This window comes from Adelges cooleyi, unplaced genomic scaffold (genome assembly GCF_023614345.1).
Source record: "Adelges cooleyi isolate 19-005CV unplaced genomic scaffold, UGA_ACOO_1.1 ACOO_flye_CR_arks_rails_tigmint_CR_PRNA_2, whole genome shotgun sequence".
NCBI lineage: Eukaryota > Metazoa > Arthropoda > Insecta > Hemiptera > Adelgidae > Adelges > Adelges cooleyi.
In genome coordinates, this window is record NW_026095860.1 from 2,417,979 (window position 1) to 2,706,336 (window position 288,358).

The window sequence follows — 288,358 nt, forward strand, 5'->3', positions numbered from 1 at the left end:
CTGTGTTTGTATAATATTATATCGTGCCCAACTCTATCCGTTTGCCGGCCGTAAACACTATATAAACACACACGGAAGAGCAAATAAAATACATATCATAGCCAACAGTTTATCGGTTAGATTAAAAAAAAAAACCGTTTATGATGATAACACGAGGTTTCGGTAAATCAGGTTGACAGTGGATAAATCATATACGTTTTGTCCAGAAGACACGGTACGGTTTAAGATAAATGCAATTACACGGATTATGACCAGAGTCCTATATTTTCAGGGGAAAAGGGGCTATTTTATTTGTTTTTAAATAAAAATAAATTGAACTTAACCGGCGAACAGTCTGTTTTAGAATTCTTGTAGTGCAACAATACGAGTTTGAACAAAGTTTGATTACGAACAAAATGCGACCATCGCTTAATACGTTCAGTACTTGTGTAACGCTTAAAAGACACTAATATACATGCATATATATAGGGAGAGATAGAGAGAAAGAGAAAGAGAATCAACAGGCTATTTACAATAAATTATTGCCGAGCTTATTCCGTACCCGTGACGATACGAACCGTTTATTTTGGCCATAAAATTGTTTAACGACTAGTGTAAGGGCGTTTGAACGACTCACTGGGGTTCCCATAATAAATTTACATAATTCCAGTTTAAATTGAGTTCCGATTTGTTGCAGTACAACTACTATATTATGATTGTTATTGATAAAAATCTCATCAATCACACATTCAACTTTAATTTTCTTATGTAATAGATTCAATTGACGACAATAATACATTGTTCTTTCTCCTCAAAATGACTACTTGCAGCGCACACAATATTCGATCATCGACCAAGCAGAATTCGGTGCCTTTTCAAAGTGCAATTATCATTTTTGTAATACAAAACGATCGGCTTAGAATATAAACAAAAAAAGCTAAAATAAAAAATTCATTTATACAATGCAAACGGCAAAAGTTCTATCGAAAAAGTGTTTTGAAACTCAAAATCCGACATCGCTTACCTGACAAGTCTTACCAAGAAAAAAAAAAAAATATATATATATATATATATTCTGATCCTTATACGCGTTTGGAAGTTTCTCGACCAGTGGCTGATGACATGTTGATGTAAAGTTTTTATTTCGATCAAAAACGTTCCTTATAAAATATGTCATCCTTTATCAAACTCCAAACGACCGTTTCAACATGCTCATGTCGACTAGCTTCATCTTCAATTCACCTGTTATATTATTTTCTTTTCATCTCTTATCCGACCATATACTTTACTGTCATTCATATATTTTATTCTGTACAGCACACCGAAACATTTCTTTCTTATACACAACCGTTTTGTATTTATTAAATATTGTTGTTTAACTCAAACGTTTTGTGATCCGGTACAAAAATCTCAACTTTTTTAGAATTGCTAAGACGGTAACTGACATTATATTATTATTATAGGTATACAAAACCCAGTGGTTTACCAGCTTACAGCTTACATACCTCTAAGTACAACAGCAACCGGCGCGTGTCCTGAAAATGATTATTTTTCTACAAAAGTTGCATCACTATCTCGTCGAGCATTGTCAATAGGAGTTGTCAGTTTCATGAACTGCGTTGTAGGTTGAATTTCAAGTGTGGATTTAACACACACACACACCGCACGCTGATTCAATAATGTCAAGATATTTGTATAGTTGTACACGCACTACACAACGCCAATTAACCTAAGTAGAAAACATTATGTCGAAGACACGCAAATAATACTTGGTTCGCACGCGATTTCGAGTTGACATAATCATACAAGTTTAAGGTGCTCTCGACAAGTGCGGTTATTTTTAAATCGAGAAAAACAACCGTGTCTTGTCAATGTCGAGGCCAGTGTATTGTCGGATACACCAACTACTTACAACTTGCAATCGTTTGCAAACTTTACTGAAGTAATAACAAACATTTTAAAATATAAATCAGTCTAAATAGAAATGTATTACAGTTTGTTTTGGTCAGTAATGAGGGATTAAATGTATGGAGCTAATCGACGTGGTAAGCTTAATGAACGATTTCTGTAAAAACCAAGTGAGGCCAGGAATTGATGTGGCAAAGTAATTTTGGCCAGTTTTAACAATTTGTTTAAAAATAAAAGAATCAAACGTTTTATTACTACATAATGATATAATCCTATCTTTAGCGATTTTTTTTTTGACAAATAATAATCGTATAACTCAAAGTATTTTCTTTAAAAGGATTTTAAAAAAAAAAAAAACAGAAGACTGTACTGTTTTAAAATAGCAATAGCAAACGATAATTATCATCATTATGTATTAACGAAGATCTAATTTAATGTATAGGTTATATTTTAATTCGACCAATTACATTTTTATTGCAATAACAACCATTGCAATGAGTTTCACAGAAATTTAGACCAATAAAATATAATATAGCCGATAACGCACTTGAAGCGGACAGTGGAAAATGTGCCTTGACGCTTTGAGCAAATCCTAGTCTACATTTTTTTAACACAACAATACACAGATCTTACATAATTTTTTATCATGCAAATATCCTATACATTTATATCTACCGCTGGCAATAATTATTCCATTGACTCAAAGTATTTGTAACCAATTTACAACGAGGTTCTTTTTAACTTCTGTTATGAACGCACGTTGCTTATTTTTTGTTTTGTTTTTTATTATCGAGACCTTGAGGCAGCTATTAAAATGTATGGCAGCATGACCGACAAACGCTTTGATCAATTGTCGCCACTGATTTTCTCTCTCTCTCTCTCTCGCGCGCGCCATTTGACATAACATCCCAATTCCGGTGTAATTATAATGATAGCCATTATAATAATAATTGTTGTCTGAAAAACAAAGTGTAATTAAACGGTCGTCGATTTGTTTGTTTTTTAAGTCAACGTGTCCCGCCGCGTGCAGGGTGAAGTACGTCTCGAATAGATATTATATAGACAATCGTTTTAAGCCAACTATTATAACATCATTATTTCGTTACAATACACAGTTCGCAGCAATATTAATATGGTCGTGGGATTTTCCAAACAAACGCGATGCAACTCACGGTGCCGTTAACGTTATTGGAACGCATAGTTTATGCTGATAATTATTATCTGTGAACATGTGCATGCATATAAAATAGTTGTACACATATTAATGATAATTTTTGTCAAGTTTAATGTTTTTAATTGAAACTTAAACCAGCTTATTAGAAATCAAACTGGTTTACATGCATAGTTATTGGTCATAACATTATAATTATTATTAGTCATAATTCGCCAGGCGAGGTTTTTTGTTCAAAAAATATGCGCACGTTTTATTACATACAAATGTTAAAGACTTTTTTATGGTTCCGAATGACGATTATTTTTTTATATAAACAGGATGTAGGGCAGATTTAATTAGTATAAAATGTATATTATAATTTTAAATTCCAGTTGACTCTAATCAATTGCATACTACTTTTTTTCTATGAACGCCATTAGCATTTTATGTTAGAAAATATTTTAATTATTTTAATTCCAAGGATATCAATAGGTAGCCCGATCAGACTCTTCGTACAGGCGACGGGAGAAGTGTAATTGTACGTTTTGATTGAAAAAATATACTGTTACTTGATTTTTAGTTATCGGCATAATATCACAGAATAGATGAAAACAAAAGGGTCACTACTTCAATGTAAGCAAAAAAGTGACGGCCATTTTCACACACAACAAAAATAATAACGTATAGATATAACATTACAGTGGTGCAGCCTTTCGAAGATGGCCGCCACGTTTTTATGTGCGATAAGTATCTCGCCCGTGTTAATTTTTATCAGTGTTCCATTTCCTTGTTTGGGCTTACTTCAAATTCGTCCGCCCGGTCCAAAATGTCGCCCCGGCTTTGACCTATCCGTATGTACACCTTAATCCAGCTCTGGGATAGTACTTTTTTAATTTTCTCCGCCCCATTTGGGGGGGTGGGGAGAGGGTGTACTCGTCCCTGGATTCTGCTCGGTCACGGATCGCCGCACGTAGGTATAGGACGCCATTTGGCAATTGCCAGTAAGCGGTGCGTGACTTTCGGTGACTTACAGATAATAATATAATATCTGATAAAAAAAAAAAGAAGGGATTTATCGGGTCGGGCAGCCAAACAAGTCCAACTTAAAAAGCCATTATATGCCGCGGCTCCGGTCAATGGCTCGCACGCACGGTCCACGGGTAATCGTTCATGTTTTATTGGGGTTTTTTTTTTTGTTTTTTAATCCGCCCAAAGCCCTTTTTGCAGCGATTCTTTTTTGCCCTTGTTTCACGTCTGGCCAGTACCCGTCGGTATCTATACCAAGCGGTACGGCTGCTGCACGCCGAGGGGTCGGTCGAGAGGGTGAAAAAAAAATACTTTTATTCCGCCTAAACAGACGAAGTTCAATCATTTTTAACGACCGCTCCTTTCCCCGTAAGCGTGCTCCCCATCCCCTGCAACCGTCGTCTGCCCACCCCGTCAAAAGCGCACAATGCGACATCGCATCTCAATCGAATCGGCCTTTTGTCGTCGGCAGAGCACCGAAGACGACGACGACCTGTATCGATTTATAAGTTTGGTATAAAAAATAAAATATTGTGTAATGGTCCTACACCTACATATATATATTATATACATATAATACAGGCGGATGCCAACAACGGTACAAAAGGAAATATTGTATAAAATACAAAATATACACGAATGCCACGACCGTTGGTTATTATGTTGGTGCTCGCGGTTCAAAGTTATAATTGTTCTGTTTGTATTACATTCACGACTTCCATTGTACATAATATTATGTCGGTTGATCAGCCATTGCCGTGGTTGTGCAAAAATATTGTGTACGCATACTTGACAAGCGTGCACCCTACCCTTAAATTCTGATGTCGAAGTCCACATTATAAAGCCGACCGCTGCACTACCCCCCTACGTTGCCTCTATTGTCTTATGTGTTCCATTGTGGTGTTGTTTTTTTTCTAGAAGACCAATAGGACCGCGTTTGGAATTTTCCAACCGCCTTAGCTAAGTCAATGTGTGAATGACAAGTGTTAGTGTTTTTTATGTGTGGTTAATATTCGCACCTGCAATTCAATAATCATCACTAGGGCTGGACAAATTCCCTTGGGTCCCCATTTTCATAATATCTCTATAAAGATTAACTGTAAAAATTTGACCCATTATTTTTTATTCCCTCTATATTTTGTACGACACGTTTCCTATATAAGAAATATCACACTTATATTGGACCTCGTTTTTAAATGACATAATAACATCAGAAATAAACTGTAAACTCATTATTTGCTTTACAATTAATAGTGACATCAACAGCCATGTATAGGTTGCTATACTTTGACTTTTGAATGTTACTTTTTTAAATACAATTTGTTTACTTTGAACGCAATAGAAACTTTAATTGATTAAATGATTATAAAGCGATTCTGAGAATTAAAATCAAATTTGGTTTTTAGCAGAATAATATTATATATTAAATCTAGCCCTAGTTGGGCGTAGCTCGTGTAATACACATGGTACGTCCGTTTAAGCTGTATATTATGTTCATATTGTAAGTATGATTTTTGAGAAATGCGGTCCGTTAATATTGTTATGTCTACAAAATGGCGAGTTAATTAAATTGGGCGTCAAACAGAACGTTAGGGAAGCTCAACATGATTTATATAGTGTTTGAGCGCACGCATATAATGACATAACGAATCTCTATTGATGTTTTTCTTAGAAACTCCTCAAAAGTTCTTGAAACCCGCGGAAGTGGAATAACGCGCCTCGTTGTCCAAAAATCGGTACACTGTTAAAAGGTATATTATGTATAATATATATACTGTATACACAGGAAGCTTTTTTGTTAAGCTAATTGAAAACCAGACAGTGTTAAAGTTTGAGTTTAGTTTAACAAGGCGATACAATTGCCCGCGCTATCGCCACCCAAGTTAATCCGTTTTTATAATGTTGTATTGAATAATTTAGCTATTGATAATAAAAATATTTAACGCATATAGTATAATGCGTTAAATATTTTTATTTGTGTGTTTATTTTTCTGTTCATGTACAAATTAAATTAATATTATCACCGCATGTATTAGCAACGCTTGTATTCGGGGCGAGTATTCTTAAAATTATTACTTCATATTTTCGTGCGATCAGAAAAAACCTTTTGTACAAATAAAAAACTGCATTATGTAAATATAAACATTATTTTAACATAATAAATATAAAATGCAAATACTATAATATTAAAAAACACATAAGATACAAAACATGTAAGTTATAATCAGTACAAGGAATAAAATATTTTTTTTTTTGGAAAAGATAATAATTAAAACTTGAAATTTTGAACTCTTGATATAAATAACCGGAACGGGTTAGTCGTTAGGTTTGTTAATAAAAAATGTTACAAAGCTATTCCTATGAATAATAATATTGAATTTAATAAAATGGGTATTATTATGCTAAATTCAAATAATATACAAAATTCATAATGTAAAATCTTGTTATCGAGCAGTGAAATATTATTACTCATATACTGAATGTTTTTTATATTTTAGATCTCCAATCACAGTCGCCTAGTACCACAGCTGAATTATTGCGGTTGTATTGAGTAATTTAATGGCTCTACAAGAACCTTAACCGCATCTTATTGCGTGTGCGATATTTAATATATTAAATAATAATCTTTGAAAGAAAAAAAAAAGTGTTACAATTGACACTATAATGCAGGTAGGTACAACGTTTGCCTATAATATAATTATACGTTTGTAGCCGACATTCGAATCTCCAACCGTTTATGCTCAATGACTTTTACTAAAATAATATCTTCTCAGGAAACCTTGGGGTATTTTTAGTTTTCATAATTTTTGTCAATAGCGATAAAACGTTATTTTTTTTTACAGATAGGTTTATTATTTAAAAGTTAACCGGTGATCTGACCTGAATTCCAATCGACGAGAACTGAAGGCGCCGCAACACCGCAGTGATCACATTAAATATAAATCAAAAAAAAAAAATATACATAAAAGTGAACTTGTCGTTATAATAACATCATGTAGATATCATAATATTATATTTATTAGCAACTAAACCGCGGTTGCTCATAATAATTTATAGTTGAGGTGGACGATTGATTTTTCCCACGTCCGAGAGACAGGATGTACCGGTTTTCATAGAAATATTTTTTGTTCCAAAATATTAACCGAAGGTTGAACGGAAAACAGCGATATTTCTTATATAAATAAAGACTGAAACGCGAAATCACTAAAAAAAAAATCACTTTAATGGATTTCAAACTAACATTTTTTTTTTGTTAACTTCACCGTGAACTTTTTTAAAATCGAGTTATAACCGTAATACATACAGTAATTTACCAATAAATAAATTAGAATATTTAAAATGCATCCTAAACTATTATTTGTCAAATATTGCCTATCTTTTGCCCCTTTAAAAAAAAATAAAAAAATAAACTATATACTTGTATACAGTCGTGTAAGACTAAAGGTAAGTAAATGAGTTGTCATCCAAATGATGTCTTAACAAAGTCTGCAATGACTGCAACTTAACAAAGTACCGCCAAGGCATTGGAAAGTGATTCCAATCCCTGTCAAACGCATCGATGCGAATTCTTAGATAGTTTGCTATCCACAGATCAGAGCTTTTCGTTGTAATTTTCCAAAATACTTCATCCAACTTGCTGATCTTGTTTTTAACTTGTTTTTTATCTGGTTTGTTTCACGTCGTACTGTTCAAAGGTCCTATCGAAAAGCCACCACGGTTTTTAATCTTAACTTTCGAAGCTACTGTGACTTGAATTAGCCTTATCCCGACCTATTTGTAACCTACCCTTAGCAACTACACTGACCGTATTGAAGGAGTTTTTGTCAACGCGAGGAAACTAATTACAATATGAAAGAGCCAAAAATGTCTAGTGGTCTCGAAAAGAAGTATGTTCTTAGGTTTTCGAGGGCCGACAAATTGTCCAAAAAGCACCCAGCATCTTAATAGGAAGTCACCCCTCGAGTCGAAACCTTAACGGCGGTGTAGCTCGTCGGCTTAACTACAGTTTAGCCGCAACTTTGGTGGTTCCTTTTTCGGTTTTCTTTTGTTTTCAGGTGCCAGCGATTTTTTCAAAAGAGGTTGTTTGGCATGCGTGACGGGTTTCATATACATTCTGCACTGTGTCACGTTTTACTCGTCGACTCGTTTATCTGTGCAAAAAATGTAATCCGTCGTAAACTTATATCAAACAACGGACAACTTTATACGATTAAGTAATGACGCCACCGACTGTTTGCATATTATGTACACCTACACAATTTTCGTTCATTATTAAATCAGCAATTACAAATTTTATACAAAAAAATTACCGTGTTCGCGGTTAGGTCCATGGCCCAGTCACATATCATAAAAAAGATATTTGACTTTTAAATTATACATTTTTTTTGCACTTTCGTAGTTATTAGTTAGTCAAAATTTGATATATTTGTCAACAACATAACCCCGTTCCTACTTTTTGGGCGTTTTCCGTGGCAAGTCGCAGGATACTTGCTGTGACGGGTGAAGACACCACGTTCTGCCGTGATGGGTTTTTTTTTTATTATTCTAGTCGGTAGTGCCGAGCTTATGTGTACAAGGCGAACTTAACGCGAGGTCTGTTGGAATCTGCGACGACGAGCTGTGACAAACAAAGGGACACGTGCCCGTGTTGACTATAATGCAGTCGGTTCAGTAGTGTGTATACCAGCTACTGCATAGCTGGGACATGCTTGTATGTAGTATAGCATTTACTTGGCATTGCTACAACGGACAAACGTGTAATTGACGACCTTTTTTGGGACGAGCGGAATGCCGTTTTTTCCTCGGCTGTTGTTTTCCGGAAACCCCAACATTCGTCGTTTCCCTGTAATTTGTCAACCGGCGATCTTAGGCTCGTTTCTTCGAGATAAGAATGTCGGAATATGAAAAAAAAAAAAAATTAAAAATTCTCTCAACGCGTTTTGCCTATAGCACCGGGTTCGTCGTGTTTGTGTCTTTTACCGGACGCGAGCGGTACTATTACAACTCTATTTAACACAACAGCTAAACATTGGAAAAATTAAAAAGGAAACTTTTTTTCCTACACTTTACATCACACGGCTAAACCCGTTAACGTCCGATTTACCAATAAAACGAATCCATATCACATTATGTCCATGTATGCACACTGTAATTATTATCATTGTTACCGGCGTCGACCTGACACTGTGTATGTTGTACTTACGTACTTACCTATAGCGAAGCTTCGCTCATAAACAATGATACTGTTAGGTAATAACTAATAGAAATAAAAGAACACGAAGTGTGACGTTATGGACTAAAGAAAGAGCGGGCTCGGTCACAATGTAGATATCACTGCTTTGATAGGCTGACTATTTTTTCGGAGGGGGTCTGGTACTTTGCCCCTTTTTCACGGTTCGGTTTTGTTGGGAATATCAATCCTTTTTACTGGCTTCGGCGTAGTCTTGGTTCTTTACGAGGCACTGGAGAGATTATGCATGTCGATTGGATGAACTACCCTCCCTAAAGCGGCACTAATTTTGAGAAAATTGCAATTTTCAGATTTTTCCCTTTGCTTACAGTATAAGACATAGGTACATAATATATACATATCCAAATCGACTATATGTTATGCAATATACATACTAACGCACGTTTTATTTATATTTTATGTAGATACAAGGGGCCTATAAGCAAGAATAAAATGCTCATTTTATTCGAAAATCTTGATATTAAAGATTTCATATTTTTTTTATCGTTTTTTTTTTGTTTAAATTGTTTTCGTCATTAAAATACTTTTACAAAATTATCATAATCATAAATACAATTATTTAATAGTTTCGAAAAGTTTTAGTATAAAACGTTTGTCGAACAAATCGTGGAAATATTTCCAATCTAAATAATTATATGTTTTATGCATTTTTTTTTTTAGAATTAATTAATTTTTATGTCAAACTGTTAGTTTATAAAAAAGCGATTGCATAAATGTTTACTCCAATCGACAAATTAAATTATGTCGGAACGATAAATTAATATTCACCAGTTCGTTGAAATATCGTTGCGCTGCGATAAATTTATATTTACAATCGCGTTGCAGTTGACGTTTAAACCGTGTTTTTTTCTTCTCTATTTACGTAAGATAGGTTTTTTTTTTACTTACCGTTGCAGTCGACAAACTACAAAGTACACATAGGTATATTATAATACAAGAAAACAAGCTGCAAATCGTCGTTCTCCGTCTGCGCCTATCCGTTTCTATATCAGATTAGACGGCGACCGGTGTATTACAGCAATGAAATTATGTTTTATTTAAAATCGATCCCAATCTTTCTCATAGTCCCCGCAATCTTAAGCGTTTCATCACGTTATAATATTATATGTATATCTTTTGCATTACATCTTCGGGTTCGATTAAATCGATGTTATTATACAGTTTTCTATATTACCAATTAACATTAAAAAAAAAAACTCACACACACACACACATAACGTCGATCTCGCTTGACCGTTTTTAATGCATTCGAGAGTTACACAAGTTGACAAATGAAATAAACAGCCTTAGGCAAGCGGCACTGCCCAATCGGTTTTATTATATAGTATAATAGTAATCAAAAGTTTATAGTCTTGTACGGTGTTCAATAATCACTTCCGAATTGTAATTATAGGTGATATTTGTAGGCACAAATCGCATTTAGTTTTATTAATTAAACATGATATTAAATAAGCGCATAAAAAAGGTCCGCGTAACGGTTGATTATAATATTACTAAAATTACAAGCTTGGCGTCACACACACACACACCGCTATAGATTGCACACATTGCTGTACCTACTAAATCTACTCGCATTCAATGAATGTACTTGTCCTAAACCGATGGGAACTTTGAATGGCAGACGAAGAACCACTTAAGGAGTGTGTTTGTGTAAGATGAGACTGTTAATGTTAACGCCTGCAACGAATAATCGCTGACGAACGATTAACCTTAATCGTATCCAGCCTTATGTTAAAAATACAATTTCAAGCACATTATTGTCATTACATTGCTTTTGAAGATTTAATAAGTCGGAGTGTACCTCAGCCACAAAATCTAAGCCGATTAAGTTGTAGCTTGTAGTATAAGCCAATTATACACGGTGAATTTGAAATTTAAAACCCAATTATATATTATTGAGTACATTAATTTGTTTTTAATTAAATGTTTTGCGCACCAACTTAAGGTGACAATTTCACTAATTTTTGATACGTTTAAAAATAGAATCGGGCAACAACTTTTGAACGGTTCAATTGGGTTTACAGTATTTTATTATCATATGGAGACCGTTCGTGAATTGCGCAATCCGTTTAAGCGCTTATTGAAATTATTTTCTTAAAATTAATAATTACCACTATAATCGAAGAAACCGGACCGGCCGGAAACATTAGTCACGATAATGTTGTGCCGCTTGTACAAACGTTGTACAAACTGTGTAATTAGTAATAATTATGATTTATAATACTCGGGAGAAAATTTTTAAACACAAATATCGCATAGAATATTATCAACAACTTGGCCTTTATACAATAATAGTATAATATGGTCGGAAGTAGGTAATTAATTATACTTTTAAAGTGGAAAGTAATATATAAGTATACCTATATAAGTGAAATTCTTCATAATAGTCGAGTGAACTAAGATCTATGTGAACGTACGTGTAGATAGTATAATATGTGTACAATTTGTTTCTGTCCAAACAAGTAGTTAATGAAAAATGATAATTTATTCGCAAATAAACGCGAGACGTCGTTAAACGGTTGCGGCAACAACAACGTCAAAGCGATCACGTTGACACATTTGGAACAGCTATTATTATAATTAATTGCAAATACATTCATTTTTACCAGTCCCTTTTTTAGTAAATCCGGACTGGTTTTCTTTTTTATCATTTTTACCGTCGACAACCTATAATAATATTATTTAGTATAGGTATATAAAAAAAATCTATAATAATGTATCAATTTGTCAATTTTTTTTTATGTTTAAGAAAGTTTATTTGACGTTATACGTGAACAATTAATAAAATATGTCAGGTGAGTCATTACACTCTCTTCGCAGTATGATATACCGATATGATGTATGTTATAGCATTTGCTTTGTGTTTTTTAATTTATTTTCTTGACAGTCTAATCACTGCTATGATAATAATATACCTGTATACCTTATACAATTTGGAAATAATAAGCTCTTTAAATTAATACAACGTTAACTAGAGCATATATTTTATTTTAAATACATTTTTACTTATATTGATTCAAATAATATGACACATGTTATTCAAATACTTTTTAATAATTTTGTTTTCTTAATAGTTGTTGTTATTGTACTAACATCAAAGGTATTATTAGCCTTCTAATTACAATTGTATTTAATCATACAAATCTAGTAGACTGTTAAAACATAATTTGTTATTAAAATAGTTCACATACATTACATTTTGTTTGTAATAATATTGAAATTTGTTTATATATTACATCAATTTGATTTGGTATTTTAATTTCTATTTTAAGAAGTTCAAAGTGTTTCAAAATATATTTTCATTAATTTTATTAAATAATTAATTGTTTCAATACATTTTTATTTATTTATATTATAAGAAACAAACAAATTAAACCAACCGAACAATACATGCGGCCATTTTCATAATATTTAAATCCACAAAAGCTTTAACACATTCACAATAATTATGTTGTTCCTACAATATTTTTTTCCAGACAAAATATGATTTAAATACATTTTGACCCTTAATAAAATGTACATATTCATGTTAGTAATGAGTTCAAATTATCAAAACTGTGTGGTAATACATGACATTTAATTTTTTTTCTAGATTATATTACAATTTCATTTTATTAGCAATTAGTAAATTAATAAAAACAAATTTGATTTCGGGCAATTAATACTTTCTACACTCGACCGGATATTTTCAAACCAGCATAAGTCGTAAAAAAAATATTGAATAATTTTTCACTCTTTATTCAAATAATCATTAAGTGCATCTGATTTTGATCATCTAATGCAAATTATTTTAAAAAATTAAATCGCCTCAAGTACTGTTTTCCAAAGGAATTCGCTACACAGGATTTTTTTTTATGCAGATTTAGCTTGTTTGTAGGTAAAAAAAAAAATATATATATATATATAATATCTATGCGGTTCTCAGACACTGATTTTTTTATCTACCGATTACAAATTAGATCTACAGTTTAACTATCGAATTAAAAGGTACATGAAATAAACGGTTTTTTTATTGCACCAACTAAACTGCATAAAACTAAATTAAAAACGGGTTCCCACTAGATAAACTTGTAGACTGCAATTATACACTGTTAGTGCTTGTATATCAGTTCAATTTTCATGTTAAATTGTTATTATGTTATTCGTGTAACTGTATTGCGCGGGATAAAACAAATGTTGATCATTTCCCATAGTTTTTACCTAATAAAAAAAAAAAATATTTTTTTTTTGAATATATATAACCATTTATTAAACAAAAAATATACACATATATCTAGTTCACAAATTTGGTTTATCTACTTTCTGTAAGCAAAACACTTGAGTTGAAGGTAGAGAATTAAATATTAACATTTTTTTTTTATTACTGGACATTATTGCGTTTAATAAACATTTCAGTTATATTTTTTATAAATAGGTAGGTAATAATTTTTCTACCATACTAGACCAATCTGAGATTGCGTTGCTATAATTTTTAGCCTTTAGGTTAATGATTTTAAGGGTTTTTTAAATGTCATATCATATATTTGTCTACTATGTAGTAGGCGTATAATGTAAGTCTGATTGTACAACACAGATACCGGAAAAAATCTGTATCTAGGGTTACATTAACGAATGCCGTCAAGATCATCGGGCCGTGTAATACAAAGAATGCTTTAGAGTTTCCAATGTCGACTGTGATCGAGAGGGAGTTTAATAAAGTGTAAAGGCAAAAAAAAAAAGGTCGATATCCGACGTCTAAGACGTATAGTATATACGTTAAGATATAAATATAGAATTTTATATTCGCTTAAAAAAATGCCTTACAGATAATATTATAATGATGTAACGTAACACTCGACGGCAATGGTTTTTAAAAATTACCCAGACCTTTATTGGGTGTGCTCAAGTTTGGCGTACTTATTTACTTAGGTATGGCGTATCGAAGATAATTTCAGCAGCTTTAATCTCACTTTATAGGACCAAGGGAGATTATATTGTTAATAAAAATTTCATTTCGTTGATAAATATAATCAAGATCTTTCGGCCATGGACCATATTTTGATTGGACGTGTATAATGTGTATACAATTAAATATTTACAACCAAAAGATTAATGTAATTAATTACATTTATGATTGTGAATGTTTAAAATAATTTTTTTTTATACTAATTAATTATTATAAAAATATTGAATATATTTTTTGAGAATTTTGTTTTATAAATAAAATATTGTTTCTAGAAAAAACTTAAGTGAATACTTGTGGTTATATTATACAAATTATTGTTTATTAATTGCTCCATATTTAGCTGGGCTTTTACCTATTATGAATAATAATAAATCTACATTAATAATTTATGCGCCAAAGTGAAAGACTTAAGGTTTTTGGTAAGGAAGTCTTTAATGAGTTTTTCAAAAGTCGTTCAAAGTTTTCCCATTCTTTTTTTTTATGCGAAACAAATGATTACGGCCATTTTTTTTTGTATAAAAAAACGTTGATTTTCACTTGATAAAACAGACTAGAATACCTAAGACCGAAATTCTGTATGTTTCTTAAACATTTAAAAATATTATAAACAGTTTAATAATTAAATTCAGCTGAAATCCACGTTCAAATTTGCTCCATATTCGACTACTTATTATGCAAAATATTTTACTATGTATTTATTACTTTTATGCAAATATCTAGTCGTCAAGCCATCTAACTTACCACATTATAAAAATAGCAATTAAAAAATAAAATTATTTCATGAAATGATGTGTAAGAAAATATTATATCTGGTGCAGATTTAGTGGGGGCTTTGGAGCTTACCAATCAGTACTAAGCGCAAACGGAGGGTGGCCTATTCTGTTGAAGATTCCACCAGGGACCAAGGCATTTTAAATTTAAATTCATTTTAAATCCTCTTATATATAGGCTTTAAAATATGGTAAGTATAATAGTTTTTTGTTGTTTGAGATTTTGAAAGTAATTCATATTATATTTTACATGATGTAGTTTTTATATAAATCGCTTCCCAGCTTTTTATACTAAAGAGTTAAGTACAGGCAATTTTCGCAAAATATTAATTTAGACCTTAAACTCTATTGTATAGTACTTATTATTACGGTAATGAGGAGTCTTTATTGGAAGTTATTATTATTATTTATTGCTAGACTATTATAGACATTTCAAACGATTTTTTAAATTATATCATATGTGTCGTACATTGTAAAAGTGAATTACCTATCGGCTATCGCCTTTTTGTAAATTAATGTGTAGGAAAACCAATGTACAAGTATTAATTCGGTGTTTTATATTTTTGTGTTTATATTGAAGTTGCTCATATTTTTTAATAAATGATACGACTAAATGTGACTCTATCTTACAGAAATATGTAGGTATGTTTAAAAAATTTCAAGTTACACCACTTACAAAATTTATCATCATTTGTAAATAATTTACATTTGAAACATTTGACCGCCGGCCGAAGCGCGATTTTATTTATATTTTAAAAATAACGACAAACTTTCTGACAGCATTTTGAAAATGTCAATATTTTTTTCTGTTTTTACTGCCCGGGATACTTGGCCCTTGGCGTTGTTGTTTGCGACCGTTTTTTACAGTATAAATGAATTTAAAATATATTGTCGTACGACGTTTACGGGCGATATCGTTTGTGCGTTGGGAATAGACGTTTTCGGAGTGCCAAGTCGAAGACGTGTAACTCCTCCGTGTGTAGTAATTGCCCGGGAATCGCTCGGGGATTTCGGAAAATGGTTGTTTATTTATTTTTATTTGTTTTTTCGGTTTTATCGACAGAAACGTTTGGCACTCAGAGCGCGGTTAAGACGTGTTGTTCAAAGGCGATGGCGTTTTATTATTATTTTTTTCTTTCTATATTCCGTCATCGTCGTTGCAAGGAGCAGCAGCAGCAGCAGCAGCAGTAGTAGCTGTGCAGTAGTATTATATTTTATAATGGGATCCGGGCACGGCGGATTTGCCGGCAAAGGGCATGGGGGGGGGGGGGCGGTGGAGGGCAGGAACACAAGTGGTACACGGGGCAGTCGCGACTAAAGATTGAATTGTGTGCCGTTTGATCTGTGTGTAACGGGCACAACCCTATATCACCGGGGCACGTCCGCGGTATCCATGGTTACTATACAGCCGACCGTCCGTCCGGTTTTTACACGGTCTAAGGCCGAGGCGAGAAGGGTCGGGGGGGGGGGGTGCAGCAGCAAGGGGTAAGCCCCTCGGGGGTCGGCGGAGAACGGGCACAAGAAATTGATATCGATGACAGCCGTCAAAAACACCCCGAGTACACACCCCCCCACCCCCTTCGCCGGCAAAAACCGTATATATATCCATTTCCCTCTTGGCCCTCTCCTGGGTTTCTCTCGGACCCGAGAACTCTTTTATGACAAACAATAATATAATATATAATATCGGTGTGCGCCTCTACTATCCCCACGCCCGGTGAATCCGATCCCTGTGCCGGCGCTGTTGCCGGTCGTCATCGGTAATATCGCATTGTTTCCACATAATAATAATATTATTATTGTACATCGAAAACACTGTTGTAGACGTTTAAACCCGGGCACAAACACGGCACGGTCATGGCCATGTGTCAGAAAAATGGTGCGACGTTCAAGTCTTTGTTTGTAATAATCGTATTAGCTTCAGTTAAATGATGTGAAATGCAGAAAAGAACCGTTTGAGTAAAAAATGTCCGAATCCAGAAAACGTTTCGAGAAAAAAATCTACCGAGTACGGAACTAAATTTCAGTCTGGACCAACCGCAAGGATATAATTAGGTGCATAACTGAAACTTGTAGCCATTTAGTGTGCATACCATAACTTTGGGGATAACGCATACATAGGAGGAGCGGAAACTGTTGAATGTTTAAGCGTGTATCATAGAGGGGTGGCACGAATTATTTGGCGTGTAGAGTACATAACGGAGTTAACATTTTTGAATGTACTTGCGAAAACTATTCAGCCACGATAGCTGGCATTACCCACATTGTAATAGTATATTATAGTATGTACACACATTACAGCATGCAGTATGATGATTGACCGCCCTATGTAATAAAGGTTCGGATTATATTGAAATTCCTCACATATCAGCACGTCACAATAATATTATGCTCATTTTTTAAATCTGATTTTTTTTTCTGTGTACACAAAATATATCCATCAATTTTGAAAGGAAATAAAAAAAACGTTGAAATAATTGTAAACTTTTGAAAATTAGATTAAATCGCCTAACTTAAATTTTTTTAATTTCTATCATTTTAAAATAGCTCAAAAAAAAAAAAAATACGCTAAGTAAAAAATTTCCAAAACCCATTAAACGTTAAAAAAAATCCCAATTATAAATAATTAAAATCGTTTATCTTGTTTATTACTACGAATAGGTTATTAACTATTACTAATTAATCCTTTCAGTCATGAATTTAATTAATTTCAAATTTTTAAACGTTATCCGTAAAGTAGTACAAAAAAGTTGTCGTTCCGTATAATAATGGGCACTATGATAGTAATATTATAATCTAAGTATAGTTTATATGCTATACTTGGTGTATATTATATCATCATCATCATGTACATAGCTTAACAGACCTTAACGCTGTCATTATGAGACGGTTTCTTGGTGAATTCGCTTTTTGCACTTTCTGTACCACGAATGGTAAATATTTTATACAGTAAGCTTTCACTTGGAATTATTGACGTCTTTAGGTTTCGCACAAGACGTTATCGACAATAAAGTGGTTGATGTTATGTATATTAAATGAATACATAATCATGTTACAGAAAGGACAACTTAAAGGCGAATGGCTCGGTAAATGGTAATAAATTGTTCCCGGAAAATTGTAACCCGAGTTGGTATTGTGTGCATACAATCACAATAATATTATCAAATGGCAGAGACTTTACAGTTTACACTGTATAGTACAAAAACGACCGCGTTTCCTACAAATTATTTTGGATCAAAGCGCGTTGCATTATAAGGGAGAAGTTGCTGGAATAGGAAACCCTGAAACCTATAAAACGGATTTGTTAATTATTTGCTCGCTCGATAATTACTATCCAATGAAATTCCCAGAGATTTCCCGGTATTGTGTAGCACAATATTGTATAGGTACAGGCGGTGGTGGCATGAAGAGGTAAAGTTGGCGATGGGAATGCTCAAGTTTGTTCACTGGTCCCGGCACTTGGCAATTCGTTAAAAACGATTCTCGAAATTCGTCTCATCAGCAGAGTTAGGCAAATTTCGAACAATAACAAATAATATACAATGGACGATATTAATGCGTTGATCCGCGAAAAACTAGTTAAAAGTTTTTACCTAATTATTATGCAATGATAAAAATTGTAGTAATTTAAATCCTCTCTTTCCAATTACTGTTAAAACGTTTTAATTGACATTGCTATAGAAACAATTGGAATTCGAACCTATCAAATATTATAATTTTTTTAAGAAATATAGTAATTGGCATAACACGTTTTTTTTAAAAATATTATTTTATAGCTACTACAATGTACACAATTTCTATATTATTACACTACCTTTACAGTATTATAATAATTAATTTTTTATAAGGTTGTTGCCGATTGGGACTACTCTCGGCGTGCGGAACCATCTAACTTGTAAATCTCAGTTCTGTTCATTTTTTATATTGTCGCAGTAATTAATCTCTTATATTTTCCTGCAGCGTTGTACAACGGACAATGTTTAAAAAAAAAAATTACCAATTCGAAATAAGCCGGCCGCCTTTCCGGCGCACAATGAAAAAGGGTTGGCAATTATTGTTAACACTGCAGTGTATACCTAAGCGGGCAATTAGCAGGGCGCGGCTCCTCTCTTTGTTTACATTTGATTTTCAACGACCGTGGAGAAAAAAATTGAAGACTGGCAATAAAAATAAAAAATAAATATGTATATTCTCCGGGGACGAACCCGGCCGGAGAAGTTTTTCCCTCGCTTTTGTATGTGTATTGTGTATATATATATATATATATATATATATAACTTTTTATCGATTCGCACTCAAAGACCAAATAAACCCAGTTAGGTAAGCTCTTTCTTCGGTTCGAGTGTGTGTGTGTGTGTGTGTATATGTTAATTCAGTTTGGCAAAGCAGAAAAAAAACACCGTTTGAAGTTTTTAACTCATTTATTGCACGCCAACTTCACGGATGACCTTTCTCGCACTTTTCACTCCGCCGGGACACGTTCTGTTTATTATATATTCTTTCCAGTCCCTATAGTAGGTACATATACACATATATAATATACTCACTTTATTCGACCGTTTTCGAGTTAAGTAGGTTTAACGACGGAATTCAATTTGTGCATATACGTGTTGAACGGTTTTCTGAGAGCATTGAAAAACGGTAGAAAGAAAAAAAAAAGTATTGCCCAAACGTCTTAGGTCTTGACAAGGCATTACCATCGAGTAGGTAAGCATAGCTGATACTTGAAGTTTTTTATTTTAGAATTTCAGCAAAATGTCTGAACGATAGTAATACAATATCAATTATTATAACTGGCGTAGGTATATGCTGTAAAATCGGCTAAAAAACAATTACCGGATGCGTACCTATCTGAATTAATTAAAAACTAAACTGTTGAATAAATAATTTTGTTTGCGGAGATCATTACCAGCCGATGGTCGCGCACAATGTTTATTATTCACCCCTTAAATGAGCAAAACTTGTGCAATATAATAAAACAGCAGGCTCAATAATAGCACAGCGCCACACAACTGGTCTTGAACAAGTTTCGGGCAAAATTTACTCTTAAACTAATTATATACTAGTTCAATAATGTGTATTATTAATAATGTGCCACTATTTTATTCCTTAGCAGCTTATTCATTTTCATATAAATTACCATTCTTCTTATGAAATGTCATAGGTATTGTTATCAACCACTATTCTTATCCTATCAAAAAGGGGAAATCCGCTGATAAGAGATACGATTGTGATAAGAAAGTGTAGGTACCTTAGTACTAATTTTTAGTGGCCGTTCAAGAGAAAAATTGTATGTTTAGTTAGGTTGATCCGCAAAACTATAATACATGTTTCAATAACAAAGTAACAACGGGGTAAAAGAAAAACTGAATACATATTTTATTTTTCAAAACACTTTTTTGTAGTATTTATTGTGATTTTTTTATTTGTAACAGGTACCGTTTACAATGCGGGACTGTTTTTCATTTTTTATTTTTCCACAACAGGACCGTATCCCGGATTAAATACTTATACAACTCGGTGTAATCAATCAAGTTTTAACAATAGTCATAAATATTTTGGCCAACGCCGAGCGCTTTTGCCCTGACTTAACGTCGTGTAAAAATCGGTTTCGAAAAAATGATTTACGCCGCTTTTAAATTTATATTAATTCATCCGTTGGCTTTTTTTAAAAATTTTTATTCGCCGCGGGACGTCTGCGTTTAAAAAACAGTTACTGTTTTTATTTTGTGAGTATAAAACCATATTATAGTTTTTTTTTTCTAACCGTTCACAGTCTGCACAGCTTTTTCACTTCTTAACATTGTTTTACATGAATTGGATGTGACATAATAAATAAATGACCTTTACACAAGTCGACCGAAAGAAATTATTTGGCTTTGAAAAAAAAAAAATTGTATAGCTACAAAAAGGTGTGGCGACGATTTTCACAGTAATTATTATAATCAACACGGTTAAAAATAAACTGTATTAATAAATTAACCATACGAACAATCGTGTTGTAATGTAATTATGATAATAACGGCTTGTCGACGAGACTGATTTTTATTTTATTTTTTAAATTCCCTAAAAAAAAAACCATTTGTTTAAACGCTGACACGCGGGTTTAACATTTTGAAGGGGAAAAGTTTGTCGTTTACCATTTTTCATTCGGACGGAAAATTAAAAAAAAACAAACAAGCAAACAAACGGAATAATAATAATAATTGTTTTCATTGCAATTTAACCGGATAAAACCATTGAAATAATATATATATATATATATTTTTTTTTTATCTTAAAATCACTCATCACACATCAAAACCATTATATCGAGAATTATTATTGTTAAAACTAAAAACACAATTGGCGATTTGCCCGTTTGATAAAAAAAAATAAAACATAACACATTGTACGAAATGACATTTTAATGATTAATATTGTGTCATTGAATTAAACCTTTTTAACTGCGGTGTATGCAATGGAGATTGCTAATTTATTGTCGTCGAAACGGTTATTGGATTTTATAATTTATATATTATTTACAAATCACAGCAGAATTGGTTTTTTTATAAAAAAAAAAAAATGTCTTTGGAGATATGCACTTTTCAGAAGAATTTAGTAGCTCAGTAATAGTAGTTAGTACCAGTACCTATAAGTTATACTGTACAAGTGTTGTTTTATATAGGCAATAATTAAGAAAGAACGAGTATTAATAAATTTTGACCATGTCAATTCATTAACAGATTAATTTGTAAAAGCTTCAAAGTATTATTTTTAACTTATACAATTTTTTCAAAGAGTACCTGAACGCTATTTTAGACCAAATTAAGCTAGACAAAATTTCGACTACTTAGGGGTGGTCCAGTTCCAGTTCTGTAAAGAGATTCGAGTCGTTTGGCTACTTTACTGAAGCTAAATTATGTACAATTTCTTGTAATTAAGTAAATTAAATTTGTAAATTTTTCCATGTTAAAAAACAATTTTTTTTACATAAAAAACCCCGTTTCCTACATAACTTATTAAAATAGCGTCTAAAGGTAAATAAATATTCATTTTTTTTAAAAACTCTTTTAGTTAACCAACTTTTAATTTCATTTTCATTTTTTTTAATCTAAAACTTTTGGGACCGACTTTTGATTGAGCAATTAGAAAATTATATAAATTAAAAAAACTATAAAAAAAGTAAATATTTAAAAGCTTATAATATAAGTTTAAAAACAAAAATAAAAAATCGACCTTTATAACCCATAGAGGAGATATTAAACTTCATAACAATTTTTATTTGATTCGGTAGATATCCTGGAATGTGATAATTTGGATCTTTCCATTCCCCCTTAAGCCTTATCGTAAAACACATTTAATTTTTTTTTCGGAAATAAAACTAATTTTTATAGCCGTTATATATATTTTTTGATAATATTGTTTTTTGTTTGTCATATTATATTTTTAATTTTTCAATCTAAATATTCAGTAGATTATTCATAATTCATAAAGTTCATAATATGTATCACCGTTCATTAAAAAAAAAAAAAGAATAAAAAAATATGTAGTCATTTTTTTTTGGAGGATACCTTAAAATCCAATGACACGATAACATACGCCAATATAATTAATAATTTTTACCATCTACAGTATCGATACGAAGCGTTTATTTGAAAGTGATAAAATCACTCTCAGTTGTAACAATTCCTGAAGATTTGTGACTTATCCGACCACAATATGCTTCATCCTCACTGTGATGGCATTGTAAGTCTATAATTTTAGAACATCGGACATTGAACAATACATAAACTTTACAATATTATTTTATACACAAATAAAAGACATCTTTTATTAAATACAATATTATGTACAGTAATAGCGATTTACAGTTTTTTTTTTCTTTATACTGCATATTATCATGATTGCAATTAAATAACAACAAGATACTTGTACAGGTATGGTGGGCGGTATAATTGATACAAAAGATCATTGCATGCCATTGTTAGTGTTTATAAGATGCGAGGTCTCGACTAATGAACCATCGGTTGACGAAAGGGCTAACTGATAAACTGTGTTGTTGCAAATGAAAAGCAAGCCGGCGCCCAAACGAACAACAACTAATTAAAACCGGAACACACACAGACACACGTTTGGTTAATGAGATCTTGGCAAGGGTTCAAAAGGTGTAACGTGAGGTAGCAAACGGTAAACCAAGTGGGTTTGCTACTCTTTCGAGTCTCATTGGTCAGTAATAAAATCTCGCCGCCTTCGACGATGGTCGTTATTGTTGTAACAATGTGGAATTAATATTATAAAACGAAAAATTAATTTTGTTCACACGGCGCAAATAGGTAACGTGTTACGTAGGTATCGCTACGGAACTTCGGGCTCTTGTATGGGTATGACGCCTACGCCGACACCACCTTCGTGGGCACACATGGAAGCCGAAAACGTCCAACAATCGGTTTTTGGATCGTACACTTCGACAGTGGGCAAATTCAAAAATCCGTCGTAACCACCGATAGCCCAAAGCTTACCGGCGTTGGCCACAAGCGCCACTCGGCTTCTGGTAACGTTCATCGAAGCCACAAACTTCCATCTGGAATGATACAAATACCATTATTACATATTGTCAAAAGTATAATAGATAAACAACAGCGATTATCCAATCACAGACTAATATTATTATTTGTCACTAATCTATTAATTTCTGGGTCGTAATAATACATACTTGTCCGTTTGGGGATCATACTCTTCGACGGTTTGCAAAAATGTCGAACCATCGTATCCGCCACAGGCATAAAGTTTACCGTTCAATGTGGCCACACCTAAACGACAGCGTTTGACCAACATGGGCGTCACCGACGACCACTGTCCCGTGTACGTATCATATCTTTCTACCTGAATATTGTATTGTCGTGTGTTAGTTATTACAACGTTAATGGTGCCAATCGAGTTCTAATATTACCGAGTCAAAAATACTAAGACCATCGTGACCGCCCAGTATATAAATATAACCATCGAATGCGACAACACCTCCGGCACTTCTGTGTTTTAGCATTGGTGTAATTATTGTCCATCGGTCTAAATCAGGTTGGTAACATTCAACAATGTTCAGTGAACTGACACCATCAAACCCTCCACACACATATAATCTATCGTTTAAAGCTGCAGCTCCGAGGGCACTGAAACGTGTAAATTTAAGTATTGTAAAATTAAAGCAATGTCTAAACAAATTATAACACAGGATAAAGGTAATAAATTTACCTCCGTCTCCTATGCATAGGCGATACAATATTCCAAGTTTTTGAAATGGGATCAAACACTTCTACCGAAGACAACCTCTCGATACCGTTGTAGCCTCCGAATGCATAGAGTTTGTTGTGCAATACGGCTACGCCGACTCTGCTACGTAGTATACTCATAGCTTCGGCGATTTCCCATCGCTCAGTCAACGGATTGTACACTTCAACAGTACTTAATGAATCGCCTGAAAGTATTGAAATCATAAAATGTAAGCAATTTTATTTAAACACTAAAGCTGACAGTTTAGACCTTTATCATCATAGAAAATAATAAAACATAATAATAACCATTTAGTTAACACAAACAAAAATTTAATTATAATTTGAGTCTCAAAAAAATTAAAATAGATTTCTTAAGAAATAACTTTTATTAGTAGATACCTTTTAATTTTAATTTTTAATAATATTTAAAAATAATTAATGGTTGTTAGTGTAATTTAATTGTAGACTCATATTCAAATAAAGACAGAATTGACAAATACTTGGGCATAAAATAATAAATATTAACTTTAAAATAGTAAGTTTTTTTTAAAATAAATTATTATTATACTATTAGCTTCGATGCGGTACTTGTTTTAATTTATTATCCATAGTTTTAAATTTTATTTTATTTTAAATTGATTTTTATTAAAATGCTTTTGTTGAAATAATTTTTTTATTTTAAACATCATTTTTATATTGATTGAAAAAAAAATTTGATTAAAAATCGATAGATTCGTCTATCAGATCTATCTGTCATAATAATAATAATAATATATAAATATTATTTGAGTTTTTATTTAATTTTTAATAATTATTTGAATTTTTATTTAAATAGTGCTCAGTTTTGATCAGACAAAAATTACAATTATTTATACATAAAAAAAAAAAAAATACAAACCTGATTTTGTGAGTCCACCAACTGCATAAATTTGTCCTAGAATGTAACTGACACAACGAGGTCTCGTGCGGAAGCTTTGTAGAAGCAGTCGACGTTCAGGCATTAAATGATAATCTTTAGCTTCATCTAGCAAGTCCCTACAAAGTAAAATACATTCTTTAAATCTAACGTAAATTAAGTATATTATATCTTAAATAAATTTGCATTAGGATCCAACCTGCATTCATGCGACGATCTAACTAATTCTTCGGTGGCAACACGATCCGCTAAATAATGAGGAGAAAGCAAAGGCAACCTGACGGCGGCTAATAGTTGAGGAAAACTTTCTTGTCTAGAGTCGTCTTGTTTCACCCATCTCATTGTCGCTTCGAATACCTCAAAGATAGAAGTATAATGTATAATTATCGAAAAAGTACAATAGAAATTATTGTATACATACTTGTTCTTCTGACGCTTGCAGTTCGTCTTTGTTCACTATGTCTATTATTTCAGAAATGCTAAGATTCAGAAAGTCATCCGATAATGTTATATCGGGAAAGTACTGTGCCATATAACGATTGGCATCGGTTACTAGGCTGTATAATCCCAAGGAATCTGCTAACGTTCTAACTTTTAAAACGTTATTTGGATGAAGACTGTAAAAAATTAAAACAACAAAGTCTTTAAAACAAAAATATAAGAATGTGCATTTCTAAAATAATATAAAATATTTAATTATTTAGAAATAAACGGGCATAGCGTTTTGTACCTTTTTTTTAAAATAAAGAGTTTGTTAAGTACAATCTTAAAATTAATTAATCATTTTTTAAGAATTATGGAAAAGTTATAAAAAATTAGATACAGGAAAAAAAAACCAATTAAAAGACAGAGTGGTAGTCTACATTGGCATCAGACATTACACGTCTGTGCCACAGGATAGAATTTTTGAAGATTTTCAACAAACTATTTCAATACGAGCTCTATAACAGGAGATCGTAGTCTAGTAAATGGCATGACCCAACAATTACTAAGGTCCAACAGATCAAACGATCCATGTCGTCTTTTAATTTAATGCTATCATCCACCGAGTTGGTCTGTAAAAATAGCTCCATGTTGTCTGCATAACAAAGTAGTTTACAGTTTGATAAAACATGGCCTACGCCATTTATGAGTAGAGAGACCCGGAGAGGAGACAGTTGACCACCCTGAAGAACAATAGATGAAGCCAAATATAACTTAGATTTAGTACCAAATAATTTAACCCATTGATATCTCACATTGTCATGAGACGTCATCAGATGGATTCTGAAAAGCATTATGAATAAAATTACTAAAAACAAAGTTACACGTTGTAGTAGAACACCCTAGACGAAAGCCGTGTTGCTCTTCAACGATGGCATTGTTGACAAAAGGTTATGCATTTTTCAATATAATAATATACAGTTTTATGTAGGTACCGTTCTTTGATGAATGTAGCACAAGCATTTCGGACCCATTTTAATTGTAGAAACGATGCACCGATTAATAGCGATTGTACATTATTGACATTGATAGATATTCGACTGCTATACGCAAAATTGATTAACGCTTCTAATGCTCTACAAAAATATAAAACACACTTCACATAAGCTGATAATTATATTGTTTAATCATTATAGGTATTAAAGTTCAACCTCATCATCACAAATATTAGATATTTCTATTTAAAAAGTTATACACATTTTAAGTTATAGATTTAATGCTTTAACCACGGAATTTTTTTTGCTCAGAATGTTCATTTTGTTATGGCATTTTATTTTGCGTTAAACTATTAAAAAATGATTGATAAAATATCAAAGCAATTTTCTGAAATAATGTTTGAATGCTATCACAAAAAACAAAAGGCTGATTTAAAAAGCGGCAAAATATTGTTTGGAAAAAGTAAATTTTCTAATACTGATGGTGAAAATGTCTACAAATGTGATTTTGTACATAATAATTTAGGTTGTTGTTTTCATTTAAACTGTTGTGTTAATTTATCGATTACGTTAATAATAGAATAGTTTTGGTAAGAACACGTAATTAACACTTACTCTGGGTCGATCCCATGCATGACTATATCTTTTTGGGTGCTCTCGATCATATCGTGCGTAAACATAGCATTAAAATAGGGAACGACGGCAGCCAACACAATACGATGAGCACTAAACGACATATTATCTACCTAAAATTAAATACAAATATTGTTATTTTAAGTAAGCAACCCCAAGTGTAGCAGTATGGAAAGTATATTATATTATTTTACTTTTAACGTGACATCGCACAATTTGCCCATTCGTCGAATACCTTCTATGGCCGAAAAACTTTGAGAAAAAAGATCCGATTGGTGGTATACAAAATATTCGTTTTCGATGGCTGATGATTTTGGAAATGGAATTTTGATTGAAGAATGTAGTTTTGCTGGATTAAACGGTACTCCGGCACATTGGTCGATAGTCGCTGCCATCGCGTAGTGCATTAACTAGTTATCGTACGCTTGTTGTGTTCAAACAAATATATTTATTTTAACTAATTTAATTTAACTATTTGTCATTACAGAAAATTAAAAGGTAATTCAGTTGAAACATATAATATTATTATGAATTACACTATTCTAATTTCTACTGGAAAAATATTGTTTGTCTAAGTATGTAAATTATAGTAATTTGTAACCATTATCGTTATCACTATTTTAGTACGTTAACCTATAAGGTTTGCTTACAAATTATTGATATCCGCTTTGTTATCAATGTTTATCAGCTGGAAACGCCAACTGTATCACGGGCATGATTGAAATATTATACAAGGCTCTTATGAATATTCTTCATCAAATATTCGATGATACAAAAAATTATGTCAGCGTAATGGGAGCCAAAATCAAGTATATAATATGTACACAGTAAAATATCATAATATAGTAGTAGTAAAATTGATATCCCCGTACGCTGCCATTTTGTTTTTCGAAGATAACAATTCGAGACGATGTGCAATAACCTATATTTTTCAACCGTGATCACAGGTTACATCTCAACCTCACAAGGTCACAGTGGTTACAGCATCTATAGTATTGTTCTCAAATTATTATTACAACGGTCGAAACGGAATATAATATTTTAAATAAGTTCTTTTTGTTTATTTTTTTTAATGGTAGTGTATACTAATATGTCTAATAGAATTTCATATAAGTAAAAAGATCTAGGTAGGTAACATCGTCAGTAATATGAAACCATTTAAATATAACTAGCATAATAGTTTAGCTAATTTAGAAATTTGTCAAATTAATAAACGGTGTTCTGACAATAATAATTATCAGATGTAAAAATATAATTTATAATTGTGGTACATTACAAATTGTATAAACATTGTACACATTTTGAAATAATTCAAACTTCAAAGTACAAAACGTTTGTTTTATACCTACCTACTTTCATACTGAAATAGTTTTACCAAAAAAGTACATCAATGATCGTTTTTGTAGAAGATTATTTTTGTTATAAAAGCCGTTAAAATATTAATAAGTTTTCAATTGAATATCAAAAGTAGATAGTGTTGGATCTATAAATCTATAAAATTATGAAAAATATAAATAATATTAATAACACTAACAAATAAATTGAAACGAATTGCGCTAAATAGTTGTCATAAAAAATAATCAGTGTTGTCAAAATATACTTAAAACCGGTTTCATATTTTTTTTTACTTACCTATACAGAACTAGTGAGAGGTGTTGTTCACATTATTTCTCATTAATACCTACAGGTACTGTTATTGAATAATAATATATTTCGACAATAATTTAAGAAATAAATTGCTTTTAAAATGAACTATATTTTGTGTTCTTGTTGATGTATAATATATAAAAATTATTTCTAGTTCTTCGATGCTTTATTTAAGACTTTTAGAGGAATCAGTCCCAAGCTCCGTTCCTTGTCAACACTGAAAATATAACAATATTTTTTTGCAAAAAAAAACTTAATGCCCAACTTTAAAATAGATATTTATAATAAACCACGGTAGGCAGATGAAAATATACCCTTGTGAGTTTTGATGGTTATATTATATAAGTATGTGTGATATATGCATTTAATGAATGAAAATCCTCCACAAACATAGCGCATGCGTGGACTCAAAGGTCCATAAAGGGTGGGATCGGGTAAATTTAATTTTTGCCACTAACTGTAATATACTGAAGATGTTATCCGGCCAATGCTTGACCTACTTTTGAAAAGTTTCAGCGTTGTTTTGGCTACGAGCAAAAGGGAGGGAAACAATATTATACTTGCAGATTTAGAACAATATAAAACATTGCTTACTATTTTTTTGGATTTTAAAGAAGTGCCCAATTCAATTTAATAATAAAAAAGGTTAAAAAAAAATACTATACAACGTTGGAACTGGGAATTCTTGTAATAATATTGTAATGTTTAACTTAACGTTAGTTTTGGCCTCTTAGATAGTTTTTTTATGTTTAATAATTTATGTGCGGGTGGCCAACATAATCACAAACATCCGCCCATTTCTATATTTTGTTTTAAATAAAAAAGGACATATTGATGGTTTCTATCACTAGACGACAATATAGTACACTTGTAAATAATATATTATTATGGTAGCAGTTATACTTATTTTACACTGTTTGTAAAGTGTTGGTTATAGCTTGGTGATTTATTAATTATTTATATATTTACCGCCCCAAAATGATTGACACCGACAGTATCTGGGAGTACAATAATGTATACCTACGGGTAATTTTTTTGATATTATTGGTGATGAAAAAAGTGTTTAATATCTTCTAAAAAATAAAAAAAAATAATAATGAAGTAGCTTTAACTTAAATTATATACTTTTAAACTAATGGCTTAAAGATTATAATATTTTGTTAGACAATCACAGTGTTTCATAGTAACCACTGAAAGTTACCAAAAGATAGTTTTATTGAAAAAAAACTATAATATGCACAATAGGCACAACCAGCCTGTAGAAATGTATATGTTTTAGAGTTCAAATTAAAATGTAAGTAAATGTGTACGTTTTAGAAGTCTTTTTTAGTATTTTTTGTCAAATTTCACTTGTAAATATTAATACGTATAATATTTATTCAGTGGCTGTGAAAAAAAAAAATACTTCAACTATTTGAAGAACCTCTCCAGTTTGAAGTTTCGTCTAAAGCGTTAATAATAAAGTCAAACGTAGTTTTTATTATTTTTTTTTTGCACTTCACTCTCAAAAGGCGGCAATGGCGAGTGGTTTTTGACTTCCTCAAATTTGTATTTGAATTCTTTTCGGTTTGGGTTTATTCAATGGTTAGCTATAATTGGAGATTAGACCCTTTCTCATTTTTTTTGTTTGTTTTTATATGGCCATGACTTTAATGACGAGAGGTGGGTAGATTAAGTATAACGAGCAGCTCAGTAGCATTACTTGAATGGATGTGTCTACTCGGTGTGAAGGCGCGCCGTCTGGTATGGACAGGGTCGGCCAAAACCAAAGCTTTCGGTGCTTTTATCGATCCCTTGGCGTGTGTCGACACTAGGCCATCGTACACGAAATACTCGAGCCGGATAATTTCCAAGAGGGCACAATAATTACCGTATCTGTAAATAAGATTGTTTTTTTTTTTTTTTTACAAGAGCGGTACAGACGAAACACAAATTTGTCGTCCACTGGTTAATGGTTTTTTTTTGTCGATTAAAACATATTTCTCAAAGCCAAAAAATATAAGTATTCAATCGATAGGTCAAGTGGATATATGACACTGTTAACAAATATACGGGCAAACATATATGAGTGTATGTGTTGGGTCAACTAATTTTTTTAGTGTAAGCAACTGTACAATTTAGTTGGCCTAGCTGTTTATTTATTTGTTGTTATTCCAACTTTGAGTTTGTTTGTGTTCTTATTTTAACTTGTACAATGTTTTTCTGTAATAGGATAAACATTACTACATTTTTTTTAAATACAATTTTATTTACTATATTTTAAATAGCACATTTTGTACATTTTTTTTTTTACAATAAGTATTATTTCTGACAAGATAATAAATAACTTGTCAATTTGTTATTCGACATTAAATAAAACACAAATCATGGTTTGTCCTCCCCCCCCCAAAAAACGCATTAATATTTGACACATTTGTTTACAATGCCCTCACTTAACACTAACTTTCAGACTGACTTGTTGTTAAGCATAAATTGTAAACAGAGGTTCGGATAGGCTTAAAAATTACTTTTTTTTTTAACAAACAATTTTTACCGGAACTTTCCTTTTTTTATGTACCATGTGAAAAAAGCTAAACCAATTAGACAAAAATAATATTTTAATGGTATATACAATATTGTTTTGGTTAAAACAATAAATATAAATTTCAGGCCGAAACGCGTTCTAAACTCCTTATTGAAAATAATTTATTTTTAATGTAACATAATTCATTTACGCAATTCGGTATATGGAAAGTCACTACTTTGGATTTTTGTAATTTGTGATTAGTATTAATTATTTTTTGCCCTTTCTAAGAGTTAACGGATTTTTAAATTGCATGTAGTTCAATTGTGGTTTGATGAATTCGTCGCTTTTGATTTATGTAATTTTTCACAAGTAATCGAATGCTAGTATAATAAACTTTTTAGTTATATAAATACATAAACAGTTTCTTTTTTTTTTTTGGGGGGGGGGAGTTTGCCCATCACCCGTGATTTTAACCACATCGAAAGGGATAATAAAGTCGACGGATCTCCAGTCGTGGAATGGCGGTAACAAACAATCTGAGGTTGGCCATATCATTTGTTATTATGGCAAAAAGCCGTTTGGCGCCGGTGCGGTGTGCTGGGTATTTTGCGCTCTGGCTGTTGGCAGCACTGCGTCAACCCCATCGGGGGTGGCCGTCCGAGCGGGTAGTCCGTCAAGTAACGTCGACGAGACGGTCCGTTGTTGTATTTGGCATGGCGTCACCGTACGAGGTGCCCCGTGAGACCAGAGGTCCCGCGCTGGCCGCGGCCGGCGTGAGGCCGCGCGTGGACCCCGAAGCCCTTGGCGAAGTGGACCCTACACATTATCCGGATGCCAAGGAGTCGACGAACAAAATCCGCGGAAAGTCCGACCTGATCGAGCTGATATTCGGCGAGGTCGACCAGGAACTGCTCACGGTCAAGACGTTCTACTTCTTCTTCTACTCCGCTTTCGGCTCGCTGTTCCCTCTGATGGGCGTCTACTTCAAGCAGATGGGCATGAACCCCAGCCAGTGCGGGCTGCTGATCGGCTCCAGGCCGTTTGTCGAGTTCCTGGCGGCGCCATTTTGGGGAGGCCTGGCTGATAGGTGAGCCCTATCGATTTTTTATACCCGTCCCTTACCCTCCCCTTCGGCGGGCCCGCTCGTCGCCGTCGCCGTGCCGCTCGCCGCAAGTCGACACCCTTCCTCCCCTCGAAGTCGGCTTACTTAGAGCCGCCGGCACGTTCGTTGTTGTCTCGAATAAAAAAAAAAATCTCAAGCTTTGGCCCACATTTTCTAATTGTTATCAATGTAAAAAGAAAAAATACCTTCTCGGCTTCGCATCGAAGCGTAAATTGCTTAATTTCCACTTAGAAACCATTTCAATAGTGCACTAGCATAACTTAGGTAAAATTTATTTTGTGAGGGGAAGGGGCCGGAGAAAGGTCACATGATAATTTTCCTTTCGAATAAGCTCAACAAAAACCACAAGTATTAATTAACAATAGCCCTAACACCGACCACTTTTATCAATGATGATAATAAATATGGCATGCAATTAACTGTGAAAACTATTTAGGAAAACTAAATAATTTCGAGGAGGCCACGTACATTTTAGTGGCGTCTACCACCATATTCGCGGTACATAGGTATACGGGAGTTATATGTTTTTAAATCAGGCCACCGTATCCCTTAAAGGAATACATTCTATAAGTAGGCAGCTTAATCGTTCAATGGTTAAAACTCTTAGATTTTTACGCAACAAGTATTCAAACCATTAAAGCAGGGAATTGTTTATGGAGATCGAATTTCCAGCTCCAAGGCCGCTAAATGTAGGTTAACCAGCCATGTTAGAAGGCTTCCCAAATGGAATCATATCCGGCGCCTATTTATTGTTTATTCCTTAGGTCGTTTTTCTGTGTAGAAGTATACTTTTTTTTTTGTTCATAAGTATTACGAATAGTTCCTTATTATAATAAGGAACTATTCTTGTTGGATCGAGCATAAAGTGTCTCGTGGTTGACCCAGTGATCAATAAAATAACTCACATTACTGCGGTGTTAATAAAAATAATACATTCTCAAAAAAAAAAAAATAGCTCTTTACTAAGATTAAATCCAGAACTTTAATTCCCAGACCGTCCAAAGCAGACCACCTCGCAAAACCAAAGTTAATGTAGTTTATGCCGTTAAAGCGATAGCCTATAAAAACTGTCTCTACTACTGCAATATTTAACGGTATACAGACAGAATGCGCAATGGCAACAAAACACATAACGCATTTAAACGACACGGATTTGTGTTTTATTACGCTATTATTAGGAGCCATAATCGTCTCTGGGTTTTGTACCGCTTTCGGACTGGATAGAACTATTCCATTTAGTATAAATTGTGTACTTAAATGTATAAGCGACTTAAAAAAATATATATATATCATGCTCGCGAGTATAAGGGATTTGTATTGATAAAACAAATTCTGGACAGAGTATTCGGATTATATAAAACATTTTTTAAATTAATACTTCTTACTTTTTAAATAATATACGTAATGGTGAACAAAATCGTGCAAAATATGTAAACTGAATTGTTTAATAAAAATAACACAACATTTCAGTTTGATGATCAAAGATGTATCTTAAAAATTGATTTGAAAATTTTTCAATCATAATGTTCGTAACACATCAATATGTTTTACGAAAGTAAATAAACAATATTAGTTAACAATCATATTGCTTATTTTTTTTTTGAAAAATGTTTGTTTTAATTCATTTAAGTACGAAAATGTACTTTGGTCAACAATTGGTATGCTAGTTTTTTTTATCAGAATTACTAAATCGACTTCAACATTTTACAGTATGAAATGTCTGAACTAAAAATTAATATTCAAATTTTTTTCGGAACGGTGCGGCACAGTCACTAGCCTTAGTATACAGTGAAAATTTGAAGTCGATTCTTTCTGACCCGGAAGTATGTTGGCTCGTGTCTCACGGTGATCATATTGTTATTTTCTTGTAGATGGCGCAAAGGGAAACTGTTACTGTTGGCTTCTTTATCGTGTTGGATCATTTTTACACTGCCATTGAACTTTACGGATCCACCGCCCACGAAGTGCTTAGTGAAAATCAATCAAACGACTTACATGCTAGAAACGCCAAACAGGGAGCAGAGACTTTACAAACGAGACGTGTCCAGCGTGGAATTCGGTAACGCCGTCGTCGACATATTTTACAACGATACAGAAGTGGCAGATCTGACGATGCCCGTGATTCACCGGACCAGACGAGGTGCCAGGCCCAGGAACACGGCAGGTCGGTCTCCGGTGGGCGTGCAATTTGCTCAGAACTACAACCAAAAGGAGCATTACAACTTGGTCTATCCAACGCACAGTCACAACGTGTACAAGATCGAGGTCAGTGCGAAAATGCATAGTTGATAGAATCACAAAAACATCACTTCCGTAACGGCACCGGGAATCTCAATTATACCCTTGACATATCTCAATGACGCCTTTTTTCAGAATCTGCTAGATTCAGGCCTCTTCATTTGGAAATTCCAATCAGATTCTCTATATTGTAGGGTCAGAACTTCCTGTACGGTTCTTAAGAGCAACGCGAGGATTCCTGAATAAAATACCTAAACGGGAATCCTTGTGGATCCAGCAGGATTCCTATACGGGTAACGAGAGTGCCATTTGGGAAACTTATTAGATAATCCTATAAAACTCCTGACTTTATTAGGAACGGTTTTATCACGTTCGATAGTAAACCCTGTCAATAAAACACCGCATCGAAGCTAAAATTGGTTTGTAACCAAAGACTTAAAATAAATACATCAAATGCAGCCAATAAAATTAGAAGGATACCCCTGGGTGTATATTTTTTTGCTCTTAAACAGCCTGTTCCGGTACTTTTTTGTTGCTCGTTTGGCCATCAACAATAGCACATGTTTGACCTTCAGTATATAAATTGTTTAATAACAACAGTATTGAAGACCCGGGGTGAAAATTAGGACCATTCTAAAAATACGGTTTTATACTTCTCACTGTACACTACTAAACAAGTTGATTTTTTCCTTAAGAATTTCAAGCGTTTCGTTTGTTTATAGGACATTGAGAAATCGGTCTTCCTGATTCTGCTTCTAGTCATGATTGGCGAGTTCTTTAGTGCTCCCGCCATCACATTAGCCGACTCGGCGGTCATCACACTATTAGGCGCGGACGCTGACAAATATGGCCATCAGAGAATGTTTGGTTCGCTGGGTTGGGGATTGTCTATGTTCTTCGTGGGAATAGCGCTGGATCATTCGACAGCTTTCCCGAATCATCCGTGCGGCGGGCCTCAAGACAGAGAAAAAAATTACACAATTTGCTTTGCCACATTCTCAGTACTTATGGGCGCCGCCTTGATCACGGCCACCCAAATGAATTTCCGTCACGAAGACGCCGAAGAAGAAGAACAGACTGTAATGATGACTGAAAAAACGAATGCACAACCGACTAAAGACGATTACCTACAACAAGAGTTGGCACAACAGCTCAACTTACCGTCGTTGGCACCGAACGCTGCTGGATTACCTCCTAGACCGCAAACATGTCCTGAAATCGAAGAACCTAGCTTAAAGGTAAATGAAATCGAGATTATGTTTTACATGTACCATTTAAAGCAGTTTAGTGTCTAATATATGATTAAATGTATGATTTTAGAGGATGAATCAAATCAAAGTATAAAAAAAAAAATTATAAAGTAAACCATAAAGCATGCGATAATGACGACTTTATTTATTTATCTATTATCTATTATTATAATGAGCTACAAACTTCTTTTTTCTTATATTATTCACCTTATGATTTCACAAGTCTTGAAACTTAAATGCAAAGAACACGTATTCTTGAAGTGTGTTTTGTTACGAAAGAAATTATCTAAGAACATTTTTATCTGTCATTTTATTATCTGTTTTCAGACAAAGATTTTTGCACAGACTACAAAGAAAATTCCTGAATGGATAACTGTTCTGAAGTATTTTGCCAATCTAAAGTGCGGATCGTTTTTGTTTGTATCTTGGTTCATGGGTTTTGGTATTGGATTAATATTTACATTTTTGTTCTGGCATTTGCAAGTGAGTAAAAATAACCGCTTTAACTAAACAATTGGACTCATGTTAAATTGCTTACAATATTATTAATCTGTTTAGGATTATGGTGGATCGCCGACGCTTTTTGGTGTGGCATCAGTTATCAATCACATTTCTGAAATTTTTGCTTATTTCTTTAGCTTTAAGCTAATCCGTCAAATGGGACACGTCAAGGTATAATAATGCTCCCACTACTAGTATAATAACTTACAATATGCTTATGTATGCATTGCGTTTGCAGGTGCTGTGTTTGGGATTGGCTGGCAACATACTCCGGTTTTTGTATATCTCTTGGCTCAAAAACCCTTGGTGGGTGCTACCGTTCGAGTTCATGCAAGGTAATGAACGAATTTGAACAAACTCTTATCGTTTGAGTGGCATCCTCGATTAAATTTTAATCTGCAGCTGTGTGAGACTTTTTTTAAAATTAAATACTCATATTCCCTAGGTATAACGCATGCGGCAGTTTGGGCTGCTTGCTGTTCCTATATTGCACACAACACACCTCAACAGTTACGGAGCTCGGCGCAGGGGGTTCTACAAGGTATCCATCACGGTTTAGGCAGAGGATGTGGTGCTGTTATCGGTGGAATGTTCGTCTCGCAGTTCGGTGAGTACAAAATATGGTCGTCAAAGACAATGCTAACTTAACCGGTCGCACGTTTCCAGGTACCACAACGACTTTCAGAGGTTACGGATTCGTATGCGCGATAGTTTTGGCGGCGTTTATCTTTATCAATTTCTACAGGAAAGACACTGGATTCGTATCGGAATTACCTGTTGCCGAAGATCCACATCAGGTGAGTCATGTTTAAAAAAAGGATGTACTAGAATCTTCAGAATAAGTACTTTTCTGACCTTCGATAATCAATTCTGGAACATAGTTGAACTGCGCGGTATCGGCGTAAGATCTAATTGATTCCATGCAGGTTGTTAAGATGAATAGCGCAAAGGTGTCGCATTACAATGTAATTAAGCATTGTTGACCTACATTTTGATTTATGAAACGATATTACACGGTATTTACACACAAGTTGAAATAATTGATTAGAAAGGACATTTCTTGTTCTGAATTGTTGAATCAGTTTTGTATCACAGTGTGATTGTTAAGTTTTACACTGAATCGCGATCTAAGATCAGGCCCAATGACTTATTATTAAAATTTTATGATTTATTTTTGTCATTTTAACTTATAGTTTATAGTCGACGGATGAGTGTGTCAAATATATCAAATGTAAAGAAGAATAGGGACAAGGTCGAATTATGAGAATAGGTTTTGCTGAACATTCAATTTTTGAATGGTTTTATGCTTATACGGTCTAATATCATTGGGGAAATAATCGATGTCCCAATGTTTTGAGTAACTTTTAAAGCAGTCGTCTAGGAAACTATTTGAATATTTTTTTATTACAATTATTTTCTTACAACAACACACTGCCGTACGTGCATTTGATTGATTCACAATCGCTGTCAATTCAACCAGTCAGTTGTGATAGACAAAGTCACGATTTTAATTTCATTTATTAATGGTATAATATTTACATTAAGTTCTAATCAAGTATATATTTTTTTTATATACAAACCAAATGTCGTTTATCAAACATTTATCTATTATTCAAGCAATATTATTAAAGGCACGTCCATATGTGGTCGGGACGGGAACTGGTTAGTGGGAAGAATCGGATCACTTGAATCCTATTCGTGGCCATTGCAAATATTAATACAATACTGTAATCGATTTTGTTCGTCTTACTAGGTGGCTGAAGAAACAGCACATTTAGCACCTCATGGCGTTCCTAGCAATCCTATACCTAGGGGTCTGTCCAGCAACAAACTACAAGATCTGGCAACAGAGAACCACGGATATGGCGCTACCCATTCGTACGCTGGTGGAAATTTGAACATACCACAAGGTAAATTTAAAACCACAACGTTTTCGAAATATTATGTAGAACCTGAAATTTAATACTTACAAACTATTTTTTGGCGATTTTTCAGGCCCGTCGAATCCGTTCCGACAAAACAACGCTTACCAACAATCCGGTGGTAACTCCGGCAAAGCCTACACGAGCGAGTGTATCCAAAAACAATATACGGTAATATATTGAACTTAAAAAATTATTTATTTTAATCATTTTTTCTGGTTAAGTACGATTTGGTTGAAATCTTCTGTTTTCCAAACACAATCTTTACTTTCATTTACTTGCTCCTTCATATAAGCAATCCTGAAATTAGGTGTACAACTTTCTTGAATTATTTTTCTTTAATATCCGCCAGAAAACCATCATACGGTCATTTCAAATATATGAATACCAAGTACAGATTGCTTTTTACTCCGTAAATGATCTCATACAAAATATTGGCGCCATCGACTACTTTCCTGGCATTAAACCATAATTATTTCTCATATCATCGAAATTAGGTAATTGAATTACTAGTAACTACACATTACTTTATTCTTTATTATAATGTTGGATTAAAAATAAATAATTTCCAATGAAATATTTAAAAAAACGTCCGATTCTTTTCTTTTAAAATTATAAGGGCATCTTAAAAGTTGATATATTTTCGTTTCGATGCTTTTTAAACACTAAAATAGTAAAAAAAAGTTTCAATTTTTTTCATGGGGTATTTTTAAAAATTGATACTACTATTCACTTGACTACTTCACCTATAAATAAATAGGTGTGATTTTTTATCGTGATCCAGTTAATATCTCAATTGGATTAATTAATAATTTGTTTTTTTCCTTGGTGATTTTATATATTGTGATCTCAATTTTTCACAATTTTTTTGGTTTTTACCAAATACATTTTTTTGATGGCAACTTTAAAATTTTAAATGTTCAACGTGTAATGGTTTTCAGAAGCATTCAAAGGCACCCGAGCTTATAAGTCCCGGACCGATGAATAGAAACACGCCTCTGCATTAATGGTAATGCGAATGGACAGTTTTGAACACAAGTGACGACTTTTTTCCAATTTGTTTTTATGTGACTCAGTGTTGATATTGTGTTGAATAAAAATGAAACATTTTTGTCTTATTAACGTTATGGAAACGACAACCGACGCGACGCACTGTTGCGACGGTGTCGATTTTTTTCCAATTATTGTAGTAAATCATATTTATTCAACCGATAATAATAAATTATACTACTTGGTACACAGTTAATGCAAACAATATTAATTGTTATCTAATAATTAATGATATACTTTAATTTATAAAAAAATTTATGTATAGCAATAATAACAATACAAATGCGTTATTCAGCCAGGAGATTGTTTCTACCTATATATTATGACCGTTACAGCTTATGCCGGTTTTCTAATTTCCCCCCCTCTTGAATAGAACACATTTTATTAATGCATGTATAGCATGTATTCACTTGACTCGATTTAGAATATTATAATATTAAATACAAATAATATTTAATTTATTATTGGTGTCTAACGGTCAAAAAGATGTCATCGCGGTAGGTTATTGCTTTTGTGATACGTTTTGATTTTCATTTGAGTTGCGTTTATATAAAAAAAAAAAAAAAAATTTAATGGGACATTGTTTATATTAATATTATTATTATTATTTGCACGAATTTAATTAAATCATATCATATTATGAAACACGCACGTTTTACTTCGAATATTATAAAAGTAATAAAAAACAAAAATTGTTCATACATTATTGGCTTTACCTTCTAAGATAATATGATAAGGACAATTGAACATTTTCCATTAAAATAGTATGACATCGGACACTATTATAATAGTGTTAATAATTGTGTTGAACACGTTATTTGTATTTAAATAAATAATCCGTTAATATGTTTATATTAATGACACAACTCTAAATCAATACCGTTTGATGAATTACTTTTTACCATCAAATAAATGTTGTGTTTGTCATTATTAACGTTTATTATTAATCAATAGTTTTTTTTATAGTTACTCATATGTTACTATCATAAGCCACTGTAATTTATATAATATTATTTGTACAATTTGTGTTGTTGAGTTATTTTGTTTTCGGTTCTTTTTTCGATATAGTTTTGAAATTATTATTTTTTAATAAAAATCGAGATACATTAAAAAACACATTTTACAATTAAAAAATGCATGCCTTAATAATATAATATAATTTATTTATTATGTTTATATAATACTATATACCTACTTATAAATAATGTCTAACTTAGCGTAACGATTATTTTGTAATCATTATTATAAATCGTTGTCATATTTTAAAATTACTATTTGCAAGTATTTCTAAGGATTAAGTTTTTATTTGTAAATAAAAAAAACTGATAACTTATGTATAGTGACCTAACACTACTGTTATCTAAAAACTGTTTTCTTGATAATAACTACTTAACATATTTTTAATTCGGGCAATATTTCTAGAATTTGCTGTTCTTTAATTATTTGTAAAAAAAAAGTTACATAAAATAAACAAAATTATGACATATTATCTTTCGTTTAGTTATTATTTATCTGCTTTATTTAAGTTGCCTCGTTTAACAACACTTTTTATTCCATAAAAAAGAAGCTGACAAGTTCAATATATTTTCATCTTGCTAAACGGACAACTAAAAAAGGTTTTATTTCATCAGTCTCGTTTGTAGGTTAAGTTATTGAAAAGATACTCCAAAATTTTATTTAATTCCTTCTTACTGTTATATAATATGCAAGTCCTATTTCTTAACCATATTGGTAAATGTTGTGAATTTTAGTTTCACACCACTTAATATTATTTTAACGCTTGTCTTCATACAAAATACAATATAAGCGCAGAAGTTCCCTCTGGCTTTTCTCCTCAATTCTGAAAGGAAAGAGAGGCTTCATATTTTTCGGATGCCTATTTGACTTGAGGTCCAAAAATCAGCATTATCCTAAATAAATTCAGCAGCAGTTGACGATAGCAAGAAATTGTGCCAATTTTTGTATTTGTATGATACAACTTTCCAACAAGTTCTTTTGCAATTACATAATAATAAAATTAAAACAAATATTTTTCATGTACATTGAGCCAATATATATATATATATTTAAAAGTCATAAACGGAAATATAATTAATGTAAGTCTTTTTAAAATAATTTAAAAAAAACAATATTTGGTTTGTATAAGAATATTTGTTTTGGAAACGTACCTGATGTGTTCGTTTTTAGTCAAAAGAGTTTTATTGGGGCCATATGATTTGTATATGGCTAAGCCATTATTGGATAATTATCGATAAAACATATTGAAAATAGGAAATAACGATATTATAATATTGTTAAATCAAAGGTTCAAAGTATAGACATACTCCAAATGAGTTCACAAGTGTTAAATAAGTCTTACAAGTATGATGTGCTCGATAACTGAATGGACAACACGGTTAAAAACAAGTAATAAAAGTCAAGTTCTTTTTTTTAATGTAAAACAAAATAATTAATGACTTCCAGCGAATGTATTTTTGTTTCAGTTAGATAGAAGTCAAATAATTTTTCGCATAGTGAAAATCTCTTCTTCGCTACAGCAAGCAAAATCCCTATGGAAATATTGTGCCCAAGACAGCAAAAGTTTTTTTTTTTTATATCAACATTTCGTTAACGTTATTAAATATTATGGACCGTCGATAGAGGAAAAACATTGGGTCGTCGACGTTTTTTGCTGCTCGCTTTTCTTGTCAACAGGAAGTTATAATACACTCTCATTCTTTTTATCTCTGTTTATGAAAAACAAATAAAAAAATATCAAAAAAAAAAACCGCCTATATCTGACCGTCGTTATCCTTTTGATAGGATAGCCACACACAATATGCGGTTTAGAACGTGGATTTGTTTTATATGTTTTACAGTGCTATGTGCACATTGGCGTTATTGTAAAAATGTGGTTTCAATATCTAACAGAATACCGTAATTTCCTTGAAGTGTCGAAGCTGTTAAGGTCGACTTTAACTTCTTTTCAAATTGTATAGTAGTTGTGTATTACATTAATTTAATAAGAAAACTAAAAAACGTGTAAGTATAAAGTTATAGATTGATGACTATATAAAAAAAAAAATTAATAATAATAATAAGGATAAATACTTGATTGAAAATGTATTTTAAAATACAATAGGTACTTACGCATAATATATCTGAAATTAAATATAATTTGTACTATTCTTATAATTTGTATTATTTTCAATAATTATGCATTTAAAACTGCACGTCCTGTCTAATGACATTTACAGAAGTTTTCAGTCATGTCTAGATTTGCTCATTTCAATCTTCAACTTTAATCCAGGTCACCAAAGTGACTATGCGCTCTTACAAAGAAAATGTGTACGGGTTAAAACTTAGTCTAAATCGTGTAAGACCCTACAAAGTACTTGCTTTATTCCCATATTGTTTTCTAATCCTTTAGTTCAACACCACATGTGTTGCAACTTTTGAATCCTGTGTAAAACGTTTTAAGCGTGTTGCTGTGTCTCAATTTAGAAGATTGCATACATTTAATGTAGCATGGCTCTGACTAGTTCTCTTAACTTTTAAAATATTGTTTTTATTTATCTTAATAAATTATTATACGGGACGAGTAATTTATTAAGATTTATTCATATATTTTTGTCTAATTTTTTTTTTGTTATACTCTTGTAAAGTCTTAACCGAATACTTGATGCATATTAATTCGATATTTGATGACATTAATTATATCTAAATTATATTACATTTTTTCTTGAAGACTATTTACTATTAAGTATAACATTTAATGTAAAAACACGAATTATATTTGTTTTTACTCCTTGGAAATTCGAAACTGAATTTTAAATCCAACCTAGTGCTCGTTATGATATAAATAATTTATCAACGCTATTTGATTTCGCACCGTTAACTAAAATTCAGTATATTCATTTGCTATGCTATGCGTCGTGAATAAAATGGTACTTTGTAGGTAGTAAATTTTACATAGTTTGGCCAATATACGCTGTTATATAATAGCAACAGAAACATGAGTGCAATATCGATGAGTTTTTATTTGTATTCGACCACACAAACCTTAACGTTAAACATTTTCAATGGGTATGTATTTAGGTATATTTAAACCTTAACAGTTTTATTTTTTCAGCAACCACAATCCAGAATAGATAGTATTATATTTTTAAGGGATTAACTGAATTTGAAATTACTGCGGAACAGTATAATTGGCCTCAAGTCATAGATCTATACAGGATTTATATATGTACACCCTACACATGTATCGATCTCACTTTCTGACAATTTTGGCGAATGAGCTTTTAAGTTTTTATTTTTCAAAATACAAACTGGCATTGCCTCTTTTAGTCCCAAATAAGTGTTGATAGTAAGAGTTTTGAGTATTCCATTAAAGTTGCACCTTATTGATGTGTAGTATAATATAGTTTGTGGCTGAACACAAATAAATTTCAATGTCAGATTTTTTCACAGTCTGGTTGTCAACGACACAAACCACCAAAGTGCTCGGTATCAATTATTATTATTATGTACCTAACACGGTGTACATTATATTATTAAATAACGTCGAGGAATATAGGTATAATATTATTATCGATAAAGGTTACTTAACCGTATTTGTTCAGCAAGCATTCATGCACGTCATCATAACCAAGTTATGCCACGCGCCCATTATGAATAGCGATTATGGTCTGGATGTGAAATGTAATTCAAAAACACAATGGCCACCAATAAGTATAAAATTATCATAGCCAAAATGTTGGGTTTGTATAATTGAATAGTTGATAATAACACTTTGCATGTGCACATATTGTCCAAAATGCAATTACGATTGTTATTAAACATTTTTTTTTTTTTTTTTTAGGACGGTTACTACAGATGCTATTTTCGACGGGCCAATTCATTATTATGACTGTTGTCCAGCATAGCGCCAAATCCACCGCCTGTCACGCCTAATAAATGGGCAATAATAATAATAAAATCGCCATAGCTCGTATTATTGTAATATAGTTTAAAATGTGTTGTAATAAATTAGCAAACAACGTTTACACGGTACGATTTTGTTCGACATAAACACTATAAGTGCAAAATATTACCGCAAAGTGTTATACTTAGCTTACGTGAAGGGATTTAAATTTAAAACTGTCTTAGAATGGTGTTTGTAGTTTTTTCAGAGTAACCATGTGAATCGGTTAAGTGATATTAGCTACGTTTACATTAAATTTGGTCAATCATGTATAGTGTATAGTGTATAGTGCATAATGTTATATAGACACATTTCCACCTTTACCGCCGCCTTCCACTAATAAAGCTAAAGTGCTTTTTGTTTACCACCGTCGTTTCATTTGTAAATCACTCACCTTATAGTGTATGTTTAACATATGCATAGTGCCAGGTATATACTGTTTTGATAAGCGTTATGTAAATTTTATTCGAGAAGAGTTATTATAAACATATTTCAATTAACATAAGTATCAATGACAGTCGGAAACAATGCGAATAACGCTTCTCTCTCAAACAAGACATGTGCCAGTTGCGTTTACTGTTAAGGCATTGTACATTCGGAATAAACAGTCAACTTTTATTTGTATTTTTGTTGCCAGCGCTGTAAATTCAAGTGTTTACAATAACAGGAATTTATTTTAAGCGACGAAAATTTAGAGAACACTTTTCACAAAAATTAATTAATTTTTTTTATACATTTTAGTGAGCATATTATATAACCAGTTTCAAGTAAAAGTAAAAAAAAACATGTTCTGTCTTTAAAACAACTTTAGCTCATCTTATACAATTATCTGATAATTAACTTTTAACGAAGATACCGATAGCAGTTTAAAACTATGTTATTCATATGTTTAGCCCTTATTTAGTGGATATTAAAACGAAAAATATGTTCGTTCCATCAAGTGGTCTATTCTTCTTAGAATATTTTCAAGCCTAAATAACGTCTTTTTTCTTAATAAAATATTATTTATCAAATCTTTCATTCTAATACAACATTTTTCTACGTTGATAAAATGTTTTTTTCACAAAAACACTTATCAATTTGTTTTCTAAAACCCATCGACCGATTTTATTTAAAACAGATATTTTATGCCGTCGGATAAGGTTGAAGAAAATATATTAACATCAAACTCGAGTGCACTGGTTTTGTTGATTTTTTACGGTTAAGAGTACTTGAGTTTTTTAATCTTGAAAAAATCAATATGTTCAACATAAGTTGTACATACTCTTAAACCAATGTATGTTATTTTGGGTGTTTCTCATCAAAACGTTCAGACATTTTTATTTACTTGTGATAAAGTTTCAGCTAATAAAATAATAATATAATTTTTGCACTGGGTTTTTAGTCAATATTTTGACACGACAAAAAACAAAAACTATTTTACTTTAGATACGAATTTCTATTTCTATTCACCAATAAAATGCAACTAATAATTTATATAATGCTCGTCTACAAAGTTAGAACGTTAGAGCTCTTTGTGTCATATAAATGAAGATGCATTTACAGGCATACACCTATATACTATATAATAAATATATACTATCTATGCTAAAACCGTAACTCTTTGACTAAAGTACTGAGATGTGTTTATTTGAAGAAAAATAAAACTTCCCTCGCAGTTAAAAGTGGAACAAACTTTAAGGAAGTTTCACAAGGACCTCAGCGCGACTCAAACGTTCAGGAAAAAGACAAATAGATCTCTATTTTATTTACGGTTGTTTGTAGGCTCGTTTAGTTAGTTTTGAATAGCAAATCGATGATTTTCTCATCAGTACAATTGTATCCAGCATAACGCATTGTCCTTGGGTTGTCAAAATGTAAAGAACAACACAATAATACAATTATTAAAGACAGCCATAGTGCTGTACTTTGTATTTTCGACCTTTAAGTACATCAGCGTTTTTACAAAGTCAAATACAAATTATACCGCGTTTGTTTTTGACATTTTGACATTCAATAAGGATGTAACGGTAAAATAATAATCATATTAAAAAAAAAAAAATCACACTTTACACTTAAGTACAAAACAATTTGCAAATATGTCTTATGAAAGGACGCCAAGTCATAATATAATATAATTATTATTCTATTACAAAAATTACAGATTATACCTTAAAGTACAATTTTTCAGTAGTTTAGCTGTTGTTTGGACATATTTAATGACATTTTTTATTCATGAGTACATCATGACTATATTATATCGGTGTGCGACCAAGGTGAATTTGTATATAAATCCGTCTTGGGTGCAACTTAAGTATCTCCAACGGATGGATAAAGAACAACAGCAGCTGAGATTCATCTGGAATCTTATCTAGGAGGATATTTGTTTACCCGTACCACCCGTGGCCACGTAGAAAACATATTTTATTCGGTGTAACTGTTGGGCGAAAAATAGTAATGTGCTGGCTTACGAATGTATTGCATATACAGATATACTTATGTGTATATAATAATTTTATAAAACCCATTTTGGCCTTATATTATCGTTCGCGGCCATAAGTACATTTCCCGAGAGTTGATTTATGGTAAAATGAAAATCGCCGGTACCTCTTTACGAGTTCTCCTATATCATTTTTTGCTTGTTTTCGCCCAAGTAAGTGAAAACCCAAGTAAGTACAATAGCACCGTTGCCTTCACACTATCCTAAAAAAAAATAATAGCAAGAAACAATCTATTCATTTTTTTTTTGTTATTGACATTGGAGTCATTTTTATTTGTACGGGTGAACATTTGTTGTATACAATAGTAGGTATACATTATGCAAACTTGTAAGCAACTGGTAACTAAGCAACAACAGCACATAAGAACGTCAACAAAATACTTAGTTGCAAAAAACTTCACATATAAAACCAAAGGTCTATTTGTAGCCTTAAGATTTTGGTAAATCATTACAGTTATAATATTATAATCTACATATTATTATTAGATATCCTTACGTTGATCCGTTAAACCGACCGTAGACTTTTACCCAGCCCGTTAGGTATTTAGAAATGAAGAATAAAAAAAAAAAATCTCAGGCTTACTAATGATAATAAGTTATGCTACACCGGATACAGTTTTAAAAATGCTTGGACATTTTTTCTATGTAAATTATTATTAAAAACGTTGTACGGCGAAGGTCGCTGTTTTCTTAGTTAATAATGAATAAACAGTGGTGACTGTAAAAGTAAAGTTGAAAAATGAATCACTAAAAACAAATCTCATAATCTAATAATTATATAAAAATAATAAAATAAAATCTAATCATTTTCTTAAAATATCTTTAATGGAAAATGGAAATGTTGAGCTCAATTGGAATTGAAATTCCATGGCTGGAGTTTAATAATATGTCATTCATTCGGTCTTGCAGGAATATTATATTTGTTTTATTAGTGTTTTTCATATACCTAATATAGTGTTATAAAAAGAAATGTGGAGTATATTTTATTACTTTTGATGTGTGTATATTAAGATGATCTTCAGTGCCAGCGACACCAACGCGTTTCCCAAACTGTTTGGGACACGCGTGTAACGTGGCTATCGTTTGTTCTGATCTAAATTCATGTGGGTAATAATGATAATATTATTATTATTATTATGCACATACATGTACATTTGAGTTTCAAGTAAGTAATCATATTGTTTAGATTACCCCGGAGAGCCAGACCGCGGAGCATACCTATTTTATTTATGGCCGCATTGTCGCCGAACAACTTTTTCCTCAACCACCGTTAGAATACTTACTGTTGCAAAACTTTATACGGGAGAGAAAAAACACCATACAAGTCTAAAGGTCTAAATAATCGTCTCGGTGATATATCTGTGTTCAGACGAGTCGACCGGTCGGTCAAGAGAAACGTTTTTAAGTTACAGAAACTAGTTGCCGCATCGAATTATGTCTTATGTTTAGTGAACTGTTCATTTCCGTTGCACTTGTTTGGCGCGAGCACCGTTTGAAGTTTCCATAATGAGTTTCAACTGCAGTGTCTTAGCCCAAAATAATTTTATAACCGTTTATAGTTTCTAAAACCAATACATATATTTTTTATCCTATACCTATGGTTATCACTTGTTACCATCCAAATTAGTTTTGTAAATTGTAGTATTTTTGTCAATCATCATTGTTTTCTCTAATTAACTTAACCTTCCTAATAGTCTTATCAGCTGATCGATCCCATAATTGAGGCGCTCAGAAGCCAAACCGATCAACTGCACTTTTTTTTCAAATTGCGAATAATAGCATGGTTGGATTACAAAAGTGTATAATTTTCAGTGGCCAAGATAAATAACTCCATAGTTGAATTTTTCACCGCTAGAATGCGCTAAGAAAATTGGCAATTGTACTTACATACATTGTTTCAAATAACTTTAAATGCATATCCTGAAAAATTTCATTTTATGGAGTTAATCAGTTTGGCTTCTGAGCGCTTCAATTATCGCTTCACCAATCAACAAAATTATTTCTATCTTATAATTTATCAGCTTACATCCCCTTTGTGAGGCATTATTCCTAATTTCATTGTAGTTATTACCATTATACAGTTCTTCTAGGGGACTATCTCTTATTTTCCAGCATTTTCTATTTACTTTTTTAATTGTCTCTAAATGGTTGCGATTATGTTGAAAATTGTCATAACAAAAACTTGTTCTACGTTACAAACATACCATCAACCCTTTAACCTTTTAAAAAAATATATTATGATAATCCAATATGTTTAATATAATTAGTCTGAAATTTCGACATACAAAGATAGCCAAGTACAATACGTTTGTTTTTGACGTTTAGTTGTAATTTATTTTTATCGGTTTTTTAATGTATTTATACAACTCTGGTAGATACATATTTTTAACAACAATAAATTACACAACAAATTCTTTTAACTATACAAAAAGAACATATATTTCAATATTATGTATTATATAACATACTTTATGGGAGACGTTATACATTATAACTTATATTTCCAGAGAAATACATACACATATAAAACTAACGATAAAATAATGTATAACTAATATTGTTAATCTATGTACATACATTATATTCATATATCTCCTAATGACTTAATAGTGCGCTTATGGTCGTGTAAAATGAGAATAATGCGGAGTTTTGGTATAAAACGAATGGTCGGCGTGTCCGTTACTGCACTCATTTATACAACAATAATAATTCATAAAATAATATAAAACAAAAAAGGGTCGGAACAATATAGTAATGACGGTGTGCACTAGAAAGCATCTCGGATAAAGGATAAAAAAAAAATACAAACAAAAGCTTCTGTTCTCCGTCGACTCGGACCTCGTTAACGTCCAGTATCTATTGTATAGTTATTATTTTCTTTGAACCCAACCGAGACACTTGTTTTACACAGCTGCCATACCGCGTTTTACGGCGGTCAAGAATCAAAAACACCACCATCGAAATTATTGTCTCCCACTTGCAACAGCTTGGAAGACTTTAATGTAGGTAATTTCCCCTTTTTTGGAAGGCAAGCTAAATTCGTATTCCCATTCGGTTTACTTTATCGCTACACATGTTGGCAATGAATACTGAACAAATTCTATTTAATTGCCAGCTAAGATAAAATCTACAATAACGACCCACAAATTAGATTACAAGCAAAGTTGGGCTTATTCGGATTTAAAAAAATTATCTATAGGTGGATCGTCGAATTATAATTAAAAGTTTATCCCTTTCCCCTCCAATGCCTCCAATTGAGTTAATTAAAAACAAAACGGTCACTCTTAGCTGTTATAAACCAGAGGTGGTAAATCAAAAATAGATCTGATCCATTAGACACCATTGAGCGTTTGCGCTGTGACTGAATCCTTTGGAAACGGTTTAAGTAGTCGAATTTCGTTTACGTTCAATTTTCAACGAGTACCGCCGTCAGAAATCAGTTTTCGGTGTTGTGTTTGGCTGTATATTACAATGTACAATGTACATAATGTTATTATTTATGAATGCAAACACTCGAGGAGCGAAACGTCGGCCAATATATAATATTATACATCTTACCCGTGTGTGACTCAATCGGACACAAACGAAATCAAAAACCTTTACCGGTGTTGAATACGAGACCGGAATGCTCTAAATTGGTGTCCGAGTGAAATCAAAACACCGGGGCTGCGTTATGCGCTATATAATACGAGTATATAATAATAATAATAATATTAATAATGGTTTTATTTTTTTTAAAAGAGTTGGCCGCGTGTAAACGACCCGATAGAACGTGATGGGTTTATTAAGAGGTGGCCGCCGCCTCCGCTTCAGGTGAACTGTTACTGTGTATGTGTTTGGCTAGGTCTACCCGTTTTGCGATTGTGATTGTACATATATAAACACAGTCCGGTGGGTTTGACGGTTCCAATAGCACTTTTGATTTCACAGCCGATACACAAAAACAAATCACTAAACGCACACGAGATGAAGTCCGTCGCGGTGAGTACATTTTTCATATTATTTTCTATTGTTAATGGTGTTGAATGAAAATTTCTCGTTCGACAATCCGGTGTTTGTTAACATAGTATTATTATAATTTCTGCTCGACGACATAAGATGCTCAATATGATGTAATGCCATACGATAAACCAGTAAAGATGACCGCGATAAACGATTATTTTCAAAGTTTGTTCGTTGGCTGTTTTTTTTTTTATATGTCATTTAAACGAAAAATTATTCAATCTAGCTCACGACAATGCCGTTATGTTAGACGATGGTCGTTTGAGTAAAAAACTAATTTGTTTTTTTAGAATTCCTTCTAAAATTTACTATTTTATATATACATTTTTTTAAATTATCATTTCAGTTAATAGTCTTACAGCTAACCGCCATGAGCTTGGGCCAGAGGTTTGGCAAAATCCACAGGACGCCCGCCGGAGTTCAAGCCAACGACCTCGCAGCCAGGCAACAAGCGGCATACCAACAGCAGCAGGGCCAATTAGCGGTGGCCCCCGCCGCAGATCCTTATTCGCAAGCCGCCGTTGACCAGCAGTACTATTATCCCCAGGCCAAACAGCAGAACAACAACAATTATCTGCAACAGGAACAACAACTGAGATTGCAACTGCAACAGGCACAGCTCCAACAATTGCAACAACTCCAACTGCAGCAGAGACTGCCGCAACAACCGCCGCAACAGTACCAATTCGGACAACAGGCGCAGGCGCCCGATGCCGACCAGCAGTTCTCGCGGGAGTATCTCCAAGGGTTGCACGTCCAACAGTTGCAACAGTTGCAGGCCCAGCAACAGGAACAGCAGCTTTTGTCGGCGCAACAGCAACGCTACCAGCAGAAGCCTTTGTTTCAGCCGGCTCCGGGACCTCAAGTGTACGAGACGCCCGAGAACAACAATCAGCTGAGCGCAGCAGCAGCGTACACGGCCAATCCAACCGAAATCCAACAGACCGTGCCGTCCAAGGCCGCGGCTCTCCAACAGACTCAGAATCCCTTGGGAGTACTTTACTCGTCGGCCGCCGATACGTCCAGGTTTCAGTTTTCCGGTAACGGCATAAGCTATTCGTTCTGACGACCGCGTTAACAATGTCCGTGACGTTTTATTATTATTACTATTATTATTATTATTATTGTTTATTTTTGTTATAAATTAAAAAAAAAAAAAATTGTTTGTGCATTTGTTTGTAATATAATTAATATGATTGAGACGTCTAGTTTCAAAAAAACCGGCTAAAATCAATGTTTGCAAAATGTTCACAAACAACAAATAATTTCTTCAGATGGTATTACAGTGTTGCCACTTAACAAAAACAAAAACAAAAAACACGTTTACATAATGTCTTTTAGATGGTTTTGAAACTATAGACGCCTCGTGTACAAAAAAAAAAAAAAATGTTCACTAAGGGATGCTTTCTTGGACCGTGTAAATCGAATTACGGGCGGCCAGGCCTTCCATTGACATTGACCTCGTCGTCTGATCGGCGGTCACTTTTGTTCTTTTGAAATAACTTCGAATCCTTTCTTTGGTCGAGCTGAAAGCATACGTGTACACCGAAAAAATCAATACATTATACCTATTTTAAAAACGTATTAGTATTGAGGACAATTTGGCGCGTGTGACATCACTTTTAATTAGAAATTGTCGCCCACTCGCATCGACTAAAATAGTTATGTACAGTAGTCCACGCGAAACCACCAAATTTACAGTTAAATGCAAAAAGTTCAATGTTCAAAGACTGTATAGACATTAGACCGTTTGCTCGAATTGAACCAATTTACTTTTACAAGAAAATGTTTAAAAAAATGTATCAATATACTTTAGCCAAACTGACAACAATATCAAAGTGTTGACTTTGCGAAGACAAACACCTAATCATAAATAAAAACCTGTTTTTTTTCTTCATAAATATTTTTCTATATTTTAATTAATTTATATGATTTTATCTATTTGTTTACAATAATAAAATGTTTGGCCGTATTTGATACTTGGGTTTTCTTTTTCGAAAGGGTTGTTTTTAGCTAAAAAAAAACGTATAGTTTAAAAAATAATAATTTGTGAAAGTTGTTGTGTTGATTTCATAATCTGCTTGGTGTGATATCTACTTGGACTACCATTTATTATAACTGCCAACATAAACCGTTTATACACTATTACTATTACCCACCTGTCGGAGTTCCAAGCAATGAACAGCAAAGGTGTGGTAACCGTTGGCAAGAACGCCAACCAAACGAATATCATGAACGTCAAGTCAAAGTGTCTGCTGTTCTCGTACGTTTCGGCCACTTCAAGCTTTGCTAGTCTAAAAAAAAAATACATTTACACATAAACAAAGGTGAAATGATCTTTTAACACTGTTCTCCAGAAAACTAATTGGTCGTAGGATTATCTACTCTATTTTTTTCCTTTATATCTGTGAAATTGCAATATTAGTTTTTTAAGAATTAGTTAAAAATATCATAAGAATTAATGTTACAATTTTGTGTAAAACTCTTATATTGTGTTCTTAAATATATATAAATAATTTACTGCAATACATAAGACATGTTGAAAACATAATATATTGTAAATAAATTGGCTTGGTTATTATTATTAAGACCTACAAATTTTCTGATTAACCTCATAGGGACGAATTATTTTTTCAGAGGAATTCAGATCTAGCTAAGTAGTTACTATTTTTGTAAACGAACGTGGTAGGTACTATTAAAATGGAAATTTCCCTAATTTAAAATCAAAATGTTCACTAAATCGTTTAAAAAAATGTTAAACTTGTACTGGGCAATTGTGTGTGATTTAATTTTAGATTAGACGGGCCGGAACGGTTAGTGGATTTAGCGCCAACGACTTCCACTGGTGCCTATTGTAAGAGGAAGAGTGGTTGTTGAAGGTTTAATTTTCAAAGATGCTTTGCGATGGTCATTGATTCACTGCCATTAGGGAAGCCCCGTAGACTGCACACAGCACAGCACACATACGACACCGACTACAGCCATAAATCGCATTAAACGACCACCTCGTGTCAAAGAGAATTATATTATTATGCACGGAAACCCTTCGGAAGTCTGTCGGTTGCATACAAACCCACAACATACATCGGCCGACGAATATATAAACGTATTACACGGATAAGATGGGCAATGGTTTTAGTTCAATTCGGTTCACACATAGGTAATCTGTTGGCAATAATCAAACTATCAGTTGGTGTAATCATTATCCGTTTGCCACATGGGAGCTCATAAACTCTGTCGGTTTACAAGTGTATTGTATCCTATACCAATGTGTATGTGCCACTAAACATGTTTGCATTGTAGTCCTTTGCTTTTATCCTTAGTGATGGACGAAGCAGTGCAATATCAATATATATATATATATGTAATCCGTTCTTGTACACCTCAATACTGCTAAATAAATTATCTATTATTATTATTATTATCAACATTTATTTCTTCCATTATTCATACATTTATGAATACCTAATAGGTCTAAAATCATAATAAATAGGAATAAGTAGGCAATGTATTTTGCATAATATTCGTTACGATTAATGTATTTTTACTACATTAAATTAAATCTATAATTTAATTATAGTCTTTTTATTTTAAACGAAATTTTAAAAAAGACCTATCTCTTGATGTATCAGAGTTTTATTAGTTTTGGAACAAAAGTTAAAAATTAAAAATAGGTTTGTTTGTCTCAGATAAAAACTTTATTTACTCCGGAACAAATATCGGATAGGAACAAATAGTTCCATTTGTTCCGGAACTATTATCGGATGGGAACAAATAGATTTATTTGTTTCGGAACAGATGTCGGATAAAAACACATAAGTTTATTTGTTCCGGAACAAATAAAAGAGTAAAATATTTTTACTCCGGAACAATAGGTATACCGCGGAACAAATGATTAAGTTCCGGAACAATTTCTGGAACTTTATCCGGACCCTTTCTAGTGAGATGTTTAAAAACACAACAACATTGTATTTATATGGGCAATGTTGTTTGTTTTATTTTAGAATATAAATTGTTATATTTTTCATCTGTATTTGCTAATTTTTTTTATGTACTATCTACTTATGAGTTATGTATATATAAAAAGCAATACGAATAAAACGTTTAAAAGTGTAAGTTTTATAATAGGTAATCTTCAGATCAAATCATTGTACCGTTGTACAAACCATGTAGATATATTGTTTGATAAAATGGTAGAATAACCAAATCCAATCCAACGAGGTGTAACAATGTTAGATTTTCTTAATAAATGCGTAGGTGAAATTGCTATTTCAGTTTCCGTAACTAGGTCGAAAACAGTTGTTTTTTTTAAAAATTTTAAACTCTTACGTTTTGAGCTCACGAAATTACCGATTGCCCATAAGTATAAAGTAATGTATTTCCAGTTGCTAATGTATTGCTGCACATAAGTTATTCAAGTATCGTCCGTCTCCGGACTACCTTATTGCTTATATTTTTGTAAAATATGTATTTTTAAAAATACAAAAAAAAACAACTTCCACGGTATAAACCTGAAGTAAACAAAATCTGAACTTCTGAGTGCAAGTTGTGATTCGGCTTTAGTGATTGAATTTCCGACGTGACCCTAAAACGGTTCTCCGTGGACGTTATTAGTCGGTCGAGTATAGAGGAAACGATTCGGTCACGTTCCAGTTGATATTATTGCCCTGTAATTTTTCTTTGCCGTTTCTTGCCGTGCGAATTTTCACCAGACCAACACATTTCCAGCAAAAAGTATCTAGCTATCCGTAAATTGTAAGTACGCGATAAGTGCACTATACCGTGTGTGTGTGTGTGGGTGGCTACAATAGGATTTCGGATTTCGACACAGCGTATTGTCGCGGTTTAATTAAAAAATTCCTATTGGCCATTCACATTCTCAATATTCGCATAAAAATTAACATCTCTCGCCCAGTTTAATTTACGGCTTTGTGGGGGGAGGCTATTAATTCCGCTCGCCAACCTCTTATAACCTAACTCGAATGCCTCGGTTAATAATGATAATAATAATAAATGACATTTCACGGCATTTTCCCCCTTTTAGAAATCGTTTTATTAACTTCGCATCGTGCGAATTTAATTTTCACGGACTATAAGAAACCACATTTTTTTTCTATTAAGGATAATATATTACATTGAAGATGTGTGTAAATATAATTGTCCAGCCATAATATTGATCGATAAAGCCTAAAAGATAAATAACAAATATTGTTCAAGTTAATGTAAAATATTATATTTTTGCTGTATGAGAAACGTCTCACACATTAAAATCCTAACTAACGAGTTAGGATTTTGTTTTCAATGATCAGATTGGTCTCAAAATATATCCCGGTCAGTATAAAACTTTAAGTGTTCAACAATTTTATATTTTTTCGGTCAGGAATATTTAATGCATCAAAAGTATTTTTGTTTTTTTTTAATATTGTTTAATTATTATTAGTAAAATATTTACAGTAAATGTTGTAAACAATATTTTTAATGCATTCATTTTCAGATCAGAAAGTGATTATATAACTTGTGTGTAGTTGGTTAACATTATAATATTTTTCATGTTTGTGGATCAAATATGGTTAACAGTAAATTTAGTTTTAGCGGCCGAGAAAACAGAAAAGTAAATTAATTTAATGCATTTTACAGTAAATACAGCAATAGAGAGAGGGAGGCGATAATTGGAGAGAATCGGTTTGAAAATAATTTAGGATGTCTAAAACAGAGTACTTAATGTTAAGGTTTAGTAATAAGAAAAACTAAGCAAATGCCTAGTCATGTACTTTTTATATTTGCATTTGTATTAAATTTAGACAAAAGAAACATAGTGCATTTTTCTTTAACTGTACTCCAGGTATATGATAAAAGCCATAAATACTGAAGATATTACTATTCACCGGCCGTGCACGCAACACAGACTCGCTTTTTTATAGGAATACAGTAGAAGTACCTACACTTTTTTGGTCGTGACCATATTGCCCGATATATATATATATATATGTAGGTCGCTAAAAAGGAGCTTTACTAAAAAGCTTGTCTGCTGGTAACGAGAGAGTTGTTATCTTTGCAGTGAATACATTAAGGTATTCATATTATTATTGTTTCTGGCCCACACGTCGCCAAATAGTACAAAAACAATACTGTTGCCCACTTGCCGTATCGCGTGACAAACCTAACCTAACCGGGGTTTCCTGAACTTGTATACAATATATTTTCTTAAGGTGTAACAGACAGCAGACTTTTTTGTGCAACGCTTCCGACTTAAATGCCAGCGAAATTATGTACCTGTATACTCAAGTTACTTTTGTAACTTCTCAAGCCGTGCGCATTTTTTGAGAAAATTAAAAAAAAAAACATTATTAAACGTGTCTCGGCAGATGTGCGTTTCTGTGAATAAGTTTTTTGATAACAATAATTTTAATTTCGATGCGTAGCTGATAAAATACTGCTTTTACAACAATGTGTTTTTTCCTCACTTTTATTTTTATTTTTCTAAACCCGTTGGTCCGGATTTCTTCATGTAGCAAGTCTATAGATCAGAAATCTTACATGAAATATACTTAATCGGGACAAAAATATATACAAACCACCCATTCCCTATTCAAAATCGAGAAAACCCCTAAAAAACTTGTATAGTTTTTAAACTTAAAATTATTCCATGTTCCAAATTTCTATGAATTGTTCATTTCATATTGAATTTTTATCATTTATTTGACTTTTGAAATAACCTGTCATTTCAAGTAATTTGTTTCAACGCAAATGTAGTGGATCTCATTACTTGAATAGTTGTTCAAATAAAAATAAGTTGCAATTATTATTTAATTTTAATAACTCTCAGGTTTGCTATCAACTATCGATATACTTTGTCAACGGTATTGTATTTTTTATAACGGTAACTACTTATATATTTTACTTTCCTGGTCGAAGTTTCGGGACTGGAGGTGTGGAAATTATGCTGAAGGTAGATCTATAAATATATATATAATGGCCCATAACATCTACAAATTCATTAAAAACTTTTAGACAAACTTTTTTCAGATTTGTGACGTATTCAGTTTGTTATGTGTGGATGAATCAACAGGTATCAGAAAAAATATTTAAGACAATACACATACAAATAACCGAATAATCCGTTAAATTCTATAGACAACTATTGTTCAATTCTGTCGATCCGCATTTCCATAATCCAGAAATTCCCTTTCACTAGTTATATTATGTTTACCCAAAAAGGCAGAAGCTAATGTGATTCATTTGTCAATGGTTTTCTCAAACATTACAATATGTATTATCGTTATTGTAAAATTATATAAACCCTTTCCTTTTGTATCGCTGTGATGTATTATGATTAATACTATATTGTCCTACTAATGTCATTGTTTGGTATTTAATCACACCAAACTTGGTTTGTGTACACGACAAGAATGACACAAAAGCTATAATAATATGTGTTGCATGCGAAAAAAAGGTTTTGTTTATACATATTTAGGTGTTGTACATATATGTATATTTTCATACATTAATAATAAATAATTATTTGCGTGTAGTTCGTTTTTATTTACAAGAAGTGTCGTTGACATGTTCGAATATTTACATAAGGTACACTGTACATTTTATACACCTTTAAGTTTTTACATTTATTTAATATTTTTTTTCGAAATCGGTACCATAAAACCCAAATAGGCTATAAATCGTTGTACGCGAGAGATCTGTAAATCAGTTATCTGCCAAGTTGGACATTAAAAAAAAAAATAGTTTCATAATAGTTTAAACAATAATAATAAAAAAAAAATCAGTTTTTCTAATAATTATTTTGTTACCGAAATCTACTTTTTAAAAATAAATTATTCTTTTAGCATTTAATTAAAACAAAACCATAAAACTTAAACTATTCTAAAAGCCAACGCAAATTGTTTTATTGTAATTGTTTGAAACTTTGTTTATTCGGACTTATAACTTTAGTTAACTAGTTGAATTAAATTATATGAATCATAGTGTATCTTATTATTTGTTTAAAACACCAAGCCCTTATTTCTCCCACCTCATTAATTATATTGTTTTTTTAGTATTTCCTAGTTGTATGTGTAATAATATGTTATTGCATAAACCTTAACACAAATGTTGAGTTCCCTATTTCTAAATCATAAAAAAAATCCCACTTACCTCATGGAGATAAAAAGGGTTCTATACTAAAGTAGTTTATATAGTTCTTATAGTTTTATCGTTTGTTAAGAGAAAACTTAAGGGAATGTCTATACGGAAATCCGAACAAGTTAAGGCGGGTCGACGATAAATAAACAAAAATTACTTGAAAGATTGTCAAAGAAAAAAAAGGATGGACGTTTTTTTATACAAATTGTACTTGCAACTCATAAAACACAAATCGCTTCTGATCTCTTTACCTAAACTTTTTGTTTAAGCTATGTGATCTATAGACTTGTGGTAACTTAACCATTTCCAAAAGAAAAAAAAAATCACTTACTATATAGTACCTAAGCCCTCTGAGATTTTTCTCAAAACTAAAACTGTGCAAAAAAAAAATAGTCTGACCGCGATTAAGATACGGACTGTCGTGATTTATTAAACTCGGGCAAAATGCTTGCCAATGAATAATGGTACAAAAAGTCTACGACTAACCGGTAACGTTATTATTATTATTATTATTATTGACAATGGTACATACATGATAAATTGGGATCATTTAAAAAGTTACTTTATTTTGGGGTTTCACGTTGAGAAACAATAATCCGGCGAAACGTTCTCATTTTTAATTGCAAATCGTCTTAGTAATACTATATATTAATCAATAATACGAACCTATACACGACTTTGTATCTGAAATATTTCAAAAAAACGAACTTGCTGTTTTACACACCTCAATGGGCAAATCGGTTGGCCTAGTCACGCGACGGCGGGAAAAGTAATTTGTTTTTAAATGACTGCGTCGGCCTTGTCACCCTCACACACAAATCGCAACCCCTATACCTGTTTGTTCATTCATCCAACGTGCTACACGTGTTGCTATAAATAAATTTAGTGGTAAAAAAAAAAATCGAATTTAAATTGTCGTTTATGCATTCCACTTCCAAAACATTACCAATGAATTTAACTCCCATTGTCGAATAACAAAAAAAAAAAAAAAAATGATTATTAAATTGTTCATGATCAAAAAATAAACTCAATCGTTATCATACTGCGAAACCGATATATTGTATAAACATATCAATGTAGTTTTTTTATTTCACAATCACTTCAACACTGAATAAGTAGCTGGCTCCACAACGATTGTTATAACTCTGGAATTATTATAATATTATAGTAGTATCGATTATTTGGAGAACTCTTATGTATATTTTTGTATATTGGATAGTATGCTGTGTGTCTTCAGGCAACCTACACGGTGTGCAGCTTACTTTAAATAAAATTTGTTTCTCTCTAATAATAAATATTATTTTTTAACAATCTATTGAAAACAATCAAATATAGTTGGGAATGGCGCCTATTGCACAACAATCAATATTGGTATCCGTTTGGATAATGTAACAATAATTTTTATGTAATAAGATTTTATTATTCAATCGGGTATTGGCAATAGAGTTGAGTGGTCTAGAGAAATATACAAACTGAATAATTTTACTGTTTCTATATTATTATTTATTAGTAAGTAGTAATGACTGTTGCACTAAATTTCTTTTTACGTTTTATACCGCTGGCCTATAGCAATCAATAATTTCGATTAATTGAACTTATCATTATTATTTTCGGATGACTTAATGCCATTAAATAATAGCTGGAAGTTCTAAATGTATAATTCAACAATTTTTTCCCAACCGTGTTATTGATTGTGTTTTAACTATAGAAGAATTATCATAGAATCATAATTACATATTATAAATGTAGCTCACCTTAAGACCATGAGAGGGCACAAGCACACGGCGTAAGCGGCCACCATAGAAATCAAATATTTTTGAGTTTTCGATTCTTTGTAGCCGTCGATTTCCGTGTCCTCCGAATCGCTGTTCGGTGATTGGAAGTCGCTCAAATTTGGTGTCCCTGGATTTCTAAAAAAAAAAAGGATTAAAAAAATTGTCAAAATGTTGTTCCTATTTTAGTTTGGAAAAAATCGCGCTTGACTTTTTGAAACAGCCGCGTTTAGACAGCTATGTAAAATTATACTTGGAGCCATCGAAAACAGTGAAAAAATAACTTTTTTTACTATTTATGTAATCGCAATAAAATGTTAAAACAGTTATACTATCTACTTTTTGTCATTCTTCCAATGACCTTTTATAGCTCTTATAAAAAAAATAATATCATAGGTTATGTTCATACATCTTTTTTTTTGGAAATTACCTTGAAGGTACCTTTAGGCTTAGGGTAAAAGGTTGACTAAGTCAATGGTGGACAGGGTAGAATTTAAAGCATTCCCTTCCGTTACATATAGCATACTTTTAAAGGTTGATATTGTCTTATTCGGACATTTTTGTAACATAATATGTTACCAAAAAGGAAAAATAATAAAGACAAAGTAGGCAAGTCATTATTAATGTTCAAATATTTCCACTTTAATACATTTTACGTACAATATTTAGTTACACTACGTTATATTGTTGTTTATAATTTTTTGAAAACAATTTAACCTTTGTATTAAGGAATTATCTATTTTTTTTAATCATTTGATATTGTAATTGAAAAAACAAAATGTAGGATATAGGTGCTACCCTAAAACCAACAAAATTTTGGGGTTATTAGATAAATAGGGGTTAAGGGACAACTATTAAAAACGGTTACCAAAATATCAAACTTTGGTAATTTTAATAACAAAAGTTAAAAGTTCAATGAGTCATTATTGTTTTGCATTTTGCAGACAAATGTGTTCCGTCATAGTTAGGTTTAATTAACGCGTAGAGCTTAATAATAAATAATATCGATTATCCACCTAAGGGCTTCGTTATTTGTTTTCATTACATAATATTTGCTGTAAAATAATTGGGAAATTAATGGAATGTAAGTGATAATATCAAAACCAATTGTTTGGGTAGTTTTGCAATTAACACAAAGTAAACAACAGAGTCAAAAATTCAAACCAACAAAACCTTACATAAAACAATACTGAATATTATATAAAAGGAACCTACCATATTTTGTAGCATTATATTATACCTTTACATAACATCAGTGCATTGTAAATAAACGGTTGTTTTTTTTACATAAAAAGGTCTTGGGAATTTCATGTTATTTTGATAGTTGACCATGTTCTATATTATTTTATGTAAGTTCTAGTTGGTTTTAATAGCCAGGTTAAGGCAAGTATTATGTATGCCCCCTGTTCGTTCAATAATAATATAAAAGTAAGAAAAATCACTAAAAGTTCATAACGAAAATTCCAAAATATATGTTTTTTACTTTCCAATATGGAGTTTCATCTTTAAAAACCAGTTCCTTCTATAATTTGACTGAGCATTATAGTGTTTAACTGCATTGATTTTTTGTCGATGAGGTTTGTTATTGTTTTATTTTAAATTAAACCGAAGCCAACGTATTGTGTTAACGGTTACTGTTATATAACCCGGTTGCTAGTTTGGCAAAGGAAAAGAACAAAACAAAATATAACTGTGACTACTACTGAATACTGATCACCAGACAGGCGATATAGGGACTAGACAGTAAAATTTCTAAGTCCATCAAAAAAGAGTGTGTATAGACTTATAAAACATACTAAAGTGATATATGACATAAGAACTGCTGACTACGGTAAGTATCCGAGGTAAACGATTCGCAATAATTAGAAATGTTTGATAATTAGATAACGACTCATACCTAATTGGTTTTGGAAAACAATTATTTACAATAAGTAAAATTATGAATTTTACTTTGCCCGCCGTCAGCACAAATAAGGAGATAATCCAATAATAATCATTCCTTCTATAGATTGCTTTAGGGAAAAAAAATATTTGTACACAACCGCTGCATTACTTATTCGAGATTCTAAAGAAATCATTAAATAAATTAATAATTAACAGAATTTATAACGCTGTTTTTTAATAATTTATCTTGAACAAACATTTGTCGTTTTTATGCGAAAGAAAGTTAAAATTGTTTTAAACCGAACCGCTTGATTGTATTTTTTTTTGAAAACAAATTTACCGTTTCGGCAGATTTTATCGTTGTTAAATCACGAATGAAATTTCGCCGGTTAATTTGGTCGGTAATTAAAATTTTGGTCGTTTCATTAACGCTGCCATTTTAAAAACGAGGCAAAAGATTATTTTGTGTAGGTAGGCTTATGCCGAGTAATTATACACGAAACAGTGGAGGGGCGGGATTCCGAGAGGGGAATTCCACAACGGGGGTCACTCAGACAGCTATGTGCGAGGAGATTATGAAACGCAGTGGGTGGTCAGCTTAAAAGTCCGTTCCGTCCAAGTTCAGCTGCGGAATCGATTTGTTTTGTACCTATGTATTCTATTTTTTTCCCTCTTGTTTCAAAAAAAAAAAAAATAATAAAGCAGAACTTAACAATCCGAAGAAAAGCTCTCACAAGACAAACCATAATAAAACATCTGGGTCGTACGCCTACTGCGATTAAACACAAACGGCTGGCGAGCGTTAATGACTTTTCCTCGTGTGCTCAACTCGTGTGGACCGCACTGGCGATTGGTAGAACCCTAGCGAAAGCCGCTTAAGCCCATTAGGACCGCAAAGTGATAAGAATAAGATAACAATATTAGACAGAAATATGCATTCGTCCAGCTACTTGAAATTTTACCATTATTAAAACAGAGTAAAAGTGCACACAAATATTAATGTGAAAATTTAAATGGGCTACATAAAACTTCATACACCAATCTACTACCATACTACCGCACAAATCACGAAATGATTACCAAGTGGCCTACACTAGAATTTGTTGCTAAATAAATTGCATACAAACATTTTTTTTGTTTTAAAGCCAACAACCTTAAATTAATAAATGTTCTTGACAAGTTGTCTCGGAACTGCATGAAAACTTTCAATGATTATAATATATAAACGTAGACAATTATAATGAAAGTAAAATCATTTACTTTAAGAACATTTTGTTAGTAAAAGTTGGAAATTCTTAAAACGTCCACTGCGCAGAAAAGTTTTGTTGTGAAGAAAAAACGTTTTGCGAATAAATAACGAGGTTAAATTATTTTTTCATACATTTTCCAAATTTTAAAAGTATTTGTAATTTTTCGGTAGATTTATTTGAAATATTGTAAATTATTATCTAATTTAAAAAATAGTGGCCACACAAAGGTTTGACAAATGACCATCGCTCTACGGGGTTGACTTTGGCATAACCTTGTAGGTTTTTCTATTTATTTATTTTTTTTTGTCATTTGGCTCATCTACACTGAACGACACTTCTCAAAGAGATTCCTATTAGGAACGCATATCGGTAAGAAGCCAGATTATATTTTATAGTGTTGTTTTTTTAATAAAGCTCCAAGTAAAATAACAAACAACGCTTTTTACGACTCGGCGCGGACCTTTCTAAGTAACTGACGTTGTCGCATAACTAGTAGTGCAATATGTTAAGTTTCACTTTCCCCTCTTGTGCATTATTAACGTACGCTTATGCCGTAAGTGTGCAGGCGTGCATAACAAACGTATCGACGACAAGAGTACTAAATACTATAAATTTTAGCAACGTTATAAGTAATGTTGTATAGTTTTATTATGTTTTTACAATAAATATAGCTTTTTTTTTTTTTTACAATACCGTTCCGGTTATTAGATTATGAAAACGCCGGTTGCTTAAACTCGAAAGTACATATTCTTCTCATATTACCTATTATGAAAATAAATAGTCAGCCGGCGAGGAGCCAAGAGTAATAGGTCTATAAAAACGCCTGCAACTTTTGGGCGAACCGAAACACGAATAACCGTTAAAACGGCCGTTATTCTTTTTGATTGATGTAAAAGCTTTTAACGGATTAACGAGTATTCGTGGAAGCCCTATACTAGGCCAGTGGTAAACTTCTCGATTCAGGTGAGCAGCTACAGTGAGCGAGCCACCCGCCGCTATAGACTTCTTGGCCAAGCGAATCGTACTTACTTACTAGCAGTTGCATAATTTTTGGAAAGTCGGTCGACCGGAGACGACGGGGAATTTGTCTCACTTCGACTTTGAAACTTGTTCTTTAGACTTTATTATAGCGTTGACTTTGCCATATTAATCGACGGTAGCGGAAGGCAAGTCGTTTGCTTACGCAATAACAATTTAAAAAAAAAACAATTTAATATTGATTAAATTAACGGGAAAAAAAAACAACAAATAATCGAAAAACGTCTAGAAGTGTTCTATTGGTCAGGAACAGTGGATATTTTTTTTTGCTTTTTAAAGTATAATTTTAAAAATTTATAGGTGAGATCAAGAAATATGTTCTCGACACTTAATTGTTATTTAATTAAAACAAGTTGGCAATAGCCGTTCTATTGATACAGGGTGTTCATTAAAAATAACTCGGGGGGTTTTAATCATACTGAGCATACGATGATAGGTACATCCGGTTAGTGAATTACAATTATCGGATTTAGGGCACACAACTCCCTAATGTGTTTATTGGAAATTAATGTGACTAACCCAAGGTGAACGTTTGGTGGAATCTTATGTATGACAACAGCATCTATGAATGTGTATATTGTGACATGACATGTCTGACAGAGCACTAAGGTTTTCTTCAATTGGACGACATCGAGACAAAGAAGGGACCCATCTACTATCAGAAAGATGGCGATCTGTTTCACGTGTACGAGAAACATTCGACAATCAATTCGGCGAGTGCTTTTATAGTCACCCTGTATATAAATTATACAGCATTCGTACAACACTGCTCAGCCGTTGAGCTTATAAATGATTAGTATTGTGCCAGTGTGTTTCTCAGGTGCACCTGCGTCTAGAGTCGTCCGATAGTAATATAAAAACAAGTTCTCATCGTGCACTTTCCTTTGAGAACATCAAACTGATTTCGTTTAAGGCGATTGCAAAGAGTGTGATTTTTTTTTAGAATTAAATCGACTTATTTTCATCCCAACGTACTAACCGAATGTGTAATATGCAATAAGACAGATTGGATTAGATTGGCTTTTCCTTTTAAATAATCTAAAAAAAAAAGTTTACTTTTTCTGAATTTTAGTCTTGGAATAAAAATGAATATTTATCACTGACAACAACTAATCGGTAAATTGCACTGACTTATCCAAAATAGTGAGTAAGAAAAATTAGCAAGACCATCTCAAGCACATAATATTTTATGTAATAAAAAGTAAAAATATACTTTTTTCAAGAATCTCTTTGAATGGATTAAAATTATTGTGGTACTGCTCATCATAGTATGGTTGAAATAATAATTACTACAAAGATAACGCTTTACTAAACTAGACCAATTCCAAAAAAACATATTGTTTAAAGAATATACAATTTACCTTTTTTTAAAATATATTCAGAATAAACTAGATTGATAACAAACGCATCAAAATATAATATAAGTGAGCTACTGATCGAATATTTTTTTCTATGAAACCTGGAATTGTACAAACAACGAATGCGGTAAAAAAATTTTTAATTAGTCATTATTTCATAATTTCACAGCAATGCCGTATTTGACAATTAGCAATTTAGTTTATTAACTCAGAAATTTTCCGGTTAATTTATACGAAAAATAAGTGTTGCCAAACTATTCAACAGTGTTACCATCATCAGTATTCGCAACTTGGACAATCTGACTGATGGATTTTTCATGTGAACTTGTATGTTTTATATTAATATACTTTATTGCACTTTTAAAACGTTTATTTATAATTGGTTAGGTAAGTATTCGGAGGTTTCCCATTTTGCACATATTTACAAAACATTTTTTGGTATATTTATTTTTTGATAAGACTGCTAGACGTTAGAAAGTATTTTAACAAATTTATCAAACTCACAATGGGGTTTTGAACCGTACCGTATTTCCCGGAAGGTTTTATAATCAGTTTTGTACATTTTGGTTTCTATTCAAATTGCACTATAATTATTGAGATTGCGCCTCGAAACAGGGTCACGCTTCTTTTTTTAAAATCTTTTTACTGCGATGACTTGACCCGAAATCAGGCGTTAAGTACGAACTATACGACAATAATAATGCGTTTGTATTTGCTAGACATTGATCCGACGGTCAGTTTAAAAATTCAACCAGCACATTGGCGCACATGTTCTTGGGTCCGACCTCGTTACGGTAACTTTTTACGGCTAATCTATACGTGTCTCGTTAATAAAAAAAAAAAAACTTGGGAGATTAAGTAAAATAACATATTATATTTTTTTGTTGCTAAAAAAAAAAAATAATATTACGTTTATAGAATACATTTTTTCACCCCGGGCCGTCACTCTGCGGTAACAAGGGTTTGTTAGGCCGACGTAAATCCCTCACACGTGAATGCCTTTTCCTCGACTATTCCAGTCTGCACCGCTAATGGATGTACACTCGATGGTTTTCTCTTCTTCCCCGACCAACTCTTACAATCATATGTTAGACTACTATTATATAATACACGAGCACGTCAGGGCAACGGTGTAAGCCTCGAGGGACGGACGCACTTTCCCGGTGCAATATTCATTTTGCCGGCCAATCCAGATACATCAATTTTAGTCTTGCGGCGACAATAGCGCGGTTAATGACAATAGGGACAACGGTCTCTGACCTAGCACGTTGTTAACCTACCTGTTTTCGCGGATCAAAAGCTGTTGATTGGCTGTCGACAACATCTGCTGTGTCATCATCGTTTGCTGTGCCTTTTTGCTGGTAATGTGATTTAAAAAAAAAAAAAAGTCATCCGGCCTTTTTTCGTTTTTCTATAATGGGAATTAGACACTAATGGTTCGTTTTTCTACTAAACGCATTGTGAATATAATATGGTACCTGTGAAAGCGTCGTTGGATAATATTTGTTCAAGTTAAATGTCTAAAAGTCGATTTGATAGTTTTTAGCTACGAATAAAATTATTGGTGATTGGAAAATTAACTTTTAGCGATGCTCTTTGCATAGCGAATTATAAAAAATATATCTCAGTCAATCGACCGTTTAAGCCCAAATGACTGCAGCAAGTTTGTTTTAGCTCATTCTTATACTAGCTACGTAGATAGATTTTAGACAGTAGATAGTTGCGTTTAGTCACTTATGCAAATCAGTTGGTAAATTGTAATTGTAAAATATTTTTTAAATTTATTTTATCATTCGAGCAGGTGTTTTAGCCGAGTATACGATTTACATCTGTGACATGTCGTGCAAGCAAGTTTGCGTTGAACGTTACACTAGCCCAATTCGCGATAAACACAATGTAATATGAAACATAAAAACAACATAAGTAATACAAGAACTTGATAGTTTCTCAAAGTCATTTTTTACATTTCATTTACATTTTAACGCCACGGGGGCACTCAACACAAATTTTGACATTTTCATTTTTTCAAACTTGTTCAAATTTCATTTAATAATTCCTAAGAAGATCATATTGCCCACTTGTTATTTTTATTATTAGAATCTCCTCTGGGCAAAAAAATATAATCTAAATCTACAAAATCACTCGATATCTGATATCTGTAGTATTCTTATTATTATTTTTTGTTGCTTATTGTCACGTTAAAAAAATAATATAGTTTTTAATGATTAGTACTACACGTGCTTAAAATACGGACGTTTCTACTTAATAAATGACAGTCGGAAGTTTAGAAACTGTTAGAACTTGTTAATATGATTGATTGCTATTGATAATCCAACGATTCCCATAGCTGTACATTTGGTATTCCGGCGAGCTATACTTGATGTCGGTGAAACAGATGTTTGCTAACTTTAAACCTTTACATTACAATAGTATAACAACGGCTATTTATACATTTTAATTCCAAATTTACATTATAATATTATACGACCAAACTGATGTGATAAGTATTAAGTGTCGATAAAATTGTGAGCGTTTAGTGGCTACTTATTACGTCTTGCGCTATTTACACGAAATAAATGTACACAAAATGTTATATTAAATACTTAAGTGCATAATATAGAAGTAATAATTACGTTTAATCTTAAGTATATTTTCAATAAGCCACTCGCTCGCTTTAATTAAAACACTTGTTGATTAAGCGGAGAGGTATAGTAATTTTGGAACGGGTTGGAAATTAATATAAAAGTAAGTATTTACTTTTAGCTCGTATACTTATAAAGAGATAAAAGTGGAATTTTGCGCACAGAGTTCGTTATTTTTTTTGCCAAAGTTTTGTAGAAATGTCTGTTCACACTCTTTACCGTTTATCTGTCCCACAACACACTTGTTGCACATTGTTTCACCTCAATCGACCACGTCACAATCTTGTGATGTGCTTAACAAGTTTTTCTCAAACGTCTCCAGGTGTTATTTTATCACCAACTTAATCTCAAGCCTTTATTCGATGTAGCTTTTCGCTGACTGAATTTAACCGAGCTTATGGGCTTTTGCGTTTGGTGAAATAAAACAGTAAGTAAAACAAACATTATAGAACGGTTTTTTGTCTAAATTTCAAGTCGTCTGCAACAACAATCTCGTGTAAACATTATCTTGGATAACAATCAATCGGTTGTGGCGTAGGTAGGTATTACATTATATTATACACATTTAAATTGCGGTTCTAGCTTGATCCTTAAGGTTTAGCGGGATCGGTTTTCAATCAGTTGTGCTCCCAAAGGTCGTGTGTAGTAGACCGACGAGATCACCATGTACGTAGGTGTTGGGCGTTAGCGTCAGGCGTTGGGTATTAATATACAATCTAATTAAAAATAAGTTTTGTTTATTAATCAACTTGTCATTTTTCATCAACAAGAGTACGGTTGAATTTGACAGACTCTTAGCAATTCTATTTTTTTTCGTTAATAGATTTTAGAGATTTGGGAAAACCCGGTTTTTAAGGCCCGGCGCTGCCAACATGAGATGTTGGTTTCTAGATGGATTCGCTGTGTTTTGTAAATTTAAAACAAATATAGCAATTACGTTTTTCTTTCGAGAACGTCATTTTAAGACATTTTATTTCTACTGAATTTAGAATCATTCTCGGAAAAAAGATATAAAATAAATTAGCATATGGTTATGGGGTTTCTGTACTTTAGTTTCAAAACATTTTCAATATAAAAATCAATCTTTTGAATTATTCACGTGAATAATGTTTTAAAACTACATACCCGAAATCGTTGAAAAGTTGAAACATCATTTTTTGACTTAAAGAAATTCATATACATATAACCATTTATTTGGTTTTAAGTTTTTACCTTTTAAAAAAGCGATAAAAATAATACCTGTGAGTCTCTATCAATCACTATATTCTTATTGTTTCTTATCAGATTTTCCGCCTTATCAATATCCCCGTTGTTTTTATCATTTCCATACCTCTTATCAGCTGATTTCTTCTTATTTTTCCTTACCAATCGCCATGGAATACTTTTCGGGTGGAAAGGAGGGAGTTTATTTATACATACAATAAAACATAGTGCAAAAGTAACGGTACACCACTATAGGGTAGCTGGATGATAACGTATTGTATTTGCAATACAGTGTTTTCCAATTGGATTGGCATAATTCATTAAGATGCACGCGTTAAAGCCACAAATATTACTACGCCGTATACCGTATAAAGTACAAGACAAAAAGAAAGGAAAAAAAATCGTTTAAATTATAATAACACCGTCGAGTCGATTCGGTATTCACATGGCTTTTTGGCATTTGTCGCGGTCACAAAATTATTGCCATCGACAAAATGCATTATTCATGATGGTACCGATCACGTTGTACCTAATGCATATAGTGCTTTTATTTGCGTTTTCACTATTCATTCAACGCGACACACAACCGACACGGGTTGTAGTACTTAATTTTTTAATTAAAGATATATGAAGGGCACTTGTGCCCCTGTGCCATTCATATCTTTATATATAAATGTCTTCCGTCCGTGTGTAAGTATGCAAACTCCTCCTAAACGGCTGAACAGATATTTATGGAATTTTGTGTGCGAGATTAAGTTGATTCGAGAAAAGTTTAGATTCAGAATTTGATCCGATAAAACATGTTTTTAATTAATTAAAATGATTAATTATAATTATCAATAACATCAATAGTTATCAATACATCTCTATGGTTTTTCTTACCACAGGGATACAGTGATCCGATCAGCTGATTGTGTGTCTATTCTAATACACCGGCAACGCCGGATCGGGACAGCTTGTATATATATACATTTTAATCACGTGGCACTCAATATCTCACTGGGATAATTTCATTATTTTTTTTTTAAATATTGTTTTTATACAAGGTGATCTGAATTTTTCACAATTGTTTTTGTTCTTACCCCTTCCCAACTTGGTTTTTTTGGTAGCAACTTTTGAAACCTAAACGGTAACGTATATATTTTAATAGCTTTTTAAATTATGAATATTTTACTAAAAATGTTGACTCTTAAAAGGTTTTCAACAATAATTATTTTTAAAGTTATAAGAGTTTAAAAGTTAGGACGAGAGCAGAAGAGCTGGTCGGTAGTGGGCGCAGATAAAAATAATACTATACTCCACGTTTCCTCTTGCCCTAAACTTGAAATTTCAAATAGTTATCCAAAACTGGTTATCGACCAGTCAACGTGTTTAATACATTATTCTCAATTAAAATAGTTAATGAAATGTATGCGTCACCATTTGAGTTTCAAAAGTTGATATATAGATAATAATTAGTCAGGAAAGAGGTAGGAACATACAAAAATTGTGGAAAATTGAGATCAGGAAAATTCGGTTATTAACTAACCCAATGAGATATCGAGTGGTTCACGATACAATCTTCGTCTTGTCGAAGCCGTTTAGCAATTAATGTATTAACAAAATGCCGGATCAACAATAGACGTGGTTAGGTTTATACTTTTTATGCCATTACCTACATACAAAATGTGCAAATAACTGGTTACGGTGGATGCGGTGTGCGCCTCATCTAAACGGTATGTGGATCAGGCCGGCTCAGGTATATTATTATTATTATTTGTATAATATATATTTTTCTTATGATAAAACCGATTGGATAATTATTCATAACGTCGACCGATCAGCCGACTACTAAAAGCGCCGCGGCCTTTGATGATTAATTACGGTATAAATAATTCTGGCAGTGACTTGGCGAAAAAACAGTACTACATTTATTTGCGAAACTGTGAGACTGTTATATAATGATTATTATTACCCGGAGCGTTTTATCCATCATAATTCAACATCTACGGGTGCAGCAGTTCCGGAGAGTAGTCGAGAGCTTTTAAAGTCATATTATATACTTCTCCCGACATTTGACCGGCCCTTTTAAAAGAAAGAGAAGACGCCCACGCCGAGAAAAAAAAGTATTAGCAGCTATTTTTTTGTGTTCAGCTCTAATTATTTGTTATTAATGCGAATCCAGCGAAGATGGACGTTGAACAATTATTATACTTTTGCTTAAACGTGAAGCAATTGGGTTTTTATTATTATTCCTTCTTGTATTGTTGGAACATATATTCGATTTGAAAATCGGACTGATTGTTTTTTGGTTGTCAACTGTTCTTTTCCACTGATGAAAAACCAAAACAACAGTACTTAATTGTATAGAGTGGTGTATGTCTTTTGGAGAAATAACCAAGCCGAAAGATGAAATAAATGATTTCGAACAATTAAAGGGACGACGTTCCCACTTTGGCCATTAAAATAATGAACTAAGTATATTATTAATTATAAAGTTTTATGGTCACGAGTAAAATAGCTCTAAAATCGGATACCTATTTATTGTTACAACTCATTAGGTATAAGCAGTCTTTGAGTATTATAATATATATAGTTATATATGTATTTATTGAGAAAACGTTTCTTTCTAGACGTTATTTGTAAGTGAACCGTTTAAAATATCGCTTTTAGTTTAACGTCTCCATTAAAACGAAAGTAAAGTTTGTCGCGGTTCTCTAAGAATATCAACTTTCGTACAAATTGACGACTTTTAAAAGAAAACGTCCAAGTAAAACATTATATCACGGTTTTTTTTTTGAAGGGTCTCTATTTCTTAGTGGTGAAACTAAGTAATATGAGTATTTTTCTTTTATACAAGTACGATTTTAATTTAAAAAAATATATTTTCATTTTATGTTTTTCATCAAGTTTATTATGCGTAACGACTTATACTTACTTCGAACAAACACGACGTGTTGGTACAAACAGACTTTTCTCTATATTATACTCGCTAAGAAAAGGTATCGAGCGGTTAGCCTGTGGATAAAGTATTAATTGTATTTGCATTCAATATTCTAGAATCATATTCGAGCTTATGGTCCTGCACTTTGGCAATTTTTCAATAACAAACCAACTGATCGAGTTTAACTCCATTTGTAAAGTATTTCGGTTAGGGCAGAATATTACCGGTAGTTTATTATACTACCGGCAATACTACATAGTTTATTGTACTACTTTCACTCGACCGAGGAATGTGCAAATAACTTTGAGCGAAATGCCCAAGGAATGCGGAATGAAGAACTATTTATTTCAAAGCGGAAAAAACGCAAGATGACATTATGAATTGCATTCGACAATATTATAATACATTGTTAACCCTCATAAACACCTCTTGGCAAAATGTGTTAATCGCGTTTAGCTCAAGTCGTTTTTACAAAGGCAAAAGTGCCAAAATAGTGTATTTTTTCTTAACCGAACCTATCCTAACCTGACCTGACCTATTTTACACGTGAACCTTACCTAAATTATCTTGTTCATCATTAATATAATACAGTATTGATTTCGGGACTTGACTTGGGAAAAAAGAAGTATATGTACTTTTCTAGCTACTTTAAAAAAAAAAATAACGTTTTTAGCGTTTTAATATAAATACCTTGATTCCCCCCCCCCCTTTACGGTCCCCTAAGAAGCAATTATACAAACCCATTAAACACGATATCAAAACGAAACAGAATAATATCATAATCGTTTAGGTATAACTTGTTTTTTTTTCAAAACCAAATGAAATTATACAAAACAATTATAAGCTTATTTTTGTATAAATTAAATAATCATTTTTAAACATCTTCGTTTTGTAATATTTATACACCTATTTTAACACAACAATTTTAGTACAGACATTTTTTTTAAAATTAGGTAAGTTTAAACAACAACCCGTTCCATGCGTTCTTCTTTGAAAAAAAAGTAGGGGTACGCTAGAATATTAAAACAAATTAGTTGGGGGTACTTAGTCCCCCCGTGCCCCCCCCAAATCAAGCACTGATTGATTTATGTATTGATACGGTATTTTCGTTATTCAAACAAATTGTTGAAAACTCTATACCGCGTGTAACGGCAGCCATGATAAAGGCAGCGCCGAAGTCTAAATGGCTTTCCCCATTGTGTGTCACGAACAAACTCTATTATCCAGTAATCGCTAGAAAATTGAATTTACCATTTCAGCCCTACGATTGTTTAGTCCAGAAGAAAATTATTTTTTCTGAACCATTTTTAGAAAACTATTTCTTCTATGGAAAATCCTATGAGAGTTGTAACATGAAAAAAAACTTCTCCGAATGAGTACTTTAAAAACAAAATTTTTCAAAAATTGTTCTAAGTCAGCGTCTAGTAGATGCGTGCCTGATGTCTCTCGTAACTGTTATATTATACTTATAAGTTATTTGAAATTGAAACGATACAGTAAGGATGACGTATTCAATACAACGCTGTTCGTTCCAGTCATTCCAGACAAGATGCGTTTGAATTGAGTACTGTTTTGTTGTACATCATGTACGTGTCTAGATACAATATTTGATATTATATGAGAAAGGTTACTAGTTTAAAAAGGCGTGGCCGGGAGGGGGGGCTAAGTAGGTACGTTTACATCAAAATGGATGTTTATATATTACAGTATTTTTTGTGCAATCGTCCGGGTCCGAATAAAATGTGCTGAAATGTTATTTTGAACGTTTTCCAGTCGATAGCAGTATTTTCTGTAGCATCATTGTTTTAAAATATAATATAAAGAAAAAAAAGTATTAAGGATAGTAAGAAGGAAAGTATTTTTGGATTTAAAAATATACCTACGCTTTATGAGCCTTTAGTTTTCAGTTTTCTTTTCGTTGTAATACACTTTGCGTTTAAATAGAGTTTTTTAATGACATGCGAATTTAACTCTGTGCGTTGTGCTTAGTAGTGTATTAACTATTTACTTAAGATCATTTTTTGTATTTCAAACTATTGTTTTATTATTTAAAATTTTGATATTTTCGTTTATCGAAAACCATAAAATATTTACAATAAGATAACTTATAACGATTATTTAAAATACAAACAGTTACGAAAACTTTAAATTTATATTTTAATTAAATAACTTTTCAATGACAATAACTCACTTCACTGTTTGTTTTATAATAAAATGAATAATGTATAATATTGTGTTAAATACGAATAATAATTTAATATGTTTAAAGCTCGAAAATTGAACATACTATTAAATTGGTATGTAACAGCATTTAAAAATGAAAAGATTTAAAATTTAAATATAAATAACTTGATTGTAATGTATGATATATTATATAGGCTTATTTTCACTTTTTAACTTTTATATTAATCTTTGACAGCAATATTTTTTGTGTAACGTTTTTTTGGTGGGTTTATGATCGAAATAACTAATATGTTCTAAGTCAAAAATGTACTCAGACTCTCGTGTTACTATTGAACAACCTATGTTAAAATTGAACTAACCCGTGAATGTTGTTGGAGCGTGCTATAATCATTTTGTTTTTTTTTTTTAACAAAAATAACAAACATTACCCAAAGAGAATAACGAAAATTACCCAAACAATTTGCCGAAAAGTTATAAATTACCCAAAAGACAGTCTATGAGTTTTTTTTTAAATTAATAAAATGTAAAACGTATAAACAAAAGAGGTGCTTAAACAAATAAAAAAAACATACATGTCAGACACAGTCTTGTTAGCTCATACACTCGCATGACGCCTCTAGCGAAGGTCTAATTGAAAATATTTTTTATAAAACATTCATAAAAAAAAGGGCTGTCGACTATCAGAGTTTTTACCTAACGGTATCTCATTAACCACTTTAATCGTTATATGGATCTTTTAAGGAAACGTCATCACGTAACGGCTATGCTGAAAGTTAATTACTAAACGACACTCTGGGCGACCAGATTTCATTTTTTTTTTTTGCTTACTTAAGATTATGTTTATTAGTGCCAACGTTATATTATATTTTACGTGATATTGATAAACTTTTTAAAGACTCTTAAAGTTTTCGAAATGAATCTTTTTAGTAAAGTTTTTAAAAATGAATGCTTGTTTTTTTTTTTTTTAATTTTACTATACCATAAATCGAACGCCTCTAAAATCGTTTATAACCCGAATAAAACATTAAACAAATAAGTTTACTGCAAACGTTGGTTAGCCGAAGAGCAAATGTCGAAACGAGAATTTAGATTTTATCGGTACAAGGGAAGAAAATCAACGACCCAAGACTAGTATCTAGATTAAACTTTATACCTATGTTTTGAAACGTTCAAATTGCAAACTTTTTCAAAATAGATAAAAACAACAGTTGCAACTTAATTTGTCAAATCGGATCCCTCGCCGAGTTTGCTTTGACAATACACAAACTGAGGTTTAAAGAGTTTATAACTTCGGAAATCTAAATTAACAATATGTCCAACTGAAATATCGTACAAATAATTTATCTGTACATTGACAAAGGACAAAATATACTAATTACAATATTGACTGATAACGTACTTAAGTAGTAACTTGTCAAACTGTAATATATTTCAGTGGTTAAGCCAACAGCCTTTAATCCACCCACTAGCTATTTATACATAAGAGATTATTATACACAATCCGCAAGCAAGGCTCACTTTACTTGGAAAGATGTTATTAAAAACGAACCGAGCATCTGTCCACGATTTCGGAGAAATTGTATTATTTACGGTATTTTTAATTATGTCTACGCCATGCTTACACTTTTTGTATTATAATGCGAAAATCCACTAAGAAGGTAAAAAAATATTTTGAACTATAATTGCCTTGATTAATAAATGATGTATTCGATAGGTAGATAAAAGTTAAATAATCTATTACTTTCATATCTAGTTTATATCACTCAAGTCAGTGGTCTTCCTAGGTATACTGCGTTATCTTTTCCCTAGTAGAGTTTTATCTTTGATTTACGAGTCGACTCAATAGTTGGTCCTTTCAAGAACTGTTGAAAATCGAATATAAATATTTGTGTATAATGAGTCATTCTAGGAGAGTTTTAAAAAATATATATTTTCACGATTTCCATTATTTTATATGGAATAATTTTACAACTCTGACAGGAAGCGTCGTTTGATATTTTTCCGAATAAACAATTTATTACCATAATGATGAAATTCGCTTGGAGTAGCTGCTGTTTTGGCTGTCTTCCGGTTTAAAATTTGCTATCCGCAAATAGTGTAACAGCTGTAGATGCGTATATTATTACATTTTGTTTAATATCAAACATTTTAATAAGCATTAACAAAACGGGGGAGGGGGTGGGGGTGCTGTGCCTCGTTGGGATTCCACGTCTACCAAACCCTTAAGGGCGAGTTTTGTAAATTAAACGGCACGTGTTAACCGTATTAATACCGGTACACGATATTTAATGTCACCCTGCTCGTTGAACTCTGTGAACTAATCACAGGTTGAACTTGTTTAATGCACGGGCACTCGTGTTTTATACAGACGGTGTACTAAACTTTTAAAGTGCGCTTATGTTCTAACAGCTAAATTGTTTAAGAACATAATATATTATGGCCGTTTTGTAGAACAAACGGGTGGTACCAAACTCTATACTCACCTCGAAATGGAGTCTTGCGAATAAAACACGGCCGGTACGTTCATTAATCCGCGAAGGATGTCCGACATTTTCGAGTATAGGTACCCCATGGAAAGCAGCGGGATAAGATATCTGAAAAAAAAACCATTCATAAACAATTAAGAACGTGGAAAATGTAACATCTAAAGTGTTTGGGCTATTAGAAAACTTATGAGAGTTTTTTTTATTACTGTCAGACCATATAGGACTGATATGTCAAAGGAACTTGACGTACAGCTTGAAGAGTTGGCCGAGGAACTCACCGCTTGAGATATTAAGAAATACAATTGCGGGGTACAGGCAATTCACTTTTTAAAAATGGCCATTTTGTTGTTATACAATGTTTGATAGGAAACAAATCTGTTATTTATTTCAAAACATGATTAAAAATTAAACATTTTTTAGCTTTACTTAAAAGAATGTTTTTCATAGATTAAAAAAAAAATTACTTTCCTGGTTTCTTTACTGTACCCTTCAATTCGTGCCAAGCGAATGTTACATGAAATATTAATGAGAATGAAATCGAGGGAGGTAGCAAAACGAGCAAGGAAGATAATTGGAATGGGTAGACAGAAATAGTACACGGAAAACGTATCAACAAAAAAAAAATCGGAGGTACAAATAAATATATTTTGAAAAAACATCCCGACAAAATATGTCCAAAATAGAATAACCTCCTTCTGTTTAAGTGGACGTTTAGCCCTCAGGACCTAAGACTTAGGACAACATATCCAAAATCCGAAGAGGTAAACGTAAACTAACGCGATAGATATTTTCAATAACACTAATATATATATTTTAATTGATTAATTAAAAATATAACGTTTCTGTTTTTTTTGCCTCGCATATATTATTTACAATTAAATAATTTGTTAAATTTTATGTTATAGTTCATATATATAATTTCAACATGATACCTTTTGTTAATTGTATACAAATTAACTTTCAACAGGACCTGAACCAGGCCTTATTACACACACACACACACACACAATAAAAACATTACATAATATTATTAATACAAATTTGCGTATTAACTTGTAAATTAAATCCGTCAAAAAATTTTAAATGCAATGATTTGCAAGTTGTCATGGTTGAACGAGTTTCCGCAGCTCAAGCCGAATAACCAGCAGGCTGATATTTCTTTTGGTCAATATTTTGATTTAACCAATCAAAAGTCAACGTCAAAAATATATTTTAAATGACACGCTATAGGGTTGTGGAAAGGCAAGCCAATTGCCCGAGATTTTTTATTTCAAACACGGAATATTGAGCCGAATGGCTATGCTACAGTACAAGTATGAAGGTTATATAGTTTAAAACAAAATCCAAATATTGGTCTAGTAATGTAATGTGTTTGCAGTTTGTATCGTTAATAAAATGAATCCAGCGATATTAACCGCCCTCATTGAACGGCATTAATGCAGGCATAAATAATTAATTAAAATACAATAATAATTGTTTACAATAAATAATAGGTATAGTGGAATAATACAAGTTGTTATGGCAAATTACTTTGGTCGCGCCTTACAACTATCAAGTGTTAGACAAACAAACAAAAATATATTGTTTTAAATAAACCTAAAAAAAATAAATTTATAGACACGACTACAAAATTGAAAAAAGCGAGGTAAAAAAAACAATAAATAACACTGGCCTTAATTTAAATTAAGCAAAATCAGGTTTTCCACAACTTTACAAATTCTATAGACCAAATTTCACTATAAATAATTTATTGGTTAAAAATAAGTTTGGCTATTATTTTGGGCTATTGAAAATCCCAGTTTTAACCATCTCTGTCTGTAAATCACTTGAGTTTTTTTCTTTTTAATAAGCCTATACTTATTTATTCGTTTAATAGATTGACTGGTTTTTTATAAAAACTTTTCCAATTTTACCCGTTTATTTCAAATGTATTTCTAGAACATTACTTTACGTTGGCCTTTTCGAGTAACATTTGTTGCAAATGACATGAAGGGTATAATCTAAACTTATGTATGTAGCCTGTATAAGCAAATTTTATTTTCAAGAAATAGAGTAAGCATTCGCGTTACCGACGTGCGATATTATTAAGGGCGAGTTATGAATGTTTGAAACCCTTCAAAATGTTATTTACAAATATATATATATATATATACAAGGCTCCGACGATAATAATATTTACACAGAAATTTATCTTGGAAACATTGCGAAAGTAAGTTGTCCAGATTTATGCTGGGTCGTGTACACACAATAAACTTGAGTACTTACTTTATGTGCATTGTGCATATATGTAAAACAAATATTTATTTTTCTTTCAGTTCTCCTGCCAAACTAAAAGTGTTTATTCCTCACAGAGATGGACAATTGTGTCTTGCAAAAGGTTATTTTTTTAAAAGTTATTCGAATCAAGTAAACTGGGTAAAGTGCAAAGCTAACTGGATTTCTATACATTTGTGTGGCGTTAAGTGATAAAATGTTTTGTTTGAACTTAGAATAAACATACAATCGATTTGACACTGTCTCTGTACTATTTATTAAATATATAAAAGTATCATACTTATAATTTTATATTGAGGTGAGACTTTCGAGCTTGCCCTTTTGTGGCATTATAAACAACAAAAAATTATTTAGTAACCATTTGACTAAAACTTAAAATATGAAAAACTTAATTTTATTTATTTTGGTTTTTAACTGGAAACCACTATTCCACAACTGCATGAAAAGCTATAAAAATATAATTTTCCCAATAAAATTATTAGGTTTAAAATAATTTGAAACTATTTGACAAATAGTCAATTTGTAATAGTCAATGGACAATGTGCATTATATTTAGTTAAGTATAATAATTGTAACTAAAAATATAATTATTTGTTGAATTATGGTGGACTTTAGCTGTTTAAAAAATTAACTATACATTTATGAAAAAATAAATTAAAACAATTATGACGAATGGGGAAAAAGACTAGTACATCTAAAATCAGATGTTTTTGGGACTTGCGTTTACAATTGCCTTGTAAACATTATTTTGCCTTCTATGAGTGTATTTACCCTCAAATGGAATTATCATCATGTAGCTTAACGGGCCACGAAGGCCCAACGCTGCCATTATGAGATGGTTTCTTGATGAATTTAATAGGAAATAAAAAAAAATTAATAAGTTTTAGTTAGATTAAATAGTACTGTACACAATTGGATAAATATATAATACGGTTGACAATTAGTTAATAGTAAACCAATTACTTGATGGATATTTAAGGATAATTTTTAACGAGGAGCTATCACTTTGTTTTTTTTTTTTTTTAATATGGAAGTGTTATTTTTATTTTTGTTGACATTTCTTATTCTCAATTAAAATTCGAATATAATTAATAATAAATCAAGGGGCTACAATATTTTACAAAAGCATTCATTAATTACTGTATCGTAATAAGATGATATTTCAATACCTAATGTTTTTGTTTTATTACAAATCGTTTATTTGTTTAGAGTATAACAAAAGAATATCTATCTTAACACTGATTAAAATGTTTTAATTAAAATGCATTCGTCTGCAGCTCTTTGAATACAAAATTAACGACACACAAATTGATCATTATAACAGCAAAACGCGAATCGTTCAAATATGAGGTAATTTGAGCTTTAAGATGAGATATGTATTTTACTATTGTTTGAAATTATTAATAAAGGTTCCCTTTTGCCATCAATTAAGTCAATATTTATTGATACCTTATGTATAGTGAATACAACAGATAACTTGTATACAATTTCAAAAATGCCTTTCTTCTGCGTTGTAGCGAATCAACTATTGCATACAGTTAAATTGTTACATTTTTATATTAGTCAGTAAAAAGTTACAAATCATTTTTGTAATAGTTACCACACGGATAAAATTACATTCTAATAATTAAAAAAAAGATATTCGGATAAAATAAGTTTTTCATTGACTTTTGAATTGAAAAGAAATTCGACCGTCGCGTCGTAGTGCAATTGCAATATTTAATTTTATATTAAAGAACTTGTACACCAACTCTGGACGGTTTGATTAGTTTGTAATTTCACAGAAAACTAGCAATATTTGTTCAGCGAGAAATTGTAATTCGTGCGGTAGGTTTATGTTATTCTTGATTGGGTTTCCGCAGTGGTAGAATACAAATTTTAAGTTGTTAAAGTCTAGCGTGTACTTAGCAAGGAGAATATCATGGCATGTTTGCAATTTAAGTTTTTACTCGTGTGTTAGTTTGATACATGCTCTAAACTCAAAACCGTAGTTCAGTCAAAATATCAATATTTCATGTAAGACAAATTTTGATAAAAGTAAACATAAAACAATAAGTGAATAAGTGAGCCAGTGAAGCCTTACTGACTACAGTGTCAACATATTGAGAAGACATTAGTAATGAATAAAAATAATAAACACCTAGTTACTCTCTCCGCTCTACGGGAAAACATTCAATTATGGATATGTTATCTCATAACTCTTATCACTTATCTCTTATCGTTTATCTCTATCTGAAAGTGTAACGCAAAAATGGCGACATAAAATTTCTTGTGCCCAGTCCAAAAACATATCCATGTTAAAAAAACATTCGCTGAAGTTTAAAAATTTTGCTAAAAATTACTGAACTAATTGTACTTATAGAAGTTCTAAAACTGCGATTGATATTTTACTTAACACAAATGATACATTTTATGAAATTTAAATGACCACCATATAACCGTAATGACAGTTTGAAACAACTTTATAAAAATGTGTACATAAAAATGATAGAGAACCCAAACATAACTAAGCAAATAAATTAAAGCTGCATGAGGTAGTATCAGAGTTTAATTATAAAATAATATATTGTTTATAAATATTGAAAAAAATAACACCTGCCTATTGGCGGAAAATATAAACGTTGCGTTATATTAAGTATAAAATATCAATCCAGTAAGCTTTGATTAAAATACAAATTATACTTTTAATCAACTAATCAAAATTTAAACTCGGCATGTCACATGGGTGCTAAATTATTATGAGAATCAGAAACCGCCTGGTGTGGTTTGAAATAATGTTATTTTTCCAAAGGCCAACATGAACGAAGACAAACATTTATAGAACAAAAACTTTCCAGGGAAATATTTTTTTGTTATAAAATGTAATAAACAAGTATATATATATATGTAATAAACATAACATAAATAAATATGTAAATATATAATAAACGTCTATAATGTACACTCACTTCCCTATTGGGCGTATTAAACTCGTTAACTAAATATAGGAACTCAATAAAAAATTCTATTATGGTTATTATCTATGTATTTTTTAGCGTTATATGAAGGACTATGTATTTTTTCAACCGCTAAACGTTAATATGTACTCCATGAAACACAAAGCACTTATATTGTTTCAAAGGCAATAGTAATTTAATTTTTACGCCGTACGGTTGGTCGCGTTTTCGTTTCTAGAATGAACTTTTCAACATCACATTTATAATAGTAGCTTCGGGCGAAGCAACTATTTGGCCAAAATTAATATTTAATTTGGGCAAGTTCCGGTTCAAAATAATCTCAGTTGTTTTTTTTGTTTTATCATTAGTTTTTATCTATTTAATAATATCATTGGGTGTATAATAATTTTATTATTTTGGTTTTTTATCGTCGATTTATTTTCTTAACTCATACAATTGTTAAACTAACAATATGTAATATATAATGTATATTGTAACGTTAAGTCTTATTGGTTTAAAGTTTGTATCTCGAACGACAATATCAGTAAATCACTAAAATACATTTTAATTATTACTTCATTTGATAAAACGTATTAAATTAATACATACATTGAAATCGTTCAAAATTAAGTTAGGGTAAAAATACGTGACGTAAAATATTTTTTTGAAAATATGAAGTACCATTGAGAGGCTACATTTTTTTTCCAAATTAATAATTTTATCACACACAATAGGGCACTAAAGTAAATCTGTCGTTTTTGTGATGGTAATTTTTTTAAGAATTCAAATAATAAATTAAGTAAACGCAAGTTTCTTTAAAAAAAAGTTTCGAATTTTAATCAAATAAAATACTAAATTAACGTTGTTCGAGAGTTTTTAAGGAAAATTTGAAATTATTGGTTATAAGGATAGATCGCATAATACTTGATACATCTTATCAACTCATCACTATGAAAATAAATTTGAATAACCGCGAAAAGAGTTTATTGGCCGTTCGCAAATAAGTTAAGCTCAGCGGTTAGATTAAGTTTTCCTTAAGTACACGTGTTATGACTTCAAAAAAACTCGACGATACTCGTCGCACATTCTACTTTGAACTAGTTAAGTGTATATTTCTTGTTTTTTTTTTGTTTGAAAAATGTTTGGAAAATTTAACTAATTTGGACGACAAAGTAAATTGTTATTATCGTAATGTGTAATAATTTTTAATTAAAAACTTGAATTTTAAAAGTTTTTAACATAATAATTACTATTTTCGTCGTGCACTAATGCTAAACTTGCAATAATATCATTAAGAGTAGTCGTGTTAAGTTAATAGGTTAATTACTTGTACACAATATACTTCCACGCGTTGCCTATTTAAACACTATAATGTTGTTTAGCTAAAATGTATCTGCTCAGACTGGTAGTAGCTTATTTTCAAGCTAGAAGAGCAAATGTCTAGGCTTAGTGTGGACAAGTGCAACGAAAAAAAGATAATATCATTTATGGCGCATTGTTAAAAATTTAACTACCGTCAAAACATTATCGCTATCATATTCTAAAATAATAGCTATCGATTAAAATTGGTTGGCGTGGAAGCTGATCATTAAAAAAATAATACCTCTTATAGCCTTTAAAAACAGGATAAAACAGCAATCAACTAAACAATATGTAGTTAATCGCACCGAATGGCACAAGAACATTGTAAGAACTTTGGTCATAATGTATTATTTTGTTTCTCTCAAAAACTTATTGGTTGATCCCATATTGCACAGTTATTTCTAAATCTTTTGGTCAGAAATATTAGAAGTGTAATAATATTTGTTTAGTGGCTTGAAAGTAAAAAACTTTTCAGATAACAATACAACTAATATTATTACTTTTAAAATATAGTAAAAAATTGAGGAAAAAATAGTTTAGTAAAAATATTTTCTCAACGCTTTCACTATATTTTAGAATTAGTAATATAATTTTTACCATCTAAAAATATATCATTTTTACTCAGTATGTTAATAACATCAGTAAATTTGTTTAGAAACCATCATATCATGATGGCAGCGTTAAGTCTTCAACTACTGTTAAGCTTACACGATGATGATGTTAGTAACACACTTATTAAAATATTTCTTAAAGATATTATAATAGTTGTGTGGTGTTTAAATTATTTAAAGTATTTAAATTAAATACTAGATAAAGACATCACTTCTCATTCCGTTAGAATAATATTAGAAAAAAGAACATTAATTTTATACACTCTCATTGCTGAATATATTTCAATTGGAAAACTGATATTATTATTAAATAATACTATTAATTGTCACAACATTTTTGATATTGTCAATACAATATATTCTTACATGAGTATTGTTTTTGGCTTTCGTCACAAACCAAGTACAAATGGCCACTAAGCGACAAACTTTGTAGTTTTAATCTTCTCGGACTAACACCTATTGTACTACCAAATAAACTGCTGTCATAAGTCATAACCATTAGATCGTTTTTTACCTACCGTTGTATGCTGTCTAAATGTTTACTTCCAAATTTTGTAGTATTTTATTTATATTTTAGATAATATAACGGAATTGAATACTGTGTCTATTTCTAAAGCAAGTTATCGATATAATTAAAAAAATAATAATAATAATATTAAATAACAGTAAAGCTGCAGCAAGGTCTTGGATTAAATATTTTTAATAAGGCGCTTCGGTTAGGCAATATTGGTACGTGACTGTTTTCATAACAAGCGGTTGCCTACATACAATTATAGTAAAACTGCTCTATTGTTAATATTTATTTATTTTGTTGCTAATATATTATATATAATAATTGTATTATATAGTGTGACGCATAAAAGTATACAGCTTTTATACGAAACTGGATGGTTTGGTTATAACCTGACTTTCACAAGAAAATGTATTTTTTATCATGATGTTTTAAATAATATCCGGTTCCTTGAAATTTAATCAAAACGGATAAGTCGGTTTTGCTGTCTAGTTTTTATTATTATTATTATGATTATGTTGAAACATGCTGAAAATATAGGTATATCTTTGTGAACATTTTAATGAAATTAAAACACTTGCGCGTTTAGTATCATTATTAATTGTTTTTTAAATATATTTGGATTTTAGAGGAAATTCAATAAACAATTTAAATACAACAATTATTTTTCCGTTAAAAAATCAGATACTTTATATTTTTGTTATTCTGTTGCAGCTCTCCTCGTTAAAATTAATAATACAATTAGGCCAGAAAGATAAAGAATATAAACGCGTCACCTTTACGATTGCCCTGTTTGTTTTAAATAATATTAAGCACTGTGACTTTTGTGACACGAAGGAAGACGTAGAGACCGGGTTTTTTTATTGAAACATCTTGTAAAACAATTTATCGATTTCTAACGTTTTTCTCTCTGTAGAAAAGAGTACTATTTGGCTTGGATTAATCATCAGTCGGTCATCAATAGTACTCCAGGTCGTGTGTGTCGAAAAAGCTAAGATTTTACACTAAATAAATGTGCACGTGGGAATACCATTTAAGGTTTCAGGCACAGCTGTTGGGAAATGGCTAAATGTATTTGTTCATTGTCGTCGGTGAATACCAAAGCACTCCTTTTCAGTTGACGTGGTCGTGATGGGTTTCTGTAGGGAAAACGAATTTACGTGCCATTCTCGTGAGTCGTGACAGATTGTTATTCAAGGACACGAAATTAACGCCTGTATAGGTACCTGTAACATGTGAACCCACACGTTGTAGAATGCCACTACAAGGGTACTCTTTTTCCGGCGTCATTGACTGGCGTAGAAAGCGATTAAGCCCCCTCTAGGAGTGCACTAGTTTTGTGTGTATTGTGTTTGTGATTAAATTAATATTTTCCAATAAAAAAATGTACAAGACACACCGAAGAAGAGGGGGGGGGGGGTCGATTGAGCCTTGAGCGAGTGTCGTTTATTAATTTCTGATATAAATGCCATATAATTAATACCCCTTCTGTTCTCAGTCCTCAATACGCTCCTCTCTTTCTCACGTTACTTTTTTTAATTGTGTTAAGTTCAGAGTAAACTAACATTGTTATTGTAGAATGTAAAACGTGTATACTTTATACAATTAAGTTTAATTTCAAATCATTATTGTTACTATGCTTAGTATGTTAATTTACAGTTGTTGAGCTGTAATCTTTTTTTAAACAAAGGCAAATAAAAAGATAGAATAACTTTTGAGAATCAAATTACCGTGGTAGCGATAATGGCTTATATATTCGCATAAAAATACCGTAGTGTATATTTTGTAAAAGGTAACCTTTCCAGGGGAAAATATACAGCCATAAAATATTGTTTCATTATTATACTAACGTGCGTATTGTTAAAAAGCATTCCGACACACTGCAATCAAATTTTTACTTTTTATCTTACAAAAAAAAAGAAATATATTCATTTTATCCAATTTGGATGATAACAACTGCGTAATTTTTTTCTAAACTATAATTATTAAAAATTCATATAGTTTTATAATCATTGGAATTGAACAGAATAAACAAAAAAGAAACTACCGGTTTTAAGATAATTTTTGGGCAATATGGAATTTAACGGAAGGAATATTATTTCTTTCAATCTGAATCGACGTTGTCATATGATGCTAATAATTGATATTTATTAGAACTACCTTTAATATTTATTTTCATTATTAATTTAATAACATAAAATAAATTAGAGCCATTGCGTTATGACGTTTTTTACTTGTTGAATGTTAGTGTTTAAATTTATTTCGTATTAATTTTGTGTACATTTTGAAAAAGAAAAATGGTTGAGGCGATAGAAATTGAATTTTTGCAATATAAACCCAGAAGGACTAGGATAGAGGGTCATATTACCCAAGGCGACATGATTAGATTTTATGGATAGCAAACTGTAAAATATAAAAATACTGTTATAACATTTTATAACATTCTCAATATGGTAAGACAGCGTTTAATGAACATTTTCTTCTGGACATAGCGAAGCAATAAACTTAGAGTTAGGACCCAAAAACTAAGGTTCAAAAGTAAGTAAGTATATTTAACATTTTAGTTCAAGTTTCTGTATTGTACAAAAACCAATGATATATTTGCTTACATTATACGCAGTATTTTTCACAACGATTGTTGCAATATATAAAAACAAAAAACACCTTTTGGTATCATAAAGTTTTTTTAAGCAATAACTTTATTGTTGGTTTTTTTATCGAAGACAAGTTATTTTGTTGTTTTGGTATGTAAATGATTCAACTATTTTTCTGAAATGACTGTAGGGATGTAAAAAAATGAAAAGTACCCGTTATTATCACAATCTTAAAGTATTAACATTATAAGAATTTTACAAAAACAAATTGTACAGTTAATCATTTTGTTTTATTATCGAAACCCGGTTGTTTTCCACAATCACAGTAGCAATGTAGACAAATGATAAATGGTTTTTAATATCACAGTTTTTTTAGGTTTTAACACAACTGTCGTGTTTTTTAAAAACAATTTGTATAGAATCATTTTTTTTAACAAGTTGTTTTCCATAATGTTTTTTATATTACAAACAAATGGCAAAAACATATTAAAAATCATGAGGTTTCTAACGTGTTATGTATTTTTGTGTTTATAAATTGTTGACTATTTTTTTGCATGATCGGATCCTAATATTACAGAAATTTAAGGAATTCTTTTTTTTACTCTGTTAAATTTTACTAAATACATTTTTATAATTATTGCTGTGTATTTAATTTAATTCGAATATTAAGTTGTATTAAACAGACATTAAAAAATGAAGGTGTTTTGTAGATTTAGATTTTCAATAAACTAACCCGAGATTTTGGAGCCTGGCTACCTAAAAAACATAATGATGCAATTTATTTCTCCATTTTAAAGTATCTAAAGATTTTTAGACAACTTGAAATAATAAAAAAAAAATCAAAAATCAAATCTTTACTGATATAGTCAATAAATATATTTTTTTCAAAAACATGCATGTATACTGAAGATCTAAAAAGAGGTTATTTATGGTTCTTACATTGTATTCTGTATATATTCATATATTCTGTAATCAAACTAATAGTAAAAAATAGTAAAAACAAGAAAAAAAATTAGCAGTTTAAAAGTTGCTTCATTGTCATCTATGGAGAGGTAAGTTTAGCCAAAATAAGATCCCCATAGAATATGGCCGCTAACTGTCAAAGTCTCTAAGTTGTCCAGTTATCCAGTCGTGTATGTGAAATAAGCCCATCCAAAAAATGAAAAAAAAAAGCTGTTGCACATGGAAAATAGGTATAATTATGTTTTTCCCCCCTGAAGACTTATAACTACACGCAGGGCTCTCATATGTATAATCGCTAGTTAACTAGTATTTTTAAGTTTAATTTAAATGTCTGTTTTGCACAACGATAGGTTCATAAAATGTTTTAAATACAGCATTTTCTTACAACAAATATTGCAATGTAAATAAATGACAAAAATCAGTCGGTATCATAAAGGTTTTGGTTTTAACATTATAACAAAAATGTAATATTCTACAAAAACCGAGTTTTAGTGCTGTATTATTTCAAACAAAACAAGTATTCAATGCGTATGTCTAACAATGTGGTAACGTCGTGCAAGAAAATAGTTCAAACATTTAATTACACAAATAATAAAACAAAAAAACACTTGTTTTCGATAAAAAACCTACATACACCACAAAATATAATATGTGCTAAAGTTCTGTTTTAGTTGTTAAAAAAGCCAGTACGGTGGGATTAGGGCATAGAGGGGGGGAGGGGTTACAGGTTTACAGGAATTATTACAACTAAAACAATTTCAAATAAACGTTTCATTTTATTATATAGCAGTCTAGAATTAAGTATAGCAATCAATTATGTGATACATTTGCTCTGGTTAAAAGTTTTCAAGTCTTAGTAAGCTTATCGATATGAACAATTTTTAATATAAAAGTGAAATTAAAGTACATAATATTATCGTGTTTAATGTATTCTACTGCGACGATACATTCTCTCAAAAACAAGGTGATTATATACATTTTTAAAATTTTATAAACAAACCGTTGACAATTGGTGTATTTTGAGACAATATCATTTATTTTTTCATAATTATCAATTTTAAAACAATTAATCATTTGTTAAAATAAAAAAAAAATTTTATTTTATAAAAAATGTGTTTTTCACAAGCCGTTAAAGTTATTTGTCTACGATAGAAATAGTTTTAAGCGTCATTCGGCATGTAAACAAAAGTTTACACAAAAAACGCTCATTATTGTATAAGTAGTATTACTCACATTATAATTATTTTATTGATTTATCTTTTTACGGCGATTACATAATTTATTATTTTTTTCAATTTAAAGTTGTATTGAAAAAATAATAAGTCGCCGCAATAAGATAAATCAAAAAAACAAATTATAACATATGCATGGATGTTTTTTCGATACAGAATGGGAATGGAATAAACTTTTTGCATTGTTCATCCAATAAAATACCTTTCACAGTACCTTTTAATTTTTTATTACTAATCTAGCACATATTAAAGGAACTGCATGACAAGATAATAAAAGAAGTCATTCAATATATAACCGGCCAGTTATACAAACAAAAAATAGAAGATAATGTTACCGACGAATCCCTACATTGTCATTTTGAAGAAATGGCAGGTAAATGAATACCGAGAAGAATGTGATGATGGAGATAGCGACTTGAAGCGAATATGGAATTTTGCTAATTTCAAAAAGACGTAATATTATCAATTTGATAACATAAATAAAATCTTAAATAACTTAGAGCCATTAAGTTTTTACTTGTTGAATGTTAGTATTTCAATTTATTTTATGTCAATTTTTTTGTAATTTTTCAAAGGCGACGGAAATTAAATTTTGCTGTATAAACCCAGAAGGAGGTCATATTATACAAGACGAAATAATTTGATATTGCGGAGAACAAGTAACTGCGGATCAAATTAGAGAAGTTATGTCTCAGTACGGAATAAAGATCTGTAAAACTTGTAAGTATAGTCTACGAAATTACAATATTTTACTCACTTTCATTGTTTTATTGTATTCAGCTATTACGAGTATAATGTTATATAGCGTGGCAGTTGCCGTTTAGGTAAAAAACCTTAATAAAATTGTGAAAGGGAGGATGGGTGGAGTTAAGCTTATCAGCGCGCATTAGTCAATCGCACTCGACCTTTAGTCCTAAATGTTTAACTTGAATGCCATTTAAACTAGGAATTAAATTGTATACAATATATTGACTTGTTATTATTGTTGTGATTTTACTATAGAATCTACTTTAACGTTATACGAAAATGTGTCATTTATATTTTTCATAATAAAATTATTGAATTACCATTAAAAAAAAAAATGAAATATTTCAGAGAGTGACGTCTTCCAAACGGTGTTATTATTTAATACACGAGTAAGCTTTACAAAGAAACATAAACAAATTAATTTGTTCTATTGTTACTTAAATTGAATGACAATGTCTAGTTGAATATACGAGAAATTATTATAATTGTATACATGGATTATTATTATTAGTATGGAGACTACATGTTGTATTTTATTTTAATGCAATTATATAATTTTTATTATTATTCATACCGTTTATCACGAGGGTCTGGAAAAACACCAACGTTAACATTGATATTATACATTGGGAGAGATTATCAGATTACAGCAGGTGTAGCTGATTTTTTTCAAATATATTCTATTGTCATGGTAAATTCTCTGGAAATCTCAAATAAATTAGAGTCATTAAATTAATCTAATAATATCTAATATTATATGTCGTCTTGGACAATATAACCTTTATCTAATGCTTCTGGGTTTATTTATTGTTGCAATTTCCATGGCCATAAAAATTTTTTTTGGCATTTACACAAAATTGATACAAATTAATTTAATTACCAAACATTCATCGATTAATTCAACGACTCTAATTGATTTAGGTTTTCCGGAGAATTTTCCGTCGGCAATAGAATATATTAAACGAAAATCAGCCATACCAGCTGTAATCGGATTAACTTTTCCCAAGTGTAGAAGAGCTGTTAACGTTGGTGCTCTGCCATGCCCTCGTGATAAACGCTATAAAAAATAATAATACAAATTATATAATTGTATTAAAATAAAATACACTTTGTTGTCACCGTAATAGTATTTAAAACAATATATAAAACTGTAATAATTTGTCAACTAGACACTGTCATTAAATTTAAATTAAAAAAAAATAAATTAGTTTGCTTATGTTTCTTTGTATGGCATACTCGTATATAAAACAAAACTTGTTTTGAAGAAGACACTATAAAATATTTCAATTTTTTGAAATGGTTGTTCAATAATTTCATTATAAAAATCATAAATGATAAATTTGTATACAATGTAAATGTTTTTTTTTTTACAATAAAATAATTTCAATAATAACAAGTCAATGTTGTATAAAATGTAATTGCCATTTTAAATGTTGTTCAAGTTAAAAATTTAGGGTGGGAGATTGAGTGTGGTTGAGTAATGCAGATAAGAATAAATCTTCACACTACCCTTGCTACATTTTAAACTTAAAAAACCAAAAATTTGAATATTGTCTAATATTTTAATATAGCATAAACAAAATTGTTTTCCAAAATAAAAACTACAAAATATCAATAATTTTAAAAGAAAACTATACGGTAAAAAAAAATTAAACAAAAAAAAAAGAATATGCAACTTAAAAAAAATTCTGGTCATAGGCTTCTTATTTTTTTTTTTACTCATAAACTTAATATCAAGAGAAGTACAAAACAAAATTATATTAAGGTTTAACTAAATAATTTGGTACACTAATATTTATAATTTTTTGGATTGAAAAATAGCATAGTAAAAATGTTTAAAAAAATGTTTTTATTTTATAAGTAAAAAAAAATGATATTTAAATATGTTCTATTTTATAAAAATTGTTCCCCAAAGTGTATAAAACTTGTTGCTGGAGATAATTTTTAAAGGATTTTTTTATAAAGTTGATACACAATGTATGTTTAATTTTTATTTAATCTTATTTACCAATATTATGAAATTACAAAATTTTAATAAAAAACATTAATAATAATAATTTGTAAACATTAAACATGTATAGATAAGTTATTGTTGAAAAAATAATAATTACCTTGTTATTGAGAGAATTTACCGTCGCAATAGAATATATTAAACAAAATAACATGATGTACTTTATTTCCATTTTTTTTTATATTAAAAATTGATTTTATTGATAAGCTTACTAAATCTTGAAAACTTGTGAACTAGAGAAAATGTATCACATAAATAATTCTTATGCTCGATCGTAGCCTGTTATGTAATAAATTGAAACGTTAATTTAAAATTGTTTTTATCGCTTTTAGTTATAATAATTCCTGTAGACCTGTACGCTATGTCACGACGAAGACATCTGAAAATACAAAGGGCAATTTTACATTAATGTCTTACCTAAACATGCCTTGTACAGTCCACAGGGACATTCGGGTACATAGACCCGAAACTTAAGTGCTCTTGAGACAAAAACCATTTCGGTTATTAATGGTTCGTTGTTTTTTTTTTTTTTTGTAGATCATGCCTATGAGTTTAAAATCAAAATTTGACGGATAAGTTTAATGAACTTTCACTGTATAAACAGTGACAAAGTGAAATCACTCCGCAGCTAAATCACATTACAGAAAACATTTAAAAATTATGGTTTATAAATCACTTTGTAAATGTATTTTTGAAAAAATTTAGGTAAAATAGTAAGTTTTGCGATAACGAGTTTTTAAATTTACAATTTAACGTGATAATTCAAGTAGAATTTGTACCGTCTAACGTTGCTGTCTTTCACTCGAGAAGTGTAACCTCTAATTGTTTTTTCCCGTTGAAATGACACCTAATACATTAAGATTATTGTTATTTAATGTGGCCACGTGTTACACGGCAAGAGTTAATACTTAAATGATTCAGTGCGTTAGTTGAACGAAAAGGAGTTGTATTGAATGGTTTCAACTGATGGCAGTAAACAAAAAATTCATTTCAACAATAACGTAGGCGTGAGTAGCATAATCTGATAAACCTATTTTGACTTTAATTAATTTCTATTTATTATATGATGTATCGTTCTCGCGTCGATTATGACTTTAATTTATTGTCGGTTTAAGCATTGGCGGAGAGAGGGTTTTAAAACTTAAAATTAGCGCTTTGCAAAATACCTACGTTTATTTTTCAGCGAAAGATTTGTTGAAATCAAAATAAATGTAGCACTATATTTAAGTTTTAGTAGGTTTTTTTAAGCTTTTTAGAATCCCAAGACCTTCCTGATCACTGCCAATACGCCTGAGATCTTAAGAATGATTGTAAAATAACTTTGATTTTGATTATAGTCTAACAAAATATGTGTGCACCATAAATGTCATACCGATAGTGTTTGTTTCGACGTGAAAACTATAAATTATAGCGTCGAAAGTAATTCCTTAGAGTTTTGAAGTATGTGAGCACGGCAATGAATTTAATAAAACAATAACGGGATTATAAAAATGAAATATCGATAGATTCCTGTTATTCTGGTTGGTAAGTCGAACATTTTGGAGGGTAACGATCAGTATATTTGTTGTAATATAACGGGTTGTAAGTACCGTTTATGAAAACCGAAATAAGATACATTTTTAGCACACTGTTCCTTTTAATATTTTATTGAAATACATATTGTACCATAAACATAATGTCTCGCAAGATATCATTTGAAATAAATACGAAAATTACTTTAATAAAATCACTTTTAACATTTTTATTCAAAACCGAAATAAAAACAAACAGACTGAGATTTCCAAAGAACTAATTTTAGCATAGTTATGAGTTTTTCTTTGTCGATGCTTAATGAGAAATCGGTACTTTCAACCTTTTTGAAATTTTGGTGGTTTCGTGGAAATGAACTTCGCCCACAAGAGGTCTCTTTTCGGTGTCCACATCAAACAGTTTTTTAATTGGATGAACTAAAGGCTAATGCAGAAGCCGCCGTTAGTAGTTTTGGATTACTTTAATCTTGTGTTTTGTAACGGTATTCTCATGGAATTAACCTTCGAAAATAATATTATTAGCATAGATATAATGAATTCAAACCTAGGCATGACTGGTGTTTTAAAATGCACGGTGAAACGCTATTGGGACAAAATATTTAAGGCACGTAGGACTATATGGTGATGAAGATAAATTGAAGTGGAGCTTTCTTATATCTATGAACTATAATACACAAGGAGCTGGGGAAAATGAATGATTAAAACAAAGTTCTCAAATCCAGAAACTTTTCTCAACATTTTTTAAATTTTTTAATGATTTAAAACTATACACAACAATCAAACATTGGCGGTTAGGTTAGGTATTTAAGGGGGGGGGGGTGGCTTGGTATACTTAAAACCTTAAAATTAGTGCTGTTCAACCGACATTTATTTTTAACAAATTTTTAAATAACTCTCTAGCCAAAAAATCAATAAGGTATTTTGAAAATCACTGATTTTATGTTTTAGTATTCCAAGTCCCCTAAATAGCCGCCAATGCATTCACACTCGATTTGAGACTACAATCTTGTAACTCGATATAACAATATGGATCTACACAATATGGACGACAAGATGTATTCTATTGTTATATAGTAAAAAACATAGGTATGTACTACCCACTGTATAATAGAAAAGTCATCTGTCTACTATTCAAAGTTTTGCATCCAAAGTCTTTTATTCATATTCAAATATATTTTTTTTTTTTAAACCAATCACTACCATGTTTCGATCTTAATTCGCTGTCTTCTGTTATTCGTAATAAAAATTTTCTTTCTCAAAATTATATCATGTTTATCGATTTTGGGTGTATTCGTTTTTAACACTAGAATTTGACACGGCCGTTATCGCGGGGTTTCCCGCATATAAGCAAAAGCGAATAATTACAATATAAGTAAAAGTAAGCAATATATTTTGTTATAAAGTACCTTCTACAAAATGGGAAATTCAATAATATGTTAACGATTGTTATGATTTAAAAAAAAGTTATTGTTTTGAAAAATTAAATGCTACATTTTTGTCATTAAACATAGATTTTGTAAAGCAAATCGTTTACAGTGCAATCGAATGTAGATTTACCAAACTTGAATGATAATAATATACATTTTTTGAATTTACCACGACCTATAATTAATCAAAAACACAATTCGTTCTTAAAATCTGAAAACAGTTTTCTCATTCGCTTTTTTCTACTCCATTTATTTTTTATGTTAGCTTGTTTTTAATCTCACCGAATGACATCTTTGTTGAATAAGACAATGTCGTTTTACTATAATCATCAAATAATAACTACATTAAGTTTATTTTTAGTTGTATGTAATACTAAATTTTAATTCAAAATGACAAGTGGAAAAACAAGTTTGTTGGAATTAAAGCGCGAATATTGGTGAATAATACATAAGCTGAGATAACAAAAAAAAATCTATGAAGGTAGCCTGGCGTGAAATATTATATGACATCCCCAAAACGTATAAACTTTGATGAGTAACCACACTAAAATAAATAAAACATTTAGGTCGTCTGGCAAGTTTTCGATAGTCTGCCACTCTGAACTGAGCATTCAAAGATGATAAACGATATACTGTGCGGCGAAAACCATTTGTAGCATAAATGTGGACATTTTATCATTTATATCTGGTAAAAATAGATTATAAAAAATTTGTCGTCGTTATAATTAAAATAAAAATTACTTTGCGTGTAAAATAACAATTTAACGAATTCGCTAAATAATAAAGTTGAAATGAAAATGATTTATACAAATTATATTTATATAAATAGATATTTTTGTGTGTGTGACTGCAGTATTTTTCTTACCACCGGACCAATTTTTACTGGTGTACAATTTAAAGATTGGAAGTCGAACTTCAAAAAGTACTTTGTGGAGCCAAAAGTAAAAAAAGTCGACACCTTCCCCTTTAAAATAGATTAAAATTACCCAACCAATAAACAGAGCTAAAGAAGGGATTGCATGCGGTTTAGTTTTAAGGAGTTTTGTGTAGGCAATATTTAAGAAAAAAAGAGGTTTTAATAAATTTCAACCATGTCAATATTAATTTACTAGTTAATTTGTATAAGCTTCGAGGTATTGTTTTTATTTAAACATAATTTTTTCTATGAGTTAAAGCCATTTTGGTTTATTTTAGACCAAAAAGCCAGACAAAATTTCGACAACATTGTCGATGGTCCTATTTCAGTTCTATAAAGAGATTCGAGTTTTTTTTCTACCTTAATGTGTTATGTAGGAAGCCGATTTTCATTTAAACATTTTAGTTTCTAGATTCAATTTGCAACTTTATCAAAACCCAATTATTTTTTTTACATAAAAAGCAAAATATCAAAAATCGGTCAATAAAATAGACCGCATGAAATTCCCTTAAGCGAAATAATTTTTTTTCGAATTTGCAAAATTCCTCATTCATTCTTTGTTATTACTAATATATGAATGACAATAATATCAAATCACAAAGACACAGGACAATTTTAAACCTTTCCTGTACGGTCTAAGAGCGTACCTAACCTAACCTAGCCTAACTATATAATACTAGCAGGAAGTGCACGCCCAAGTTCTAAACTAGCAATGTTTATAAGTACACTACTACTCTATGTAATCATCTACAATGTATTACTCACGTGAGAACAAACAAGCTGCGGAGATAGTCTTGCATGTCGTCGGCCATGTTCACAGCGCATATGCCCACGCCTTCGAACTGCACTTTTATGTAAATCTAAAGTCATAAAAATTAAACAAAATTATGTAGTGCACGACTCGACACAAATTCGGGCGGCCGACGAAACTTACTCCCAAGTCCAAGTACGCCGTGTAAACGGGATAGGGAAGTACGATGCAAAAAGCGACAATCCAACAGCCGACCGTGCACGTCAAAGGCGGTAATCTCATTTTGCTGGGATGTTTTAAATGTTTGTATCTGTCGATAGCCATCAACAGGAACGTCAACGTGATGACGTGCGTGGGAACATCCTGCAACAAACAAAAATAGCATTTGTCTTTAAACGGGCAGATTGGATAAAGTTAAGTTTATTTAAAAAAAAAAAAACAGCACACTGTGGCCGAGGAAGTCATTATTATAACTGAGAGTGATAACATCATTTGGAAATTAGCATTTGGATGTCAAAACTTTAGGTGGCAGAAATATTTAAAAAAAAAAAACAATGAAAAGCAGCAATGTGCTAAAAATTATATTTCTAGTATTGTGGTGGATATGATTATCGTTATGGATTATTATTAATATAAATCATTTTATAGACATCAAATGTCTTTATAATCGTTTAGTTGAAATATCCTTTCCTGTCAATTCGCTTAAGGGGATTGCATGCGGTCGGTTTTTTCAGTCAAAACACATCATTTTTATTCCATTGCAAAGACCGAACCAGTGATCCGATAAGCAATCTAAAAACAGATTTGAATTCGCCATGAAGTTTACTTATGATCAGTCAGAGTACTTTTTTCAATTTTAACCCTTTCCAAATTTAATTTTAAAATCTGAAATTTTATATAATATTCAAACGTGATTTATACATAGTAGGAATAAAATATCAAAAAAGTACCCTGACCGATCATAAGTAAACTTCATGACAAATTCAAGTCTGTTTTCAGATTACTTATCGAATGACTGGTTTAGCCTGTGCGATGGAACAAAACATGTATGTTATATTAACTAAAATGGTTTTTATCATAAACAAAATAATTTATATTAAAAATAATACCATGAAGCTTATACAAATTAACCGGTAAATGAATTGACATGATCGAAATTGATTTAAACCACTTTTTTCTTAAATATGGCCTATACAAAACTCCTTAAAAACCAACCGCATGCCAACCAATTCCCTTAAGACAACTTACTGTCAATAAGAGAACAGCTTGAGCGCATTATCTACCCTCTCGCACTCGTCTACCCTTTCATCGAGTCTTTTATAATAAATTAGCCGACTCCCTTAAAAACTTCTCTCGAAGCACAAATCAAATATTCTTGAAAACAAACTTTCTAAACTTTCCCCCATTAACGGTAGTCTGTGATTTGAAACTAAAAGAGCACCACAGTTTAAAACATCCTGACCACCATTAATTAAACCTGATAATCTCTCTCTTTGACAGATGCAGATAAAGCTGAAGTTTTCAGACAATACCTGTATGAAATATTCAAACCTCACTCTGCTGATGCCAAACCAGATCACATACTTAAAGTTAATACATCGAAGATAAAATACATGAAATTTAAAATAACAATATTCTTTGTGAACATAACAACTGCAATCTATACACAGTAAAACAGCTGTACGTTCCATTATAAGGAAACAAGTTTGGACACTTCGAATTAACTGCGACGGCTTAACGCAGAAATGGTCGAAAAATTATCATTTCTCCGACAGAAGGGCTTATGGCTGTTACGCCAGGATTTAAAAATTCTCTATTACTACTTTACCGTACATCCGAAAAAGAGGATTACTCGTTTGGTAATATAATAACCGACTGTTGTTTGTAAAAAAAAGGAAAAATGTGTGTGTATACTTACTAAGTATACACCCGAAAATGAACTGAAGATAAAACATTCTGTATTTTAAATTAAATGTTAGTATTCTACCGAAGGCGTGTCATTGCGACAATACTTAAATGAAAAATTAAGTTTTACACAATCGTTTATTTTGTTTGTATGATAACGCGGCTGTAATACGAATTTGATGGGTCTACAGTTTTAAGTAAGTATACCTAGTGACAATAATGTTACTGGTTTTCTCTACTTGTACAGCTGTAAATTAGCCGTTTTGTTTACACAAGTTGTGAAAACTAACTAACGTTTGCCAGTTAGTTTGAATTAAATTAAAAAGCAACGACATTCCATAATAATGTTACAGAAATTTACATAATTGCTTTATGATTTTGGTAATTTTGTTTTGGGAGTGTGGAAATTACTTAATATAATATGTCAATATTATGAACTTCTGTTAGACTTGCAAATTATTTACTATACAACTCGGTTAAATAATTTATGTAACCAATAAGAAATTAACATGAGTCTGAACAGATAATTGCGCTCTTCTGTGTTGAAGTCAGAGGGTGGCTATAGTAGTTTTAATGTAACGCAAACTGTAGGACTAAAGTGAGTCTGCCTAGTTAGAAGAACAAACATACCGTTCAATATATCGTGGTGATAAGCTATCAATGGTAATAGTGCCTGATATTATTACTCTATGGTTGAAGTGCAATGTATAACGTTTTTTGAATGGAATGCATTGCTTAACGTGTGTGATATTATAAACCCTAAAATACGTTTTGAGATTTTGTAATTAAAACTTTATTTTTAGACTTATGATAAGAAGAGCAAGAGGGCCGTATATTTTGTCCATGCCGTGTTTCATGGGAGGGGGGGAACATATACCAAGAAACTTCTATGGTTTAAAATGTGCGCTAATTATTATCTAGTCAAAGTTGTAACGATTAAGACACTGATTTGGTTGTAATCATAATTTCAATGGAAAAGATAAGCAACGTAGCACGTCAAATTAATATTTGCCGGTTTACTCAACGCGGTATATCGTTAGAACACCGTTGTCTTGATCACAATATTAAGCTGCCACTCAAACGGAGATAACGAGAAAACCCGAATTATATTATTACTAAAACACTATACCCCGTAACAATCTGTAAGAGATGTACAAAAACGCAAATAATATCCCTTCCCTAACCCGGTGGAAATTGTGTTAAAGCCAAAATTATACAATGACCCTCATAGAGACGGTACAACGACACAGAAATAGCCGTTTTAAGTAGAAAATAAAAAGGTTGTTGGAAAAATACAAAAATTATGTAAACAATAATTAATATTGATTAAACAACGTTGCACGTTTAGCGCCATAAAAATTGGATAATTCGCAAGGATGAAAATTAAAAGATTTTCCATTAAGAAGTACCATTATCTACTTAGTACGTTTTTGTTTATTAGGTTATCTTATATTCAAGAACAACAAGCTCCGTTGGCCATTTATCAGAGACGCGTAGAAACGGCTACTGAATTGTTGTTACAATTAATATGATTAAAAAAAACATAAATAGAAAAAAGCATTTCTTATTTTATACAGAAATCCAATAACGATAATGTACATGTTTTGTATTGATATGTTCGAAAAAAATAATTGTCATAAGACTAAAAAAAAAATCCTTTTTAGTTACGTATCGACGTTGAAACTAATATAGGGTTTCCGTACAAAATCTTAGAATGGGATTTTAAGATAGCAAGAATGTATATATTACATTATTGAGTTGGTTACATTCTCTTGGAGTAATCTTATTTAAAAAAAATCTCTTTTGCCTCATTACTAAAATTGTATACGACATAGTAATATCTAAATTCAAGTATTGGTACAGTTTTTTTCAATAAATAGCAAAACGAGATAAAGTGAAACAAGATGAATTCAGCTGGTAACAGTACTTTAGTAGATGAAAATTTCAGTTAGATTAATCATAGTATAAATTAGTGGGCGTGAAAAATAAAATATAATGTTCTACAAACATATTTGAAACTGTTAATTTTTATAGGTTTTATTATTGCAACGGGCAAAAGCTATCAACTGCCCACATAAATTGACACATACATTTTTTTTTTTGCCGGTTTTAAATTACCGGCCTTGTTCATATTTTGTCGAATCCTTTTTACTTTATTGTATCGACAAGTACACAACATTCAGCCGTCTAACTACATGCTGGTTGTATTTTGACAACCGTAGTCCATAAAATTGTAATTTGTTTTCACCAATTAAAAAAATGTTTGTCTCCGGCGATTGAAGGTGTTATTTTGTTTGGTTTTCGCTCGTGTCATACATATTCAATGAGTATTGTTCGTAGTAACATTGTGAAAACAGCAATTGTGTGCGACGTTACGACGAAACCCCTATTGTCTTTGTCCGTTTTCTTTGTTGGCGTATTTCACCTAGAATTTAGATGGAAAAACGGCAATACCTGCAACGACGGGCACCAATAAACGCTTTCAAAAGGTAATCGCACGGACGGTCACATTGAAAGCTCACAATGTACATGCGACATTAGGCCACGTGGAGACAAAGCAAGTCTGTATAGGTATAAATATATGTACACACACTTTAAAGTGTATTATTTAGCCATGAAAAAACACGCAGCACGTCGTTCGATTTCAAATAGATGCCAACACAAACGAAAATAACTGTAGTCCAGAAAAAAAATCACTACTCTGTTGGACTTTTTGAACGCAGGAACGGATTACATCCAACACGAGGAGAATAAAACAAATGTACATACATATATAAATATAATTTTCGTGAATAAACATTAAAAACTGTATCTATTATGCAATTGAAACGTATATTTAAAAAAAAAAATTCAATATGTCTGAAAAATTATAAAAATATAAACCACAAAAAACAGAATAAAATTGTTTTTATTCCATCAAATTTTTTTTTCATTAGACGTCACGTTTTCTTAAAACCCTACTTTGATAACTAGTTTTTTTGTTTTAGACAAAAACCATAATATTATCTGTTATGTGGGTTTTTGTTGCTGACGCACCTGCACTTCTTGTAATAAATTTCTTTTGTTATCCCAATATAAAACGAAGACTATCAAGGCGCAATAATTAATTTAAAGTACTTAACAAAAAAAAAAAAAAATAGTTAAATTACTTTTTTAATAAAACCTGCACTCAAATAGTGATGCGCATACACGTAATTCTGGAGTTAACTCTCTAGGTTTGTGAAGCTTATGTAAGCCAGTTTCACCCCCATATAAGTCTACACGTAATTTTGGAGTTAACTCTCTAGGTTTGTGTAGATTATGTAAGTCAGTTTGACTCCCATATAAGCTGTTATTATGTCAACCGTCCAATTATACTGCTGTAATCTATACACTGTAAGTCGCATTAGTTGTAATTAAGAAATTTAGAGTGAAAATTCACTGAAATTAGATTATTATTTAAAAGAGATTTAAATTTAATAGAGACAATTCTAATAAATTTTAATATCATTGCAATAAAATGTTTTCATTATCATATTGTATTTTAATCATTTATACAATTCTTTCTATTGGTGTAAATTTTATAAAAAAAAAAAAAAGGTTAAGGCTGAAAGACATTTTCAGATATTTTCTTTGGAATCTAACAAATCATAACCCATCTGATGATAGACTTTATTTAACCGTTTAATGCATTGGTCTCCGAAAAATGACTGATTGTGTACTTAAAACGGAGATTCGCTTGATATTTTTGTAAGAGCGCCATTTTGTTAGTTTTAACGCTTTGTTATTCTATATTTTACGTATACTCATCTTATATAGGTATATATATATATATAATTTGGCGGCGGAAAAAGAGGTAGACTAAAATAATTGTATTCCCCATCGTAAATGTTATAACTGTCATCGAAGACGTATTACTGACATGGTTCTGTGGCAGTGAAATTGGGTTTTCTAATTTGTTACACATCCCAGGGGATTTGTCATTTGGTACAATGGCCAAAAATTATTCTTACAAAAAAAAAAAAAGAAAAAAGAGTTAGGAATCATATTTTTGAACGTTTTTGTTTGATTAATATTTCACAAAAACATTAATAACTGTGGATGTTTAATGCAGAAGATATTCTTACATGCAATCTCATATTTGATATAATAATATTATTATTATTATGCAAATCATCATGAACGTTATTAGATAAAGTTGAATTTACAGAGTTGTTTGAGGTGGTCTCAGAAACGGCAGAATTTATTTTTAAATTATTACAATTTTAAGTTTTGTTGCAAAATTATCTGATTTTGAATTGACCGTACAATTATAATAGTAGGTATTATGGCTGCTATTAAAATGTTATTTTTAATTTAATTTTATTTATTCACATATTATTTTCATTATTTTGAGGAACGTTTCATTAATATTTCTCAAAAATTCGCTTGTGTTAATTTGCCGTTCAGGGTTAATTATTCCAAAGTAAAATCGTCACGATCAGCACAATTTTGACAAAAAACATGTGTCCAATATTATTAGTATAAGTCCACCATAGAATGCGTTTACCAAACATCAGTTAAACTCAGGCTTATAGGATATTTTCATGTGATATTTAAAATATATCGTTGAATAATAATTATTATCACAAACCTATAGCAGAATTCAGAATTATTCGTAGAATTTGGCAGCGATCAGAGCAATGGTTATAATAATACATTTTTGGGTATAAAGTAGATTTATTTCAAGGAGATGTAATCAATCAAACGCATTAAATTAGTGTGCCACATTCAGCGTTCACGGATGAAAAACGATTATTCATTTTATCAATATGATCGCGCCTATTTCTAACCCCTATACTGCTTTGAGCTGGTCCTTACCGAAGTCAATACCCAACTGAGTGCAATTTTTATTTACCAACCTCCGGCTCGTCATGACAAACGGTTATTCGCTATAATAATATATAGTATTAATATTATATACGTTGCTTTCACCTGGTGAATACTTATGGTTATGGTATGTCAGCGCAATGTCTATGTGTCTTACGGTTTATAGGAGATATTGTATCCACGCAACGTGCGCAAAATAATAAACATTCTTAATTAAAAGATTCATTATTTATTACTTTCCAAATAATAAAACCCATACGAATACGTGACATTTATCGAAAACGGAAAAGTTCCATTAATGTATTGCGTGACTCACTATTGAATCTCTGTACACTTGGCTTGGACTACACGTTTCGAGTGGATTAATACGACCAAGAAAAAGTTCTGGACAATACCAGCGGTGAAAGTATAGAGATAAGACGGAAGGGCGAGGCAAGCGTAGGACAAAGGATGGCGATAAGGGTAAATCTAGAATTCCTCGATAACTGATAAGAGATAGGAAATCACTCGATCATAAGACATGCCCAAGATCCAATCTTTATCCTTCAAGCGAAAGATTGAGTTTCTGTCCTTCCTTTTTTCATCGTGTACAATAACGTGTTATTTAAGTTATCGTTTAGAATCGTTTGTCAGCAATATATATATATATATGATTTTTTTAATTACCCATAAATAATTGTCTGTGTTACAACACTGCTCGTCGTCATGCCGTTTGGAATACAATTTTTTCTCATCTCGTTTACAATGTTCAACTGTTTCCTGACTAAATAAAAACATCTTTTTAATTAATTTTCTAATTAAAATATTAGTTCGGTGCATAAGTGTTTAAATTGAGTTCCGATCAGTTTTCTACCATTTATTTATGTCCGAGAAATCATAATCCCACACAAATAACTATTTTTTATTTAAAATGTGTTAGATTTTAGAGTTTTTGTTAGTTTTTCTTGGAATATGGTTGTTCTTGCTATCACAAACCGATAAAAATCTCAAAGAAATAAAAGTAGGATTTAGAGGAGAGTAAAAAGAGAAAATATAATAGTGAAGCATAAATAAGATATAGCAAAGGTAAATACGTCGATAAGAGATGATAGTGATATGGAATGATGATAAGGGACTGATAATGATTGACACTTAATAAAGACTGACTGCAAACATATTATTCTATGCGTATTAAAATTTCATAATTTTTCTTAAAGTTGGTTTTTTATGTTAAGTTAAAGGAAATGCATTTTCCAAATAATTATTTCTATTAATTAAAATTATTCAATGGAAATTCTGTATATGAAACGAGTGACTTTATGTTTTAATAATAAGACGATGTCTTGAAGAGGTTATATAAGACTATATTATTTTATTACAGTGCTTTTCACGACATTAAACTAAATAGTTCGTTTTCATTACCACACAGTCGGTTGTTGATTAACTAAACTACTACGGTCAGATATATTACTTTAGCCTTAAGCTTTTTCACTCTTGAACTACTCTTAAGTTTACCTGCACATATGATTAATGGTTTGTGGAATGTTTGACAATTACCACACCACTAGACTTCTGTTTCGTTTCATTTAATTTCATACAAGTCTAACCCCGTTGCCGAATTTAGTTTTTGTTTTCTTCCCTTTTTCTTTATACGTTTATCATAAAAACAGTTTCTACATTATTCTCTGGTATCATTTTCCAAAATGTAAAAACGTGTCCAACATTTTCAGATTTTGTCTTTCTATCATAAAAGTTTTCATTAAAGTTATAACATATTTTCTGACAAGGTAACTGTTTTTACCATCAGACTTTACTTACGGCCATGTACATGTGACTTAAACAGAACATCGTTCTATAGCTGTATTTTATGTTTATCGAGTGAGTTTAACGCCATTACTGACATTTTAACCAAACGCCATATTATATTTTAAATACTCCATTTCACTTAACATTTAATTATTTTTAGACTTGATTCTAACAATTAGTACTTAGTTAATTATCTTCTCGTTAAAAAAATAACGTTCGAATTTGTAATAAAAAAAAAAAAAGTGAACTAAATATAACATTTTGCCAAACTTTTTCTACAACAAATTAATTATAGTAATTACTAAAAATCGAGCTGGATGTCGGTAATCTAAAAAGTTACACACCGCGTTATGTATATATGACGATCAATTGAATTACAAATTATCGAAACCGCGGCGCATCGTTAAAACATTTAAAATTTATATTTAAAAAAAAAACTTTTTTCTCGTTAAAAAACACACACATACACAAAGCGTTTGTCTTGTGCGTGCAAATCTTTTAGGAGAGGCTCCTCTAATGTGTGATCGCATAGTGTCATAGAGTGTATGTGTGTGTGTGTGTGTGTACACGGTGATGATTAATGTATGTGCCCCTATCGTGTTCAAGCACTACACACTGTATAATGGCCTCATGCATATACACGTGTAGAATGTAACTTATGGCAAATGGAAAATTATGTGACACATATTGTAAAGTATTCGGCATCTGTGCTGTGGCACCGGGTTTCGACCACGGTTGACGGTGTTGTACACAAAAACCGTGAGAGATTATTCAAGAAAAGATTTCCGCTCCGTTCGGCTTGAATGAATAATTAATAATACGCATCGGTTTGAGCGCTTGTTTTTACAATAAAGTTCAATCCGGTAAAGTTTTCCAACTGTAACTAAGTATACGAATAGGAATTATTATCATATAAGCTATTCGTTGATAACAAATCAAAATAATTATAAGACTGATTTGAGTGCCTACAAAAAAAAATATGATTTTTATAACACTAAAATATTAACGTGTAGACTATATTAAAGTGAAAAAAATCTGAAAAATAAAAAAAGACAAGAGCCTTTTTCAAACGATTTTTCGGTCCGACCACCTACAGTCAGCTTAGATAAAACAAACTAGGTAGCAAGTCAATAATTAAAAGATAGTTTCTTACGGTTAGGTTAGCTGGTTCGGAGGCGAGGGTTGTCACAATTCGGGTAATTCATAATGTTTATTTTATAAATACTAAAAACTGATCACAGATATTTATTGAAAATTCACAGTCAATGTGATAACTAAATTTATAAGACTTGCCATCCAATTAAAACAATTTAATTATAACCATTTTTCTTAATTCCCCGAAAACACAGGCTTATAAATCATAAATTTGTATACAAATAATTTGTATGAGATTACGATATTTTCAAATACGGGTAAAACTAGATTTCAACGTTATTTTGTTTCTTTTTCGGGTTTCCTATAAAGTATACCCTGTATTTGGCACTTAAATCTAGTAAATATTGCGCACAGGGATTTCGACTCTACAAACCCACAATTTTTAATAAAGTCGACGTTTTCCCGGGGGGTCATATAAAAATTGTTTTTCGAAATCCCTATGCCACCTATACATATGTTATATATATTTTTTATTTCATTAAATTTATTTCTTTTTTTTCTTCGTTCGTTATTTCATTAACATCGACAAACGAATTTTTTTTTTAGGGTTGTACAACAAGGATTGACGTTGTTAAGTGTATTTTTTTTTTAAGCAAAATAATTTTTGCGATTTGTATCTGTTTGTGACAACATTTAACGGGTAAATTCTCGTGTGACATTCTGTTTATATGGGTTTAAAAGGGTATGCCCACTCAGAATTTTATGATAGAGAAACTTTTTTTTTATAAGCATAATATTGTTTTAGCTAAAAAAGTTTTGAACAAAATCTGTACGATAATAAATCTGCATCAAACCAAATTTGTGTTGACAACGTTAAATTTTTTTTTCTTTTTAGGATATCTTTAGAAGTAAAAGTCAAATTAGTTTGGTTTATTAATAAAAAAATAATGAGAAGAAATGGTAGTGTGTGTAGGTCACAAAATCTGTTGAATATTAAATGTGTAGTTTTAGTACAAAATTCTTTAAAGAATTCAAAATGTTAGAATGCTAGTACTTATTCAATTATTGGTTATCAGCAGAGTAGGATAAATAATATAATTGAATACCGAAAACAACAATTAAGAGCTAATATCGAAGAACTTGTTAATTAAAACGAATCAATAATATTTTATAACTATTTCATACTTTTGTAATTATTATAAATTAACAGTTTTCATGCGACGTTATTCGAATAAATTATTATTCGATTCATAACAAAAACATTTATTCGAATAATTAGTTATTAAAAAAAAATATAATCTCCCAATTATTTCATTTTAATGAAAAAAAAAATATATCAGTCGAATAACATTAAAAAAAACTAATTGACTTTTAAAACACACCGTCTAAAACATTACACTTTAAGAAAATATTTTTTGACTATTTTTTTGGAGAATGGTGAATTATTTTGCGGAATACATATACATATTTTTTTTAATGCAACTTTATTTAGTTAGAACACTATGTTGTTTGCCACAGAAAGGCCGCCTGTACATGTTTCCCGGTTGAGTTCGATGACGGGCTGAAAACTCTGATTAAAAAATACGAATCCATTAAATATGTATAATTTATCAGTGGATATACAGCGATAGCGTTGAATAATTATTCAAAATTGGACAATTAATCAAAAGAAGTGTATATGTGTATAAACCTAAAGAGTCGATACGCGATTCCGTTACCCAAGATAGTTTTTAAATAATATTTCAAACTCGACGGGACGTGACGCTTGAAAATATGTTTTTATGATATACTAATCAATTGGTGCAATAAATATCGAAAACGTCGACGCCAACAATTCGGTTTGTATATTTATTATATTTTTAGGCGTCGACATTTTTACAAGGAATACACTTTTAAGTGCACAAAAGATATTTGATTTTACATATTTTAATATATTTGTACAAATAATATTATGCGGTACAGGAGATAAAATACACTGACATGGATAATACATAAATTCGATTATTGAAACTAAACTCTAGACATATTGAAACTGGAGAATTTAATAAATAACATTGGTATAATACATGTAAAATATGCGTTACACAACAGTTGTGTTGTCCAGGCAGCCAAGTTTTGTTATTAATCCGTCGGTGTTTGTCAGAGCTTAGTATGTGACCACATGCCTATGTATCATGATGTATAACATTTAGCATTTTAATAACCAAATGAAAAAAAAAGAGAGTACGGTAAATCATACAACATTTTCAAACCGATCACAAATACCTATTAGGGTAGGTTTTTGACATAACCGACACATGACTACATAATATTATTATGATTTAAAGTCGCCGGCAGGGGTGAGATTATCGATTAAACGTTTAGCTCCACAAGAATACCTTGGCGGTGGAAATAATGTGTGTGTATGTATTCTTTGAACGGATGCGGTGGATGAAATTATTATGAGTGAAAAAAAAATTGTGTGCATACATTTAACAAACCGTAAATAATTAATGTCTGTGCGGGACACGTTTAACGGAACAAGTGCGTTTAATACCTTCGCCGCCAACACGATGATGCTATCAGTAATGCTATAATGTAAAACAGGCGCATATAAAAACACTAGCAATATATTTTAATAAAAAAAAATTAATAAATAACAAACCTTCATACTTAATATACCCACACACGCACCATACACACCAATACTTATATTTATATATTACATACATTGATGGTATTGGCAACGCACGTTTTTCTTAAAAAAAAATAATGAAAACACAAGCGTTATGGAAAAATTACATTTGAATAATAATGCAATATATTTTAGAATATTATTGAAAATTTCAACCCGACATGATGATGTATAGGTATGTGTTTTTTTTCTTGTTGGATTGATATAAACTATCTTCACGGTATTAACTTTGTTTGCATATCGTTTTTTCCACATTATTCGGCTTTAATCCGTTAATTTATTGTCTGGCGCAAAATAACAAAAAAGTTTCAATTCATGAAAATATTAAATATGAATTATTATTGTGAAATATACAACTTTTTTCATAATAGGCGCCATTTTAAATGTATACAATCGCTATTACACTGAATATACAACTAAAAGCTACGATAATAATTGAATGTGAAGAATTTCTGACAATGCACCAACATTTTGTTTTCAACTTCAGAATGAAAGATTTTTTAAGAGGAGGTACCTTTTAATTATTTTATTAACAAGCCCCTTCAACAATTTAATTAGGTTTTACTGATTGTTTAATGCATTTTTATCACACACTGAAAATTAATTATTTTTCAACTTGTTATTGCTACCTGGAAAATTACAAAATTTATATGAGAACAAATTTTATTCTTTAAATCCTGAATTCAAATCGAGGACATAGCAAACAATAGCTGTTAATACTAACTTTGCTACTAAAAAATTCCAATCATAAGCTCTTTATAAATATTAAATAAACGCTTTTGTTTTGGTATCGAAAACGAGCTAAACGTTAAACAAATAAAATATACTACACCCAACCTGACCGTCTTCTTAATCAAAAATGCCCGGTTAGTCGAGAAACATTGACATGACTGCGATAGTGTGCAGATGATAAGAATGATGGTTGAAAGGTTTTAATAAAAATATGTTAAACAAGCTATATAAAACTTCGGCTGCCACGTTGCTACTATCTGATTTCTATTCATACATTCTGCAGACAAATGAGTAAAACGATTACTGTATTGTTTCACCGTAAATACATCTTATAAATTATTATAATAATACCTAAATAATATTCAATATTTTCAGGAAATCTAAAACCAATGTATGCTCCCGGGAATAGCGACCCCGGGTAATAACAATGAATCCACACACACACTTTTCCAATGATATTCAATGATTTAGTGTATTTATTAAAAAAGTTTTTCATGTAGTATTTTTATTTCAAATGAAAACATGCGCCTTCGAAAGTAATAAACGCATACAATATCAGACAAAAGTTCAAACTTAAGTCCGTATTCAGTTAAGCCCATTGAAGATGATTTTTCGATTGGTTTCTCAACACGGTCAAAAACAATATACGGGGTTCGACGTATTAAGGAATAGCGAGAAAAGCCAAAACTCGAAAGTAACAACAACTCGATACCAAAAATATATTTCATTTGACAATATTAAGCCGACATTTCTTAAAGGCTCGACGTTTGACTTTAATTATAGACTAAGGGAATCAATTGCGAAGTGACAGGGTGGAAACTTTCCTTTACCTTTCTAAAACTGATCCTGTCGTATTGTTCTTTTTTCTGTTTAAAGATCCTTTTAATCTTTAAAAATAGGGGATTGCATGAGGTCGGTTTTTGTTTGAAGTTTAAACCAAAAAACCAGACAAAATTTCGACTACTTAAGATGGTCCGATTTCAATTTTGTAAAGACATACGAGTCTTTATTTTATGTAATTACAAGAAACTGAAATGTTTAAATGAAAATCGATTTACCACATAACATAGTAATGTAGCCAAATAACTTCAATCCATTTTCAGAACTATTAAAATTGGACGATCCTATGTACCTAGTTGAAAATTTGACTGGCTTTTTGGCCTAAAATAAACCAAAATGGTTTTTACTTATGGAAAAATTATTTTAATTAAAAACTAATATAAATTAATATTGACATGGTCGAAATTTATTAAAACCTCTAAATATTGCCTATACAAAACTCCTTAGAAACATACCGCATGCAATTCCCTTAAAAAACTAGTATTATATTTATTATTTTTTTTTTATATCACGATACCTAAAAATAATTAATAAAATATTAAACAATTATAAAAAAAAAAAAAAAATAGGGGATTATGATTTTCCTCAGTTTCAATAAAGAATATAAATTTGTTATGTTATAAAAATGAAATGAAAAAATTAATTTTCTTAAATGTATTTTAATTGAAAAACGTGTTGGATATAAAATATTGTTTTGCCGTTTTATCATCTTACTCGGTTTTCGACTAAATACTAAAACATTAAAATTTTAATGATCCGAGTAAAAGTTTCAAAACAAATATAATATGAAGGAAATATGCCTTTGTTTATAATCACAAACTGACAAGTATAGCATGGAAATTACTTATGCCGTGTACTTAACAATTGGTTATTATTGAAAAAAAGGGTATTTTTTACACTATTTACATGACTTGAGGTTTTTTTTGTTGAAAATACTGTCACATTCGTCGCCATGTTCATTAAAAGTAAAACGATAGAGACATTAGTTTAAAAGTTCTGCGGCTCGTTTTGGCTTGTCGTCTGACACTTTAAAAGCTTTTTACTCTTTCAATCTGATGCTCGATAAAACATGACGTATTCTTCGAAGGTCAAGACGTACGAAAGAAACGCGTTTTTTTCTAATCTCTAATTGACTATAACTAATTGTTTTAAAGACGAGGAACAACATGTATTCAGGCCAGGTTATAATATAACGGATAAATATAATATAATATATTCTTGTGGATTTTTATTTTCTAGTTGTAACCATTGCGCTGACCCGGGCAGTCTGATTATTATTTATTAATGACCCGAATATGCATGCGGGTCCGTCGAGCTATTCTTTGGCTGTGAACTCTCACAAATAAAACGATAAATTCTCGTGGAAAACATGTCTAAGTGCGTTTGGGGAAAAAAAATACTCTATCCTAAAATCCACTATACGACGCGCCGTTAACGTTCTCTATTCAGCGATGAATATAGAAATACTCAAAGTCATACTTTTGACTCTCGTTCAAACGTCACACAACAACGTAACAATGATAAAGTCACATTGTCAGAATAAACCTGGGTTTGTAATCCGAAATATTTGAAATTTTCAACTGACTTCACAGACAAAATCTACATCGGATGTGCGATTTGATTTGGTTTAAGTTGAAAAGTTAATATTAAACACTTACACATCAAGCTTTCATTGAAGGCTTCATGTCCAATGTAATTTATAAAGTACATGATAATCATTGGCTATACTGTCCGAGTAAAGTTTTTAAAAAAAGGAACGGAATGGTAAAATTTGTTTTTTATTTTGACAAAAAACGTTGGTCGGTAGCAGATAAAATCAACTTTTACTTACTCTAAGTTGGAATAAATCACCAAACGCTGTGGCAAAGATATGTTTTGCCATCGATTGGATATTTTAATAATAAACGACACGGTAACGTTATCGACTTGTACCTACTTGCAACTTTAGCAAAAGTTTTCAACTAATAAATTTAATGTCTGATTACGGTCATTTACCAACGGTTTTGCGGCTGTTTTAAAACACCGAAGGGCGGCCAATGCTCTTGCTTATAAACTTAAATTTTACCTATTTGTTCTGTGACAATAATTTTCTCCACTTTTTTACAATTACCCATTTGACCATAACCAAGAACTAAAAATATAAGTTTACGATTAAGTCAATAAATTGTTATCAAAACTAATACTAACAATAAGTTATTAAATTGAAAACAACTTAATTTAAACTTACGAAAATATATTTTAATTTTTACTCGGTAACTCATTTTTATGGGGAAAAAATGTATACGAGGCAGTAAAAATAATTAAGAAACATCACTTAAGAAAGGGTTAAAGAAAGTGAGTAATCCGTTTCCATAAGCAAATTAAATGAGGCGTCCAGGAGTAAACCAATTTATAACACTAAACTTGATTTTGAGAAATACTGTAATATTGTGTTGTGGTATTTTCTTCAGAATACCCATTTTTTCCCCGCTTAAATGTACTCATGTCCCAATTGAGCATGCACGTGGTGTAGTACTTATACCGTGAATGGTACAAGACGGCACTGCTAACTCATTTTTGCGAAAATTCGCTGTAAAGTGGCTTTACCCCCGGATCCTTTAAATGATATGATGCGAGTTAATGGATTTCCCATTGTAGACACTAACCATTCATTACATTTAAGTGATATATATATATACTTGGAATCTATTTTCATGGCTATCCCGAGTGGTATTCGTTGTATGTCAAATGTCAACATATTCATCTGTAAATTATTATTAGAGTGTAGGTGTATTGTAACATGGAGTCCATAAATATTATTATGTTTTTAGTAAGATTAACTGTCAGATGACTACTGTCATGGTTTCAATTTTCCAATACTCCATTTTTCATCTTTAATACGAGCCGAGAAAGAGTGTTTCTTGCAGTAAAAACCAGAAAAAAAAACCTTTTAAACGGCGAATTCAAATTTGAAATTATAAAAAAAAGCCATAAATTTTAATACACTCGAGTGACACTATACACCATAATGTATTATAAAAGTTATAAATGTACATTTCATGTTTTTTTTAAATATAATGCTACTGAGACCATGATTTTTGACGATATTGTAAAAAACTAAATAGTAAACATCTTCAAGATAATATTTCAAATTGAAAACGAAAAACTTTCCCCCCTCGAAATCATTACTTTTAATAAAAATTAAATAGCCTAACCGTTGGAAACTTTTTCTCGACTACTTATAATATTATCCGTGATTTATGATATTTTTCGAAAATTTGTTTCCAAAAAATCACAGTTTAAGTATAATATATATTTTGCCGAGGCAAAGGTTAAGTGGTTATGTGAAAATAGCGTAAATATAACACCAAAACGATTTTAAATTATGATTGTCAATTTTTATTTCAACAGAATTATGTGCTAAAATAAATTTTCAAAAAAAAAAAAAACCTAATCACTTTGGATCAACTTGATATTACTACAATAACTACGTTACCGTCGACCTTACCTAAACAAATGGCAACAACTATTGATAAACTATACATCAGATAGGTACTGTATATTATAGTTCTTGTTTTTGGCTGGCGATATTTTGTTTTACCAACGGGAATATTATCCAGACGTTGTTTCCAGAATGAGAACAAAACAGCAAGGTAAAATAACCACAAATACACACTATGAAAGTGTGCATAAAATAAACTACCGATATTCTATTAAAACAGTTCCCGAGAAAATCTTTAAAACTAATTAAAACATGTTCGGTGAAATTTTCGACGTATTTCCGACTAGCAATTTTCAAAAACAATATACTAGGTCAAAAAGGGTTAATTAGGTAATATTTTTACCAAAAAAAAAAAAACAATCTTCTCGATTTTAACCCACATGTATACAAATAAGCGCGCAATATGATGGTACGAAGAACATATTTGTTTAGTTTTTATTATTTTATTATTGCGCAACTGACCGAGCGGAAAAAAAACATTTTTGGAAATATTTTATATATCATTAATATATAATTTGGACGATCAAATAACGGTGAATAATAGTAATCGTATTGTGACGGTTGACTGAACCGAATTTCGCGGTAGACAAGTTGTATTGACAGATGAAATTATTCCGCTAAAGACCGATGAATGTTCGCCGGAGACGAATATTTTTATAATATATTTTCCAGTCGGGTTAATCGAAGTTAACGACAAAGAGGAAAAGCCAAATTTAAATATAAAGTTTTTCCGTAATTATTTTAGTATACCGGTTTGATTCAACGTGCAATAATAATGTATCAAAATATAAAAAACTGTTAAAATGATTATCGTTATACTTTTACCGTCGTTTGCCTTCCGGGAAAAAATTAAATATAAATTTATCGTAGCCGACTATAGATATTATGCAAAAGAACAATATACCACAATGTGTGGCAGCCAGGGCACAATGGTGGCTACCGGTAAATGGCTAAACAGCGGGGAGGAAATGATAAAAAAAAAACAACTTTGTACAAAGAATTCAATGACATTACCGCGTCCATTAAAATTAAAAGAAAACCGCGTAACAAACAAAAACTCATTCTACAGCGAGAACTAAATAAAATTAAATACTTTTTGAAAAAAAAAGTCCTATGCAATGAAGAGGCACACTTTAATGTAAGAAAATGTTATAATAACAACACACGACTGATGGTGAATGTTGCGAACAAAATATATTTTCATAAGCAACGCATACATTTTATGTACATATATTATAATTATAATTAGTTATCTTTATATAGAATAATTATCATCATCAAAAATAAATAACCCACGACAAAAGGGCGAAAAACGGGATCGTTTCTTTATCTACTTCACGGTCTGTGTTATAATAGGTAATAAGTTTGACTATACAATGTACTTGTAAGTAGAAAAAAATGTTAACCACCGTTAATCGTACAAACATACAAATCTGACAGTCAACATTTGCAGATAAGATCTGGAATTCTTATGGCTACAAATCACATTATAAGCGTCTACGTCCAACAAAATAATCTTTTAAGTAAATTACTTACCCCTCAGAGCTTTATATGTTCAAATAAATAAACTGACCATTGAGTGCAAAAGTGTAATTTAAAAAACCCAAAAGCTTGCTTTCAAGGGAAAGTTTATATAATACATTAAAACAAAATAACATTTAGATATTAGATTAGATGTTGATATTTTACTATGAATTGATATTGATTATTTGCTTATTATATTATTTATAGCTCATTTTAGGGCGTGGAAATATATTGAAATTTAAAACAAATAATATTAAACATATATATGAATACAAATTGTAACAAATAAGGCGTATTACTTGATGGAAATTTTATTTATGGTACAAAAAATGTACTTAAAAATATAATTTTATTTTGACTAATAAAAAAAATCGTAATTTGAATTATATTATAGTTGGATACTTGCATTAATAATATTAATATAAAAAAAAAGCAATCATAATATAGCTGTCGTTGTAATAAAACCTTACACCGTTAGCGCGGTTAGCATTTATGTATACAACATAAGCTTGTTAGAATATATTATTATAGTATTTTTATAAAAATGATTTATGTGTTATAAGAGTAAACTAACTTTTACTATACACGAAAATGCATTTTTTTACACTTTAAAAAAATAATTATTTTAGTAAAAAAATAATACAATATATTTTGCAAAGCTCATATTTCTATTACCACTATACCGATATGTGGAAGTTTTTAAATTCTTACAAACCTTACTTAGCGCCGAAAAAACAATATTAATAGTGAAATAGGATTTTTGCAGCTCACAACTTTTAAGGTTTACCACAAGACTTTAACTGTGTTTTTATTATTAAAAATGTAGTATTTATTCCGGGGATATGGGAAGCTCAAGACAATTTAATAATAGTTGATAAAAAAAAAAATAACATTGACGGCATTGTGAAACTGACAGTTTTATCCCGTTGACAGAATATTCATATACAGGCTTAACAGTGTTTGGTAGATTTTTAATGAAACATCCATTTGAATGTCTAATTGACATATACCTTTTTAGCATAATATTAAATGTTTTCATAAAAACAAAGAAGTGTTACTGTTACAATATTTTCGATTTGCCCTAATCGTCGCACATGAGCTCACATTAAAAACATATTACATAGAAGTAAATTCATATTTACATTGAAATTAATACTGAAACATTATTAGTGTTACAGAAACGCAATTGTAATTTCATTGGTACTGTAAGAATTATGTAAAATGTTTAATATTATATAGTCTAATCAAGAGCTTCTTAAAAAAAGAGGGGAGGGCAAAAGTGGCAGTCCCCGTACATTTTTACAAGTCCAAAAATTAAGGTTCTAAAAATGTATATATTTAAGTTCTAGAGTTAATTCGTTCCATCGAAAGTGTAATATACTAACAACATTTCCCACTTTAAGAAAAATTATTGAAATTATTAATTTTCTTTGAAATTTCAATCGCCGAAACTCAAAACAAATTATTTTTGATAATCTAAAACTATTTATACCAGAACAAATCTTATATTTTATCAACAGAATAAACATTACATTTTTTTCGGTACTTTAGATTTAAATTTAGTAAAAAAAAGGTATTATTTAAAAAAAATAAAAAATGTACTTAACCTAAAAGAACTGTATATAATATTGTTTTTTTTTGCAACGGCCTGACCTAACCTAACTTAACCCGACTAGTAAATAAAGTAACCAAACAAATTTGAAAGGGTGTCATCTCCATAATATTAATAAAAAGTTTTTTTTTTTTTGAGACCGGAGTCTAAGTTTGTACTCTTATTTAAATTAATTCAAGAACGTCCCTAATTACCTTTGGACTGCGCATATCATTATATATTTTTTTTAAACAGACTTTTTTATCAAACTGTTATTTCTCAATGCCATAAAGCTCAAAACAAAATTATGTAAACAAAAGTAACCAAATGGAAATTATTATTGAAACATTTGTGTGTTTTATTTTTGATTTCACGGCTATATTTCAAATACTTTTTACAATATTAAAAAAAATGTATGGAACTTATTGTAAAAATATATTATAAACATGTATTTTTAGTATAATTTTGCTGTGTGGGTTACTATATGAATGTATTTCCACGCCTATTATTATTGTAGTATTATGTCTAAGCACACCATCATTGACAAAAATCTAATGTAAACGTCAAATCAATTATAAAATCCACTAGCGCGTTTACAAAGTGGGTCACCTGAAATTGATACGTTTACAAAGCAGTAGACTATTTATATTATATAACTGACGGATTATTCACAATGTGGTCATAATTGTGTTTATTTTCAATGGGGATCCTCGTATGGTCAACGCTTTGACGTCGATATATAATATATAAGTGTGTGTATAATGTATGTACATCATAATACATATAATATCATATGTCTATAAAACAGAAGGTTGTTTTCACGTTCACAACGGTGAGACAACGACGTGACCCATTACATCGATGCCGGTCGCTGTCGAACGAGATTGATATGTTTTGGCCGGCCTTTACCGAAGACGGTATTTATATATACATACATGTATATATAAACCATGTATACCTTCCTATATATTTATATATATATATATATATTTACCGGCTGAAACTTACACTATAAATTAAACAAGCTCTAAAGTTAGCTCAATTAACGATATGCCACACGCACGTCCGAAATAATCGTTTGCACGGTAAAACTCTGTCAAGAAAAAGAGAAGACGGCATAGTATAGAATTTAAAAAAAAAAAAAGAGGAGAGAAACTGCGAACGAGGGCGAAGCGTAAAACGGTGAAGTGAAGAACAATTAAAAAAAAAAATAATAATAATAAATGAACAATGGCCACAATTGTTTTTTTGTGAAGATGAGAGGGTCGTACGTAGGTTTATGCGAAGGGTTCTTATTAATAAGTTGTATACTGTTAATTCTCGTTAGGTATCCTTTTTTTTTTTTTTATATAGCAAGTTGAAAAATATAATATATAACTGCGTGCGTTAAACCCGACACCGCTCGGAATAATGGCAAACACACAATACGTGAGCCGATTCTATAATAATTCATTTTCACCGAATTTATTAGTTTTTTATTGCGTTTTCAACCCTCTCGATACACACACACACATATATATATATATATATATAATATACAGGGTATTCAATACAGCTTTCTATTTCATTTGGGTGTCATAAACCTGACACGGTGTTATAATTATAAACCTTGGTTTGAAACTTATTGCTTAGTATTAATATTATGCTGGTAAATGGTTGTGTTGGTACATTTGTGAAAAGGAGTTTTAAAAAAAAATGAAACTATACAAGCATAGATTTTACAATCAGTTGATTTTCGAGTTCTGTTTTGTTTTACCTATATTTTTTCAAATAATAAATACGAATAATAATACTTTTTTTTTTAAAGAGTTATTTATTTGAATATTTCGACTGAATTTTGGAGTTATCTAGATATGAAAACTTAACGAGAGGGAAAGTAGTAGCAATATCTCGTTGCATACATTTTTCAACGCAAAAAACTTATCAAATGTACATTTATTAAAAACTTGTTTACGGCTCGTCAAAGTTTGTTGAAATTTTTTTTTTTTTAAACCTGTAATTTAAATTTTAGTAAATTTCATTATCGTCATTCTTGTTACAAATCGTTTTGATAAAACCAACATTGCTTGCCATCAAAAGTGAACATTAAATTGTGTTTACAATATGAGGGCGAGCCTCATAGTCGTAAGTCCTGTACATATATGTTTAGTATTCGATACCTACCGTCAAAACTCCTATGGTCGTTATTTTTAACGGCCTTGAAAGTTGCAAGTATTGCCAAAAACGGCTATTTTTTTTTTGTGGGATCGAGTTCACACCAAGTGCCAGAATAGTCGGAATACAAATTCGAAATAACTTGTAAATGTGATATTATTCAACAGTGTTATTGTTGCCAAGTACGTGAACATACTCGGTTGTTTTTGCAATCTCGATTCACGTACAGCAGCGGTGAGTAAAATTTAGCTAAACGCACACTTCAGAAGAATGTTTTGTACACAACAAAGAACCGCTGGAATGCGCCTTTTGTTTAGGCGTTTAAAAAATACAAAGGCAGCAAGATTTACAACAAACTACCCTTTTCAGAGAAATCCATTTCCAAAAAATCATTCCAAAATAACAAGCAGTCATCGACTTGGTATAGGACATAGTAATAGTCCAAGTACTATACCCACATAAGTTATTAGAATAAATATTTATTAGGATATGCATGTATTTTAATACACATTTATTGGAAAATTATTTTTATAATTTGCGAATAATTTTTTTTTTTAATTATTCAAATTGATTTAGTTTAGAAATATTATTCGAAAAGAAACAAGCTCATTTTTTGCCACAAATATAATCATTTTAAATTGTAAAATAAATTTAGGACGTGCAATTTCGAAAGAAGTTTTTTCAACTAAACTTGTACTGTTAGTTTAAATATCAGTATTAATTACTGTTATAGTGCAGTCAACTAAGTTAAATTCATTTTTAATTAACCTTAAACTTTTAAAATATCTTCGGCTTCTTGCCAAAATTCATTAACGGCAAAAAGTTGATTGTTCAGGAAATGACTTTAAAGTTTTCCAAATATTGAATATTTGTTCTTAACCCTACAGAATTTTCAATTTTTAAGGTATTCACTATTATTTTTTTATGATACTTGATACATTATTGTATTCAAATATATTGGAGTTTTTCAATAACATGTAACAAAACACAGTTTTTTATATCATTAAATTTTGTATGTTAGCCGTTAATGAGTTCTTCTAAATAGAAAAACGATTATTTCTATTGGTATTAACTGTAAAAAATCAATATTGGTGGAATCCGCACCGATAATGAATTCTGGCTATTTATTGTGTGCTGTTAAACATCATCATTCATCATAATTGGACCGATAATGAATTTTCGTTGAAATTTGCCCGTAATAATAAAAAATGTGTTATTTCAATTTAGCCAAACCATTAATGAGTTTTCGCTTTATCGATTTCTTATATTAGCCGTTAGTTAAAATATGAAATTATTAATAAAAAGTCATTTAGAGTGGGAAATTCACTATGAACACGTCTTGTCAATCAAAAGAAAATTATGTTTTACACTAGATAGCGCCATAAAAAAATGGCCAATTCACCGTTAATGGGTTTTTAGCAAGAAGCCGACGATGTGCCCCCAACACTTCACAAAATAGTGAAATAAATAATCAAGCTCTTAACAACCAACTTTCCCGTTATGTCGTTGACTATGTAAATGAAATATCTATGTCCGGATTATAAAAAAAAAATAGAACAAACAAAGGCCTATACCAAACCAAATTGCATTTTCTTAGAACGCTAATAGACTCCAAGTATAGAAGTTTTCAAATCGAATGGTACAGTAAATATTTATGGTTAGAATATAACTCGCCTAATCTTGTTTAATAGTACCCTTAAGCTTGCAAACAAATGAACATTATATGGCATTTCCCACAATTTGTAACAGTGTGTGTTCTGCGAATACTCAAAATAAGTTTCAAGAGGATCTGAAATATTCTATGAAACATTATTGATTTAACTATCAATAAGATATTAAGAAACATGTACACGCACTATACATATATTGTACTGCTTTGTTGTAGATAAAATATGTACAATAGTCAAAATTACATGTGATATTTTTTTTAATGTAATTTTATATTTAAGTGTCAGTTAAACGTTTTAATATAGTTAATCTGCGATTAAAATTACAAAGCGTTTAGTGTCGGATGTAATTAAAATGACCAATTCAATGTTAAAAAAATGTATTGTTGAAAATTTAGCTAACGTGCAACGTGCCTCATTCGTGGGTGTGAATTTCTGCGAAAAAAACCACCCTGATGAAAATGTCACGCTAAAATATTCATGATTTTAATTACAGTTTGGAAGGCTCAATCATTTAAAATTATTCGCTCGATCCTTTGCAAGTCATTGAGCTGACGCGACGTGTAAATGGGAAAACAAACATGATATATGCACAAAAAAAAAAGGCCTAAGCATTTTATTATAATTTTGTTAGGATAAACGATATACAAAAGATCAAACGCATTCTCACAGCCAATGTAAAACTTTGCTATCATTTAATCCACAATCAAAATTAATTGTTCATGTTGAAAACATTTTAATCGCCATAATATGTTAGTTACCAATAATAACAATGGTTTTGTAGAACCCGCGGCGAGAGGAAATCGCTTTGTGTCTACCACTTGTATAAATTTAATATCATAACAATCATATCAGATATACTGGCTGACAACCTTACTATTTCTCTGAAGATGGACCCTGCGATGGGTTCGAATCGTCAGTTAAGTAGTATTTTCAGTGTTAACCCACCCAAGAGTGGTATAGTTTGTTTTTACTAATAAGACGGCGCTTTAGTTATGCAATATTAAGGCATGAGTGTATTGCTGTATATTTAAATAATACTTTTTTATTTTTCCAGTTAATAGTTCGAAGGTTTGCGATTTTTTATATATATTTCAAACCATATTTTATTTATAAACAGCTTTCTTAGACCACTTCAGAAACCTTTTTGGTATCCAAACCTGGGTGCCAGATGACCCTTTTTTAATACTGCAATTCCATTTTCGAAAACGTATATTATTGCAAACTCACGTCGAGTAAGTCGATTAACGTCGAGAAAAGCTGCCACGATTTTAATTGTATCATATTATATACTGTAGAACGGACTGTAGTTTTTCGAATACGAAGAGAACAACAAACGTAAGTAGGTACAAACGTTTATTGTAAGAGTCAAACCTTTTGCCAAGGGCGGGAGAAGGGAGAAAAGGTACTTTTGGAAATAGACCAATAAAATGTTGGCACGTCGACCGGTATGAAACATACGCAGATTTCCACTAGCAATCTGCAACGGATTACCCAACTTTATTGCGTAACAAGCTTAGCCCTAATAAATTTTCACCGAGACCTTTCTCGGACGCCCGGTCGCTACACTTGTTTTCTTAATCGAATCTTTATGGCAACGTCGTTGAATTAAAATCTTATCTTTGTTTTAATTGGAAAAAAAAAACATTTTCACGAAACAATAATCCGGTAAGTGATATATGATATCAACGAAAAAGTTTACTATATAAGTACATATTAATGTATTATAATAGTATAGATAAAATAATATTCGACCAATATATTATATTCTATGTAATACCGTTACTTTTGTAAACAATTATTTTCAACCTAAAAATCATAGTATTGTTGTTGTTGTTGATGCTGAAACAATGAAATAACAAAATATTGTAAATGTATTATTCTGACAGTGCACATTTCTATGCAAACAAAAAAAAAACAATATAATATTTTCCTATGTTGAATACAACATCGGCAACAAACTTTTTCGTAATAACATTTTAAAATTATATTCAATTTGGATATAAGACCGCAAGCTGTATAAAAACGTAACGCAAACCTTTTTCATAACAGCAATAAGTTGACTTCCATACCGAGTCAAACATATTGCTATTTTACATAAGGCCAAATTAGACGTTGTTGTACTTCAAAGATAGATAGAACATGATATGGCGGCATGTTATATCATATTTTATTTTAGCATATAAATGATTTTTTATTTTCATCGTCGTCGACCGTTTTCGGAGAAACCAACAAATTGGCTACGCGTACAAAAGAAAAATATACTATACATAATATATTACAATGTAAACCGAGGATTACTTTTTTACCAATCAAGTTAAATACCGTTGGTTTAGCTTAGAAAGATACACTAATCCATTAAAGCCTTTTTTTTTAATACTTATTCAATCGAGTGACGTTAATTTAATGGCATTTGGGTCGAACGCACAATACTGTTCACTGATTTTACGGATTAAGTCAATGGGAGTCTTATGTAGATGCGATGCCATAGATCAATCGACAATAGGATCCGGGTCTAACATTTAAGCGATAAACCGTTTTTCAAGCAATAAAACTGACTACATGTATACTGACAGAGGTTTTAGCATATTATTATAAGAGAACAAACGAAAATAATCCCTTTTGTTAAATTTTAGTACGTTTAAAGTCGATTTCAAATTAAGTATTCGTGTACACGAGTGACATTGAGTTATTATAAAATAAATAACCAACTAGTACTAAAACACTTGGGTTAAAATAATGTAAGAAACACATTCCTGTACCTTCTGGCGGGGAAAAAAAATAAAAACACATTTTTTTGTTTTATGCTAATTTTTTCAGTTGTATTAAAAACACAATGTATACATACTATACTATAGATATGATTTAAGGATTGACAAAATATATTTTACGCACATGAACTAGTTGAATTTGGTATAGTGAAAATTTTCAATTCGTCGGTTGTATATAATTTAAAGACGGCATTTAAGACATTCTGCCATTACGCTGTAGTGTCAAATATTCCACAGTTTTTCATCATCACGATGGTCGTTTCTGTCCGTTAGGCGCTATAATGGTGTTTTTCTATTGATTTTTTTTAATTGAACACACACGAAAATAATTTTTTGAGTACTAATTAAAGTTTCAATCTTAACACTTAACCGTCTCTTACCGTCGTTTTAAATAGAACAACATGATTTCTTAAAAAAATGTGTCACTTGTCTTGCAACAGCGCTACTCCACAAAGAACATGTCTAACATAATAATAATAATAATATTTTAAATGTTGAAAATGTATTTTAAGCAAGGGTTGGATCCTTAAGGTTGTTTCAGATGTGTTGGACCTTCAAAAATCCCTCTGAAATCGCGTAGGGAACAATTTTATTGTTTAATGATGACTCACTATTGTCACTTCACTTCTAGAAATAATATCAACATGTTAAAAGACATAATATTTTAATTATCTGTCACGTGTATATCGGTGAGCTTTTAAAAAAAACATCAGACATTCATAACGTTTCTCGACGGTTTTTTTTTTCACGGGGTTTCAACTGCTGCTGATTTTTATTAATTCGATTTATTTTTTTCACCAGTTATCCTCGTCAAAAATGGTCTACAGCGGGTTATCGATTCGTATGTTGAATCACTATATTCGTTTAAGAGTGTGTGTGCGCCCCACGCCGGCGGGTTCATCTGCTGAGACACGGTATGTAAGTGGATAACGGCAAAGGACGGCCCGATGATAATTTGTCAACGTCTTTCAAAACACCAAAAACGTTTACCGGTCGTGATTAATCATTATTATATGATACGTGCAATTCCCGGTCACGTGAGACACCGTCCCGAAATATGAACCACACAAACACCGGCGGCTGCGGTCGCTTAAATTATTTCGCAGTTTGCTAGGAATGGAAGAGCAAGAAATAAGGCCGAGGTGAGGGCGCGCGCACATGGTACCGTCTTATAACGTTGAACACACACCGTCTTTGGGCACATGTTTGAAATCTTAGAAGTAAACAAACTGGTTGATTTCACTTGAGCCCCCCCCCCCCCATCCCCAGTAAGCTGATGTCGGATAACGACAGCGACGATGGCGTTTGGTATAGTATAAAAGGATCAACGTCAATAGTTTTCGATAAAAATTAGTCCACTGATCAAGTACGAAAATGTACTTGTCTGGTTAACTAGTTATGTGAAATATATTTAACTAAAATCACAAAACACGAACCAATCGTTAATTGTAATCAACTATAAGACCTGACATAACCCACGGTGCCAAACTAAAAATATAATTTAAGAAATTCTCAATTTTAAATTTCAAGAAAAATGTATTTTTTGTTATTAATCAATACAATGAATGGTTTTTTTTTTCAATTTTCTTAAATGCACAAATTCATATAATATCTACTACGTAGACTTTAGTTTTTAAATCCCAAAATTACACCACAAAAAACAAATATTGCAGTTACAAAATAATAAAATAATTATCAAGTTAAAAATTATCAAAAGATTTGTAAAAAAAATTAACATAGTGCAAAATTAACAAGTAAAAAATACTTGAATGCTCATTTGCCAAGAGTTATGAAAAATAGATTAGTTATTCTTTAAATGTACTTATCATATAAGTTCAATTATAATACAGGGTGATCAACTTATCGTGAACCACTCAATATCTCACTGTGTTTATTTATAATCATTTAATTTTTTTTTCCATAATGTTTTCATACAATCTGATCTCAATTTCTAAAAAAAAAATTTTGTTTTTACGCCCCCTCCCCTACTTAGCAATTTTTGAAACTTAAATGGTAATGCATACATTTCATTAACTTTTTAAATTGAGAATAATGTACTAAAAATATTAACAGGTCGATAACCAGTTTTGGACAAATATTTTTAATGTTATAAGAGTTTAAATGTTAGGATGGGAGGGGAAGCGCGGTTGGGATATGCGCGCAGATAAAAAATAAACTACACTTCACCTTTCCTCCTGGCCTGAACTTGTAACTTCAATATTATTTCTTATTGAGTGGTTCACAATAAGTTAATCACCCTGTATAGAAAATTCGAACGAAAAGTAATCAACAACTCGTTTCAACACTCAACACGCCCAAGTTGAAAAAAATTAAATTTCTCATTTCATAAAAAAAAGTCATAAAAACTGTTTGTAAAATAGATTTTAAAATCATTTTAGATTTTCAGATAGTCATTTATTTTATTTTTATTAAGAAGAAATTATCTTATAAATATGCTAATTATATGCCTATACATAATTGAGAATTCCCTAAATCCCTTAAGTATACAGACATCAAGTCTGTGGTGGGAGCATGATGTGAAGATGATGATCCATGTGCGCGGTTCTCTAATAATCTATGTCTTAATTGCGTTTTAAGGTGTTGTTAATAATTAATTTACATTAAAACTTCGCACAGATTATGCGTCGATTATAATGTGTCTGTTTTCATATTTTATAGTTCACAAATTGTTAAACAAATCTCAAGGAAATTCCCAATAGATTATTTTAAATTTTTATTGTAATCACTTAACAAATTGATAAACACTTATTTTATAACTTTACATTAGTTAAGTATCACAGGAATAAAAAATTATAACAGTTAATGGCTTTAAGTATATTTTTATTATGAATAAATTAAAATTACTCGAGTTAAAATATTAAGATATTATCGTTATTTTTGAACGCCGGTATGCCCATGCAGTTAATATTATTTCAACCCTTATCTATGGTGGTGGGTGCAGTACCTTATCGCCTAACCATATATATTGCTATTCGGGTACTATAATATTTCAGTAACAACGAAATAACAGGCTGGAAACTTTTGTGTATATCAGAATTCAAAAAGACTCACTCAACCGAAACATGACCTATACATTATTATAATATCAGCCGACTAAAGTCATGACCCATTGTGCGGTTTCGACTGAAAAGGTCCAATTGTGTTTATGATATTAAATACCTACTGTTCTCACTTTTGTATTGTGCTATGATATTAAATTTAAGATGTATGTATATTGTTTACTTCGTTTATTACAAATTATGCTTACATTAAAAAAAGCATAGTGCAACTTTTTCATTCAACTTTTAGATTTTAAAATACAGAACAATTTATATTATTGATTTTAGTAATTACAATAAAAGTATATTAAAACATATCGAGACTTTAATTTGTCGGATTTGTGTTAAGTTTATTTATTTTTAAGTATTTAAATGCGGATAATTTTGTGATGTTTATTTTTAATTAAATTTCCTCTTTTAAAGTAGCATTTTGTGTCATTTATAATACAATACGTTCGTTAGCACAAGGTGTAAATAAAATAAATATTTAAATGTACATCATAATGTATATTTTATTAAGCATACAACAATACGACTATAATATGTAAGCGAGAACTGTTATTAAAAACGTTTAAACTTGAAATGGACAATTCTTTAAATATTTTCATTTAAGTATAGCCAGTTTCTAAAAAATGTAATTATTTTACCGAGAAAAATATAATTGTGATTATCAATAATTTGATGAGATTTATAGATACCTTTTAAATTGTGGAATTCAATATATTATTAAGTCTATTTGAAATTCAAATTCCCAAGGCGATCATTTTAACCACTATTTTTTTAATATCAATTTGCAAAATTTGTGTTGTCCTACGCAAACTGCTGATTTGTCCAAAGCAAGGTGAACTATTTATGATGATCATTACCTACATTTAACCCTAAAACCACAGACGGCAAGTTTAATTAAACCGTTAAATCTCGTTGGACTTCAATTTTTTAACATGAATTCCTTGGTCGTTGTCGATAATAGGAAAGACAACGACAGTTATAGAAAATTATTATGCGACTATGTTAAAAAATGTTAAACTCAACTCAAGTCCAAAGACTTTGTTGTTATTTCAAACTGATAAATGACATCTAAAATTCACGTGCTTTTAATGCATGGAAATGACCTTAATATTTTATGTATAAACTTTAAGGGATTTACTTAGGATAGGATTTTCTAAACTATGTCCTTTTTCTACCTAAACCGAGCACGATTTACACTTAAATGTTAAACCACGGGGCTTAGCCTATAACCGCATGTTTATGGTCAGATACCGCATACAAACTGTTAAATCTTATCCAGTACATACTAATCGAATAGATATAAATTTAAGCGGTATTTTTTGAAAAGCACAACCTTTATAGTATGATGATTTTCCATAAAACCAAAACCGTAAATTTACACTAGCCACATTTTAACTGTTAATTTATTGATTTAAACAACAGCAACAAAATATTTCAATGTTACTTTTAAAGGATATTGATTTTATATTGTATTTTCTCTGTTTGCGCTATGATTTCTAAACCACTAAGCCGTTTACTTTTATATGTTTCCAACCAAAAGAAGAAGGAGTTAATGTTAAAATAAAAATCCCGTTTATTCTTAAAAAAATCCAGAGAAATTCCACTAACATCCCGATTTTAAATTCTACTTTTTGACCTTTTGTAGATAAATATCTTTCAAATTCTATTAGAACGTTCGTCCATAAGATGTGTTATTTTAGAGGTACAGTTTTGACTTAAGAGATAAGTATTCAACTTCAGATTTACTGATTTACAAATGGATTTTCAAGCAAACGATTTTTGTGATTTTTCCAAGTAGTTTAATCACTCAAATACTAAATTAAATGTGCAGAACCGTAGTTTTTTATTTTTTTTTCTCTCTCTATATTAACAAAACAATATGTACAATATTTACAGTAAGTTTTTTTGTTTGTCGAGGATACATATCATGAATAATTAACATGTGAAGAAGCCACCCATCGGGAACACCTCAGAGAGAACCATGGTTAATTATTTTTTATTTCAAACCTTTTTTTTTTTTTGGCCATATACTTCATTCCACCGTCCACGTACTATAGGGACATAGTAATTAGTCGCTTTAACACCGAGTTAAGGTTATCCGTGTCGAGCAACAAATGCAGTGTATGCGGAACAACAGCGTCGTCGTCATAAAGTTGTAATTTCAAGTTATAAATAATACCCACCTCGTTAATTACCGTAATGCGTAGACAATGAAATGGCAATATAAAATAAATAGTTTTGCACGTATTAGAGCGAGAAACGAGGAGTCGTACGAACATTGCTATTGTTCGCCGAGTCGCAGTGCACACCACCGCCGCCGGGTATGTGTGCTATACTGTCGTTGATAACAGAAACAATCAGCACGTCTTACCTGTAACATGGGCAAAAAGTAGCACAGGAACCGTCCGAAAATCCAGTTCTGCACGAGCAACACTATCAGGGATATGGGTAGCACGGACACGCACTCGAGCAAGCCAGTCAGCGCCAGGTTGGCCACGTACACGTAAACGGGATCGGCGGAGTACAATTTTTTTCTGAAAATTATTGCCAGCACATAAGCGTTGCACAGTGCCCCGGCCACTATGAGCGCGCTGTAACCGCACACAAAACCGGGATACGTGTGCCGGACGGACGGCCGGAGCTGCAGGCGATTGAAGTCCACGGTGTCGTTGCGAAACCCTCTCAAATAGTCCACGATCACGGGCAGCCAGTTGTGCGGGATCTCGTCCACTTGGATGGAATTCAGCTCGATCATGGCGCTTGGGGTCCGCGACACCTGTTGAACAAGATAAAAAAAAACCAACGAAACTTAGTCTGACGCGTCCAGTTACAACGGAAAGTATGGGCAGCGTCGCTAGAGTCAGATAGAGCTTGGGAAGTTCGGACCAATGAAAATCACCTATTTTCACGATCATACTTATAATTCTGCCTGGGAAAAAATAGCGCTTGAATCGACTTCAGGCGGCGTCTGGTGACTAACCATACTTCCCACTAAAAGGCTAGTACTATGTTGAAAAATTAAACAAAAATTGTTTTCTTTCTATTAGTTCGGCAATAAAGCTAAAATAAAATAATTTCACAAGTCGATGGAAGAATGAGCGTATTATGGTTAGTACGCAAAACCTTTTTGAAACGATTAAAATATTTTGTTATTATATAATACAAAGTAAACACAAGCGTTTTATATAACTCTGCTATTCAAATATTACCTATAGGCGAGTGACACAGAAAACGCATTTGAGGTAGTGGTTAATGTTTTTCACTTATAATGCTCTTAACGGAGCGCAGTTATGTTAAGAGACAAACAAAAAGCAATCAACATAATTTATACAAACTATACCTTGGATATGTAAGCTATAAGGTCGGTTATAAAACACAGTTCACTCTGATACAAGCGTGTCTCATATTTCAGGTTTTAAGTAAAATAAGTTTTCCTTATTCTATATATAAATATTTCTACTATTATAAAATGTTTGTTTATTTGAATATAAAACTTTTTTTCGTTCTTTAATTGTTATATTATGCAATCACTATACAATGTAGTATAATGAAAATATTCGATATTTTTGTTCAAAACAACATGTTTGGCTTGAGAGTTGAACTGTAAACAAAACTTGATTTGCTTTTCAATAAAAAAAAAAAACAGCTAAAAAATCATCAGAAGTGTTACAATGAATTTTACAAAAACAAGTTAGGTTTGATTAACTCTGAAAAAAAAACATTATTATTTAAAATGAATTCGGAAGGTAGCCCTAGAGGCCACAATTAAAGCTTAATTGTGCTTAATAATAGAACATAATAATTAGTATACTTGGACAACTACTGTAGTCGACTTCTTCCAAACCTTTGCTTAATTTATTTGTTTCCCTATGTCATAATTAGCTATAGGCTATAACATAGCTGACAAATATTTTAACATGCATCTCCTCTATTAATAATGAATAATAAATATATATTAATTAGATATTCATTACATCGACAAGCTCAGACAAATTGTGTCAAGTTTTAACATTACCTAACCAATAAATAATAATATGCAATATATATTTTAACAACTAATTTTCAATATTTTGAAATATTAACAGTTAAAGCAAGTTTTTTAATAATATTACATTTACTCTTTACGCTACAATATTATGATTTATGCACTTTGGTCCCAGCTAGAGTTTTTTTTAATTTAATTGCAATTTGCAATATAGTTTAAAGAGTTTTAACTCGTATATATTATGGCAACACTAAATGAATGTGATAAATATATTATTTAACTGGTTTAGTAGTCATTATTTAAATTTTCAAAGCTTCCTCGCCTTATTTTTATTCTGGGATGATAAACAAACCACGAGTTGAGTATATATAGTACTAATAAACTTCCCCCGTATAATATTATTATTAATATAGTATATAACGTTAAAATGTTGTATATTTTTTTAAATATTTTTGTATACACCTAAGGACATAAACCAACCATTAAGTACTTCATAACTACTTTTTTTAATAACTGACTTTTCTTATTATTTGAAATTATTGTAGTTTCTTATATAATAAAATAGAAACTTAAAGGAAAACTCTCAAACGATCATTGCTTATCTAACAGTTTTAACAACACTAAATGTGTCATCAGTTGAATTAGTTCATTAAGCCTGCTTTAAAGTAGTGAGTATCCTGTCGTTAGTACAAATAAAAAGAAACTTAATCAATTCAGATTAAGAAAATATAATATTAACACAAAACTAGCTGTCATAATAAATCTGTTTATCGAATAACGATTATTAAAATGTGCTGCTGTACAGTCATTATTATGTTACATGTAAGTGACATTGAATAATTACATATTTTCTATTTAAATAGCTAAACTTGTACGTTAAGTAAAAGATAAACATAAATATGGTATACAATAACTGAAAAAAAAAACATAATAATAGCATAGCAAATGTTCTTTTCGTATAAATTTGTAGTGGTTTTTTAAAAATATAAATAATATGTGTAATTAAAAAGTTTAAAACACAAATTCATTATTAAAACCGTAAGAAAATTCATAAGGTATTTTTCATATTATCCAAGAAATCGGTTATTCCTTAAAAAATGTCTTTTTTTTGTAAATTCATTAATTTTAATTTTTGTTAAACCCGTTTTTTCAAGAATATTCTCAGATTTATTTGGACATTTCCGGAATTGCGATGCCTATTTAAAGCATATTTTAACATTTTACATAATAAATTTAATTAAATTTACCTAATTTACTTCTACATAAAATACATAGTATCTAGTATCTCGTCGGTCACATTTAATTTTCCTATTTGGTAATAGCGTTAATATTTTATGTTTGGTAATTGTATATCATTTGTTTGTACATTGCATAGTTTTTATTAATAAACAAATAGTTATGATTTAATTCTGTATTTTAAACAGTTATCTATTTGATACACATGTGGGCGGCAATTATTGTTAACGAAATCCGAGGAGCGCTAAAAAATCAAATTCGCTGTGTAAACTACATGATATTAAATAATGTTACGATTTTTTTTTCTTTTTTATTTGTTAATAAAATATATGGCGTTGAAGAATATTATAGTTTTAATACTCCAAGGACACCGTATATTATATTATATAAATAAAATGTTGACTCTACAAACGCAAAGGCTGTAAAAAATCCAAAATAATTTTTCAAAAATCTACTTATAAACAAGTACATGTAAAATGACAAAAGCAATTTAATAAATATTTCTATATATAATTAAAGCCCATTTCAAAAATACAACACCTACACATAAACGAGTGGTGGTAACGTTGTACATTATTTTTTAACAAGACAAAATTTTCGCTGGTAAACCTCAGATGACGATGATACACTTACAGTATACAGACGTGAGCATGATCACAATAAAAGCTTTTATGATGAGTACAGGGAATAAAGAGATAAAAATAGAGAACTTTATAGGATACAACGGTACATTAGTTGTATTATTATTTTTCTATTTATTTGTTATTAAAACTATACCGGTTTAATTTTTTTGGTAATTTGTCTTTGTTCCAACACAAATTTTAATAATGCAAAAAAAAAAAATTTGTTATTGTACTAGCGGTTTGTTAAATCCATAATATCATGGTATAATTATTATTGTTGTCTTAACTTACCAGCCATCAACAGCTTAAAGGAAACCCCAATTTAAAAACTTAAGACCCGCGGCTGTTAGGCGTAAATCATATTTACAAATACTTTTACCGAATTTTACTAAATATTAAAACGTTAATTAAAATAATAGTATTAGCTGTACTTGGTTTCTTTAAACATTTTTAAACAACAAGTTATAACTTAAAAAAGTTTTTTAAATAAACTTTAAAACCAAAAATGTTTGAAAAAAAATAACGTTTGCGTTTTTTTTTTCAATTTTATATTACTTTCACATTTTTGTTATTTTATATTTAAATAAACATACAATAAACGATACAAATATGAAATAAATAATAAGTTCGTTTCCTTCTGGTAATTCCAAGTTTAAATTTGTTATAACAAATTTTAGAAAGAGAAATAACTCTTTGGATTACCTTTTTAACGATATATTATTAGTTATTACATATTATATGTATATTATAAGAAAAAGAACCTTTTGAAATTGCTGGTAAAAATGTTACAATAATTATAACTTAAAATTAATTGGTAATAAGACTTAGTTATTACTATAAAAGTATACATAATTATTTAGTAGCTCACTGTGATTGAAGTTTCATATTGATACGTACCACTCTCTCTCTCTGTTCTATAAAACGTTTTACATTATTTATAAAATTATTCATTATTAAAATATTCAAAGTAATTAAATATTAATTATTCCACAACAGCTGATGTAATAATTAATGGACTTTTTGAACTTAACAGGCAGTAAACTTTACAAAGTATAAAACAAAACCATTTGTTTTCGGCAAATTTAACTACAATTTTTTTGCATAAATAATAAATTACCCGGAACCTAAAAATTGTTAAGTGCTCTTTCACGTCTGAGAACAAAAATATGACTGTACTCAGACATCAAAATAAATAAAGACTGTCGTTTTTGCAAATTTAATGTCGTTGAACTTGGCAGACCATCAATCACATTTTAAAAGAATAGAATAGAAAAGTTCTACGACACAACACACAGTTCAACTAAATGAAACCAATATAAATTACTGTTAATTATTTATTTATTACCCGACTGCGAAAGAAAAAGGGTAAAGTGTATAATTTATATTTCAATATTTACTAAACTAAAAAAAATTTGTAATACATTTTTCAGACTTAGAGCATTTGTTTTACTAAATACCACATAATATATACAATTGTATTGGAATATTCCAACTGATCTACTGAACTACTATTGATGAAGATATGGCTAATTTTGGACCATTGGGTGTAGTTAAAAGTTAATAAAAAATGTTTTTCTCTAAGTATATTTTCAAAGTAAGCGACTAAGACATCACAGAAACAAATAAGCCGATTAAATTAAAACTTTATACAATAAAAAAGTATGGAGGAATTAATAGTCTTCCCAAACGGAACTTAATTTTAAGTAAATAAAAAGGTTTATAAAAAAATACATATCTTACTTAAAACTTGTTTATAATTTTATACTTAAAAATTCTTCAAGCACTAATTTTTATAAAACTTATTTAAAAAAACTTACTGTTTGAATTTAACCGGTCGATTTGTGTTAAAAAAAAAGGCGATAAACGCAAAGAATTAGTTTATTCAATACACTAATATAAAAAGGATAAATTTAGTTCTTTAAGAAAAATATTTGTTTGTAAGACTTTCAAAAAATGCTTATATATTAAGATATTAAATGCATGGTACAATTTAATACCTAAAAAAAAAAGTAAACCATTTTTACCGACAAAAATAAAATTTTTCTGCATTTACTATTAAATACAAATTTCAACATTTTATTTGAAGGGTTTATATTTTTACTTTTTTCTAGTTTTTTTTTCTTAAAAATCTAACTAATTTTCTAACAAATAAATAAAAAAACCGGCCTTTTAGCTAAAAAAACATTAACTCGTATTTTTATTGTACGTTTTATTTTCGTTAAAACGTTATTTAATAGCGGCTCTGATAATTTAACCAAAAATAGTGTTTTCTCCCTCTAAATATTATACTTAACCGAAATTTAATTAGGTATTCAAAACGAGAAAAACGTCATTTTTATTAATAATTTGTGTTTACTTACAGATTTTTTTTTTCTTTTTCAAATTAACGACGACGATGCGATAGCCTATTGGTCACGGTACTCCAGGCTTTTAGGTCATTTTGGCCAAAACACTCCGAAAGGACTGACAGATGAAGCTGTGTCGGACTTAGCAAGCATCTCGTTGGGGTACTACCACACAACCAAACGCGGTTGCCATGGAGTCGATCCGACGCGCCGCGCCGCCACTGAGTTGCTGTTCGCCGTATCTCTATGTACCTATTGTAAAAAGATAATAATTTATGTTTCCAGCGGATACGAGAAGGTATAGGTTTTAAAATTATATAAATATACCTATTTGGGTGTTGTGTCGAGCTCCACGATATTATGTTATCAACCGAACGACCCATTTGTTCGGATAACAAGGCTATATATAAATCAGAAATCGTACCCGAAAAGCCAAAAATGTGAAAAAAACCAACCCCTACTTCTTTAAATTCAATAAAAACACCTTGAAAAATGTGCACATTTTCCTACTTAAAATTATCGCACCCCAAAAATATTACATTACTTATGAACATTTGTAGGATCTTCTTCAGCTGTATAAACGTATTATTAGTTTCGTTTTTTTTTTAAGTGTACTTTTTGTAGGACTGAGATCTGAAAATTAGACTGAAAGTACATCTATAACATGTATTATTAGACGTACTGGTAAAGCTATACTCTTTTTGTATAGATCCCACCACAAAATAATAATGTCAATGGAAACAGAAAAAAAAAACTGCACAATAAATGTGTATACAGCAGTGAAATTACATTAGTCCGATATTTTAAAACAAAATGTATTATATTATTGAAACTGATTAACGCTGTCTACTAATCAAATATTAATATTAAATCTATCTGCTATTGTATTATACTTGAACCAAAATATTGAACTGCAAAAATATATTGTTAATATCGACTATTAAAAGAGTAGAATGTAATTTATTTTTTGCTACGTTCATATTATTTTGTTTAATAATTAAAAAGGAAAATTTAATTGTATTACCCTTTTTTCTTCGTATACAAGTATAACAATATGATATGATTAAATGTTTAAATTTATTTTGCGACATGACTAAATGTATTATGGAACTTAGTAATTATATTAACTAATAATAAAGTGTTCTACAAACGGTTTACATAATTCTATTTTTGCTTTTGGTAAATAACTCCATTACAAGTTAAAAACTTGATGACCCTTTCATACATAGCTGTAGTTCTCTGATTTTATCGATGGGGGTTTTTTGTACCTACCTAAGGTTTGAGCCTACTCGAGGTTTAATCTGCTTATTTCTAGAGAATCCACCTAGGTGAATATATCTGGCAATATATAGCAATAATTACTTTCAATAATTGTGTTTCAATCAAATAACTACTATATTCATTGGCATTACACGTGTGTGTGTGTACTTAAACAAGGACCCTGCAAGGCTACACGTCGATTATTTTAACAAATTGAAGATCCATTCAAGTTTAATAGTGTTTTGACCGACGTTTCCCTGGGCGACGGTTAACAATGGTTTCTGAGAAGAAAGCCTTAAGACTTCAAAGCGCCCAAATCACTTTGCCCATCAATGTGGTAACAACGGTGCATGATGAACACAATGTTGGAACTCTGGAAAGTACTTTTCGTCACGATTGTAATTGATTTCTGCAATTCGCAAAATTTGCAAACAATTAATATCCGTAAGTTTCAAAACGTGGCACGCACTTATTCGGTTGTGAAACGTGTCGTCAAACTTTTAGCTGCGCAATTGAATTATTCCTCTTGTTTGTTGTATTCTATTAGTGTTCATCAATGACCGAAGAAATTTAGTGGCCGAAGAAACTTGGGGGGTGGCGCTTAACTATATCCGAAGAAATCCAAGAGTCGGATTGATGATCGACGGGTTGTATTCGGTGAATATAGGCGGTGACGACGCTTCGGCTATTTTGGAAACGCGTAAGTCAACTATTTTTGGTTACCACAATAACAAATATTTGAAAAAATCTAGTTGTACATGTTCACCATTAAATCTACACTGGTCTATCTAATTAGTTGTACTAATTTATTTTCAATTCTTCATTCACCGTGTTAAATATATTATCTCAATCTATTCTGTCTGATTCCCTTGTTATTAACGCTACTATTAAACACTCATTGCTAATTCCATCTATACTAATCACTCCGCTAACTACACTTTCCGTTTTCCTTTTATCTTTTTTACTCGAATGCCCTGCACTGGATTCCGCAAGACGTACATCATTGCTGGCGTCACAACGGTTTTCTACAATATTGTACTTTCGTTGTGAATAGTGCCTTTCCGTCACACGACATCCGTGTTGTTGTCTCTTTCCGCCTCATCAAATCATTTTTTATTCCCCACATCCTCTTTTAATCTCCCATTCTCTCGCATCACTGATCCCGCCGAACTACTCGCATTTCTCCACCTTATTTACCGCTTGAAATCCAATCGTGCCGGGACTACAGGAAGTCCACAGTAATCAACGCGGTGTAGTTGTTTAATTTCGTTATTTTAAACTAAATTTGTGGCAAAAAAAAAATTGGACGTTTGTATGGAAATACTGGATTATGTAAATAAATATAAAACATCAATCGTCGTACATGATTGAATAATATATTTTTAAATAAATCGCGCAAACACACACACACCTCACACCCCCATTCTTCACTATGCTGTGCTATATTTGTTTGCATAAAATATGGCAATCTGTACAATATGTATTTATGGACATTTTATATTCATTTGTAGTTTGTGTCAATTACAACGCGTCGATCCGGAATAATAAACCACCACATTTGGTTATTGACACGACAATCAACGGTGTATCTTCAGAAGCTGTTAAGTCGTTCACAGCCGCATTAGCATTGCCCACCGTCAGTGCGTCTTACGGACAAGACGGCGATATCAGGTAAATTATTTAAAATAACAGCTACGATATCATACACACCAGAAAAATGAATAATTTTAACCAACTCGCACCCCCCCCCCCCCGAAAACTCTTTGTGTAGGCAATGGAGAAATCTAGACGGTGAACAACAAAAGTATCTTGTACAAATCAGTCCGCCCGCGGATATCATACCGGAAATAATAAGAAGCATCGTAGTGTCACAGAACATAACCAATGCCGGAATTATGTTTGATGATACATTCGGTATGCAGAAATTTAAATTAAATAAACACATGTTTTGATGAAATACATAAGACGCAGAATGTTTATAATACAAGTCCATGCGAAATCGACATAACGACTTTAAATTATTTTTCGAATTTTTCCAAGACTTTGGATATTTTTCTTATAAAACGCTAAAAAAAGTATATTAGAGAAATTTCAGCTCTCTATAAGCGCATTATTGTGTGTATATCAGGCACCCGTTTTTTATATTTTACAAATTATAGTAACATTTTCACACAGCTATAGAATAATTTCAAAAAGTTACACTTTTAAAGTTATTACACACTTTTTCCATTGAAAGTTAAGGTTTTACAGACAACTTTTATACAAAAAAACGTTTTTATACACGCTGAGACCGATTGATTTGTAAATTTTTAACATAAACATAAAAAATTTTAAAGAAAAAACTTTTTTATAAAATTGTATTTTAAACTTGTATAATAATTAAACGTTCTATACGGAAACTGCTATTTCTTAGAATAAAAGTTTAAAGTGTTACTTTTACTTTTTGGAAATAAAAATGTTAACAGTTAAATTAAAGCTCCGATTTTAATATTGTCCCCTGTGAAAACTATTCAACAAATTCATTACACAAAAAAAAAAAAATTAAATACATTTTAAATATTTAACATTATGGATCCTAATAAAAATTTTTAATTTAATTTAAATTGTTATTTGATATGTAACATATCAAATTAAAGCTAATATCTCAAAGTTTATATTTTAATAAATACATTTATGCATTTTGATTTGTCTCATCAAATTAATCAAGTTTTAATGTAATTCAACGACTGTGACAAGTATTAAAATGTACACAAAGTGCAGTCGGCGAGCCAAATATATACAAATAATATTGTTTTAGTGTTTAGCTATAATAAATATCCAAAGTCTTAGAATTTATTATTATACTGCTATATTAGTAAAATATATGTATGTTTGTGTTGATTTCATGGAATGACGTTTAAGTAAAAATTAATGAGTCGTCTTAGTGATTTCCCCAATTGATTTATTTTCATTTCAGTCATGGACCACAAGTACAAGTCCCTGCTTCAAAACATACCAACTAGACACATCATCGCCATCATTGATGACGTGACAAGCATAAAACTTCACTTGACCCGATTCCGTGACGTGGATATTGTAAATTTTTTTGTTCTGGGAAAACTTTCCAGCATTAAATCAGTATTGGACCATGCGAATTCCAATAAATTATTCGGCAGGAAATATGCTTGGCATGTCATTACACAGGTAACGAAAATGTATTGGTTTTTTATTCAATGGTCTTGGAAAAAAACTGTGTATACAGTCTTAAAATTTATCATAATTTTTTTTTTAACACTTATTAGATTTGTTTATACTATGGTTTTAAGTCAATTCAAGAAAAATGTTTAAATAATTCAAAGCAAATTATTTTTTTACTACATGATTTTTTCTAGTTTTTGTAATAAAAGTTTAACAAGGCTGGACAAGGTTATATAGCATTATATAAATGTTTTATGTGTAATTTCCGGCAAGTCAAGTCAAATAATAAAAAGTTTAAGTAAAAACTATTATAGACTTGATAAGTAACGACTTGATACTGTCAACAATGTTTTGTTTTGTATACTACATTATTTTTATAGTTATTATTAACAACTAAGTTGTTAATACACACCTATTTAAACTAAACAATGTGTAAATGTAAAATATTGTTTTTTCGCCTTCTTGTGTTAACTTTAAATACCGGAATTAGTGAATTTAAAATTAAAATATAAAGCAGGGTTAAAATTAGGATGCTTTTTGTGTATCCGCCTAAGATAAGTCCTTTAATGGTCCCAACTGATTTTTGTGTTTTGTTTCTTTTTTTTTTGTGAATTTGCGTTCGTTGTCACAATAACTGTTATTAACTGATTTATTACTATATATGTGATTATATTTAATTGGCATTGTGTTTCACGCCGCGTGTGTATTTAGTATTGCTAAAGCTAAGAAGGAACTAATGGTTGGATTGTTAACGAAACAGCTTATTAGTAAATGCCTTTCGGTTCGTCGTCTGCACGTCTAGTAGCTTCTAACTTCTACTAGGCAGTACAGATCTAATGAATGTATACATTTTAGTTTTTGTTATAGCCTAGGTTGGTCATATTGGTTTTGTCAAGCAAAAAACGTCAAGTCGAAACGATTTAGCATGGAAAAACATTTCATCGTTAAGATTTTAATTGCGTTAGTCGTTATATGTATAAATAACAACGGTACGGTGGTTTTTAGCGTACAGCATTTTGTCCTCGAACAGGTCAAACATAAATTAATAATTATTGTCAGCCACAACTTTGGGAAGACATGCGTTTCGAGGAGCACAACTGCGGAATGGGTCGGATAAAGAAAAATACTGCATACATATTACATAATATGTTCTAGCCCTATCGACTGTCCTGAGTCTTGATCATGAACATATTTTTCTTAATCCAACTTATTCCGCAGTTGAGCTCTTTGAAAAGCATGTCTCCACTAAAGTTACGGTTGACAATTAATAAGCTTGACCTGCTCTAGTACAAAATGCTGTACACAAAATACCCTATCGTGTCGTTATTTATGCGTATAACGACTAACGCGATTAAAATCTTAATGATTAGAAATATTTTTCCATGCTAAATCGTTTCGACTTGAGATTTTTTACTTGCCGAAACCAATATGACCTACCTAGTCTATACCAAAAACTAAAATGTATACATTTATTAGATTTGTACTGCGCCTAGTGGAAGATAGAAGCTACTGCGTGCAAAATACCAACCGAAACGCACCGCAGTTGTTTGCTTAAGACATATTATGTAAATATCAAAAGTCCACAAGGAACAATCGTTGTATATGTATAAGCTACTAACAAACAAAAAAAAAACCATCATCAAAATATTTATTACCTAGAAAAGTTAGTACTAGCATTGTTTTTGTCGCGCATAACATTTTATTTTTTGAAATTATTTTCTTTGTGAAATATAAAAACGATTTTTATAGCTTTATTGTATATGTTACAGCTCCACTCCAGGTCTACACCTTAAATTCAGGCCTCAAGTCCAAAAACATTGCTCGAAAAAACGAAATAAAAAAAAAGTTTCCACCCAGTTAGGTTTCACCCAGTCTAAGAGAAAGAGTTTATGTTTTTTTTTATTTTTGGTTTATCGACCATCATAGAGCAGTATTTTTGAGTTAAAAATGATATAAGCTCGTTTGGTGTACTTCTCGATTTTAACCAGGATGAGATGAACTTTTAGGTAATATTGTTAGGCCAATAAAGTACCTGCCATGTATGATTTTTGGTCTGTAGATATTCTTCATGAAAAAATTGATTCAAAAAATAACTTTAATGGAAAGTGGAAACTATGCGTTCTAATTTCCATATTGAAACAAACAAGATGGTATAATATTATTTTAAATAGACTTTGTCAGGAATTGAAAACAACCGAGGGCCTCTTAAACATCTAAAGGTGTAGTAAACAAGTAAAAAAATAATGTGCACGTGTATTGTTCAAATATTAAAAAAGAAATATGGTTTTATACCTTACACGAAAAATATTAAGAATATTCGTGTACAAATTTATCGATTTGAAAAAAAAACAACAGATATTCTATTGCTTACACGTTTCATAAGATCCATATCACATTATATGAATTGAATAAACGAGTACCTACAAAAAAACCATTAGATTCAAAAATCAAAATTAAAAAAAAACTCACTAGCGGCTCTTGTCATTGTAATGGTTTATTAAGTTGTATTTTTCGGCTAACTTCTAAATAATAAAAACAAACCTTCACGGATACCTACCCGAAATTATTATTGTACATAATTACTATTATACATAGTAATAGTTGCCGTAAGGCGTTTAATATAATATGTTTAAGATGAAATTATATTAATTTTAGGACAAAGGATCTCTGAAATGTGGTTGTTCGAATGCAACTATTTTATTTGTAAAACCAGAACCCGATGCTGGGAGTCGCGAGAGGCTGTCTAACTTAAGGACGACTTATGGCTTGACCTCAAGTCCTGAACTCACAGCTGCCTTCTATTTCGATTTCTACTTTCGTTCACTGTTGTCTATCAGGTAAAATTTAAAACCAGCCTCGTACACTTCCTGGCTAGTTTTAAGAAAATATCTAACAAGTTGTGCCATCTTGCGGTGAAAACGTGCAACAGATAATAACGGATAAAATCATGCATAAATAATTTTAAAAAAAAACTGATTCTATAGTTTTAAAAAACCATTTCTCAAGAAGTCTATACAGATATATGTCACGGTATAATATTTTATAACTTGGGCGGTGTTCTTTTGAACGTCAATGAGACAATAATGTATTATTATACATTGCTGATTGTATAATATGAAGGTTTTCGAGCTACTCCCGTCATCTTGAATATTTCATTGAATAAAAAAGTAGATTGTTTTTCGTATAATATGCATTGGCTTACACTAGAGCAATCAATCAGGTGGGTGCCGTACATAAAAGTTTAACCAAAGGCGAACGGTCGATATTTCCTTTTAAAGTCGTATTATAATATATTATTTTTAATCTTCCACTCCTTGATAATCGATGATTATTCATCGTCACAATATTGTACACAGGTCGATGATGAACAGCGGAGAATGGCCGACAAACATTTCATACACAACGTGTGACGAATACAACGAAGAGAGTCCGCTACCGAGGCGAAACGTCGACTTGAGAAAATATCTCAAAGATGTAAGTGTGTTGAAGACACCTTGTGGTCGTCAAAAGGCCATCTTCTCGAAATGACAGCCCGTTTGCTATTGTCCCCATTGTTTAGCTGACAGAACCGCCGTTCTACGCCCCGTTCATAATCGACTCCAACGGCCGCAGCTATGAAGAGTTTACCATGCGATTGGAAAAAGTCACTGTGCTGAACAGTCAGTCGGTCAGTGCGGAAAACGTGGGGTCGTGGAAAGCCAGTCTTAATTCACCTATCGTCGTCAAAGACGCGGCCAACATGACGCACTTCTCGGCCGTAACCGTGTACAGAATAGTGACGGTTTTGGTAAATACCAAAATACCTACAGTGTAGCAAAAATAAAAAAATTACAAACAATAGTAAAAAATCGTTAAAAAAATTTGTCACCGAAAAATGTGATTTTTAGCAAAACCCGTTCATGATCAAAGTCGACGACGAAGACGGCCAAGGAGTAAAATTCAAAGGTTACTGCATCGATCTGATAGAAGAAATAAGAAAACTCATCGGTTTCGAATACGAGATTTACGTGGCGCCGGACAATAACTTCGGTACTGCATTAAAACGCTCGTTTTACTATTTTTAGAACCGATTTCATATTATGTTACTTACATACTAATTGTATTGACCAATGAGCATAGTGCATTTTGAAAAGGATTCCTGGAAGCAGTGATTTTTTTGTAAGGGCGAACAACTAAAGCTAAAGAAACTGGAAATAATTCTGAACGAAAATTTGTATTCCTTTTAAACAATTTATTTTTTCCCATTTTAATAATAAAATTATTATTGTAATTTATTTTTCACAACAGTTTTAGGTAAGTAGAAATCGCCATACCTACTATTTTCATTCTACAAAAAAAAAAAAATTGAAGTTTTATAAACTGAAGATTGTTTTTGTACATTTTGAAAAAGGGCCATATTAAGTAATTTTTAGACTCTGTAACTCAAAAACTAAGCGCGATCGAAAACCTACAGGATTCAACACAAAAAACAAACTTTATTTGGGTGCATTTAAAAAACACTTTGACCGTTTATTGATACACTTGCATCAATTAAAACATCTATAAAACTGTTATCGGATCACTCGCTTCGGAGTACGGTTAAAATTAGAACCAGTGATTTTCAACCAGACATAGGTAGATTTAAAAGCCCCTTTAAGAAAAGAAAACAAGTTTGCAAGTTCCTTTATTAGAAGTGCTAGAACCAAGAAACTAATTCCTATCTTTTCAAATGAACGAGGAACTGGACTTGTGATACTTATGAATTATAATGGTATAATGATAAAGTTAAAATATTTTTTTTAGGAAATATGGATGAAAATGGTCAATGGAACGGAATGGTAAAGGAACTCGTCGAAAAGGTAATTTTTAATAATTTTCTCAAACCAGGCCTATTAGTCCTGGCGGCTAATTCAAAACTTGACAGGGGAGTTAGGTCCCATTGTTGATGTCGATTGAGACATTTTGTTGAATTAAATACACCCTGAAAGAACAATAATTTTTGAAACATGCCAAAAAACAATGATAATGACTCATGATTTATAAAATACACATTATATCATGTTTAGAGGGCTGATATAGCCTTAGGTTCGACGTCGGTGATGGCCGAGAGAGAAAACGTTGTAGATTTTACGGTTCCTTACTACGATCTAGTAGGGATAACGATTTTAATGAAAAAACCCAAAACTCCTACGTCGCTGTTCAAATTTCTAACTGTATTGGAAAACGACGTATGGATATGCATACTAGGAGCTTATTTTTTCACTAGGTAAGACTAGTTTTTGCAATAAAAAATGTACTCAAAATAGATGTTAATAATAAAATTATAATTTACCCTTTACTTTAGCTTCTTGATGTGGATATTCGATCGGTGGAGCCCGTACAGTTATCAAAATAATAGAGAAAAATACAAAGAAGACGAAGAAAAAAGAGAGTTCAACTTAAAGGAATGTCTTTGGTTTTGCATGACTTCCCTCACTCCTCAGGTATGCCGTAATTAAATATCAATTATGAAGTCAATGATAACCGTTTGATGTAATTTATAAAAAAAATATAGACTATAATACTACAAATTGTATTTTTTAAAAATGCCAAACAAATAATATTATATTGTTTGATGCAATGTTTTTTTTTTTATCTTATAATATGCACAACAAACCAAACACCTAAGTTTGAGTATTATTTTAGGGCGGAGGAGAGGCTCCCAAAAATCTATCGGGTAGACTAGTCGCTGCAACGTGGTGGCTTTTTGGTTTCATTATTATTGCATCTTACACAGCCAACCTTGCTGCGTTCTTAACCGTTTCCCGTTTGGACACACCAGTGGAGTCTTTGGACGACCTGTCCAAACAGTATAAAATCCAGTACGCTCCGTTGAACGGTTCGTCCGCGATGACTTACTTTCAAAGGATGGCCGATATAGAAACCAGATTCTACGAGTGAGTGGTTTTTTTTTCTTTCATTTCGCACGAATCGGGAAGTAACCAAGCACAGCTGTTGTTATTTTAATGGTTTTCACCTCCTCAGAATATGGAAAGACATGAGTCTAAACGACAGCTTGAGCGAAGTGGAACGAGCCAAACTAGCGGTTTGGGATTATCCGGTCAGCGATAAATACACAAAAATGTGGCAAGCCATAAAGGAAGCGAAATTGCCCAACACTTTAGAAGAAGCCATCGAAAGGGTCAGGAGTTCCAAGTCTTCGAGCGAGGGTTTCGCTTACTTAGGTCAGTGTCAGAACGATACACACAGTACTGCAATTATTGGTGTATGAAATCGACGGTGTGTATAATATATTCTGTTGAATGCCAATATGTTAACAGGAGACGCGACAGACATACGATATCAAGTGATGATCAATTGTGATCTGCAAATGGTCGGTGACGAATTTTCCAGAAAACCGTACGCCATAGCCGTGCAACAAGGGTCGCCGCTGAAAGATCAGTTCAACAACGCCATTTTGTTACTTTTGAACAAAAGAAAATTGGAAAAACTAAAAGAAATGTGGTGGAATATGAATCCGGAAAAAAAACAATGCGAAAAACAAGACAATCAGTCGGACGGAATAAGCATCCACAACATAGGTTACTATAGTGTTTTATACTTTCATTTTTACTTGCGAGATTGCTCGAAAATTGATTTTTGCTTTTCTTTTCAAGGCGGAGTCTTCATTGTTATTTTCGTCGGCATCGGATTGGCATGCTTCATGTTGGCGTTCGAATACTGGTGGTATAAATACAAGAAAAATCCAAAAGTTGCCAACACGATGAACACAAAACCAACCGGATTGAGCCGCAATAATTTTGCATATCCTGTGGTTCCAAACTTCAACGAGATGACTGGCATTAGGGCTAGAAATATCATGCAAGGGTTTAGGTAAACCGTTGAAATCATGTTCAATGCAGATTTATAATAATATTATGTAAACTCCACGTTTTATAATTTCAGACGGTCATTCGGTCAAACTACACCTAAACAAAATTAATACATTCATATTATACCTACCAACAGTACCTACCTCTTCAGTTTTGACGGACAACTTAATTAGGTTGACAAAACGTGTTAATAGCTTACCGTTTATCTGTTCTACGAAATTCGAAGAATAAATATGTCTTCATACTTATTATAATGTACTATAACATAACATTTAATTCGTAGCTACAAGAAAGGTTTTTAAGGTTTGAATATTTCATTGTTGATATTTTTCCATAGAATTTAAGTATGCAAATTTATACTGTATAAAAACCAAAAGTCATGTTTACATAATATATTGTTTTCTTGGTATTAATATTTAATGATACCATCGCCATTAACGTTATAAACGACCCAGGTCTAAAATTTATATTTCACTGTTTTAGCTTAAAAATACATTATTTCTATCTGTACACTAGTATAACAGTGTATTTTTCTTTTATGATATTTTATACACACAAAATATATATATACCACTATATGACAACACAATAGCGAGCCTTTATGGATTTTCATTATACGTTTTTCTTGAACGATTATATAGTTCAAATTTCTAGCAGGCCTTGTTGTAAGAAAATGGACTTAGGTTCCTTTTTACAAACATGTATAACCCGTCCAGTTCATCTTGAACTCGAGCCACTGTTTAAATTATTAGGGGTTTAGTAAAACCATCAGCGCAGAAGCGTTGCCAATTTTAATTTATTTGTATTATATTTTTCATTTGTTTTCCAAGTACATATAATACTGAAAATGTATACACAAACACTATTAAAAACAAATCAATTTCCTCGTTATACTTGTAATATTTACCAAAATTACCTCGAATACTATGTTTTTAAATTACCCGACTTGTTGTGACGTGGGACGCCAGATGGCGTAAGATGAACATGGCATAAGTACTAAGATAAAAATGAATAGAAATACAAATAACAATTATACCGATACAAACAATAGGTGTCTAAGTGTCTATTGTCTTTTTACACCTAATTATGTTTGTTTCAGTTTTTGTATTTTATTGAAATGTGTCATCGGTTAGTAAAATACATTTTGTTTATAATTATTTATTAAAACGGCTAATTTAACAAGTTTTCAGTTATTTTCTTTCATAAATTGACTTTTTTTGCAATCTGGAAACTCATACTCATTACTGTGATTTTCAACGATTTACAATAAAACTTGCTACGGTTCTTCATTTGTAGTAAGATAATTATTAAATGAAGACATCTGAAAAAAACAGATTTGAATCCATTTTCACATTTTCAGATAAACAACAAACTCTCCTTGAATCAAAGTTGAAATATTGATATGAAGGGGGGGAAACCTCATATTGGAACTTCCTAAGACAAGACTAAATGAAACCTATATATTTTGTTTCAAATTACAATTACATTAAATATAATATACAAAATATTGTGTACAACTTACAATAGAATTTAAAGTACTACGTTAAACCTAAGTCACGTTACAACAACATTTAAAATGGATAGAATCCGGTCACATTCTTAACGGCTTCTGCCTCGTCTTTAGATGACACTTCATGGTAAGCGTGAAATTCCATTGAAAACGAAGCAGAACCAGACGTAATTGTTCGGAGATCTTTGGAATAGCCTAGTAATTCTGCTAACGGTACTAATGCAGTCACTACCTAAATAATTTATAACATAAATGATACAGTAAAATTATTGAACACTTTTTTGTTTCTCAAACTAAATAAAATATTTTACTCTATTATTAGATCTATTTGTTATGTCTTGGATTGATCCTCTCCGACGTCCAAAATCAGATATTACGATCGATGAGTTTTCTTCGTCGGTCACCACTTCAACATTCATGACGGGCTCGAGTAGTTTAGTCTGAGCAGTTTTCAACAGCTATTTTAAAATAAATAATATTACTTGTAATACGGAAGATATGGAAAATTTCTTAAGACCAGTATCGAATAATACTTGATTAAACATTTAACTCTTACTTTGTGGACACATTGGTTTACTGCTGAACTTAAAACAGTATCGGATGTTCCTTTACTCGTTTCCAACCAATGAAGTACAAATCGTACATCGATAACCTGAAGAAAATTAAAAAATAATGCAATAAATACAATTATTGTCTCGCAAGCAATCATTTGAAACACTCACGGGACATCCCAGTTTAGGTCCGTGAGTTAGTGCAGCTTTCACGCTTGACGTTATGATGTTTAATTTGTTTAAATGAATTGCCGCAGTATTAGACGCGTTATCTGGACTATTATCCAATGATAACAGTTTTTTATTAGGTTCGGCTTTTAATATTGACATTATTACAAAAACGCTGTGAAACGTCGAACCTGAAATAAAAATGAAATAATAACTTTGCCCAAAATTGTGACCAAAACAATTTTAACTAATTGATTTACCTATTTTTAAATCAAGTTTATGTTCTTCTTTTGCAGACGATAACAGTCCTTCCTTGTACGAAATTTGTGGACGACTCATATCGACGGCTATTTTGTATTCAGTCTTGATTCTTTCGCCAATTACTTCCAAATGTAGTTCACCCATACCTAATCTAAAAAATTAACTATACCATTTCGAAGTATTATGTTAAGCACAAAAAAAAAACCTGATAACTTACCAGCTAAAATAGTTTCACCTGTTTCTTCGTCATAGCGCACTTTCAAACTTGGATCTTCTCTTTGTAATTGACTCAGAGCACTTTCCAACGCTAATTGATAAGACTAAAAAATAGTGGTTGTTTTGAGATATAAAAAAAATAATTTTATATATTCGAGATGTTTATTGTTACCTGAGATGGAGGTTCGATCGAACAGAAAAATACTGGATCTGGTACGTGTAAGTCGACTCCGAGTTTCTCGACAGATTGTTCTTGTGTCAAATTACTTGAATTCGCTAATTTCTTGAGAGCAACCTTTAATGCATTGCCGCTACTTGTTATAAAGTCACCGCAAACAGTACTCTATCAGAAAATACAGCAAATAAGTCAATCAATTCAAGTTTGTCGGATTTTAAATAGTACTTTTAAACCAGTAACAGCAACAATGGCGCCGGCGTGTGCCTTTTCTACTTCGTTGTAGTCATCGGCGTACGCAATCATGACTCGGCCAACATTCTCTGATTTTGACTGTGTAGCGTTATGAATTTTTTGACTCTGGAAAAAATAATGGTCAATATAAAACTAAATTCATTATTTAAAAAAATTAAAATTTGTACTTTAGCCACTTTTTTTCATTTTATCGAGAAAAAAAGGTAAATTGTTAATGAGTTTGAGCTATTTAAGACATCAAATTATATTACAACTTCAGAAAAAAAGTTTTTAAAGTAAGCTACTATTTTTCATTTCAAATTACTTTTTCCAACTCTCCAGAGTAAATTCTTAAAAATGTTACTGGCCCTTTTTGTTTTTCGTGAACGATTTTAAACACTCTTGCCGATAACGATGAACCAAATGCCTTAAACACGTCCAAATTATGGCGTTCAATTGGAGAAGGTAAGTAATTTACAATACTGTCCATGAGAGACTGAACGCCAATATTTTTATATGAACTTCCACAAATTAATGGTATTCCTTTCTAAAAAAAGAAAACAATTTTCGTTCAAATCAACTTTGAAGCATAAAAACTAGAATTATAATATGAAATATAACATTTATGTTAAATTACTTGAGATAAGCAGACACGTCTGATGGCTGCCAACAGTTGATCGCTATCTATTGAATCGATACCGTTATCCAAAAATAAATTGGCAATCGTGTCATCCATATCGGCAAGATCACCGATAAGCGTTTCTCTACTTTTGCATATGATTTCCCATTGTTTGGTGTTTTCTTCGACGGCTGTAGAAAGTACTTTTTGGCCACAAGCGCCGTGCCACGTTTGTATAGTTTTCGTAATTACATCAATCAAACCGATGAAACGACCGCTACTTTCTGCAAAGTGAATTGCAAAATAAGTCAATGATAAAAAAAGTTATGTTTACTGTAAATACTGAAAAAGTTTACCTTTTACTGGTATTTGAAGAAGTAATGGAGTGATGTTAAATTTTGACTTGAGCAAATCTACACACAACGGTAGCGAGGCATCGGCACGGTCCATCTTGTTCGCATAGACGATTCGCGGTATCCCATACCTATCGGCCTGTCGCCAAACAGTCAATGTTTGTGCTTCAACGCCTAGTTTTAAATAATTAATCTCGTAGTAATTTATTATTGTTTATAAATCGAACACAATTATTGACTTTTGCATATTTGTATTTCGTTAAACATTTTTTTTCAAACATAGTAACACACTAAAATTTAACTAATAATAAAAAACAACGGATTTGTTTAAAATATTTTGATAATTTTTACTTTGATGTGAAGCAGCGATGCTATTGGTTTTTTTTAAATGTTTTTAGATATTAATTTGTTTTTTCTAAAAAAATGTTAAGGAATACTGTTGACAATTTGACATATTATTTAAAAACAAAGTTTTTTAAACCCAAACCGAACTGTAAAAAAAAAAATTTGAACTTAATTGTAACTGTCACAGTCAGCACATTACATGATCAAACATAATCCATTTTTATAAAGCACACACTTGACTTAAAACCAGGCAAATAGTATTGTTTTAAGTCAATCTAAAAAACTCAAGTTTGATTAAAAATAGAAAAGTTTCCCATATCGCTACCAATTAAAATATTTTATACAATTTTTTTTAGCCGATTCAAAAATGTCAAAGCCAAATGTACATATTAAGATTTTTAAAATGTATTTCTAACCTGCAGATGAATCCAACACAACAACTGCACCATCCAAAATATTTAATGTTTGCTCCACTTGCATTGTAAAGTCAATATGACCGGGAGTGTCTACAAGGTTTATGTTACAGTTTTTCCACGGAAATGTGACTGCAGCCGAAGTAATGGTGATACCTAATTTTATTTAATACCATTAAGTAAAACGTAATCATAAATAACAAATAGTTTTTACAATTTAGTGTTTTATTTCACCTAATACCTCTGTCTCTTTCTTGATCCATATAATCGGTAACAGTGTTTCCGTCGTGCACTTCTCCCATGTTACAAATCATCCCGGAATAATACAGCATCCGCTCGGTCGTCGTTGTCTTGCCTAAAAATTAATAAGAATTATATTATACTAACAATTTACCAAACCCTTGTCAATAAAATACCTGCATCAATATGAGCCAAAATTCCAATATTTCGTATTTTAGACAAATCGTTTGTTTTCTGGCTGTAGCGATGACGTGAAGCTACTAAATAATGCCATTTCTTCAATATTATCTGACGTGAATTCCGATACATCCTGTAAATATAATAATAGTAGTGTTATTCTTCATTATGACTAACACGAGTCATCCAAGTAGGCTAGTAAGTTAGTTTGTAAAACTAACCTACTTAGATATAATATTTCACAGGTAAAAATAGTATCCATTTAAAAAAAAATTAATAACTATTGTATAATCAATATATATTGAAAATTAAAAATCATAATAATGTTGTCAATTAACCACAAAAGTAAATTAAAGAAATTAAACATTCTTTTTTTTTAAAAATGTACAAATAAAAGAGAGAAAACATAATAATGAATTAGATTAATATAATGTTATAGATGTGACTACATAAAAAAGTTATTTAAACGTAAAAAATACAAGTATACAAATAATGTACAATACTTTTATAGTAAAACTATAAAATTAATAAAACTGACCAAAATTAAAATGTCACATTACTTAAATATTTATAATTTCATTTCATTCAATCTTACTTAGATAAGTACCCGAATGCTTACTTTTTAAACAGCGTCTAATTAAAGTACAGTAAGTACTAAGTACGGAAATCACATTAGTTACGTTGTATAAGAAAAACTCATTTTCTTATAATTTATTTTCATTTATAGCAATCCGTAATGAAAAATACAATATCACAACATGCGGCAAGCTCTTGTTATCTGTTAACTGTTTTGCTGTTATCACAGACAAGATAATCTATTCCCTGGCTAGAGATAAGATAATACATAATATACAACCACGGTATAAAAACTTAATATTATACTTAATAAACATATATGTACATATATATTATCTATTTTAACGTTTACTTACTGTATAGGTGCTAATTATTACTGTCAACTATTGCCAATAACCGTGTTTTTTTATATTATTTATAAAGATTCCTTCAAGATAAGTTCAAAAATACACTATAACAAATGCTTCAACGTCCTAGATATTATGCCTTTCAAAATGAATTTGCAAATCAGGTATGGTCGAGAAGAGTAGATGATTAAAAATAACAATTACACACTTACAACTTTAATTGAAAACAATAAATTATACCATTAATTGTATACAATTCACGATTAAATAGAACACAATAACTGTTTTTTGTGTTTAAAGTTATTTTCATTTTAATTGATGCGCATTGCAAGCATAAAATACCGTTCAACTATTATAGATTAAATTAAAACACATACATATTGTATATAGTTAAATTTGTTATTCTAGTAACGATATTTCTTTTTGACAGCAATACTTATATACTGTATGAACAATAAGTACCTATTTCAGCTGTTGTCATACATAGCCAACAAAATATCTAGGTTACATTATTCTATGTATTATTATTATTATCATTAATACTCGTATATATTCTTAGAGAATTCAAAAAATGAACGTGAAATTTCAAAATTAATATCACGAAATCGACTGGCTATGAAGCGTTTAAATAAAAAAAAATCAAGCATGCCTTCGTATTCATTGTCAACCGAATCGCTTATGTCCACTTCAAGCTGTTTTGCCAAATTAACCAATTCCAACTTTCTGCGACTTTTGTAAGACGAACTCAAATCAGCACGTGACATTTCTATTGATGGAAAATAGTTTAGTCCTTTCGAAAATTTATCCAGCATGTTCATAATTCGGTTTTCGTTTTCGATATTCTTAACTGGATCACTAAACGTAGCTTGCGGTTCTGAACCGAACAGTTGGGCGAGAAATTTGAATTCTTCGTCCTCGTCTATTTTCAAAAAAGACATAATCTCTTTATAGTGATTCGACATCGTTTCGTTAGTCGTCCCTAACTTACTCTGCAAAATCCATCGTGCCAATTCTTTTGGTTTTCCCGACAAGGGCAACTTCAAACGCACATCATATATATATTTCATGGCAGTACGAGCGATTATATACTTGATTAGATCGAAAAAGACTGTCATACACCCGCCCAAGTCCACGACCAATGACCGAACAGAGACCAACTCAAGATGGTTGCAGGTACAGTGTTGAAGTATACTTTCGTATGTACCCATCCCATCCTCTGCAGCCTCTGCGAAATCGTTTATCAACGTGTACATAATATTATTGCTGCACGTAACATATTTCAAGCGCAAATCGTCGTCCAAAAAATATACTCTATGGTAGCCGACGCTTAAGATACTTATTATTTGATCAAATCTGTCCTGGCCCGATTTGATAATATCGGAAAACAATTTTCTCATCAAGCGATTGGCGTTGGTGTGAGCAAATTCGAGTCTTTGCAATTCGCTATAGTAGTTGGACTCGCTATATTGGTGGTTGTACATATTATTCGAGTCGCATTTGTTGTCTCTGGTGAATCGTGTAAGTGACTCGTAAATGATGTCGTGATCTTTCGAAATAACAATGCTCTGCTTGATATTGTGTTCGTCGATTAGAACATTGGATACAAGTGGTTTTAAACATTCTAAGTACACATACATCAGCCATAACGGATCCAAAGAGTTTACCGTGCCGAGATTGTGCAAAATAAAAAACATACCGACAATATTAAGTTGGAACATCGACGTGAAGACGACGTCGTTGTGAAATATTTCCTCCAGCAAGAATTTATTTATTCCATCTGCCAGATATGCTCGGTCTACAAGAATTTTAATCAAGTTCATGTAATGGCAGCAAGTGAACACAAAACTACACAACAGATTCTTGTAGACTATTTCTTTGGTTTCGGCCACTTTACTCTCTGTGATTGCGTTGTACGTTAAGTATTCAAACAAAATGTGTGCTTGTTTTATCTCACCGTGCATGTATCCAGTATCGATGCTGAGAAATTTGTCGTATTCGACTGTCATATCAACTTCATTGTTTGAACTTCTCGTACGAGCTTCACCGTTTTTCCAAACACAAGTTAATGTTATTTCCAAAATCAGCAATATTCGTAAGAAGTACATGGTTTACCTCTTTTAGTAAGCGTGTACAAAATGTATTTTCAATAACGAAACATTTTATAAAACGATTAAGTCAAATACACTTAGTACGAAATGTATTTATTTGCTTATGGTAATAAAATGACAGCACACCTTTAAGTTTTGTACAATAGAAAAAAATAGGTCATACGTTTTTTCTTAATAAATTCCTTGCAAAACAACGCATTGTAATTTGAATTAAACTTTCTAGTATAACTAAGTTATACAGTATACACTGACAATATCAAGTATAGTTCTTTGTTTTACAAATAATACATCAGTCGCAATTAACGGCTTATAGCTGTATACTAGTTTACTATCACAAGTTAAAATTATTAAAACCAGCGATATTTTTAATAAAAACATAACCATTAAAATGTCTAATATTTTCCCTCTGGTCCAGAATACTTCTTAAGAGTAATTAAATAATTCATTGCCATGTAGCTTTTAATATAAATACTTATAAAGTGTTAATGCAGTATTTCGTACAGATTGCTACAGCTGTATACATATTTTTCGTTCATTCAATACACTGGTAACAAATGTTGGTGACGCGTAAGTACTACAAATAACAGTAACATAAACTTACAAACGGAAAATAAAAGTTAAAACATTATTTACATTTTTAATCCTAATAAATACCAATTTAAAAAGTAATACAACAAAATAATATGAGACGATTGCCCATATTGCGCCCCCCCCCCCCAAACATATTTCATAATAAATGTTTCGATTTCATTATTTAATTTTTTCGCATCACGTTGTGGTCTTGTGATGTTATGAAAAAAACTACTCTGACAAAAATTACTATAGAGGGATCGCACTGTACTGGCCATATTATAGCATCGTCGCATCCCTGAAAACCGGCTCGGCAAACCGGTCATCCCACAGATTCCCTTTTTTATTTGTACAGTACAAGTGGCCAAACCTGATTATCTCTTATTCTTCGCTGCTCTTCTTTTTCATTGTCCGTTATTGTGTTGTGTAGCATAAAAAACATGTTGGCGCGCACAACGGATTATGATTTATGTCCGGTTGTATGTTTTTTATACATTCATACCAGCGTTAGTAAAACGATGTAAAAGGATGCTGCGTGGTATATCGTCCGCTGACCAGGACCACCTGGACTTGTGGAACAATCGGCTTAGGGGACGGTTAAAAAAAAAATTTAAAAACACAGCTCCCTTCGGTTAAAACATTTTAATGTACATATTATTGTACCTACTCACAATAAACATTCGACGGCGGAATAGTCAACTATGTGGGATACTTAACCCTTAAGAAAACGACAATATTTTCAAGGGCAAAATAACTTATTTTGTTACACATCGATCAATGGTAAATAATTACTTCTTGAATGATTTTATATGTATATAATAATATTATCAATTGTATAAAACTTAATGAAAATATTTATTATTACACATTTTATTTTTGTCATGGGTTTAACTATAAAAAAAATCATTAGCTTAATAAAAAAAGGAGCAGGGGGAATTTCATTTGTAGAGATTTGTATACTAAAGAGTAAAAAGCTTATTGTTATTTTAAAAAAACATTAATTATAACAGTTAACCTAACCTATTCCTGTGTTTTTTTTATGAATGAGATAATGTTGTGTTCTTAAACCAAGTTGAGAAAATTTCTTAGCGTGTTCTGTTTTAGAAAGTTTTATTTTTATGCATTCAATAATTATGTGCTAAATAGGTTGTGGGGGTAGTTTCATGTGTGACTAATAAACAATGATTCTGGTCAATTAAAATATATACCTTAGTAAAAAAGGCTGACTGTGTAAAAGAAAGCCTACTGTTTTTAGACTAGACAGTTTTAAATTTTTTAATTATTACTTTAAGAATTGTCAATATAATAATATACAATTTTAGTGGGAACACGTGTCCCTACCTGAGGGTCCTCTACACTAGCATTTATTAAGGCGCATAGTATAGGCAATTTTTCGCTTGAACTTAACATTAAACTAAAAACATTTAAACATACATATTACCATAGGAAAGAAGTATCTCTTTTAATAATTTTTTTTTTCAACTTTTATAACGCATATAGGAGCTATTTTTATGCAATAACACATGTTTCTACTTCAAACGTTCTGTCCTTAAGAATACATCGTCTTAAGTTTTTAAAAAATATTTGAATTCTTCACAACATCATCAAGGCATAGGTCATGATACAATTTTTAAATTATGTTTGTTAATTAACTATTTCAAAATAAAAAAAAATTCAATTTTTAACTTTTTAAACTGAAATAATTAATTAACTGAAAATAAATTTAAAATTGTGCCACGACCGATGCCTTGAAAGTGTTTAGAAAAACTCAAATTTTTTTTTTAAAACTTAAATCGGAGTATTCTTAGGAACGTACTGTTTCTGTACTGTACTGTACGTTTGAATTAGAATGAGTTGTTTTCGACCAAAAATACGCAGATGTAGAGGCCCCTTAAAGGATGTTAAATAATAAGTAAAAATGTATACCTACTAAAAAGAGAAAAATAATGAATTTTTAAAACATGCTCTATAATTTGAAATGCACCAAAAAATAGAATCATTCAACTAAAAGTTCAAGGTTTATTTTGGCTGACATTCTATTTATAAAATAGATCAATTTTATTTGAGTGCATAAACATATTTTTTTAATAAAGTTGTTTACATATGTATGTACATTTATAGAAGGTATAATAAAAACAATTTTAATTAACTTATTCATTCAGACCATCTATATTTATTTATTAAAATCAACTATAACTTTAATTTTTTATGAACATTCTGTGTAACATCAATATTATTCTTTATTTCTACAATGGATAATATAATATGTAAGATGTATTATGTATATTTTACTTGTAGACTCACACAAAATTCCGTTAAATGTATATTTATAATGTGTATGTTTAATTATACACATACACAGGGTATATTATACAAGTTGGTGTGTGTTTGTAACATCACAATGCGGTAACATTTTGTAATACTTGAGTCCCGGCGTCATTATTTAAGTTGTTGTTATACCACCAAAAACAACACCCCGTTTATACCTATGTTTTGTATAGTAAAATAAAGATTATGTGAAGTTTAGTAACAGTTTGTAAAGGGCTTGCGGACCTTTAAAATTTGTAAAGTTTGTACAAAAAGCTATGCGTGTATAATTTATATATTATGTATAATATATAAATATACAGAAATAATTAAACGACTCTTCTTAAAAATCGTTGAATATATATTATACATTCACGTTTCGACTGTTACTACACAGTACGAAATACAGTTTGTTTTTACTTTCTTAAATAAATAAAAAAATCAAGCAATAAGTGAATTTCATTGACACGTCCAAGTACAGTTGATCTGTACTGAATGATCATATCTAAAAAGAATTTTTGCTGTTAAAATTAATGGTGACCGATGTAAGTACATATTTTCAAAATAGTATATTTAAGCTTTATTTATTTGTAGTTATGACTTATGTACATGGATTGAATTGCGAGTGTATGAATATTATTGTAAACCAAATTTGTTTGTAAAAATAATGTAATAATAATTACACACATTGTTAGAATATACCTAGGGAATGGTTTTGTGACCATCTGTTTCAGAATAAACAAATACATGGCATTTGTGTTGTTTAAAATACTGCCTATTTTTAAATGATAATGTTATAACAGTTCAAATTGTGTATTTTATGTACTAGTATGTAATAGTAAGGGAAAAATCCGATTCTCATAAAAATTCAAAATAATAGATGCATGCAAAAATAAAAAAATAAACATATTATTGTATGAACAAAATTATACATAAAAACAAAACTGAAAAATAAACACATTTTTGAATTCCGTAAACATGTAATAAAAATCTAATATCTTTTTATTTTCGGTTTTCTTTTTCCTCTTAATATTTACATCAAATACTTTTAATTTGAATATTTTTTTAGCTTCGATGCGATAGAAGAGAAGGTATTAGTTATACAATTTTTTTAACTCGTATAGCAACTCTTTCAGATCCGAAATCTTATGCAAATAGTACTTTAGTAGGTAAAAAGTAGAAAAACTTTTAGAAACTATCCCCCGAAACTGGTAAAAAACCTCAAAAAAAATAACCGGTTTTTCAACCATCAACTTTGATTTGCTATATCTTCGCGAAAAACCGTCGTATATGATTGAATTTATAATAAAATATAAATTAGGCACGTCTAGGCACATTTCCTCAAACCCAAATTTTAATAACCCTCGCCTTAGAGGATTATTATTTTTAGAATCGCATTGAAGCGTTTGATTGTAATAACATCACATTCAGATTTAAAAATTAATATGAACCAACTTTGCGAAATTCTTCTGTAGGTACTGATTTATACTGGCTGGTTTAGACTGTGATTGGTTTAGAATGTGCTTGGTTTTTTTTCTAAGCCTTTAAAATTACCAAAATAACGATTTTTAATAAAATCCGAATTCGTGTATTCTTATCACTAATATGAATAAAGTAAAAGCGATCAAGTCTAGTAAAGCTTATAACTAAAATCGCCTACCACTAAAATTTGCCTATAATAATCAATTTACGGGCTTAATAATATTTCACTAAATGCAAGATTCTGTATTCCGTCAGAACAAATTGTATCAATTTTCTCAAAAAATTTGGGGAAACTCTTGAACAGACTGAATCGATGAAGTCTTATCTAATAAATGTATCAATAATAATAATCATATATATGTTTTTTTAAAAACTTGAACTATTTGACTGTTCCTTGTATCTACCGTATCTTTTTACGCGTTTATGTGATTTAAACAATCACTAAATCTATTTGGTTAACCTAATAAGGACACTCATACTTAATTAATAAAAAAATAATTATATAGTAGATGTCGCTCAGAATGTGTCATACCTCCCTTAACTATCAGGACGGCTATATTAACAAAGGTGGGGTCACGCAAACCATTTTATGTTTACTTTTAATTTAATAATTAAAAGAGACTAAAAAGCAAGTGAGAGGGATCATATAATATTCATATTGTATTGAAAAGTCATTAGGTTTCCCTTTACAAAAATCATAATGAGAATTGTTGTTTACACATTATATTGCTTACACAAATATTATTACTACAGTGACATTACTTATGATAAAATCAAATAAAAATTTATTTTTTTTTATATTTTTTTTTCAATATGTCAACTCGTTGCTACAGGTTAGGTTAGAGTTAACTATAAAATAAGGGGTGGACTGGGTGGATAAACTGGATATTATTTCCTTGAGGCGGTACAAAATTATAAGATGTTGGACTGGTAATTTGTCTGTCAGTTGTATTAAGTTGATAATACGGGAACAGTCAAATAAATAAAATATGACTTCCATTACAAATGGCTGAACCTCTGTGGAAAGACAGTTTGAAGGAATGGTAATGAAGTAAAGTAAGAGACCAAATAGAATTGGAGAAAAAAAAATACAGTATTTTATTTGGATGATTTCGTTTTGAAAATCACGGATTTACCACAACAGTGTGGATATCATTTTTATACCAAGAAACATATTGTAAACCGCGGGTTTAACCATAGTACTATGTATGTATATTTTTATAAAGTAAAACTACAGTGTTATGATTTGTTTGTTTCACAATTTCATTAATTATAAAATGTCAAATGAGAAAAAAAGAAGAAAACCGCTCCTTGTTTTTTTTATTGACTGTTATTCAAAACAATTCATGTTCGCTCGCATGTATATAATAGAGAGCACCGAGTAAAGTTTGAGTGCACTTGAGGAAACCAGAATTATTATGTAATATAATTATCACATGATATATGAATAATAATAGTATTATACACTGTACAATAGTAGGTGTATACTTGCTTAGTTATCCAAACTGTGGTAAGCGGATTGTTTTGAGGAATGTTCAAGACTATTTGAACGACGGCGGTACGTACATATATAGTTGTCTCGCGTATGCATACAATACAAATGGAAATAAAGAAGAAAAAACAAAAATGGTAGCTAGCAAATAAAAACGCCTTCTGTTCCATAGCCATACAAAACTACACAGACCGAGAAGGGGTTGAAGGGGGTTAATGTACACATAGAACTCACGACGACATTATAAGAAGAACTCTATGCGTTTATAAATGTACGACAACGACGACGAGACGGGAAGAGTACATTAAAGTTAGCCAATTAATTAAGGGTCGTGGCGAGACCAAAGGAAGGACCGGGGAGGTGCTGTGGAACAACGGAAAAGAGTTTGTGTATGTGTATGTCCTATAGTAAACTGCAGGGATGACGGCCGGCGCTGTTGCTGCCGAGGGTGGTTGGAACGGGCACAAACACAAACGCACTTCTGTGCTGAGCCATATATATATATATATATAAATGTGTGTATATTATACAAGTTTATATATATATATATATATATATTATGTGCACCGACCCCCGGCCGTCGCAGTTACAAGTTGGACCGTAAATTGAAATCTACGGAAACCGACGGCAAGCGAAGCCTAAACATCTTAGACGCGCACCCAAAAGCAGCGTCCTCCGTCTGAATGCGAGCGCGCAGTCACCCTCTTCTTGTAAACTCATATATTATATTATGTATATATATATATATATATATATATATATATATATATATATATATACCGTGGTTCATACCCTACCCCCGTTTGGTCGCCGCTCCCTTACGTCTCCATATTTTCAAACTCTACCACTCGAAATCGCCGCCTCGAACTCGAGGGTTCTTTTCTCCTTCCTTTCCTTTCCGTTTTTTGTTTTTTGTTTATCCGAAGGGTTTTTAATAATACTATAAAAATCTCTTTCCGCTCGCGTTCTTCGAGCCGGCGTTTGTATTATACTTTTAATAGTAATATGTATGTGTGTATATATATATATATATATATTGTTTGTGCAGTGTTGGAAAACGGACCCTTGCATTCGCAGATGCAATAAAAAAAGTTTTTCGAATGACTCGTGCGGAGCTGACGGGCAAAAACAAATCTTGCGAAGAAAATTATATTTTAATGCCGGGCAAAAAAACACCCCGAGTCTTATTGTTAGGTGTACGGTTCAGCGGGCATTGTGTACACTGCCCAGACATGAATAAATCGCAAATAAATTACACGCAGCTTATATTTTGCTTCTTCGGTTATGGCGGTCAACGTCGAAATGCAATTCTACACCGTACAATCGATCGGTTCGAAGCGACTATGAAGTATAAATACTATTAGCTATTATACACTTCTATAGTATTTTAGTAGTAACGTTTTCCATTTTACATATTTTTGTATTCAATTACAGTGTATGAAAAAAATACCTACACCCCTATATACGTTATAATATGCAAGGTAACCTTTTTTTTTAATTACCAAATGCATTGCGCTGCAAGTACGTTCGGTGGCCACATTAATTTGAAAAACAAACACCGGAAAATTGTGTTTATTTTGAAAACGAATATTAAAAATAAAGTATATGCAGATGATATTCAAAGCGTTTAGGTAACTCGAGAACTGTACAGTGGTATAATTATCAAGTTGAGTGACATGCCGCGACGGTTAGTATTAATGTTACATTATTGTTTTAGGACGGTCGCATTCAGCGCCGTGTTAAATAATCCGTCAAGTGATAGAGTCTACCCTTATAAGCAAATACAAATCGTATCGCTGACCCCACCCTTGATTGCTCATAAACACATTTTAAGCGCTACCGATTTACGATGGTAATTTTATCATATTAAGTAGGACTTTCCGTGAAAATGCATTTTATCGCTTTTAAATATTTTTAATACTTTGTAATAGGTACCCGCTTCTACAAACTTGAAACGTGTCTTGACTTTTTAATGAAAAAAAAAATCTATGTAGGCATAGAAACCCATGTACATCAAACCCGTTTTGTAATAAAACAAGGTATACATGGGGGATTGTAGACTTCAATGAAAAACTACAACTGAATTGCGACCTTAATTTAAGTCTAATTGGGTGCGGCTATTTTAATGGACGCGACCGAATTGCACCTCATCTACTTACTATATGTTGCTTACTTACAATTATAAAATTTTGTTTTTTTTTTAATACCAGTTGCGATGGTAGAAATAAATGTATTAAGTTTTCTTTTTTCAATTATAGTAAGGAAATTTAGACAGTTTTCCACGAATAAGACTTTACGTTTAAGTTCTTTGCCTAATCTTTTAAATACTGTCTTTATTCTGATTGTGTGTTAGCACACCAAAAAATACTTTATCGGCCGAGTTTAACTTTAAATAGGACAACATTTATCGTCTCAACTACATGATAAATTATTAATCGGCAAGAATGTACCCAGAATGTACCTAAACAATTTGTAAACGGTTTATTCAATGCTACGTAAACTTTTGTTAATGAATAATAAGTAAATCAGACCACATTTAAGATACAACGCTTGACCGTACTCGAAACTTTAACGATATATTTTAATATTATGTATTCTAATCTATCTATTTTTTATTTCAGACAAGAAAGAAACATAGCCATGTGTTAACTTCCTAGGGTATAGTGGTGTTAAAAAAAGTTGCAAGTCAATTTTATAATGTAATGAAATTTATTCATTGATTCTGTTTCATAAGCGGTATTGATTAGTTTTTTTTTCTTATTATACAAAACAAACGAGGGTAGACTGTTGAATTCTTAGTTCTTTTCATTAGCCGTCGTTTATTTACATAAATACAATATCGTAGAAAATCTTCTTAACCCTTTGGGGTGGAGGGGCATTGAAGGAGAGTCTATATCATAATATGACTTAAATAAATTGCCAACTGATTTCAACATATGATACCCATTTAAATAGGCTCTTATATAACGTTATAAAAAAATAAATTATAACGTTCTGATCACTGATTATTATGATATATATCACAAAAAATATTTTTAGAATAAAATACTGTCAATGTTTTCGTTTTTAGTGTGTTTTTTCTAGATTTTTAAACTTCATCATCAATTTCTTGTTGTTTAAAGTATCGCCAAGTGAACGTACAAAAACCAATTTTTAGTTTCATATAGTGTCTTATTTTATTATATACAAAGAAGTGGCAGACTATATACATACATTTTAAATTGTATTATAACTTCATACCGCAATTTATAATAGCGACAAAACGATTGGATTTATGTTACGACGTATATGTTTAGTGGTAGTTTTAAGACCGAATGGAATGCTTGCCGCCGAGTCGCTTACATTAAGGTAAAGTTTTCGACGTAGCCTCCCAAGACCGCTATTCCGTGTACATATATATATAGTTGTTATTCAAGAGAATCTTGTAATTTGCCACATAAATTAAATCTGATTTAAATTTACCGGATGCACGAGCAGGGCCACCGCCCCCCCCCCCGGCCACCTCCACCACTGCGCGAAGTCATAGCGTGTTGACCAAGGGCTTTGGTCGGTCGGGTACGAGGTAAGCAAGGGGTTAGGTAAAGTTTAAGGCGCGCGCTGTAACTTTGGAGGAATCTTGTCTATTATGAAATTGTCGAAGTTGTCCGGCAACTGGCCCTCGGGGTCTTTTTGACCGGCGTCGCATCACCCCCCCCCCCGCCCCCTCGCCCTCGCCAGTCTGGTTGATTGCTCGGCATTCCCAAGTATATATACACGGCCGCAACTTTAATTATTCGCGTTCACTTTAACGTTAACAAACTCCTTAACCCGCGCCGAGATACGCTTCCACCTACCCCGCGTGGTCGTTCCTCTTTCGCCTAAATGTCACTTGCAGTTTAGTCTTGAACGTTTGGCCAAAACCTAAGAACTCCACCCGTCCGCCCGAAACGTCCCGGCCGCTGTGATAAAACATATGAAAGGAGCCTCGCTGTATATAATGTCGCCTTATATACGTTTTCAAAGGGAATCGTTAGCGTTATGTTCGAACAATAACAGCTAATGGTGTATATGATGTACCTATGTACACATTGTATACGGTCGATTGCCGTATAATACACCAAAAACGGGTCATTTAATAATGGAAAATCATTAAATTGAAATTTCTTTGGTTTCTAAACCGTAACCCAACGGTTAGCAATGTTGTTTCAATAATGATAACAAAATGTTTTCATATACTTTAGGTGTAAACTAAATACGGTACTGCAAATAGGTTTCCTATACTTGTTTATCTAAAATAGCAAGTAAGAAGTATGTATTATAATATAAATATATTCACGCTAGTTATTTAAGTCTTAATATAAACGTCTGTACGCATATTATAAATTATTATATTTGTTTAATTATACCAGAACATACTTTTTACTCATTAAATATCTATCATACGTTCAACACATATTAATAATTAAATAATACATATGTAGTGTCATAATGATGTCACCCACAGATGTTCCTTTTGCACTGTTTAATCGTTAACGACGTACAAAACCCCTTTTCACAATAACATCAAAGTTAAAAAAATTATTAATCGTTACCAATTCAAAATATTATATATTAAACACATTTCTAATAATTGATCTTTATGTTATTGTAAGTGTGTTATGACATTGTTATTTTGTATAAAAAATATATATTATACACATTAAACAATACATTCTATAGAACCGCAAAAAAAAAAAAAAAATTTCCCGGGATCTATACTTAGGTACATATTTTGAGCGACGCCATTTCTTCAACGAAATCGCTCGAGTCCAACTGCTTGACCACTGCTACGGTTTAACGTAGAATATAGTTGTACGCATAATAAGCGCAGTCTTATCCGGACGAATTAAATTGCACACAAGTATTTGTGCCCACCGCGTTCAATAAAATATATATATATATATTAATTGGTTATAGTCTTTGGCGGTCGCGTTAACCGTTTTTTGGAGTGAAAAAATTATAGTTAATAACTTTTTTTAACACTATTAAAACAAACGAAGAAGTAAAAAAAATTCTAACGATTAATCTTTGTGTTATTGTAAGACGTGTGTTATGACATTGGTTTTTTTTATAAACAATAAATATTACACACAACAATACATATTATAGTACCATAGTATAAACACCCACAGTTGTCCCCGTTTTGTGTTTTGTTAACGATATAAACCACACCAAATTTAAAAAAATATATTTATCATTACTAAATAAAAATATATTATACACAGTTGTCGCCATTTACTGTCACAGAAATAAAAATACACTTTTAAGGGCTAAATCAAGTGAGTTAAAGGCCCTAGCCCTCGTAGTACCGCCAGCACTAACTTTGAATACAATACCTATTTAAGACTAATCTAAAACTATTAGTTCCTAAAACCACATACCATTAAAAGCCATTAATTACATTAATGTAGATAGTTCAATAATTTAAACAAATATGACATATTTTTTTTTTAGGCTCTGTGTTTTCTCTTTGGCCCTAGTCGTTGTGCATTTAGTGCATTAGTAAATCAGACTCTAAAACGATATTAATTATTTAGTTTCATCAACTATTAGAATGCATTAGTTTTTAGTAGTATATTATGTACTAGTGATGGACATTAAATATTCATTAATTTTACAGTACAATTTATTCGTAGCGGTTAAATAATAACTAATTCTATATTTAGTTCATAACACAGTCTACTTGTGTATGTTATGTTTGTCAGTTAAAATTTGTCAATTCATTCTAACCTACGTTACGTGACGACAAATTAAACCATGTAGATTCAACCAATGAGGCTTATTATAACAGTACAAAATATTGTAAAGAAAATAACGTACAAAGAAGTTACTAACGTTGTGTTCACTAAAAATGTTATATGCAATTCTTTTTTTGATTATAGTTTGTTGACATTTAAAAATTTACTAATCCACACAAATGGTATGTTTTAACTAAAACTCGCAAATGCAATAATTATATTAATGTCGTTAACCCATTTGCCTCATTGTGGCTATCGAATTATTACAATCTACTTGTTTGTCTATATTATATTTGTCGGTTATGTTTTGTCAATTGACCGTAAGAAACTACTTTGATCACATGCTTGATTAAAATCCGTCGAATCAAATAAGAGACAAATAATAATAGTTAAATAATTTGTCGTTAAAATTCTAACATAAATAACACAAATAAATAACAATCTGTTTGTTTTCGCTCAAAATCCCATTATTAATATGTTTTAAATCGTTTTGGGTTCAAAATTGCCTAGTACGGTAATATTATTATGATGCCATTAATTTTATGAATTTATACAATATTTTTGGCAACGCAGTTTTGATATTTGTTTTACCTAGAACAATAATTGTATACAAAAATTACTAGTCCTTGACAGTTAGAATATCCGCCGTATACCTTAGTAATGATAAATAGTTAATTCAAAAAACTAATATTTATTTGTTTTTTGTTTCACCAGGGAAACAATAATGTGTGGTTACAAAGATTCTAAAAACTTTTATTGTAGTTGTTTACTTGATAATTATCAATTTGTGATGAACGCTATATAAAAAATCTCTTAAGATTTAACCAGCGTTTACGTCAATCCTTTTTCGGGGTCCATTTCAATATAAGATAGAATTAAGCTTATTCATAGCCTTAATTATGTCTGTCATTGGAAAAATAGCTGTTGTTCAGACACGGAGGTCACCTTCTAAAGTACGCCACTGGTTTTAACTAAACCGTACGTTTGAATACAAAACATACCAGAGTAACGTAGATTTAACATTATAAAACTGTTAATCCTTTGGCTTTTCTCGAACAACACCAAAAACTTCACACACAAAACATGTTGAACAATATTTTGAGAACAACTATATTGGTAACGAAATTAACTCATATTTACTATAATATGGTGTTAGCATTCAAAACGTCAATTGTGATTATTACCATCAAAAAGCACCTACACGTCATATTATAATTATTATGTACAATACACAAACGTTGCGGGTTAAACGCAATCCGTTAATGCTGCGGTGTTAAAATTAAAACCGAAGCCCAGGTGTTTTAACGGTCTTACACAACCCAAACACAATTGTGTGACAATAACACATTAAAAGACCGTGCACGGGGGTAAAAAAAAAAATAGGGGTAAACCGTTGTGTATGGGGTGGATGACTAGTCTGGACGGGGTAGGTCCTCCATGTTTCTCGGACGGCGTTACAAGACCGCTGGGGGAAATAAGTCGGTGACCAATCGATAGCCGTCGTGGATGTTGTATATGAAACCGAAGGGGGAGAGAAAAGCATATTATTATTATCAATCGGCACAATCCCGACTCGACTAAAAGACCCGTTGATGATGATGATGCAAGGAGGCTGTTATTCCTTAGAAGACCGCTGTTCCATGTAATCGAACAACGATTCAAAGTACACAAAGAGCCCATATCTGCCGCCGCCGCCGCCGCCGCCTGGACATATTATGATATTATAATTATTATGAGAGACTACAAAGCCAAGACAACCGGACCGTGAATGCTGCGGAAGCCATCTTTTGAGACACGCCGACTCGAGCTAATTAAATATTCCATTGGTCTGAGAGTTTGAAAATAAAAAAATGCCAATAACTGCTGTTGTTGTCTACTGAACTGCTGCTAGCAAGTTGAGTGACCGCTGCGAGCTCCGATGTAGCTATAACACAATATTGTTACCCCACGCTATATTACTGCCGGTTTCACCCTGGAACAATTAAAAATATATCAAACTTTAAAACGTTGACGCTTTTACCATAAAGAAAGTATTCACCAGCAAAAGAAAACGTTCAACAATAATTTGATTGAATTTAAAAACATAATTTATCACTTGAAAGTTGAAATAAAAGGTTTTACTTGGTTTTAGCATACAGTCTTTAATTTTACCTTACAATAGTTCAAAAGCAAGGATGAGTAAGTTTTCAATGTTATTTTATTCCAATAAAAAAACATATCCGAGTCATTATTGTACTATATAATATATAATATTATTTTAATTAATTAATTAATTTATTTATTTATTAAATGTGACACACCGTAGGGGTATAAATACAGTGATATATTTATATCACTAATGTAAACAATTGTTAATTATTTGAAAAATTTTGCGGTGCTTATGTTAACCTACTATCACAGATTTTTTTAAATAAATATAACCATTAGACATTATAAAAAATATTTACTTCTGTATAGAACAAGATATCTTTTTTCCTATTGTAAATTATATGCTGTATGTTTATGATTTAAAAAAATATATATTATATTGTTTATCCTACTAACACAGTACAAATACTGCTGTTGCATAATTCTTAGAAGTATGAAGTTGCTAATATAATTTTCGCTCCATCAATTTCTGTTTACAATGGTTAGTACATTTTGAAAACCGTGTAACGCACAGTAATTGCGTTTGAATTGTGTCCAAAGCCACCAATTTGAATATACTCGGAAAACGTTCATAAAATCTTGTAAGTTCCGAAATAATAGCAGACCCAACTATAATAATAATGTTATATAATATATATAATTGCATTTTGCCATAGTAATTAATTTAGGATATATAATTAACGATTTTTATTAACTTACTTAAGTTTGATTAGGTAAAATAATATTAAATAGTAAATAAACGTTAAACTGATTTAGGTATGTGCTAACAAAAATACCTAATAAATTATCTCAAGACTATTGATAAACAAAATATAAGTTTTTTCTCATTCTTCACTCCTAAAATTATTCTTCGATTTAAAAATCAGCGTACAGAATTTGTTTAATAGAAAAATAAATTAGACAGATTTTAAATTGATCCGGTTATTAAAAAGAGTTATTTTATGTAGTACAAACTGATAGACAATAAGTATAAGAGCTAAAGTTCAGACAAATACTTATTAAAATTAATTAAACTTATTGGACTATGGCGTATATTATGTTTTTTTTACATCACTTATTCCAACATAATATTATTTGTGTTGGGTCTTCCAATATATTTCTCATTTTGTGTTTAAGTAAACTGAAAGAGGGACGGCGAGGCCGAGTTAGGTAATAGCGTGGTTATGCATTGGTCTAGACTCAAGGGAGAAAATTGGTCACCTCTCCCCTTGCTCTGCGGATTCCAAAACATTTGTGGTCGAGATTAAGTTAGCAGACGGTTGTTATCCCAATCTGTGGACTCGGAAAGCTGTCTGGTAAGATAACAAAGACGTTAAACGTAACAAGGAAGGAAAACAAGTAAGAACACGGCCGATCCAAAGTGTGTCGACAATAAGAACAATATCTCAGAGATGGCTTAGAAATATATAGTACATATTTTGTTTTAAGTATACAATGTTTATACAAATTAGTGATTTAAGTATTTCTACATTTCTCCGTTTTTAAGGCCAAAATCGACCGGTAATTGTATTTTTCAAACCAAAATGTTAACAGAACATATATTTTTATTTTGTGCCACCCTAATGTATGGGCACACATATGCAATTTGAGTACATGTTTTTTTTACCTCTAAAGGGTTGCTAGAAGGACTCGAACGTTTTCTGGAGCGTTAAACCCCCTCTCCTTCTCGTCTATTTCGGCTGATAAGTCGGTTTGTAAAGTTTAAAGTAATCAAGATTAAAATCTATTGCGATAATCTGTGTCTGTATTTACAAGCCATTTACACGAATTCCATTGTAAGTACATTGTATGCACTGCTGCGTTCAATGCATATGCGCTTTGCAACGACGACGAAAAGGAGGGGAAGGTTCTACGTAGGATTATTGCACGGCTTGTGCTCGGTTGTACTTAACAAATAATTGTATTTGAATATGTAATAATACACAACCGCGTATATGGCTGATAAACGTAGCAGGGCTAGCCAAACGAACTCCAGTGGTAATATATAAATCACTCGTGTATGTAAATATATAGGTATTAAACAAACTTAACATCTAACGACCTACCCCATTCGGACGTTTTGTACAGGGTTTTCAAAAACCAGTGGGACGGTTGCGGGGGGGAGCGGGTAGTGTCTGTTTTCTTTTCAAAAGACCCTTTCAGAGCCGGCCGTCGATTCGTCGTGTATTTTCTCTGATGAATCTAAGAGGGGAATTTGTTTTTTTTTTATTATTTCATTCGTCGGGCAACCCGTTTTTAATTAACTGGCCAACGCACAGATGGACTGTACCTTTTACACTGACGGTGCGGTTCAAATATTAAGGCGTTGTGTGTGCAATACCAGTGTATTAACCAAAGTCCAAAAGCTTTTCTGTGCGGTTTTTAAAGAGCGCAGGACGGTGTAATGCGTCGAAAATACATTATACGCTTCTGTTGCATAAACATAATATAATACAGAACTCTGTCTGAACCCGCTGTTGCATTAATATTATTATTATTATATATTTATTTGTTAAAATATTATATTTAAAAATTGCCTTTAGTTTCGGAGACGCCTCTTTGAAATATAATTAATTAATGAGTAACTATGTGTAATAAGTAACTATACCGATTTTCACTTGTACCTACTACCTATTCATTGATGTACCGCATGTATTTTTTTTTCAATTTTGACATAAAACTAAATTTTAAAAATGCTGTTTGATATTGATCAGAAAAGCACTTATTAACTAAAGTAAGAATTGATTATAAAATTCTGAACTTGGTCGGATAACCGATTTCCAATCTAATTACATAAACTTACTTAAAGTTGATATATGTTTAACTTTTAAAACCGGTGCACCAAATATGCTTCACGGTAGGTCTAAATTTTAAGGCAACTAATAAAAAATAAACAAATTGTTGGTCCGTGTTGAAACGTTCAATAAGGAGTTATACATATATATTTTTTAAATAAATTAATTTTTAGTCTGTCCTGTGGTAATACTCAGTAAACAACATACTGTGCAAACACTGGTGAAGCCACTTAATATCAAAATATTATTCCGCAGACGTTGGTAACACTGTCAATCACACGTGAGATATTGCTATCATATTGTTTTGAAACTTAATAAGAGTCATATAAAAAAACGCTTCTGCGAGAGAGTCAAGTCAAAAATATAATTTTTTTAGGTGACATTAAAAACGTTTTTTTAAGTGTAATTTTAGATTTAGAAATTAATAAATTATCCAATTTCTTATTTGGAATACATTTTAATCATTATAGTTAAACTTGTAATGACTTGACATTTATTCACAACTATTGCACGCAAATTTATCGATTCTTTTTTCTCTGCTACCTTTGAAAAATTAATATTTTCGACTTGACTTATAATAGTTATTTAAATGTTTTTACAAGAAAAAAATTGTCAATCGTTTAGTTAATCTCTACACTGTTTATAAATGCATTAATTTTAATTATATTTCCTATTAAAAATTAAAATAATACAAATACGGTTTTTTAATTATCACGCTAATGTTATGTATAAATAAAAAAATCGAAATGGTTTAAAAATGTATTTAAAATTTTATAATAAACGGTACTGTTAAATTAAATTTTTTTTACTACCTTGTTAAAAAAATCCGAAGAAGTATTTTTATAAATGACTACTATATTGTTTTGAATAGTTGACTAATATTAATCACAAGACTATTAATGGAAAATAGTAATGAAAACATACTTGTATGACACAAGTCTGTTGCATATAACTGTAGAAAACATTATTTTCTTAAAGAAATCTTTGTAGTTTTCTTATTATTTTTTGGGTCAATTGTTTTTAAGTTAAATCTTTATATTGATTTTTTTTTAAGTATTAGATTATCAAGTTAAACTCGATTATTTATTTAATCTTATTTTTTTTAATTGCTGCGTGGGTAGATTTTTTCACACCTGATGCAACATATATACAGCACAAAATTGATAAAAATAAAAAAATATTTTTTACTTACTCGAATTTAGAGAAAACCCGTAATAACAGCAGTCTTACAACATAACAGTATTGTTGTTACTATAATCCAGCTCCGTGCAGTAATCTTGAATAGTAGCTATATTATAGTGCTCAGAATATTCCTTTGAAATATCATACAAAACTATATGAGTTGGTAAAAGAAAGCAATGTTGTGTACGGTTCACATGGTTTTTATTACTAATGAAACTGATCAAATACACCTAAACGTTGTCAATATTTTCCGTTATGCTGTACCGTATGAGTTTTACTGTGTTGGTTAAATGGGTCTTACCCCGTTCAAAGTACGTTTAATAGTAGTGTACAACGTGACTGACGAATATTACTGGGCTAGGGGTTTTCGAAGGGATGCTGGTCAAAACTGGACCCTCTAAAAAAAAAACTGGTCCACGCAGAAGCAGATGCTCTGAAAACGTTATTATTATTATTATTATAATCATCTGTAAAAAAAAAAAAAAGAAAACCTTATGAATGAAAACCAGTTAAACCGGGTGGTTTCTGCTGTCGGGGAGAGGCGACGCACTGAATTTGTAAAACTCAAAATGATAAATAATAATAATTGTACATGTACTGCAGTGCTATGCTGTCACGGTATTATTCGCTACAGCCCCTCTGGGTATTTTTTATATTTACTTTGAATAAAATAAAAATAATAATACATCCACCAAGTATATTTTGTCACAATAATCTACACTCACTGTTCTTATGAAATGTAAAAAAAATCTATGTTTTTATTTTAAAACAAGCGTTTATTCTTAAAAACTTTGGGTATACTAGTTATACGCGTATCGGGTTTAAAAAGTATAGGACAACGGGGTCTTATAGGATTTTCCCAAAAGTGGTCCAAGTGGGACTGCCATTGAAGAAATTCTACCCAGCGACAGATAAAATTTATCTTATATGTGTATTATTTGCAAGCTAGTGCACTATCAAATTCCCGTTGAAATAAACTAATACCACCTAAGGTTTATGTAAATTTGATACTTTTAAATTATCAAAAAATTGTAAAAACATTAAAACCTATCTAGTGTTACTATAGTATTGTAATGTATTAGGATACCGTTTGGGGTAACTTGTTATTCCTGAATATTAAGTAGCAGTAAGACTCGATAAAAATTGTATAAATACACAGTCAAAATGTTTGCATATAAATTAAAAACTATAATTTTTGCAAAAAATAAAAAGAACAATAGTTAAATGGTTAGAAGAATAGTTTCAAATGCTCTGTGATAGTCTAATAAAATAATTAATTAATAATTAAATTACAATTCTCACCAAAACTAACTATAATTTTGCATAGCTAATCATTTGAATCGTTTATTTATAATAGGTGCTAAGCATAAAGAGTAAAAATCACACATTTCAAAAATCCGTACATTTTTAGAATAGAATAAAGCTTAATTATGTGAAAAAATATTTCACGAATTATTTTAAACATTATTATACATGCTACTTTGCTGTCTGGAAACTATTTTTACTTGAAAATCATCATTAAATAATATTTATAAACTAAAAACTGTATATTATACTTTCTGCACTAACAATAAAAAAAGAAATTCACAGAAACAATCGGTACTAATTAAGGCAGTCTATCAAATATAATTTATGTTGTACACGATTAAAAAATATATTTTATAATAAATTGGATTTTTTTTAGATTTATATAATTATAGCCAAAATGATATTTATTATGCATTTTTTCAAAATTAAAAATAAATTAATGGTGTACTTTGGAAATTGACTTTTAAATAATTGTTTTCATATAGTCAAAGCTATGAAGCAAACGAAAAACCCCTAATTTGTTATTTTCACAATGATTATCAACAAAAAAGTAAGTTGTAAAACCCTTAAAAATTAAAATTACTATCCTTGTAAAAATATTTAAAAAGTATCTTTTTTATGGTTCATACAAATTACACATTACATTACACTCGTTTGGTTTGAGATACCAATAAAATTAAAAACATTCTCACAATAGCTTGGACCCAAAACTCAAATTTGAAAACGTTAACCGCTAGGGGGTATAGTGCATCATGTGGTCCATGCGCTCACCCCACGGTCAACGTTGGTTTCTAAAAAACATTTTGTATGGTTTCCTCTGCCAGATGGCGTCGAGGGTTGCAAACGCGGAACAACCCCAATAGTTATAATAAATGTAAATATTAATTTGATTCTGTTAGCCGATTGGGGCAATCTTCGGAGCAACGTCACCCGCGTATGACATATTATTATATTATATTATTATAATTAAGTCATCCCAACCGTCTGTTGGTCGGAATCCTAAGGATAATAATTTTATAATTTATTATATTTACCATTCCAACCCTTTTTCGTAGGAAATTATACCGATTTCCGTACAAACTAATCGGATATAAATTTAAAACGATATTTTATATAAATTTTCTCTTGGCTGATGTGTGATCGTTTTCATACATATACTTAAGTAGCAACCATTTTAGCAAAAAGTTTAAGCCAAAGAAAATAATCGTTTTGTTGTTGTAATTAAAAAACGCACGCAGTAATTTAGCAATATAAATGATTTCCAAATGTTTTTTTTGATGTTTGGTGGGAAATAATACATGTATAATTTTATTTTTAATTATTCTACATGTTATTAGTTATTGATTTTCTGCAACAAAAAAAAATTTTGTAAAAATGATATAATAATTGAATGACGTTATGCAGAAATTCAACTGTTCAAAAGAATTTGAAAAAAAAGGTTTTTGAAATATCAAATTATTCCCAAACCGAGATTGGTGGGATGGCTGCTAAACATACTATTGCGCTGTATAAGAAAGTAAGTAAAGTAGTTAAGGTAAGTAAGTACATGAAATTTAAGTTGTTTTTTTTTGTTACCATCATTTGAAATATTCAAATACAAACGATCCAAACCAAATTTTGCATCCAATAATAGTTTTTTTTTTGTTTCATCAAGTAGGTACAGTATAAATTATTCTCATTTCAGTTCTATGATTTTTGATTGTAGTTAATCACAATATATATGCTCGAAATGTTCATTGTTTTTGGGTTAATAACGATTAACCCAAAAAGCGTTAATATTAGCGTTAATATTATTTATTTTTTATTAAGAATTTGTATTCTTTGTCAAACATTAAAGGTACTGTGCAATATCTTACAAACAGTGAACATAATATATTGCACTATAAACGTTATTTTTGCTATAATAAAACGATTAGGTAGCCGATTAACAATGTACCGTTATGCGCGATTAAAAGGTATTCGTATAACAGCCTTTATAAAAAGGGTTAACGACCCTGTGCTAAAAAAAACACACTCATATACCCTTAAATGTATCCTTTGGACCCGATAAAAAAAAAAAATCATAATACGCGTACACTTAAATCCGCTTATGAATGTTGTCGATGAAATAATAACCGTTGTTCCGGAAAAGTACCATTATAAATGATTTAGTTTTTATTCGTTTTGATAAACTCTGATGTGTTTTCTGTATTCACAAACAGCAAACTAGAAAATAATATTATTTAACAAAAATGTGAGGCCACGATGAATTGCTTTGTTTATGAGTCATTGTAAAATAAATGTTAAACTTTTTACATTTTGTTGTCTTGTCACAGAAGTAAATGCACTAAACCGTACCATTTGTTATAATTGTGTATATATCTGTCTACCGCTTATGGTTTTCTGTAAACGCATTTTCAGGGGCTGTATTAGCCAACAAATGGCCATTTTTAGGCATAAGGGCACTGTCGACTGAAATTTCCAAAATTTGTATAAAGAGGTTTTATAAAACAACTATAACACGTTTAATAAATATATGTATATATTTGTTTTGTTAAACAAATATTGGTTCATAATAAATAGGCTATAGGACCTAAAAATTGAATGCCATAACAGCTATAAAGTGATCACAAGTATGACAAATTTCATTCATTTTGGACCAGTTACCGTCGACTATCGTTAAGCTATAGTTGCCCTATTATAAAACTACTGTTTTTAAATGTTTTAACAATTATTAACAAACCGATAAACTGATATGTTTTTTTATAAAAAAAATAATTCATACGGCTATTGAACCACTCTTCGGGATTACGACGTACCAATAACCTAAGTTAATGAAATTAGTTTAATGAAGTTTAGTTTCAAGTTAATGAAATTAGTGAATAAATGTTTTCTATTTAACCAGGAACACCGGAATATGCAATAAATATTCATATATCATTATGTACACTAGTGATTGAAACTGTTTTGAGATCTTATAAATATTAACATTACCAACTTGAGCCAGCCGAAATAGTTTTTTTTCCCTAAAATTTGATTCGATAATTGTATGTAACATTAACCGTTCACTAAATGAAATTACCGTAAACAGATATTTTTGTTTTTAAATTTGTTTACGAAAAAATAGTGTTTCGTGTATTTATTTAATCGTGTTTTGATTTACTCGACAAAACCGATTCCAAATATTTTCATATTCAATTTAATATAAATTGTAAAAACCACAAAACTACCCTGTGGCGGCACGGAAAGCGATCAAGACCAAACTTAATCAGGTCCTGAATACTTGATTTTTTTGTCTTCTACGTCTAAAGGGCCAGCCTTAATTTGTATAATTTATACGTTTACATTAGTGGAACATTTTCCGTCCCGCAATCAGATAATACATTATACAGCCGGGTCATCCCAGACCGGTCTCAAGTTTAGGTGTTATTGCGTATATTATACTAGGTATAACTATGTCGACGTAGTTCGGTCCGAGTTCGGTCGCCAACTCCGCTTTTAACGAAAAGTTTCCAACAGACGTGCGTGCTGTGTGTAATAGACAACTTCAGTACTTGTCATTATTGTTATTATTATTACTGTTATAAATCATATTACTATGGTATAATATAATGTATAGTCGATCACCGCCATTGTCGCGGGATGACGGTCGCACGCACGCACGCACGCGGTGTTCGGTGCACGGCGGCGTCCGTCTTCTTAAAGGGGACGTACTATTGATTATTCCTGGTATAAGACGGGTGGCGCGCGTGGGCTAAGGGAAGGCCACCCCCTTATGCCGCCGCCGCCGCCGCCGTTCTTCAAGATCGGGGATGGGCCAAAGGCGCTGGATTCTTGCGAGGGGTGGCCGTTTCTGCCACCAAGACCCGATGGTATTTAATATCGATCCGTCGCTTTCACACGCAACAGCAAACCCCCAGTCTTGCCGGTCTTCCCTACCCGGCGGCTGTCCTTCCTTTTGGTTATTTCGGCCCCTTCGCGATTGTGTTTCTCTCGTCGCACGCACGTGAACACCGCCGTGATCAAAACCAAAAATAAACAAAAAAAAAAAAAATTCCCGGGAACTATACTTAGGTACATATTTTGAGCCATTTCTTCGACGAAATCGCTCGAGTCCAACTGCTTGACCACTGCTACGGTTTAACGTAGAATATAGTTGTACGCGTAATGAGCGCAGTCTGATCCGGACGAATTAAATTGCACACAAGTATTTGTGCCCACCGCGTTCAATAAAATATATATATATTAATGGGTAAATATAGTCTTTGGCGGTCACGTTAACCGTTTTTAGGAGTGAAAAAATTATGATTAATAACTTTTTTTAACGCTACTAAAACAAACAGAGAAGTAAAAAAAATTCTAACGATTAATCTTTGTGTTATTGTAAGACATTTTTTTTTTGTATAAATAATAAATATTACACACAACAATACATATTATAGTACCATAGTATAAACACCCACAGTTGTCCCCTTTTTGTGTTTTGTTAACGATATAAACCACACCAAATTTAAAAAAATATATTTATCGTTACTAAATAAAAATATATTATACACAGTTGTCGCCATTTACTGTCACAGAAATAAAAATACACTTTTAAGGGCTAAATCAAGTGAGTTAAAGGCCCTAGCCCTCGTAGTACCGCCAGCACTAACTTTGAATACAATACCTATTTAAGACTAATCTAAAACTATTAGTTCCTAAAACCACATACCATTAAAAGCCATTAATTACATTAATGTAGATAGTTCAATAATTTAAACAAATATGACATATTTATTTTTTTAGGCTCTGTGTTTTCTCTTTGGCCCTAGTCGTTGTGCATTTAGTGCATTAGTAAATCAGACTCTAAAACGATATTAATTATTTAGTTTCATCAACTATTAGAATGCATTAGTTTTTAGTAGTATATTATGTACTAGTGATGAACATTAAATATTCATTAATTTTACAGTACAATTTATTCGTAGCGGTTAAATAATAACTAATTCTATATTTAGTTCATAACACAGTCTACTTGTGTATGTTATGTTTGTCAGTTAAAATTTGCCAATTCATTCTAACCTACGTTACGTGACGACAAATTAAACCATGTAGATTCAACCAATGAGGCTTATTATAACAGTACAAAATATTGTAAAGAAAATAACGTACAAAGAAGTTACTAACGTTGTGTTCACTAAAAATGTTATATGCAATTCTTTTTTTGATTATAGTTTGTTGACATTTAAAAATTTACTAATCCACACAAATGGTATGTTTTAACTAAAACTCGCAAATGCAATAATTCTATTAATGTCGTTAACCCATTTGCGTTATTGTGGCGAAATATAATACAACCCTTATTTTTTTTTTTTTTTGAGAAAGTGAGTTTAACTAATGTAACAAACCTGAAAATGGTGTACGGTAAAATTATGTTATTATTATATGTGCGAACAAACGATTATTAGTTAGATAAGTAAGCTACGGTTTCGGATAAAGATTGTTTGATTAAATTTGTATTTATACGATTGTGTAGATTTTAGTGCATCGTTAATTTAATACTGATGAGCCGTAACATTGCTGACGATACCAAGTAAAAACTAAGTAGATGCTGCCACACAAAATAGTAGGACTTTTGCCGGGATCTGTAAAAACCACCGTTAGATTAAAAATTATTAAACTACTATACAACATCCCTGTCGTCCGTTATAGTTGGTTTTATTAAACACAATAATAATTTATTCGGACATAATAAGCGGCAGCCATTATCACGGGCGCGAAAAAGGGTCCACGACTATACTCTCTATCATCTCGGCAAAACCACCCTCGCCCATACTTAGGCGGAGGCGGCCATGTTCTCTGTCAAGCTTCAGTAAACACAAACGTGCATTATTTTGCGTTCCAATCTTCTGTTTAGGACCTATCACTAACACTATTACTACTAAAAACCATAATAATATCACGCAAAACATTTTTTACCGCAAGATTACTATGTTTACATACAAGTGACTTTATACACAAATAGTGTAATACCTAGTTTAATATTTCCAAATTAAATTGAACAAATGTTTAAAAAAATGCGTTACCACAGCCACAGTTGCGAATCCAATTATTTACCTATCGTCGCTTTTTTACTATACTATTTAAATATTATTGTGACTACTCGTTGGACGATTTGTATTAATAATAATTTACTGAACATTCGTTTGTTTAATAACGGTATTTCTAATATAATATCGATGACTTAGTGCAAACGTCTTGTTATAAGTCCACTTTTTTTTTCAAAATACACTTTTTGATAGCAATATATAGACAATTAAGCGCTCTTCATTTTTTCTATAAAAGCTTTAAATCTCAAATTTATATTTGTTGCGATATTTACATTTACAATTACAGCTTTGTTGTAGAATCTAATTAAAAGTAAAAATTTAATTTGCTCTCCTTAACAATTTCACTTTTGTTACTTATATCAAGTGTGCACTAAGCAATATGTGTTTGTGTTATTTAAAATATTTACTAACATTTTAATGAAAATCGTTCATCATGGCGCCCAAACTCTGTACTTAGTATTCATTCGAGGTCAATCTCTGTTACGTTCGGTTTCTGTATTTTTTTTTTATGTCATATTATATTTGTAAAATACGAATAAAAAAGTTATGTCGATAAATTTGTGTTTAAAGCGTATTACACATGCTTTGTTGTTTCATATGTTACAGGTTTTATTTTCCTGGGGACGGGACTTTCTACTTGTTGATTCCGGGCGGTCACCGGGGGTCAATCAAGGGTCCCGAACCGGAATAAAATGCATTTGAAAAAAAAAAGGTCACCGACACTCACACGCACTGTTACTGCAGGTTCATATCCAGTTAGGGGACGACCGTCCGTTCCCACGACACTGCGCACAGCATCGTTGATCCCTGAACCGGATCCTTTGCATAGCGTTGGTATTCATCAGTGTGTACATTGCATATACCGTAACGATTTTCTCATCATCGCCCAACGAACGGACCTGCTAGTTCTTATTGATATGCGCTTGCTAGTAAAGAGATTTTGTTTCTTGAAAAAGCTTGCCTAGCTAAAGATATTCTTCTTCTTTTCATTTCTGTTGTATACCTGTGTAATACATATTATAATTACCTAGGTAGCAAAACTATTTGACTCGTTCTACAACTGTGCCATGTAGACTGATTGAACTCTTTTCATTTCTAACCGTTGTACTAATTATAAATTCCATGAGTTTCAACAAAACGCCGAGATATGAGACTTTTATACTTACTGTATGCCTATCTCTATACACGAGTTTCTCCTGAAAAACCCGCCTACTACTTACACAAGACGGGGTAATGGAAAATATGCGTAGAGTATATTAAACGCCCGCGTTTAGAGATAACACGGTACACCACCGCCAGCGCTGCTGAACCGATTAACTTAAGTATACATATTATAATATTATACCGGCACACGTTTGCTGCGCTGACCCGGCGAAAGGTCGACGGAGTGGTCGACCCGGCTCGGCCTTTACCACGCAGCCTGGTATTTTGCAATTTTAATAATTTTTTTGTTTTAAGATTATTTGCTGCAACGATAACGCACCGGCACGGGCCTATCCCGGGTCGGTTGGGCGGTAGACGGTTGCGCGTTATCGTTTTGGACGTAGTACGGCCTAAGTATGTGTGTGTAATGTGAAAGCCCAAAGGCAAATATTGGTGTTCGGGGGGATGGCAAAAGTTTTGGCAGCAGCTTATAAAGGGTTCTCAGGAATACCGGCAGTATTGGTTTAAATAAGGATTCCGCCGGCGTCGTGGCGGTGGCGAAGGAGCGAAGGGAGGGGCAGAGAGCCTATCCGGGCCGGTTATTACACGGACGCGATGATTTATGAAGACCGCGGTTATATTAAAGTCACACTGGGTAAGCTTAAGTCCTCCGCGTGACCGTGTGACGCCGTTTATTAATAATATTTTCCCGGGGCCTCCCTCGGGATGGTGTTTTCATTAAGTTCTTGGAGACGCGACCGGCCGGCATATCTGCGCTCAGAAAAGTTTCTCCGGTGCCCGCAACCCCTCGCCCCCACCCCTTTCGAAAACCATCCCCTTCGCATAGTCCACATACTGTAAAGCCTCTTTGACACGCACACGAACCGCGTGCAGAACGCAATACAACGACGTGTATGATATGTAATATATATATATATATATCCAAGGGAAGTTTATTAAGCAACTTGAGAAATAAAAAAATATAAATAAATACTCATAGCTACTATTTTCTCATAGGACTTTCAATGATGAAAATAACAAAGGCTGTACTGTTATTATTATAGTTTATAATAGGTAACAAAATACGCGTGAAAGGTACTACACAATGTATGGTATACCTTTTGTGCTAGATTTATCGACACATAATAATATAATTTACCTAAACTCATAATTTCATAAAGTTCTTAATGACTTGCAGCAGTAAGAAAAACCGAGTAATTAAAAAAATAATAATCATAAAGCTTTAATCACAAGTAATGTTTTAACCTTTGTGCTTTTTTTAATAATAAACACTTTATAAATATCGTTAATTTTTAACCGTATAACGCAACACAATTAACCGGAAAATTGAAGGGTTATTTGCGGGTTGCAAAATTACAAAAAAGAAAAAAAGCAATATGGTGTTTTTTTTAAAAGACCTCCGTTGACTTTATCGATACCTACTAAATATTGTGTTTATTTTATTAGTAACTGAAATTAAACGGTTTGACCATACACAACAATTTATCTTATTTTTATAAAATAATTAATTACAACTTTATTGAGGGGGAAAATAGTTTATCTAATTGTAACAATACTTTTAATAGGATGTATAAACTATATCCAAGTATCTTTGGACAATTATTATTTATTAATGACTTTGACTAAATCAATGATAACTAATAGTTGTTATTGTGCAATAAAATTTAAAGTTTTTTTTTATGAAAATACTGTCCAGTCGTTAACCAGATAAAAGTCAGTATCTATTATAGTACAATTATAGTTATTAGTCCCATCCTGTTCAGAAAACAAATGTTTCCAAAATGGATTTTGGATGTTTTGATATTTTTAAGTTTATATTTCTATTGTATAACACCTCCCTTCCCTCTACAAATAAAGAAGTAGAGCTTTTACCAAATGGGACAGACATTAGACAAAGTCGGCTTTAAAAATTAATTTACACATATATTTTTAATATGATATGGATATTTTTTATGAATCGTAATAGAAACGTATTGACTTACTTTCAACGATACACATTAAACCTCTGTCAACATTTTTCGTCAGTCAAGTCGGTGTTTGTAGTGTTCATCAGTTTGTCCATTAAAATTATTTGTTTTTTGAAGTTGTCGAGTTGACGTCTCTGTAAAACATAGAATTATTCTTAAATCATATAGCCGAGTCGTAACTTAATGCAGTTATAATGCGGTTTAAACCCAAACTAGGGGTTGTTAGTAATAAAAATTAACTTACCGGTCGATTAAAATATTGTAAATATTATAATAATAATATGAAATACGAGTGTCCACCGAGAAACGGCTAAACCGTGTGTATAATTAAAACGTGTAATTGGAGTATTTCACCGATGGACGACTTGAGCGCAATTAAAATAATTAATTGCACTCTACCGAAGACTCGGCCAAAATACACAACTACCGGGCACGCCAGACGGCCCCCCGGGGGTAATACGATATTATATTATATATTTTGTCTTGTACTGTCTCTCTCTCTGATAACATAATTATTATACGGTATTAAACTACACCACTGTATACATTCGTTCGGGACGAAATCGGATCGTCCTGGATCCGGAGCGCACAAACACTGGCTGCTGTCCAATGGTCGGACCACACATAACATGGTCGATGCCGGTAAAAAAAAAAAAAAATACAAATCTGCTAGATTTGCATAAGTATAATGAAGAGTATAAGATGGGAAACGGCCCGGCAGTCTTCCCACGGTCACGGAGACCGTAAGAGGTCAAAGAGCGTTGTCCAGTAGGAACCAGTTGGCCGCAGCATCCACAAGCAGGTCGGCAACGGGAACCGGGATAGCTGCCGGGATCTATTATACAGCGTGTAACAGTATAGGGGAGACTGTCTTGGGGTCCAGACAGCGGTGTTACGACAGGGTCTTCGGCATTGGGAAACACATCTTGAACAACCCTTCACCTTTTGCTTCGGCCCCCGAGTGTCAATTTTCGTACCGTCGACGACTCGGTTCAAAACTGCAACAGCTTAAAACCGAAAATATCAAGTTAGTTACTTGGATTTCCAAAGCGACACTTTTTTCTAAAAATATTCACACACTAACCTCCCCCGTTAACCACATTTAATATAAATATTATATTGAAATCGTTTTTTGATTGTATCGCGGTAACTAATGGGTTATTTTATATTATGTAACTTAATTCAAGCCTTTGTAGGAGCGTGTCTTTTGTTCGAAAGTCTTGTGTTGTAATCAACTTTAGGATAATGTTGTTAAAAACGAAATTCGAGATATTATTAATTCATACGTAGTCGAACTAAAAACGTTACAGTCGTTAAAAACTATCAGCCGTAACAAACATGGTGCACGACGTTTATTATATCGTGCGGATGTGCGACCGGAATGAATAAAATATACTATACTTAAACGATTCGTTATATACATATATATATATGTATAAGTATACAAAAAAGGTAGTCGTTTCGGCAGTATCTTGGAATTACCAATGCCAATGGTAAACGGTCCGTGTGGCCGGCGCGTAATTCCAAGTTAAAATGTAAGTATCAATTATATTTTACGAACCCTGCGTATTAAACTTAACGGGCGGCCGCTGTCCAAGATAATGTTTGCTGTGTATGCCTTATATATATATATATATATGTATATTATAAGGTATACATATACTTCATACGGCCGATTTAACTTTGGAGCTGCTCGCAACGGCTATCTGCCCCTCTGTCGGCCACCCTTTCCCTCCCCCCGAGAGGGTTCCATAAAAGACTTACAGCTATTAGCGTTTGTCCACCCACAAGTGCGCCGTACAACCTTAAAATTCGTGTTGGCCCATAAAAACCTCTTGCGCCGTCCTAGATGAGTATCACATAATAATATGAGAGCTCAACCACACACAGTGTAGTACCGGATAAAACTTAATTTTGTCTTCAAGCGTGATTAATTTTATTGTCGTCGAGAACACCAAAATGTACGTGCGGGATAAAAAAAACTGGACATTTTTAACTCGGTTTTTTAGTAAATTCATAATGCTCACGATTAAATGTTCAGCAACCGTTTTTTTTAGCGCCGGCAAACTTAACGCGTCATTTGCCGACCACTTTGTTCAGAGCTTAAACACAAGACAAAATGTTAAGACCGTCGATACAGTAATATAGTCAATCGTATCTTTGTTTTAACATAAGAAAAAATCGTACAAATAAATAATAACACTCATTTTAAATGTTTTGTAGACAATAATAATATTGTGTACTTATAAAAAAGTTAATAAAAAGTCAAAACTGTACAAAAAAATCGATACGACTTAAGAAAGTGGAATAATTTTAATTTTTTATTCCATATTTGTTTTAAACAATTATTTATTAAAAGGTATACTTTTTATTTAGACATTAGTTCATTGATAATTTATTTTTTCAAGACTTCAAAATAGTAGCGGCTATTTTTTCTATACTAAGTTGCGGATTTTAATTAATAACGTTTTCAAGTCATGTTATAAGAACAATATTTAACAACATATGTGTTTTTTAATATTTATTTTGTTATTATAATTAAAATGTTGTTTATTTTTAGCCGTTTACAAAACATGTTTGAATTGATTTTTTTATAGTGTTTAGGCACACGCTAAATCAACGATCGCTAATCAACGATTAGTCCATTTCCAGTAGTAACCGGTTTAAAACTTACATCTAAGAAGTGAAATAAAAAAATAGTTTCTACCCCTTCTGGGCGAAATGGTTGATAATGTTTTTTTATTTTTCATTATATTTCATAGCTGTTGTAGTGGATTTAAAAAGAGCGTTTTTGTTTTATTTTCAAGGGGCGGTGGTCAAGGTGGTGTTTATAATTTTCGGCCTATAAATAGTACAGACGTGTAGTACAAATGTATGGTAAAACATTAGAGAACAGTTTCGCGTATGATATACAGTACACAGCTATAATATACACAGAGATCTGCATTTATTTTATGGGTCATTGATTTCCGCATGCCCGTTATTAAAAATATGCCGTACTAGACTGCGTTGACAGAGCCGTCCCAGTTGAAATTAGATCCTACTGTCGCGTCCGTGTCCCTGTGTACACAGATAATACGGTTGTGAATAGCTGATGTATAGTCCAGGGCGATTCGATGACCGTTCCTGTTTCTCTTGAAACGGGATATATACGAACAAGATCAGCGGTTTGCGGGGCGGCAAAGGACGGGGCAAAGCGAGCCGCCGGCAGTGTATTAACCTACGGTCGGCGGGGGCGCGGTGTAAGGGTTCCTGTAGGACCACAAACGCAAATTCCCAAAACCTATGTATAGTGCGCATAGTGTAGTAGTGGTTGGCTATCGATATACAGTGCGTGTACCTTAGCGTTGTACACGCGGGTGATATATGAGTGTTACTATATATACTGTGTTGTACAGCGATAGCGCAAAATGGGTGGTGGACGTAAGCGCGAATTGCAGTTTGTTGTGCCGGACAGTGAACAATGCGTGGCAATTTGTAAGCCCTCTCCTTTGCCGAGGGTCCACCCGCCCCTATACTTCCGTCAAGTCGCACGGCACGTTCCGTCCGGCAATATTGTGCGGCCATCAAGTGTATGCGTGTAGGTAGTACCGTATAAATATGCATAACATAGGTGTGTATTTTGTAACATGCATCACGAATGCTCGTCACATATTAAATGCGTTTTCATTATGCCCGTGTGTCGTCTTCGGCGATATTGTTTATCCGCGTTTGCCTGTTAATTACCCGCGTGCCCCCCCCCTCCCCTCATCGGTCTGTTGTGGGCCATACAAATTGCACGTACCGCGTTTATTGTAGCCACACACCGGCCGGCCGGCTCAACAAAGGTTTAATTGTCGACTTACCGACAGCGATCGCACTCTGTAGGTATTATATTATGTCTATCAGGTGTTTTCGTTCTTGGCAACCGGTTAGAATAGGTTGCATTATGTGTTGGTACAAAGACCACTCTCGACAATCCCGGTTTAGGTTACAGTGTTTTGGGTTTACTGTGAGCCCCCCGTCGTCTAATTGCGGCCAATGTCGGTTTACTCATTTAATAAAAAAAAATAATAATAATAATTTTGACTAAAAATTAATTTTATTAGTCGTTTTGGTTCAGAATACTATGATTTACAAGTAGTTTTGTAGTTTCTGCACACTAAACGATTACATTGACGTTTGTCCATTTTATTAAGTACATAATCAAGTCGGTGATAGAAAAGAATAAAGTGTAATCATGTTAACAACGATAATAATTGTCAGAAGATAATAGGTAAGAGTAGAATTTGTATTTAAAGTATTTTGTACAAATAATAAGATATAATGACAACCATTCGTTTAAGAATTAATTTACAACCTTTAGCAATCACAACACAGTTAACTTGGCAAACGGTTGTAGTTTATGCTTTAAACGGTCTCCCTTTTAGTGCATATTCAATACTGGTTAATCTGTACCAACGAGCATGTATGTTATATTTTAGCTTCTGTCTATCAATGAATCTTATCAGTGTGTTCATTAATACTAATAACAATAAGAGTGAACACTAGGTTTCAGTACACGTTGTTACTCCATATTGTACTAATGACCAATTCTACAACAAGTCCACAAACACAACACTTTTATACATTTGTGCATATTAATTTGTTCAAAACCGCATTGTTACAATAGGTTTAAGTTTTTTGTGTTATGGACTGATGTTCGAAAATCTGGGACAGTATATACATATTATAAGTACTAATTAATACTATTTTTTCATAGAAAGTAAGTTCAAATTTTGTAAGGGAATCGACTAATTACTTATAATATTTAATTTATTACACGGAAATGATAAACTGGAGGGAAATAATAATAATATTACATAGTTTACAATACTATTATAATATGCTACGTTAGTTTTATTTTTATTTTAACATTAAACAATATACTAAAACATTATTTGTACAAAATTACATAGAAAGTGCGACTACCGTACGTATCGTATAATTGGGAGGCAAGTACAAGACGGTTAATAATTTAAACGGCGTTTAGCCGAGAATAATAATGTATATACTTACATAATGTGTGTATACATAAAAAAGCGGTTTTATATTAACGAAAAAGGTCTAAAATGTGACAGGGGAAACGATATCCGGATGGGAAAAATACCACGAAGGCGGATATACAATGTGCATAAATAATTCAACACCGGAACCGCACGGTTTTATATATTTATATAATATATATGTATAAATACAAAATTTACCATGTTTTGTCGGAGGCATACTCTCGCTCTACGGTTTTTAAACCGTTTTGAATGTTTAATACGTCAATTTCCCAAGCGTTACTTCATGTTATTATTATCATTGAGTGGTCTGAACCCCGTGCGAACACACCACACACACACACTACACCTACGATACAACAATAATAATAATAATAATAACAACATAATATACATACATCTAGGGTTCTCCTTTAGTTTCGGCCAAAGATAATAATATTTCTCTGTAAGGGAGGGGACGTGTGGGGGGGGGGGCTCGAAGTAATTAATTTTATGTGTTTACAACCTTCGTGCGGTGTATAATATATAAGTATAGCACGCGTAGCCGCCAGCATGGTAGTAGACGGTGGGGGAGGGGGCCAAAGTGGCTTGGGCATAATCAAAAGTTTCTCGAGCGTTTCCAAAGTCGCAACTTTCTGATGATTACTACGAGAGAAGATGGCGGGGGGGCAGGTAGGGGGGGGATGTAATGGAGGTACGTGCGCCAAGCGAAGGTGGTGGTTAAAGGACACGATGCCAACACACACAGAAGAGCCGCAGGGGGGGGGGGGGGGTGACGTGTGTTCGGGGCAGCCGCAAACGTCAAAGTCGGGTAAGGGTCCAAAGTACATGTGTGTGCATATATATACTCTCTCTCTCTCTCTCTACACAGACCGTGTCCCTTCAGGACGTAGCCGTTTCTGTATGCGCGTGTATGCCATGTTTAATTTTCTTGAGGGACACCCTTGCCGCCACCCCCACCGTCTAATCCCGGGGGTCGAGCTGAAGGAGCGGCGCCGGCGGGGTGGTCGGTCTCTCGGAAAAGGGTTTTGCGCACAGAGTGAGAGCGAGACGGGAGAGAAGGTCTAAAACCGGCGGTTTCTTTGTGCCGGCGCTTCTTCGAAGCTTCGCGCGTCCCGTTTCTCCTCCGGCCGTTCCAGCAGTCGCCTTTCCCGCCTTGTTCTTCTTCCTTATCCCGTTTCTCTCGCGTTTGTCACGCATTCCTGCCGCACGTGCAGTATAAGGTCCCCTCCCCCCGAATAATTATTAATATAACCCTCCCTCCCCTCCCCCTCCCCACACACACACAGCCTTGGCGCGCCACCGTCACACTGCCGCCGCCGTGTTATACACCGGCCGGAGGCGTCTCGGCGGGATTGTTAATGAATTCTCTTGTTCCCAGATATTTGACCGCCCCTCCATCCCGTTTGCCGGCAAATATGTGTTTTCCCGCTTGTTATCGTCGCCTAGCCAAAACCGGAAACCGAGGAATTCCAGATACACACAGCACAGCTCGGCCATCGTATATGGATGGTGTTTGGCGCAAAACAATCTCAAAAATATGTGCAACCACCTACAATCTACTTAATAAAATATTAAATAATATTAGGTACATTGGTTACGATAATAGTTCATGCACAATAACTATTATGTTAAGTGGACGCAACAATGCCTGTAATAAAAATTTCATAGAAACAAATTTTACCAAAGTAATTTCTAGTAAAAAAGTTGTCACCTTTTTGGGAAGAAGTTAAAAAATGTCAATTTTCCACAGCAAGTATTAAGCTAAATAATGAGTATCTATATTAAAAAAATATATATCAGTTAGCAATAAACTAATTCATATTATAATTGTTTAAATTATCGTCATACGCATAATATTACTTCAGAGAACGCTTAGTTTCTATTCTACTTTTCAAAGTAGACTAGAAAACACATTTTATATGTATTGTTATTATATTTGATTAAAAACACATTTATACCGTAGCCATGTGTCTTTTTGTAAATCCGATAGGTTTGAATTCAAGTACTTTATCGTTCGGTTAAAAATGTTCATAAAAAACGTTGTTAATAATTGCTTTACATATTTTATTGTTGGCAAATCGCACTCTCGGCTACGGTTATTAATTGTCAAACACTGCCGGATGGGATCGGCTGCGGTTAGTCGAGAAAGCTCTAAACGGATCTTTACAACAAAAGGGAGCCCGGTGTAACAAAAGGCGTTTAATAAATCGCCATATACATTCGAGTTGTACTTACAAAAGCAACACTGTCGGATTGGTGGTGAAGTCCGACTGGTATTCAACCGCAACGGCCGACTTATAATAAAGCGAAGCGTGTGAGAGTATATTATTGTGAGCTGTTCTTCTTGAACTAAACGGTCGGTGTACAATATTATAATAACATAACGAATTTGGTCAGAGATTCAAAATATATATAAGACTCAATAGGGGAACTCTGTCTGTGTCTCAGTGATTTTAGTTTGTCGTCGATCGACCGATGAATACTTTAGTATACATCATCATTATATCACATAAATAAGTGTTGTGCTCGAAGAAAACGTCGATGGAAAGTGCTTGAGATTAGTTTCGCACTATGCACGCGAGATACGATTATTGGAGTCGATGGAGTGGAAAATCAATTGGAAAGCCATCGCATTAGCTTTAAATTACATCCGGGTTGGGCCCAGTGTCGACCGGTACCAATTTCCTTGCCAAATAACGTACACTCACTTACAGCGCCGAACAACATTTATTATCTATCCGTTTTCCTATAGAACAAAACGCATATTATGTATTTCCGCCCATGTTTAACGTCGGTAAGGGTATTCCTAATTTTAAGCAACAAAAAAACAGGATGAAAAATCTTCTCAAATAATAATATATTATAACGTAGAAACATACCATTAAAAGAAATATAATATGTATTTTTGTAAACAAAAAATAAAAAATAAAGTCCAAATTATTTATAACAAAACTGTTCATAATATATTTTATTACTGTCAGAGTTGGAGAAAATAAAGTTAAATGCGACAATAGCAACAACAACGTCAAACCGAACGGGATATCATTGATATAATATTTTTAGTTAAGAATAATAATTTACAACTATTCCAATCTGATTCAATACAGTAGAAATTAAAAGTAAAAAAACATCAATGTATATTTTATCATTGAAATACTATATTTTGTTTATTAACATTTATCTACTTGGTAAGTTTATATTTTATCTCATAATATATTATAATTTAACAGATACATGGTACAATAAAAATACAATATCATGATCTTTATATAATAATATTTAGGGAAAAACAATTATACAAAAAATAAATACTTAGACAATAAATGTTATAACTTATAACAATATATTATGTACAGGATAAATATAAATTAAAAAGATATCAGCGTTTTTCATTTATTTGAAATACATAATATTGTACATACAAAGTGTGGCTAAATTAATAACAATGTTGTTTTTTATGCTATATGTACGTTAACCCCATTAACATTTGGGACTCGTGTTAAGTATATAAATAAACAATACAAATGAACCCCAGCATTTTTTAATTTTTTAAACATTTATCGTCCATCTATACAAACGCTGTTAAACGCCCAATTTCGTGTCAATTCAAGTGGTATGTTTTTTGTGAAACGTTTAAGATGATGTAATGCAGAATTAGGACAGGATAAGATTGTATTTCTCAAGCTGTCAGCCATATGCGCAGAGCTCACCGCGTGCAGGTCGCTGAGAAACTATGTGGTCTATGAGAGGCTAGAAATCGGTCAGTCTGACTGTGATCTAAGTTATTCAGTTAATTAGGAATTACTATAATATATTGATTATCTTGGAAATGTTTCGGTGGTATAGAATTAGTAGCCAAAGAAGTAACGACTATTTGTTGTTGCCTAAAATGTGTGAAATAATTATCAATGTAATATGATTATGATATAACATAGCTTATGCATTTTTAAACTTGCCGAATTCAGTTTAATGTATACATATTGTTATTGTGAATTATGCAACAGAAAGTAATAGTTTAAAAAAATTGATGATCAGTCGCCGGTGTATGTTTAATTTCTTTATTTTTTAAAACGAGTTTATCGGCTTTTGCAAACGGGTTGTGTTTTTTTTTTTTTGGTCGGACCCAAGATTGCTGTTACGAAGAAGGGTGGCTATTATGTTATCGTTCGACCGTTGTATAATAAGTATTTTACATACAGACATATATTATATGGGTTGTTTTGACCGACCGATTGTGTATGTGACGCATCATGGACCAGTTCGAGCTCCAGGAATGCACAGGAATACCAGGAATCGGGAATCAATTTTTTTGTTTTATTTCAAAGAGTTACCAGAGCGAACGATTAAAATATAATATTAACTGATTGACCGTTGACTAATGACCGTGGACAAATGTTGAATAAATCTAATACTTCCTAATATTTCACAGAGGTCAGACTTTATACACGCATGTGTTGAACGATTTGTTGCAAAATAACAACCACAGCAAACGAATTTAAATCTCATCAGAATTCGGTCAAACGTTATTGTTGTATATTTCCAATACTTAAATCGGATTTTACATATTATAAATAACGTATGTAGATGATGTACGTTTCAAGTATATATCTAAGGAAACGGGATACTCGCAAGGAGCCGGGGACCCGAACAGGAGACGCAGAACGGCCGTGGGTTCGCGCAGTCCGGTCGGATCAATACCGAAAGACCGCGGAGGGTGGTCGGCCGGCCGGCCGGGGATGAGCTGCTCGTCTTAAGGGTGGCCGCCGGCGCTTCGCGGAAAATAAGAAAAGAACGGATTTTTCTTATAACCGGCGCCCGAGCAGGGCGGACGACCGTGTGCGGTGTGTGTATATAGGGTTGGCGGCATCGCGGAGGGGGCGTGCAGCCACCCCGTAGCCATGGCGACCGCGTCCTGACGGCCATGAATAATGAAGGCGAAACTATGTACCGAACACTCTAGTAGACGCTGTGCTGTTTAGCTGCTGCCCCTTAGTAGTGGTCGTACACACCGTCTCTCTATGTGTGTGTGTGTGTGTGTGTGTGGAGGATACCGATAAGATTCCCTCGGCGGACAGAGAGAGGATCCCTTTTCCTTTGGCCCGGCACTAGGTGGACCGCAGCAGCAGCAGCAGCTTTGCCCGTTTGTACCGTGTCGAGGGACTCGATCGATATGATTGTGCGTCGTTTCCTCTTTTCCTCCGACCGACCATAATACCTAAACACACGCATAATCGTTTAGAACCCTATAACGTTTTGGTATAGGTAAAACCCAGTGCCTCATAGTGTGTAGGCACACCGCCTTGCCGTTTGAGATATTTAAGAAAACGCTCTTACGGCACGACGTTGTACCCGAGTTGGGTTTGGACAAATATTACATATTTTTCTATCAATGTAACTAGGTTGAACGATTACAGTTGTATCTTTGAACGTGGGATTTGCAAGTGACCAATATTGTAACTCGGAAAATTAGACATTTTTAAAATACGATAGTTGTAAAAAAATTAAACGTTAATAATTAGTACACTTAAGTTGTTCATAGGTATCTGAACGTCGTTAGATAACAATTGGTTTTTTTTTCTTCAATAACGTTACTGTACGACTATACCTAATAAACGTAGATGTTCAAAAACTGAAATAAAATATTTCCTTTATATTTGTAAGCCTAAACTAGACCCGCCGTTAAACGACTTTTCTTACCCCGTTAACTTACAAAATATGTACGACTTAATATTTAACCGTAATATAACATGATAAAAAAATTAACACAGCCGACATTTTCGTTTACTAAAACGAGGTAGGTTCAGACCGCAACACTGGTTTTTTTATTTACACTGTGCTAGTTAATTAGTTTTGACAATGTATGCGTTGTCTGAACTCTCAGATGCAAAATAACTTTTTAGCCACCTAACAAAAATTACCTAGTCTTTTAAAAATACCCAATGTTTTTTGAAATTTTAAGCTGGCAGCCTTTTGTAGCGGAAATTAAAAAAAACACACAAAGACTTATGGAAAAAATAAAAATGCAGACTCTATAGCTCTTTTTCCAGATATCTCTTTTACTTGGCGATAAAGACAACTAACTTTGAGGGATTTATTAGTTAACAATATTATGATTGTTGAATCGAAGTCGCTGGTGTGTTTTGTTTATTACATAGAAAAAAATAAAAAATGTGCATTATTATGTTATTATGTCCGTTGCATCATCACAATCGTTGGCCGGAGGTAAACACATGCGGTATAAACGGTGGCGTAGGATGAAAATAAAACAAGAGAGATGCATGTGTGTGTGTGTGAGTTGTCCATTCATAAAACCTTAACGACAGAGGTGGAAAGGGACGGTGTCGTTTTTATACATACGTTTTGTGCGCTTATAAACGCGGAAAAGGGTAAAAACAACTGTTGCTCCAAAACTTTTTTCGACCTACACCGCTGCCTTGGTTTTATTCAAGTGTACCATACATGTATTTCTATATATTATATAAATGTGTGTGTGTGTACTTACTATGCCTCTGACCTTTTTCGTGCACACACAAATATGCACACACATTAATACATTCCAAAACACAACCGCAGCTACTATTGTTATTGTTGCTGTTTGTTGTGCTACTGTTATCATCGCATGTACCGCTCCATAGCCGTGCTTACATGCACATGCAATGTAGTAATTTTACTACTCATAGTAATGATTATTGACGGTGAATTTTAAGAAAAAAAACCTGCTCAACAAACGACCTTTTTTTGGCGTAAAAGAACCGTTTGATGTTGTATGATGAAAAAACTGTACAATATCATTTTTAAAAATATTAAATTTATGTTTTCCATCTAACTTCAACAAAAAAACACATCCCGTTATGGTAAAATTCATACTTAGAAAAAAAACTATTTTGACAACATTATTAAAATATTTTTTTTTCAATGGGTTTTACTTTTACTCTCGAATGCCGCATGCAACCACACAGAAGATTCTACTCGCCACATCTTCATAAATTCAAATACACTATCTTTGTACTATCTCTTTTCTAAGGCGTTTAAATAATAATTTATCTCAAACTTCGTCAGTTATAAAGTTTAGTATAAATAATCATAATAAATGATGTACAAGTATATATACAACCTCTTAAGCTCTGTTAATAACAGTATGTTTGTTTAGATTTTAGTAAATTTATAAAAAAAATGTTGTATACTTTAAACTATTACAAAGCAATTTCACTATTCACTAATATAGTTACTTATAATTAAATTTGTATTAGTTATTTCAGATGTTCATTTGAACATTTTTACTTTGATAATATATTAGTATAAAGCATGATAACAATTTAATTATATGTGAGTCTATTAAAACCACAACGATTAACGACAATAATATTAATGTTATGCATTTTATTAATATGAAATATTTCAGGATTGTTTTGAATAATATTAAAAATATTTAAGAAGTTAGAAATCTATCGAAAAAAAAAACGAAAAGTGATAAAAAAAACTTTGTTTTATTTTTATCTCAGTTTTGAGATACAAGTTTAACTTTTTCAACAAAATACAAAATTTGTAATTATTATTGTTTCAAAAATTATTAATAGTATTAAGAATTCCTAATTATAATAAACAAATGACAATATGATTATTTAAAACATATTACCTATTTTACTAGGTATGTAATAGCATTAATTATAAATATTACAAATAATATATTTTATAATTAATGGTAATACTAATATTTGTTTTTAATGAATTTGTTACATTATATTTTATTTTATTGATACTGTGAATAAGTCCTTTTTTTATCCGTTTTATAACAAATAATACTTGTCAGATATTATGCGCGTTTGACTGTAATTATGATTTTTACGAAAATGCGTTATTTGCAAAGATAATTGATTTATGATTATGTAAAAAAGTACCACCGAATTTTTGGTCAGTAATTTAACAGGAATCGGGTATTTCTGTTTGGCTTATAGATCATGTTTACATGTTCAATACCACATATCACCTAAAACGTTTGTTAATAGATTTAGTCGATAAGTGGTGGATTGTAGAAATTTATTCAGTCTGAATAATTAATTGTAACCAGAATTGTAAATTTGGCCAATATAGGTTTATTATAAACCATGTTGTATTAACAGAAAGTATTATTTCTCTGTATAGACGCTGTGGAAGGTGATGGAAACTGTAACTGGGATGATAGATAGCAGAACGGAAGGGTTAATTTTCTACTCTAACAGATGGGGTGCGCTGGATTTATTTAAGTTTGCCAGTCACCCCAGCAAGCCAAGCCGCTAGATGTCGTTTCATATTATACAGCCAACCGTACTGCTACTATATAAATAATTACAGTGGTAGAATGTACATTAAAACTGAGTACAACATACAACTGGTGAACAATGTATACTGTTGTATGTTAAATTATATTTTCTAACAGTATGTTCTTGTTATTTCGTTTAAAAATGGGTTTTATTTGTTATTATATATTAATATAATAATTACAAAGCATACAACGTTAAAAAGGCATTAATAGAGTTTAGCAATTTAGAAATTAATCTATTTCATAATACATAACAAGTCTAATAAAGAGTATTAAACGTTTTTTACAAGTTAGTTGGAAACTAACTCGCCAAAGTTGTAAAAAAAACATCCTACGTGTTCTGTACGATTGAATACTTTTCTAAAATGTATTTTAAATAAGATTTCTGTATTATGCTTTTTTTGCTAAATTCAGAACTAGGAAGTGTTTCAAATCAAGCAGAATTTTCCGCTTTTTTTTAACCAATAAAAAATTTCTAGTTTTTTCTACATTTTGTTGATTAATTTACAGGCGATTAAAAATATAAATTTATAATCTCAAGAAATTCTAAAACCAGATAAGGAATTAAAAAAAATCCTGTTTATAGTTTTGGTTTTATTACAAAAACAAGGTCAATATTGATAAATACTATGACAATGTTTATGAAGTATCCAATTGTTGGGTTACAGTTATTAATACTAGATATCAATATAAGAAATTTAAAATTAACACAAATATATTATATCTTTACTTTTACATTATAATGTAAAATAAAGGTATAATTTACTTGTACTCATTTACACAAAATTCAAAGGATGTTAATAGTTTACTTGGCAAAGTCTAACTAGCGCATTATGGTTGGACTTGTAAAATAAGAATTTCATCAACAAAATATTGATGAATAAAAAAAAAAATCTTAAAGAAATGTGTTAGTGAGTTTATAATTTAAACCCAAAAGTGTGTTTAATGTACTGAACTGTTTTTTCTGTACTAACGTTTTTCAATGAAGGGGAACGGATAGCATTATTTATTAAGGGGCAAATGATAGGCAATATTTGAGCAAATGTATCTAGTAACTATTTTAGTATGCTAACCAATTTTAAGGTGAAAAAATATTAAGTTTTTCAGTTATGGCGAAAGTTTGATAAAAAATTACTTTCATGTTACCAGTACATTATACGGTGCGGTTGGTATCATTGTTCTGGAGCCGATTTATCCATCATAATAATATAATATATGGACGTCGACGGTTTAACAAAAGTTTTAACTATCACAGAGCATAATAATTATTTTTCTTGCTTGTAAAACGTTTAAAATGGATAACATGCATTATAATAACGATGCGTGTTGTATTATTATATTTTCACCGTGTCTTGTTTGCCGTCCGGTTTTAACGCGTTAAAATAATATACATATTATTTATTATTAGGCGAGCTTTTCACCATGTTTTTCGCACAAACAACAATATCACAACCTTTTATCGGAACAACTTTTACAAACGTGTCTTCGTTTATTCTTTTGGCGAGGGTGCAATATAATTTTATAATATCCTGACCGTTTTCACACCACCGCCATTCACAATATAAAGTCATATATATAGTTTACATAACTACATAGTACAGCATACTGCATAGGCACGTGTATTAATAGCTTGGTAGGTAGGTAGGTTTACACAATTATTATGTTTTGGCCAACTTACTCGTGTGCTAGGGGTAATGTTTTTTCGGTCGTGTACTTGGGGCCTAAAAACATGGGTTTCCGACTCGGCCTGTGCGTTTAAAATATTAGCGATTTTACACTTTTTCTCATATTGTTTTTGTTCAGGTACAAAATAGCACAGCAACGACCGCATATTGTCCTTTTTATGTAACATAGCCAAAATGAGTTTTGGAAAATATTATTACCTATAAAGATTTACATCAAAGCCAAAACTAGAGTTTGAACACTTGATTCAATATTAATACAAAAAAAAAAACCGACCAAAAACCATACGAGTGATGTATAATGTAGTAAAATTGTTGGAACATCGTTTGATTAACTTGTCAAAATTCGATTCAACTAAATAACATAGTTTTAGTTATTTTATTTACCGTAAAAACTCTTTTTTTTTTTTAATACTTTATTTACGTTTATATTTTAAAATCAATAGACATTAGATGTACTTTCTATCTATTTGGCTTATATATTACAATAGCAGGTCAATTACTTTGATGGTCTAACTAAAGCTTAATGAAACTTAAATTTAAACTCTTATTACGTCGATAATAAACTTATTACAGCACATCAATTGCAATCATCACAACATATTTAGTTAAATGATCGGTTAATTGATGGACGATTAATGGAGTAATTTTTTAGTTAGGCGATTTATTATATTTACTTTATTACATTTAATCGAAATGTGACGTGTAATATCATTTTAACCAACTGATTGACCACTAAATAGTAAATTATTATTTTTTCAATTGAACAGGCCTACTACACACACTAACAAAAAGTATTTTGTACTAGCTCTGATGCGGAGCTGAGAAGTTATTGTTTTTACAATGCAGTGTTTTATTTACCAGAGAAGTACTGTAATGGGTCAATAATTTATCCCTTCCATTTCAAAATCGAGAAAATCACCCAAAATATTTCCAATTTTTTTACTTAAAATTTCGAAACGCTATTTTACCCTCAGATGGGGTAGAAACTTTTTCTTTATAACACTTTTTCAGGTATAGTCTTAGGTCTGGAAATTAGACTGAATGTAGATCTAATCTATTGAGTCTACAACTTGGACAATTTTCTCAAAAATCTGAAGTCAAACTTTTCATTATGAAAAAAATTTAACAAAATGGGGAAAATACACTTTGACCGTAGTAAATTTCTAAAATGTTATGCGAATCAACAGACCAACAGGTGTTAGAAAAATATTTTCATTATATTTTTGATAACGATACATGAATAACGGCGACAACAAACTATTATGGACAGACGATCGACCCTTATTGTATCCACCTCTAATACTGAAATTACAATTTCAAGCACTTTATTGTCATTAAAATACCTTTATCGTTATTTGTGTATCTCCCATTACGGATTCGAAGCTTTTATTTTAAAGTCTGAATGTTATCACTTTCAGTTATAATAATTCCTGTAGACCTGTAGACCTCCCTTCCCCCAATATGCATCGTCCCCTCCCCACTGTACTGGCTTTTTGTATTTTTTTTGATAATTAATTAAGGATAAGTTATTTTGTTTTGAATATTAAAATTATATAAACATTATAGTATACACAATACGATACATATAATAGTGTATTATTATAATATAGGGCGAGATAAAAGTTGAAACGACATAATAATGATAAGGGTGTAAAGATGGACCTGAAGTTATTTGTTTTTTTTTTTTTCAACCACTCCCGTCTCCGTGCGGCTAACAATACCTGTACGTATAACCATTTACCAGGTAGAAATGCGGTCTGCTATAACCGGTATACCGTATAATAATAATAATAATAATAATATGATTATGATGATGACCGTCTGCGGAGGAATTTTTTAATAATAGGGGCGCCGCAGGGGAGGGGCCGGGACAGAAAGGTGGAAACCTGCTCTGCGGTGCCCAAAGAAAAACAAACAGACGTTGATTAATCTTGCACTTGGGGCCTAAACAATGTTTTGGACCGTCAAGTGCTTAACGCGGGGTTTTTCTACGGGAAAATACACTTTATACACATACACATATTATACAACCGGAACCCGCATTTTTTTAATTTTTTTTTTGCTATTTTCTCTCATTCATTCTCACCGGCGGCGTACACACACACACACACGGGCACCACATTTCTTCCTCTGGCCCTATCCTTTTTAGCCGTGACACGAACAGACTGCCGTGCCCCGGAATTAATGAAATGTCAAGCGCAAACCCCGCACCCCCTCTTTATCCTGCACCACACAGGGTTTGTACAAAAATAATAATAACCGTTTCGCGAGCTCTTTCACACTTCATTTGTTCAACAAACACACCAGCCGGCCGTGTATGTTTATACATAAATAGTATTAAATACGCATCTAATTATTATATATAATAATATTATATTAACAATGACGGACGGCCACGGTCACGGATTCGTCGTGATCGTGTTCGGTTTCAGCTAGACAACGCGACTTCATCTAGTTGGCATTTTTTAATATACAGTATACACCTGTTTACTTATCGCAGAGATAAAAAAGTAAAATGATAATAAACATAGACATCAAATGTGTGACAATGGAATAAAAAGAGAACCGTATTTTTACAGTGTATAAAGGAAGTTTGCAACAGGTAAAAGATTCGTTTAAAATTGTATTTGAAATAATTGTGTCTGATATCAAAATCTGAATAGATTCGTAATCTATTTAAAATAAATAACTTAAATTATTAACATATCATAAGTATTTCCACGCAGAACAAAAATTATTTAAATACGATTTATCCGCATTTTTTTTTTTTTGTGTAACTACACAATTACTAAGTTTGACTAATTATGTAAAAATATTCATTGAAAGTTTGATTTTTATTATAAAAAGTAGACATGTACGGGTGACGTCCTGCGAATATTTTATTATGCATAATAAAAAAAAAGAGCCCAAAGAAACCCTTTTTGCAATTTATTAGATAATATTATAATACGTTGTACCCTTCTCTTCCTATTACATTACATATTTACCGGTCTCGCCCAAGTCTTTTGCCGTCATCACGGTTAAAATGCTTTTCATTATATTAAAAACCCACATTATCATAATATATTCTGTTGATTATAATGAATACATAATTATTAATTATCATAATTTTTTAATACCGCTATCCATTTTCATTATGACCAAAAAGTGTAGGTACTACGATGGATTTGCAAGGACTCAGGTTTGCGGAGAAGGGATACATAAGGATTACATTGAGCAAAACGATAGGTAAAAATATAAGTATGAATATGTGATATACTTAGGTAATATTTGCCTTTATATAAAAAAACCGAGAATTTGTTGAAAATATGATTTATTTTTAATGATTATTCAGAGATCGTTACGACTCTCTTGTATAATAAGGTTAACTATCAATTGGATTAATTTTAATTCAACAAGGTGGTGGTGACCAACTCCGCTGGACGCGCAAAGATCAGAATATTAAAAATAGTAATATAAAATGCAATTTGGGAATTGTCGCAACGATAGGAAAAACCAGAGCGAATAGATTGACAAATTGAGTTTGGGAATAAGGCGAAGATAATATAGCGAGAAAAATACATATGATAACAGTGCGGGAAACTAATTCAAAACCAACGAATATTATTTTTTCTTATAATATATGTGCTATGTGTACATATAGAGCTGCGTGTCGCATAAATACATAAATTAAATATTCGAGTATGGAAATTTGACGAAGGTACGCAATCGGTGTGTGGTAAATGGAAAAAAAAAAGTGTCGGGGAGGTACACTTGAACGTGGGCCGGGGCCGTAAGCGACCCAATGATTGTTATTTTTTTTTTCTCGTTAACGAAAAAAAATTTAAATTTATATTTGATTCCCAGAGCTAAGTGTGCGGGTGGCCGTATGGGATTTTTACCAACCGAGTCGGTCGCAAAGGCACAAAGGAGTGTAAACCCAAAGGGGACGCCGGTCCACCGTCGCGTATAAGATGAACGAGCGCAACCTTTTCCGACCACATCGTACACACACGCATTAGCTTTTTTTCTCATTTTGTTTTTCACCCCATTTGCACGACGGTTTTTGCAAAGTCCAGATGTAAAAAAAAAAAAAAAACACAGCAACGGCTAACCGAGGGATCTCTGTTGGTCTCCACCTCTTTCCTCGGCGGGGTCTTCGCCAACGGACGTTGCTAAGTCGGTTTTAATTAGGTTTTCTCCGCAGGCCACCGCCTCCGCCGCCGCTCGAGTATCGATCGGGGCATGCCCCTCGGTAGTTCCGTAAAGACCCCGCATGTTATTGTAGTCGGTGTGGCTGTAAGTACTACACACTGTCGTGAACGTGTTCACCCGACGAACTACTGAGAGTTTACTTTGAAAACCGATTCGCCATTCCAAAATTGTATACATTCGCATGTTTCAACTAAAATATAATCGGCGGCCCATAAAATATCTTCTTTTTTTTTTTTAAATAGTGGAAACACTTGTACGGAATATACTTGACACGTAGTGCCATGTTGGTATGTTGACAAATCTAAAATATATCACAAATCCTTTGTCCGCTAGAAGGGGTGGAAACTTTTTTGTCGTTTGTTTTTGACCTGAATTTTCTCGAAAACCTCTAACGAATTTCAGACTTTAGAGAATATATAAGTAATATTTTTCGAAATTTTTTTAAGGTGAGCAAAATTATTGTGATTCATAGGCATAGAAAACAGAAATAAGAGTAACAATAATTTAACCATGACGTCATAACTCAATACATTTCATACTAAAAACAGTGTTTTCAAAAAGAAAAACTATAAAATTGTATTTATTGTCAGAGAAAATGAGTGTCTTACGTTAAACCTGTAAACAGTGGCTTATTCAAGGGGAACCATTGGGGTAATCGCCCCCCCCCTTTCTCCTGAGAGCTTTATCATCATAATATTTTGTTGTTTTACTTTTTAAACTGGTATTTATTCGGAAATAAAAAATGTAAATAAAATTTTACTTTCCATTTGTAAGTATTTTAGTAATTTATATTTGAATAAGTATATGACAGTTTTAAGTCATACGCCTTATGAGTTTATACATTGTTTAATGTAATAATTAATACTTTTTTAGAGATTTTACCACACGCCAAAAAACTAAAATATAATATTCTCCCGCTGGGTACCCGCTACTTTGAAACGAACGAGAGTAGAATAATAAATCAACTTAATTGTCGAATAATGCAATTTACTTACCATTATTTTGAATCAATCGATTTAATTGGCATCTGTACAGACTTCGTCCATGTGTGCGTTTCGACTGTCATTAATTACCTAATCTGCAAACATAAAACGGTCGATTAAAAAAAAAAAGGCGTCTCGTCAGTGAAAATAACTTTAAATACTGAAGTCAAGTAATTAACTAACCAGCGGTATAATACCGTGTTGGTAAACAGCTGAAGGTTAAAGCATTAATGCATTCAAATAGAATACTATAATAGTTCAATTGATACAGGAAATGCTATTGCAAAGCAAATCTTTTCATCCGAATGGTCGCTTAAAAAAAAAAAAATAGCACACAAGTAATATTTTCTTTAGAATCAAATAACTGCTAAGATTTAAATACAACAAAAATATACGCATTAGCTATACACATAACTATATTATACAAAATAATAACTATAAAATATATAAGTTAATAAAGTAGTACAATTCTGGTTTTAGTTAGTCAATCGTATTGCGGTCAAAAATCAAAATGTTAATTATTTCAAAAATATTAACCTAAACAACTTATGGATTCATTTCTTCACAATAGTCAACACTTGAATGCATTACATCTATTCTCGATTCTAATATTTATAAGCGCCAATTAAAAACATGCATATTGAACAAGTCAAACAAATCTAATCACCCCATTCGCGATAGGAATGTAAAAGTGATTGATTGTTATTTTTTTTAAATAATTACATAGTTGAGCAGTGCCCGTTTAATGTCATACTAAACTAATTTAATTTTCAATTTATTAATGTTCTACATAATACAGCTGTTCCATTATAAGCATTTACATCGACCTATGTACAAGATGATCGTCTAACTAAATGATTTGCAGTATTACACGCAAAGCTCAAAGCATTTCTATAATATGTAGGCAATGTAATCATCTGTGTGTGTATTAGGATTTAGGTAGGTCCTTCTCTCCAATATCGGATTACCGAAATCTATTTGCAACTGTCCTAACTAGTGGGTTCTATTTATTATTGGCCAACAGTTATTAGCAAACGGAAATTGTCGGTTTAATAACAATATTGTCATTAATCCGACGGCATTATCAAACGCGGTGTTGTAAACAATAACAAAACACGTCCAACAGGTCGCTTATGCTTATGAGTGGTATTAAGGATAATAATATTAACTGCCCACTCGTCGGTGTTAGTATATCTATCCTAGACCGTTACCGGTATATGGTACACGGCTACATTAAAAAATACAAACGGATGTACCTACATAGACAAACCGAACACTTCCTATTAATTATCTACAATAGCCTATAACACAATAAAACACATTGTACATGAATAAAATAATATAATAATAATAATAATGGGTAGTCCGGTAGTCCAATGTGGGGAGGGTTATGTAATCGTCTAGTATTATACCGCGTGAGATGAAAAAACGGTGCCCTTAAGGCGACGGGTAAAACATACTATACATAATTAACTGTGGATTGATTAATCAAATATAAATAGACAATTTTAAATAAGTTGTACAAAAAATATACGCTCTCAAAAAACACATAAAATTGAAAAACGAATTTAAAAGGGTTTTAATTGTTTATTATTGAAAAAAAAAAATATATATATATATATATACTTTAAAACGGAACTCATAAAATTATTTTGTGATCTAAAAAAGTTAAATTAAATTGTAATAAAATTACTCATTAAAACAATGTAAGACGTCTAAAAATCAAACAAACATTTAGAATTAATATCTTTAAATAAATAATATTACAACTTTAAATAAAAACAAAAGTAACACATAACAGTAGCACATATTACATTTTTTTGCAATAGTTATAATTTATAAAATATGTATTTTAAGAAAAAATAAATTTAAAAAGAAAAACAACGTTAGTTCAACAGTTAGAATACCTAGCTGGTATTGTATTTTACTATTAAAACGAATCAAGTTTGGACTTTTAATACAAATTCTTGTTAGCAAATGTAGGTATTAAAATAAAAAGTTAAATTATATACCGCAAATTGTAAATTGTACAAATTTTTAGTTGAGCAAAAAATCGGATAGGTTTGTTAGGCTAGCCGGCAGTAAAATTATAGTTACAGTATTTATAAAAAATATATTTCCCAAAACTATTGACAAAAAAAATCAATAAAATATATTTTAATTTGTGTTGTTATTGCAAATAGAATAAATTAACAAGAAGGATGTTATTAAATAATATGTAAATCACAATATTTTAATTTTTCTTAGGGTTTTAATATTTTTATTTAAAACTTTTTATTTTCTCATAACTTTTTATTTAAATATTTATCAAACAAACTATGTTTTTTCGGTTGTTTTCAGGTTTTTAACATTTTGAATACATTTTTTCACCTCTGGGTTACCAAACTAAATACACGCCAACGCGCTAGTCACTAGTTATTTTTATTACTATATACATTTAATATTTAACATGCTTAAAGCTGCTTAGACATACCGTCGGCAGTTGTGTAATTCTACGGTTGTTTGGGACTTGATGACCTCTTTTGTGTCGTAATAACTATTTGTTTTTTTGCCCATTTGTCGTGGAACAAAACATTAATTATTTTCTTAATTACAAAGGACACACGAGTTTCGCGTACTCTGCTTTTTTAGCAGACCCCCAAAGCTTTATGCCGACAAGCTCTTTTGTTCGGTTCTTTAACAGCATCCCGTTGCCGCTCCCCTCTTACATATATTATTATATCCCTCCCACCTAACACACACACACACACGTTGGATAAAACGCACATTAGGTGGTTTTCGACGGTGAGTAAAATTTGCAAATTCGCACGCATACAAATGGGTCTGGGCAGATGCAAAGTGGAAATAGACAATGTAATGTTAAAGTACTGGTTTTACCATTACCTGTGTACATCCCCGGGCAGATGCGTTGCCGGTGTTTTTGCACCACGGTAATCGCGCGCTGACAAGAGAAACGGCAAAGCTTTTAATGTTTCAAACGCCTACACGTTGTGCTCTTTTTTTTAAAACTTCTCTATTTTTTATTTAACTAGAAGTTGTTTAAATGTTATATTTTTTATTTATCATGATAGATCAATGGTTTAGCGATAAGGTGATTGACGGTGATGTTTTCAGTGATAATGTGACTATAAAAAATGCTACCAATACAATAATATTATCCCCAACAAATACTATGCCATTTTACTATTACAACAACACAAATATAGTCTAGTCTAAGCTAGGTCTAATCTACAAGTAAACATAGTCAAAATTGTGTTTTCAGCGTGCAGTGTGATCGCTCTTTGTACAGTAAAATTCAGTAAAGCATAATATTGACAGAGATGTTATGTAACTCCTTAAAAAAATTCTGCAACGTCCTGAACAATTATTTAATTTTTTTTTTTAAGTTCGACATTTTATTTTGAGTTTTGTTCTAAGACCTAGTTGGTACCTAGTTATAGTTATGTTGGTACGTTTATTAGTAATAGTACCTAGTTGTTATATCGATATTTGTCATGTATTTGGGTAGCATCTTAAATATTTTTCTAAAAAGTAGTTGTTACACAACACCGATAATATCTAAAAGTAAATATACAGCTGCTGATAAGTTTTTACGGGGCCGTTGATTGGACTAACTGTTAACAAATATACAAACGATCCGGCGAAAAAGAAATGGCGTTTTGGGCAGGAAGTGTGTACAATGTACATACATAATATTATGCTATATGAAACGACCTGCAAGTCTCGGCCGACACACTCGCGTTCACTGCAACAATGCGCGTTTTCTCTTGGTCATATTATAATTGTGTATGTATATATATAATTGTATATGTATATAAAAGTAAAGGCAAGTGTTTAGCAATGCGTGTACTCGTATGAATAATCTACATGCGTGCAGGAAGCCAGTGCACGAAAATCGTGTGAGCACCGGACCGATGCAGCCGCGCCTCTGCCTTCGCATAGAGGTCTGTCTTATATGTATAATAATAATATTTTCGAAATAATTAGAATTGTAAATTACACAATTCCCGGACCGACCCCTCTCGTCCGTTGGCAACACCACATCCCTTCGAGCTCTCGACAAAGAGCGTATACGATGGTCAGGTTATATTATAATATTATACCTACAACAGCTATACGGCCGATGATGATGGTATATACATACATATAAGCTCAGGGCAGGTACAAAGCGGCTTTTGCAAAAGGCGACCGAATAAATTATTACCGTTATGTGTGTAGCCCGCGGGGGTGTGTTGTGTGCAGTGTACCTCTAAAATGTAAAACGAGTCCAGAAATCTAGGTAAAGGTACTTTACACGTTATTACCCCGACATGAATATATGTATGTAACTGTAGGTTATACTTAAGCGTGCAAGCACATAACATGGCCAAGGTAAACACTGTAAAAAAGTACACAATGTTAAACACGGTCATGTTTAACTTAGACACGGAAACCAATGCAAATTGAAAAAATTCCTTAAAAAGAAGTATATATTTATTATACATTCTAATAGTCCAAAACAATCTATGTTCATGTATTCAAGAGTCGACTTGACTAAACAAGCTATAATGTGATACTGTTTTAAGCAACGGATTAAGACATACAATAAACAATACATATTTTGCTTATTGCCACAAGACACTAGCGAGCAAAAGAGTAATAAATAATTTTTTGAACTTCTATAAGTGCTGTATGATCAAAGTATAAGACTTTAAGGAAATTACTTTAAGCTATGCTACTAATCGTTACAACTGACAAAGATAGGCATTACTTAAAGTAAAAATATCTAATTACTATACTACATTATTTACTTTTGTATTACAACTTGTATAATTATACTAACAATTAATTAATACTAAATTACCTAAGCTAACTACACAATACACCATTAAGTGTAATCAACGTTATCTACAAATGTTTGTGTGTGTAGTGTAAAACAAATAAATTTAATGTGAGATATTGTTTTGGAGTTATAATAGCATAGGTTAGATTTTTAGCTTCGATGTGGGTTTTTTTTTTAATTAAGTAATTAAAAAAAGCGTGTTATTGATGAAAATACCTATACCTACAACAATACAGATTGTATCTAATGAAATAACAAAAAAACAAGTTCTTACAAAAGCGTGTAAATTAAATACTAAAGAATATTTTATATTATTTATAAAAAAAAAAACGTTTACCTCGCGTTAATGTAAGTACTAAGCAATTATTAATATTCCGTTAATTTATATATATAACAAAAAATACAAGTGCAAAGACTGTGTCACAGCTCATCGTGAATTTTTTAAGCAATGTATCCCGCTGTTTGATACATTTAATAATATGTTCATTGCAGGATTAGTAAAAAGCGAGTGTATAATAAATCCTTTGCGATTAACCACAAGTTAGCTCTGGGCGTGTATAAAAATTAAAAAAAAAAAGACAGACGGACATTAAAATATATATATCTAACCTATATATGTGACCTCGAGGAAACATACCCGGTTTTGCTTATTAAAGAGTTCAGATGTATAGATATAGTAGCGGTGCTGGCGAGTGGACGGGATTAGAAGAAAATAAGCTTTCATAATTTCACTGCGCATAATGATTTAAATAACAAATTAACAAACGGACAAATAGAGTACATTAAATTTGTCAAGAAAATGTACAACCGTCGTCCGTTTGCTAGATTTATATTGTAGCTCAATTCCTTTTCTGGTATTAATTTCGGTACAACAATAATCGTCTGTAGCTGTTTGTAGTTTGTCTATGTGTGGCAGTTAAAAGCTAAAAAGAAAATATGATCCTCATCATTCAGTCTTATCGCTGTAATAATCCTTATTTATCACTCGAATCCTCAGTCATAGGGATAGTATGTGGACTTTACAAAGGTTATAAACATGTGATAAGTAAGTGTCAATTATATCCTCATAAGCTGACCACTATTGCATTGAGCCAAGTGGTGCATTCTTTTATAAACATATATTTTGTGTTACGTCACAAAGAAACAATGCCAAAGCCAACACTAGGTCAACTGGTGTAAATGGCAAACAATGTAATTTATTTAATCTAAACTATTAACAAACTTAAGGTACACTATTATAGGCGCAAATCTATCTAAGTGATGCGTTGAGTTTTAAACGTAAAGCAGTGTTCATATAATGGAAGTCTAATTTGAAATAGCTATGAGAATTGATTTAAGTTTGAGTGAATTCTAAACAAGCAAGGAATAAAACTAGTTCGTCTATTTACTTTTTAGAACATATATTATTTTCTCTTGTTATCTATTAGCCATAGAGCGAGCTTTTGTTAAATTTAAGAGACAGATAAAAAGCAGTTTAAATAGTTGTGTGTACGACTAAATAAAACGTTAACAAGTTTATACATATTTTTAATAACAATTATTTTCATAATCAAGTAAAATACTTTGGTAGCCGTTCTCCTCTATTTAACTATTAATATCAAATTTAGTGTAAAAACACTAAAATTATAGGCTAAACTATATTTCAATATCAAGCCAAGTCAGTGGAAGTGTTCATTATCATCTAATCAAACCTAATAAAAAGAACAAAGCGTTTTTACTTGATCTTATGTAACAACGGGTTTTTAATCATTAAAATAACAATTCAAATAAAAATAAATTACATAATTAATAAAATATTTTAACATTTGTTTTAAATTTATACACATTTACTTTTCTTTCCAATTATTAAAATGTATATATTTTAATTATAATTACTTTGTGCTTTTTTTTAGCTAAAATTAATTTCTTTTTAAATAACGCACTGTTTTTCCTAAACTTTTGTTATTGTCTTTTTAGTATTATAATATGATTTATAAATTGTATTTCCTTTTATAGATATAATTTTGTCTTATAATAAAAAAAAAGTAACAACTAATAAATAATATTTACAGGCTGTTTAAAAAAAACCAAAGTTATAATTATTCCTTTTTTAACTTTTAATAGCATCACAAACTAATTCCCATCATTTTTGTTTACATATTGCTTATAATCATTTGTGTGTTGTAAAATACATTTTAAGTACAACACCAATACTCATGTTATAATAAGAACATGATTCTCTTAAGCTACCAATTTAGCTTTATAGAAAAGATTCTATGACAAATGTATAAACTTGTACTATGAGTTATTTTTCTTGTTACTGTTGGGATTATGTTGTATTAATCGTTAAAATAAGTGTCGTTTATGGCACACGGATAACTTTAAAGTTGGACGTTTGAGATTTCAAATATTTTTTTAGCTAACTCGACAGCCTATTTGGCGGATCAATGACCTTAGCTAAGTACGTTTGGAAATCCGCAATACCACCACACACTTGTCGAATGAATCGAAATTAAACAGTGCAATTCGGTATAGAAAATTATTAAGTTCACATTGTAAAATTGAACACGAAAAAGGCACATTCCAACGCTCATCGTCGGTGTATTGAATTCAAGGTAAACATATGTAAGTGTTGAAGTATTGAAAATGAAAAATAGTTGTAAAACTAACATGAGTTACACGTCACCGTTCGTTGTCAGTACTGTAAACGTAAGAAAGACACGTACTCTAGTATAGTATAGTATATGTACTAGTATAGTATAGCGTTCACCTTCCTTGGTGTTTCACTTTAACTTTAAATCCGAAAATTCATATTGCATTTAGTATTTTAATATTCTTATTTAAGTTGCTATTCAAGATTTGTTTTGTTTTAAATATGAAGTTTAATAGCATAATTTTGCTACCAACAGCCGCACTGTTCGTTATTCTGGCGGTGTCTACAAGTACATGAAAAACAATTAATATACAAATGTTATAAGAATAATAAAAAAATTAAACTAAGTGTCAAGTTTTGATGTCTTGATTTTTTAGTAACCTGATGATTTTTTTAGAAATATCAATTAAATTTAAAACTTTTCATTTATTTACTAATTAATTTATATATTATACAAATCTATTTTCCATGTTTCAGGTGTTGAAGGAAGTAAGTTCACGCATTAAATTGTTCTATTTTTATTCGCTGGTTTTATTTCAATGACGCTTTTCGGTAAAAGTAAGTTGGGTGATAATATCTTTAAACTTACAAATGATAAGTATAATAGCAGTTTTAAACTATTTCATCTACCTTTATAATAATATTTTAGTAGACAAGTGTTACCCCAAATTAGCTAGCAAGTAGAAAACGCAAAATTTAGCAATGTTTGATAGGTACTGTTGTAAATAAATAAATGAATGATAGATAAATATAAAAATACGTTTTTTGAATTCCCGCTGATAAAAACGACTATAGACATAAATAAAATTGTATGAATATTATTAATTAATAATTAAAATGTTACTCATGCCTCACATTATTGATGAAAAGAAAAAGTCCTGACTGACTGATTCATAATCGTCGCACAGCCTAAACTATGATAGCTAGCGACTTGAAATTTTCAGGGTACGTTTGTATTATATAGTCTAGGTGTGCAATAAGAAAGGATTTGGAATAATTTTGATTTTAAGGGGTTTAAATAGGCAAAAACAGCTGCAGTCTTGCGGCTCTATATCGTGTGACGTGTAGGCTCTACGTGGGTGACGTGTACGCATCTGTGTCGACGTGGCATTCTATCACGTCTTCGTTGTTTAATACTGTGCCCGTATCTTACATATAGGTGTTAGTTAAATTATTACAACCAAAATCTTAATGCGAAATTCGGTACAGATACATTTTCCGTAAAAAAAACTGCGTCTAACTGGGAATACTAATATAGTGGTTATTTTAATGTATATTTACCCGTTTCAAATTCAGCTAGTTATATTATATACCTTGTATATCCAGTAATAATAGTATTTTAAAAATATAACTCGTGGCTATAATAAAATTAAACGCTTTTGGCTCATATTTAATATATATATATATATATATATATATAATTTATAAATATTGCATTGGGATAAAAACAATTATTTAAGTAATTTTTTTTTGATATTTCAGAGAGGGTACCGGAAAAACTTGGTAAGTCTTCGAGACTTTGATAAAACTTATATAATTGATTCAAGTGAAATTTAATATACATTTTTTTATTTTTTCGTTTTTCAAATGACTGTAAGTTCTTTTCTTCAACATTTTAGATATCCCGACCAGTTCAGACGTTGATAGACAGAGTAAGTAATTGAGTTATTTGTAATAACTTATATAAGCTATAAAAGTGAATTTGAATACATATAATTATTTATTTGTATTAAACGGGATTCAAATGATTATAAGTTAAACTGCCTGGACGATTATTTTCGATAAAGCTTAAAATGTGTATGAAATGCTACAAATAGGTTATATAAATAATTTCTTTCGATTTTTTCAGATAACCAGCAAGAAGAAAGTAAGTCTTTTTAATTGGTTTTCGATAAAGCTTAAAATGTGTATAAAATGCTATAAATGCTCTACACTATTAAATATAAGAATAACTCTACCATGTTTATTCGTAATATAATACAATTAGTTAAGAACTAACTGAAGATTAGGTCAAAGTACAAATAAAACATTTTAAAAATTATAATGAAATAGGGAAACAAGTATTTCAACTATTTTTTCGTGGTTTCAGATAATATACCACCACCACCACCACCACCACCACCACCACCACCACCAGCGACACCAATAGAGGGGCCAACAGCAGAGCAATTGCAAGACATAATTGGTAAATCTTTGAGACTTTAATAAAAAGTATATAAGTTATAGAAGTGAGATTGAAATACATTTTTATCATACAGTTATTACACTAATATAGGTACTTGAAAAATAAAAATAAAATAAGAAAACAAGTATTTGAGTTATTTTTTCATTGTTTCAGAGAGACTAAGAGCATTTGTGTACCCACAAAGTAAGTCTTGGGGACATTGATAAAACTTATATAAGTTATACAAATTAAATTAAATATACATTTGTATTATTTATTTTTTTAACTGACTGTAAGTTGGATAATAATATCAGTTTTTGTCCTCTACAAGAATACTAGCAGATTTGAAACTATTTTCAAAGAGCTTAAAATGTGTAAAAAAATCCTTTCATTGTTGTAAAAAAGAATACATTCGCTATGTCTTGAGCATATTATTATATAAAATTGTGTGTCTATTTTGAAAAATTATTTAGAAACCATAATGCGTAGCTAACAAAGTTTAATGGTTCAGACCAACGATTCAAAATGATATTATACCAATATAGGTACTTCAAAAATAACGATAAAATATGAAAAACGAGTATTTGATTTATTTTTTGATGTTGCAGATCCACAGGTAGCACCACGACCTCCAACAGTACAAATGCCAGGACAACCACAACCACCACCACCGACTGGTAAGTTTTTAAGACTTAAATGAAACTTATATAGGTTATAAAATAGGAAAAACAATTATTTGATTTATTTTTTGATGTTTCAGATCTTCCAGCTCCAGGCGGTAATGGTAAGTGTTTGAGACTTTGATATATCTTATTTATATGCTATAAAAGTAAAATTGAATATGCAATTGTACTATTCGTTTTTCGAATAACTGTACATTTAGATGATAATATCAGTTTTTGTGCTTTACAAAGATACTAGCAGCTTTAAAAATATTTTCAATAGAGCTCTAAATGTGTATAGAGTGCTACAGATACCTTACATTGTTGAAAATAAGATTAAGTTTGTCATGTTCAAATGCTTTAGATCAACAACTAAAAATTATTGTACCAATAATTTAGATTAAAAACAAGTATTTGAGCTTTAGAAAAATGTATTATATCAATATATATTCTTGAAAATTAACAATAAAACAGGTAAAACAAGTACTTTAGTTATTTTTACTATGTTTCAGATCCACCAGCTCCAGCCGGTGATGGTAAGTGTTTGAGATTTTGATATAAATTATTTATGCTATAAAAGTAAAATTGAATATGCAATTTTATTCTATGTTTTAGGAGGGGTGTTGGAAGATTCGGGTAAGTCTTTAGTAATAGCAGAATAATTGATACCTATAATTGGTTTAAGAAGTGAAATAAGATTGCATAGTAGACCGATTGGTTAATTTTATGTGGATATAAAAACTTTATATGAGACTCCAATAAAAGCATAATGGAATGAATGGTATATTTTGCATGCTCATGAAGTATAAATATGAACTTATTTAAATTAAACAATTTTTTTTTTTTCGTAATAATTTGTTATTTAAAAATCACAATTATTTTGAGATTAAAGCATTGGATACTAGTAGTAGTAAAGCCTTTGATTACTTGGTGAGACTACTATGAGAATACTTAATAATTTATAATGGTAGCCTAACCCCTAATTTTAATTAAAATGTATGTGTTAGCTAATTATAAAAAAAAGAAAAAATTTGTTTTCACAATCATTAAATATTTTGTTTTTTAGCACTACCGCGTGACGAAGATTAAACTTGCCAAGCAATATCTAAGATCCGTATCACATTCTGAAAAAAATATGCTTACTTAGCTGTGTATATTTTTAAATTTTCATTATTGTTTATCATAATATTATTGTGTTTGAAACTTTATATTTTTCTAATAACAATATAATATTCCAAATAACACATTTTGTTACCTATCATATAAATTATATTATTATGTCTATTACCTGTCTACCAATAAAAATAATGTTAACCGAATAAGTAAACTTGTATTTTATTATCTAGTCTATTCCAACTATTTGCTTTTACTACTGCTTTGAATTTTTACAACAACAAGCTAAATATTATGTGCAAAAAGAAGAAAAACAAAATGCGAAGTGCGAACGCTTTTAAGATATTTTGTTGTCAAACACATAAGTAAAAAAAAAATCATGTTGTATAAATCCCTACACTCTTTTGACGTTTTACAAATACCTGAACATTTTACACTTCTTCGGCATCTGAAAAAAATATACTAAGTGCTATTTACTTTAGCTTGAAATCATAAGTTTGTTTCGAAAAAAATGTCGATTTCCGATTTATTATAACCTTTGGATTTTTATTATGAAAATTTATATTAATAAGATAACGTTAAAACGATAAAATTTACAATTTTCTACATTTTTTTTGTAGTTGAACTGACGTGTTTTTTTGCAAACTTAATATTTATTTTATGAATGTAGACAAATACCTACCTAAAAATCCATTTAAAAAGAATATAATATATTAAAACAACTGTGCGCTTAGCTCTAGAACAATACGCCTGTTTAGTGAAATTTGTCAACTTATGAAATATTATTTTATACAATTTTATGTTAGTTTGTGAGCACATACAAAACCTAAAAAATACAATTCGATAAATTTGTACAATGTTTGCTTTTACAAATGCCTTACATTGTTGAAAATAAGAATAAGTTTGTCATGTTCATATGTGCATATATTTAGATAGAACTGTGTGTCTAGTTGAACGATAATTTAAAAACTATACATCGTGGGTAAAAATGTAAAATGTTTGAGATAAACTATTCAAAATTGTTATACTAATATAGATACTAGAGAAATAAAAATAAAATAGCAAAACAAGTATTTGAGTTATTAGTATTTGCCTATTTGCGATGGGAATTTCAAAATGATCTTATTAACTTATGCACTTTTGTCACAACATTTTTGTGTATTACAATCAAGTATTTAAAATATATATATTTGTGTAACTACACTACTTAGAAATCCAAGCTTATAGAACACAATATGTCAACATGTATATTGTATAAAATAATAAAATATATAACCACAAGTGTTGCTCAAGTTTTTTTTTAGATGTATATTGTAACACCTAATTTTGTTTTTTTTTTATTTCTAATTGGCAAGTATTTTTGTTTAGACAATACTTGTCTTTCCAAGTGTGCAGTGCACTGCAGCAGTCAGCAACGGTCGTTCGCAGTGGAGTACACTACATTATATTCCTTTCACTATCCCTCGCAAAAACGGTCGTTGCCTCGCACACCATCGTCTGGATCGATACGGTGTAAAAATCTATAAAACGGCGGAGCCCCGAACCGTACAGCCAGCCAATCTTGTCACACGGTTCGGCCTACCGACGCTACTTGTTATTTACCGCCCTCTCCTCTCCAACCCCTCTGCCGTCCTAGCACCGACTACCGACACTGCCAGACAAAAGCTACATAAAAGAGTACTTGGATAGAACTAAAAAAAAAACCTATAAAACATTACCGTAATCCGACAGGGTACGCCACCGTTATGCTATTTTCAACAGAAGCAGTCTTATATGGTATGACCGAGTCTGAAACAAAAATTGTTATTTAAGCCGTGTGACGTTTAAAGGAATATAAAAAAAAAGTTATAATATAAACTTTAAACTAACAAAAATGTTTCATTTTCATCGAACAGTCAGCATTTTTTCTCAACAGGCACCAAGGAGTTTAAAGTAGTACCATAGACGGGTTAGGTTGAATCGGTTTAGTTCAAACATTAAGACCAATTCACACTGTGCCAGTATTTTATTAGGAATTTGTATGTCTAGTACCAACTACATTAATCACTTTAGTAACTTTAAAGTGTTCCGGAACAGTTTTTATTACTTACGCACTGTATAGACAACTAATATACAGTTAAACTCGACTAAAAAAACGCTTTTCAGACCTTAACCCGTAAAACTACACCTAATAAGGCGAAATAAAAAAAAACAAACATTTTTGATATTTTTTAGGTTTAGCAAAAAATAGTTTATACAACACGACGTCTAAAAAATATTCCATAGAAATTTCAAAAGTTAAAGCGCGCCGTTATTTTAAGTAAGAAAAATATGTAAGCGCGGTTCGGGAGTTTTTTCCTTTTTTAAAGGGACAGGGTGAACTTTTTAAATTTTTGGCCCAATAAACTACCTTTCAGGTATGATTTCTAATCTATTGACTTGTTACATGAAGAAATCAGTTTAGCGGCTTGAAACATGTCGTGGGCCTGGCGCCAAAAAAAAAAACAAATATCTATATGAACACATTATTGTAAAAACAATACCTTAAATTTATGGCATAACTAAACAGTATTTTTTATAAATTTTCTCAATACCTACGTTTTTCTTAATGTACACAGGTATAGGTATAGGTTTTTATTGTGAACGAAAACGATTCGCAAATCACAATATCTTCACTATTAAGCCCATTTTGGTGGCTTAGCGAGTGATTTACTTGGGCGCTATTTTTTAGTATGGTCAAGAAAACGCGTTCAGCCCTGGTCGGTTATTAGTATACAAGCGGTAGAAGGCGGCGGGAAGGAGGAGCAGGACTGAACTGGCGTCTCGCACATACGAATAGAATGAAAATTGGCTTTGAATAATTAGATGTTATCATAATATAATATATTTTGGCGGAGAAGGCGGACCTATACACTGTACAGCTGCTGCACGTGTAGCGGTATTATGACAAGAATAATATACGGTTTTTTCTACATTTCTACACGTGCGAGACACAGTATGACGATTGTGTGGCTATGAAAAGGACCTTAATTATTATTATTGTATAAGTCCTCGGCCGTATATAGGCTGCGTTAATTTCGCATCGTCTTTTTCATTTTTTTTTTTTTGTCGAGGGTCTGAGCAATATTCGACCGCCGCCGGCTATTCTCTGACGGTGCAGGAAAACGACTCGATATTAAAAAAGTAAAACCCCAGTGTTGTCGGTGGGGAATGAATGGGCGTGTCTGGACCAATGGGCGCCGGCGCCTACAGAGACCGTTTGCGAACGGCCATTTTTGCTGCCCGTCTGTACCGTACTCTGTCTCTGTCTCACACACACACTCACAACCAGAAAATCCTCTCAAGAGTAATTTTATGTTTTTTACATCCTGCTTTGCACCGTCCTCGTGTCGTACCACGCTATCGTTGAATAATAATAATAATCCACAACAGTTTTCTCCATTTCCTGACTATATAAGAACGGTCTTGATTAGATGTTACGGTTTGTCTCCAATCGACACGAATACTGACGGTATAACTTGTAAAATTGTATACACCTAAGGCGGCAGCAGTGGTCTACAGTGTCCCATCCGCAGTTACTCTATATACCTACCACTCTGTGTAATTGCCGCACCGGTATCGATTTGAAAGTCCACCGTACGACTTGACACGTTAAAAGGTCGACAACCTCGAAGGCAATCGGCTAGGACGTTCATAATATTGTGTATTAATGTGTATATATTATATTAATAAGATCAACTGTAGGGGAAAATGAGAGAGAACAGTTTTAGATGGTTCGGTCATGTTATGTGGAGGCAGATAAGAGAAAGACCAATGAAAATATAGATAGAGAGTGATATGAGGATAACTGGGATGATTGAACGAGATTTAGAAGATAGAGCTCTACGAAAGTGTATGACTAGGCCCCAGAGTGGCCGACCCCGTGTAGTCAAGAGTGTAAGGCGAATATTAAGAAGACTATATACTATTAAAGATATTGTACAAAAAGAGAATGCCGATATTCAAGACGAAGAGGTGCTTTTTCATTTTTTTTTTTTTACCTCATAAAAGTTACCAGCGTGACGCACGCTTTCTATTCTGTATTAAAGACTGGTAGATATGAAAAAAACTATTTTTAAAAAAATACTAAATTTCCAAGACTTTCTTACACTTCTGTAAACGAGTGAGATTACTTGTAAACGAACAACGCAACGGTTCCATAAACAGTCAGTTTAAGTTTGAGTGACTCGTGGATTAATATTTATTTATTAGAAAACCCTACCCACAATATTGTTTGTTGTGGTTCTATAAACCTTATTGAAAATCTTATTATTTTTAAGCGTAGAGTACTAAGTAATAATATAAATGTTTGACCGCTTCAAAGTTTATAAAGCATTAGGTTATCACTTATAGCAGTTTCAGGGAGTATATTATTTTCTAACAAACCGCGGAAATCATTTAGAAATTATTTAGTAATCATATTCAAGTTATATAACTGCTATGTACGTTGTTGGCAAAAAAACAATTTAATATCAATTTCAAAAAGCACAACAATGAAAACGTTCCAAAATGTTTGTAATATTATGAAAAACATTTTTGGCCACATATTCGATGTTTTAAAAATATTATTCACAAAATGTTTCTCTAAAATGTTTAAATATATCTATAATATTTTTGAAACAGAATTTTTGATCAAAATATGTTTTACGAACTGTTTTTAAAAATTTTAAAATACTGTTGAAAATATTTTTATTTTTGTGTTTTCTGTGATGAACATTTTATTCTCCTTCTTACATCTTTTACTAACAAACAATTTGAACCTATATAATTATTTAAAACGAAATTGAAATTTGTCATACTATACATATCATTGGGCTATCTCATAATTTAATTTTTATTGTAACTTTCATTTTAAATCATTTTTAAACTTTGAATATATTACAATTGCATACAGAAATCGGTAATAGTTTATATAATTCAGTTTAAATGTTTACATGAAATAATGAATTCAAAACAAAGAGCAAAAAAAAAATATGTTCATGCGTTTACATCGTTATGGTGCTTTATCGGTTAAATCGTTATTGATTTTTTAAAAAAAAGTTTTGTTTAATCTGCTTAACAGGGTAAAGTTAGTAAATAAGTCAGGTCAGGTACATTTATGTATACTCTCCAGTAAAAAACATGTACATATTATAAACTAAATGCTAAATACCCATAAAATATTATTTAACATAAAATATGTATATTTTTTATTCTTTTTAAATTCTAATTAAATTTTAGCTTTATTCAAAGTTCCAGACCTTCAGTCCAGTTATTAACTTGTAAACCATTTCCAAATATATAAGTATAGTACACTCATACTATAACTAACTCATAAAGTAACAAATCAACTTTTTTAATTATTACACTTTAATGATGAGTTGGTACATCTTTTTGTCTATTAAAAATAATAAATTCATAATATAATTATTATATTAGTTACATAATATTATTAAAAAAATATGCAGAGAATAGAGATATAGTAAACTAGAATTGCCTTGTATAAATTAAATTGAAAATTATTTTGAAGTTTTTCTAAAAATATTGTTTGTATTGAACAATTGTTGGATAAAAATGAGTGAATAAATTAAAACTAAAAAAGTTTGAATATTATATTATACAATGTTTTTTTCGATATTATTTTATGGAGTGTTAGGTAAAAATATCTATGTTTTTATTTATGCCTTGACTTGTTAAAATAGGTAAAAGTAGAGGTTTTTAGTAAACAAAAACGATAAACTTTGAGCTAGAAATTGTCAATAAAAACCATATACAAGTAGATCGCATTAAACTTTAATAACGTAATAACGTTGATATTATTATTGCTTTGTGTAAATTAGATGCGTTTTAATATATTACTACGCAACAGCTTTAGAAATATTCAATTTTTTAAAAATATTATTTTTCTGCTATGATGTAGTTTATTATACACATTTTTTTAATCCAAATATGTTTTTTTATTCGCTTCTAAAGTTCCGAATAAATAATTAAAATCTGTGAGAAAATAGTGTTAAAAAAATTAGTGTTTTCCTTTGGCCAAGTCAAAATCAACCGAAAAATAACCTCCCCTTCGCCAGAGGAGTACTACAGCGCCTCGTTTACCCAGCCATTATTCGGTGTAAAATACATTTTTGTCTTGTCTTGTTTTAGTTTCTTAACTACTGCGCAGACTGTTAATTACAATTAAAACGCTTACCTTAATTTTTTTTTTGGCGCTCTTTTCCTCGATTAATAATCGCAGCTCGACGACTCGACTTGAACCGGCTTCGGATGGTAACAAAAACGGAAACGGACCGTCCTGTTGGCTTATATACGGCCAGAGGAGGGTGTCTCTATTACTATACGAAATCTTGTACAATACACATATAGTCATACCTATACAGTAACATTCTATACTTAGACGTTTGTGTACGGCTATTATGCGCGGCGCGGTGGGCATAGGGGGTGGTGTTGTACACACTTCACAGTCTCACGGTTTGCGAATATTATTAAATAATATTATGCACATTATAACATTAATATTATACACCTTTCGGGCTGCTGTTGCCCACGGCACGGCGAGACCGGGCGAACCGGTCCAGCAGAAACCGCCGACGACGACTCCCACGGTATCCGTCCACCCTCTCCCGGTCGTTCCCGCCACTGCACCGCACCAACTCGGGAACGGTCATCTTCCCACACAAACACACCGACTGTCCGTCCACCACCACTACCGGCCGGCCACCCTCTCGCACCTCACTACCTTATATAATGAGCCAAACCGACCACCCTCAACCAGTCTCTTCTTAAATGCAAATACGAGACGACGATTTTGCAACCCCTTTTTTTTTGGGGGGGAGTACCGGTTGAGACGACCGTTTCTAGACCGTCTCTGCATAATGGTCTGTTATTTAGCTGCGTTGTAACATTACTGTACTTAACATTGTTTTCATCCCGCCAAAAGTAAATTCACCCCCTCCTCCCCCACTATTCCTACTCACGCCCGCTTGATGTGCCCCACGACTTAACCGTTTTGTTGCTAGAGTTTTTTTAATATTTTATAATATTATATATATATATATATATATTGTATAGTACATCTGCCGAAACCCTGTCGCAAGCGACTTCAGTTAAACCGTCTGCTGGCTGGTTCCGTTTCACTGTGGTAGTATATTGTTGTTTAATTGATATTATTATTTCTATTTTACACGCGTTAGTCTTAGTGAGGATATGCAACAAACCCGTAAAGCCAAACGGTTTTGGAAGTAATAAAAAAAAGGCACTCAAAACATTAATTGATCAGCACAGACATTTCAAATACAATACATATTTTATATATTTAGGTAGTAATTTGATGAAAAAATGTTGGAGAAGGGAATTTGTATTTGTAAGTTTCAACTAAGTACAACTATTTTAAAATTACAATAAAACAAATTTGGCATTGTAGAATTTCACCAAAAAGTCTAATAAAACAATTATTAATACACTTATATTTTAAATTTAAGTTTCTAAATAATTCTGAACTATTAAACTATTTATTGTTAGATTGGATTTTAATCGTCATAATTCAAGTACATCTCTAAAGGTAAAACATTGGCTTAAAAGCGTCGAACGTCGCCAAAACCTGTTTCTATTTTTTTTGTTTTTATTAAGAAACATTCATTTAATCTATAAACCATTTACTTGATATATGTAAAATTTAAATATAAAAAACTGTTATCTTTATAACACATGATACTCCTACTAAATATTGATTAAAATAATTTAAAATTTCAATCCGTATATTCAATTGTTGAACGAACACAATAGCGAATATTGCATGCATTTTATAGAACAAAATAATAATAAATCTTTAATAGTACAATTATTATTTGTTCTCTCTTTGCAAGTATCAATTCATAGATTTGTTTGCAGTCAACACTAGTCCTGGGTTCTATATTATTAAAACGGTTAATAAATAACTACAGAATCAACCCATTTGAGTTATGAAGGTTAATTATTTATTTTTTTTACAATCACTTCGGTATATAATTTTGATACATTAACAACAACAATTTAGTAGTTAAAACATTCCTACACAAAAATAATACATTTTAAAAATATATTTTCATCATAGATAAGTTACAGTATTTTACAATAAACTGTAATCAAAACAAAGTAATGTCGATTAGTTTTAAGTCAACAATTTTACTTAAAAACTTGTGTTTCTCATCATCGTTTCGGTGGCTTTAAATAATTACTATATGACTGCTAGTGCATTTAAGCTCATCTGTAAACAAAAAAAAATAGGTTAGTTAAGAGTGAGTATAGATAATAAGGTAAAGGTAAGTAAAAACATAAGAACATTTTGGCCTAATATTTTATTTGTTCAAAAAGGTTATAAATATTTCCTAAAATGGATATGTGACATCAATACCGAGACATCCTCTTTGAATTTTGTGGGTTTTTTTGCTCTGAATTAGAGTGAAATTTAATTGCTAACAGATTAGTTGCATAAATCCGTTTCTTATTAGCTGAAAGTTGTAACAGTGTAGTGCGGCTTACGGCAAAAATGACAACGATGAAATAACTATTAATACGGTAATTGGATGATTTTTTTTTCATCCTGATAATGACTTGTTGTATTACTGGTGAAGTCCACATAGTGTATTTATTATTATTATTAACCGGTGTTTTAATTCGCGGTCGGTGTATATGTATATAGCATATGTGTCAGGTCGAGTTGAAAAAAAACAAACAAAACCGGCATAATTTTTTTTTTTTTTTAATCATATTTAGACTCGGATTATATAAAAAAAAATGTCTACACTATTCAATTTTTACAACCTGATAATAATATTATAATATTATGATTACTATACACTGGTTGTGCGGGTACAGCAATTATTATTAGCCAGAGGTAGTGTGTTGTAATTTACATGCGCTCCATCGATTTATAAATATTTATTAAGTTCTCTGTTAATTACAACACGTTCAGCCATTTCACCCTTACAACTACCGAACTACCGTTCCCTTTTTCCCCGCCCTTTCTCCTGAAACTCCCAAGCCATATGCGTCGGTTGGGTCTAGGTATAAATCTCTTTATTTTACAAATACTCCAGGAAAAGCGTTTAAAAATTCAGCGTGTCCATAATTAAGTAAGAATGATGAAACAAATTACATAATACTTAATGGACTTGTTTCTTTTTTTGCATATAAAATTTTAAAACTTCGGTGCAATTATTAAAATTTCATACTATGTTTTTGTTTTGGACCTAAGCCTGCCATTATCTATTGATCAATAAATATAAGTCAATTACATTTAATGATATTTTTAGATACAAATGACTCCAACCGGAAAGAATGAAATGAGCTCTTTTTCAATTACAGAATAGATAATTGATTCCAAAATTGTTTAGTTCTTTTAACGTTGATCTAAACTAGATATTATGGTGAATTCTGCCTCGATTGATGAGATCTTAAATTGTCCTTAGTGTTGTCGACAAAACCAATAAAATACTACATTAAAACACAACACACAATGAAATATTACACTATTTTACTGCGGTATTCATTGAATGTCGTTACAACGTCTCTGGATATTAATGTTTTATCGATACAATTACTTTTAAGCGTTTCCGTTTGTTGCTATATTGTATGTATGGTTACTATATGACTAGCCGTGCTCAACTATGGCGTTCCTTCGAGTTTAGAGATTTATGTCGTTTGGGAGTGTAAAAAAAAAAAAAAAAACATTAAAGCGTCGCCTGATAAACACGAGGAAGTGGCGGGCAGGGGCGGGCAAGAGAAAAGAGCGACAAAAAACAAATAAATACCCAGAGTCCTAACCCGTTTCCTCAGGTCCTCTGTACAGTATAGCTGTTATACGACCGTCCACGTTGCCCGCGTAATGGTCAAAGTTGTGCATAGTCGATTTACGTTTGGCGACGCGGACAGCCCTTCAGGGAATTAATGCCGTTCGCCGTTTTATCTGCCGGGCCCGTGTGTCTTCGATTTTCGCTAAACCCCTCCAAGGCACTCGGGCCGGCGTTCTCATTGGCCGAGGTGGTGGTGGTGATGTAGGAGAGAAAAAAAAAGGGTATTATATTATACCGAAACCGGGGAAAAGGCTCCGGGGAAGTTGAAACGCGGCCGCTGCAAAGGGGCGGCGGGGGCGAACGAGGGCGACAGAAAGAGATAAACCCTTTTTGTTGGCTACGAAACAAAACCCTTTGGCGTGCCGGGTTATCTTGAGGCACTTCTGGCAAAATTGAGTGGATCCTTTTTCATATTATATTATACTACTACCGTATTCCCCTCTTATACATTAAACGCTGTATTACCCGTTAACATCGCATACTAAGTAAACAAGTCTAATTTCTACGGCGCACCGCGTCCTCTCGACGTGTACACAAATAATATATTAGATTAGATTAGATTGGTCGGTCCGAGTTGGAAAAAAAAAACCACCGAGCATAGCCAAAAAACCAACGAAAAAAAAACCCCCAGACCGGACCAGAAGAGAGAAAGAGGTATATACATAATGTATAGGTACCGAGGCAACCCGATGTCGTGTAATTGAATTATTACACTCATAGAGCATTATGCAAATTAAAGGACGGCCGTGGAAGCTCCGGTGAAAAGGCAATGAGCTTTCCGCGCAAAGGCCACGGTGGTGGGGCAGACAATCCGCGGTCAAGGGGTTGCTCGTGAAAAGAAAGGAATAAAAAAAAAAAGGCGAGGGTGGACGTTGAATCGACGGATGCGATGGCGATTCACTAATGCATTGTACGGAAACGAGATTGCAAATTACAACTACACTCCTTTTTTTACTTTTTTATTTATACTCATTCGTTGTACAGCAGAATGACACGGGTCGAAGTCATAAAACCGTACAAAAAGATTCGGTTAAATCGTGTGCTGGTCGTACGTAGTTAATTATTATATTGTATTGAACAACATAGCTCTAGACAAGAGAAAAATCAATAAACTTGTTTCTGACACTGAAAATCGTACTTAACTCTGGAAATTCACAACTCTCGTGCCTTAATATAATAACTCTACTATCCACACAGCACAGTATTACACACTACAGTGTTGTATTTTTTTAATATTTTAATTATATTTCATTGAAAAATATGATCTGCTCAACATTATTAAATCTTAGATAAGTTTTTGACAGCTCTTCACGCCTGCTTGTTGTAGTTTAATTCTTTTAGGTTGTTGTATTTTACCCTATTTTTGTCGTCTTCCAATAACGACATTTTGTTGATATATTTACAATATTTGAATTATGTTCGAAACATATCTTGCAAAATGTATGACATGTAAGACATTCATGTTTCGCTGGTTGGTAAATGTGTGTAACATATTTTTAAAACATTAAAATGTTTGTGCTGACATTTTTTCTTACAAAATGGTTTGAAATGCTTGGGTTGAACTCATAAGTTTTGTCTACTCCTAGCACTTTTCTTGATGTTGTCTTTACTATACTTTATGTATAGTAAGAAATTGTCTATTCACTTGAATTTTAATTATACTCAAATGATAATATTTTCTAAACGTTTTGTGGAGGTTTGGTGGACAATAATTACATTGTTATAATAATATATTTATTTTAGAAAACTATTGGTTTATCGTATTGCATAATACTTACAATTATTATAGTACAACATGTGTGTTCTTAATATTTGACTTCCTGCCAATATATGATATAAAAATATTATAACAAATATTATAAAATATATTATTATACAGCTAAAGTTGTCTCATATTTTTTATTACATTATTAAATTAATATGTAATATTACTATTCAAATTCCTTTACAAAATTAGCTAAATGTAATGAGCTTTTAAAGTTATGAACATTCTGTTTTAAGATACATTTTTAATTTTAACGATACATCATATTTAATGTTATATTAAGACAACAGGTTTGATATACTTAATATTTTGACAAGCGTTAAATTGCCATTTTATTTATTTCATTGCCCAAAAATATTGCCAATTCTATTATAGCTCAACAATAATAATTATGCGTATAATATGTGTATATTTTTCACTGTATTATATTATATTTTGTGTGCACACTTAGGTACATCTGAGAGTGTCAGATAACCTGAATCCCCGAAGGGGGAGGCGGGATAACGACGGACAGGGGGGCGGCGAGGGCTGTTTGAAAAAAAAAGTAATTTTTCGTTGCCAGCAACTTTTTAGAAAAAAAAAAAAAGTAATTAAGCCGGTCCGGGCTGTTTGGGGTATAAAAAAAAGATAAACGATTTTTAAAAAAAAAAATAAAAAAACTTTTTTGCGGTCTTCGACTGCGTGTGCGGCCGCCGTTGTTGTTCTTATACTCGTCCAAGAGATTAAACACACGGTTCGGGCCGACTTTGGGCCTAACAAAGATTAATTCTTTCGAGACCGCCTACTCCCCGACCTCCCACGCCCCCCCCACCCCACGATTCCGGCAGTCCCTTAATTAATCATCTACACGCAGTGCGTTCCTACCCGCGCCAAGAACGTATAGAGGAAAAATACTTTAGACACACCCTCCCCCCCTCGTTGGAGTTGTAATGGGTTTTCATCCGGTACATGTGTGTCCGTTAGAGAGAGCAACCGACGCCATATAAGGGGGTGTGTGTTCAACAACGGTGGAGAAATCAAATGGGGGTGGGGGAGGGTGAAGTCCAGACTGGGAAATGGTAATATTCAGCTTGGTCGTGCCTGGTCTGCAACGTATTTTGCTCTCTGCTGTTCTTATGGCTTCTCCCTCTCCTTCTCCTCTGTGCATGATCATTATTCTTTACTTCCCGAAATACCCTAACCCCAAGGCTTCCGCTCACTGTAAAGTGGATATAATGCAAAATCGCCAGCAAAACCCGACCCCACTCTGCTGTAACCCGAAACGCGTACATAAATTACACTTATGAAGACCGAAGTCTAATTTATTTTGAAAAAACCAGTCGCCGAAACTTAACGATACCGACGAACAACTACCGATTACCTAAGACATCACATTTTTCATTTTTGATATGTTGTAAACGAAGTTAGGTCCTTAGGATCAAGTATTTCTTAGGAATAGGTCTACTAAGGCCACCAAGTGCCTTTGATGTTAATATTTCTTTGTGTTTCAACTCGACAAAACTGTTTGCTTGTTTCCAAACAACTAAATTTACATTTTTTGTCCGTAGTGTAAGTATGACAATTAACGAAACAATTGCAATTTGTTTACAACAGCGCTGAAAAAATAATATGTTACAAGTTTTATATGAAGTATTATATTATATATATTTTTACTAAGTATAAAAAACAGAGGCGTGACCTAAAAAATTTGAACTGCCACAAAAGCGGTATCACTAGCCGTATTTTTTTTGTAAGTGTTCATTTTAGACATAATTTTCAGTATTTGCTAAGCAATTTATTAAAAAGTCAAAACTAAATTAGAAATTCAATAAAATTTAAAAGAATCAACTAATTAACAACCAGAATATTATTGTAGAATTTCGAAATATTATAAACTTTAAAATAATGCATCAGATATTTTTATAATCGCCTTAAACAACAATTTTACCAATAATATATTCCAAAATAACATTTTGAAAATATTAATCATTTTAAAACGTTTGTGTGGTATTTATAAATTTCAGTTTATTTATTTTTTTAGAAAGATATGGACAATTTTTCAAACAAATTTAATTTAATACTAATAATATTGTATACATTTAGTTGAACAATACCTAATTAGAATTAAATTGTTGCTGGTTAAATTAGTTAATCACACTATTGTTAGCGTCAAAGTTCTAATTTTTCCATCTAAACATAGCAAAACTTGACAACAATTCTAAAGAGACAACATTTAGAAGATGTCATATCCTTTTTCAGTATGTTCAGAATTCGCCTTGGTATTTGATACTTAAAAAGGGCTTTCACATCAATAAGCAAGATCGCATCCTTATCATTTCCTAAATTACAACTAAACGTATTAGCCACCTTTTTTATTTTGTTTATGTTAAATTTAGAAACTATTCGGCCACTTCCAATAACTTATAATCACTTATAATTACGAAATTTTCATGTTATCATGCCATATACTTCTTAGAATTTTTTTTTTTTCAATAGATTTACACATTAAAAAACGCCAATCTATACTATATAGTATATACCATATTATATTATAGAAACAATTGTAAAATTAAGACACATGGCTAACATCAATTCAGTGTTAATGTATACAACTAATAAAATATATACAATGATTAATAATTACTTGCGTATTAATATTTGTATATTTTATAATCTTACTTTATCATATATTGTTTTTGTATACTACTATTGGAAACAAAATAACACAGCAAAAAAAAAACAATGCCCAACGGTTAAAAATAATTTAAACCAGTTTTTTTACAGACATTGGTGTAATAAAAAACGATACGATATAAAAACTTGATTGTATTTTTTTAGATTACACCATTTAAAAATAAGTATTAGCAATCGTGTACGTTAAATTAGTGTCAAGTGACAAACTTCACTCCAAAAGCCGTTATAAAATTCACACTAATAAAACGTAGACACTCCGAGACAATCGGTTGTAAACTAAATTATAAATGTTTTAGATGTTTTAAAAGCTTTTTAAATTGTTCGGGTCGTAAATAAGTCACGGATAAATTATGTTTACCCTTTTTTTTTCTATATAGGGTTGTTTTTACGACCCCTATTTCGACACCTCGCAAATACTAAAAAATATCAATTCCATACATTTTTCTTTGCGGTAATAAATTAATAAATATACATATACACATTCCGCTTTTTACAGACTAAACGTCAACATTAAGAATAAACATAAAGATATGTTTAGTTTATTAGTAAACCGCTTTGTGTCATGTAAAATAGTTTATAGTATTTTTTAACACTCCAACATTTAATTACCGACAGTTGTTTTTTTTATTAAAAATAATGAAATAACGTTTTAGGAAATCCTAAAATTGGTAAATCAATCAAATTATTTTCAACAACTCGAAATAATTAATTTTTTTAATATTTTTACAAATAATTCCGTAATAACATTTTAAAGGGAAATATTATATTATACACAAGTCGCAATAAGTTATCTTATTTTTACTATTGAATATGTTAACTAATTGATACGGAACAATGTACATAGTTCTATTTGTAAAAACATGGCTTAGTAATTAATTAGGATTTTTTTTTTTAACACTTAAGTTTAAACATATTTTTGCATCATAACTCCAGTAAAATCGTCTATTCCAATTGTCTTATCGCTACAGTTATAATTTAACAATGCCTTTTGCTAAATTAATTTATAATATATATTATTCACTGACATTTTGTTTTCACAACTTTAAGAGAATACACAGAAAAGCTCCCCAACTTGATCTACGGGACATGGGTGTAATGATAGAAACAAACCCTTACCTAAAGCAACTAAAATAGTATGTAAAATAGTATTGCACGGATTATAATAACTGCCCTAAAAACCACGTTCCATACGATAATAAAAGTTTAAATAGTTTCAAATTGTCAAAAATGTTTTTTATATTTTTTAAATACCTCGTGGTCATATTTTACCGTGCGTGTACCAATTCAATAATTCAAAAATGTTATTTGCAAGATATGGAAAATGCTGTCAAAACGTAAAAAAATACTCACTGATCAATAAAGAAATATAAATAACATTTTCTGAAAATGATTTTCTGGTTTATTAAAAAATGTTTTAAATATACCATTCTTTTAAGTTTGTGAAAATAATTCTTGTACAACTTTTAAATTTTCTTATTATTAGAAAATATTAATGTTGTTACAATGATTGATTTTCTGCCAAAATATAATATAAAGTAAAAACAAAACCTACAAAAAACTTTAATAAAACCCGTTTAGAAAATATTAACAATTCCAAAATTTATGGGTGGAAATATCATAGACAATAAAACAATATAAAATTAGTATTTTAAATATAATAATGTCATTGCATTTTGCGTTAAACAAGTAGAATAAAATGAAATTAAATAGTAAAAATGTATTAGTTTCAGATAACAGAGTGGTTGAAAAAAGTTATTTGATAAAGATGCTAATTCATTTCCTACTAATATACTTCTACTATAATTAACATACAATTTTAACGGAAATTATATAAAAAAAATAATGCGCACAGAGTCCACTTTTTTTGTTAAGCAGTTTTTCCTCGAACTACACTTTAACTACTCACATAGAACTTAAGAAAAAATAATTTTATCTAATTGTTTTGTTGAGGTAAGGTGGAAAATATAATTTAAAAAAATTCCGTTGAATTTTAGTAGAATATAATTATAATTTTGACAATTAATGTAAAAAAAAAACCTATTTCACATCGAAAACATCTTAAAATTAGTAAACAAAAAAATATTTTTTTTAATTACATCATTTCCCGTGTAAGGAATTTATTGAATTGTCGAAAACAGTACTAATTTTCCTCGGCCGCGTTTTACATAATAAATTAAGGATCACTCTTTTTGTTTAATTTTTTTTTATATTTTTTAGTTCGAAAATTCATTTCTATATTTAACGTTTCTGGTGTTTATTTTAGTATTTCTAAAGCAAGGGCGACAGAGAGCGCCACTCTCATCCGTTTGCGCATTTGGAGTAGTATACATTTTATCCGCCGTCCGTTTTATGAGAGTAACTTTTTGAAACCATTATGTACAGTATTTATTGATATTATACAAAACAAATGTAGAAGAAAAAAAATATATATACAAAAATTCAAATATTTATACAGTTGCCATTGAAACATGCACACAATTCTTATTATTAGTGTAGCAAATCAATTAAAAACAATTCATCCACCTTAATGTTGATTATGTTGCCTATACATACCCCTGCAATACAACAACAGCGTGTAAATAATACTATTTTTATTTAAATTAAGCTTGTAATTTTTTTCATAGTTTATTTTGGAAATTAATAACGATGAGATTTGTTTCGACAGTTAATTGAAACGTTGTACAAAGTAAAATAATTAAATATAAATATATCTCCTAATTTTGAATAGTGTTAGAAAATAATAATTTTTAATAATGTTTTAGAAAACCTGCACAGAAGATATTATATTGCTTTGAAAAGTACCAATTTAAGTTTTATGGATTGAAAATTGGCTAAAGCGTGTCCAAGTGACATATAGAATTATTTTGTTCTAATTTCAAAATATTTTAATTTCCTTCTCAGTATCATTCTTTTAATTTACACTGTACACGTTTTAAAGAAGTATTATTTGTCAAAATGTTTTTAATATTATAAAACACTTTTCTTCGAAAGTGAATAAAAATTTTAAATACATTTAAACGATTTTAAAAATATTTAATATAAATGTATATTCTTTCTTGTCATTTATGAAACCAATATTTTTAGGTAATTTATAAGTGAGGTTTCTTTAAATCATTATTATCAGCTAAGACATTGCTAGCCACAATTCGAGTGGTTCTGTAATTTTTCAAATATATTATGTAGCCAAACTGTTCACTTATGTAAAGCATCGATTTCCCAGTATATGTTATGGTGTTAGTTTATGCTGTACTTTAGCAAACTAATTAAGGCAAATAAAAAAAAGAGGTGATATTGATCAGCAAAACCAAAATATGGATATCGCAATCACCTAAAAGTTCTTTAAGTTACTAATAGTTGTGTAAATGTGTTATTGTGTAAGATTTTATTACTTATTGAAAAATAAGGTCTTAGATATTAGACTTGAAGCAATGATATTGTATTGAAATATCTACCGTTAATATTCTAACAAAGTAGCCACTATAACATTTTTTTTTATAAAAAGAATAATTATAATAATAAAATCGTTTAAATCTAAAACTAGTTGTATTAGTATATAACCTTAAAATATGCATACAGATTATTAATTGGTTAATTTAATGATCCAGCCAATGTCTTAAAAATTATTTGTTTTTATTTAATTATTCTTTTTCATACATTCATGGTTATTAGTAAGTTAAATTTTGATATATTTTTCAATTCATCCCTCATGTGTTTGTGAACTCTATAAACTTGAGATATTTAAACTATAGCCCTTATATTTTCTTAACTTTTTAAATTAAGAATATATTGCTGGAAATGTTTACTGTTAACCTTATGCATCTTATGTTCATAAAGTTTAAACACATAGGCGATGGTGTCTGATTGTTGAATAATATATCAAATTTTTACTAACTATAAAAGTATAAAAAAAATAATAATTAAAAATGCCTTATGTCTTTTAAGATATTTTCCGGGTCATAACCAATCAGCCTATATTTTATTGATAACGTCAAGTTGTGATGTGAAACGGCTACAAATAATTTATATAAAAAAAAAGAATAACTATTTTGCAAACTCGAAAAATCCAAAAAGTAAGCTTTGTATAGTATACTGTTTTAAAAACTGTATCATTTTTGATCTTATCCAGTTTTAGAACTTTTTTTTGTCGTTTAACGTTTGCACAATAATATACTTATGGATATGTATTGAGTTCACAATACTGGGAGGTCACATTTTTTTCTGGAGGTTTATTAGCACCGAAACGGATTGCGCTACCCTATTGTATGCATACAAATGAATTATGCCAAAAAAGTTGAGGGAGAGTACTCGCAGACGGTAGTGCGGCTAAAACGGTTTTATTGGCGCTATTCCTAATCGTCGAATATATTGAACAATATCGTATCATATACCCCCCAACAGCCTCGGTATGCATAATATAGGCTGTTATTGAAATAAATGATCATACACATTCCAGAATTATAATTAAATCAGTCGGGCTGAAATTCTCGAAATCACTAATGTAGGGACAACGTTAAAAATACCAAATTAGCATCATACCGCACAGCAGCATAATATTTCAAACGCCTCGAGTCATATTACCCTAGTCCTGGTGCAATTTTTTATCTAGGTTTGATGATTATGTATGGTTCGATGTAAGAAAAAAAAATAGGGATCAAGTGTTTTAATTAAAATGGCAAAGCTGGAAAGTGGAAACACTAAACTAGCTGTGTCTAACCTGTTGTAAACATAGTATTAAGAAATATCTAAAAAAAATTTTAGGTTTACTTTCTTGGTATCCCGGCTTAACCTAACAATGTTAACATTGTTAAAATATATTTAATAATGTACCTAATTATTTAGGGCGAGTGGCAAATTTAATTGTTTACTATAATATCAGCACTGCCCTCAACCAGAACCAGTAAAAAAAATTCCAACATTTATCAAAACTAATATGAAACCTGAACTTAATAATTGCTTTGATGCGATTTAAAACCAGAACCGAGACAATCCAAAGTGTTCAACCCTTGTAAAGGTTTTCAGAGTACTTGGTAGACAAAAATCAGGTGGATTCAAAGTCCATTGAAAAACTGCATAAAGCATTTTGGGGAATGTATAAAAAACAAATAATATACATGACGTGTTTATTTTAAATCTTTAATCGTGATAAACTACTATAATATAAAAAATGCTTTGATAAAAAATTATTATAGTATACCCATTAAAATATGTTTTGATCATACAACGTTACAATGGAAGTCAAACCCAAGTATGATGATCTGCCATTAAGGGGCCTATTCGCACCTATTTGTTAAGGGAAAAAGTATAGACAATATTTGAGGGGGGGGGGGAGAAATGGTTTTAATAAATGTTGATCACGTTAATTTATTTCAAGGTAAATTTATATAAGCTTTAGAGTATTTTGTATTACTTTTTTTTACAATTAATAGCCAGTTTGATAGTAAGCAATTTTATAGCCTCTCCAATCCATCCGAAAAAAATAGTTTCAGCTTTAGCAGTCAAACCAGCTTTTAAAATCCATCAATTCAACATAAATTACATCAGTGCTATCGAATATCTGGTCAATCGGTAGCTATTTTAATTCACTTGCATATCGTCTGGACATAAAATAATACAGTCTCAAACTAGGATATTTGTATTAAAATAAAGGAGTGTTTTACATATAATAAATACAATGTAATATCGGTAGTTAAGAAAAAAATATTACTCGACTTTTAAAAATGAATAATAATATATTTTATGCTATAGTATTATATATTTTAAGTCAAATATATTTTACTTTTAAGTATTCTTTATGTAACTTAAAATAATAGTTAAACTAATCCGTTCGTTTCGTCAATAACTAGTAATTACCCGCAAGTATACAACAGCTTATATTAAATGGTTAGAAAAATAACGAGAGGTAGAGAAAACATTAAGAAAAGGTTTACTCTTTATATTAGTTCTCAACGTTACTTAAATTACTCAGGTAACAAAAATTATATATTTTATAAAATATAGAGAAGGTATTGTGAAAACATTCTTTAGTGTTGTAACATTTTTACTATATTTCAATCGTTAAATTTATTTTTTTGCTATTTAATTTTAGCTCTGATGGGAAGCTAATAGTAAAATATTTGTTTATTTGTATATTTTGTACATTTTTATACATTGTAAACTTTTTAATTATAAGTGTTTTTTGTCCTTACAAACATTCGTATCGAAAAAAGTTAAAAACAATATAATAAAATTGAGCCAAACAAACATTTTTTTTTCAACAACGAGTCTGTATATGTATATAGTAATCGCAATAAAAATGTATAAATATGCATTTAACGAGATTGGAGTTAAAACCACCGGAAACTTTACTGGTATTTTTAATTGATTAAATATTGAATTACATTGACATCGGTATACATCCTCCCTTTCTTTTTTTCCCATTCGACGCCAATATTCATAATATCTAACGGAGTAGGGTTAATTGCAACATTTTTTAACCATTAACTTTTATCAGAAAACATTTAAACGTTTTTTTTTATAAAGTGGGAGAGGCACACGTCAATTACACATTTTTAAACTAATAATTAGTTTAAACAATTCCTATCTACCGATTAACAATAACTACAATAATTCACCTCTCCTTGTAGATTGTGGTTCTTTGTAAATATTTTATAATTATTACAAAAATTAGACACTTACAATTACATGTTATTTCCCATCGACATGTAATGCGGTTGCCAAAGATGGTTTATGATCTCCACATGAAATATATCATATAGATATAAATAATTATAGTATTTCAGAACACAATAGCCGTACAGCACCGACGTTATAAGTGTATTATATTATGATAAAAATCCTCCATACATTCGTCTATGTTTTTGTTTTTATGTTTTACATTATATTATATATACTGATTAAAAAAAAAAACAGGATCAGTATAGTAGTTATCGCCGTACAAAACAATTCAACTACCCAGAAACGTACTTGGGAGTCAACATCTATGGTAATTTTTTTCATATTTTTTTTTATTGCGGTCGCTTTTCATATTATATTATTCCCATCTAGAGTATATATATATATATATATATATATATATAGTGTTTGTCGGTGTGGCCGAAGCCGCCATACACAACACAAAGATTTATAATATCGTTAAATCCCGCAGAATCGCAACCGAGTACTGTACTCTTGTACAATAATATCCACATAATAATATACACTCACGCACAAAACATATTCCGTGTGTATGTATATTTGACCCGAAGGCGGAGGGTAAAAAGTTGAGAGAAGCATTTTCCCTTTATATATTTTTTTCTGTTTTTAATTTTAATTTTTTTTTTTTTTTGCAGACCGGTCGAATACCGGCAGCGTCACTAATCCAACAGAAAGTTTTCCCCTATTAAAAATCCCGGACCAGAGAAGGTATACACACACACACACACACAGACACACATATATATGTATATTCGCGCATACATATTATACTGCCACTGCCGCCCTTATCTGCCGGACGGTCGGTGGCTGTGGAAAAAAAAAATTACAGAGAAAAATCCTAAGGCCGGCGGCGGTGGTGGTAGCGGGTAAAAAAAGGGATCGGCCGGCGGCGAGTGGCGGTTTGGGCGTGGCCGGTCTGAGGGTAGAATGGAAAAAAAAAAGACCCCGGGAAAAGTGTCGGGAAAAGGTTGAAAAACGAGTTGCCATGTTTCCCTCTCTTGGGGATTCTCTGAGAGAGCCGTCCTCCCTCTTGTGAAGGTCTAATTACAAAGCCCCCGGACGCTGGTCACGAAATACTAATTACTCGGGACGCCGGAGCTCGGGGCAAACATTCAACGCACACAAGGTTCCATATAATATATATATATATATATATGTACAGAAACAAACTTAGGGACGCTTGGAATTTAAAAAAAATAACGAAAAAATGCCAGCGGCAAAAAAGAGCGAGGTTATTTTTTTTTTCAAGAGATGAAAAATATCTTTTTATTACATCATTTTTCACGCGCGGCGTATAATGATTATATATATATAAAAAAAAGGGTTACCATTTTTATATTAGTCCCGAGATGTCGTTCAAAACTCCTCCTCGTACCACGGCACATATTTGTGGTGTCAGATATTTATTTACCATCAACATTCTTATAATATCACTTGAACAAAGCGCAGTTACACTGGCGGCTTCACGTTCGAAAGTAACTTTGTAAATGTTCAGATTAACCGACTATTAATATGTATAGAGATAATGTAATAATCAATTACAACAACAAAAGCGAAAAGTGTAAAATAAATGCATACTTTTTTTTATTATTATTATTACTGCAAATGTTCCCCCGGTGACGTCATAGGCTCTTGGGATAACTCCCTACTTTGTCATTACTCTAAAACGGGACTGTCGTTTAGCGAAACGAAAATATATTTTTAAAACATTTTAGGTCAAGTTAAAAAAAAAACCTTGTTATTATCTAAATAACTTTGGTTATTAAATAATAACTACTAACTAGGATATTGCATTAGAAAAAAAATGTATATTATGCTAATGTATATAAATTGCACGTTACATTTTAAATGTATTTGTATTTAAACATAATAATATAACCTAAACAGTATAAGGGGCATACATAATAATGCAGCCTAAGATAATCATTTGTTATAAAATGTTTACACTTTTATAATATGTCCTTCTTCCTCTCCTATGATTTCTCTCTATCATGTTATTCTCTCTCCTTTCTTATTGTAATGTTATTGGGCCCTAAGGTTTTCGTAAGAAGCTGCTAAGTCATCTAACACGACAAATGAAAGAGACTATTAATAACGGTTGTCGACTACACGGTGGAAGAAGCCTTTTCGATAGCCTAAAATTATAATTATAATACGTTTGTCGTTTAATATTATTATTTTTCACCTTTTTGTTTTTAGAAAAAATATGTCTTGCAAAAACTGTCTGATGGATCATTTCTTTTCGTTTTTATTTGTACAATGTTTTAACACTTGTTGGTGGCCGGCAGTCGTATTTCACTTGTTATAGTGAACTAAATTGAATGGCGCTGTTGTAATGTCTTACACAGCTGTATCATGACGTAGAGAAGAAAACGGTTCAAATCGTGTACTATTTACCTTAATGAGACATTGTGAAATTTAGATTACTTACTGTAATTTTACTGTACATTTTTGGGAACTATCGAAGTAAATTAAGTCAAAAGTTTTGTACACAAATGTGTAGTATAGTTAAATGAACGTTTAAATGTTCGGAAAATAAAAATGAGCTTTTTTGAGACATTTTGAAATTTGAACTTTTTTTGCTATAAAGTTGCTGGCATAATAAATTATGAAAAACATATTCAGCTTTAGCACAAGTTTAAATTAGTTTTTTTATGGAGTTTGACATTTTTACATCATTATTTGCTGTACAAATGGTAAAAAAAAGACATGAGGTCCGACAGCTTGTTGATTATAAATGAAATGGCCCCATATAATAAAATAAAAATATTGTTTTTTGTTTTAATATAATATCAATTTATTTCATAACTATTAATTGTAGGGACTTATCGACAAGATAAGCGGTGGAGAAGATCAAAAAGATTTAAAACGGTAAAAATTTCAAAATGTATCAAAATAAAAGCTCAAGTTAATTTTTAACCGTTTGAAACAGTCGGCTGGAACATTTTTTTCCCGTTCAAACGTTATTTGCTTTGTACAAACGATAAAAAATTGGACAAAAAGTTATAAGTCAGTCCTCGTTAAGCATTTTAAGAATTAATTTGAAATAATATACTTTGACATTAAATCAATAATGGAATTTAAATTTATATTCATATATAATCATCGTCAAGAAACCACTCATGTTGGCAGCGTTGGGCCGTTAAGCTACATAATGAGGATGTAATATTGGTAATAGATTTTACGGTCACAAAATGACATGTTAAAGTTACAAAAACAATGTTTTTCAAGTTAATTTTTATTTTTCGAACCGTTTTTGTTTAACTGCTAATCATTATTGTGTACAAAACTTTTAATGAATGATGTTGTGGTATATTAGTAAATAAATTATAAAGAAAAGCTTTTATTTCGATTGTTAGTATAAGCTCATAGTTGGGGGATTAGAATATAACAGTGGTAAAATTGTATATGAACAAAAAGACATAGCCAGATGATGAAAGGAATATTCAGAAATCCTGTATGAAGCGTAAACATTTAGAGAAAATTAAAGAAGTGAAGAAGGACAAAAAATGGACGCAGTTTTGAGAGAAGAGTTCACTAAAGCTTTGAAAAATCTGAAGAATAAAAAAGCAGAAGGAATTGATGGAATCCAAGCGCGGAAGGGGAGGCGGAAAAACAAGTTAAAAATTAATTATTTCAAATTATCAAAGATAAACATAAGACACAGGTATATTGTCTGAGGATTGAGTAAAAAACTTAATCATCCTCATCGCAAAAATGTAAAGAATTCCGTACCCCCTACTCTGCTATTCCATGCCTCTAAAATACTAACACAAATTGTATTTCAGCGTATTGAAGCCAAGGTAGAACAATCGTTGTCAGAAAATAAATTGGGGTTCAGAAAGAACATGGGAACTAGTGAAGCAATATTGGCGTTGATGATAATCATCGAGAAAAGGATTGATTTCTGTTCTCTAAGTCCTCTGACAATATCAGTTACATTGGGAAAACAATCATAACACACCTGCATATTATACAGTACATGTATTACATAAGTAAAAATATTATACTTATTTCAATTTTAATGGACATTTTTCTTTTTCAAATGTATGCTCTGTCATAACGGTTTGTGATGTTTAATTAGGTTTATGTATGGAGATAACGGATTTGTTCTTGGCGATGGTTAGGCAGATTAAGGCAATAATAGAGATAGATGCTTATGCCTTGGTGGGAGGAAGAGGTAAGAGTTTTTGTTTAGTTTAAGACAGTGCGAAACAGGTACGGGTGTACGGTTTTTGTAGCCCCAAGTATACCCACTGCTGGTGTAAGAACGCCCAATCAGGCTTACTAATTGGCAAAGGCTCTTTAAGTAATTTAAATTTAGTAATAACGAAAAGTTGAATGCTTGATAATTTACATGTTCTGCCAAAAACTCTTTCTAAACGATTTATTCAATATTATTGTCTATTATACATTAACTCATTTTTTATTGTAATTTTGCAGAAAGTCCTTACTATATTTTTTTTGTATGTGTAATACCTAAGTATAAAAATACAATATATAACTGAAAAATTACCATTAGGCAAAAATGCGAACTGTCTATTAGAGTAGGTTGTTAGGTAATAAAATTAACTCTTTCGATCCCCTGCTTTATTAACGCATCAATGATTTCCCACACACACAAAAAATGTTTATGCATGCATCGCGTTTAGCCTACCAAGTCGGGTCTTTCATGATAATTTTACTGCAGCGGATGCACATTTTAATGAAGTGTATAAATAGATTTGCATGCTACATGATAAAGCTTTAATAACTTCATTTTCTAAAATTTCCATATCAGTAAAAACGTTAATGGCGTAACGAGCATTGTAAAATACATTATAATAAACTATTTACGGTCATTACAAAATATGATGACTATGTCAAATTTTATATTAAAAAAAAAAATGTGATTTTTACAAACACAAATTGTGTTTTAAGGTTTTTTTTCAGCCAAAACAAAAGCTATTTCCTTAACTGTACTGTTTTCCTAATAGCTTCATTTTTATAAATTGTTTAAAATTTACTTTTTCAGTTTTAATTACTTCAATAAAAACTTATTTAATTGCAGTATCAAAAAGAACCGACAATGTACGTTATTTAATACTATTTTTAAGTGCAAAGAAAATTTGAAGACTCTAAAAGACCACCATATGCAAAGCCGGACAGTTTATAACTGGTCAAAAACAATGAAGAAAAATATACATAATGTGTTATAAGTTATAGCTTGTAACTGTTGACTGTAAGTGAACGATAATTATTACTTACAGATTAATTACAAATTAATACATTATATAGTATAAGAAAATATTATGTTTGATAATAATTATGCTCCATACGATTTATAAGTAAGTGGAGTATAAAATTGTCGAATAACTAATATAGTAAGGTACAGTAGACGATGTTGAAACCATGTGGACTACCTAGTGTTATCAGTATTTTTTCAAACGAGATTATACATAAATATATTAGTAAACCCATTAACGACTATGAAATATCATAAAAGCTATCAGTCAAATATAGTATGATTAAACGATTAGATTATCCAGAATAAGATGATCCAATCAAAGTGTCGGTTCAATATTTAATTGTATGTAACATTAAAAGTATCTATAACATAATAATAGTTACCAATATATAATTTACAAAAAAATATACCGGTTCTATAAAAAAATATAAGTACAACTTAATTTGTACTTATGTTTTCATAAGTTATTATTTTACCACATTGTTTTATAATAGTAAATTCATAGCGTTTTTTTATTTATGTATTGTATCTGTCTTTGTATTTTACTTTCAAATAGCGTTTATCGAATTAACCCTAACGGTTGAGAGCTTATAAGGGTAGGTAACACACACTTAAGCCTTAATAAATGTCAGGTTTTCATTTATAAATCAAAAATTTGTATATAGACACTCGTTACTGTCCTTCTCGAGTGGCATGTAGAGACAATAGGTACATTGAAATTGTCACTCAAAACAAACAATTACCGACTGCGGCTTCTTCATAAAAACTCAACATTTATCATTTAATCTGATAAATATTGTAAAGATTTTTCACTATCATCATGAGATAGTTTCCAAACCCGGTTCCAGGTAGAATTTTGTCATTTTTGGTTATTTCTAAAGATCCGGCGCAAATAATACTGTGCATCGTACTATACACATACATAGGCACGTTTTCCTGCTACCTACTAGATAATATTGTGTATAATATTTATAATCCGGGGTGATTTTTTAAGTACGGGCCAGGGCGCGGTCGTCGTACCGGTGCATTATCATAATATAATTATTATTAAGCACTATGAAAACAGAACGAAACAAAAACCCTTTGGGATAAAACAAAAACAACCAAAGCGTTGATATTTCGCGAACAAGACCCGCCGGGCCGGCTTGGCATATTTTTATGTTGCTAACGTGGCCGAGGGGATTATTTTTTTACGTGCACCGGCGTTTCTTTATTGTCAGGGAAACTTTTTTTAAATTTATTTCCCGTGCAAGCTGCTACCGAGTTTGCGCACTCCGTCCCCGGCCCACAAACGGCTACCACCGCCGCGGGCGTTATCGACTTAAAAGATGGCGGCGGCGTCGGCGGCTTTACCCTCTAAAAACTACCCTAATGTCAAGGGATGGGGGAGGGGTAGGGCGTAATGCTTTGTACTTCCCCTGCGTTTCTCTTCCACGCCACCACCGCACCGCCGGTCCATCCGAAGGACGGATCTAAACTATAAGGGTTTTTTAACCCTTTTTTTTTTTTAGCTCCGAAACGATTTATTTTCTGCCCCGGACCAGAAGATAACGCCGTAATGTTTACACACAGTCGACCCTGCTCGGATGGCAGAGAAAAAAAAGAGGGTCCACTCCTCCTCCTCCCCCGTACTCGTGCGCAAGAATTCCAACCCGGCAGTCGTTAACGTAACGCTACAGTAAGCAGGATTTTTTAATATGCAACTCCTTTTTTTACATGCCAGTTTTTATTTTTTTAGTTTCGGCTCACTTCCGTTTAATTTATTGCCCGGAGAAACCCGGGGCAAACTCGCGGGGACGGACCCGCGATAGAATTATTGTCGGCGAAAAAAATAAAAAAAAAATAAACTTTAAACAAAAAACCGTCCAGTACCGTTTCTTTATGTCTATCTCTCGCATTCGGCGACAAACTAATAGCGAGACACGTTATTCAACCGGAAAAACCTCTGGCAACCGACTGGTTATTTATATTATATTATATTCCTCTCAGAAAAACGCCGGAATGAGTGCCCCCCCCCCCCGTGTGTGTATGATGATAAATAATTACATTTTCTACCCTTCCTCCGAAAACAGGCGATAAGCAGCTCTCTGGAATTAACGTCCCGATAATAATAATGATATTATGTTAAATCGACCGTCTTCATAGTATAGTAGGTACCCACGACATTAACATCCAAGTGGCAGGCGCAGCCATTTTTTCCAATGTGTATGCGTACAACTTTTTTGGATTATTACCCGAAACTGTATTCGAAAATACACACATTAACAATTATTATAAATATTATTATGTTCTGCGACAAACAATGAATTGTGATTAACGAACTTTGCTAACATCGCGCGGGCGAGGGCGGTTTTTAAGGAGTTTTTTTATATGGGCAATATTAAAGGAAAAGGCGGTTTCAATACATTTTCACCGTGTCGATAATTAGTTTTCCGGTTAATTTCCGTAAGGTGTTATTTTTAATTTATATAATATTTTCTATGAGTAAAAACGAGTTTGGTTTATTTTAGACCTAAAAGCCTGACCAAAATTATTATAAAAATTGTTTTTTTAGTTTTTGATTATCTTACAAAGAAGTTTGATTGACTTTTAATTATTTCAGAAGTAAAAAAAAAATTATCTTACTCAAGTAGTGTAAGTATTAGGAGGCTTGACAATATATTGATTTTGTATATCTTAAATAGGATAAAGCGGGGTAACAAAGGGGCCAAGTGTAAATGCATATTTTTCAGGTACCATTTGTTTATAGTTAAAAACCAATAATGATTGAATTATATATTTGTGTTAATTATTATTCATTTAGTTTCTTAGTATTATTATTAATCAGTATTCTTGCATACAACGTTTTTGTACATTAATGAAAATTACTTTCGAAATCATACCTAATACGTTTTATACAAGTATTGTTGGAATTAAGTTTAAATAATATACATGTATAACAACAAATTATAATGTTTAATATAGCTAATTTGTGGTTAGGTTAGAATATATGGGTTCTATCGTACGACCATAATATGCCCTTATAACCGTGAAATTAAAAAAAAAACAATATCTTATAATAAACGTTAAACAATAATTGAGATTATTATCTAAGTTATATTTTGCACATTTGATATAAAAAGTGTCAAAAAAAAAAAAGAAATCAAACAACACCAAGGAAATAACTAATATTTAAAAACACACAAAAAAAAATAAGAACCAGTAGTTTTTTTAATTGACATAAACTAAGTTAAATTTGAAATCTTAGATTTTCAAACATCTTTAACCGTACTAAAGTCAAAATAGTTGTATACATTTATTTATTTGGTTAACCGTTGTACAGTTTTCATGACTATAATATCAACGAGTATCGGTTTTATTTAAAGTGCAGAGTAGTACACTATTGTTATTATCATCGCACACCGGCTATAGAGTTAAACTATTTCTCTTTAACTAATGTTTATAACTCATAAAATAAATGAACACAGATTGAATATCGATGAGATATGTTTATGCGCAATAAATAAAACGTGTAGTTAAGTGTTTCCAAAAGCTATGTTATACATATAAAGGTCTAAACTATAAAAAGAATATATAAATTTGAGCAAAAAATCAATCGGGTACACCCAAACGGTATTACTTTTTTTTTATAATAGTAAATTATTTTATGTAATGTAAGGAAAGCACTTGTTTTAAAAAATTTAATACATTTTTGGTGTAACCGTTTTAGTAAGTATAATTTTATTTTTAAAGCTATATTATATTGTTATACCTTATAAATGTTTGCTTATAAACTAGGGATCAATTTCTAGTTGGAATAACTAAATAAATAGTTGAGCCAATTAAACATTTATAAGTAGGTAGTTAATATATGTTTTAGTTATATATAACTAAACATTAAAATTGCCTACTATTTTTTTTATTATTCCGACTATAAATGTTTTAAAATCATGTTAACCGTAGTTTCAGTTGGTCCACCTATGTATTCTTTTCTTTGAGAAGGTACTGTTTTTCACACTTTATAGTTAAATTGTTTAAACCCATTCGATCGTGAAATATTACTTAAAATGAATAGGTCGTAGCAGATACTTCTTGGTTCCGCTACAATCACTTATAGTTGTTCGAGTTTTTTTTTTTTACTTCCCTAGAAATTATGTAGAAAAAAAATGTTTATCTATTGTATACAATAACATACTTTTAAAAAAAAAAAATCTATTTAGAATCTATTTTTATTCTGAGGCGGTGAATTGTTGTCCAGAATTCTGTGTTGAATTTCAACGGTTTTCGGGCTAAGATTTCAACACGGAATTAGATATTTCCAAAATTCGGCCGGTCAAGACCACCGGACGGGGTCGGGGGGGGGGAAGCAATGAGGATAACAGACCATTGTCAGAAACCAGACAAGATAGGGTCGACCCGCAGACAATGCGACCCGCGCCAGAACACGAGCCAAGGGTGAACGCGTGCCCCAAGTCCTAACACACCTGGCCGGTGCCAACTGGTTTTCAGCGACCACAACGACCAAACTCTATTGCAGCCAAGGCTCATGTCCTGCAAATGCTAAACAGATTGAAGCGGGTTTCTCTTTTGGGTGTGCACGCGAAGCGTTAAATGCCGATGTACAATAGAGGAATAACATGTACAGTAAAACTGTTGTATTATAATACTCACCGGTGAGTAGTAAAACAGAAAAACTAAACAACCTGAGAGTGAATTACCGCGAACGTCTTAAAGCGCTTTGTACGGTGAAATTGCATTGAGTTATGTGCTTCAAACGATCAGATCTGTGTTAGAAATAATTTAGTTATTAAAATTGAAACAGTCACGTTTAGAACAACATGTTTTGTTTTGTTTCTTTCGTTTAAATGTTAACTTTTCAACCATTTTCGAGTAAATGTCAATTCATAATTATTGGACAATGTTTATTTTCAAACAATAAAAAAATGATTTTTTCTCATTGAAAACCAATATTTTTTTTTGTACTAAGCTTGATAAACTCTATCTATTTACCGACCTTATTAATAATACCAACAAAACAGTTAAGTCGAGTTTCCTAGTAACATTCAGCACAGAGCGATAAAGATGAAATTACCCTTTTATGTGTTTACCAGGAAGTAATAATTTGATCACCGGAGTGTTGTAAAAAAATAATTAAAAATGTTGTTTATGTTAGGTATTTAATTCGGGGTATTTGCCGAAATTATTTTATTCTGTTTTCAGGTTACATAACATTTTATTGAATACCGATTTTTATTCATTTTTTTCACATTGGAATCCGACTACCCAAAATATAATTCGAGTATGAAGTTTATAAAACTATGTATTTTCATAAAAATTAATTACAAAATTGTTCGAATAAAAAATTCAATATTAAACATATTACTGTTTTTTTCTAGCCCAGGAGACCGCGCTCGACACTACCAGCTTATACATCCGCGTTTCCTACTTATGTATTGTGTTTTGGAAGAAAGTCGGTAATGGATCGTTTTGTTTTATTTCGGGTATTGTTTAGTTTTGGGTCTAGGAGTATTATGTATATTTTGTTCGAACCGATGTAATACAAAAATACTCGAGTAATTTTTTTCACGAATCTTACATATAAAATAGGTACTTACGTGAGCGCCGACTCGAAGACGTCGGAGGCCTGATGTCACGACGAGATCGGAAAACGAACTGACCGGCTAAATAATCGGTTCACACAATTTTAATAAATTGCACGTTGTAATGTATGCAATAAAAAACATTACACACACAAAAGACTAGTGCGGGGGAGACTGTGTGGTTTCTTCGTTCCCACGGAACGTATGCAACGGTATTTGCCAGTATAATATACCTATCGTGTGGGTGTAATTCGGATGAATAAAAAAAGTATAACGGGGGTGGTCAAGGTGCAGATACGATGGGAACATATTATTATTATTATTACCGAGGAGACGGCGGCAGTAATAGAGGAAAACACCTTTTGTGCGTGCAAAGGGCAGCAGCAATACACATAAGTTACCGTATCAACCGGTTATTGTCATTGTGCACAACTGTATAACGCACACACTTGACCGGTGTAAGGCGTAGGAGTAGTGTCTATATGTGTGTAGACAGGTAAAATTATTAGAAGGGTGCGGTTCTCCCTTGCGCGTTCCAACTCTCTTAACCCTTTGTGCTCTTTTGCACTTCCTAGTTGCTCCCACATATTATGTACTGTAACGGAGAGGCTACAATATACCTATATCGTATACCTATACCTATATCGTTTTATATTATTGCATCTTGTAACGAATGTGCGTGTGTATCCCTCGTGTAAATACAACTCTGGTGGGAACCAAATGAATAAAACTGAATTCAGCAATTATTATTATATTGTGTCGGTAAAAAACGAAACCCATCAATCCGGTCTAGTATAGTCGTATGTAATGTAATATTACCCGTACAGTTCGTATATTATATTCCATTAAGTTTAAGTTTTATATTAGTTTTACATCATATTTTGGCAGGAAATCAAATATTCATAACACAGATAATTTAAAAATATTTCCAAAGTATTAGAAAAATTAACGATAATTAAACGCAATTAACTAGTTTTAAAATATGAAACGAAAATTAAATTTGAAACATTTCCCACAAAACTACTTTAAAGCGTTTCTGAAAAATATAATATTTACAAATGTTTGTGTAAGAAACGATAAATTATATCAAGCAAAAATCAAATAATAGACGAATGTATGTTCAATAAATAAATAACAAATAGAGTATTCGATCCACTTTCATTTTCAAAAATGTATTAATAATCTAAAAACCTTATACTATATGTTTGTTATGTTAAATAATAAATGTAAGTTTATTTAATGCTCAATTTGTCTGGAAGTAATTTGTTGGTGTACTGCAAATGCAAAGATGTGTAATGTAAGTGAGTACATTCAACTCAACACAAGGATATTTCAAAGTGGTAAGAAGACCTTGAAGTACACTTCAACTATAATTATTAATATTATGTAAATTATTTACAAATTATACTTCATGTATTTACATTTTAAGTAACAATAATATGACATATAATTTTCAGACAACCAAATATATTATTAATATTTCTAAAATAACATGACAATACGTTTATTTGTTTACAGTAGTTTATATGTAATAAGTTAATGTATTTAACATGATGTATGAATATGTTTTAAACATTTGTACAATGCTGACTAATTAATACATGTATTATAATGTTGCTTAACGTTAAAAGTGTTGTCTAATAGAATATAATATTATAGTATTCATTTGTACTAAATAACTCATAATTCATAAATACAATACAATGCACAACACACATATTTTAAAACTATAATGTAATAAAATAATAATCACTAATATTAACAAAATTCAAATTTAAATCCAAGTGAACGCGGTCGGTAACTGTTATATTATATTGTTACCGATTGATATATAATTTATATTATAAATAATACTGTTTGTATGTTTCATTCATAACAATTAAAATGTGGCAGTGTACTAAAAATATAACATTAAATTATTTAATAGCTAATAGATTTTCTTTTAAAATACAAAATACATTATCCACATATAGTATTATGTACAAAATATATAAAATACAGTATTTTGTATTTCAATCAATGTACATTTTATCCTACGCGTTTGCCTATGTGATGTGTCTGAATATCAAAAATATTAACAACTTGTTGATGTAATAACAGTAAAACGTTGGGGTGTCTCATAAATTTGCTTTGTTCTTACGGTCCGACTAGCAAACTAGGTAAACTAGGTGTAACAGTCGATGGGTATGTAGTAGAAGCATAAAATAATAGCATTATGATATTATATAGCGTGTAGTTATGCGGATTACAAGTGTGTTTAATTGGAAACATTCGAAATTGATCGACTGTGCGTGTGCGTTATTAGTAATAACATACTCGAGATTATTGTAGCTGCAAAGTGGCTGTGTATATGACGTATAATGTATATTATACTCTATAGATTAGGCACATACATAGCTTCCGCATTGACGATCAAATTCTCACACACCTAAAATCGACGTACGCCGTTTTGGAGCTACTTGTTTTCGTTGAGATCTTTTCAAGCCATTTTTCCCACTCCTTCAATAAGTGTTTTACTTAAGCTCATGTACTTTCATCGACAAACAGTGATCCAACACCCAACTGAGCTAAATTATCCAAACTTGTCACAACACCGTTTGAATTATAAAAAAAAAATGTTTCTCTATCCACATCCATTATACGAGCGTTCGAAATTGGTCCATTTCGAATATAATTTCATATTCATATTACCATACTCGCTCGGACGCACAGATATGTATAATAAACTAGATTGCTAACTAGTGATAAGAATGAAAGTTGACGTCTGCTGTTTTTGTGAGATTTATGTTTATATTGTATAAAATAATATATTTATATATAGATATGTGATTCTGTGTTATCATATTAACTTTTAATTGTTATAAACATATTTTCATGTGATAAGGTTGAAAACGGTAGCTTCAATTATCCCAAATGGCGGCATGTACACTTAGCAGAGTAGGAAGTAAGAATTGAAGACGAATGAATGCTTCTTATTTTGACAGAGTATAGAGGCGGTGCGGATGTACAACTATTATATTTTATATGTTATCATACACACGAGTTGTGTTTAAAATGTAGTTTGTATGGTGATACACGTGTATATTGGGGTGTACAAAACGAGCTGCAGTTCTTTAGCGGCCGATAAATTACAATATCCGCTCACTTAATATTTGTCAGAGAACAAATTATTTATTATCGTCCGAATTCGATGTGTATATTTTTTTATTCCCCCGATAAATATATCTATATAGATATATATTTGGGTACAAACAAAAAAAAAACCGTTCCACTTGTCCGGGTCGTGCCAACGACTAGGTGGTATGGGAAATGATTTATTTATTTTTCCACAGTGTATATTGATGATACGGCAGTAATTAAAACCGCAGAGGAATATTTCCGCACTCCACGTTTTTCCTAGACAATTATTGTGTTATTATTTTCAAAAACGCATACAGGTACAGTACGCAGCTGGACAACACATTATTGTTATATAGTACAGTAGGATTATAATATTCTACCATGTTGTTGTTGCCACCGTTCGTATTATTATTACATATTATACTGCGTTGGTATAATATAGTTTTTTTCCCTGCCGGTGCGTTTTAACGACTAAGGCGGAAAAAATTAAATTGAATAAAATACAACTAAAACGGTACGTTTTAGGTCCGACACGTAGAATTTTTTTAATGGCAAAAATCTTCAAACGAGATGGCCGGCAAAAACTTGCTCTTTACGTATAGTGTATACATGGTGATACATTTGATGTAAGACGCTGGTTTTCCCGGAAAATATGAGTATTTTTTAAATTGTGTTTTTCCCTAACTCGTAGGTACATATTTTACTATGTTTTTCAATGCTTTAAAAGTAATTTTTATCTTAACTTTGTTTTTTTCAAACGGGAACCTGTGTTTTCAATTCCATAAAAATGTAGACAACAAATTTTTAAAAAAATGTTAGCTTTTAATTTTGAATTTTCATTAATCTTTTCGTTTGCTATGAATTGCTAAAGAATTGCTTATCTCTAAAAAAATGTTTAAATAAATGTGTAACCGGTGTTATTTAAGTCTTATTATCGGCGACAGTGTTATCGACAGTGGTCAATATTATTATTCAACGGTAACTTGTTGGGCTACTGTCTTTAAAAACCGATCTTGCATTCAAATGTTTAGAAAGTCATAAGACGTGACCAACCGAAAATTAAAAATTCAAACGACAATTTCAAAATTTAATTTTTTCCTCACCCAGGTGTAGACTTAAAAATATGTGTTTGTATTTGAAAAAAACAAAGTGGACAGTCTTATTTCGTACGAGGGGTGAAGAAACTGAAGTGAACTGATATCTTTTCAATACTTCTTCAAGTACAATAGGAAAACAATTGTTTTCAAAATAGAAAAGTGTTTGAAAAGAGTTTGAGTGTCTTACACATCAGATGGATCACCCTGTACATACTATACCTACGCCGTATGTATGTAGTATATAGTAATAATAATAATAATAATAATAAAGGCACTCGGCACCGGCCGCCGTTACCGTAAAATATATATATATACACATATATAATGTGTACAGTAATTATGTGCGTAGGGAAACAATTGGCTTGTAGAGCGCAAGCGAAAAAGGCGTCGATAATAAAATAAAATTTGCAAAAAAAAAAAACCTCTAACGGCCAGAAGGGATAGAACGGCAAGAAGGGTTGAAACTAAAAAAAAAGTCTGCCGCTGATGTTGATGAGTACGGGGGTGGCGGCGGCGGCGGCCATTTTGCTCGACGAAAGGCCAGTGTATGACGCGCAGCAGCCATTGCACACCGACGACCTAAGGGATGGGATTGTGTCGGGGGTGGTGGGGTGGTGTTGATGGTGGTGGTACAGGGGTACAATAAAACGGACGAGGATCGAAATAAAAAATAAAAAAAAAACACAACTCGATGATGGGGACATATCGACACTTAAACGTATGCCGTTTGCCGTCGCATAAATGATGGATTAAATACGGCGTCGCCCGGATATTCAATTTGGTATCCCGAAAAAAAAAATCATAAACTTTTTTTTGCCTTCTCCACCTGCCCCCCCCCCCCCCGCCCCTCAAACACCATTTAGCAGACCGTTAACATTATTTTACACACGCTCGCAGGCAAAACGTATCGCCTCGTCGATCTGTATATTAATAAGCATAGTATAACAATAATAATAATATTAATAATACGGTTCCGGATGTGTAAATTTATAGCGGCTTTACCCGTTTCCCACACCCCAATAACACCTATAGCGATTCACCTGTACCCGCCGGATATGAGTACTTGTAAGGATCCACGACACGCGTTACATTTTTTTACACATCAGAACAAAGATAAAAGCTACAGAAACTATTAATAGTAGTATTCGAGAAAACGTCATACCGCCTATTATATTATTTATATATTGTAATAGATAAAATATTATGTGTATTTAATATGTATTGAATTCATGTATTTAGTATGATTTATAAACATGTTTTAAATATTTGTTTTAAGTATTTGTATAATAGTGACTAAATAAATGTATTACAGTAATTACGCAATTGTTGCTTAACGTCAAAATTGTCAATCAGAGTTGGAAACATATTTAAGAAAAAAAAATGCTAGTGAATTATGGTTAAGTTTAATTCCTTTTTAAGTGTTTAAAATACAAATTTTGCAACATTTCAAAACTTTAATGCGTTTTTCACATATAACTCGGCCAATTTTCAAGATAGGCGAACGATTTTAGTCTTAAACTGTTCAAAATTTAAAATAACCAATAACTAAAAATTTCCTTTTTCGTTTTTGCCTCACATATACTCAATTTTTATATTAGACGCGTACTCAAAATACTAACAAACTAGCTGTTACTCAATATTCTATTAGACAACACTTTTAACGTTAAGCAACATTATATTACATGTATTAATTAGTCAGCATTATACAAATGTTTAAAACATATTCATACATCATGTTAAATACATTAACTTATTACATATTAACTACTGTAAACAAATAAACGTATTGTCACGTTATTTTAGAAATATTAATAATATATTTGGTTGTCTGAAAATTATAGGTCATATTATTGTTATTTAATATGTAAATACATAATTTATAATTTGTAAATGATTTACATAATATTAATAATTATAGTTGAAGTGTACGGTCTTCTTCTTACTACTTTGAAATATCCTTGTGTTGAGTTGAATGTACTCACATTACACATCTTTGCATTTGCAGTACACCAACAAATTACTTCCGGACAAAGCGGGCGATAAATGTTAACACACAGCTATCATTTAACATAGTAAGAAGTGTACGGTTTTTTAGCTGTAAATAATGTATATAATTACTTATATGATGTACTCAATATTTTATATAACATGTACTCAAAATTGAAAATATTGAGGAACTTGCAGTTCTGACTCAATATTTAATTACAAAATACTTTTGATGTTGTGAAACATAATATATATTACTGTAATATGTAATATTATTTACCAGTGTTATAGAATGTAAAACATGTATAACATATTAATATCAATATTAATTTGTGCAAACATATTAATTACGAGTTGGTGTAATTTATCAGCCAGTGGCCTATTAAATATTTAAACATTAGGTGTAAAATACTATTGTACTTTAAAAATAAAACTAAAATGTATTAAATAATTTCTGATTCGGATTTAGGATGTACACGTTGCCAATAAGCCATTAATAATCAATACAACTAGATATATTATGTAAAAACTTTTTATGGTGTGAGTCCAAGCTTAAACAAACATTTTAATTTTAAATGATAATTAACACTCGGATCAAAGACTTTTCGAAACGTTATTTGAAAAAAAAAAATAATAATTAAATTACGAATTTAAAGTTTAAAACATTTAGTCGATAGCACGTTTGTGTAGCTGGCAAGAACAAGTAAAACGATATTAAAAACACGATATAATTGTTTTTTTATTTATATTCTTTTTGGCCGAATAAAAACTATACTTTTACTAAATAATTAGTTTAAACTGTATTTTGTTAATCGCTGCTTTCACAAATTATTCTCTGCCCTAAATTAATAAAAAAAAGTTTGTTTTTTACGGCTTGGATACAAATACCTTTTTCTAAATTTATATTATTCGGTCGTTTAAAATATATAATATTAGAGGTCTAATGGTGTGGTAGACAGTACCATTGCATGTATAAATGTTATTCATGCATTTCAGTTTAAAAGAGTGAGTGTCATAAAATAATTTGTAACCCTTAATGTTACTAAGATATTATGAATCTCAAAAGTGAGTGTACAAATATTATTACTTGTTTCGTTATTTTATATTTATATTGTTACGTTACGGACAAAAAGTGATTGCATATCTTTCAATGGAAATTTTAACTTTTTAAACAAAATATATTTTATTTTTTGATTATATATTATGAACAATTAAAATTTAGTACAACTTTTTTTTTTTAACCAACTTTATAAGTATACTGCAAGATAAATCATAGATAAAAAATTATAAATAAACATGTTTCTAGTTCGATCTACAGAGGTTAGTAGGGAAATCACAGATCTTTAAGAATAATAATGATTAAAGGTGTGTTCAAACTTTATACTAAATTAAAAAAATCCATAAAAACTAGACGTCTGTAGAAGATAGAAATACTTAATTCGAACATATACTACTAAAAAGGCAACAGTCTGTTTATAAGCATGTTATTAGAGTTTTTTTGATATTCTCTTTACAAAAAAAAAGGCTTGACTATATTTTTTGAAATTTGTTTCTATACTCTGTTTGCGCACATAAGGTCTATCATTCAGTCTAATATCAGATTCTAAATTGAGAAACATTCCCTAAAAAAAAATATAAAGGAAATGTTACTTTTTTTTACTACAACTTTGAAAGTTTCACTTAAACAGTAATATATTTTGTTTAGGTATTAAAACAGTAAACTGTTTATTATAACAAAGACTGTATATATACATAGTATTTACTAAAAATATTTGTTTATTGAAAAAATACTGTACATTGTAAAATTTCTAAGTGTACCGCAATACTTGTTTATATTTAAAAAAGCGTCTTGGAGTATGTACTTATCTCTGAAAAACTCAGAAGTTTTAGTGTTTAAGTTAATTCATAGAGAACTGAAGAGCAAGGTTTAATAAGTTATTAGTAAGTGAGTTTTGAATTTGGCGTTTTTTAATTAGCCAATTGTTTATCGAAAATTGCTCATGTCAAAATAAAAAAATGCTGTTCTTGAAATGTTTTTTAATTATTTTTTAAATATTAACATATTATTTTAGTATTATTCATAGTTAATTTTGAAATGAATATTTTTTCCATGTAGCAAATTCGGATTTCACAATAACGTTTAAGGTGTTTAATAAGTTTTTGTATTTCAGTCATAATAAACTAAACAATATGTGTCTCTAGATTGAGATATTGTGTGATATCTATAGGAAATAATACCAATATGGTGTAACGGATAACGTTATTGGGTTTTATGATTCCATTAATAATAATAGTATAATAATAATAATATGTCAACAAGTATTCAGTCGGTTGACAATAAATACACATCATGATTTTTTTCCAGATTCGAACGGAGGGTGACAATACGCCGGCAATAGATTTACGGTCGGTTAATTATGGCTAATGAAAATCTGATAAAAACTCCCCCCACCATTTTCCCCGTGTATACTTAACATTTTTGTTTTGTCAATTATCAAAACAAAAATACACTTTTACATGATATTTTTTCGCCGATAAACGACCGATCGATGTTTCAACACATCCGTGCCGTTCGAATTGCCTACCCGCGACGCCGGCACACACATCTTTTTTCTTCTTGGTACTACATCAAAACGCGCACCGCCCCCCCCCCTTTGTGGCGTTCAGTACGGTTTTGTATTGATTATTCTTTAATACTACACCTTTTGACTTGGCGTACAGAAACATATTGCTTCATTATGTTTCTATTGGCCTTATAAACAGATAAAATTAGGCTAAATGTCTTAATTTAATCAATTAAATGTATGTTTCCTCTTTTGTACAATAATTGTGGGTATGTTTTAGATGGTTGATTGCTTTAGTCTTGTATGGTACAGCTGATTTATTTTGAGAAAATCCGAAGTATAATGAGTGTATACGAGACGGTAAGTATAACGGTAAGGATTTCCTTTTTGATTGTTTCCAACATTTGTGGTTTTGTTTTAAATGAAATACATTGCCAATAGGTAACTTGTAAACCACTTATCGAATGTATAAACTGACCGAAATTATTATACTTAGTCACTGATCGGGTAACTGTTTATTTCAAAACAAGACATTTTTGTTTACACGCGTTTATCTAACAAACTTAAATGTGCTTCGATAAAGATTAAAGTAGTCAAGTAATCATTATGTATAATAAGATGACTATTAATAAGCTTTTGTAAATCACGTTATCCAATTACCCAAAAAAACTTTTGTCGTTTTCAACTTAAACACTTGTACTTGAATGCTATTTGTTTTTTTTAAGAGTTAATATTATGTAATACTTAAATGTATTAAGATAATTGTTTGGCCGTGAGGTGCTAATGTAATATGGTCAAGTAATAACGGTCATTATCCATAAATGTTATTATAACGATTGCATGTAGAAATTATTATTCCAATTACTTAAAAATCGCAAATTAGAATTATTACAGTTGGGAAATAAATAATTCAAATAGTTGAATTTATATTTAACGAAGAACAAATTTAAATAATTTTTCTGTTGTAAAAAATATTTTGTAGATTTTAAAGAAATGTTTTAATAGTTAAAATATAGATTATACTTTTGGTCGATAAACCCTTTCAGCCTTCTTATTTTTATATGAACTTTTTTTTTTTAATCGGCTACCTTCCATTAGCCGAATTTAACTGATATTAAACTCTACGATTGTTTTATGGTTATATTTAAAAATATATCATAATTCTAATATAGTAATAACAATATTGTCTTCAGTGTTTTCGAACTACAGTTCTCGGCTTTAGAAGGTTAATTACTTTTATTTGTCATAAATTACATAATATATTGATTATTATAAGATGTTTCTGTACTCGAGCGTTTCATGTTTCTGTTGGATAAAAAATAACCTTTCTGAGTGTAAGGGTTGTACAGCTAGCGATCGTGGATGACTATAGCCGCCAAACTACTAGGGGTGATTTACAGAACTACCCTAAACGTATGGACAGTACAAATAGGGTATTGCAACAACCCTAGCGCTGTCCTCCAGAGGGCGTTGTGTAAAATATTACTAACAAACTTATAAAATAGCCGAAAAAACATTAAAACATTTAGTGAAACAAGTAAAACTAACAACGTATTATCTTCGTCATTTTATTTTAAGTGGCCTTTTTTTTAAACTAATTTATATGATTTTAGGTTAAATATTATTATTTTATTTTACTCATGTTGTGCGATTGTAAAATTTTAATTAAATTTTACAAATTTTTAAAAATTTTAATACCTATAGTACCAAAAAATTAAATCTAATACCAATTAAGACAAGTAAAACTAAATTCGTATCTATTTATTCGTGACTAATAAAAGTTAATAAACAGAAGTGCTGTCTTATTTTTACTGTTATCAGTTTTAACCTAATTTTCTCGAGAATTAAACATGTAATTTCAATACATTTGTGGAAAAATGTTGGTTAATTATTTAAAAATATTATCTTTTTAGTACAATTTTTGTTTTGTTGAAAGTTGCGATGAGGAAAAAAAGCTGTATTAAAAAAAAATGGCTATTTGTTTAATGATATTAAAACCAACACTTGAATGGTATAAATACTTATTCATTTGAACCAAAATAATAATAATAATAACTTAATTTTTATAATATATTAAATGTACTTAAACTTGAGTAAAAAAATTACAAAACATATAGACATTTTTCCATGGTATATCCCTTATAAAAAATAATAAGTTTACATTATGATTTTATACAAAACAACTAAATTAAATTAAATAAACAAATCTTACACATTATACAAATCATATAAATAAATTTAACAGAAGTAACAATCACAATTTTTAAAAACAAAAATATTTTATTAAGACAATTGATAAAACTTATTATTCAATATAAGTATTTAAGTTTAAAATTTTAATGATGTATATCTGATTTTTTTTTTACCAGATTCAATAAGTAAAAAATTACAAAAATGCTTATTAAAGCATTGTTATAACAATACAAATTATCTATTTTATAATATGAATACACTTAATATACCTAATGTTATATATTCTGAATGATTAATAATGTCATCAATTATAACTCTTGGCTCGTGTTAATGGATTCTGCAAAAAATATATACAAATTAAAAGCCTTCTAAATCCTCCAAAGTCGAATATGACAGTTAATAAAAAGAACTATTTTTAAAAAAAATCGTTTAGAGTAATATGACAAGCAATACATTATTTTAAGCGGTTTCATTGTAATAATATTAATAAATTGTATTGAATTATTAATATGAAAGCATATGACAAGTCGACTGTAATTACATTACATAAGTACCATTCGTTTAAAAACAATATACAATACTAATTTAAATAAATAAATAAAAGTGCTTTCTTCTTTTGGAAAAAAATGAATATTCTATTTATCTACTAATCATAAGCCATCTTATAATATCTTCTTATCGAAAAAATCTTTATTACATTTCTTAGTTTACACAAGTATAACGTTGTCTAATTTAAAAAAAAAAGTTAAAAAACATCAGATTGGAAATTTTACGGTTGTAGTTAAACAACTAATCTATTTATTATGAATTGTTGATTTATGAAAAAGATTAAGTACAACATGTTTTGCCAAAACACGTTTATTATGAATAGTTTTCTTTTATATAAAAATATTGTTTGGTTTTGAAAAAGAGTTAGTTATTCTAAGTGTAAGTTTATATAACAACAAAATTTATTAAATATGTATTTAGAAATGTTTTAGTGTAAATGAAAGGATTTGTTTAGAGTTGTTTTAATAATATTTTATTTCATATATGATGTAAAATTAGCTTATTTATTAATAAAATGTTTTATACTATCTATTTATGTATTCAGACTCACCTGACTCAACAGATTGAAAATTAATAATCTCAAGAATTGTAATTTAGTGAATTACTTAAATGCCATTACAGTAAAACTGTTAAACTTTAAATTAATTTGCCAAATTGTTTTACAACAAATAACAGGCCAACATTTGTTAGACTATTCGCGTAGGCTACTTTTAAAATTTAAATATATTTTTCAAAGAAGCTACAAAGTATTGAAAACAGAATCTAACGTCGTACAAGACTTCAATGAGTTAATTTTTTTAAAAAAAGGTCGTATTTAAATTTTTAACATATCGCCTTCGTGCTAAAAGTGATTTTTTATTTAGTTATATTATTGATTTTAATATTTTTAAATATTTTCAAACCAGAGAACTTAACCATTATTTACAGACATACCATATTTTCAATCATAACCGTACAAAAACACTTGTTACAATGTACAACAGCTATAATCGATTGAAAGTATTATTGAACTCTGGTTAGTTTTACTTGAATAATTTTTAAAATCAAATTTAGTTGATTAAAATTAAACGATTAATTAAATTTTTTTAACATATTTAATTACTATCTAAATTCCAAAAATATTAGCCTTATCATTTGGACAAACAAAAAAATAATTATAATCAAGAAAAACATTTAAAAATACTTTCTCTAGTAGCGTTGTAAGTATTTATCATTTTGTTCCACCGTTTAGCGCCACCTGCCATAAGTGCACACCGTGTATAGTGTTCATCCCAAAACTGGATGGATCATTATTATTATAATATCATGTTGATCCCTTTGACCCGGTCAAAGGTTACCCTATGGCACAAGTGAAACCAATCGACCCGTTCCGGGACAACCGTCCCGGGACACGTGCCCCGCCACAACCGGTTGTGGTCGACAATGGGGGCAAGTACACAATAATATGTAACAAGACAATAACAATAAAAAAATAATAATATAATAACACAAAATTAAGTACCTGCAACGATGATAAAGCGGTCGCTGAACGGTAAATAATAATAAAAAAACCGGACGGCGGATGAAAACGTCCCTTTTCGGAATTCCCCTTTGGGACCCTTTTTTTTATTCATTTTTTTTTTATCCGACCCGACACGCGCCACCTGTAAACTCTTTGTGATACACGTTGTGTTAACACGTTGTGATCGGGACGGGCGTTAAGTTCGGATTCTAAGACCCGACCGGAAAGAGGAGAGGGGCGTGCTTGGGCCAAAACCAATTTAGAGTACACTGTTAGAGTAGTAAGAATTGCAAAAAAACGATCGACGGTTTTTCAGACCAGTGGGAGACTATTGCGAGACCCTTGGAAGCGTGAGAAAAGTCTTGCAGGTCTGCGCGCCCGACCGGTTTCCCGGCGACGATGCTGCGACTCTTCCCAGGCCAAAACCGGTTGTCCCTCGAGGATCACACCGTGTCTTATACAGTAGACATACGAATATATTTCATACCGTCCACTCATTACCATACGAGGGCGATGTTGACCTCCGACAAACACAACAAACACACTCTATTGAACGCATTATAACAGGTAAGCACGTTCTGGGCGCGTTGCATAAAAATTAATTTCAACGAGAATAAAGAATGCAACTTAGAAATACTAAATAATACCTACCTACCTATCTACGGGTTTCTCGATCGACCCTAAAAAACCGTTTGTACGTTTGAAAAATATAATCATTTATTACGGACAAACGGCGGTCAGCGTGACCGTTAAGTAATCTTATTGCGTTCTAAGGGTTTTCAGTGAATGTTATATATTCTCTTTTTTTTATTATACTATTGGCTTGCTTATAATGTGTTCAAAATACACTATACGCTGTACAGTCAAAAAACACAATTTTTACTTTCTAATTTAATTTTGTTTTGTATTGTACGTCCGAAAAAGTAGATAATATAGTTTGTTAAGTGTAAAATTTATGAGTAAAACCAAGTTTATACTTAGTTTTTAGAATATTCATCTTTTTGTAATTGACCAAGACTGGACGCAATAAATAGTTTCAGTAGGTAAGTTAAAAAGCCAAGTCAATTTTAACTTTTTAACTTTATTAATTATTTTGTACATAATATCCTCGTCATAAACTCAACGTTTTTATACCTCAAAAACGCTCAATAGCTAACTTACTTAAATAATTTAATTGTTTTATAATGTTTAGCAAATATGTGTAAAACATTTGAGTTTAATTTCCTGGCGAAATCAAATTTAATTTATATTCTAATCGATGATATTTCAGTAAACTCAACGACATAATACTATAATACACATCCTTACATAACCGACATTGTACTTGACACCTTAACCCATCGCCGCCATTATCGACACAAAGTATTCCCCTACGGGTTACCAATATGGCCTTTATACCTTCGGATTCACCGTTCATACACCTTAAAGACGCAGTGCACCACCGGGTCGCCCTTTCCCCGTTGCACCTGTGGGCTGTACGCGTGTCTTCCGGACTACCACACTCGTTTCCGGTCCCGCAAAAGAACCCGGCAAACGGTCGGGGTGCAACCCTTCCGCCGAAAACCCCTTCGCCGTTTCCCGGCCTTAATCGCGTCGACCCAAGAAAATAACGAGCTACGCGTTACATTTGCATATATATATATATAAATTCAAGCACAACAGATACTTGTGTGCGTGCGGGCGATTCGTATAAATTGCTAGAACAATGTCCCTTCGGTCGTCCTACCCCTTTTTGGATACCGTCTGTGTGTGTGTGTGTGTGTACACCCTTAGCCGTCCGCCAACGACCGACGTGGAAAACAAAGAGAAGGAAATTAGATAGTCCTCCCGCATATACATATAGCTCTTCCCCGTTTCGCCATCTCTCTACTTATCCACCATACCACCCCCCCACATCCTATCACCGCCGTTGCAGTGTAAAAAGGATATATATTATATATACAAACACACACACAAGCACACAAGCAAGGTCCCGCGGAGATCTCATTAAAGTTTACCCTTTTTCTTCGGACCCAAATTAGCGAATATTATTCAACGCAAAAAACATCCCTCCCCCTTGTGCTGCGGCCCCGGCGGGCTTAATCTTGCGCCCCCCCCCCCATCTCCCCGTTCCCCGTCTCCCGGGCAATCCGGATCCAGCCCGGCAAGAAAATATACCGCCGTCTTTTTGCCCGGGACCCTTTTTGTGGTCCGAGCCAGCTTTTTGTGCGAGGATTAAGTGAAATCCCTTGTTTTTCAGCTTGAAAAAGCATTGTTAATTATTTATCTTCGGACACGTAGAAACGACCTGCCCGGCCGCTACTTGGCGGAAATACGTTATTTACACAGGCACACAAACACACACACACACACCGAAAATAATTGCCGTTTTCATCGTGGCCGTTTAGTTTTCCGCCATAATTGTATAACAAAATAATATTATCCGAGAACGCCGATGTGCATTTAAACGTTTTACAGTACACAATAAATTAAGTATAGGTAGAGACAAAAAAAAACTGACGGCAAAAATTCAAACTGTTAAACGGATTTTGATTTTATTGCTATTTTTATATAAAAAAATTGTTTTTTAGTATTGAAAAATTTTCAATCGGAATTTAATTAAATTGAAATTTGTTCAAACTGAATATAACTAATTACAAGATAAGATTTTTTAAATAAATAATCGGTTTTCTACATAAAGTAGCGAAAGAACTCGAATCTCTTTACAGGATTGAAATCGGACCATCTTAAGTGGGCGTTATTTTTACTAGCTTTTAGTTATAAAATACCACCAAAATGACGTTTACTCAATGAAAATATTGTAAAGTTAAAAACAATACTTTGAAGCTTTTACAAATTAACGTGTTAATAAATTGACATGGTCGAAATTAATTAAAACCCTCTCAATTATTGAATATATAAAACTCCTTAAAACCCGTCCGCCTTTAATCTCCTTAATCCATTAAACCAAGAAAATCGGGAAATTTAAGAAACCTGGATTTCAGTGTCATTCCTAGTAGTAGCTGAATTTAATATTTAAAAAAAAAAACTAATTAAAACTGTGTAATTTTATTTGTTAGTTATTATACATTTTTATTAATCTTAAAATAACTATATAAAAATAAATGTATAAAATAAATTGTTTTCCTGTTGTAAAACCCCAACTATGATTAAGTTGTACCATAGAATTCCCTACAGAATCCTGTCCGAGAATCCCCATCGAGATTGCATAAGAGTTCCCCGTGGAATCCCGGTAACCAAGATGTTTTAAGGGAGTTTTTATTTTTAAAAAACATATTGTTCACATTATTTTCGAATATTTTTTTTTTAATACACGTTTAATATAATATTATTTATTTAATTTAATATAATGTACTATAACATAATACATTTCTTACTAAGAGTGCAGTGATATCAGTTTTTTTTTAATTTCAAAAACTAATAAAAATACATTTTATTTTATTTTTGCTTATATTATATGGAAATTATTATGTAAAGGTTTTCTTTTTAAAGCTTCGACTCGACTATTTGTGCTTGGGGAACTGATTCAACAACATTGGAATGACATTTATTTAGGCTCTCTCCAACTATATATTTCACTTGGATTGCTCGACAAACTGAACAGTTCATTAAAATTAAATGGACTAATCGCCAACCGCTAAATGATGTTTAAGGAATCAGTAAATATTTAACGATTCGTTTGACATAATGAACGTTCATGAAAGCCGACATTGCAATATTGATCAATGTACTTGGATATTGATATCAGGCAAAATACTTATAATTGTTAATTTTTAATTACAATCATTTTCAACACAACATCCATACCTACGTTTACTTCAATACACTAATTCTGTGTTTCTATATTTTATTATACATTTTTACAGTTTTATAGAAATATATACAAATTGATTTGCCAACACAATTATATTGCTTAGAATTATATTCGAAATGACTCTTGAACACACTTGACGCAGTGGTAAAAAATTGTAGTATGTAAATAACGACGGTGTGCAATTATATGTTATATGTTAAGTACCCAAGTAATTATATGGATTAAAACGCAAGCTTACGTGTACTATTTCAGCCGTTTCAGATGCAGACTTGAGATTTGCATACACATTATGGCCACTGATGATAATCTGCTTTTTTATATACACACTGAACTAAACATCATTTGTAAAACTAACAAAACACATTTTTTTTTTTTTAATTTTAACAAAACGATATTTGTTGTTAAGAAAAGTTTTACTGATTAACCAAAAATATTTTCAATTTAATAAAGTGTAATGTTTAGAGTAACAAGTAGATATACATTTTACAACATAATAATATCAGTTTAAATTTAACAAAAATAATAATATGCGTATGATTTTGATAAAGAAATATTAATAAATTAGCCTTTTGTTATTTTAAAATGAATTGTTTAACTAAAATCAAATATTGTTGATTGGATAAAATATATTGTTAAATTGGCAATGACGAAAATGTATCATTTTTTGGGGGCACTTTAAGAACAGAAATTCTATGTCCATTCTTGCTGTCAATTTTAATCTAACTGGACCATTTGAATTACTGTATAATTCAATTAGACCGATTTATTTTCAAAAGTAATATTGTGAGACAATACACTGACCTAACCGTTTGCACTAATTTGTATTAGTGTAAGTCTTGTGCATTGTTCTATGTAACCCATATGTAAACCATCTTAATGGTGTTAGCAAATTCATAACTAAAGATATTTTTATTGAGAAAAAACTATTCGGAACCTTTTAAAGCTAAACCCGTTTTCTGGTGTATCCCATTAAAAAAAAAATAGTTGTAATGAATAGTAATTATTATTTGTATAGTAATTTACTTATACCGGTTGAAATGTATTAACAAAAAAAAATTTGAATTAATGGGAAAAAAAATGATAACCCACAAGTTCATACGTGCATACGGTGTTGTGGTGGGTTATATTTTGTATTTTTCAGTACTAACGCCTGTATGCATATACACATAAGGTACATGCAATTCTGTATACGGTTTAATCCCCGTTTGGGGTCGTCCACAGAGTCAGACGTGAACAACCAACACGGGATTAATGAAAACTTGTTGGTTTTATTCGTCGAAAGTTGTTATTATCATTTTTTTTTTTTTTTTACATCTGTTCCTTTAATTAAACTATATTATGATAATATAATATTTTTATGTATAAAAATAAAACGCCTATATTACATTAATTTTAATTAACTATACAACGTACCGTATTGGCGATAAAACTAAGGCACATTTTCGATTTCAGTACAAGTGTTTGGACTGAATATTAAGTAAAATGTAATTCAATATTCTTATTACGCTGTCATTTCGATAAAAAAACTTAAAAATCGCCAACAATAACCAACAAAAAAGTACCAACAACTAAATATGCGACGTTACAACTTCCATGTAATGTTAAGTCCTTCTTTTTCGTTTCTTCCGTAAGTAAAAGCATTTTAATAAGCAATAAATGCTATAGATAGTGCTATATTATATTGAGCACTTTTAGTGTAAGTAGTGTTTTCTTATTTTGTAGTTTAAACACAAATTAGTTTCCGCTTGTAGAAGAATGCTATAGATTTGATATATTTTGGTTGGTTTATTATGAAATTCATTTAATGTTAAAAAAAATTAAACGTGTTGTATTGTTTTAATTTTTATTTCGCTCTATTAATAATATATTTTTTCAATTCCTTCTGATTTAATTTAACCTGGAGGCGCGGAGTTGAAGAGTTTTTTGTTTATTGGGATTTCGCATACACAGTTTATTTTTACAATTATATGGAGCTGAAAAGTTATTTGTATCGTTATCGAATTTACCGATTTGTATGTTGTAATTGAGTTGGCTTATTTTCTTTTTCGCGAATTGATTCAAATTATAAGCTATTTTTTTTAACAAACTTGTATATTTTTGTGAATAATTATTGTTCTAAATAGTTTCTCAAGACACTCCGTGCTCTGTTGGCGGGCTACCCGTCTTGTATTGAATTGAACTATAAAGTACACGTTAACAGATTTTTAGTCTTGTAAAGCTTCGGTTGAAAATCGGGTTACACAAATAACCGTAAACCGCCGTCCGACGCGGTTAAATTAACCCAGAAGGTTACATTGTTCGTCGCGTTCGTTTGTACAGTTTTCTACGCGGTAAAATATCTTTCTGGAAACATAAGCAAATATATACACGTATATAACAATAGTGTGTTTGTATATATATTATATTATATGTATATGGGTTTATTAATGGTGGCGAGAGGGTGGCCGGTTCGACCGACGCTTTCCGCGGCCAACGCATATTACAATAATATCATGTGTGTGTGTAATTCGTATGTATATATTATAGTTTTTGAGGCGAAGGTCCTGAGAGTGAAGCGAAAACGGATTAGGAAAATGGCTCCCCCCCTTGGTGGCGGCGTCGGCGGCCCCGCAATGTCTGCAGTACATGTGCGCGTGTATGGCACAAAAGGAGGGCGGAGGAACCCAAGGATTTTGTTGTTCCTTTTTCGGACACGACCAACTTCGCCATCACACGCCGCCTCTACCCCTTCGGAGCTGCTGACAAAACCCAAAGGGTCCTTTTGTGCACGAGATATCGATCGGACCCGCCGCGCTATACGGCACATTAGGCCCAAGATAAGTTCCTAAGATTATTGCCAACGTAACGACGAACGGCGCCATGCCGTTTAGCTGCTTTGTGTAGGTACTTCGAATTTCAAAAAAAAAAAATATCTATAAATTTACTACACCGAGATAATGAATTATAATGGTCAGAGCGAACCCGTCGAGCCTGATAACGTTGGGCCGACATGACAGTCGTGTAGAGCAAAAAACATTAGTTATTTGAGGTTAAGAAAACCATAATCGCCTGTAGTTATAAATGTGTACTCAATTTGTTAAAAAATCGTCAAATGGCAGTCCTCCGGACAATAATTGAAGAAAAAACATTTTAAAAATGACTAATTACAACATTTTATTATCCAGAGTACTTAATATATAACTACAACAGTCACGTTTTAGTTTGATAAACAAACATAACTCGCTTAAGATGATTGTCGGTAAAATATTTTCCTAGTTCTCAATTTAGAACACTTTCCATTTCAGAACTGTTAGATGAAACACGAGCTGCATTAATTGTTAAATTAAAAAACCGACCAACATCAGTATATATTATACTAACAATAATATTATTATGTATATTATTATTTTATCTAGAATAAAATATGATAGAGGACTAGTACGCATTGCTTACTGAATTGAAAAATGGCCAAAAAATATGTTCAATGACAAAATGCCATCTCAATAAAAAAAAAAAAATTAAATTATTTAGAAGCGTCTAAGTAAGTAAATGCATAATAATAAAAACCATACATCTTAAAAAAATCTTAAAACTTGATTAAGTTAAAACAAATTGTATCTCTAACAAATGTGTTATAACAAAACAAATATTAATAATATAAAAAATAACTTATGTTGCTCACGGCTATGACTCATTTTCGAACGGTCCCTCGAGTGTCGTTACTCGTTGCAGAAGATCCATAACTACCATATATATTTTAGCAGAGCACATGTTATAATTAGAGTTAAATTAATATCACCTTCGATGTTGTACATGATATATTATAGTTTAAATTGAAACCCGTACAACGAATTAGAACAGGATTAGCCAAAATCCAAATTTTCCGATTTATAAAAATTACAAATCAAAATGCTTTATAATACAATTTTTGAAAATTAATTTTGATTTCCAATAACGTTTAAAAAAAAAATTGATTTTAATATTCTGGAAATTCTAATTTGGTCCAACTATAAATAAGAAAAATAGTGTTGAGGGATTTAGAAGTTGCGATTGACCTGGATAAATACACGGAGACGTGTGGAGTGAATATAAATATACTTATCTGAACAGCCCATTTAACATGGACTAAGGTGGAAAAGGTAAAGAAGAAGAACAAGAAAGGAAATATATTTAAAAATACAAATATTATCTACAGATTGTTTTAGCCTTACGGTATATGGTTTGCCCGCGCGGTTCGACTTGAGCATAATATTTTGTTAAATTAATTTTCGCATAAAAGCGACCGGCGGTCAGTTTACCGTCAAATACTGTTTCCAGGACTTCAGTAGGGCCGGAGAGGGAAAGGGGAAGGTGACTTGGCCGTTATGTTAGTCGTGGACAGACACACGGTTGAAGTAATATGTCGACAGCGAGTGCCAGCAGAACACCTGGCTGCGGAAAGGACGAAACCTGCAGAAAGTCGAAGAAAGTATATACACACACGGTAGGGGGGGGGGGGGGGGTCGTGCGTGTGCAGAGGCCCAGAGAGCCGGAGAGAGGGGAAGGTACAAGGCGAGAGAGGGGAACCTCATTAATCTGATGTCGGACGTCCGGCAGCAGAAAGGTCGACGTGGCGGAAGGGCGTGTAGTTAAGTTGACGAGTTCTCTCTCGTTTTGTTGACGCCGCCCGCGTGCTGCCGTTTCGCAGGCGGCGGCGGCCACCGACGGGAAAATGAAAGGAAAGCAATTTAAGAGTTTAAAAACCCTCCCCTCGGTTGCCAGGTTCCCCAGGAGAATTTCATTACCGACCCGAAAAAGGCCCGATGCTCGTCCGTGGTGTACACTGTGTGTGTGTGTATATATATAATATGCACGAACACACACGCACGCACCCGGGCCAGGGCATTCCGGACTTAAAACACGATCATCCATCACTTCTTCCCTTGTTTTTAACAAAGCCTTTAAATTCATGAACCTCCGAAAAAAGCCTTGCCCGCGCCATTGGGCCGTTCCTTGTTGTCCTTCACCGCCGATCCCGTTCTTGCGCCCGGGTCTAAATCTTTCGCGCCACAATTAATCGGGACGCGCAGAGATATGCCTCGGGCTCACATCGCACACATATATATATATATTGTATATATATATATTGTATATATATATATATAGACACAAATCTCGTGTTTGGTTTAATTAAAATGCCCGTACTTTCGCCGCTATATTATGTAACACAACAACACAAGGATTTCGATGGGAAATCTGCAAGTGCTATAATATATGTATACATACAGTTTGCAAAATGTAAAAATCAAACTTAACCGTATGACTTTGGACATTAATTAAAATGAGTTTTGTAAGAAGATATTCATACTTGCACCGGTTATTGGATTAGAATAAGTTGACTACGACATTTCAATATAATTCGAATTTTTTTAGCAAATTTCAAAATACTAATTGTAAGTATACATTTATAGAGTTAAAATGTCAAATATTTTTTTAACGTACAATTATTACAAGCGTTTAATTTGAATAGGCTTGTGGTTAGATCTGTATTTAATATTTCATTTAAAAAACTGGGTCTACTATGGAGTTTAGATAACCTTAGTGATGTACAAATATTTTAAAACTATAATTGTGTTAAGTTTAATTATATATATTTTATTGATATCGGTACTAAGATCTAAGAAGTATCAAAATACAAAATGAAGCCCAACTATAAAAATAAGTCATATCACACGAATAACTTTTAAATGATGTTTGAAGAGTAATTATCTTAGCGTTATTGAATTAATATAACACAGTTTCTGATGTTAGGTTAAAATGATTAGACTTCAGAATAATGTGAGTCAATAAAAATCTATACAAATAAAAATCTATAAATTCTTAATTTTAATAAGAACTATAAATTATACACACATTTTAATTTAATTTGTTTAATTGGTAATTAATGATTTTTAATTATAATGTTAAAATTAAGTAACCCGGCTGAATTTGTTTAATTTCGAAAATTTAAGTCCAAGCTAATTTCTTACAATTCTTTCGTTGTAATAACAATCTTATTATATTAAATAACAAAATTACTTTTTTCTAACAATAAAGTTAAGCTAATCGCGTACTAAGTTTAACAATATTTTCATTATAAAAAGTTAGAATCCAAATCAAATTCATCAAGCTTATAATTTTTATGGAGTTGTTTAGATATAAACGTGAACAGAAAGGTAATAGTAGCAAATTCGATAAAAAAAAAAAAGAGTAAAACAATAAACGCAATACGTGTTAAAACATGCATTTAAATTTAGAAGAACATCAACCCAAAATCGCTATTACATATTTTTTCCATGGATAAAATTAACAAACCAAACGATTCGGTTAAGATGCAAATCCGTTACCTAGAGATTTTGTTTTAACTTTTAAATGTATATAGAAATAAGAAATGACTTACAAGACTTCACAATAACATAATTAAAAAACAGAATTATAAGCGTCCATTGAAAAAGCCCGCAACAGTACCACGAACTACGGCACTGAGTAAAAAATAAAAAAAATTATAAAATATAATTCAAGTGAGTTGCAATTTTTAAACTCAACAAAATCTCTGGACAAAAATAATAGTACATCGCCCAACTCGGTCACGTCGGAACTGATGTGCTACGTTTTTCTTTGCACTTGGAATATATTATGAGCCCTCAACCAGTTTCTATTGGGGTACGATAAACCGGTTTCACAGTAATACTAATAATAATGTTTAACCCTTTGATAACCTTAAGACGGCGCTACAAAATCTCCCCAGTGTGAAAATACACGATGACCGATTTGCATTTAACCGAATGTAAGTTGTTTTTTTTTTATTATTTTAGAATAAGCTTAAACAGTATTGTTACTCTTTAAAATAACAAGCTTAATACGCTAATAATAATACATATTATGTATGTATTTTTATTCGACGAACTAAAATTATTCATCACATTTAAATTTTATACATTTTCTTTAATTGAAATTTACATCTATAGTACAAGCCTACACTATTTTTTTTTTATTGTGTTAATGAAACATTACAAATGTGTGTATACTATAAACATATTTTAACGCGAGTTTTACCTTTTAGTGATTCAATGCACTCAAATGTGAATGAGGACATTCAACTCTCAAAATATGATATTTGCAGTACACAATTGATAGCTAGTTACAAAAATATTTATATTAACATTCAAACACTATTTTTTGCAAGATATTTCATTACAAATAAAAATTATTTTAGTCTTACATATTTACAGTCTTAAATTCTTAGAAACCCCGTTTTATTATTTTTTAAAAAAATGTATTTACTTTTTTGAATATACCTATAATGTACTTTTTACTTACCTTACCTTACTTGTACTTTGTATTTAAATTTACAAACATAAATACAGTTAAAAAGTATTTAAAATGTATACGAATACAAATATTCGAGAACTTTAAATGTTGACTTAAATCGACTACTTAACAATTCTGATCTTTTGTAACTATATTTGCCAGTTGTTTTTTTAAAATTAAATTTCGAAAAAATTACCAGTGATTTTTAATCTCGATGTACTCCTCGTGTTAGGATAATTTAGTTAAATTATGAATTTTCAACTCATAAATATATTGAATAAAACCTTTAATATTTTATTTCCAGACATATTAGACAAACGTTAACGTTTGGCTCGTTTGTTAGTGAGCATTTTCTCTTGTATTTTTCCCAAATGCTTTTTTTTTTTTTTTTTACCAAAAGCTTACCGATTTAATGTTCTATTAAAATTAAAATATGTATAGAGACAAGTGAACCGTGACTGACGTGCAAAATCATATTTTGTTCATAGCTTGTGAAATATATTTCAAGTGACACGACTCGTCGATGTGTGTGTGTGTGTGTGTGTGCTCATTATCTGACAAAACAAATTACTTTATGTTGAGCGTTGTTGTTTTTTTTTAATTTTCGTGTGTGAAAAAACCAGAGAAAACTTTTGTTCCCCTTACCCCCCTTGCCCTTCTGCCCAGGCCGCCGGTGTCAAGTTGTAAAAGTTTGCCCTGTTAATTCGAAGCTCACTGACGACATACTAAAAAATACTCGCTCATATTCAGTACAAAAAAATAAAAAAGAGATGCGGTGGGTGCAAGGACTCGTCCGACGGGGTTGGCAAAAAGGGTGTAAAAACAAAACCAAAGTACCGCGACCAGTTAATTAACAATAAATGTTGATTTTTTATTTTTTATTTTTGCACTTCCAATCCACGCTTGGTTTTTGCCGTTTACGCAACGTGTAATCGGGTAAACAATTTATTTTCAGGTATTCACAACGTTTCCAATAACCGTCGTCAGTGCAAGTACAATAGTATGATTTGTAACCGTATATGGCGGCAACCGATTTGTCTAATATAGTGGTGTATATTTTAGACGGTTAGAGTGTTTAAAGAAATTCATATTAATAGTAATAGTTATTTTTTTGTTTTTATTTTTTATTATTGAAATTCCATTAATCGAAACATTATACGTCGACGATTAAATATAAATGTCTTACCTACAATCAAGCATTATTAATAAACGAATGTATATAATAATGCGTTGGCTATTATCTATTGTGAAAAGTTTACGCTTCTATAAAAGAGTTCTTAATAAAAACAACAATTAAAAACATGGGGGTAAAAATATTGAAAAAAATAACAAAATTATTGAAAAAGGGAGATCTGCAGAAATTAAATAAACATAATTATATATAAAATTCTAATGAATATTATAATAAATTATTTAAAATGTTTAAAGGCGATATTATACACATAACATACTTAGTGATATTAATAGTTAACGAAATTGTAGTTAAGCCCATATTGATTGAACAACATTTGCTAAAATTAGTAATACCATTAATTATTGTTATAGTAAACTTATTTTACATTTTTGATTATAATTAAGTCTAAACCTATTTGGCCAAATGTATTGAGTTTAATGAGTTTTTTTAAAAAAATTGAAAAAATAGAATTTACATAAACGTTATGCCAAGACCTTATACATTTTTTTTTTTAAATAAATAACTGACATGTATAAATTATGTTTTATAAAATCACATTGACGATGCTATAGCCAAAAGAAAAAGGGGGAATAGGTATAAAGTATATAGGCGGTCAGCGGTGAGTCATTGAAAAGAAATTGACCTATCCCTTTTCTTGTGTATAAAGAATAGAAGGCACGCAAGTAAAATAATAATGATAACGGTAAATGTAAATTTCGTACTTAATTGAAAGCAAACAATTTTAATAATAATAAGAAAACGATTTATTTTTGTGAGAAAAACGTTTCTGACCCCGAACCCTCCTCTTTGCGTTTAACGTTGATTTGTTTAGGAAACCTGTACATGTGTTGACTAGGTTCGATTCATAAAGGTGGTACAGCTAAACTTATTTTATTTTTTAGACTTGCTTCGTGAAAAAATCGACTCAGGTGATAAATACTACCCATATTTGTCAGTTTGAGATTATAAGCACTTAAGATGAATAAGTAATGGATAAGTATCTTTTATGCAGATACATGAGTGTTCAATAAGTCATTACAAAAATCGAAGATGAATAAATGTAAAAAAAAATTTAATGGACTAAGAATATCCACAAGTGTATATATTTTTGCAGTTTAGATAATTTGTTTATCAACTAAAATATGAATTAATTCATTTACTAGGTCTAAGATAATATAGCGAACCGTATGGAAAAAACTTAAGTAATTTTTACATAACTTACATACTCTATACGGTTTTTATAGGTTGTTCATATTTGGCTAACATTTTAGCGAAACAACACTGTTTCTGCAAATCAGATATTATGCCTGTACCACCCTATAACTACTAGTAGTATACTCAAAACGTAGGTACGACAACATCAGCGTGTGTTATCTATCGGCTAAATACATATTATGTTATATAAAACCGACACAATCCGTGATATTAAATATTATACACCTACAGCGGGCCACTCATAGTCGTTGGGTGCAATTTAATAATTTATTAGACCAAACCGTGTAGTGCACTTGGCCGCCGTCTCTTATACGCGAATGCCGCGGGCGCATTGTTGAAATCTCCCGTCGGTCATCCCTGTAAATTCCTGCGCCACCCTTTCGGGTTTGACCCCTGTCTTTGCCGTGCCCTCCCTCCCTCCCTCCTTCATCTCCTCCTCCGAGCCTGTCAGCCCTCGTCCGTCTCTCACACATTAAATCCACCCTGCGCTGCTTATACTTACACTCCCCCCTCCCCCCCGTTGGCCGCCCACCCACGTTCGCATGAGAATATCCACGTCCGCGCCGATTCTCCTTGCCCCTCGCCGCACACACCGTGTCCGCTCTTGCTCTTAATTCCCTCCCCTACCGCTCACTTCTCACCTCCTCCTCCCCCCCCCCCCCGGAGCACGCAGTCGACGTGTTTTATGCAAAGTGTTTACCGACCAAACGGCTGCCGGTCGGTCGGTCCCAAGTAATTTCGCGCAAAGGCCGTTGTTTCTCCTTTTCGCTCTACCCTATTTCTCTTGACACACACACACACACGGTTGGCCATTTCTCGCACCGTCCTTTGCCTTTGCTCTTCATTCCCTCCGCCTCCTTTTCCGCCACAAAAGACGCGATCAATACAACAGACACACGTCGCCGTCGTTACCGCCACGTCTACGGCGGAGTTACACTGTAAGACGACGGTATATCTGTAAAATGTGTTATCAGCCCTGAACGCACCTTAGATTTAGCAAATGACATAATATTGTATTTATGTTTATAAAATTTGTTTTAATTACTCAATGTCTAAGTGTATGCAGTTTTACAAAATCAAACGACAAACTAATAAGTATCAGCATTGAGTGTAGATTGTACAATTTAAACTCAATGGCACAGTATATTACTATTACTTCAAGCACTCTTTGAACACACAACCATCCAGCAACTTGGCAGTAAATCACATTATTTTAGTTATTTTTTATGACCCTATCACGGAAAACCGCAATTTGTAAATGTTATTTACAATGTAACAAAGTAAGAGAATCTCAGAAAATGGAAATGAAACACTGTGAACAAAATAAATAATTCTATTTAATCGACCTTTTTAAATTAATTTATACTTCACAATCTTTGGCTATCCGTTTACATATTAATACACCTACGTTATTAATTTAAAATAGGTATATGCGTACAAATGGTTAATAAAATATTTCTTTTAATAATATATTATCATCTCAAATTCCTGGGATCTTGTACAACCATGTCGAATGTCGTTTAATTCATAAACATATTATCACGGTAATAAACTATAATAGAATATTGTACGTAATTAAATAGAAACCAAATACAAGTTTTCATATTGACCGTTCCAGGTAAAAAGATGAAAACCTAAATTGACCTAAAGCAAAATATAAACACGTTATCGAGTTGCTGCATGTTATATAATATATATAAATATATATATTTTTTTATTATTATACTTTGTCGAGCCTGAACAAGGGTATGCCACCACTTTTAAATAAATTGAGGTCACTGTCATAATTTTGTTTTTATTTTTATTTAACTTTTTGTTCTATACAATATTATTAATATTATTCTATATTAAAGACCAGAATTCAAAATTCACAACTCTCAGATTAATTAAAAAAAAGGTTTTTTGACTTAAATTTTTTTTTAAAAACCAACAGTGTCTACGAGAGGCTAAAAAAGCTCTTTGATCATAAAATGACATTTATTAACAAAAAAAAAATGTCAACAGTTCTGTTATTTTAATCCAAGTCCGGTAAACTTGTGGTTGTTTATGAAAAGATCATGACCATTGTATTATTTTGTTATTGGCTTAAAAAAAACTCAATGCTACCCTATACCTTTTTTTAATTTAATAATTAACGTTGTGTCAATCAATCAATATATATATATATATATATAATAACAATAACAACAAATAAACACTTTTCTTTTGTAACATACAAGTTAAAACTATTGTTTTTCCACATCAAGAGTTCATGATTATTTAAACAGAATAAAATCATGTTAACAAATTTAATATTCACTAAAAAATTGTAACACATCAGTTTTGTAATATTGTAGCCAACAAAGAAATATTAACTTAACTAAAGTTGATTTTTAATTATCATTATTATGTAGCTAAACAGATCTTGAAGGCCAATCGCTGCCATCTGACGCCCCACAATGATCTGAAAAATTAAAATATTCAAAAATTCAGTTTTTTTCAGGATCTCCTTAGTATATATTTATGAGTTAAATATAAAATATTAACTAAATACAGTTTTTTTAACTGGAATTATAACTAAGTGAATTAGTCAATTGCAACAATTATAACCAATGCACAATAAACATGTCTTAGCTTGGTTCACTAAATTTGCCATTACCGTCCATTGGTGGAAATAGCAAGTCTTAATTTTTCAATTTCCTCTGATTAAATGTTGATCAAACATTGTTTTAAAGTTTGATAAATTACCTTAAAAATTGATTTAACAACCTGAAATATAAAATGTTCTTACATTTGATAAAAATTGGAAACATATTATACTACTCGTGTCTCTTATTGATTTTAATGAAACAATATGAACAACATGAGTGATATAATGTAACTATTGTGTGTTACACATATTTATACATCGGTAAGGAATGTACACTTTGGTTATTTCATAAAATATTTAACCACACACGATTAGAACTCAATATAACAATGATATTTAGCTTTTCGTTTTCGGTAGGTATCATCGGTAGAATGTATAATAAAATTATCATATCAGAACATATTATAAAATATATACATACATGTATACAGGCCCATAGTATAGGTGCAATATTATATTTGACTAGTTTTATCAGTGTTCACTGCTCACGCTAGTCCGGTCGTCTACATTTTTAATTGCTTTTAACTCAAAAAGTAATTAATAGAAATTGCTTTTCGATCAGTCAATATTTCCAGTAGAGAAACTGCCGTCATTTTCAATAAAAAAAAATATATATATACATACATTGAAACTGTGAATTTTCCATTTTAACTTCAAACACACACCTAACGCTCATACATATTATAATATTATGATATGTGTCAAACTATATAATGTTTAAGCAATTAATTTATGTATAAAATCTATGTGTGTTTATTTTTTTATTAAAATATTTCCTTTATATATTTTTTTGCCAATTATTAAGTGTGTTAAGAAAAGCATTTTTTTTAATCAATGAAAACACCTATTTTGCTAGAATAAATATTTTATTAAAATATTGAATAACAATAATTTATTATAGTAAAATTGTATTGTTTTCTAACGTTTATTGTAATTTTAGAAACACAATTTTTACAATAATATTTACCAAGTTAAACGTCAAATCCTACGTTTTTCTTTTAAGTCATACAAATTATTCATTCAGTCTATAACAAAAAGAGAGACTTAAAATTAATACATAAACATTTTCTTATTATTAGATTTATTGTGAATAATACATACATATATATTGATATCAGATATCTACTAACTTTTCAAAATATTATGAATATTAACGCTTTAGATTGGTTTTAGAATAATAATATTTTATATAATATAACCGTATTTGTTTTTTATAGAAAAATGAATTATACATGTATTAAGCATAAATCTAGAAAACGGACAATTAAATGTAAGATATGAGTATTCACAATAATTATTATTGTTTACTTCTGTTTACAATCGATTAGTCATTTTTTTTAAGTATTCATTTTGTTTAAATTAAAATGCTTGGTAATTCTCATAAACAGCACCTACTTGTTCATGATATACAATATTATAATATTAAAATAACGAACTCGACAAACAAGTGTGCGTTTACCAAAATTGCAATTGGTCGATTTAGGTAAACAAATTATTATCATTTATTTATTTATGTTTATTCGTGTTTGTAAAACATTGTTCATAACAGTGTAGTAAACAAATGGGTTTGTTCGTTTTGCAGCAAATGTACACCACAAACGTTTGTTTTGAAACAGCACACCCTATACCTCATCTCATATGCTACACTATTATCTGCACTACTACGCCCTTATCAATTGGCGTCTAATGTCGCTGGAATAGCATTCAACGTTTGCGTCAACGTGACGTTCGCGTCGACGTCGACAATGGCGGCGCGAACAAGTGCTATAAGACGCGTCGACTACGCGCGGCCACGACGGCGACGGAATCAAAGAGTGAAGCGCAGGCGGTCGACGGCGGCGGCAGTGGTGTTATTGAATCAATAGCTTAGTCGTATATACGACGACGGTGGTTCACTCCTTGCGTCCGCAGCGACCTTATGCGTGGTGGCTGGAGGGTGGGTGTACGTGGGGATCAACGCGTTGTTTCAAGTATGTTCGTGTAGTTTAATGTGTATGTATACATACATATATGTATGTATGGAGTGACGGGACGAAAGAGATCAAAACGGCGGGGCGGAGGGACGAACGCGTAGGGTAGGACGTGCGGCTCGCGATGCGGGGGCGGTGGCGAGGGGATGCGGTCGCCGCCATCCCTTTGCTGCCGCCGCCGCAGCCGCTTTTCGAGAGCCGTTAAAACTCCAGTATCCGAGCGCAACGTGTAAGTGTGTACATATACGTGTATACGGCCATAGAAGCGGCGGGTACGCGCATTATACACAAAACGGGCAAAAACGGCCGGAGCCGGGCAAGTGTGAAAAACGCCGCGAGGGTGGCGGCTGCCGTTTTTAAGGGGTTGGTCGTCCCGGCTAACGGACGGAATATGCGGCGCGCGCGCACACCCAGGTCGGCCATCTTTGATTTCTTCGCCCCCGCCGCCGTAGCCGCCGCCGACGGCCGCTCGCCGTTTACCTAACCGACGTCCGTCCGTTGCGGCGGCGGTGGCCGAGGTGTTTTTATTTTTTTCAAAGCACATTGGTCGGATAAAAATGTATGGAAAAAGTAAAAAAAAAACGGAAAAACACATTGAAATAAAAAAATACATTTATGTAAGGGCGAAAAAATATAATAATATTTTCGTCGAGTTTTTATTCCGCACCCACGTCGGGGGCGTGACCGAATACACGGTAAAAAAAAAAACTGTAAGCGAAAAGCTTATACTTTTTTTCCTTCGCCGTTCCCACAAAGTGCATATTTTATTTATTAAATACAACGCCCGTCGAGGAGTTAAGTAAAAGAATATATTTATAATTATAGTATAAAGAAAATTCCAATAAAAATATATAAACGGTGCCAACTGAAAAGAAGAAAGAAACAAATAATGTATTAATATTAAATTATTTATAACACAACAATTTTATTAAGTTCGCGATCTACATAATATAGATTTCTTTATAGATCTTCTTCTTCTTCTTGGCATTCATCCCAATTATTTCAGGTCGGCCACCATTGTCCTAAACTTTTACTTGACACGATCTCCCACATCATCCTCGCATGCTCCAGCAGTCCTCATAACATTCTCAATCGCATCCAACCGTCTCTTTGACGGTCTTTCTCTTCCCCTCTTTCCTCCAACGTTTATTTTTAAAATTTCTTTAGATAAAGATGTTTATCTTTAATTATTTAGATAATTATCAATATACGTAAAAAAAAAAACCAAAAATAAATCAAAAGCCCTTTCCGCCAGAAGGAGTGAAAACTTTTTTTATTTCCATTTTTTTTTTTTTTTGTAAACTTTTAGGGCTTATTGTTTGAAAGTTCAACTTAAGGTAGATCTAAAGTGGTGCTATAATAATATACATTTTTTTTAAAAATCTATATACAACCTTTTTTTTTTTTTATTAAGGCAACCCCCAAAAAAATGGGAAAATTACACATTATAGTAAATTTCTAGGTTTCTATGAGTGAGTGAGTCAACAAAAGTATCCGAAAAATACTTTCATTATGTTGTTGTTTTGCCTACATCAAGAACAATGTACAACACATTATTAAAGAGAGACGGTCAACGTGTTCATCCTCATACTAAAACACAATTTATAAGCACATTATGGTCATTCCAACTGTTTTATTGATATTTTTACTAATCTGATTCGCACGGAAGCGTTTATTTGGAGAAAAATAATGATTTTCTAACACTTTCAGTTACGATAATTTCCGTAAACTTCCTGTGACCACCCCCGTCCCAATAAGCTACCCATTACTACCCCCCAAACCCATTCTACTGGTTTTTTGTCGAAAAAAATAGAAAATTATCAAAGAAAGCAAATTTAATACTTACGTTTTGTAAATTATCGCGTATTGACAAGTCCATATATATTTGTTTGTATTATGAGCTAAACTATACACAGATGTTACAATACAAGCACCAGCACGTTGTTGTACCGAAGTATTTTGCTAAACTGAAAAACGTTCTCCAAACATTTTTTTTTTTATCTTCGCCCACGGCAGGGGATTCTGCGAGACACGTCTTATGACAAAGGGTGGCGGCGATTTCGACGTGGCCCTTCTATCTTTTTTCATGTGTGGGTATGCGTGCGGTCAACCGGTTTACACGGATTGTTCCCACACAAACACAGTGCGACGGGTTACAAAATTTTAAATATATTCAATTATGCAGCATTAATTTCTTCGGTTGCTAATAACAACATTCCCCTTTTGCTTTCTCACGGCATATTATCGTACCCACCCTTAGAATGTACACCGAAAAAGACAATTTCAAAATGATACCGTTATTCGTTGTGGAACTATCGACAATATCATTCGATTTCACCGATTTAATTTAATGCCAACAATTTTTCAAGTAAACGCACAGACCGAGAACGTTAATTTATTATACAGTTGTGTATTGTGCAATTATGATTGAACATGTGTATTAGGTTTGCAAACAACGGACCAAGAATGGTTCAATTTTGATCATCTTTACAATGATAATCACTTGGCCGTCTTGAGAAAAAAAAATCACTTTGCCCAAAAACCGCATGATTTTAATTTGATTTTTAAACCGTTTTTACACAACCTTCAATCGTTTGGGTCATATTGCGGGGTGGTTCGTTGTTTTGTTATTTTCCGGCCGTTGTATATCGCTATTTTTTTTTAAAAAACATTGAATTATGGCGTGTAAAATGACTTAATACATAGTACGCATTATGTAGTTTATATTTGGCCATTCATCATCCAGTGATATTTAAAAGGTTGATTTCAGCCGAGTCCAAAGTGTCCAAAGTGTTTAAAAAACTTTTAATAATGTTAACCTTTATGCGTACAGAATGTCAAATTCAACTAAAACATTGTAACTGCGCTTTATTTATGATAGGCGACAATTTTTTTAGTTATACTTACACACCGCGGGTAATATTTTACTACAATAAATTATTTTAACAAGATATTATTGTAATCAAAATGCAATTAGTTAATACTATTGTCAATTCAGTTTCGAGTAAAAATTGTTTTAGAACTAACCACTGTTTTGCCAAATAAATAATATAAAAAATCCCGAGTTACTAAACTTTGACATGGGCCATTTTCGATGATTAATAATCTTAAGGCAAAGCTATGAACCCAATGAAAATTTGTAAAATTCCACTTTCTATAAATCAACTTCAACCAAATTTATCGTAGATCGCTCATGTGATCATTTACATTAAGTCTGGTTTTTTGTACAGATGTACTAGCGTGTACGCCAAACTGCTCAGTTTCTCAGCGAGAGCACCTCCTTAGACAACATTAACAATCATTATATTATATCGTTTTATCAAACAATTTTCAATTCATTATTTCTCATTCCTCAATAATAACTTTAGGTGATGTGGTGTCTTGCAAAAAATTTGATATTTTAGATTTTACTTATTATTGAACCTAATTAATGAATAACGACATAACGTATGACAGGAAGTATTCCTTTGCAAAGAATCCTTTGGAGCTGTTATCGAGATTTTTTTCAAACAAGTCGTGCTACTTTTGGTATCGCCACGTAGACCATGCAATATTGTACAATTATTCTAACCACACCCGGTACATATATATATATATATATATAGTAGACATACGTTCTCTGATAAGTACTACCCAGGTCTCTCCCCTTACCCCCCCCCCACTAAAGGTTAAGGAGGGGACTACAGTCGAAAGCGAGGGACGTTAATTTATGATTATACCATGACGGCGCAAACGGTGGTAACAACGCGCCCAAATGCAAATCAGCGATATTCGAGTGTTAAACGTGCTACGCAAACTTTCAGACTTCCCCTCTATCATCTCGCCCCCCCCCCCTATCCGTACTTGCTAACCGCCTAAGCTCGGACCTCTTCTTTATCGCCTGGACGGCCGAAACAAAAGTTATCGGATTTCCCCATTTCCATACATGCCCCGACTTTTCAGCGGCTACACCTACCTCGGACACGCCAAAGGAACCTTTATATCGTTATGTAATATAAAATGACATTATAAGCGAACCAAGAGGTGCAGGCCGACGGACGACCCTCTCCTGGCGCGTAAAACCGACCCTCCCTCTCGCATGTGCCTACCCTTACACCGAACGGCCAAGTCGTTTTTACATAATGATATTCCACAAGCGTGAAAGAGTAAACAGTTTTGTATCGATTTACCCGCAAAGGTCCGGCCCGCCATTTCCGCCGCTTTATTGTAATTCAATATAATATATGTTATTAAATCATATATGTATATATATATATATATTACCGTCCGCTATATAAAAATGGACAAAAATCTAAAACCAACGACAACAGCTTACAGTTACCATGAGATTTTTTTTTAAATCTACAACATTATTTATTTTGTTTTAGGTAAAATTACAAACATTCATGTGATTTGTTGATTTTCTGTGTGCAATAAAAATGTTCATTGTGGACTTAGGCGATTCTCTAAAACATGTTGTAACTTCTTATAAACACTGTGTCAGTGACTATAGAATTTATTAACACTTTATATTGTATATAAGGAAACAAATACAATCGTTCAACCGTTTATTAGTATCACCGCACAAATCCAAATAACTCATTTAGTCACATAATTATCAAAGTAGTTAATTATTTAAATGGCTATTCAAATAAAATGTATGATTTTCATATTACAATAAACAGTTAATAGAATAATCTAAATTGTTTACTAGCTCGAGCAAATTTTTCTTTTAAATTAACTAAATAAACGAAATTGTAATATTTTTGACCATTTTTTAATTATTTAAGATTAAGTTGTATTCTTATGGCTATCAATTAACTTTTAAAGTTAGGCAAGGTAAATTTTAATAATATACAATATTAAAAAAAAAACTACAAATGTTTAATTGCAATTAAAAAGTTAAGATTATTTTTACTTATAAAATTGCATTTGATTTTGCTCACCGCTTGTTTACAATTGCTTTAACTAACCTAAATCAATAATTACCAGCCTATTAACAGAAAATCAATCTAGCGGTTAAAAAGTTAACGGTTATAACATGTAAAAAAAAACTAAATTTAAGCCAATTTATTTATTTTTACTATTTAAAAAAAAAACAAATTTAATTATTATAATTGCCATTAAATAACCCTCAAATAATAGGATGGACATCCTCTTTGTCATAATTATGAAAATAACTAGTAATGAGTTTTTTGAACTACATTTCCAAACTATAAGCAATTATTATAGCAAAATTAATCTACAACTAAGTTAATTGAACTTCTTTATCTAAATAGAATATTTTTTTTTTTTACATAATTCTTACAATAACAATGCACTTGATTTTTCTTTTTATACGATTTGGACTATAATTATAATTTTATATTTGTATAATTTAAATTCTCTTTCTTATTTTTGTGATTTTTTTCAGCAATTTTCATACTCATGGTTACTGTTTTTTCCAATACCTCTATTAAATGTTGTTAAAAAGTTATTACATCTAAAAGTGTTAATCCAATATCAAAATAATAATAACATGTTTGAGACGTCTTGTGGGTGATTCAAAATGGGAATTAGAATAAGGTCAAAACGACCATTGCTGAGAATCATCCATTTGTCTTGAAATTTAACTGTAGTTTAGATTCTAATTTTAGTTTTAGTGAACTGTACTTTGTTTTTTATCAGAGGTGATGAAAACGGACATAATTTACAATCTAAATATTTGTATTTTTTATTAATTGAGTTAGGTATTTGCCGGTAAAAATTATTTTTCTTAATTCCGTTTTTTTTAAATTATGTTTTAATAGCTTAAAGTTTTCATTTGTTGAACTAAAAATTAGAATTGCCTAATTTCATAGGATAGTTTGTATTAAGTTAAAAAAACATTGCACTGTATAATGTAATCTGCATTTGTAATATGTGAGACACCGATAGGAATTCTTTCTGTTATAATAAAATAAAGGGTTGTTCTGGACCTATGTTTCCCACCCTCGACTAATGTGGTGCTATCTGGCCACTGTGCGCTACGTTCAACCCCCGACATCCTTACACAATAATACCAAAACCCACAACAAGAGGGCACTGGAGTATCATCGCTGACTATGTAGGAAAATAAACTATTATAAGCGTTAATTAACATTTTAATAGCTTTTTGTCTTAAAATAAAAGGCAAAAGACGTTACAATTAAAAGAAATAAAACAATTTTAGTGTATCCAACAAAATGGTATGCAGATATATTTTTATCAGATTGTCTTGTAAATCAACTTACTATCAACTCAGAATATAATTATTTTTAGTCTCAGTATTTTAAAACAAAGTATAGTAATTCTCATTAATTTACAAATGTTTATAGTCGTCTTATAACAATGGAACATATCTATTTGGAAGAATTAATTATAGACAGATCAACATCACATTTTTTGGCAGTAAATATTATTATTATAATAAATTTACTATATTTATTATTATAATTTTGTAATTATAACTAATATATTTGGTTTGTTTTTGAGATTCTATATTGCATAAAAATATAAATTTAACAAATGTAACCAAACAGTATTTCAATCAGTTTAAGGTACTCATAATTTTGTTTAAAGTACTTAAACCATTATTTTCAAAAATATTTTGTATTCGAATTCTATTTCTTTATCTTTTATAACGAAAAAGCAATTAATATGTCTTAACTAATTTAAATTATTAGGTTTTGTACGATAAATACATTAACTAAATTGGTTTAAACATTATAGACACATTGTACTTTCGACCTACTATTGATTAAAATAATTATGTAAGATCCTGATGTCGATTTAGTTGCTTCACCACATATTTCAGGGGCAAAAATCTGTAGTTCACAATTTAAGAGTAGAAATTAATTTTTTTTTTACATTAAACATTTTTTTTTAAAATTAATTTTAAACGTTTCATGTGAAATTTAAAAATATTATTAATATATTGGTTTTACAAAGATTTGTATTTTTATTTTTGGGTCTAGACTTACGATACATCATTAATTACTGTACTAGGCTGATTTATTTATGTTACGGTACTTTAGATCTGCTGGATTAAAGTCCTTTACCCTAAAAGTAATAAAAGTCTTTATTATAATTTTTAGACTTGAGGTTTAAAATTGCCTACTTTCTCCTCAAACGCCTCGTTTTCCGTCTGTCGAAAGCCGGCCAACACATATATAATAAGTAATGGATAAACTGTAAAAGGCTCAAAACTTATTTTACTTTTAACTAACATCCATGCATAATATTCAATTTAAAAGGTAATCATTTGAAAGAATCCGCAATATTTATATTTTTTAACAGGAACTTTGCACTTATAATCTAATCGATGCAAAAATATTAAAAACATTGACAATTTTGAGAGACTGTTTAATTATTATTACAAGTTGCTGCATGTAAAAAATGATTAAATTATTGAAACTAAGCAAACCTATAACCTATTATCTAATATGTATTTATTCGTTGGTATTTAGTTGACATGTCAAATGTGCATTTATTTTGAGATTGCAAATCTAAGGTAGATTTGCAAATCTCATCTTAAATCAGTAGCCAAAAGTTTATGTAAATTATCAAAAATATAAAAATAAACATTAGCTTATATAGCTCCGCACCAAAGCTAAAATGTGTTTTATAGTACAATCTTCAATTATTTTAAGACTTTTCTCAAGCACAAGAGTACATTTAATTATATACTGTGAAAGTCAAAAGCAAACGTTCAACAAATTAAACTAACTTTAAGAAGTCACAGACTGTTGTCTGATAAATTTAGAATACAATTGAATTATATCTTGAAGAAATAATAAAATCTTACTTGATTTTGCAATCGATACAATTTTAAGGTCAGTTGTGGTAAATTTTAAACCTGATTCTTAAACACCAACCTACAATTTACTGTGCTTTGATTGGGTAATGCATATTACTGCCAAAAGTTTTCAGTTTAAATTGAAAAATGTCCATTTTTATTTAAAAAAATGAATTTGATTTTACTTAAATTGTTTACATTTACCTTACCTAGTTAATTATTTACTTGTTAATAGAATATCCCGTTGAAAATGTAAACTTTATTTGTGATTTTTTTTTTTTTTTTTTAATTTCATAAATAACCGCATAAAAAAAATATTTTAATTCACAACCACAATGAATATGTCATGTTTTAAGTGTTTAACATTTTTTTTTTTGTAAAAACACGTTATGACCAGAATGATATATAGTCCCTGGGCCGGAAAAAAGTTTGTTTTTTTATAAATGGATATTTCAAATATACCTCATATGACTTACACGCCATTGAACTTGATGTTAAATAATAGTACAACAAAACATTCTACCTGTCTACTACCTACCATAACGATTTTATATTTTTTTTTAAATAATCATACCATAATAACTTAGCACACTTAAATGATTGAAAAGTGTACAAAAAATAAATAATTATGTTTTTAATTTATTTAACGACATACTTTATTGTGTACTCAGTCAAGGTTGTATACAAACAAAGACTGTTACCGTTTCACAGAACTTAGGAGTTAAATTATAGCAGTAGAGAGGCATGTGAACAAATTTAAGTATTGGAGAGCAGTTACGCAAGAGAATGGAGAAATATAGGATATTTTACAACGGTTTTAAGTGTAAGACTTTAGAATTTCACTAAAACTAAAATAAGTTAAAGAAAATATTAACAGTTGGCATGTACCATTTCTCGATAGTAATTTTTTTTTTCAATTTTTAGATCAACGATAAAAACAAATTTCTTAGTTTATAACAAACAGTAAACATTTTAAATGGTATTAATGGTGATCTGGAAAAATTTTAGCATGTCAACCGTTGATAAAATCATATTAAAATAATCATAAGTTTTATTCTATCTTTGTTTTTGTCCGCTAACTTAATTTTCATTATATACACTGTCTTCTCTGTTCAATGTTGATTATAATTATTTAATATTCGTTTAAAGCTTTATTTATCACAGTTAGTAGCAAATTAACTTCTTATTCTCATTATCCTTCGCCACTATCCTCACTAGTTGGGGTCGGCCACCCTTGTCCTAACCCTCTACTCCACACGATCTCCCACATCATATTCGCATACACCAGCAGTCCTATTATCATTGCCAAACCTTTTATTCGGTCTTTTTCTTCTTGTTTTTCCTCCTAAGTTTATACTTAACGTTTTAGCAAATTAACTAATAAATTAAAAGAGTAGTAATTAACTTGACAGTTTTCGGAACTATATCCTTGTTATCGATACATGTATAGAATGATTTAAACCTATGTTAACATCTTTCTAAATAATATTATACGGCCAAAGTCTAGCATTATAGAATAAACGACAAACTTACTGACTGCTCTTAGGCATAAACAAATATTCCCTCTTATTCCTTTTATTCCTCACTCTCATTTCTAAATAATGTTCTTCTCGGTTTAGATTTAATCCTACTCCCTTTTCATGCTTTCTAATTATTATTCCCCAATAAATCGCCGTTCTGTATTCGCTACGATTAAGGTGTTAAGTATGAGTTCTCCTATCTCCCTTGTGACGGCCTCCTTTCCTTCTCCTCATTTCGTTTAAAACTTTAAACTTGGTTATTATATGTTTTTCCTCGTTTTTATTAACATATTCTTAATAAAACAATAAACTACTTGTCGAGGCATCATATTTATTAAATAAGAACCTCTTAAGTAAAAAATATATAAAAAAAACAAATATTTAAGCTGGTTACGTTGTCACAGGTTATATTTTAAGTACATTTTCTCTCCAATTTAGTAGTAGTTTAACATCATATAATGAAAATATAGTATAACGTTTTGTATTTAATTGAACAGAAACCAATGCGATAGATTTATTACGAACAATTACACACGTTTAATATGCGAATAATTGGAAAATTTAAGTGGGCTATACATTACTATTAATTTTGGTTGTGTAGGTATGTAAAATAGTCAATTATATAGTTTGTTTGATATCTATATAGGTCATGCGGACGTAGTGTTGACACATATTTGGTTTAAGACCCTTTGATCTAACTTTATAAGTTCTATAATGCCACTAGCCCTTTTTTAATAATACCAAAATAAGGTGCAATTAAGTGCGGTAATGGAAATAAATATAGAAGAAGGCAAAATCAGAGGTGGTATTTATACTT

The 288,358-nt window shown here is 31.3% G+C and overlaps 7 protein-coding genes and 2 long non-coding RNA genes across 12 annotated transcripts; 5 read left to right on the plus strand and 4 right to left on the minus strand.

The window, feature by feature from the left end:
* Positions 1-22,836: 22,836 nt before the first annotated feature.
* LOC126833298 (kelch-like protein 18) lies at positions 22,837-27,845 on the minus strand. The gene is made up of 10 exons (XM_050564553.1): positions 27,445-27,845; positions 27,233-27,363; positions 26,618-26,758; positions 25,621-25,816; positions 25,399-25,556; positions 25,182-25,318; positions 24,264-24,486; positions 23,965-24,181; positions 23,728-23,897; positions 22,837-23,595 (listed from the first exon to the last, which is right to left on the minus strand). Exons 1-10 carry the CDS (start codon positions 27,655-27,657, stop codon positions 23,370-23,372), a joined length of 1,812 nt encoding a protein of 603 aa, XP_050420510.1. The 5' UTR covers positions 27,658-27,845; the 3' UTR covers positions 22,837-23,369.
* A 4,240-nt stretch (positions 27,846-32,085) lies between these two features.
* On the plus strand, positions 32,086-40,074 carry LOC126833705 (major facilitator superfamily domain-containing protein 6). Of its 2 annotated transcripts, XM_050565188.1 has the most exons (12): positions 32,086-32,490; positions 34,398-34,791; positions 35,487-36,002; positions 36,085-36,102; positions 36,342-36,497; positions 36,573-36,686; positions 36,754-36,850; positions 36,961-37,122; positions 37,182-37,312; positions 38,269-38,425; positions 38,511-38,608; positions 39,379-40,074. In XM_050565188.1, exons 1-12 carry the CDS (start codon positions 32,117-32,119, stop codon positions 39,442-39,444), a joined length of 2,283 nt encoding a protein of 760 aa, XP_050421145.1. In that variant the 5' UTR covers positions 32,086-32,116; the 3' UTR covers positions 39,445-40,074. The 2 variants fall into 2 exon arrangements, with proteins under 2 accessions (XP_050421145.1, XP_050421146.1); XM_050565189.1 differs by lacking the exon at positions 36,085-36,102.
* Positions 40,075-50,747: 10,673 nt separating this feature from the next.
* On the plus strand, positions 50,748-52,132 carry LOC126833649 (vacuolar protein-sorting-associated protein 36-like). Its single transcript, XM_050565095.1, has 2 exons — positions 50,748-50,889; positions 51,257-52,132. Exons 1-2 carry the CDS (start codon positions 50,875-50,877, stop codon positions 51,974-51,976), a joined length of 735 nt encoding a protein of 244 aa, XP_050421052.1. The 5' UTR covers positions 50,748-50,874; the 3' UTR covers positions 51,977-52,132.
* Positions 52,003-136,085, minus strand: LOC126833648 (prolactin-releasing peptide receptor). The gene is made up of 8 exons (XM_050565094.1): positions 135,990-136,085; positions 130,157-130,561; positions 97,834-98,013; positions 97,665-97,759; positions 77,784-77,894; positions 60,801-60,956; positions 53,070-53,204; positions 52,003-52,436 (listed from the first exon to the last, which is right to left on the minus strand). Exons 2-8 carry the CDS (start codon positions 130,538-130,540, stop codon positions 52,304-52,306), a joined length of 1,194 nt encoding a protein of 397 aa, XP_050421051.1. The 5' UTR covers positions 130,541-130,561; positions 135,990-136,085; the 3' UTR covers positions 52,003-52,303.
* LOC126833650 (uncharacterized) lies at positions 89,843-91,278 on the plus strand. Its single transcript, XR_007684992.1, has 3 exons — positions 89,843-90,001; positions 90,510-90,722; positions 90,845-91,278. It is a non-coding gene; the product is annotated as an uncharacterized LOC126833650 (long non-coding RNA).
* Positions 136,086-137,492: 1,407 nt separating the features above from the next.
* On the plus strand, positions 137,493-147,521 carry LOC126834007 (ionotropic receptor 25a). Its single transcript, XM_050565652.1, has 17 exons — positions 137,493-137,678; positions 137,782-137,934; positions 138,746-138,905; positions 139,006-139,148; positions 140,191-140,417; positions 143,067-143,248; positions 143,768-143,885; positions 143,971-144,198; positions 144,299-144,440; positions 145,194-145,249; positions 145,457-145,656; positions 145,735-145,873; positions 146,076-146,326; positions 146,415-146,614; positions 146,711-146,971; positions 147,047-147,263; positions 147,336-147,521. Exons 1-17 carry the CDS (start codon positions 137,585-137,587, stop codon positions 147,370-147,372), a joined length of 2,808 nt encoding a protein of 935 aa, XP_050421609.1. The 5' UTR covers positions 137,493-137,584; the 3' UTR covers positions 147,373-147,521.
* Positions 147,522-148,301: 780 nt separating this feature from the next.
* LOC126833360 (ribosome-releasing factor 2, mitochondrial) lies at positions 148,302-153,289 on the minus strand. Of its 3 annotated transcripts, none has more exons than XM_050564650.1 (16): positions 153,144-153,289; positions 152,524-152,657; positions 152,349-152,462; positions 152,111-152,263; positions 151,353-151,523; positions 151,015-151,280; positions 150,703-150,924; positions 150,372-150,503; positions 150,141-150,311; positions 149,970-150,072; positions 149,752-149,898; positions 149,495-149,682; positions 149,329-149,424; positions 149,084-149,230; positions 148,785-149,004; positions 148,302-148,718 (listed from the first exon to the last, which is right to left on the minus strand). In XM_050564650.1, exons 2-15 carry the CDS (start codon positions 152,654-152,656, stop codon positions 148,834-148,836), a joined length of 2,214 nt encoding a protein of 737 aa, XP_050420607.1. In that variant the 5' UTR covers position 152,657; positions 153,144-153,289; the 3' UTR covers positions 148,302-148,718; positions 148,785-148,833. The 3 variants fall into 3 exon arrangements, with proteins under 3 accessions (XP_050420607.1, XP_050420606.1, XP_050420605.1); XM_050564649.1 differs by having other exon boundaries at positions 148,304-148,583; XM_050564648.1 differs by having other exon boundaries at positions 148,709-149,004.
* Positions 153,290-211,942: 58,653 nt separating this feature from the next.
* LOC126833513 (uncharacterized) lies at positions 211,943-215,558 on the plus strand. Its single transcript, XM_050564905.1, has 11 exons — positions 211,943-211,976; positions 212,901-212,921; positions 213,038-213,070; positions 213,268-213,285; positions 213,508-213,603; positions 213,757-213,786; positions 214,191-214,259; positions 214,343-214,366; positions 214,757-214,780; positions 214,860-214,880; positions 215,311-215,558. The coding sequence occupies exons 1-11, from the start codon at positions 211,958-211,960 to the stop codon at positions 215,331-215,333; spliced, it is 378 nt and encodes a 125-aa protein (XP_050420862.1). The 5' UTR covers positions 211,943-211,957; the 3' UTR covers positions 215,334-215,558.
* A 7,752-nt stretch (positions 215,559-223,310) lies between these two features.
* Positions 223,311-247,190, minus strand: LOC126833514 (uncharacterized). Its single transcript, XR_007684954.1, has 2 exons — positions 247,143-247,190; positions 223,311-223,602 (listed from the first exon to the last, which is right to left on the minus strand). It is a non-coding gene; the product is annotated as an uncharacterized LOC126833514 (long non-coding RNA).
* Between the last annotated feature and the right edge of the window lie 41,168 nt (positions 247,191-288,358).

Coding starts and splice junctions, on each gene's coding strand:
- LOC126833298 (XM_050564553.1), bottom strand. CDS start 27,657: ATGCACTACGCGATGGCAGCGACTATCGACCAATGTGCCGGAGTACCG. Junction 27,364..27,444: donor TGTGCGATGTCACGTTAAAA/GTAAAATAATAT, acceptor ATTTAATTTTAG/GTAGATAATATGTCGTTTAG. Junction 24,487..25,181: donor TGGTGGACTCACAAAATCAG/GTTTGTATTTTT, acceptor CAATACTTTCAG/GCGATTCATTAAGTACTGTT.
- LOC126833705 (XM_050565188.1), top strand. CDS start 32,117: ATGGCGTCACCGTACGAGGTGCCCCGTGAGACCAGAGGTCCCGCGCTG. Junction 37,313..38,268: donor TTGCCGAAGATCCACATCAG/GTGAGTCATGTT, acceptor TCGTCTTACTAG/GTGGCTGAAGAAACAGCACA. Junction 38,426..38,510: donor AAATTTGAACATACCACAAG/GTAAATTTAAAA, acceptor GCGATTTTTCAG/GCCCGTCGAATCCGTTCCGA.
- LOC126833648 (XM_050565094.1), bottom strand. CDS start 130,540: ATGATCGAGCTGAATTCCATCCAAGTGGACGAGATCCCGCACAACTGG. Junction 97,760..97,833: donor CGGCGTACTTGGACTTGGGA/GTAAGTTTCGTC, acceptor TTATGACTTTAG/ATTTACATAAAAGTGCAGTT. Junction 53,205..60,800: donor TGCCCTCTCATGGTCTTAAG/GTGAGCTACATT, acceptor TTTTTTTTTTAG/ACTAGCAAAGCTTGAAGTGG.
- LOC126834007 (XM_050565652.1), top strand. CDS start 137,585: ATGATGAACACAATGTTGGAACTCTGGAAAGTACTTTTCGTCACGATT. Junction 144,441..145,193: donor GGCGCCGGACAATAACTTCG/GTACTGCATTAA, acceptor TATTTTTTTTAG/GAAATATGGATGAAAATGGT. Junction 147,264..147,335: donor AATATCATGCAAGGGTTTAG/GTAAACCGTTGA, acceptor TTATAATTTCAG/ACGGTCATTCGGTCAAACTA.
- LOC126833360 (XM_050564650.1), bottom strand. CDS start 152,656: ATGTATCGGAATTCACGTCAGATAATATTGAAGAAATGGCATTATTTA. Junction 151,281..151,352: donor TCTTCAAATACCAGTAAAAG/GTAAACTTTTTC, acceptor TTCACTTTGCAG/AAAGTAGCGGTCGTTTCATC. Junction 150,312..150,371: donor TTGCTGTTACTGGTTTAAAA/GTACTATTTAAA, acceptor ATTTTCTGATAG/AGTACTGTTTGCGGTGACTT.
- LOC126833513 (XM_050564905.1), top strand. Junction 213,604..213,756: donor GCAATTGCAAGACATAATTG/GTAAATCTTTGA, acceptor TCATTGTTTCAG/AGAGACTAAGAGCATTTGTG. Junction 214,260..214,342: donor ACAACCACCACCACCGACTG/GTAAGTTTTTAA, acceptor TTGATGTTTCAG/ATCTTCCAGCTCCAGGCGGT.